The sequence below is a fragment of the Rhamphochromis longiceps genome, linkage group LG17 (genome assembly GCF_057381845.1).
Source record: "Rhamphochromis longiceps isolate RC_006_pf linkage group LG17, R_longiceps_female_GT1.1, whole genome shotgun sequence".
Classification (NCBI taxonomy): domain Eukaryota; kingdom Metazoa; phylum Chordata; class Actinopteri; order Cichliformes; family Cichlidae; genus Rhamphochromis; species Rhamphochromis longiceps.
In genome coordinates this window covers 30,673,206-30,961,563 of record NC_140573.1, presented here as the reverse complement: position 1 = coordinate 30,961,563, position 288,358 = coordinate 30,673,206, and the positions used below count along the sequence as shown (strand labels likewise).

Here is a 288,358-nt window from a genome sequence, read left to right as displayed (position 1 = left end):
TTTTTGCTGTTTTCTACTAATATTATGGCCTTTTGTTCCACTTTGTAAAAAGGTTTCTTTCTATTTGGTTCATATCTTCGTCCTGTAACTACAATGTATGTAAATGACCGTGGCATTATCACACAAGGATATATTTGCCTAGTAACAAGGAAGTCATTTGTCACCTACTGTTGTATAGCAACAGAGGAAAAAAACAAAAACAAAAAAAATGAGACCACCTCTAAACCAATCTCAAATTTAATATTACATGAGAGATAGAGATTTAAAATAGACTGGATGAAGTGTCATTGAGATTGGTGAAGATAGATGGACTGAAACACACATGCGCGCGCGCGCACACACACACACACACACACACACACACACACACACACACACACACACACACACACACACACACACACAGAGACAAGAGAAATGTCAACATCAAAATGAATGCATTGCTTTGATAAATAGGACTTGAAGGAAAGAGTACACTGAGGTCATAAATGAACTGAGATGTAGGGTGATTTTCTCACAGGCCTTTATAAGTCCAGTCAGAGAAGTCACCTTAAGCTGGCCAAGAGAAACAATGCAGGGTTAGGGTACTTTAATTAGTAGTTACTTTAATTTTAAGACCCCCCACCTTCTTTTCAAGTGAGTGAGTGCTATTTTTTGCCTCAGCCAATCAATTCAGACCAGAGTGGTGAACTGACCAACCAATAGCTCTCAGCTCCCTCACCCCTCATTCTTTCCCTTCTATTCTGCTACTGTTGCACAAGCTCAGTCCAATTAAAGTCTTATTAAATCTAACATAATGCCTTAGATTAACAGCACCCAAAGTGAAACCTGTCCATTCATTTAATTAGACTCGGCATGGGGGTTGTTTTGACCCCTAGTGGGTGACATAGAGGAGGTGTGTGTTTCTGCATTTTTGCGTGCGTTTTGTAATTGTGAGGCATGGGCCTCATTAGCATTTTAGCAGCAAGCTTGGCAGTGAGTACGACTTACAAGATTGGCTAATGACAGAGGTGAGATAATTTGCAGCGAGAGTAAGGGTGAAGGCTTCTTTCCTTCACAAATACCGGCTTATGCAACGTGTGGGAGCTCCGTGTTACTACCCCCTGCCCTCCAAAGACACATACAGTGGGGCAAAAAAGTATTTAGTCAGCCACCGATTGTGCAAGTTCCCCCACCTAAAATGATGACAGAGGTCAGTAATTTGCACCAGAGGTACACTTCAACTGTGAGAGACAGAATGTGAAAAAAAAAATCCATGAATCCACATGGTAGGATTTGTAAAGAATTTATTCGTAAATCAGGGTGGAAAATAAGTATTTGGTCACCTCAAACAAGGAAAATCTCTGGCTCTCACAGACCTGTAACGTCTTCTGTAAGAAGCTTTTCTGTCCCCCACTCGTTACCTGTATGAATGGCACCTGTTTGAACTCATCATCTGTATAAAAGACACCTGTCCACAGCCTCAAACAGTCAGACTCCAAACTCCGCCATGGCCAAGACCAAAGAGCTTTCGAAGGACACCAGGAAAAGTATTGTAGACCTGCACCAGACTGGGAAGAGTGAATCTACAATAGGCAAGCAGCTTGGTGTGAAAAAATCAACTGTGGGAGCAATCATCAGAAAATGGAAGACATACAAGACCACTGATAATCTCCCTCGATCTGGGGCTCCACGCAAGATCTCATCCCGTGGGGTCAAAATGATCATGAGAACGGTGAGCAAAGATCCCAGAACCACACGGGGGGACCTGGTGAATGACCTGCAGAGAGCTGGGACCAAAGTAACAAAGGTCACCATCAGTAACACACTACAACGGCAGGGAATCAAATCCCGCAGTGCCAGACGTGTTCCGCTGCTGAAGCCAGTGCATGTCCAGGCCCGTCTGAAGTTTGCCAGAGAGCACATGGATGATACAGCAGAGGATTGGGAGAATGTCATGTGGTCAGATGAAACCAAAGTAGAACTTTTTGGTATAAACTCAACTCGTCGTGTTTGGAGGAAGAAGAATACTGAGTTGCATCCCAAGAACACCATACCTACTGTGAAGCATGGGGGTGGAAACATCATGCTATGGGGCTGTTTTTCTGCCAAGGGGACAGGACGACTGATCCGTGTTAAGGACAGAATGAATGGGGCCATGTATCGTGAGATTTTGAGCCAAAACCTCCTTCCATCAGTGAGAACTTTGAAGATGAAACGAGGCTGGGTCTTCCAACATGACAATGATCCAAAACACACCGCCCGGGCAACAAAGGAGTGGCTCCGTAAGAAGCATTTGAAAGTCCTGGAGTGGCCTAGCCAGTCTCCAGACCTCAACCCCATAGAAAATCTGTGGCGGGAGTTGAAAGTCCGTGTTGCTCGGCGACAGCCCCAAAACATCACTGCTCTCGAGAAGATCTGCATGGAGGAATGGGCCAAAATACCAGCTACTGTGTGTGCAAACCTGGTAAAGACCTATAGTAAACGTTTGACCTCTGTTATTGCCAACAAAGGTTATGTTACAAAGTATTGAGTTGTATTTTTGTTATTGACCAAATACTTATTTTCCACCCTGATTTACGAATAAATTCTTTACAAATCCTACCATGTGGATTCATGGATTTTTTTTTTCACATTCTGTCTCTCACAGTTGAAGTGTACCTCTGGTGCAAATTACTGACCTCTGTCATCATTTTAGGTGGGGGAACTTGCACAATCGGTGGCTGACTAAATACTTTTTTGCCCCACTGTACTGTACACTGAAAGTTAAAAACATTGCAAGTAAATGTCAAATCACAGCAATTAAACAGACTGACTGTGACTGGAGCCACATGGGACTATAATCTATCCAATATTTTCACATCACTTAGTATTAAAAGGAGTTTACAAAGTGAGAAAGGCTGTACTGCCTCCAGCACAGTGGGTTGGCATTAAAGCTTGGTGACAGACTGAATAAATGAAAAACAACGAGGGACGAAAACAAATATGCACACACAGACACACAAAAAAGCAGGACGCTCCTTTGGCAGAAATGTGCGAGCGTCTCATTAATCGGCCAATATCATAACATTTCTGCCTTCATGTTGCGCATAAATGAATCTGAATATTTCAGGGAACACACACCTTTTCTCTGAATCTACAAGCAAAGATGAGACGGTCAACTGACGAGACAGGGCAGCAGCACAGAAAAAAAGATGGCTGAGGAAAAAGAAAAGGAGGATAGCGGTGGACAAAGCAAGCTGAGAGAACAGCACTGAAAACACTTTCAAGGCTGCTTCTGCTGGCACGGAGTGAGGCGTCCTTGCTGCAGCTTAGAAATGCTTTTAGATGATAAATTAAATTGAGTGAATTTCAGAACCAAAGCCGGATGAAAGAAACGACTGCTGGATGTAATTAGAGTGAGTCACAGCTGTCTGCACGGCAGAGAGAATGAAACAACTGCAAATTTCCCCACCTGACCAAAATGTTTAAGTTTGCAGCACCACGCAGGGCTGAGTGGTATTTGCAGTCTTTTTTTTAAATTTGCTTTAATATATTTGTACTATCAAAGAGATGGATTACCCAGCCACTGCTAGAATGCCTGAATGTATAATTAGAGTATTATTATTCATGCGTGTAGGGAAATATTTTTGTATACTTTGACAAAATCTGCTACTTGTGGAGAGTTGAAGGACAGAAAGGAATAACCCGGGTGACACAATTGAAGTGTGAACAACTTCACACACTGTTCGGGGGGGGGGGGGGGGGGGGGGGGGGGGAAGCTAACCTCCAGAGTGTTTCAATGGTCTCCTGAAGGACACTTTAACCACGGGCTCTTTGACAGACTGTGGCAGCTCTTTTCTATTCCTGGAAAGAGGGCAATTACACTGATAGACGAATGAGGGGAAAAATGGGAGGAAAGAAAGAACTGTTTGCTCTGTTTGAAAATGGAAGCCGGAGTGGAAAAAAATAGTTTGGGTGGCTGGTTGTTATAAAATATTTGCTCCAGTGGACCAGAAAAGACTTCACTTACAGTAGATGCTCCGGAACTAGACCTCACAGGAGCGGATTCTTTCAGAGTGTAGGAATGAATCATAGTGGAGAGAAGGGGATGTCAGTCTATTTGTAGTTCTAATTCTTAATAGGTGGGAGGCCTAAATTTGCAAGACGAATTACACACCCATGCATCCTTGCCTATAACTATAAAAACTGACCTTTTGCAAATATGGAAAAAGAAATGAGTTGTGACTTTCAATTAAACTCACGCCTCCACCTCCAACGGTAATCATAGCCACTTTAGGCAGACAAACACAGGAATAGTTGAAGGGGTTGGTTGTTTATGAGCATCGTTTTGGCTCAGAGATCCATATCATTTGCATAATTATGAACAGCAGATAGGTTGTCAAGGGAAACAGACTTGGTGGGATGTGAGTGAGTGTGTGTGAGAGAGAAATTACTGTAATACTATGAATAATATCTCTTAGAAGGGATCGGAAAACCCACTTTAATCTAGTCTAAGTGATTCAAATAAATAACAAATTAAATCCAAACACCAAGTAGAAAATCTGTAAACTATCATCACGTTTCTTAATATGTTTAGGCGTCAATAAACATCCTTCGTGCAGTTGATTAAAGTGCAGTGTTAAATGAATCAGCGGTCTTTCATTCACGTGACATTTCAGCGCTCATAAAGTGCCGGAGCCTAACTTGTCCAAGCGGCAGATTAAAAAAGAGAGGGGGAAAAAAAACAACATAAACAGCTGAAATCCACTCAACATAACTCAGTCTGCCTTAAAGCCAGAAAACCTGCTGCTGATTAAAACAGGGAAGACGCCAAGCCATAAAGTAGTACGCCCGCCACTGAACATTATGATTCAACAAATAAATACTGCAAATTTTCATAAGGTCATTTAAAATGTGATAAATATCCATTAGAACATGTTAAGTGCTTACAAAAAACTGTAAAGAAAATAATTACCACTTGCTGGATTTGAATGGCATTTTTAATTACCTCTAACTAATTAAAAGGACTTTAAACGGTTACTGAAAGTGAGGCAAGGTATCCTCAAACAACCCTGTAATGGGAAAATTAATTACTGGCCAAATCAAAGCAATCACACATGTGACCAAGAGGGAAGTATTGCCAAGGAGAGATGAAAGAGGCACGAAAGACTCCTTTGTTAATTTGGGCAACTGCAGTAAGGCTGTAAATCAGCAATATCTTTTTATTTCATGCACATTCAGTTAACAATGATGCCTTGAAATAGAGAGGTATATATATTATAATGGAGCCCTGTACATGTTAGAATTATATATGTAAAACATGGATGTTTTTTTAATTTATTTTTTTTAGCCAGTCTTTGGACAAGCTAGCTTAGCTATGCTATGTGCATTCATAAACTGTATCGATGTAATGCACAACCACAGATTTATGCTAATTTATGGACTTTCACTAAGTAACACTGAGGTCCGCTACTAACTTTTTAAAAGAGCTAAAAGATGGCAGATGGTGATTGGCTACAGTTGCGTGTGTCAGCATACTGTAAATAAAATGCTCCTAACTTTACATTTATACATGAGGGCATTGCAAAAAAAAAAAGAAAAAAGAAAAAAGCTTTATAAATAACACAATTCAATTCAAAATTTTTCGGATGCAAACTTGTCATGTAAAGTATATACACAGTGAAAACCATTTTACAAAAATTTTGCCCTCCAAAAAATGCAATCTGAAAAAAGTTTTATGATGATTTTGACGAAGCCTCAAGTGGCCACTCCAGGAACTGCAATAAACGTTTATATGATCTTTCAGCCCTGGAGTTCGGAGATTGGTTGTAATTTTTCTCTCTGAGCCATTAGTCAGATTCTGTTTTTGTCACGGTTGCTGATAATTCTTAATAATATTTTCCTTCTGCATGAGCGGATTTAGAATTTCTTAGGTATCTAATGTAAAGTTGCAGACGTGGCAGAGGATTATAAGGGGTGCAGAGGCATTTCTGACTGACTTTGATACAGATTCAGTACGACAAGCTGACACATTTCTTCTGTGAGAGCTCAGAGAACCCGAAAAGTTTCAGGATAGAACAGAACAATTTTAGTTCTAGGCAGTCAGTGAGAGAGAGAAAGGACGGTTTTTGACAGGAGTGCTACTGAGGGATATGATGTATGCGGTCTCATAAACAGCTGCGGGTCTGCTGATAGACTTAACACAAATAAATGGATCTTTTTTCAGTTAATGGCACAAAATCTTTCGCTGACAAAGGTCTGCCTTCTTCCAGAAAGTGCAGGAGGATTGTTTGTATGTATGCTGCTATTCTGTAACTCCCATTTTTCTTCCCACATCATCTAGTAGTGGAAAGACAGTGTGAGTCACTCTTCAGTGGAGAGAATTTAACAAAAATCAATTTTCGTCTTTTTTTCCCTTCGGCGCTAGCGAGGCAGAGTAAGCATGATTGATTGCATGGCTTTTGTCCTGAAGAAGAACATATTTTTCCAGAATTGTGTGCCATGTTTTGCTGTGTTTTGCACAGTATGGATGCTTATATTGTGCTTATAAATCTATGAGCGTTTATCAGTTGTATCCTGATGCATCCTCATGCATGTGCACACCTAGATATTGTGCTTTAAAACAAAGGTCAGCTGTATGTGGGGTTGCCAGTAACAGAATATGCATGTACGTTTCTTTATAATTGCACCTGTGTGTGTGTGTGTGTGTGTGTGTGTGTGTGTGTGTGTGTGTGTGTGTGTGTGTGTGTGTGTGTGTGCCGGGTAAAAAATAGCTGATAGGCAGCGCGCCCTGCAGCAGGTGATAGGTCGGGGGTGGGAGCCTCATATTGTCCCTCGCTCTCTGATCTTATTGATTCCCCCACCCCATGTTATTAAGGTGCTGCCAAAATTCACAGCTCTGTATTGACTCAAGTCTATTACGTCTCTTTTTTGCCAAGCCACACAACAAAGTCAGACCAAAGCTCCTGCTGGCAGGGGAAATCTGCTCAAATGCATCCAAAACAAGTGTTTTAAAGGACCACAAGTCTTTAAGCCAAACCCACAAAGGTTTACTCACTAGGAAAAACACAGAAATTATAAATGATTATAAGTGTGACAATAAACAACAAATACTAAAACGGATATATTACTTTTCCATGTAAAAGAATATTGTGAAGTCTGAGTTGCTGAAGTTGCTGAATTGCTGAGGATTTGCTGTTGCTGGTTATTTAGTTATATTAGGAAAGGCTTTTTTTTTTTTTTTTTTTTTACAAGAATTGCTCCTAATCTGGGATTTTGAGCCCCTAAATTTGTTCCCTCTCATCATCACTGCATATTTAGGTTAATTTTACTTACTGTCTCTATATTTTTCCCTCCTGCTTTTCTGCCCCACCTTCAATTTGGCTTGATTCCCTGTCTATGATTAACCCTCTCCTTCTTGTTCTTTATATCCTTTTTGTGTTCCCTGCCTTTTTTCTACATTCCAGTATGTTTCCTTTGTGCACAGATTATGTATTTTAAATTGTAATCTTGGCAGTACTTTCCCCTGGTTTTCAGTGTCTTGATATAATATCTGAAAGCTCCGTCTGTCTGTGTGTTTGTTTGTTTGTCCGCCATCTTTTCCCACACAATCAGGAGATGAGCAACAAAACTTGGCACACAGGTAGATCTTAGGCCCATAAAGGATCTTATGCTATTCTATGATGTCATCTTTGTGCCTAGGAATGAGTTGACAATGGGCGAACATTATCCATTTTTTGGATTTATTCACCTACATGAAAATATCCTGTCAATTAAGTTTCATGACAGTATCTCATTCACAGCCACAAAATGTGAATTATACATTATATATATTAAGACGATAATGTTGCTTATTAACCACCAAGCTATGCAATTGTTACTGTTCTGTAACTATTGAGCTACATTTTTTCTGTTATTGAATGTAGCAAAAGTTGGAAGAGCTCAGAGATCAAAAGCACCACATGGGACACAAACTGTATTCCAGACATCAACCCATATAATCATGAGCCAACTGACAAGCCAATTTAGTTCATAATTCTTCATATGCTCATATAGAGACTATCTACAGGCTGAGCTGTACACTGAATGGTAGAAGTTATCATGCTGTTTAGGCACTGCTTCAGCCATCTGCTTTTTATGTCCTACTGCCCTCAACAATATCTGACAGTGACACAAGTGTCCCTGCCCCTGCAATGACAGAAACACAGAAACTGCGCTGCCATTGATCCCTTCTCAGCTGCACTAGTCAAACAAAGATAACACTGGTGAAAGGTACACTGAAAAACAGATATGTCTGTCTAAGAGTGACTTCTCTGCTCTCTCTGCAACAAGTGATCACATCCCAATCTGACTATGCAGTTTTTTGGAGGCTCACTATACCAAATTAGCTGCTTGCACTTCAGATACCTTAGGTTTGTCTATTCTACAGGTCAAATGTCCCACATGGATGCAGACAAAGCTAAAAAAAAATTCACGTTAAATATTACTAACTAGTTTTTATTTTTTTCCACATGTAGTTGAATGTTTGGTGATTAGTGTGATATCTCACTATATTTATCTTTTCATTCATTATTACACAAATCTCTTGTCCGGTGATAAGTGTTATCACCTAGAGTGAATAAACTGCATTGTAATTGTTCACAGGCAAAATCAACAAGAGGTTCTTTGTGCCTATGTCCAATGAATGCTTTATGGAGCAGAAATTCTGACTTGAGTAGGGAACACACAGCTGTATTAGTGGACATTAATTCTGCTTTTGTGCATGCATTTTCAGTTGTGAGTCTTGCTGGCAATGATGGGGAATATGGAAATTCATGTAATTCATGGAGAACCATTACTTTCCATTAATTATTGCGTTTTCTTTAAAAATCTCTAGTTTTCATTCATTCCAATGGGCTTAGTTTTTCTGTTCATTTCTATGTTTTGGGGTGTTTTTTTGTTGTTGTTTTTTTTGCTAAGATATGGATTCTTGGAGGCAATCTGAATCTAGCGCCACCTCCAGGATTTATTTTTAAGGGTATATATTTCGCCATCTTAAAATGCTGTGATTGCAGCCATTCCACAACTCTCTGAACGGCACTCATAACCATTGATCAGTGGTCTTTGATCAAAAGGTCATGAAAATTTGCATATTAATGATCAATGCACTGACATCACAGCCCATTGTTCATTCAGTGGACTGGTTTCAGTTATTGTGCAAATGTACTGTTTATAAGGTTCGTGACACCTGCAGTCAGCTGAGACTGAAGAAGTCACTTGGATGAGTGATGAAATGTTTTTCCCACTGAAAACGCTACGTCCAGATGAACAGAATCAACCTTTTGGGATTTACTTACCTGGATGATTGAGTATGCTTCAAGACATGCTTTTTTCACTTTCCATTTCCACTGTGTGTGTATGATGTGAACAACTATGCACTTTTTTTTTAATAAACAGAATTTAATAACATTTAACAACACATGCTGGTGTGTGTGTAACATTGTGTCCTTATATTTGGCTATTCCCATTGAGCAACAGTGCTATACAAAAAACTGTCTTGATTAAATCAAAGAAAGATGGTAACTATAGGTATTTCTCTGTGCTGTCAGAAGGTGTAAGTGAGAATGTGGCTCATGCTTCATATTTTTTTCTTCTTTTCGCTGCTCTCCTTCTATAAAGCAGCTTGGTATTTACCAAAATACCCATGAAAAAGCATCAAAGCTGAGCACATTAAATAAGGCCAGAGCTCTGCTTGTGCAGAAAACAGCAAAAGATTATTTACTTTTCAGAGTAATGTCAGAGCTTCACTTTGAGTGTGTGCATGAATCAGGTCTTCTCTCACTTTCTGGCTTCAGCCGGTTTGTTTGTCCATGTCCTTGACACAGTTAGAGGACTGTCACTGCATGTGGCAAATTCTACCCCTGGACACAGTGCCAGTGTCACAACATACACGTTCTACCTGCCTGTTTCCTTCGAACTGCCAGGTCAACGACCATTAACGTCCTCTGCCTGGTCTCTGCAGAGAAGTTAAGCAAACTGGGGAACTAAGGACAGAAATAGATATGGCACAACCATGCCTCAGTTTCACGCCTCAGAACATTTTGACTTATGAGGAAATATTTCAGAGGGTTAATTCCCAAAAGGGTGCACAGGGTAGCGTCAGTGCCCCCTTCTCCTTGCCCTATTTTTCTTTCCATTCGAGAGTGTTCCTGTCTGGGTTTATTTTAAATATGTGTGGTTGACATGAAACCCCCACATGCTGGGCAGGGCTAGTTTCTTTCTTTTTGGGTCACAATCCAAACCTCTAACTGACAGTAAGAAGTGGGTTTCAGACCAGCTGACTGACTCATATTAATAACCGTCAACATCACAAGTAGAGGGAAACCAGCAAGTGGAAATAGCAGCACAGTGAAAGAAGCACATGACCACAAGTGGTCTAACTTTGATGGTGTTCAGCTGAGGAACAGAATTAAAGAAACAAACAGTCTAATTCCCTTTGTAGTCAGAACTTGATTGCTTTTTTTCCACAAAGCTGCAGAACTTTGGATGTAGAACATCTTGGATGTAGAAATTACAACTTACGTAACATGACGTTTAGGAAAAAGCAGGACATCAATGAAGAATCAGATTTGAAAAGTGTTTATCTGAACTACAAGGCAAAGCAGAGGAAGGAGCTGGGTGATCTTTGAGGCTATAGTTCGTGAAGCTGGTGTGGCATTGAGCTGGCACACAAACAAGTTAGTTGCTGGCAGGAGCGTCGACTGAAGAAGGAAAAAAAAAATAACTTGAAACAAATGCCGGGGAAAATTGGAGTAACTTGACCTGAGCACTCACAGAATGATCTGGCGAGAAAGTAGGTACAGCTGTAGGTATAGGGGGTGAGACACAGATGTGCCAGTAGAGAAGACTGTATATAAAAGATATAGTCATCGTGATGTCACTCACTCATTAGAGAGGACCTGTTTTTGCTGTTGCCTATCTTGATGCTTTGAAATGAGACATGATAAATGGTCTGACTGAGAAACCGACAGACGGAACACTCCAATCACAATGGCCCTAAAGCTGGGATGTAAAGCTCATTGTACATTATGGGCCACATTCAACCCAGTTGAGTGGCTGGACCAGTGACATGCTCCAGTGTAAAGAAGTTTAACTGCACACTTAATCAGAAAAAAGGTGCAATATCAACAGTGGATATCAGTTTTTCTGCACAGATACAGGTCGCTGTGACTTTATGGGAATAAATTATGTGAGATGGCTAATTGCCCAGACTGTCTTGTAATTATAAAGTTTTTTTATTTTTTATTTCTATTGCAGTGAAAAAATACACTAAAAAGTCCCAAATTAATGACCTCTCTCCCTTCTTCCAATCCTGTCCAGTAGGCTGGAGTCTTTGCTGTACTGATTTTGGCCCCTGAGCCTTATGTTTGACACAGTTGCCCTGAAGCCCTTTTTTATCCTGTTTTTTAATTCTTCTGGGGACCATAAAATTTAAAATGACCATCATATTTTATTAAATACTTCTTGAAACTATCGATAAAGACTGTGTACCAATTATGAAAATGTTTGCTGAATTCACAGATCAAGGTAGATTAAGTTTTTTTCCTTTGGAAGAATTTCCCGAAACAATTTATGCACAAAATACAATTGGCCAATCCTAATGCACACTACAAATTTCAGCAACTGTTAATCCAACACCCACTGTGGTCAAATACACAGGAATAGTCATTCTACATGAACCTTGCAGGAAGGACAGCAAAATTACACCTGTGTCTCATTTAAGATAAAATGTTGCAACACTTGTGAAAAATGATAATATGTGTGTACCCGTGTCACCACTTCTCATGCTGTAGGTGCGAGTCTTCTGTACCTTGAAGGTATCTCTTAGGGGTGTTTGTGTGTGACTCTGCGGTCTTCGAGTGTCAGCAGGTTAACACAACCACCTGAATGTCCTGCAGCACTTTTCCTGTCATTTAACTGTGAAGGTCAAAGCAAACAAGAACCTGGCCTCCTCATCACTCCCCCTCCCCTATGTGTGTTTTTTGAAGTGGCCCCAAAACATGACGTCACTCATTTTTATTCTCAGAATAAATTTATAGATTTATATAGTGAGCTAATGGTCATAATAATATTTAGACAGTCATCATCCTGTACAGAAATCATATTTTATGTCCCAGGATAGTCTGGACTGCAGTATTTTACAAAGCTAAAGATAATCAAATCAGGGTGCTTAGGGCAGGGTGCTAAGCTCATTGACGCCCATTTTAACAAAGTGGTAACATGACAAGAACAGGCTCTTAATGCAAATCATTCAGCCTTCTGATTACTCATCCACTCATTACTACACCCACCCCCACCCTTCCCCCAAATTCCATCTAGAAGTCACTTGAGTGGGAACAAAAAACACAGTGCTGGGATATTTACACTTTAGTTAGTCACTTCTCTCACTACAGGATCTGAGCCAGAACTTCTCGTGGGAGCTTAAATCAGTGCTGCTTCCTTTGTTTTGATCCATGCGAACTTTTCTAATCTGATTTCTCCAGGGTTGCATCCTGAACTTCACACCAAAGCTTACGTCAGCACGCACAGATAGTCATCACTGGCTACGTGTGGGGCACGGAGAAGGACCCGCGGATGAAGATTACCTCTTAATTCCCTCCACACATACTGTAGCCTGACATTTATCCCTGATGCATTTTCACACTTTAAGTAGGGCTCAAACACAGAGACACGCAAACACACTCGCTCGCACACCAGATTCTTTTAACACCTCCAATTAAAGGGGAGTCTGTGCCCAAAGTCCTGTCAGAGCCAAATCCCAACTCTTGGCCACTTGCCCTTTTCCTTCATGTGACGCCAAGTGGCCAAACTTCATCTCTGGAGTGAGGAAGTCTGTTGTGGTGAGGATAGATGATGGAAAATAAGTCTTACTGGAAACATAATAAGATGCATAATTGTATCTTTAGAGATATTTTTCTTTTCACTTATTCTTGCTATATATACATATATACACTGAACAAAAATATAAACGCAACACTTTTGTTTTTGCTCCCATTCCCCATGGGATGGACGTAGAGACCTAAAATTAATTCCAGATACACAATATAACCATCCCTCCCAAACAGTGGTCACAAATCAGTCCAAATGTGTGGTAGTGGGCACATCTGCTATATTGAGATAATCCATCCCACCTCACAGGTGTGCCACATCAGGATGCTGACATCATGAGTAGTGCACAGGTGTACCTCAGACTGCCCACAACAAAAGGCCACCCTGGCCACATACACACACATATATATATATTGCCTTCATTGGTTTATTTGTCAAGTTTATTCACATCCCCGTCAACAACATCACTGTTGGTGGTTAAGTTCTGATCAATCAAGCTCCTTGGAGAGTTCAAAATATATGACGCCAACGCATTTGCTGTGATAAAGCCAGATAATTACCTGCTCTATTATCACATGGATGCAAGTGGACATCACACTGACACTGGCTGCAGATCAGAGACCTGCCAGCTCAATACAGGGAGTGCAGAATTATTAGGCAAGTTGTATTTTTGAGGAATAATTTTATTATTGAACAACAACCATGTTCTCAATGAACCCAAAAAACTCATTAATATCAAAGCTGAATGTTTTTGGAAGTAGTTTTTAGTTTGTTTTTAGTTTTAGCTATTTTAGGGGGATATCTGTGTGTGCAGGTGACTATTACTGTGCATAATTATTAGGCAACTTAACAAAAAACAAATATATACCCATTTCAATTATTTATTTTTACCAGGGACACCAATATAACATCTCCACATTCACAAATATACATTTCTGACATTCAAAAACAAAACAAAAACAAATCAGCGACCAATATAGCCACCTTTCTTTGCAAGGACACTCAAAAGCCTGCCATCCATGGATTCTGTCGGTGTTTTGATCTGTTCACCATCAACATTGCGTGCAGCAGCAACCACAGCCTCCCAGACACTGTTCAGAGAGGTGTACTGTTTTCCCTCCTTGTAAATCTCACATTTGATGATGGACCACAGGTTCTCAATGGGGTTCAGATCAGGTGAACAAGGTGGCCATGTCATTAGTTTTTCTTCTTTTATACCCTTTCTTGCCAGCCACGCTGTGGAGTACTTGGATGCGTGTGATGGAGCATTGTCCTGCATGAAAATCATGTTTTTCTTGAAGGATGCAGACTTCTTCCTGTACCACTGCTTGAAGAAGGTGTCTTCCAGAAACTGGCAGTAGGACTGGGAGTTGAGCTTGACTCCATCCTCAACCCGAAAAGGCCCCACAAGCTCATCTTTGATGATACCAGCCCAAACCAGTACTCCACCTCCACCTTGCTGGCGTCTGAGTCGGACTGGAGCTCTCTGCCCTTTACCAATCCAGCCACGGGCCCATCCATCTGGCCCATCAAGACTCACTCTCATTTCATCAGTCCATAAAACCTTAGAAAAATCAGTCTTGAGATATTTCTTGGCCCAGTCTTGACGTTTCAGCTTGTGCGTCTTGTTCAGTGGTGGTCGTCTTTCAGCCTTTCTTACCTTGGCCATGTCTCTGAGTATTGCACACCTTGTGCTTTTGGGCACTCCAGTGATGTTGCAGCTCTGAAATATGGCCAAACTGGTGGCAAGTGGCATCTTGGCAGCTGCACGCTTGACTTTTCTCAGTTCATGGGCAGTTATTTTGCGCCTTGGTTGTTGTCTATTTTGAATGAAACGCTTGATTGTTCGATGATCACGCTTCAGAAGCTTTGCAATTTTGAGACTGCTGCATCCCTCTGCAAGATATCTCACTATTTTTGACTTTTCTGAGCCTGTCAAGTCCTTCTTTTGACCCATTTTGCCAAAGGAAAAGACATTGCCTAATAATTATGCACACCTGATATAGCGTGTTGATGTCATTAGACCACACCCCTTCTCATTACAGCGATGCACATCACCTAATATGCTTAATTGGTAGTAGGCTTTCGAGCCTATACAGCTTGGAGTAAGACAACATGCATGAAGAGGATGATGTGGACAAAATACTCATTTGCCTAATAATTCTGCACTCCCTGTATTTGTGCTCTCTGAGACAATCAAAAATAAATTATGTTTATTATTTTGTGGACATTTCTATCTTTAAATGTTATTGTAGAAAGATGACTGGTGAACTTCTACTAGGGACATGGTGACTAACCACAGGGTGTGCCTACTGAACAGTCTTAGAGTATAACTGTTTGTGGATTTGGAGGGTAAGCATTGATTTTTAATGGCTTGGTTAAATTTTTGTGTTGCAGTTATGCAGAGAAATCTAACTATCTGAAGACATGTGTAGTAAATCTTGCAGTATTTTTAAATTTAATGTTCAGCCGACCTCATCCATCAACTATATGAGACTTCTTTAATGATGTGCAAAATCAACTGAAATTACCCTTTCTAAAAACTTTCATGAGTAATATCACTAATGAGGCCTTGAGCACAATGAGGCAATAAAATATACAGTAACTGATATATAATGTGCAGCGTAGATTTTAAAGAAGGTGATGACAGAAGTGAGATGAGCTAATACTTGGAACTGTACGTAGCACAGCAGCGATCACGAGTGGATCGATGTTGTGACATCCCACAGGAGTATTCATTAATCATCCTGCAGATATCCTGACCGAGTCTCTACCCCACACATGCGCGCACACACAAACAGTGGACCCAAAGGTGTAATTGCTGACCATCACACTTGACAGTTGGACCACAGAGCGAGCTTTTCAGTCTGACAGCTCCTGAACCCAGGACCTCGGCCAGTGCGTCACCCCACAGCAACAACTGTGGCCGTTTCTCAAAGCTATCAGCCTCTGAATCAGAAGGAGGAGATAAAGGCACCGCAGCCCTTTTCCAGATGATTTTTCTGCCTTAAAAAGACATGGAGCTTTTGGTGTGCCATTTTAAGAGCTCTTCAAAGACACCATAATAGTTTCTCCATTAAAACATCTCATATCAGATTAACTTGGAAACATACTGTAAATCAGAGCATTTGAAAAAAATAAAAAAAATAAAAAAAACTGTATTTGGATTTAAGAGATTTCAATCTTGCTCAATAACCCAAGCCATTTGTCCCTGCCAGTCTGCTGCCATAAGACTCCACCTAAAGGATGTGTGGAGGTGTCCCAGTGAGCCCACAGCTGAAGTAAATGCCATGCAATGCGGTCTAAATGCGGATAACAACAATCAACACCTCTTCCTCTGGCACAAACCAAATGACCTGCACAAGCCCACCCACCTCCAGTCTTTGCCGTCTGCAAATGTGTTGTCCACTACTGCCACCATGTGGGGATTAGATAAAACAAAAACACAAATACATATCAGTGCAAAGCATCAATCTGGGTGGAGTGCTGGGAATTGGCACCATATATGGGAATAAAGGTTTGTCAGCTTTTGTTGTGCATGCCGGGAATTACAGGAACACTCTGGGGAGTCATAATTACTTTTCCACTTCCGTTAAATTGTGCAAGTCTGCTGTGGTGCTACTGATGAAATTCAACCACAGCTAGCAATTTGTAAGAAACAGCTAGGGTGTACCGTTATTCCGTAAACACAGAGCTTTGCAATGGATAGCCTCATCAAAGCAAGATATTTTTGTCACAATGCAACAATAATTAGATGGCACTGTAGTTGTACTTAATACTTAGCATGAAGGTGCTTCACTGAAAAGTAAAAAAAGGATAACTGCAGGAAAGTAGGGCTTGGACAAATTAATATAATTTCGCTTTTTTCAGCTTGATTTTAATCTTTCAAGAAATATCTTCCTTTTCATATTAAACAGTTATATTTATTGCCTTCTTTTTCAGTGGATTTACAGTAGGGTGAGCGGGTATATTGAATATAAAACATGGTTTGTCAAACTTTACAGTAGCACTAAGGAAATTGTGACTAACAATTAAAAAAAAAAGTATATACGTGATTCTCTTCCTTTCTAAAATGATCATTATTTATTTATACCAGAGATAGGAATTGCCCCATGTTCAAAGAAAGTAACCTTTGAAAGTGATCTGGGACTTTTTTAAAGAGATCTGGCAAAACTGGACAATTCACAATGTCCATCCATCCATAGTCTTCTGGTTATCCAAGGCCAAGTTGCAGGGGGAGCAGCCTAAGAGGAAAGAAGTCCCGACCTCCCTCTCACTGCTTGTCCATGGAACACCAAGGCATTCCCAGGCCAACCAACAGATATAAGTGCACTTTTCACAATGAGTCTTTAAATATTAACTTTGTTTTTTAAAGAAAGCACTTGAACCTCATATCTTAGCTCAGTCAATCTTGTTCTAAGAAATACTTTGTACTTAATAAGTTATATGTACAACACTCAGTTCCTGTAACTGGCTTTAATGCTGGGGATCAGCTGGGGTTCGTTTTTATCTTTTATTTTTTTAAACAAATACATCCCAAAAAGGGTATTCTGTTCAGCTGGACATAGCAGTTTCAGTGGAAGAAACAACTCATCCAAGTGACTCTTCACATAAATATGAGACTTTATTTTCAGGCTTCCAACAAATTACAATCACACCTCACATAAATCCATATACACAAGTGTTTATCGGGAACTAATGACTCAGGAGCAGATGAACAAACCTTGGTAGTTGAGAATTCTCAACTCTTGTGGGGGACCATACCTGGGAGCATATGCCAGAAACACCTTTCTAGCACTATAAAGCAATATTGCAACTAGTTTAGCATTTATTTTTAGTCACATCAGCTGCCAGTATGTGGTGCATGGGATACTTCAGCTAAGCTAAAACCCAAGTTTTGTAACTTCTAGTTCTTGTTTTGGCTTTATGCTTTAAATTCATTTTAGAGTCACGGTTGTATTGAATTGAGGTTGTATCAGAGGCAAGATTTAGCAAAATCCACACTGACGGTAATTGCAATTTTATGAAAATTGTTGACCATGTTGTGCAGACAACTGTCTGTCAATGAATATCTGAAAGCCTCACAAGTCTGATACATTTTTAAGCACTAAAATATTTTTCCAAACTCACAATATGGTTTTTAAACCGCATTCACATATTTAAATTTGCTATAACAACCTTGACATGAATGCATGTTAAAAAAAACAAAAAACCCTTCGGCTGCATTCCAGGGCCCGTATCCCTAAAGAATCTTTGTGCAAAAAGTGGCTCCTAGCGGCCAAATTCTAAGAAAATTCTCAGAGTCATGACGTTTTCTTAGAATTTCCCCTAAAAGTGACACGACAATCCCAGTTAATATAAAAGCTATTCCTCAAGATTCCTAGCGCTTAAAAGGGCTCCTAAGGCGAGATCTGCTAAGAGCAGGGAAGAGGACTTTTAGTGGCTTAGGAGTTCCCCTAAGCAGCTGCACAAAATGGCCAACAGAAGAGGCAGGAGAGATGTCCTGCAAACACTGGATGACAGGGAATTATTGAGATGCTACAGATTGGATCGTGCAGGAATCATGTTTGTGGTGGATCTCCTTAGAGATGCAATTACTTCACCAACTCGACGCCACAACGCTATTACACCGGAGACGAAAGTAATCACAACCCTGAGGTATTTGGCAACCGGGAAAATGCAACAATGCAGCAGTGATGACTTGGGTCTGCAATCACAGACATTGCTAAAAGCTGAGCCATGTTACCCTCGTTAAGACCACACTGGACTTGTAACGTTGTGATTTCTACTTCATTAAGGACAGCCTCTTGAGATAGGCCATCTTGTTTTCAACGGGGTCCATATGGGAGTGAAAGTACAAAATATGCCAGCTAGGATATTTATATGAGCAAATAAGACACGAATCATTATTTGAACAGGGTGTAATGAGTTTAAGTTTTCACATATTTTAGATTCTAATGGCTATAACCCCTACAGCTTACTATTCATTTTCCAGATATTTTCTTGAATGTGAAATATTATTTACAATTACAGTCAGCATAAGATTAGAGTATATAATGTTTATTGATTTGAGGGTACATCCTTTGCTCATTATCACCAAAAGCTCATTTCCATCAAACTTGTAGGATCAACCAATCACGGCTTTTGAAATGATGACTCATACCTAGCAACGGGGTCAACCACACCTCACTAAGATAGGATTTTCCATCCATTCCTTGCTCAGAGTTCACTGAAAATGTTCTGGAATCACTTCTAAGCTAAAACTCCTGGCAAGGAATTTTTAGGTTAAGTTAGGAGCTCTCTGAGAGGATTCTCAGAATCTTTAGGGATACGGGCCCAGGATCTTTAGCAAAGCTGTTGCTCATAGGGGGCTGTCCAGGTTCATATTATAGTAGCATATTTACCAAGCACGATGAGGTGGCCATTGCTGTGATTTGAAACCATTTAAAGTTGAACAGAATAGTTTTGTAAAGTAGCCAAAAAAAAATAAAAAATATAAAAAAAAAAGAGAGGTTACACAATGTAACAAATAATTTTTATTGAAGATTAAACTCACATTCACCATCACTTTGCAATCAAAGTTTTAATACAACATTAAATTCTATCATTAAAATGACATGCACATGATTATCTCGCCATTACGGCCCTTTCAGTTTGAAGTGTCACCTTGTGTCAGTCACGTGAAGACCGACCTCCTTTGCTTCCTGCTCCTCCCACAGCTGAGCCACGTGTCCTAGCAGGGTCGACCTGGAAAACGCTCAGACAACAGTGACTGTGGAACATCCAATCACCATCGACTATTGCCATCAATGACAATGCACTGCTAACAATACCTGCCCGGGTTTACCTGGATTTTACAATCCGTGAAGAGACCAGAGCCGAGCATAGCGTAGCAGAGCCGGGCCGTTTGGTCGATTCCCTCCAGGCGGCGGCACGCAGGGCTCGGTAGCGCTCCCCAGTGGGCGGGCGGCAAGCGTGCAAAGGCGCGCCGCTGTGAGACAAATAAAGGCCCAACTATGAATCACGCGCACACATACACACTACATGATCAGGGCTACAAAACAGAACGGAACACCACATGACACATGAATCACACTTAAATATTTACAATTAAACTCTTCACACCTTTTAACAATGAGCTGAATTAAAGTCGGGCTGCTGAGGGAGCCGGGCCACGCTCACGAAGTTCGTCCTGGTTACCAAAACATTTCAAAGGCCTCATCAAAGTTCCGCTGCTGAAACGCAAGGTAGCTATCAGAGTCCAAGGCAGTACATGAGCTCGTCGGTGAAGAACATTCGCTAAACTGTTGAGCAGCTACTGCCTGTGAATCCTGAACTGACTTGTTAATGTCAATATTCATGTCTTCATACAGGTTTCCCATCAGGTACTGCGTGGTGTTTTCCGGCGCCATTGCGACAGCTGGATGACGGTGCACACAGGCCGTGGCGGTACTTTCCACAGACATGAAGTCTCCGTTCTTCCCGTCCGTGTGGCCCCGCAGGGTGCAGAGGCCGTCCTGCTGAGCCCGTCTCTGTTCCCGGCGGAGGTATTTTCGAATGGTGGTCTTCACCGTGGTGGCTGGACTCTGTTTGAGGGCCTCGTTCTCCTCCGCGGCCACTGGGAAAAGCCTCCACGTCAACTTAGAGCCAAACTTCATGTTTTTCCGCAGACAACTCGTTTTTATTCTCTTCGCTTTAGTTGTCATCATTTTTACACACATGTCCGAGGAAAAAAAAATCTCTTGTAGACAAACTGGACAGCTTTTCCTTCTTCTCGCTCCGCATAAAGTTCTTTAAAAGGTAATAATAATTAAATCGAAGGATCGCTTTTCCTCTCCAAAACACCTTCTTAAAAGCGTAAAGCAGAATATATTTAAAATAAAAGTCCCAAAAAGACAATCAATATAATGAGAGCACAGAGAACGTCGACCACACTCTGCTCACTTCACACAAAACTTCGCTAACGCAACGCTCACGTTGCATTTTATCACAGAGGATACCCACAATCCATCGCTTTCTAAAGGTAATGGTTGGGCTGAATGTAGGTGCTGCCACCTAACGGTGAGGAAGACACAAAACTTTAAAGTGATTACCATAAGTACAGGAGAAATAAAGTATAACCACGGGATTTTATTTCATTTTTATTTTATTTTCAAATAATTACAGCTTTCTACAACCCAGTATAATATATAGAAACATTGGCAAATCAATAAAATACTTTGCATTTCTTTATAGGAAAATAAGAAATAAGCGCAATTTTTTTTAAACATGCAAACATATTCACTGTTTGTTAATTTTATCTTTTGCCTTTTATTTTTATTGTCCTTCATTGTGTCATTGTTCTATTATGTGTTTTATCCTATTGTACAGTGTCCTCGGGTGTCCTGAAAGGTGCTTTATAAATAAAATGTATAACAATAATAATAATAATAATAATAATAAACATACATGAAAATACGTATATAAGATAAAGACAGAGTCTAACAAGCCATCTGCTGTGACCATTTGAGGGTGATGGGAGAAAGAGCCAGAAATTAATAGTAATTAATGATTAAATGTATAGTGGTGTTTAAACACCATATTGTGAGTAAAAAAGGAAGAAGTAGCTGTCTTCAGGAACAATCCTGCAGGAGTCTGGGAAGTTCAATCAATGACTGATTGTTATCCATTGTAAGTTTTTCTATCCTGTTATTATTTTACTACAATGCAGTGTGTTTAGTATCATTGTCATGCTAATAAACGAAGCCATTGCTAGTTGGATGCTTTTCAGATTGTATTGCCTTGTCAATGGAAATCTGAATTTCTACTTTTACGATTCTCTAAATTTTGATAAGATTCCCAACACCACTTACTGAAACACAACCCCAGACAATCACATAACCTCCACAGTGCTTTACAGATAATTCCTGTATGTTCATCTGCTGTAGATGTTTTTTTTTAGGCCTGCCACTTCTTCTTTTGTCCGCCAATAGTCCAGTTTCCTCATTTTTCTATGACACACTGCATGTCATGCTGGGAATTTTTAGGTAATAGCTCCCGAATCACATTTTTTGTGTAAGAAATGCTATTTTATTTCTGTCAAATGATATCTTTATCATTTCATTTTCATAGATTTACCTGCAGAAATGTGAACACATGCTTGCTACTCATTACAAAATTAGGAGTCGCTCAAGACCTTTGCTCAACCATTAATGCATATCATGAAATTTACAAACCCATCAGCTAAAAAAAAGAAGAAGAAGATTTATATTTAACAGCTATTTTAACCAAAGCTGAGTAAACCTCCCTTATATAACATCGACCAGAGTTTATTAAATTATATTATTTTCATCTCTTTTTGTTTTCCAGATGAATTCCTTATTTTTGTCTGACAATGATAATCAAACAAAACACTCAAAACAGAAAAGAGCCGATACAGCTCTAACTAGTGCTGTCATTTTAAGTGAAAGCCACTGCAAGAGTTTGTGTTATGATTTGCTTTGCGAATACTGAAGACAAACACATAAATCTATATCATCTATACAATGCTATCTCAGCTGTCAGTTGTAAAGCAGCATCATTCATGTATTCATTCAGATTTATTTTTCTTTTAATCTAATTAGTCCAGAACACAACACAAACAATCCTTCCATCAATAATATATTATAGCAGAACATATCGCCACAATACATTTAAAAAACTGGCATATGGGATACCAATCACAAAAAACTGCATCAGACATTCCATACTTAAGCTGAGAATTACATTAATATTAAAGTGATTCTTTAAACCTCCATTGTTTTCATTCAAACTCTGTTCTGTAGATTCTAATTCCGTTGTTTTCATTCAAATTCCGTTGTTTTCATTCAAATTTTGTTGTTTGTTTTAAACTTCCATTTCATTCAAATTCTGTTGTTTTTATTCAAATTCTATTGTTTTCATTCAAATTCTGTTCTGTTCATTCTAATTCCGTTGTTTTGATTCAAATTCTGTTCTGTTCATTCTAATTCCGTTGTTTTCATTCAAATGCTTTTGTTTTCATTCTAATTCTACTATTTTTATTCAAATTCCATTGTTTGTTCTCAAATCCTGTTGTTTTCATTCAAACTCTGGGGCCCGTTCTTCGTACCTCGCTTACTACATCCAAGATCAAATGACACATCCAAGACCAAATCATCGCGCTACCCGTGAGCTCGCTAATCCAGTTCTCCGAACACACCTGCTGTTGACGATTAGTACAGCTGGATGAAGTAATGTGAGATCACTGGGTGTCGTAAAAGGGGCTACGCATCGATAGTAGAAACATTGATCGGCAACCCTCTGATTGGTCGGCGAAAATGGCGAAGGAGCGCGCTCGGCTCGGTATTTTTCGGCAGCAGAGCAAGAACCCTTGAGTGAGGGATTTCAGGAGTTTCAGAGTTTAATCAGAACGCAAGGGAACACTGCAAAGGCTGCAAAAGCAAGGAGAGAGGGCTGGCAGAAAGTTGCTGACAAATTAAACTCGTAAGTGATTTAATAATAACAGTAATAATGGAGTGGATTGATATAGCGCTTTTCAAGGCACCCAAAGCGCTTTACAATGCCACTATTCAGTCACTCTCACATTCACACACTGGTGGAGGCAGCTACGGCTGTAGCCACAGCTGCCCTGGGGCAGACTGACAGAAGCCAGGCTGCCATATCGCGCCATCGGCCCCTCTGGCCAACACCAGTAGGCGGTAGGGTAAATTTATTATATTACACTATATTATCCAATATTATATTACATTATATTATATTATGTTATATTATATCCCCTTACACATTAGAGCCACAACAGGACCCACTAGAACATGGGAACAAGTAAAAGTGAAATATAAGAATATTCTACAGAATGGTAATATTTATCACTTATATTGCTTTTCGTCTCTTGGAAAGAGACCCTGGAATAATCTGTTTGTTTGTTCATAACAGCAACCAAGAAAAGGGCAGAGCAGAAAAAGACAGGTGGTGGTCCTGCACCCCCTCGTCAACAAGTTGGTTAAGTAAATAATATCCTCACGGGAAAATCGATATCTCTCAATGAGCACACTGTCGCGCTGAGCTAAAGGATCCTGTCTGTCCCGCAATATACGCTGACTTCTGAAAACTCTCCTTATCAATCTTGCACCTTCCGCAATGGGTGGCTCGCGTATACGGACAGGACATGGCTGCGACAGGCTTCCCAAATCCACCTTCGCTTTTATAGCCGTGGTCTCTCATCTTGATTACACGAAGTAATTTGCAATTACTACTCTGAAATATGAATTACATCTGTAATAATCACATACATGTGATAGAATGTTAATAGTACATTTCCCTTTTTTAGGAAATGACCTGTATGTATCTGTGTGAAATCAATAAATGGATCAAGTGCTGCATTATCTTTAGTTACATTGATGTTATTTATTTATGGTGAAACAGTGGTGGAATATCGCTGTTGCTTTCGTATACATGAAGCGGACATACCTGCGTGGCCGCGATCTAATCCTGTTTACATAAAGTAAACCTGCTCCCGAGCAGGTTTACGCTTACGGCTCTGTTGCTATGGCAGCAAGTCCCGGATGAGCTTCGGGGAACCGAACGATCCAAGATCACGCGAAATCGTCAACAATCAAATCCAGCTAACCTACTTAGCGAGGTACGAAGAACGGGCCCCTGTTCTGTACATTCTAATTCCGTTGTTTTCATTCTAATTCTGTTGTTTTCATGTTAATTCCATTGTTTTCATTCAAATTCTGTTGTTTGTTTTAAACTTCCATTGTTTTCATTCAAATTCCGTTGTTTTCATTCAGATTCTGTTCTGTTCATTCAAATTCCGTTGTTTTCATTCAAATTCCGTTGTTTTCATTCAGATTCTGTTCTGTTCATTCTAATTCCGTTGTTTTCATTCAAATTCCGTTGTTTTCATTCCAATTCCATTGTTTGTTCTCAAATTCTGTTGTTTTCATTCAAATTCCGTCGTTTTCATGTTAATTCCGTTGTTTTCATTCAAATTCCATTGTTTTCATTCAAATTCTTTTCTGTTCATTCAAATTCCATTGTTTTGATTCAAATTCTATTCATTTCATTCTAATTCCGTTCTTTTCGTTGAAATTCCGTTGTTTTCATTCAAATTCTGTTCATTCAAATTCCGTTGTTTTCATTCAAATTCTGTTCTGTTCATTCTAATTCCGTTGTTTTCATTCAAATTCCATTGTTTTCATTCAAATTCTGTTCATTAAAATTCCGTCGTTTTTATGTTAATTCCGTTCTGTTCATTCTAATTCCGTTGTTTTCATTCAAATTCCATTGTTTTCATTCAAATTCTGTTCATTCAAATTCCGTTGTTTTCATTCAAATTCTGTTCTGTTCATTCAAATTCCGTTGTTTTCATTCAAATTCCGTTGTTTTCATTCAAATTCCGTTGTTTTCATTCAAATTCCGTTGTTTTCATTCTAATTCTACTCTTTTTATTCAAATTCCATTGTTTATTCTCAAATTCTGTTGTTTTCATTCAAATTCTGTTCTGTTCATTCAAATTCCGTTGTTTTCATTCAAATTCTGTTCTGTTCATTCTAATTCCGTTGTTTTCATTCCAACTCTCTGTTAATTCTAATTCCATTGTTTTCATTCAATTTCCGTTGTTTTCATTCTAATTCTGTTGTTTGTTTTAAACTTCCATTGTTTTCATTCTAATTCCATTGTTTTCATTCAAATTCTGTTCTGTTCATTCAAATTCCATTGTTTTGATTTAAATTCTGTTCTGTTCATTCTAATTCCGTTGTTTTCATTCAAATTTCATTGTTTTCATTCAAAATCTGTTCATTCAAATTCCGTTGTTTTCATTCAAATTCTGTTCTGTTCATTCTAATTCCATTGTTTTCATTCAAATTCCATTGTTTTCATTCAAATTCTGTTCATTCAAATTCCGTTGTTTTCATTCAAATTCTGTTCTGTTCATTCTAATTCCGTTGTTTTCATTCAAATTCTGTTCTGTTCATTCTAATTCCGTTGTTTTCATTCAAGTTCCATTGTTTTCATTCAAATTCTGTTCATTCAAATTCCGTCGTTTTCATTCAAATTCCGTTGTTTTCATTCAAATGCTTTTGTTTTCATTCTAATTCTACTCTTTTTATTCAAATTCCATTGTTCTCAAATTCTGTTGTTTTCATTAAAATTCCGTCGTTTTTATGTTAATTCCGTTGTTTTCATTCAAATTCTGTTGTTTGTTTTAAACTTCCATTGTTTTCATTCAATTTCCGTTGTTTTCATTCTAATTCTGTTGTTTGTTTTAAACTTCCATTGTTTTCATTCTAATTCCATTGTTTTCATTCAAATTCTGTTCTGTTCATTCAAATTCCATTGTTTTGATTTAAATTCTGTTCTGTTCATTCAAATTCCGTTGTTTTCATTCAAATTCTGTTCTGTTCATTCTAATTCCGTTGTTTTCATTCAAGTTCCATTGTTTTCATTCAAATTCTGTTCATTCAAATTCCGTTGTTTTCATTCAAATTCCGTTGGTTTCATTCAAATTCCGTTGTTTTCATTCAAATGCTTTTGTTTTCATTCTAATTCTACTCTTTTTATTCAAATTCCATTGTTTATTCTCAAATTCTGTTGTTTTCATTAAAATTCCGTCGTTTTTATATTAATTCCGTTGTTTTCATTCTAATTCTGTTGTTTGTTTTAAACTTCCATTGTTTTCATTCAAATTCCATTGTTTTCATTCAAATTCTGTTCTGTTCATTCTAATTCCGTTGTTTTCATTCAATTTCCGTTGTTTTCATTCTAATTCTGTTGTTTGTTTTAAACTTCCATTGTTTTCATTCAAATTCCGTTGTTTTCATTCAGATTCTGTTCTGTTCATTCTAATTCCGTTGTTTTCATTCAAATTCCGTTGTTTTCATTCCAATTCCATTGTTTGTTCTCAAATTCTGTTGTTTTCATTCAAATTCCGTCGTTTTCATGTTAATTCCGTTGTTTTCATTCAAATTCCATTGTTTTCATTCAAATTCTTTTCTGTTCATTCAAATTCCATTGTTTTGATTTAAATTCTATTCATTTCATTCTAATTCCGTTCTTTTCGTTGAAATTCCGTTGTTTTCATTCAAATTCTGTTCATTCAAATTCCGTTGTTTTCATTCAAATTCTGTTCTGTTCATTCAAATTCCGTTGTTTTCATTCAAATTCCGTTGTTTTCATTCTAATTCTACTCTTTTTATTCAAATTCCATTGTTTATTCTCAAATTCTGTTGTTTTCATTCAAATTCTGTTCTGTTCATTCAAATTCCGTTGTTTTCATTCAAATTCTGTTCTGTTCATTCTAATTCCGTTGTTTTCATTCCAACTCTCTGTTAATTCTAATTCCATTGTTTTCATTCAATTTCCGTTGTTTTCATTCTAATTCTGTTGTTTGTTTTAAACTTCCATTGTTTTCATTCTAATTCCATTGTTTTCATTCAAATTCTGTTCTGTTCATTCAAATTCCATTGTTTTGATTTAAATTCTGTTCTGTTCATTCTAATTCCGTTGTTTTCATTCAAATTTCATTGTTTTCTGACAAGGATGCCCCCTGGGCGCCTCCTGGGTGAGGTGTTCCAGGCATGTCCCACCGGGAGGAGGCCCCGGGGCAGACCCAGGACACGCTGGAGAGATTATATCTCTCGGCTGGCCTGGGAACGCCTTGGTATTCCCCCAGACAAGCTGGAGGAGGTGGCTGGGGAGAGGGAGGTCTGGGCCTCTTTGCTTAGGCTGCTGCCCCCGCGACCCGACCCCGGACAAAGCGGATGACGATGGATGGATGGATGTTTTCATTCAAATTCCATTGTTTGTTCTCAAATTCCGTCATTTTCATGTTAATTCCATTGTTTTCATTCAAATTCTCTTGTTTTCATTCAAAATCCATTGTTTTCATTCAAATTTCGTTGTTTTGATTCAAATTATTTTCTGTTCATTCAAATTTCATTGTTTTGATTCAAATTCTGTTGTGTTCATTCAAATTCTGTTGTTTGTTTTAAACTTCCATTTCATTCAAATTCTGTTGTTTTTATTCAAATTCCGTTGTTTTCATTCAAATTCTGTTCTGTTCATTCTAATTTCATTGTTTTGATTCAAATTCTGTTCTGTTCATTCAAATTCCATTGTTTTCATTCAAATTCCGTTGTTTTCATTCAAATTCCGTTGTTTTCATTCAAATTCTGTTCTGTTCATTCAAATTCCGTTGTTTTGATTCAAATTCTGTTCTGTTCATTCAAATTCCATTGTTTTCATTCAAATTCCATTGTTTGTTCTCAAATTCCGTCATTTTCATGTTAATTCCATTGTTTTCATTCAAATTCTGTTGTTTTCATTCAAAATCCATTGTTTTCATTCAAATTCTGTTCTTTTCATTCAAATTCCATTGTTTTCATTCAAATTTCGTTGTTTTGATTCAAATTCTGTTGTGTTCATTCAAATTCTGTTGTTTGTTTTAAACTTCCATTTCATTCAAATTCTGTTGTTTTTATTCAAATTCCATTGTTTTGATTCAAATTCTGTTCTGTTCATTCTAATTCCGTTGTTTTCATTCAACTGCTTTTGTTTTCATTCTAATTCTACTCTTTTTATTCAAATTCCATTGTTTGTTCTCAAATTCTGTTGTTTTCATTCAAACTCTGTTCTGTACATTCTAATTCCGTTGTTTTCATTCTAATTCCATTGTTTGTTCTCAAATTCCATTGTTTTCATTCAAATTCTGTTCGGGGGTCCGTTCTTCGTACCTCGCTAAGTAAGTTAGCTGGATTTGATTGTCGACGATTTCGCGTGATCTTGGATCGTTCGGTTCTCCGAAGCTCATCAGGGACTTGCTGTCATAGCAACAGAGCCGTAAGCGTAAACCTGCTCGGGAGCAGGTTTACTTTATGTAAACAGGATTAGATCGCGGCCACGCAGGTATGTCCGCTTCATGTATACGAAAGCAACAGCGATATTCCACCACTGTTTCACCATAAATAAATAACATCAGTGTAACTAAAGATAATGCAGCACTTGATCCTTTTATTGATTTCACACAGATACATACAGGTCATTTCCTAATAACGGGAAATGTACTATTACCAATCTATTACATGTATGTGATTATTACAGATGTAATTCATATTTCAGAGTAGTAATTGTAAATTACTTCGTGTAATCAAGATGAGAGACCACGGCTATAAAAGCGAAGGTGGATTTGGGAAGCCTGTCGCAGCCATGTCCTGTCCGTTTACGCGAGCAACCCATTGCGGAAGGTGCAAGATTGATAAGGAGAGTCCTCAGAATTCAGCGTATATTGCGGGACAGACAGGATCTTTTAGCTCAGCGCGACAGTGTGCTCATTGAGAGATATCGATTTTCCCGTGAGGGTATTATTTACTTAACCAACTTGTTGACAAGGGGGTGCAGGACCACCACCTGTCTTTTTTTGCTCTGCCCTTTTCTTGGTTGCTGTTATGAACAAACAAACAGAGTATTCCAGGGTCTCTTTCCTAGAGACTAAAAGCAATATAAGTGATAAATATTACCATTCTGTAGAATATTCTTATATTTCACTTTTACTTGTTCCCATGTTCTAGTGGGTCCTGTTGTGGCTCTAATGTGAAAGGGGATATAATGTAATATAATATAATATAATGTAATATAATATTGGATAATATAGTGTGATATGATAAATCTACCCTACCACCTACTGGTGTTGGCCAGAGGGGCCAATGGCGCGATATGGCAGCCTGGCTTCTGTCAGTCTGCCCCAGGGCAGCTGTGGCTACAACTGTAGCTGCCTCCACCAGTGTGTGAATGTGAGAGTGACTGAATAGTGGCATTGTAAAGCGCTTTGGGTGCCTTGGAAAGCGCTATATCAATCCACTCCATTATTATTGTTATTATTAAATTACTTACGAGTTTAATTTGTCAGCAACTATCTGCCAGCCCTCGCTCCTTGCTTTTGCAGCCTTTGCAGTGTTCCCTTGCGTTCTGATTAAACTCTGAAACTCCTGAAATCCCTCACTCAAGAGTTCTTGCTCTGCTGCCGAAAAATACCAAGCGCTCTCCTTCGACATTTTCGCCGACCAATCAAAGGGTTGCCGATCAATGTTTCTACTATCGATGCGTAGCCCCTTTTACGACACCCAGTGATCTCACATTACTTCATCCAGCTGTACTAATCGTCGACAGCAGGTGTGTTCGGAGAACTGGATTAGCGAGCTCACGGGTAGCGCGATGATTTGGTCTTGGATGTGTCATTTGATCTTGGATGTAGTAAGCGAGGTACGAAGAACGGACCTCTGTTTATTCAAATTCCATTGTTTTGATTCAAATTCTGTTCTGTACATTCTAATTCCGTTGTTTTCATTCAAATGCTTTTGTTTTCATTCAAATGCTTTTGTTTTCATTCTAATTCTACTCTTTTTTTATTCAAATTCCATTGTTTGTCCTCAAATTCTGTTCTGTACATTCTAATTCCATTGTTTGTTCTCAAATTCTGTTGTTTTCATTCAAATTCCATCGTTTTCATTTTAATTCCGTTGTTTTCATTCAAATTCTTTAGTTTTTGATCAAATTCTGTTCTTTTCATTCTAATTCTGTTCTTTTCATTCTAATTCTGTTCTTTTCATTCTATTTCCATTGTTTCTATTCAAATTCCATTGTTTGTTCTCAAATTCTGTTGTTTTCATTAAAATTCCGTCGTTTTCATGTTCATTCCGTTGTTTTCATTCTAATTCTGTTGTTTGTTTTAATAGTTGACAGGCTGTCGAATGGTAAATGAAGTGTAACTACCACTAGATGGCAGACTTCTCCATGAAATACGTTTTGGTTTAAGAGTCACTCCAGGGGCAGCGAAAATTCAATAAGAGCCTTTATTGTGTTACAAGAACAGCTCCTCTATTCTGGATGTTTGGTTTGGTCATTGCCTCATGAACTCAGGATGTCTATGAACAACTGGGCTTCTTTGTGTGTGGATGGCAATCAGGCGAACACATTGATTCCTCTTCTAAAGCCCTTTCAAACTACTTAATGTTTTGGTTTTGTGCCCATCTGTTCATCCTCATTAATGTTCCACCCACTAGAATTTCCTTTTCATTTCCACTTGATCTGTGCATCTGACACTGGAATGACATCATGCAGATACAACCAGGATGAGGTATCTAAGGTTCGACTAATGGACAGACTCTCCTTTCCAGCACCCTGGCATAGACTTTCCTAGGGAGGCTGAGGAGTGTGATCCCCCTATAGTTGGAACACACTTTCCATTCCCCCTTCTTAAAGATGGTAACCACCAAAACAGTCTGCCAATCCAGACATACCGCCCCTGATTTCCACGCAACATTGCAGATTTTTTGTCCCACGCAGAAAAGTAAGAGAAAGGTTGCATGTAATAATTACCAATAAAATGTTATAGTAAAATCTGAAGCAGTGAGTTCACAGAGGTGAACAGAAGCTGTTTCCTGTTTCTTTGAAAGCTTAAATTACCATCGTTAGTAGCAGGTTTTATCAGCTCTTGACAAAACTAACCAAAGCTTACAAGTTTGCTGGGAAGTTGGTCTGCTCTCAGCAAGTCTGTTTTAAAATAAAAAGCAGATCTTGCTTATTAAGAATTACATACATAATTACATACAACAATACTGTTGAATGAAAGGCTAAAGCCCCAAATACAGTCAACAATAGCCTCAAAAGCAGGCGATCAACCAGATGTGTAAATAACAAAACAGCACTGTAATTTACATTACAATCAAACAACTACACATGCAACCCAGGTGGTGGACTTCAAAGAAGTATAACATAAAGACTGCTCATCTGTCTGGTCTCTAGTCTCCCGGTGTCTGTGTCTCTGTCTGCAGTGAAATATAATTGAAGCTTTACCATATGAATATTGCCAGCATATGTTAGATGGACAAAGAGTTTCCTAATGGCTCAATCACACTTAAAATAGGTCAACAACCTCCTTATGAACAGGAGAAATCAGCAGTTGTAGATTGCACAGAACCTTTCTGCTTTGGCAACTATTTGAAAGTAGTAGTGATGACTTTTAGTTGCAAGGTAATTCCACAGTTTGCTTGGTGGGAGGCAATCTATCTCCAAGGCAAGGCAAGTTTATTTGTATAGCACAATTCAACAACAAGATGATTCAAAGTGCTTTACAGAGACATTAGAAACAAAAACAAATAAAAAGCATGATTTAAAATTGAATAAAACAAGCAAACAAACAAACTAATTAACAAACAAACAAAACAGTATATAAAATCAAAACAGATAAAATCAGAACAATAGATAAAATCAGTAGTAGTAAAACCAATCACAATCCTATTTGGAGGGTCTGTAATCTCTGTTGCTGGGTAATTTATGATGCAGGCAGGTTGCCAACACATTGCAATCAATCTGAGTCCGTTTGCACCAATAGCTGCAATGAATCTCTTTGAAATAGGGGACTTGCCTCAACTGGTTGCAAACTAGTTGGCAACTAGTCGTATTCTGGTTGGTGAACGGTGTGTCATTTTGCAGGTAAATTGTCATTCTGCAACAAGTACATTGCTAGATGTTAAAGAATTTCTGAACTAGAGTTTCAAGACTATGAGATTCTAGCTGGAGTCTGAATGGAAGTAGATAATGTGAATTTCATTTTAAGAGGAATATGCATGTATGTAGAAAGCAACATATTTGCAACAGATGGCAATAGATTTGCAATTTTCTTCTGTTCGTCACAGTTAATTAATGTATTATCGCAACCAGATTGCACATAATTGCCAGTTTGACCCCATTTAACCTTAAACTTATAGCAGGCTGAATCCATAAAGCTGCTGTGGGGTCCTAATGGTCGCAGATCTGGTCTCTGTCATCACAGCAACAATTTCCAAGGCAACACAACAGCAAGTGCAATTTATAATCATTTTTTCCCCCAGTCAAATGTTATCTTAAGTTGCACTAGGGCCTAGTGTGACTGTAAGATAACATTTTACCTTGTGTTGTTGGTTTGATGATAAGTAAACACAAACCTAGGTCTTATGGTGCAATGTAAAGACACACCTCTAGAAGTTAGGAGGAAAGTAGTTGGTGTGGATTTTATTGAATTTCCATCTTGCTGATGAAGCATCGTGTTACTTCATAAGTGTTGCTCTGTTGCAACCAAAGAAAAATCAATCTCATGGGAATTCCACAGTGTTTTTTTTTACGAGTGTCCACCAGACAACTCTCACTGCTTCCTCCATGCATGCTCCCACGTTCCCATTTCATATTTGAGAATTGATCAGCTCCACCTGCATGGTGTTCTTCACAGCACATTACACTTTATCTTTCAGTCTAAGCACTTCTTATGACATTAAAAGGACCACGAAGGCTCTCTCAGTACAAATAACCTTTGTGGTAATATTTTTAGATATGTATATTTTACTTCTTGTCTGATTTTATGTTTTTGTTTGTGGTTCTTGTCTGGGGCCTTTCAGGCTTTGACAGTCCAGTCTGAAATCCCATCATAATCTAAACTGTTGCATAAGATTCTGTGAAGCCTGGGTCTGTGGCTCAAGGGGTAGAGTGGGCTGTCTATCAGGGTTATATATTGCACGCCAAATGAGTGTGTGAATATTAGACAGGGTATTTAGAATAAAATGGCGTATCAATGTGTTTGTATGAATAGATGAAAAGGGGGAAAGCACTTTAAGTTGTCATTTAGAGTAGAAAGGTGACATATAAATACTGGTCCATTTACCATACGCTGTGATAAGGTTAATAAAATGATAACTTGGGCATAATTTGGTCATCCAATGAATTTTCAAAAGGTATTATTAAACCTCGATTCTTTTGTCCCCATGATAGAACAGAGAAAACCCGACTCATAGTGGTCAAAACATTTTATATTTCTTTTTATTCAATCATCTTCCGGAAGAGAGAGACCCCTGCACAGCCCAAACGCCAGTTGCAGGATCTCTAACATTTGAAGCTCAACATGGGTCTTATATGGTGTTATAGGGAGTGCAGAATTATTAGGCAAATGAGTATTTTGTCCACTTCATCCTCTTCATGCATGTTGTCTTACTCCAAGCTGTATAGACTCGAAAGCCTACTACCAATTAAGCATATTAGGTGATGTGCATCGCTGTAATGAGAAGGGGTGTGGTCTAATGACATCAACACCCTATATCGGGTGTGCATAATTATTAGGCAACATCCTTTCCTTTGGCAAAATGGGTCAAAAGAAGGACTTGACAGGCTCAGAAAAGTCAAAAATAGTGAGATATCTTGCAGAGGGATGCAGCAGTCTCAAAATTGCAAAGCATCTGAAGCGTGATCATCGAACAATCAAGCGTTTCATTCAAAATAGACAACAGGGTCGCAAGAAGCGTGTGGAAAAACCAAGGTGCAAAATAACTGCCCATGAACTGAGAAAAGTCAAGCGTGCAGCTGCCAAGATGCCACTTGCCACCAGTTTGGCCATATTTCAGAGCTGCAACATCACTGGAGTGCCCAAAAGCACAAGGTGTGCAATACTCAGAGACATGGCCAAGGTAAGAAACGCTGAAAGACGACCACCACTGAACAAGACACACAAGCTGAAACATCAAGACTGGGCCAAGAAATATCTCAAGACTGATTTTTCTAAGGTTTTATGGACTGATGAAATGAGAGTGAGTCTTGATGGGCCAGATGGATGGGCCCGTGGCTGGATTGGTAAAGGGCAGAGAGCTCCAGTCCGACTCAGACCCCAGCAAGGTGGAGGTGGAGTACTGGTTTGGGCTGGTATCATCAAAGATGAGCTTGTGGGGCCCTTTTCGGGTTGAGGATGGAGTCAAGCTCAACTCCCAGTCCTACTGCCAGTTTCTGGAAGACACTTCTTCAAGCAGTGGTACAGGAAGAAGTCTGCATCCTTCAAGAAAAACATGATTTTCATGCAGGACAATGCTCCATCACACCCATCCAAGTACTCCACAGCGTGGCTGGCAAGAAAGGGTATAAAAGAAGAAAAACTAATGACATGGCCACCTTGTTCACCTGATCTGAACCCCATTGAGAACCTGTGGTCCATCATCAAATGTGAGATTTACAAGGAGGGAAAACAGTACACCTCTCTGAACAGTGTCTGGGAGGCTGTGGTTGCTGCTGCACGCAATGTTGATGGTGAACAGATCAAAACACCGACAGAATCCATGGATGGCAGGCTTTTGAGTGTCCTTGCAAAGAAAGGTGGCTATATTGGTCGCTGATTTGTTTTTGTTTTGTTTTTGAATGTCAGAAATGTATATTTGTGAATGTGGAGATGTTATATTGGTTTCACTGGTAAAAATAAGTAATTGAAATGGGTATATTTGTTTTTTGTTAAGTTGCCTAATATTTATGCACAGTAATAGTCACCTGCACACACACAGATATCCCCCTAAAATAGCTAAAACTAAAAACTACTTCCAAAAACATTCAGCTTTGATATTAATGAGTTTTTTGGGTTCATTGAGAACATGGTTGTTGTTCAATAATAAAATTATTCCTCAAAAATAGAACTTGCCTAATAATTCTGCACTCCCTGTATTTCGGTATTTCAGACGTCGCACACGTGACACACACAGTTTCATTACAAACAAACTCCTTCTACTCAGTTCCTCTTTTCTGTTTCTAATTTACTAAGATGCCTGTGCACTAAAACTTCCTGTGCAGCTTGCAATAACTTCCCCTTTCTGAGGTCTGTTGCAGGGGCAACCTGTGAACTTAGTCTTACTCTGTTCCTCATATTCTGCAAAACCATGCCGTTTCTGGTCAAATCAAATCAAATCAAATCACTTTTATTGTCACATCACATGTGCTGTACCAATGTACCTGCACATGTGAGTGAAATTCTTGTGTGCGAGCTTCACAAGCAACAGAGTTGTGCAAAATACAATAATGTAAACAAGCAAAATACAAGAATGGCTCATCTGAAACGAATAAATATATGTACAATATATAATAGTATATGCATTTCTGGATGTGTATACTAAATATTTTTCTGTGTGTGTGTGCGCGCGCACGCATATTTTACAAATTAAATAAAGTAAACAATAAATAAAATATATAAAAATATACAGAGTTTAGACATGTGCAAAACAGTGGCATTACTGTACAGTATGGAGTGCATAATGTTAAAGTTCCAGTAGTGAAGCTGAGGTGTCTATGACGTGTTCAGCAGTCTGATGGCCTGATGGAAAAAGCTGTCTCTCAGTCTGCTGGTACGGGACCGGATGCTGCAGAACCTCCTTCCTGATGGAAGCAGTCTGAACAGTTTATGGCTGGGGTGACTGGAGTCCTTGATGATCCTCCCCGCTTTCCTCAGGCACCGCTTCCTGTAGATGTCTTGGAGGGAGGGAAGCTCACCTCCAATTATCCGTTCAGAGCACCACACTACTCGCTGGAGAGCTTTGCAGTTGTAGGCGGTGCTGTTGCCATACCAGGTGGTGATGCATCCAGTGAGGATGCTCTCAATGGCACAGTGATAGAAGGTCCTGAGGATGCGGGGGCTCATGCCGAATCTTTTCAGTCTCCTGAGAAAGAAGAGGCGCTGCTGCGCCTTCTTCACTGTTTTGTTTGTGTGTACTGACCATGTAAGATCCTCAGCCAGATGTACTCCAAGGAAGCGGAAGCTGCTCACTCTCTCCACAGCAGCGCCGTTGATGGTGATGGGGGTGTGTACTTCTCTGCACCTCCGGAAGTCCACTATCAACTCCTTTGTCTTTGCGACGTTGAGGGTGAGATGGTTGTCTTGACACCAGTGGGTCAGGGCGCTGACCTCCTCCCTGTAAGCCGTCTCATCACCGTTGGTGATAAGACCCACCACTGTAGTGTCGTCCGCAAACTTCATAATGATGTTGGAATTGTTAGTGACCGTGCAGTCGTAGGTGTAGAGTGAGTATAGGAGAGGGCTCAGTACACACCCCTGTGGAGCACCAGTGTTCAGTGTGATAGGGGACGAGGTGATGCTGCCCAGTCTGACCACTTGGCGTCTGTCAGACAGGAAGCTAAGGATCCAGCTGCAGAGTGTGGAGCAGGGAAATTATTTTACTGCTATTGTTAAATAATTGTCATCAGTACCATTGCATTAAGAATATAATCTGCAGCATGGATATTGCATTCAGAGGTTTAAACAGTGTCTCTTTCAGAAAGACTGAGTTGCAGGCTGACAGGAAGTTGTATGCAGAAGTGGAAGTTATTTTGAGCCGCAGGCTAAGACGAGGCTTTAACAATGTAACAGATAGCTTTAAGAAGGCCTTAAGCAGTTATGACTATTTCATACACAATGCATATCTGTGCTTATTAAAGAGTTGGAGCTCGGTCAATTAATTGGGGGTCGGAAGCTTTGTTCGGCGCGATGTTCGGACAATCTATTGTGCAAGTGACTTGGAGCCATAGAAGGAATCGCAATACATGCTTACAAAACACTTATATCAGGTCATTTTATATTAAGGTTTTAGTAGAGGTTCTTGATTAAAACATTTATTTAGTAGAAGACATACACATAGTCTCAGTGAGCCTCTGGTCTGGTAAAAGGTCAGAAGTGCAACAGGTGAATTGAGAAAGAGCATTTGAGGACGAGACACAGACAGTAGGTGAAGAGGTGACACAAAGAGCATGTGAGGTCAACACATACACACACATTAGTTAAATTTATTTAGAGGAACCGTCCTTGTTGTCTAGACAAGAAAGAGGAACAATTCACTTTAAGATAAGAACGGAAAGTACCACGCCATGAAAATAGAAGATGATTTTCTAGGTGAAAAGTCATGATGATGTTGATCTGATCTATGTATAAAATGTACCGGTGACGCATGAAGGGGCGTCAGTAAATCAAACCCTGATGCTATAAAATATCTGTTTATGCTTTGATTAAGTCGAGGACTACTGGCTGTCTGCGTACAGAGTGTCTTCCCACACGTGTGTTCATTAAAATCATTGTTTGACCAAAGACCTTCTGGACCAAGGCTGGTTTGTACTCTCCTTCCTCAATTTTGAATCTTAACAAGAGGGAGCTGCTCAGTCCTAGATCCTGCAGTTTCCTGTCCAGCTTCGAGGGAACGATGGTATTGAATGCTGAGCTGTAATCTACAAACAGCATTCTCACATACGTGTCTCTCTTCTCCAGGTGTGACAGGGCAGTGTGTAGTGTCAGGGCTATGGCATCATCAGTGGACCTGTTGTGGCGGTATGCGAACTGTAGAGGGTCCAGTGAGTTGGGTAGTGCAGAGCAGATGAAGTCCCTGACCAGCTTCTCGAAGCATTTGCTTACGATGGGGGTCAGGGCTACAGGTCGCCAGTCGTTCAATGAGGAGATGGTGGAGGATTTGGGTACAGGGACGACGGTGGCCATTTTGAAGCATTTGGTCAGCCTGTGACCTAGTCAAGTCCGGACCTCTCATAAAACACTCCAATGAGCAGATAAGCCTTAAAAAAAACAACAAAACAAAAAAAAAACTATTTCTTAACAGTATGAACCATTGTGGGAAAAAAAACAAAACAAAGCAAAAAACAAAAACAAAAAACTACACAACAACAAAAAGAACTCTAGGTTTTATTTTTAAGTCAAAGCCAAATGCCTGAGACAAAAAAAAAAAAAGAAAAAAAAGAAAAGGATGTATGTATTTATTTTTTCATATAACAGAAACAATTCAAAAATTGAAGCAATTGCTTTTGAAAAAATTACAATATTTAAAAAACAAAAACAACAAAAAGTATACTTATAAGAAAATGCTTTTAAGGAGAAAATGTCATGTCTATTAGACCTTTAAATAAGACAATCTGAGTAACCAATAATTTCTTCTTTTTTCTCAGTAATCACATTAAGGGAAGTATTTTGATAAAACACACACGCACCCTTTGTATGATAAGTGCGGTTTTTATGTGAGGATGGGTCAAAGCTGTCTGTGATATTCACAAGAGCCAGCCACACAGTTCAGGTTTCCTCTGCAGTGCGGTGGCTCTCCAGAGGGAGTGAGTGAGGGATGGGCAGATGAAATGAAAGCGGCATGCTACTTGGCTAAATTCGCTCTAAAAACACACTCCCATATCTCCCACTCACAAATATTTGCTTGATAAAGTTGCATCTTTTAAATGTGACTCATATGTGTGTGTCCAGGAATCTGCTGACTTTAAGCATCCTAGATTTTCTAGCAGCTTGCAAGACGTTGACGCTTGATGTCCTTGAGACAGCAACTCCCTTCACTGGAATGATGCCAGAAAATAAACTTGATCTCATGGTTGTAATCCAATTCACTAAGAGCTCACTTTGCTGATTTGCTTCCTTGTTCCCATAAGCCCCCACAACTTCCATCACACAAATCTCCCATTCTCATTTAGATGCCCTTGTTCAAATGATCTGATTATAGGCTATACCAGCTGGCATGTCTGGAAAAGCTGTTTTGCATCTCTGAAAGATTTATGGTAATTTTCCAGGACAAGGAGCATGATTAACGCACAAGTGTGAGGTGGTGCTACCCTCTGTGGCCCAAACAACAAATGTAACGACTGCGCAGCAGTGTCGGCGAGCAAGACATAAAAAACATGAAGTGAAGGAGCGTGTACGATGCTGGTGGAAACATTATGAATGATTTAGGTTACATAATTATTGACAGCCAGGGTATTAAGTTATGGCACCTGTCAGGCTCTTTGAAAAAAGAAAAGAAAGAAAACAGATGAAACAAGTAATGTCATTCATCATTTCAATTTTTCAGAAGATAAAAAAAATTTACACTGATGATGCAGAAATCTCAAAAATTTACAAAAACTCATGCATCAGATATGATACATTTGGATTTTAAAGGGCTAAGCTAAGACAAAATATTTGATATGTTATGTGTTCATAGAGCTCAATCATAGATTTGTTTTAAATCACACTTCTTTGTTAGGACAAAGGGCAGGTAGAATCCCATCTTTTGTTGTGTCTACAAATGTTAAGGTGAGCCTGAGGTCACTAAACATGTAACAACAGGAAATACACATGCGAATGTCAGCTCGTTATTCATGACATTTGCTGCAGGAAGAGATTCCGAATGCACAGCAAGAACAGCTAGCGTCACTTTAAACTTCTAATTTTATGTTTTTAATTTATTATCCATCCATTTTCTTTGGCTTAACGCAGAAACACAGACTGTAGGACTGTCTTTAACACAGAAACAAGCAGCATCACAACCATCTGGCTGTAAGGAGACTGTTAATGATTTGATGCCTAGAGATTTAAAAAAAAAAAAAAAAAATTCCTTCGTAATCTTTTTTTTTTTCCTTTGAAAAAAAATTGATCAGCATATTCAAATAATTTTATAGACATTTATGGACTACAGACTGAAAATGGAGTGCTGACATTTCTGAGTGAAAGAAAGTGATTAACATCTGAATCCTATGTTGAGATTTTTTTCTGCACAGACCAGACCATAAACCATTTATGGTGCCAGAATCAGTGTAAGAATCAATGTACAAATTCACCTAACAACTGAAAGATTCCTGGTTTTTATATGGACCCAAACACATTATCGCTCTGTGTTTGGGTCAGGAAGGGCATCCACTGGAAGACAATCAAAACTTCCAGCTGTGGTGATGCCTTGTAAAAGAGGGAGCAGCTGAAAATAGCTTCTTCTTTTCTTTATTGTCCCAGAACCAAAATATACCGAGTGGACAAAGCTTGTTCTGTCCGATTTGATACTTGTTGCCATGCCAACAGAGTGAACCATGCAGGAGAATATCTCCATCATTCAGTCCCAAAGCACAGCGATATAATCAGCACGCTTTGTGTCAGTTTCAAAAAGGATTTACCTCCTGATTGTGCGTATGAACACCTCAGTTTGATTTTTCTTGGTTCTGTTCTTCGTTATCTTTTTACTTATTTACATTTTTCTATTAAGCATAGCAGGCTCCCCCATCCAGTCCCTACGCCCACTGGCCACCTGCTGCACCAGGGCATGCTGGGATCTCTCAAGCAGACAGATTGAGTGGACATCTAGCCAAGACAGTGTGTTTCTAAGTACATTCCAACATGCCAAAAGGGCTTAAAATATGGGTTTTGGAGAAGCTTCTTATTATCAGAATCAGAATACTTTATTGATCCCTGGGGGAAATTATTTTTTGTTACAGTGCTCCATTTTAAACCAACATTAAGACAAGACAGACAATACACTAACTAAGAATAGTACAATATATACATATATACATACATACATAAGTCACTCATAAATAAATAGTTGGAAAAGAAACATGTGTAGTTGTAGCAGCAAACAGTGTGTTAAGTGGATGCGTTGTACAGGGAGATGGCCACAGGCAGGAATGATTTCCTGTGTCGTTCAGTGGTGCTTTTCGGTAATCTCAGTCTCTCACTATCTGCCAGAAAGAAGCTCTATTCAAAAGTGAAAATGTGTTGTTGTACATTTTGTTCCTCTGTCTGTAGCTGGGTCATATCAGGTCTCTTGGTATATGCAGTGCACTGCAGAGTGTTTGCGCTTTGCTGGTGTGAGACAAATGCAGTCCTTTTGTCTTCAACTCACTGCGCTGTGACCCTGGCTCTAGTGGGATGTGGCTAATGAGAGCTATAAATATCCCAGACCTGGTTGGATCTCAGCCTTGCACACACAAACACATGCATGAGCATGCTTGTGTTCCCCAAGCTCCTCCCATAGAAGATGGCAAGAGAGGAGAAAAAGAAGTGGGAAGAAGGGAGAAACCAATGAATTATGAAGAAAAAAAAAAAAAAAAAAAAAAAAAAAAAAGCTCTTCAGCAGCCAAAGACCCCCTGCCTCCTCTCCCACCTACTCTTTCCACCCACTTGCTATTATTCTCCAAACTCTGCCTGTATGCCTTCCAGCTTCAACGCTATGACTCACAGCTGCTCGTGTGGGTGTCTAAGGTTCTCTGTCGACAACTGTGATTGAATTTTAAACAACAGTAATTTGAGTAGGAGACTGGTAGAGTTCAAAGTGATTAATCACTGGATCAAAACTGTATGCATGCTGATCATTTCTCACTTTTCCTCATCCTTTCATCTTTGTGCTATAAAGAAAGGTACAGTGTGTGTTCACTGGGTGATTCATGTGTGGAAATCACCCAGTAGGATGTCATGGCAAGTTCAGAATTATAATGATTCAGCAAATGTCACACTTGTTATTATGACTTAACAGAAACTGCCTGTTCAGCTTGCAAGTTACAGTCTAGCATTAAGAAAAGCCTTATTTGTGGAGATTTAACATCAAGGTCTGTGTTGAGTTCTCACATATCCACAGATATAATCTAAAATCCTCTTTTTTCTTTAGATAGCACTCTTCTGTTAATTAGATGAACACAGGAGAGCGGAGAGATGGAGGAGATGACACGGGACTAAGGTCATATTTAAGACAAGGGTATTGAGAGTTACGTAGTCCATGCTTTTTCTAGCCGAGCCATCAGAGCAGCCCTGCGACCCAGTTATTAACTTCACTGGCACCGACACAAGAACTGGGATACTTTAATAAAGAATTTCCTGCTCATACCAAACTAAAGTCGAAAGAATATCATGTAGTTTCAGTGGATTGAAGCAAATTTTCATCAAGTGGTCTGCAAACACATGCCAAGTGCAAAGAAAAGGCTTGTAGTCTAAACAGTGTAATTTACTTTGATAATATACTTTAGCTCGCAGCAAAACCATTCCATTTTTTTCCCTGAAAATGACCTATTTCTGGCTAAAATTGCTGTTTGTGTGTGAATGAGAGGTGTGTGTGTCAACAAGAAGAAACTGGGTTTTTTAAATGCTCTAACATGTATCCAAAAACACTCATTGTCTTAGCTTGGGATTTTCTGTCAGGTTAGGTCAGTTTATTTCCATTGTGCATTTAATGTACTGTACAATACACAGTATCACACACACACCAAATTAGACTTATAATTTAAAACAAACAAAAAAAACCCACACACAGGGTACCCTGGTCTATTATCTCTGCTTTTGAGCCTGGATTTAGGAATATTCAAGAGTTGGTTTGTTGACCTCAGTTCTCTTTTAAGAGTGTAGGTTTGTACAAATTGAGTTAGGTAAGGTGTCACCAAATAACTGAGACTCTTAAAAGTAATGAAATTTTAAACCAGTTGATCCTGAAACTGATTGGAAGCCAGTGTAAGTAGGCCATTATCAGGTGCAATGTGATCACAGTGTTTCTTTTTTTCTCAAAAGACGTGTTGCTACATTCTTTACAGCACGAAGACAAAAGTAACAACTCATCAAAGCCAAACAATTACAATAGTCTATAGAGGCAATAAAAATGTGAATTACTCAGAATCATGTGCCGGGACTCGGGAGGCAGGCCTTCACCTTACTGAGGACCCTTGGTTGAAAGAATCCGTTAATCAAATTTTAAAGTACAATCAAAAAAAAAAAAAAAAAAACCCACACCATCGTTCCTTGTGTAACCCTGGTTAACAGGGAAGTTAACAATGAATTTCATCTTGCCACTCTTCCATAAAGGCCAATTTTGTGCAGTGCACGACTAATAGTTGTCCTATGGACAGATTCCCCCACCTGAGCTGTAGATCTCTGCAGCTCGTCCAGAGTCACCATGGGCCTCTTGGCTGCATTTCTGATCAGCGCTCTCCTTGTTCGGTCTGTGAGTTTAGGTGGACGGCCTTGTCTTGGTAGGTTTACAGGTGTGCCATACTCCCTCCATTTCTGAATGATCTCTTGAACAGTGCTCTGTGGGATGTTCAAAGCTTGGGAAATCTTTTTGTAGCCTAAGCCTGCTTTAAATTTCTCAATAACTTCATCCCCTGACCTGTCTGGTGTGTTCTTTGGACTTCATGGTGTTGTTGCTCCCTTAGACGACCTCTGAGGCCATCAAAGAGCAGCTGTATTTGTACTGACATTAGATTACACACAGGTGCACTCTGTTTAGTCATTAGCACTCATCAGGCAATGTCTATGGGGAACTGACTGCACTCAGACCAAAGGGGGCTGAATAATTACGCACACCCCACTTTTCAGTTATTTATTTGTAAAAAATGTTTGGAATCATGTATGATTTTCGTTCCACTTCTCACGTGTGCACCACTTTGTGTTGGTCTTTCACGTGGAATTCCAATAAAATTGATTCATGTTTGTGACTGTAATGTGACAAAATGTGGGAAAGTTCAAGGGGGCCGAATTCTTTTGCAAGCCACTGTATGTGTATACATATATATTGCTTTCTATTTATTTATTTATTTTTTTCCCTCGTTGTATATTGTTTTCTCTTCTTACTTTTGCACCTTTGTGGTCCAGCTACCCAATTTCGCTGGGCAAGAAACTGCACAATGACAATAAAAAGCCTTTTGTCTAAGTTTAATACAGTAATGCCTTTACCATGTTGATACTTGCTGCTAGGTTATGAGGAAAAATTAAATGTGATGTGGTGCAGTATAATTTCTGTTTTTGCTAACCTGGTCAACCATTATAATACTCCTTAAATGCAAGGCAGTGAGCTTATCTGCTGTCACTTTACATTGTAGGAATAAGTTCTTTGAATATTTACTTACGATCCCAAACTATATACTGCTTAAGTCAACATTGCCCAAATTGGATTATTTTTTCTTTCAGAAACCATATTAGGTAATAAAAGTTTCTCATAAAAGTAGTTACTGAGGTCAGCGGGGAGATGTGGAACCAATTTGGAAGTGAAACTAGAGAAACATGTTTAAAATGTCTGGAAACCAGATGTTTTACCTTAACATTATCCTAAGAATCATTTAGAGAAGCCTTAATTATTTTATTTGTGCATTTTCTAAATGCACTACACCCTTATTAGACCTTCTGGGTTTGAATTATGGCCCCAGAATTACAGTCTGCTTAATCAGCTTATTACTAAAGTGGCTCAAGTTGTCCTGCAGCCCATAAATCTAATTTTCCTGTAGTCCATTCACATAAACCACATGGGCCATCTCCAAATTATGTTCTGTGCCTTGGAAAGCATCCCAGAGGCTTTCGGAAACCCCCTCTATTTCCCCCGTAAACTTGGCTATATGATCCATTATGGATTAGTTGGAGGGGTAAATGGCATGCCACCAGGAAGAGATGGATAGATGACACAGTTGAGATCTTTTCTTTGTCTCATTAGCATTGGTTGCTTTTGTAAGAAGAAAAACAATTTTATTTCACAAAAAATGTTTCTGAGATGCAAAGGCATTCATTAAATAAACACAGAAAAGGGGAAAAATTCAACCGCATCCTGTTTGTGTATTTTGTGTGTCTGTGTGTGTGTGGAGGGATGTCAGTACCATCAACTTTCAGTCTAACTAAAATATTCCTGTACTTTGCTCCACATGTGTCCCTTATTTCTTTATAGTTTTTTTTTGGCCTGTAATGTCAACTTATTTATTTTTGGTCCGTAATGTTAGCAAGAGCCACCCGTTGTGTGGACATATAGACATATCGACAAAGAATAAGGGTGACAATCTTTTTGGGATAGAGCCATGTGCCCTAATTGCCCCAAGGACCTTATGCTGGATGTAATCGGACCTGACATCAGGGGCCTGTGGTGGAAATGTGTTTGCGCTTGCATGTCCCAAAGGCCCCTCACTGGGTTTGTCCCATTCTTCTTTCTCCCTCGTGCATTTAGAAGGACAGAGCTCAGGCAAGGGCACTGTGCATGAGTGTGTGTATGCACTGTGCATATGTGCATATGAGTGCGCATACTGCCCTGTATTAACATAAAAAATTAAACACACACAGAGTAGAAATGTATTTTCTTTCATAGCTTTTCCTATTATTTTTTTCTTCACATGCCTTTAAAGGTTTTAAAAGCTTTCTTCCCACTGGAAGGAATTAAAGTGGCATGACTCTGTCATGTTAAATGGACTGGATCTTTACATAAGCACCTTTTTCTATGCTTTTTCTAACGTGCTTTTTATCTAATATTTACACACATTCATGCTCTGATGAAGGCATTGGAGAGCAGTTTGGGGTAGTATCTTACCCAAGGATATAGACATGCAGACTGAAGGCTTAGTAGATGTCACTACATCTACTCCTCTACTTCCCGAGCTGCAGTCAACCCCGTACGGTCATGCATATTTCAAGACTTTTGCATTTACAAACCCAGGAGACTAACTGGACCTAATCAATAAAGTGGGAAGAGAAATAAATAGCAAGAAAGACACTATGCTTATTATCACATGACCTTAATATACATAAATGCGACATCCTTAGCAAGGAATGCAATATTGAACTTTCAGTTGTACTTTGTAATATGATTCCTTGCCCTAACTGCAAACATGAAGGTTTTAACAGTTATCTGGTATACTTGTAATCAGAGATGGGCAGTAATTCATAATACGATTAGTTTTTTTAAGTAACGAGTAAAGTGAGGGATTACTGTTGCAAAAAAGTAATTAGATTACTGTTACTTTCCCATAAGCACTCTACGTTACTAAACTGTGATTTTGTTTGTGAGAGTGTCTCATGACAATGACGTACGAGTGTGCTACATCCATGGCAGCAACAGACGTGTCTAGATTTAAAATGGTGTAGAACAACAATGGATAATATGGAGTCCGGGAGTGAGCACGACGTTTAAAACTTTGAAAAACTGGCATTACTTTGAGTTTGATTCCGTAAAAAGTGACAAAATCATTAGTATCCACTGTGCACTATGCGTGGGAAGAAAACTCAAGTAAAAAATTTAATTAATAAAGTTACTAATTACTTTTGAAAACAAGTAATCAGTAAAGTAACAAGAATACTTTCTTGGATAAGTAATTAGTAATTAGTAACAAATTACTTTTTTAAGTGACTTGACCAACGCTGCTTGTAATTAAAAAAACAGCCCGTGTGCTCCCGGGGTGTTTGTCACCTTCCGCGTTCTTATGGTACGCGCTGGGTTATGGATGAATTCCAGTGGAATGACGGTCCCGCGGTAATACACGTTACAACCATGTATTCCAGCCCTAAACTTATCCCTAACCCTAACCATAACCCTATTCCTAACGTTAACCAGCACTGAAATTACATAAAATAGTGTTTTCCAAAGCTATTTTAATAAAATGAACAAACATGTGTAGATTGAGTCCAAGCGGTTCTCATGTTTTCTGATTTTTCCGAAGTCGTCATTTAGGAACGTGTTGGGTACCCGAAAGCGTAAAAAGTTGAAGATTTGTCACGTAGCGTAAAATATTACCCTTAGGGGGAGAACCTGTTGAAAAAACATACCATTTGCAAAATACACCAAACATGCAAAGAAGTACCTCAAATGTTTGATTCCTGTCTTCTGTCTTCAGCTAAAGACCATTTAAAGAAATGGAAGCATTCAAGACAAAGTGCAAAAGAGGCTTGGGACAAATGGTGATATGTTTAGATTGTGTGTGTGTGTGTGTGGGTGGGTGGGGGGGGGGGGGGGGGGGGGGGGTGGAATAAAGGAAAGCGGTGGTGGACTGGAATTTTGGGGAAAACCAGAGGCTAAGTTATATCCGCAAGTTGTAGTGGTAACATCTCTGCATGGGCAGTCGGATGTGTGTTGGGTGTGTGAGTGTATTCTGTAACATCGCAACGCATTAGAGGACACCATAAAATGAAACGAATTATTAATCTAAAATGACTTCAAGAAAGAATCCCCCGGAGTCTTGCACAAGTTAATATTTCACAGCACCACCTTTGAGGACTAAAATGAAGATTTGCTTTGTAACACATCAATGACAATAATGTGCAGTGAAAAAGAAACATGGCAAACTTAAATTTAGAGACTGAATTGATCAAACTAGCTCTAATCTCAGAGTAACCAGACTTTAACTCCTTTAGCCTATTAACTTTCAACATGTGCTCACCACACAAACCCCCCTTTATTCAGGTTTTGGAGGTGTCTGTTGGGTGTCTGGGGAGGTTTTTCAAAGTCCAGAAACAAAAAGTAAAAACAGAAATGGCTATAGCAAGTAGAGAAAAACTAAAATGTGGAGGTATACAGTGTGGTCAGATTGTTCCAGCAGTTTATACAACGAGTTAAAGTCAGCAGCCTCTTATAGCCTCATATTGAGGTTTCATCTAGTCTTGTATTATTTTATGACTCAGTGATGCATCATCACAGGATTTTGAGATTGAGATTAAAGGAAATCCCCCGTGCTTCTTTGAAAAGCCTTCTCAGTTTAGCCATGAATGAGTCTTTCTCAAAATGTAGCCATGGAGTTCCCCAGAGCTCTGTAGATTCATTCATAACTGAAAAATTATAAAAAAAATTCTACCTTTACATTCACGCAAAGCTGAAGCTAACAGATTACTGTGGATGGCATTATTTTGGCCCCCAGTAGGCCCCACTGTAGGTCAATTTTTGACTGTAATAGAAGTGGCCGTCATAGTATATATAAAAACATCTGTGCCGAGTATGGCCTGGAAGTCAAGAGGTCAAAATAGGAGACAACTCCTATTTTGGGTGGAGGATGACTGAGCTAAGATCCTGTGGGACTTCCAGATACAGACGGACAAAATGGTGATGGCTAACCAACCGGACATATTGGTGGAAGGCAAACAGAAGAAGACGGCCATGGTGATAGAAGTAGTAGTTCCGAATGACAGCAACATCAGGAAGAAGGAACATATATATTAGTATATATGTATATTATATATATTAGTGTATACTTACCTATTAGTATATGAGAGTTTTAAAAAGTTGTATTTCACAGGACTGAACCTGTGCTAAAAGATTTCTGAAAACTATTCAAATTCTCTTTGAATTTAAGCATACATTCTTTGTGTTTATTCTGCATTTACTTTGTTAGATTTTTCCATTTGTGACAAACATGCCGGAGACTCTCACATTCTTCTGACACCCCCTCACAACTCATGTAGCAGATCGTCGTCCGGGACTGTCAGGGTCAGAATATCGTCATCACTTCCAAATGGTGGAATCAGTTGAGGGAACTCAGGGGATGGAGTGAGGCCTAGTTCCCAGGAATCTAGGACTGTCATCTCTTCCACAGTTGGAGTATCTGTCAGGGATCCTGATGAAACAGAGTCATACTCCATCAGTTCTTCTTGCTGGGCTTCTGCTATTTGATCAACCAATTGCTGCTCCTCTTCTGAACTAGTATGCACTGGGCTTGTTGACCCAGTGGGCCCTGGTGGGCGTGTATTTCCGGGGCTTATGGCTCGGTCGCTCTTCGGGAAGACCGCACCAGTCATCATCACCCAACCAGGACCCCTTGGGTGTCTTGTCCCACTTCTCAATCCCATCCATCCATCCATCCATCCATCCATTCGCTACCACTTATCCTTTTCAGGGTCGCGGGGGGTGCTGGAGCCAATCCCAGCAGTCATAGGGCGAGAGGCGGGGTACACCCTGGACAGGTCGCCAGTCTGTCGCAGGGCTCTCAATCCCAACAAAGGCTATTTTCCTTTGTTGCACGAAGCGATCCACTTCGTTGTTTCCTCTCCAATGAGCCCCCTCCTTGACGTGGGCTCTTTGGTGGGCTACTCTCAAGTCTATACTCATCCTTAGTTCAGCGATCTTTTTCCAAAGATCTGTATGGGCCACTGCCTTTCCCTTGGCACTCTCAAATCCATTCGCAAACTGTACAGTCAGGTGTCGTTTTCTCTTGAGGCTTTTGCGGGTCATTGACACCTCTGCCCCGGTGTCTACCAGGTATGGAGATCCATCCACTAACGTGTAGATTTCATCTCCGACCCAGTAGGCATTGTCCAGGGTCACCCGCGCCTCTAGAGACGTCATTTGCTTGGCCCTCCAGACGTCACCCAGTGGGCTTCCCGGAGAGCGTCTCGTTGTTCTGATGTGAGTTTGCTGTATTCTTCTGGGGGCAAATACCCCCTTTCTTTGCAGGCGCCGCTCGTGGCCCTGACTCAGGTGGTTTTGATGGGCTGACCTGTGACCTCTTAGGCGGTCTTCTGGTCGGTCCAGGAGTGGCTGGTCTAGGTGTTGGCTTTTCTGCTTTGACAGGCTGTTTAGTCCCTCTCTTCCTTTTCCCGTCATAGAAATTCTGCTCCAAGTCGTACTTTTTCACCTCAACTTCCAATTCTCGGGTAGAGGTCATGTCAGCTGGCATCCTTACAAAGGTTACCTCTCCTCTTCTCCCTACAGTGATGGCTCGTAGGGTCTTAACATACCTCTTCGGGGGGATGGAACCCTTCAGCATGTGCCATACCTGTGAGAGTGTCTGTCCATTCTCCAGTCCAGCTCTGCCGCGTGCGATCAGGAACTCCTCATCATCCAAGTCTTCCAGCACCAATCTTTGATAATGTTTGACTGCTGGCTCCCTTGCATTCAAGGGCTGTGAAGTCAGGTGTGTGAGCTACAACCTCCTGGCGCTGTCGTTACTGGTGCAGCTCTCTACCAGAGGCCATACCTCTCTTAAGTACTCGGTTATACTTTCCTCTTCATTTTGTTCCCGAACCAGGTTCTTCAGTTTCTTAAATTCTGGAAACTCTTGCGTCTCCCTCGTTGTTCTTCCTTAGGTGTAGGGTGATGGATAGCCGGCTCCAAATCTTCTTCTTCTTCTTCTTCTTCTTCGTCCGATAAGTCTCTTTTCATTTTCTCTAAGATTTGCTGAGCAAAGTGATAGGCTGCCTTCAATGTTACGTTCCACCACCTTATCCAACCGCAGATATTTTCTTTGCTTTTCGTCTCTTTTGGACTGGATATCACCACCACCATCTCTTTATCGTAGGTCTTGGGTGAATAAAACTTCTCTCCCCGTTTTATTGCTTCCTCAATTTTCTCACTCAGGGTCTCAGTGTCCGTTTCTTCATTCATCCCTTTAAGGTGCGCCCGGACTGACTCGTGCCAAGAGTTAAAGCCATTTCTGTAGGGTATCACTCGGCAGAGTTGCTTGTGGGTTCCCTCTGTCCCTCCTGTGGCCTCTGGACTTTAACCTTCGCCCAGTGATGAGGGAGAGCTCCCTCCTTCCTCGAGGGTCTACTTCTTTTTCTCCGTTCTCCTTAGAGTTCTTGGTCTATAGTCTTTGTCGTCTTGAGTTGCTCACCTTTCAAAGCCTCTCTTCGCGCGCTGAGTCAGGGATGATTGGTCAGCTGCCTGGTTGCTCTACGCTGTCCTCCGGAGTTTGGTCAATCCTCCTTCGATGTTGCATTACTCCTGACAATTTCCCTCCTCAGAGTTGGTCATCTTGATTCGATGCTCGGGCGGATGTCCCCTCCACTGCACACCTCCTCTGTGGCAGTAGCTCTCTGCCTGGTGCTCGGGTCGACGTCCTGTCAGCTGCACACCTTCTCTGCAGGCTGGTCCTCACTGCCCCTCTTGGTCGTTTCAACAGCTGTCAGTGGTGCTCCTTCTGCTGCTTCTTTGTTAGTGGACTCAATTCTCCTCTCGAGCCCACCCAGGGACGCCAAGCTATTAGATCCCAGTTACCCCTGTACAGGTGGTCTGGACCGGCTCTCCATCCTTCGGGTCAGAGTCCCTTAATCCCTACGGGTATTACCTTGTTAGGTGATGTTGAGACTAGTTTAAGCCGGTGGCGGGGAGACTCGCTCAGCCTCTAACTGCCTTCGTCTAAACGCCCGCCCTGCACTACCTCTGACACTATGCTCTCATTGGCAACCTTAATGAAAGATATTTGTCAGCCACACTTATTAACGGCAGCTCTCCTCTAATGATCTATGGCACTTGTTATGATTATGATTTTTTATTAATCTTTTAGCAATGCAATGCATACATAACTCTTTTTATTTGATTCTACGCTTTAACAAACACAACAACTTCCCTTATTTCCATTTGTGACAAACATGCCGGAGACTCTCACATTCTTCTGACAACTTCATTATATTGCATAAATGTCAGTTACAAGCTTAAATATATTGTTGAAAACTGTAAGTACAACCAGGATAGATCAAGTAAGCAATTACTCGCAATTATTTACAGAAAATTGTGAGATTAATTAGTTATTTTTTTAAATCTATTGACAGCATAATATATATAGCAGCAAGGGGGCAGTTGCCGTCCTTCTACTCCTTTTTGAGTGTTAAATTATAATCATGGTTTTTCTTATGTTTGTTTCATGCTTTTCCTTGTTGTCATAGTATTTCAATATGTTAAAAAATAAAGCCACATTACTACAGATTACATTCCCTCTAACCTCCCTAAATAAATCTTCATCATTCTTAATAGGCTTTATCCTATTACCTCTCTTTTTATCAGACAAAGGGCCTTGAACATTAATACAGCACATATGAGGCTGAATGGTCCAGCAGGGGGCACGGGCCTGGGAGACAGTTGTGCAGCTTTTCCTGACACATTTTCTAAAAATTAATGGCCCGAAAAAATAAGCCATGCAGACTGTAGGCTGCAGCAAGCAGAAGGTGTCACTGATATATTCATAACAACTAAAGAAAATAAGCAAGTAAATTTCAGTGAAATTGTAAGATGAAAAGCCTTACATATGAGTATGAGCAGCCTGGGAAGTTTACATGAAACATGTTAGGTGCAGATTGAGTACGCGAAGGATGGGAAAAGGGAAAAATTTGCCCTTCTTAGTGTGTAGCTATAAAACACCACCATCAGCACCATTTCAACACTCATATTCTTAAAGAAAACCACAAAAAAATGCATATTCCTTTTTTTATTGGATTCCTTTATTCAACTTGTTTATTGATAAGTTGGATTCATTGTTTTTTCCCCCCTCTTAATTTATCTTTCACAATTTATTCCAGGTGGCAGATAAAACTGGTTCTAGTCCAACAGCAGTCCTGATTTATTTTACCATGCTGAGGCAGGAACATGTCATAACTTCAATGAGCGGATAAGGAGCAAGCCAGAGTAAAGCAAAATGCAACGCCTTCAATAAGGTTGAATTTCTTCATCTTTTTATATCAAATGTACTCAGTCAAGGCAGATAAGACACATGTACACGGCAATTAAAACAAAAAAAAAAAGCTTTGCATAACATTGAATATTTAAATGTGTAGAAAAGCTGTACTTTATGGACACATCTCAATCCAAACACAGGGGTGTGGGAAGGCAAACTGTATTTACACATGATTATTTCCGTTTCAATGATCTTTGACTAGTGTCTTTGAATTTTAAAGATTTCTTTTTAATACCCTCGGGGGTTGCATAAAAATGTCTTCCTATTTGAACTGAGGATGCAGATAGCAAAACAAAAACTCATATACACAGTGTCATTAACTTGTGCAGTTTCTTAGCGAAACTATTGATTAGATTGATCAGATCACAACTGGTTTAATTAGTGTACTAGCTGACCCACCTTACTATTCCCCTTACACACGAATGTGAAGATTTCACAAGCAACCTGAACTGCTCTGAGTCCTGATTTGCAGTACTAAACCCTCACTATGACAACAAAACACTGTTTTCCTAGCAGAAGATATCATTACCATGACGCCGTGGAACTGTATTACAGAACTAAGAGCTAATCATAGGTTTCACTTTGTCATCACATGGAGGTGTCTAATTTAAAAACACTGCAGATAAAGCATGTAACCTTTCTATTACAAGGGTGTTACCAGTGTGCACTGCAGCCACACATACTGGCGCTTGATGGGAAATGCTGGACGGAGACAGGAAAGAATATGCTAACAATACTGCTTTTGTGTTTATGCTGTGATGCTATATTTTAATTGCACTTTTTTCAAAAAACCTCAGAGAATGCTGTCTTTTGTTTGACATTTTAGGAAATATATATATCATTTGTGTCCTAAAGGTACAATCAGCAGCAAGTTACCTTAGCTTAGCAAAAACACGCAAGCAACCTTTGTCCAAATGCTACAAAGCTCATAGGCTAGGGCTATAAAATTGTATCTTTAATTTGTTTTCCATTTTTTTTAAGTACACAGATGACCAAAGATTAAATTTGAGTGTGAGTTGACTATTAGTGGATTTAGTTTAGTTACTTTAGTTGTTATTTCTGAGCTACAGTAAGTTAAGCTAATCTAAGATACATTTACAACTAGTGCTTCTTAGCTTGGGTTAGTAAAAACAGTAAAAAAAAAAAAGTTAAATTGGTTCTGTCAAGTCTATCTGTGAAGTGGTTTAATTGGCTCTTTGGTCTAACTGTTACAAAGCACTTTTAAAAAAAAATTTAGATTACTTTTTAAAACTTTTTCTTTAATGGTTATCTCTCTTACATTGTTTGTTGCAGAAACACCATTTTCACACCAAAGTGACTTCCTCTGTGTGAGGCAATTACTTGCAATTGCAATCTAGGAATTTGTTGCATTTTTTGAAGAAACACAGAAACAATAAAATTTTTAATACTAGGGGTTTAAAAAAAAAACAAAAAAACAAAACCCAAACACAGATCTGTAAAGTCACTTTTTGGGTCGGTTAACGTAAAAGAACATTACATATAAATATTATTATTAGCTGTTATTCTGACCACTAGCCATCTCTTGTGAGTAGTGCTAAGCAAAATTTAACAGATTTTTTCAGTTACACAGAATACAATCACAATGGTACATTTAAGTGCTGTGTTGGTCACTGACACAAGTGTAAGCAACTTGACAGCTGACATGTTGATTAAACATGATCCGACTGCTTGATTTATGTATGGGAAACCCAAAAGTACTTCTAGCGCTAATTAAGTTTCCAATCGCAATGTAAAGTTGCTCTTGTCTTCCTCTTTCTCACATACACATACTGATGGAAATTAGTCTACAGCATCAGACCCTGACAATGATTAACAGAAAGGCCAAGTGGGTGTTGGATTTTCAAAATAAAAGTCAGCTATGTCTTAACAGTAGACTAATATGCTTTAATATGTGTAATTTACAAAACAAAAGCCCTTAATTCTTTTATAAAATTAACAACACTGATAAATAAGAGTTTTAGAATAGAGTTTATCAAATTCATTGTGCCACATTTTAAAATTGGAAACCTATTTCATTAAAAAAACAACAAAAAAAAACTTTTTAGGATGCAAGTGTCATGCATTTTCTCCCTATAATGTTTTTACCCCCAACTTTCTGCAACAAGCAACAGACCAAGTCTAGTATTGTTGCTACTTCAGAAATTGCACAGTTTAGTTTTATCTTGGGTAGTTAAATGGGACAAGTTGTGATTTTGCCAGGGATATGTAGCTGTATGCTAAGCTACTAGTTACACTTTGCTGTAGATAAATATTTACTCCACAGAAACCAAGAAAATTTTTTAAATTATATTTCTCATAGATTTCTTACAATTAATGATGCAGTCCACTCAGTTTAGTGAAACAGGTGTTTTAGTACAGGGATAGCTAACTGGTTTTAGACCTGCAATTTTGCTAATGGACACATATTAACATTTACTTCACTTTCACAGACAAGTGCAGCTTTGCTTATTGTGTTTTCACTTGCTCAAATCACTCATAGTATCAAATGAAAACTTGCATCACAGCATAAAAAGTCTGGGTACCAAATGCACATAAGTATTCAAAGATCGTCATGCTTTCCTAAAGTTCAAATTATGTCACATATCATTCATTCACTACACTGGACAGGAAACACAACATGAAATAAAGGTGCAAATATGAAACATCCCAATAGAAAGTACAAGAAAGTAATAAATCACATACCTAGACCAGCGCTAATTTCAGCCAAATTCAAAGTCTTATAGAACAACAGATGTATTTTGACTAGACCTTTTTTTTTTCAAATTATAACATGGTCTAGCTATGTGTACAACTCATTTTAAGTTACATTTACATATCATCAGCCATTATTACATATCACATATCGTCCAACTGATCCAAATTTAGCCAAGAAAATCAAGATACATGATTAGCATTAGAAATATCCCTTGTTTAAATTATTATTTTCGCTTTATTTTATTCTACTGTATATAGTATATTATTTTATTCTATTCTGTACAGCTGTGTACTGTATTTATTCTTATTGTATTCTAATTTTTGCGTCATAACTTTTGCACTGTCCACTTCCTGCTGTGACAAAACAAATTTCCCACGTGTGGGACTAATAAAGGTTATCTTATCTTATCTTATCTTTAGTAGAGCATAAAGGCACTGGACCTTGTTCAGTGTATCAGAGTGGACAAGAACATAAAGCACAAACCTATGAACATAGTTCAACTTTGACTCAGAGGAATATAGTATTGTGGTACAATACTCCATGCACTTTCCAGTTAGTCATCCTTCGTTGCTAAATAACAGCATGTCATGATCACATTTATCACTCTCAAATAGCATTTACAGCATTTTTAAGAAACAGCTCTTTCAAAACAAGTACACCACTTTCAGTCTGCAAGGGCTGCAAGTCCACACAAACATATGCCGTGTTGGCTTGTGTGTCAGCAGGTTACTTTTCCCTTGTGCAAACAAAAAGAAAAAGAAACTATTCTAACAGGCTCAGTTATTCCTGTGCTACAATGTAAAATGACAATAACGGCATGAATAAATCACAAAACTTACCTCATAAGTTCAGGTAATGATAAAAAAAACAACAACACTGATTGAAATGTAATTTAGTGACAGGATTTTTCTGTCTCTTTCTGTCACGCCCTCACTCAATTCAACATCATGTATCAAAGAGACCACTGTTGGCACTTCACAAGTATAGTACAGTTACCAAGAGACGACTTCCAGCAGCCCCTCTGAAGAAATGCACTGGCTGTGCATTTTTCTTTTTCTTCTTTTGGTCTACGAGTTCTGCTAACAGTTGAAACATACCAAAGATTCAGTCATCGATGATTAGAGTCAAATAAAAGGTGAGGTACTTATGTGTGTGTGTTCATTTTGTCTAATTAGCATAGCAAATGTTCATTTTTGCTTATAGATGTTTTCCCCTTGACAATGAACCTTAAAAAAAGAATTGTCATAGTCCTGAAAAATCCCATTTGGCAAAGAAAACCATTTGAACACCAGGTTAAAATGCATCTTGGCTAAACATTCTAGGGAATATCGTACTTAAGACAACATTTCTAATGGCTTTTACTTTGAACTAAAGCTCTATTTGGCACCCCAGCGCTTGTTTAAAGGAAAGCAGAGAAAAATCCTTCTATAAACACAACTTTTAATCTTCTTTCTTCACCCCCCCCCCCGTGTGTATATTAGGGGTGCAACGATACACAAAATTCACGGTTCGGTTCGGTTCGATAGTTTGGTGTCACAGTTCGATATTTTTTCAATACAAAAAAATGTTCATGCTTTTTAATTTGTCATTTATTAAAATTATAAATATATATTTTAATTCAAAAGTACAGTTTTTAAATTTAATGTTGCTGAAACAACAAAATAATAATAATAAAAAAAACTATCTGATCGAGAAATCACTCATCTTTAGAAAATTCAATTCAATTCAATTCAATTTTATTTATATAGCGCCAAATCACAACAAAAGTCGCCTCAAGGCGCTTCATAGATACAGAGAAAAACCCAACAATCATATGACCCCCTATGAGCAAGCACTTTGGCGACAGTGGGAAGGAAAAACTCCCTTTTAACAGGAAGAAACCTCCGGCAGAACCAGGCTCAGGGAGGGGCGGCCATCTGCTGCAACCGGTTGGGGTGAGAGAAGGAAGACAGGATAAAGACATGCTGTGGAAGAGAGACAGAGGTTAATAACAGATATGATTCAATGCAGAGAGGTCTATTAATACATAGTGAGTGAGAAAGGTGACTGGAAAGGAAAAACTCAATGCATCATGGGAATCCCCCGGCAGCCTACATCTATTGCAGCATAACAAAGGGAGGATTCAGGGTCACCTGGTCCAGCCCTAACTATATGCTTTAGAAAAAAGGAAAGTTTTAAGCCTAATCTTAAAAGTAGAGATAGTGTCTGTCTCCCGAATCCAAACTGGAAGCTGGTTCCACAGAAGAGGGGCCTGAAAACTGAAGGCTCTCCCTCCCATTCTACTTTTAAATACTCTAGAGAGTTTATTACAGAGAAATGGCTCTTTCCAAAATAAAAGCTATACTATATGCTTCTTCTGGGCTATATTCTCAGCAGCATTTTAAATATATCAGGTCCCCATAAGGAGAATCACATGCTAACAGCTGTCTAAATGACTCGGGTAAAGTTTGTAGCATGCGTGCTTGTTGTTTTTGTCTGCTTCCACTTGTCTTTTCACTAGGATGATGTCGGCGTAAATGTGCAGTCATGTTTGTTGTGTTCCCACTAGTGCTGTCAGCGTTAATCTCGTTAAAATGACATTAACGTCATAACACGGCAAATCTCCGTTAACGTGTTACTGCAGATCGCCCGTGTGTGGGGCTGGACGGCGTCAACACGTTAACAAGCTAACTGTGCTAACGCACTAGTTCCCACAAATTGAGCATTGCGTGGCACATCTGACATACTGTTTTACTTTTGTCCATGACGCGCTTACCATCAGGGTCATACTTCACATGAAAACCAAGATAGTACCAAACGCCAGATCTGAATGAGCGTGAGGGAGCTTCAATTTCAGGTAGCGTTGAGGCGGTTGCCATGTTGCAACGAGCTTAGCTTCTGTCTTGCGCTGCGCTCAGTGGATCTGCACTCCACAGTGCAGCCTAGGCGGAGTAGTCGAACGCAGATCCACTGAGCGCTCAACACAGACAGCATCGGTGGCACGGTGGTTAGCACTGTTGCCGCACAGCAAGAAGGTCCTGAGTTCAATTCCACCATCAGGCCGGGGTCTTTCTGTGTGGAGTTTGCATGTTCTCCCCGTGTTTGCGTGCGTTCTCTCCGGGTACTCCGGCTTCCTCCCACCATCCAAAGACATGCAGCTTGTGAGGATAGGTTAATTGGATAATCCAAATTGCCACTAGGTGTGAATGTGCGAGTGAATGTGAGTGTGAATGGTTGTCTGTCCCTATGTGTTAGCCCTGCGACAGACTGGCGACCTGTCCAGCGTGTACCCCGCCTTTCGCCCTATGACAGCTGGGATAGGCTCCAGCGCCCCCCGCGACCCTGAAAACGATAAGTGGAAGCGAATGGATGGATGGATGTATTGTTTGATACATATGCGTACTGAACCAAAAGCACTGTATCGAACGGTTCAATATCGATATGAGTATCGTTGCACCCCTAGTGTGTGTGTGACTTCTAGTTTTTTCCCATGTTCCCCTTGGTCCTGTTCTAGAAGACAGATTCATCAAACACTGAGTCTAACTGATTAAATAAAAGATGGGAAACTCCGTTCTTGGCTCTAGAAAGGATGATAACACTTAGTTCAGTCAACTCGGAGCATGTTCACCCTGAGTTAGGCATGTATGTGAGTGGTGGAAAAAAAAGCCCTCCTTGATCAAGCTAATGATACCATGATCTATCCTGGCAACAGGGACATAAACAGCAGAGCACCTATTTTAATCCAGCGTACTCTGAAGTATGAATATGTATCAAGAGTCATCTTATTCACCTCAGCACTCAATTGAGTTTTCGTTATTAGATAAAGCTTACATCCTTAGCAGCAACAAGCTAAAAGATGTAGCTTGACGAGGATAAAATGCAGATGACAGCAAGTGAAGCTAAGACGGAAACTGAATTTGGTAATCTTCAGTGGAAGAGAGGTCCAGGTTCAAACGTAAAATTTTTAGACTATTTAAAATCTTGGCCGATGGCTTTTAATGACTCAACTTCAAAGTTTACCTTTTTTCCCTTCCTCTATTAAATTTAGCTTCTATTCAAGTTACTAGGAACTACCATTATCTCTAGTCTTTTAGTCTTATTTGTCCCCCTTTCCGCCCTCCACTTCTTTTATTCTTGATTAACAAAGTCCCAGAGGGGAATGTGCTCCAGCTGCCCCTTCTGTCAGTTACACACAGTCAGTGCACAAAATCCATCCCCCAACCATCCACTCCCATACTTTCACATGTATTAGTCCCAGATGATGCTTTCCATACAGACACTCAACCATGCACACATACACAATTTCAGAAACACAGGTAGATATGGCTAGTTTCAGGAATGTGTAAATATGTTATGCTGTGTGAGTGCGTGCCTGCATGTGTCACTGTGTTCCTTTTTCCCTAGTGTGGCTCATATGGGTGGAGGACATTCTCATAGTAATTAGGGATCAGCTGGGCTAGGGTGGGGGTGGGGATTGGGGGTTTACAGCAGGAATGCGTAGGGAGACAGATGGAGCTGTGTGCAATCGCTTCACTTTTCAAGGTGCTCTAACTTCCTCCTTCCTGAGGGGCGCAACGTCCCACCCTCACACGAAGCGTGCCGCTTTTGTGCAGATGCCAAAGCTGGACAAACTCCTCAGGCATGGCATGGAACCATTTATAGGGCAGGATGTTGTCGTAGTAATGGTGGCTGACCGGTCGCTGATCCAGGTCGACGGAAAACGGCCAGAAGCCGTAGGTTGTGACTTCCTCACACAGTCCTAGGGCTAAGCTCACCAGGAAGAGCCCTGTGGATAGGCGCCTGGCGTGCACACCGTGGGATTTCCAAAATTTACCCACTGTGCGTAGGAATTCAGGGTTGGCAAAAAGCATGGTGAGGTTGGAGGAGGAATCTGCCAGTGTGTAATATGCCCGCAGTGATGGGTCTGTGCCAGGCCTCATGGAAAACGCAGGCATGTAGATGTAGCTCGAGCCATAGACCTTCATACTATCCACAAAATATTTTCTTGACCACAGAAGGCTCTGAAATCTGAGTAAGAGAGAAAGATAGATAAAAAGATGACTGCATAACTGTATACTTTAGAGTGATCGCTAACCTGGTGACTTCTCTCCAAACTAAAGATTGCTTTCTTCAGTTGCTTTCTCTTTCTGCCAGTTGTTAAAGGAAATGACCTTGCTATGCTGGTGCAATAAATCTATAAACTACAATGGCCTATTAGACTAACACTCGTGACCACTTTTCAGCAATTTAACATTTAACAAACATTTAACAGCTTCGAGTAAACAGACAATGTGACAAAGAAAAGAAAAGGCTTTGTATTACTACTGCTATTACAAGTTATTATTTATTATGATGTCTTTTATGTTTCTTTAAACCCTGATTACAATGCCTAGTGTTGCTTCTGCAAATATTCTACTTATTGTTTAGTAGCTCTGGGCTGAGTTGTTCTTGTCTTATGCATATTACAGCTATAATTTGTGTCTTCTGCAAAACCCATATGTAAACTCTTGCATATCTCATGCCTTCACATTCATTCCACAACTCAGTCCATTAGTCTTTTCCATCTGTCTGTGCCTGTGTCCTCAGACGGATGCTTTCCTGCCCCCATCTACAATCTGTGTGATGATCCAAGATGGCGGTGCGGAAAACAGTGTTCCTGTCTTTGTTTTGCTCTTTTTCTTGTTTTTCACAACACTGATATAGTCGTGAGCTCCTTCTCAAAATAAGAGAAGCAAATCCACTAACTTTTTAATCACAGAAGAGCTACGAACCACACTGACGAACTGCAGCTTCGGAGGCATCTACCATCGGCGACCCCTGCTACTACACCTTGCCCACAGTGGAAACGTCGGGGCATCTACCATTAGCAACCCCTGCTAGCAAGACCTCACCTACAGTGGAAACGTCTCAGGCGGTGCGAGAGGAGACAAAAGAGGGGTAAGGGCTGAGGCATCCGGAGCAGGCTAGCGGCTAATCCACACAAACCCGCTATTCCCACTATTGCACTGTTCAACATGCGCTCCCTGGACAACAGGCTGGATCATGTACACTTACTTCGGTCCACCTTGAAGTCAGTGAGAGAGTGTTGTGTCTTCGTCTTTGTGGAAACTTGGCTTAACAATAACATTCCCGACAGCGCCATTCAACTCAACCGGCTAACATGCTTTCCAACCCCCCCCCCCCCCCCCCCAAACATACAAACTCTGACCCACCACCATTGCCATTTCACTGACTGCCCCACACGAACTTGCCCACAATCACTATGATTGTCTTGGACACTGCTGTTTAAATAATTGTATAGTATTGTATTGTGTTTTACATAAGACTTTTATTTTATTTTATTTTATTATTATTATTTTTCCTTTTTTGTCTTTATATTTTTAGCGTACACTGAGGGCCATGGGAGCAAATTCCTGTGTAAGACTGTACATATGGTCTTTGACAATAAAGCTGACTTTGACTTTGAGTGTTTCTGGTCAAGTGACAAATGTACATTTGCTTAGTGTTTGCGACAGTGGTGCAGTTTCCAACTTGTTTACCTTTTCTCTATGATGCTTGGGTTGGCTGTAACCAGATGTGTCTTTGTGCCCACATCCTCCGCATATTCCTTTGAGATCGGTGGAAGGTTACACCTAAATAAACAGAACAAACACGAGTCTGAGTTTTCAGTTGGACAACGGCAGATCAACTCTGAACATGTTTAGCCCAAGTTAAGTGCATGCGTGAGTAGAGAAAGAAAACCATCATTAATGGAGCTCTAATACTGAGATTCACCATAGCAACAGGTAAATAAAGAGCAGAGCATCCATTTTAATCCAGTGGACCGAGGAATAACAATGTGGTCACTATAGGCTATGAGATTTTTTTTAATAAACAGGAAGGGAAAAAGGAGTCATTTCAAATTGCTTGATCCGCTCATGATCACAGACACTATACTTTCTGTGGTCACCTATTACCAAACTTAATTTTTTAGAGAGTCACTTTGACTACGTTCACACTGCAGGCGAAAGCGCATCAAATCTGACCTTTTTGACCCTATGCGACCCATATCCGATTATGATATGACAGTTTGAAAAGAAAAAATCAGATATTTTCAAATCTGACCTAGGTCACTTTCGTATGTGGTACTGAATCCAATAAATTTCTGATGTTTTAGAAAGCGACTGCTGTTTGAATGGTCATGTCGCATTAAATCTGAATGTCAGACACTATATGTTTACATAATTTAACGACTGCATCTCAGCCTGTGACCAACTGTCACCGTGAAATGTTCAGAACACAGGGTGTCTAGAGGCTGAATTTAACACTTACATATTTAGTTCTGTTTTAGATTCTTGAACTCAATTCGACTCGATTTATTTCACATATTCACCCCCAAGATCCCAACTGTGACAGCCTTATCTTTTTTAAATCAACGTGAATGATATCCAGTATGGCAAATGACAGATTGTTGATCAGTGTGTTATCTGCCGTAAGCTTTAAATAATGATTGCTAAAGTATATCAACATTTTTTCCAGAGAAATAAGTTAATGTTTCTGTGCTGTGCCCAGAGTCACAGAGTTAAATAAATGGAGACCAGTTTTTCCAGGTTTTTTCCTGAGTTGATAAGAAATGTACCATAATCACTGTCTTCGTTCTCACATTGACAACTGATTATAAAGCGGTGATGGTTAAGGGGGTAAAATAACAAATGTCTAAGTAGGATTTAAGCATGTGTAAAAACATAAACTTAATTCACTAAAATTTTTCGGACCAGAAGTCGCACTGGATTATAAGGCGCACTGTCGTTAAACGGGTCTGTTTTCATACATAAGGCGCACCAGATTATAAGGCACATTAAGCAAAACAAAACAGTCAGATAAGTCAAACTTTACTGAACTCATTCTTCTTGCTTCCTCCACTTCCGTACCATTGATTCATTAATGTTGAATTCTGTTGCAGCTGCTCCATGTTGTTGCAGTATATTAATGACTAACCTCATATTGTGGGTAGATTATCTCAGTTGTTCTCCTGACTGAAGTTTGGTCCGTTTAATGGTCCGTTTAATTTTTATCGAGTGGAAAAAAGTTAGCATTATGCTAACATAGCTGTATCACTAGCGATCACGTAGCACATCATTATATACCAGCTAGTGCAACTTCAGTAACCCTGCAAACATCACTGTTGTTTAGTTTTCTGTCTTCATTTATGTTGGAAGTGATAGCAGAGCTGTATGTTTTAATTTTTTCAGAAATCTCTCAGTCAGAACATGCTATATCATGTTTAGGTAGAAACTAGCGAGCTAACTTCCTGCTAACTTCTAACTCCATTAAATTTAATAAATTCCGTTTTCATGCCTGGATGTTAAACTCAATTCACACCTGGTAAAGCAGCAACGCTGATCATTTTATTATAAATGAACGAATTTAGACAGTTTTTAACTCTCAGTGATGCCGCAGTGTTCATTTGGCTCTGGGACCTGAAGCAGACGGAGGTTTGGACACAGATTACTCCGCAGGACTCCTGACTATCCATCAAGTGGAGCGGCTTTGTAGCTTACCAAAGTTGTACTAAAACATTTTTTGACAGATTTTTGAGTGCCGTGTACCACATAAAATCTGTTTGAGGCCAGTAAGCATAAGTAGAATTCATACATAAGGCGCACCAATTATAAGGCGCAGTGTTGATTTTTGAGAAAATGTAAGGATTTTAAGTGCGCTTTATAGTGCGGAAAATGTGGTAAATTAAATTAATTCACTCTGTTTATTCACTCTAGTATTATGCACTGTGACAGCAACTTAATGAGGAAGGAAATTTAGTCAGAGAGAAAGCGAGTTTATGGAAGAAAATGTCTGTTACTCTGGTAACTGGCTCAGACCTGACAGGACTTGCGGATAGGAAGAACAAAGTGAAGTGGAAATGACGAAGAAAGAAAGAGCAGAGCTGGAGCAGGAAGAGGCATAATGACAAAGAGATCATGATCAGTGTTGCCAATTCCTCAGTAAGGAAAATCGCTATTGGCTGTCCTAAAAGTCGCTAGAAGTCGCTAAAAGACGTCATCACCTAATTTGCATAATTGGTCATGCTAATCTAATTGTAACCTATGTTGTTGGAGAGAGAAATAACATCGTGGAAGAGATATAAAGTGAGTAAAAAACGTCCTAAATGCATTTAGAATTTATTTAGAACTATAAATTAAATTTCTTTTAGCAATTATTGTTTTTTTTTTATGTCACAATTCCAGCCCTGCTCCTTTACCCGGGCTTGGACCAGCAAAAGTGACCCGAAATTGGCACTCTGGGAGAGTTACTTTGTGTGTGTGTGTTTATAAGTAGTTTTAAACCTTGTGATCCACAAAACAGCATAAGAGTAAAAGAGTAAAAGAAGAACTGACTGCGTTACAGCACCCGCTGCTTGTTGAGAGTAAAATGTATGTGGCTGGTTTCTAGACACAGAAATAAAATGCAATTAGGTGGAACAGTGATGTTCATCTTCGCCACAGCAATCAAAACGGTGGGGCAACATGGTGGCTTCCACAAATCGGGGGACGCTCCTATTATTTTTAATGGACAGAAATCTAAGTTTATGCAAATACATGATTTGTTGGAAGATGTAATTGCACAATGGATCAATGAATATTTATGAGTAGAGTATTTTTTTTCTATTAATTAAACTCAAAAATGCTTACTGTACCTTTAAGTTAACTCTCTTTCTGGAAGAGAAAACTCAAAGCTAACAGACAGCTCAACAGACATACAGCTGTTACCTAAACCTTCTTCCTGGAATAGGGCCAACAGTCAAAGTAAATTTAGAAGGTGACTCAAAAGATAACCACTAACCACACAGACAAAAAACACATACTCAACATTATACAGAAAACCTAATTTAAACATAAGACAGAAACAGTTTCACTTCACTGTCGCTCAAAGCAAAAAAATGCTCTGTTGTGTTTTCTCGAGGCGGACAATCAGCTGTGCTTTGTGTTTAGACTGACACATACCTAGCCAGAATACGTCAGTTACCACGAATTAAAAGACGTTTGTGCAAATGCAGCTTGTATCAAGTGTTTATCCAGAAGTATTCACTATTTCCTGGCGCTCTCAAAGGTCATCCTTTAGTTGAAATGCATATGTCATGCATTTTTCTGCATGCACGAGGTCTGTTGACTGTTGATGGTACATTAGTTCTTCAACTTGAACTTCTACTGCCCTTATAACTGATGAAAATGTACCTTTCCCCCCCTGGTCTCCTCCTCAGTCTCAAGTCTTTGATTACTTTTTAAAAATGCCAAGACAATCAGCTTGTTTATAAAATACAATCGATAGTCCTAGTATAACACAACAGAAGATAAATATCTGACATACCCCATCAGATGTTTTTTTTCTGCTTAACCTCTTTTCTTTCTCATCCTCACTGTGGCCCATTTTTCTGTCTCTGTTCTTCCTTCTTTGTTGAAATCGACACCAGCTCTTATAATCACTGATGGTATCTAGCAGGTCTCTGGGGAACTGCTGATTCAAATTTGGAGTGTTTTTTGTTTCTTACCTCATAACAAAGTCGGCCTGGTCGATATCCCTGCCACACTTGCTGTGTCTGAGAATGCCGCCATTGCCCACCACCGCACACTTCTTCAGGGGAAGCTGCAAAGGGTTTTCCTGCACAGGAGACAACATTAAGCTTTGTTAGAATGCACACAGCCACTAGCTCCTAAACACATGATGTAACACCCCGGGCCTAGTGCTAATGTGCCTTTATAGCCCCCGGGTGCTGACCGACAAAACCAGCAAAGTGATAAGAAGAGTTGAGGCAGGCTGATGTAATAGAGATGGATCATACACAGTTTCTGTGTATTATCCAGGACTTTAAACGTGGCATGGTTGTTGGTGCAAGAGAATTTCAGAAACTGCTGATCTATGGAGATTTTTCCATACAACCACTGCATGACAGGAGTTCTCAGCGAAAATGCCTTGTTGATGCCAGAGATCCAACGATAATGGCCAGATTTTAAGCTGATATGACAGCAACAGTAACTCAATAATCACTTGTTACAACTACAGTATGCCAAAAAGCATCTCTATATGTACAGCACATTGAAACCAATAAACCATGAATTTCGCACCCCAGCCTCAACTCTTGCGGCCCAGTACCAAACAACCTGGGGGTTGGGGTCCGCTGCTTTACACAACATGCCTCATTCACTCATTCAGCCATTCACATAAGCACTTTTGTCTACGTCTAAGTGCTTTCTAACACGCACACTGTGATGACACACATATTCCTACTTTCTGATAAATGCATCACAGATCAAATTATGAATCAGTATCTTGGCATGCAGACTGGAGCAGCCAAGGATCACATCACCAATATTCCAGTTGATGGAGAGCACTGCTCTAACCTGTATATACCTTTCAACATTGCTGGTGCCTTTTCCAGGGAACCATTTCCACTAAAGCACCTCCATATCAACAGAGATGCAGACTTTTTAGGTGAGCGCTGACAATACACCTCACAGCCCCTCTCCTTTTTAATCTAGAGGATATGGTGTCCATGTCCCCCCCCCCAAAATTTCTACTTTAAAATCTTCCGTTTTCCACTTTACTGTAGTCCATTTGAAATAAACAACCAACAAGGAAGTGACAACAAAAATTACCAGTCACTACCAGTAATCAATTTTGATGCAGTGAATCATTATCTTACCATCACCACAGCTGAAAACTTATTAAGGACAGGATTAAAGCTGCTGCAGAAGACACTGAAACACCACCCAAAAGAAATGTCCTCTCTTTGTGCATTGACTGCATTTAACTCAAGGGAATGGATTAAGCGAGACAGTGGAAACAATTGTTCTCATTATTCCCCTCAGAGTGCACCCGCTTGAGGCACACACACACACACACACACACACACACACACACACACACACACACACACACACACACACGCGTATAGAGACGCAAACACAGACTCTTTGCCCTTAAGAGTCTCTTTTAGACCTTTAACAGCAAACCAAGAAGAGGACAGGAACCAGAAAAACAAGCTAAAGCTGTAAAGCTCTAAAGGAAGACACTTGTTTCTTTAGCAACAGCACCAACTACTTACATTAAACCAAATCTTTTACTAATACGTGGACATATCTTTTCTTTGGCTTGTTAAGTTGACCTGATTTATCCAACTGACTGAAAAGACAAATTTAACATGATATAAAAGAGAAAACATGTTTAAGTAGTTAGTGTTGGACTTCTGTTCTATTTTTTGGTGTTATAATGTGCATATAAGATTTTTCACTCAGTCAGTTGTGCTCCATACGCTGTCAAAGGTCTAGAGAAAAGGAAAGACATCACTAAGTAAACATAAAAAAAAGATTATAGGACTCTACTGCTCAGTTCACTGAGCTGTATGTATATATGCTCTGTTTCAGTCACTGAACTAACCAGCAATTAACTGTCAAAGCCCTAATTGGCACATTCCCTGGCACATGCCCAGATACTGTAGCTGCTGCCAGCTTGGTGCAGCGTGGCTGCTTGTCGGCATTCAGACCTGCAATCACAGCAATGGGAGTTGAGAAGAAGGGAGTGCTTGTGTGTTTGAATTTGAGCACAGTACATCCCACCAAACTATCAGTTGTCTTTTTACTGGGAACCATAACTAGCCACAATATAGGTTTAAGGAAGTGAAACGGTCCCCATAAAAATATGCAATGGACACAAGGACATGGCTCTAGAGAGGAGCAGGGAAATGAAAAGATGACACATAGAATATAAAGACCTAATCATAGTATTTAGTCAGAAAAACACACTTGGAATAAAAGAAATGTTGGGCAAAACAGTCACTATAGAGTCAGTTCACTTAAAAACACAAAACCCACCGTGTTACCTTATCGCACTGTTTTCTAATGGAAATAATGTTCAGCTCCACTGTTTACAGTGTTCTGAGCACTGTCTGCCACACATGTCGACTAACAAGTACATGAAGTGGAAAACTGGTTTAATATACATACATATACACAATATACATTGCAGAAAATGTCATAAACTACTCCATCATCTTTGCCTGTAATAAGACTCTAACACACTATCTGTACATCTAAAGAATATCAGCTGAAAACCTCATTTTAGATTTTTTTTTGCTCTCTTTGCATGTTGTGAGTTGCTGGTCTCCTATGTCCTGAAAAAAGAGCTTATTCAATGTGCAACAAGCAGATTTGCAGTTTTCATCGAAAGTGTTATCGACAAGTTTGAGGTGAGAAAAAAAGTTGCTAGGTTTGTGTCCCCTGTCCGGCCAGACCAAAGCTAAAGTATGATTTCAGCAGCTGTGTATTATTATTGAGTGACTTGGTATGAAGTGCATTACCACTGGCATTGGCACTGGTACTGAGAAACGTAGAGAAGGAAAATGGAGATCCAACAGTGGTTCTGCAGTGCATTATACATAAACATGCAGCAAATGCTCGACATGTAAACATACCACGTCTGTTCTCCTGAAATGTGTAAAAACACTGCCAATTCTGAGCATTTTGAGAACAAACTAAGGCACTGTATGTACTGCAATTTAAAGAAGTGCGTTGGCTCAGCAGGGGAAACGTGTTAAAAAGATTTTTTTAAGTTAAGAGCTGAAGTGATGTATTTCAAGCGTTTCATGGAAATTGGAAGACTGGATGTTCCTGAGATCAATGATCCAAAATGGATAATGGATTTGGCATTCCTTTTAGACATGACACAGGAGCTAAAAATCCTGAACCTAGATCTACAGGATCCCGGACAGCTCATCACAACAGCCTATGAGACTGAACTGTGTAAAACTCAGCGTTGTGGGGTTTTTTTTTGTAGTCTTCGAACACTACCGTGGGCCTCCAATGAAACGACCCCAGCTCATCTGAGACTGAGACTCCTGCTCTCAATGTAAGAAACAAAGCAACGCTCCCAGTATACTTAATTGAAAACGGGGCTGTTTTGGAAATCTCAAAACCAAGGTATATAGTTCCATTAGAATTAAAAAAAAATAAAAAATAAACAGTGATTTGGATTATAGCTGACACATCACCAAAACAAAAGGCGAGGTCTTGCAAACTGCTTGATTTGTCCAAAACACATACATTTATTTTGCCATCATCTAAAAAAAAAAAAGAAAACCAGCATATCTATATTTGAAAAACAGGACCCTGTCTTTCTGTGCCACTGTTGCTTAAGAAATCTTTCCTGTAATTGGTTGTGTAAACAGCTGCAGGTTCATCTCCACAAATGAAATCACAGTGCCAGATTTAATTTGGATAAAGCAATGTAGTCTGATTTTAGAGGATTATGTGGAGCAAAGATGCATAGATTCTGCTAAACAGGAAATAGGAGAGGTGAAGTATGCAATCTACTGCTATGCGCAGATGATATCTCTCTCTTTAGCTCAACATTTTCTTTTACATTTGCAAGTGATTTATCTGCAATGAAATCGCATTGTTGCAGCATGTAGTACAGTCAACTACTTGTGAACACAAATATCTAATCAGACAATCGCATGACAACAACTCATTGGTCAAACTAAATAGTGAAATAGGGTGACTTAAGTGTCTTTAAACATGGCATGGTTGTTGGTGTCAGAAAAGCTGGTTTGAGTAATTCACAATTGCTCATGTACTAAAGGTGGGAATCCCCAGAAACACTACGATACGATCACAATTCTTCCGGCACGATTTGATATCAATGTGGTTTTTATTTTGCAATTTGAAACCAGACCGTGAAGCATGTCAACACTATGGCAGGCTCAGAATTAGGCATAAACATGAAAGCATGAATTCATTCTGCTTGTAGCAACAAAATCACTTTAGGCTGGTTGTGGTGACGTAATGGTGTGAGGGACGTTTTATGGGCACGCTCTAGGCCCCCTTTGTATCAACTGAGGATAATTTACGGCCACACCCTACCCAAGTATTGTTGCTGGCCATGTCCATTCCTTTATGACTATAGTGTATCCATCTTCTAATAGCCGCTTTCAGCAGGATGAACCTTCTCACAAAGTTCAATAAAATACAATCTGGCTTCTTGAACATAACAATAAGTTCACTGTCCTGAAATATCCTCCACAGTCACCAGATCTCAATGCATCAGAGCACTCTGCACGTGGAGGACTGGATGAATCTCGTCATAGATGTGCAGCACATAAATATACAGCAACTGTGTGATACTGTCATGTCAATAAGGATGGAAATCTCTGATGAATGTTACCTGTACCGTGTTAAATATATTATACACAAATAATTAAGGCAGTTCACGCTAGTACTAACAAACTGTACCTAATAAAGTGTCCGGTGACAGTAAGTCTATGTTTAAACCAATAAATTAAATGCAAATGCAAACACACACAAGTGCCTAGGTTGGTCATTTTATTTAATTATTCACACTCACCTCCCCCTGTCCTTCATGAAAGAACATGCACAGCTCATGCCTGGAAATTAGGGTAAAATATTCATCACATGTACCAAGAAGGATATTTGACTGCAGATCTAAAGCCTCAGAGAAAGAACTCAATACGGTAAACACAGCAACAGTACTTACACCTATAGCTCCCCTTTCGTTGCTGTTTCTACTCATGAACACAAAAAACCCTCTTTCCTTTTTTCCTAAGTGAAAATAGAGCAAAGAAGAAAGACCTTGAAGCCGCGCCCCTTTCCAGTTTTAAGTAGTGTCGCAACAACACTGTCCTAGACTTAAGTGGAGAAAGAAAACCAGAACAAGACTTATATAGTTGAGTGTTATAAAAGGTCAGAGCAGGAGCCTTTTTAATGTTTAAAAAAAAGCTAAAAAGGAAATTGCAGGGAATAACTAACTGTATTATCTTTTTCAGCTTTCAAGTTGCCCCAAACCACTAATCCCGTCACATCTTCATATCGACTCCTGTCCACACTAAGAGCTGTAGACCTGTAATCCTCTCCCCTCCTCCATTATGGATCAGCTAGATTTCACACTAACACAGTCACCACAACACATCTGTAATGCACCGGGTAGGACAGAAATCAATTTTCAGTTATTTGGTCTCAGTCACATCTCAAAGACACAGCTGCCGGTCTTAATAACATGCATCTCTAGATGTGGGAAAGTCAAAACCCCACAATAAAACCCAGAGGAAGGACTCGTATGTGAACTGACCGTCACAGCAACTCACACAGCACTATTTTCTGAGAAACATAAGAGCGTTACTTATCAGTATACCTGTACAAAGAGAGAGTACGTGTTGTTGTTGACGGTGTGCGAGTAGTAAAACTCGCCATCGTACCACAGGACTTTGCCCACAGGGGAGTTCTCCTTGGTCACTGCAAACATCCGCTTCGGATCGCAGCATTCTGACAGCAGCTTCCTGTGGAGAAAGGAGGAAACACCAATTTTGGTGACTAAACTAAATTAGATACTTTAACTATATTACATCATTACATCAAGCTAATTTTAAACTGCCTTTCCCCCCCTCTGTTAATTCCCAAGAAGCAAGCAAATCTAAGTCATCAACCTATAAAAGGTCTTTATAGCTCCATTAAAAGAGAACCACAGAAACAACCCAGCTCCAAGTGAGCATCACATCCTCCAGCAGGCGTGCTCTTCAGGGGTCACTTTCTCTGATTACCCTGTAATCAGCTTTGCCTCTGAGAATGTTTAATAAGATATAAATAAAGCTGCTACTGTGTAACTAACACACTCACAGCTCTGTTTTTGCTTTGTCTGTGGTCATCTTTATGGCTGAGACACTACTGTAATACACTAGAATTACTCCCTTTAGAATTATGGTTTTGTTTGTCATAATTGTTGGTCTTAAATCACCAAAATATTAAAAGCATGTATTAATTACGAAATTGAAACTGAAATTAGAGGCCTATTTTTTCCTGGGAATCTGTTACATTCAGCAATAAGCCTTAAAATTATTATTAATCATTTCATCTTCTCTTGAAACACACTTAAATCCAAGGGGGGGGGCACACACTGCCAATCACAGCTTGAAGCTTATTAAAGGAAATTCAGAGCTCTGAGTCGAACCTGTACAAATCGATGCCGGTCTGGTTCTTCTGCCAGTCTTCCCCCTGCCTCAGCACCTCCTCCACTATTTCTTTATCGCTCGGCAGTCTGTAGACAGGGAAAACGTAAAACCAGCAAAGCACCAGCACGCACAGAGCGGCCCACGCCGACAATTTGGCGCGGTAGCATCGCAGAAACATCTTTCCCTTTTATTTTATTTTCCTTCTATCCCTCTCTTTTTTTTTTTCTTATCTGTTTCTCAAAACCACCAGCAGAGCGAAGCATGTGGTGTGAAACGCAGTCTTTTCAAAGCAGGTCTCTCTGTTCGTCCCGAATCCCCGTCTCATCCCGCAGACGCGGTGGGGGTATGAATGGAGGAGCAAGGTAGTCTGTTATCCAGTTGTTTGGCTCGAGCATCAGTTTGGAAATCCGTTTTTTTCTTGGCGAGGTTTTAACAGCGAGCAGCGTCTATCCCTGCAACGGCTGGCGCTGGGTCGCGGGGCTGTGGGGCAGCGTGTGTGGCTCTGCAGGAATCTGCTGTTCTGTTCTTGGTGCATCACCATCTCCATTACAGCGCGCGGTTCGTGAGGAGGCACGCGTGTTCCCTCCAAACCCCGCGTCCTGCTGCATCCCGATTCTGTATGTCCCACTCCTTTCCACCTGGATCTCTCTCGACCCCCACGACCACGATCACCGCGCGTTATCGCCCAGATCCTGGACTGGGGGTCTGCGGTGCAAGTTAACCAGCTAATTCCGACTCAGCTCCCCTCCACCTCCCCGTCTTTCTTCTATCGACACCGCCCCCTCCCTCACCTCTTTCCCCTCAGACAAAGTGCTTCTTGTGCAGTCGGAGGCGCATCAATGCCAATAGTACCTCGTGCGACAACGGAAAACGGCTTTCAAAATAAAAGCACACGCGATCCTTACGGCTCACGCTTGTCCACTTTTCCCCTGCACCTAGCAAGCTGAGAAGGACCTGAACACAATTTAGGTTTGAATTTTATTGAAATTATTTTATTAAAGTATCTGCTCTAACACAACATATAGATAAAATCATGGATAAATAGCTCTTCCAGCACGTCATGTTTATTTAGGGATAACCCAAACAGTAGATGTTATATAAGTTAATCACATAACCCTTTTTAATGGTTTTATGGCCTCTGTCGTTGTAATGCAACCTTTGCCCTTTAAAATGTTCCAACAAATCTTCTTACTGTTGGAGTGCCACGTTTCTCTCTCTACAAATCTACAAATATATAAAGCAAAATCAACTTTGGTTTAGTCCTGACTAAATATTTAACAGTATATTTACGCATGCCGCACTGTAGAGCATGCTGAGCAAAGGCTTTTGATGTTTTTATGTGCAAACATGCAACCGAGGAGCACATGGAATATTATAAGATTATAATGCTTCTAGGCGTGCAGTGCATTCTGCCAGACCATATAACACACTCACATAATGTCAATAAAAAAGGGGGAATAAATTCAAATCTTAAATTTGCAAATGTGTCGATAAAGCAGTGCCATAAAACACATGCCTTAGAGCATATTGTGTAATCTTGTATCTGTTATGATAGCAGTTACAGGTCTTAATCTGTTTTACATGAAAAATATGCTATTCTAATCCCATATAAGAAGGTGAAGCTGAAGGTACTGTCCTTTTAACACTAAAATGTTAGCTGTCAACCTTAATGTTAAACATTCTGGCTTAAAGAGCAGATAAACACATCAAAATCCAAAGAAGACTTCTTATCTCAAGGAGCTGGAACCTCAGCGGAGCGTGCGACTCCAAAGTTTGCTGTACGAAGTTTAACCATCAGCGCTTTCTTCTTTGGACTTGCCTTGAAACATTTTTCGATTATTAGGCACTATCTTGATGATTGATTTCATAAAGTAAAAGGCACAGCATCCACATGCTACTGTAATATCCACTGAAAGGCTTCTGCTAAGTAATTTAGATTCCTACTGTGACAAGTGACTGTTTATAATATTACCTTGTTAAGGTTCAAAATTGAGGAAGGAGAATACAAACCACCCATGGTCCAGGAGCTCTTGGTCAAACAATGATTTTAATGAATACACACGTGTGGGAAGACAACTCTGTATGCAGACAGCAAGTAGTCTTCAACTTAATCAAAGCATGAACAGATATTTTATACCGTCAGGGCTTGATTTAATGACGCCCCTTCAACGTCACAGATACATTTTATACATAGATCAAATCAAAACCACAATGACTTTTGACACCGTTTAAAAGAACAATTGTCTTCTATCTTCATAACAGGTGCTTCCTGTCACTGCCGGATGCTCGCTTGTCATCTTGACACCTCAGCAGCAGTTCTGCGACAAACTGCTCTTTTTGCAACCCCAAGCAAAACATGATTAAACTTTCACCTATAAATGATTCTCTAACTGAGTGTGTGTGTGTGTGTGTCTGTGTGCTAACCACAATTGCACCCTGTTTCTCCTCGCGACTAGCTCCTAACCTCTAACCAGACAGAGAGACAGAAGCCACTCTGATATGTAACAACTGAAACTATGTATGTGTCCTCTACTAAATAAATGTTTTAATCAAGAACCCCTACTAAAAGCTTAATACAAGAATATGAACATATAAAAGATATTAAAATGAACTGTTGTGTAAGCATGTACTGCAATTCCTTCTATGTTCTAGTTTTCCCTCAGCATGGATCATCTAGACACTCTCACTAGATGAAGCTTAAGACCTTTAAAGAACCTGAACATCAACTCAAATAAGCACAGATATGCATTGTGTACACAATAGTTATAACTGCATCTGAAATACAAAATTAACATCATCATAAACATCTTAAGGCCATCTTAAAGCTATCTGTTACATTGTCAAAGCAATGATCATACTGCAGATTATATTATTAATGCAATGGTAATAATGATGATTATTTAACAATAGCAGTAAAATAATTTCCCTGCTCCACAACCTGTACATTTTTTTTTTAAATCTTTTGACTTTTCTTTTACAGCATATTTCAACATATTTCTCCAAGTTTCTTGAGTGAGAGTCTTTATTTTAAAGATCCTGCTTCAGAGTCACGTCTGTATTACCGCTGACTTGTCAATGACTGACGCGTAAAAGCAAGCATCTTCTCTGATGTGAATCGCTGTCGCCCCCTGCCGGACATCTCCTGCACAAGCGAAATAGGATTTCACATGAGACGCTGGTGCAGCTGTGAGATTACCACACCTCAACGCCACACTAAAGCCACTTTGCGATCTCATTTTAATCCAGACTTAACCATCTTCAGACGATTGCTTTACAACAAAAAAGTCCCATTTTTGCCATGTGCCCAGGATTTTTCTTTTGAGTTGGACTGTACCTGCAGCTGCAGTATAACCTCCTGTGTGAACCTTCGCTATGTAACTGCTTTATCCCCCCCAGAATAATCCGGTGTGTGGGCGTAGGCATACCAGATTTTCAGTAACTTGAATTTTTTAACTTTGCTTCCAGCTGTGCTTTCTCTCAGGATGCCTCTTTGACCCTGCCAGTTATGAGATACTTATAAGGGAACTCAAGACAAGGCACTTATATATTAAAAAAAGATACTAAAAATACACAAGAAAGAAAAAAGAGCCTCACAAATGTTTCTTATCAGAGTGTAGCTTGATAAGGGAAGTGATGTGATAGCATCACACAACTGCTGCAGATTCGTGAGCCGTACACGTCCATGATGTGAGCCTGCTCATCCACGACATCCCAAAGGTGTTCTTTTGGATCGAAATCTGGTGACTGTGGAGGCATGGTCAGCAAAAATAGTCAGGAGGGCTGGGGCATTCAAATAATGCTCATTTGACACGAACACACCCAAAGTCCCAGGACGATTACATCTCCACCTCCAGTCTGAACAATTGATAAAGGGCAGGTGGTTTCATACTGGCATGCAGTTTATGTCAAAATCTGACCCCACAAACTCAAACATTTTTTCCAATCTTCTATTAACCAGTTTTGGTGGGGTCAATGTAAACTGTGTAAACTGTGCCCTCCGTTTTGTGTTCCTAACTGACAACAGTGTGGTTTTTCTATTGCTGTAGCCCATGTGCTTCAAGGTTTGAAGTGTTTGTGCCTTCAGATAAGCTCTTCTGCATACCTTGCATACCGTCAAAGTCACTTAAATGGTATTCCCTCATTCTGATGCTCAAGTTTAATACATGATTATTAAAATAACTCAAAGTTGTACTTTAGGGCTGTAAATGAAAAAAAAATTACTTTCATTTTGTTTTTCCTAAAAAGTAGTACATTTGATACACAATACACACGATAACTTAACTTGTTATGTCATGACCATGGGTTCAGGTGGACTATGGAACATATGACAAATACAACAAATGCAAAATATAACTTTAAATATCTTCTTTAAATTCAAAAAAATAATTTTCCATTTGTTCTTTCCTTTAAGCCCAAAAGTAACTGACCTATTTGTGAAAGCAGCACCAGTAGAAAGTGCATTACAAGCAGTTCCCCGATACCAAGGCCTGCCTAGTTTTCTTTTTGGGTGCCCGTGTGCCTGTGCAAAGACAGGAGGGAGTTGGGTTGCATCAGAAATAGCGCTCCCACCTGCTGAGGATCACTGGAAAAAAAATATGACAGGACATTTGTTGTCCCCTTCATCTTCTTCCTTTTACTGACACTCGTTACACACTGAGGTATTGTCTCTTTAGCTTGCCCACCGCTGAAAGCAGTGTACTGCTAATATGACAGATAAGTTGGTAGTGTATGCCATAAGAATATTTACTGGCACAAAAAAACCCAAGCTCTTAGAGTTATGTTGTCTATGAATTTAATGGAAATTATTGGGGTAAAATGATTCAAATACAAGCTGACGTAAGATATATATTGATTTAATTTAAAAATTGCAAAGACAAAGAAGTTTGAGATGTAACAAACTGAACAATAATACTGGCAAGCAATCTTCAGATTTCTAGCAATGAATATTTAATACTCTATCTTGAACTTAAGAGCTGCTGAATGCACTGCTCTTAAAGCCACAGAATGCAAAACTCATCCGCGATACTAAACTTGAATGGTATTATGTGGTCGGTCTATAATGGCGTTACAGTGAAGTCAAGTAGGGTCAGAAGGAACCATGTCTGACAGGCTCATCTTTTAGCTGACAGATATTCTCACTAATTTTCACAATGATTTCTAATCTGTGAGAAGCCTTCAAGAGAGCAAAGGAGCATTGACTGTTCCATGTAACATGTGGCTCTATATGAAGATGCCCTTTGTAGCTAATGCTCAGTTTACCAAAAACACCTTAGCGCTTGCATCAGTTTTATTCCAGTATAAGCCACTGGAAAGATTAGAAACTTGATGCTCAGGGGTTAAGTGATTTGCAAGAAGAGTCAGCGCTCAGGTCAAGATTAGCGCTCATACTCTGGAGTCTTTGTAAAGTTGTGCCAAAGAATTGTTGACAGTAGATGTTTGTGTTTTGAAATCTTTGTATATGCGCCTTCTTCAGCTTTGAGCAACTGCCTTGCTTTTTAATGTAGTTTATTTAAAGAGTGTGCACTGTTGGGATTTCTTTGACTGTTTTGGTAATTCTCACAGAAAGAATTTGTCATTTTTTCAAATGTCACTGAAAAATGACCCTAAAATGAAACAACAAATATTTTGAAACTCTGACTTTTCTACACCAAGATGCTCATTTCACCCCAGGAAATGAATGGCTGTTACATGCCTTGTCACACAGCAGATTTTTCCTGTCTTTACCAACTTCCAGTTTCCATTTCCTGAAAATTTTAAAGGACAGCATGTTGCTTTGAAAGCTGTATCCAGCATTAACAAGGTCTAGACCATTTGTGCTTGCAGTGATTTTTGCTTTCTACAAAGCTTTTAGAAGTGTTCCTGAGCTCATACAGTCATACGCACAGAGATTTCTCTGGAGTCTGTAAACCGTTTAGTCATGTAAAGACCTTGGATAAGAAAACCCCAGATTCTTTGCAACTGTCTGTAAAAAGAAAAAAAAATGAATTAAACTCTGTTTTTTCACTGTACCTGCAGTAAACCTTACCGCATGTGTTGACACAGCTAACTCGGTTAAAAGCAGAGTACAATGGTGAAGAGGCCTGATCTATTCTTAGAGTATGATTGTCTGCATTGGCTAGCCCCAGTAAAGGCTTTAGGTTTCTCATAAACAGCATATTTATTACTGAGAGAATCTCTTTAGCTATAATGAATTGATGTAATTGCTTAGGTTATATAGCTACTGGCTTCACCAACATAGAAGAATTGGCAAGCTTTCGAATGTCCTTTTTATGAGAACTTATAATAATGACAATATTTGTTACTAATATATCAGCTTGTGAATTTTTCCAATTATTCCAATTGGGAAAAATGATAACATTTCAAATGCTGATCTCTAGACAATACCATTAAGGCAATGCTACGGATTTATTATTACACTTTCCTTGTGTTGTCAGTGTCAGGGGAGGTGATATTTAGTGCTTGGTCTCTTGCCAGCACATTCTTGGGACCAGACGTTATATCTGCTGTCCACTCGCCATCAACCCCACATAAAAAGCTGCCCATTGTCTTCAGCAGCTGCCGTTTGACTCTCTTCACCTCCACAGACGCTCATTTACAGGTAAAAGAACAGATGCTATATTGTGTGTTTTACCTAGTTAAGGTTTCTCAGAATATTGCCAGAGTGACTAACAAGAAGGTACTAATATAATTTTAATTTTCTTACAAGATTAGAGCAGAAAATATAAAAAGTAAATAGATTTTGTAGACAATAAGACAGTGCTTAGCCAGTGTTGTTTTGGTTAAAGCTGTACAATATAGTAATTTGTACATACTTGTACATAAATGCTGTCAACCTAACAAAGAGCTGATCTTAAAAATCTGTGTGCAGCTGCTGCTGTCTGGCTTTGCTTTTTTTTGTCAGAACAAATGTTGCAGCTGATGTATTCGCTTAACAAATGTGCTGAGCTGTCATTAGTTAAACTGTAAAAAATACAGAATGAAAAAATTAATATTTGGGATGACGATCAACATGATGGAGTAAATACATGGTTAATTTTCAGTGTAGTTTAATGGGATGACATATTACACCAAAACATGACTAATACTAATAATAATAAACTTTCTTTTCTTCCATGTGTTTGTTTCTGCTCAAGAAGTTGAAGTGAGGTAAGAAAATTCCTTTTATGCCTGCTGTATGGTTCATATTTGTGAAAATGTTTTTTAAGGGAAAGTTGTGCTCGCTTCCTAAAAGGATAAGAATAGATAATGCACTCATGTAAACCTGCCGTTGCCTTTAAGATCATCGTCCTCATGTGTTCCTGCTTGCTGTTTCAGGAGCACGACAGATCCAGAACGATGAATCCCAGAGGGGAAAAGGTGAGCCAGCTATATTCCACAGTGTTAATCCTCCATGCATGGACAGGGGACACATTGTCCTTGCACACATGGCAAAGATGTGGCAGTGGTTATCTGTCAGAATTGTTATCTGCATCCCTGAGAGCTTTCCCCTTGACTTCATCCTAATAATAAAGCGTTATCTTTTTATGTGTGACTGCAGTAAGTGGAGTCAAGTTTGACACTCGCAGGTCTTTCCATACAATGTGCAATGTTTAATTTTAGTTGAAAGATACAGTGTACTTTGTTAGCCTTTTATTTACTGTACTCGACACTGTAAATATCACCTTACAGACCTAAATAATCAATATTTGATTTAGAATCACTGAGCTGATTGTGCTTTGGCTTTCTCCACAGCCGAAGTCGAAGATTTCGGCTTCTCGCAAGCTCTCCCTCAAAGTGAGTTGCCTTTACACACCTTTTTTTGTTTGCTATATATCCCCATGAAAACAAAACTTGATATTAATTTAATACTATTTTATATAAGAACAATATGACGAGCCATGCACATGCTGCAAGTTTCATTGACTCTTAGTGCACACTTGACTCACTGCCATATAACATAATACATACTGTTTATGAAAACCAACATAAATTATCATTTTTGTCACGGTCAGACTAAAACTTCCTCGTCCTGTGATTGATACCTATTTGTGTCCAATCAGATGCTGCTCCTCACAAGAGCCTGTGAGGATTTGGAGAAGGAGAGGCAAGAGAGGGAGGAGGAGAAAGTACGCTATTTAGGAGAAAAGTTGCCTCCGTTGCAACTGTCTGGAAGGTCCCTGCAAGAACTACAAGTAAGCTCTCTAAAGCCACAAAAGACCAGCTTTTGTAAAGCAGAAAATATAATAATATTAATGTTATCAATATCTGATCTTTTAGGAACTGTGCAAGCAGCTTCATACAAAAATTGATATTGTGGATGAGGAGAGATATGACTGTGAATCCAAAGTGAGCAAGCATAACAAAGATGTAAGTCTCTTTTATCCTCCAGACCTCTGCATATCCTTTGTATCTGTAAAATGTCTGCATTGAAATCGGGGGCTAAATTCTCTATTAACTGTATATTTAGGTCAAACCAGAACAGGCCGGCCAATATAACAGAAAGACATTACTCAAATATTATTGCAGCACTTTTACACTATGTACTCTCCTAAAAAACTAAAGAATAAGGAGACAAAGTGAGCTTTTTCTTCCTGTTTCTGTTTTTTTCATACATTTTGCGTCATAATGCTTTAGATCCATGAGCTGAAGCTGAAGGTACAGGACCTTGGGGGCAAGTTCAAAAAGCCTGCCCTGCGAAAAGTGAGGGTGTCAGCAGACGAGATGATGAGAGCCCTCCTGGGCTCCAAACACAAAGGTTCAATGGACCTCAGAGCCAACCTCAAGTCTGTGAAGAAAGAGGATGTGAAACAGGACAAGGTACCAGAATCACCACTCTCACGTCTTAGCTCCTAATCTCTTGTGTTTCTCAGTATCAAAACATTTTTTTCTGATTTTTATTTCTTTTTTCCCGGTTCTCTTCATTCTCAGGTGCTTACCAGTGAAGTAGGCGACTGGCGTAAGAATGTGGAGGCCATGTCAGGTATGGAGGGCCGTAAGAAGATGTTCGACACAGGCGGCGGAGCACAGTGAGATCACCTCTGAAAGCAGGAAAAGTTAAGCTGTCTAGACAGAAAAAGTGGAATACCTAATGGGAGACAAATTGACCCAAAAGCTGCTGGAGTTTAGTTTGAGGTAAAAGCAAGTATAAATCCCACCTGTGCTGCATTTTACCTGATAGTCACTCAGTTTAACAACTCAATGCACTTAAAGTGTAAAATAAAAGTGTAGAAGCCCATGTTTTGTTTTGTTTTTGTTACCAAAGAATATTTTGTTTTGTTATGTCACCTTAAGACAATTAAAGAGGATTTAAATGAACACATATTGTTTCCATCGGTGATGTTCCATATCTGTACTTGACTTTATCGTGTTTCATTTTATTGGCACCAGAAGGATTATGTGTGGCACGTCAAAGGACGGCAAGCAGCTTGGCTGTTGATGGATTTAAAAAGAAAGATGAAAAGTGAAGGGAGGGGGAACAACAGGTGGCAGTTGCATTCTGTGTATCTGTTTCAGTGTTTTAAATAGACCTTGTGTGAAAGCAAAAGATTGTGTTTAAAGTAAACTCAAAGCAAATGAATAAAAAATTTAAAAAAAAAAGGCTCCTTTTTTAAAATTGTTTTTTCAACTTGGAAATAATTTTGCTTTCGACATACAGTAGCATTTAATAATTGGAAAAAGCAAGTTTAACAGGGATTCATTATGACAAGTAACATTTAAAGCAGTTTAATGGCAGAAGTAAAACAAAGAGGCTTTTCCAGCACATGTTCCACCTTAGACTTTGACAGAATATATTCAGCCATGATGTCATCTTCTATAAATCAAAGCTCCAGAAAGCTTCAGAAGCCCACTAACACTGCCATCCTAGACATTTCATGCATTCATGCACTGCTTCTTTGTTTGACTGGGTTGTCTGGTTGCTGAAAGCCAGACATTGTTATCTGAGGCGTGACAGTAACACCAGTAATAGCTTCATGACTTCTGGAAGTGGTGAGTCTGTTTTTATACTTTTATGGACTAGAAACATCTGTGTGTGTTTTAAATAAAGCTGATAGGGCTGCACGCAGCATATCAGTGTTGCGTGTAAAGGACAGCTGACACTTTATGTTGTTAAAGAGCTGTTTTATAATGGTTTCTACATTTAAACTAATCTTATAAAATCAAAACAAATCAACAAACAAAACAAACAGGCTTAAATTCTCTGTCTATGTAAAGGAACAGACAGTGCCTATTTTCATATACCACAAATGTTGACAGCCGACTTGTCAGCACCACATATTGATGACTGTTAAGTGCAAAGGTCAGAAAGCTTTTTGAGCACTTTTGAAATCATCCAAGCATTAGTCATGGCTCATGTTAGCACGTTTGTGCCGCTTGCACTTCATTATCAGCGCCACTTGGTGGCAGCTCACAACAGCATTAATAAATCCGCTGCTGGGAAAAGTAATTACTGCTTTGAAAATTTACTTGAAACTAAATTGACATATTCTCATTCAAAAATCTATTATTGTTAATAAGGTTTCTAAACAACTGGTGAATATTATGTACATTAAAGGCTTAATACAGTTAATAAATACAATGCAGAAAGCTTAAAAAATACTATTAGCACTAATATATAATTAATTTGTAATATAATTGATGTCACCTATACATGACATTAATTTTATTCTAAAGTAGCAGCCCCCAACCTTTTTTGCGCCACGGACCGGTTTGTGTCTGACAATATTTTCACAGACTGGCTTTTAAGGTGTCACGGATAAATACAACAAAATAAAACTAGTACCGGTACCAAAAAAGAAGATTTATTCATAACAGATGATAAAAACGATTGAAAAAAATAACGATAAAAAGCGACAAAAACCCATAAAAAACATAAATTTCCCGCCCGAGCGTCAGCTCTCGCGGCCCGGTACCAAACAACTCACAGACTGGTACCGTGGCCCGGGGGTTGGAGACCGGTTTTCTAAAGTGTGGTGGTGGTGCCAGGAATAAGCTTAGACTAATCATGACTAGTCTATCCTCATTCCATGTCTTTGGGGAATGTGGCTCAGGTCCTGCCCATGGCTCACATCTCTGTGATTCTGGATTACGTCAATGAAACTAGCCTAACTTAAAGAAACTTCCCACTATTTCACATGTTCTTCTACAGAGTAAAATACAGTTCGTAAGTTCTAAGATGGAAGTAGCAGAGCCTGACAATAAATAATTACTCTTGTGGCTCTAAGCAGTGCCAGTTCATTTCACTCACAGAATAACCCAAAGGAAAAGAAAAAATGAGCGTTAATCTGCAAAAAAAATAAAATGCCAGTGCTGATTACAGTGTCTGCAATGTGTATGTGCGTGTGGCCTGATGAGGAGTTATGATTGATGCCATTAATCTTCAACATAAAGCACAAGCGTTGCATTTATTGCTGCAGGGACCAGGGGTGGGTTGACGGTAACAGAGGGTGGTCTGATGATTAGACACACTGCCCTATGACAGAGACTCTCAGGCTCAGTTCTTTGTATGAAGTCTTGTCTAAGTTTCTTTCAGCGGTATGGCACATTCAGCCCACAGGCCACGGAAAAGCACTTTGTACTAAAGATAAAACATCATGAAATTTTATTATCAGCCAGTACCTTGTTGCAACTACTCAATAACTGGAAAGAAAAACAAAATGCAAAAAGTCAGTGAGAGTAGGCTGAATTGAAGGCAGTGTGATCAATAAGCAAGGTGACAGTCTGGAACTCTGGGACAGAAAGAATCAGACAAACAATCCAGACAACTGGGAGGACGGTAACAGACAAGCAGGTTTTAATAAAACAGCGGTAGCTTATACTGAACTGCGGTAGCTTATACTGAACTGCGGTAGCTTATACTGAACTGAAAGACTGTAAGAATGTGCAGATGCTTTGGAAATAGGAAGCATGGAGGTGAGCTATAAAGTTGCACTTAATAACCTAATAAAGTGTACTATCCACCTGGTGTGAAGCTGGTTAGCTGGGTAACAGTTAAACTAATGAGGAAAGACAATGATCTGGAAAGTTTTATGAGGAACACAAAACCTTTGGAGAAGTAGAAATGCCTACAGGCTCTGAAATTTCACTTATTCCAAATCAAACTGTGCAACTTGGATTTAATAAACTTGGGCACAGCATCAAGCTTTACGTAAGTAGACTGCACAATGATAGCAAATCATAGGCTGCACTGCATATATAAATTTTAAATACCACAGGAATCACAAATAAACCATCAGCCTGAGAGAGAAGCGGGCTGTTATAATACTATAAGGTCTTTAAGACAGGATAGGGATTGGTGGATTGATAGATGTAGGTCAACTCTGTCCTTTTCTTTTGTTCCAGGCCAATTTTGTTAGTGAAACTTTTAAAAGGCAGGCCTTAAAGCCTCTCTCACAATGCGACATAACGCCAGATATTTGTCTGTCTAATACAGCCTTAAATCAGGGAACACCTGCCTTTTTGGTTTTATTTGTTTTTACTGTATTTATCTCAAGGTTATCATTTTGCCTTTCTCATAAGGTTGTCTTGTGTTTTGTGCCTTAAGTGGCCCCAAAGTGTAAACATTTTACATACAAAGTTATCAGTCAGTCACTGAATTTAGGGTTGCAACATTTACTCATAGCAAAGCAAAAAAGTGTTTTAAATATTTTTTTATTCATTTAAATCACCATTTCAACTTTCTCCCATTCCTTTGAGGGTGCAAACTAGCAACCTTCCTTTATGTAAAGCCCATTTCTTTAGCTTCTGGTCTTCTGCTGCACTAACTAGAAGCTGTATATATTCATAGCTTCCTGGGGTGATGTGTCAAATAAGCAGCTTGAGGCAAATCCTGTTTCTTTTCTAAACGATAGTCTATATTTGGAGGTAATGACACAGAAAAGCAGCTTTAATGTAGAATTAAACTTGTGGATTCAAGGGTTTAAATGGACATAAAAATACACGCACATACTTGGGCAAACTGCACCGTGTGCCCCTCAGTCAAAAAAAGTATTAAGGATATAGGACCTGGCCATGTTGTCGTCACTGAGTCAAAGTCTTCATATGCTAAAGTATTCTGGCGTTAAATAAAAAAAACAAACATTTATGGGTACTTAACTGTGAAAAAACAAAAGAGGTTAAAGCACTGCATTGATGAGAACAACTTGCAGACTGTGTATAAAAGATAGATATAGCTTTTTGTCTATTAGTTTATGGATTTCCAGGCCTCAGTTTGAGCTTTATGGCCATTTCCATTGTTTTTTGACTCGGAAGTGACCATATTTAGTTTGGTTTTTAGAAATAACCATATGAAAAACCATATTATATGTCAGCCAGTTGGATTAAAAAGCTACCAAAGGCACTAAGAGCACTGTTAGCCGAGGTAATGCCTATCATTCAGCTATGCATCGGAAGGCAACTGTCAGTAAATTCAAAGCTTAGTAAAGTTCACAGGTGTGTTTCATAAATTCGCCCTTCACAAATAAGTATATTGTCTGTAGACAAAAAAATAGTTATGAACCAGGCTGTAAACATGTTTACTGTATGTCTGCTGTAAAGTTGGGCAGTTTAACATGCTTTCCTTTTAATATATAGAAGAAAAGTTAAAGTTAGTCCACATTGATTTTCTTTAAATCTTTTTATGAATGCTTAGATATTTCATGAGGTTTCAGATGGGAGACATTAGAGAGACAAGAGTGAGAAGCCTTTTGTCACATCTGAGTATGTTATGTATTTATTTCATCTTCTATAAAGCTGTTTCAGGGCTGTTTCATCACCTTCAGCTGTTGTTCACAGCAGGCCATGCCTCGACCACCACACCCTTGGCGTGCTTTGGTCTGTCTTCGTTCCTGTTATATATTCACCGCACAACGAGGAAAAAAAATCACAGAGGAAAGTGAGTCAATATCTGAAGCAGCTGCACACTTTTTCTCGTCTGCGACATGCAGAATTAACACACCTTTTAATGGACTCTTGGAATTTGTTTCTTTATATATTTTTAAAGAAAGAAAAAAAATCTTTATCTGTTCCCAGCAAAGATTTACAGTGCCACACAATGCCATATGTTTTCAGGGACTTATTAAGAAAGACCTTCAGAACATATTATCTCCACTAAATATAAGCAGCCATTGTACATCCAGCACATCCTCACTTTTCCTCCTGTCACTTGTAATGGTTTAGGTTCATCTACAATCCGTGCCTGCGGCCTTGCCGCCTTCTCACTATCGATCTCCTGTGAGCCAATAGGGAGGGAGAAGAGGCTGACGGGTATTGGTTTTGGACACCAAAGCTGGCCAGGAGTCAACAACATCCAGCCAATATAGATTCCTCTTCTTTTAATCAGGTGGAAGCTTTTGAAAGGCCTACAACTAAAATTGGAGTATCTACTATTTAACTTAAGGAGACAGTTCTGATAACATATGTTGGTTTGTTTAATTGAGTTTTATTTAATTTTATGCAATAAAGTGTCAGCTTTATTTGAGACATTTTAAAATGAATGGAAATCTCTGGGAAACCTGACATTTGCTGCTGGATTCAAATCCCTGTGACACACAGGGAGAAACTTCACAGGCTGACTCTGCATTGCCTCAGGTCTCCTTGGAGCAACCGTGTGAACAGCCTGTCTCACATTATTAATAGATATTTTTGGATGAAAAATGCTGGAAAAGGGCAGCTCAAATTTTCTCTTTTTTCTTGCAACAGTACCAAACATTGTGTAAGCTATTGTTTTCCAAAACCTCAAGAGGTCTCTGTGGGTATTAAAATAAGTTTCTCCAGCTCTGGGACAAAATAAAACTGCTGACTAAACTGAATCTACAAAATATTAAGAACATTAAACCCCAGCCTCCCCCCCCCCTTTTTTTTATAACCCACATCTCACTTGTAACAAAGCTTAAAACTCCCTCTGTTACTCATCTGCTCCTCTTTTATCTCCATCTCCTCCTCCGTGTAGAGATACTTGGAGAATCAATAAAGAATAATGGATTTTACCTAGACTCACCTCAGCAGTGCACTTTATAGAAAGAGTCTGCAGTATTTCTGCCCTCACTCTGCTCCCCAGCATGGCTGCTCTTCGGGTGGCGGTGTTGCTTTATCAGCCTGCTTCATCTGGAATAAAATATCGAACTACTCCAGAAACTGCCATAAATTTCTATAAGTAGTCATTGTTCCTATGATCATTCCTAATGTTTCTGGCTGAGTCGCTGCATTCTTTAAAGGGAAACTGTAAAAGATAAAGGGTGATATCCATAGAAATACCAAAAACAGCAGACAATAAAAAGACGCATATGTGGCTCAATCAAGGCAATCTTAATATAAAAACATAAATATAAGCATTGACATTATTTTATCAAGGTCATTTTTTTATTGTATTTCGTGCCAGAAAAATATAACACCGACCTTCATAAACCAGTTTGAACCCATTTATCAAACGTCTCCCACTCTACCCCTAGAATTGCAGTTCAAGGACACGAACATAGTCAGACATCATTGACATATTTACTCAATAATGTATAAAAATAAATGGTCATTTATGCATTCAGTACTCTAATAACATTACAGTTATGTGTTAATAACAACAGCTGCCACGCACAAAGGATGTGAATGGCTGCCAGGTAATGTACAATTTCCCAAAAGATCCTCTAATGATATATTTTTTTTTCTAGATGAAAATGAGGCATTACCTTTCTTCCAGTGGCAAAACATGGTGGGCAGAGAATCCTTCTATTTAGAAAGTATTAGTCTTCTGGGCAATAGAGAAACGAAGACAAGGAAATCACAAGCATCATGCTCACTAAGAGAAATATGTAAAAAAAACAATACAAAAAAAAAACAAGTGAAATCAGCAGAGATGAATGTACCATTTGGCCATATATTTTAGAGAAAGTCTAAAAAATACATTGGCATATGATATATAGCTTTGGACATAATCAAAACGTATGTAAAACTATAGCTGGAGCCCTCTGCATTGGTCACATGGAGGATCAAGGTGTGTCTGGATTTTTGATTTGTCCTTAGACCAATAAAGATGATGTACAACTACAAACTGCACCACAGAATGTCTAACACACTCTGAAGAGGTGGAAATCTTTCTTCAAATATTTGGCTAATTTGGGTCTGGAATTGGTTTTCCTCAAATCAGTTTCCCATTAATTTTTAAAAATAATCTTAAATAGAGATTTAAAATAGAAATTTTTGTTTGCTACTCTTGTAGCAGCAGTAGAGCTATACAGAAAGATCCACACACCAACTGCCATATGTATCTGTCATAATCCTGGGTCCTAGCCCCAGAATCTTTGTGGACTTTTATTTAAAATGCTATTTGGTTCATGGTTTGTATGTCAATTATATTTGATTGTCATATTCCTTTCTGTCCCTTTAGTTCTTTGTTTCAGTTGCTATCTAGTTGTAATATTTAGGGGCGATCGTGGCTCAAGAGTTGGGCGTTCGTCTTGTAATCGGAAGGTTGCCGATTCGAGCCCCGGATCCGACAGTCTCGGTTGTTGTGTCCTTGGGCAAGACACTTCACCCGTTGCCTACTGGTGGTGGTCAGAGGGCCCGGTGGCGCCAGTGTCCGGCAGCCTCGCCTCTGTCAGTGCGCCCCAGGGTGGCTGTGGCTACACTGTAGCTTGCCATCACCAGTGTGTGAATGGGTGGATGATTGTGCATAGTGTAAAGCGCTTTGGGGTCCTTGGGACCAAGTAAACCGCTATACAAATACAGACCATTTTTATTTATTAGTATTGTGGTTTGGATCATTTTGTGTAGTTGTTTCTCATTTTTCTAGCCTTTCCTCTTGTATCTTTCTGTGTCAAAATTATGTGTATTCAGTTCTTGTCTCTTTCCATAATGATTGTTTTTTTTTTTAGGCTTGACTTTGCAGCCTTATTTCTAGTTTTATTTCTTGTCTTGCTGAATGTTGACTATTTTTTACATGTTTCTTGTTTCCCTGCTGTTTCCACTCCCCTTGCATACTGTATATACACCCCAGACTTTCAGTTAAACCTTGTTGTGTTGTGCCTCCCTGCTTCCTGTGTGTGTTTTCTCTGAGTACTTTGTTTCTTGGACTTTGGTTTCCTTCTGTCTTGGATTTTAGCGTAGACCTTTATCAGCCATAAATGGCTCATGTTTTATTTTTGATCTCAGCCTTTAATATATCCTATAACCCTAAAAAATTGTGAAATGTGAAAAAAGTAAACTAACTCTGGAAACAGAGTGAAACTAGACTGAAGTGAAAATAACAATTAAAAGCAGAATAAAAATGAGTAAAAAAAATCTAAAATTGTAATCTCTCTGCTCCAGGGGCGATTCTAGGATCAGAGCTTTGGGGGTGCTGAGCACCCAGAGCTGCTCAGCCAGGCAAGACAAACTTTACTCGTCACGATGACACTTCTTCCCTGTCTCTGTTAGTCCCTGCATCCTTAAATGTCTCCAGTTGTCCTGAGTTCCCTCTGGATGTCTCCTTGGTGCATTTAAACCCCTGTTCCTCCCTGGCCTCATCATCTGTTGTCTCCATCTCCGTTATCAGTCATCATAATTTTACCATCTCTATGCAAGTCAGCAAATTTCTTTATTAAATCATAAGATTCTTAAATTCATCAAGTCTCTCTGTGCCTGGGTCCTCGTCTCAAAATATGACATCATTGTTTTGTACATTTTAACACAATTTAATCCCACATTTGTGTAAGAAAAGCAAAACACTTTTTTTTTAAAAGTCTGTAACAAAACCATCAAATCTGATCAAGGTTATTTAAATGCTGCAAAAGAAGAATGCATTGGAATTTAAAAAAAAAACAAAACACACATACACACATCCTAACCTTAATTACTTTACTGGGGGAAAATGATGAATGGTGATAATAGTGAGTAAAAAGTAAACTGAGTGCATTTTTTGGACAGAGATTCACTTTTAATGTGTATGTATAATACAATACAGATATATGAAAATAGACTCCAAAAATAGGGTCCTTGAAATGTACAAATTATTGATAAAAAAAAAAAAAAATTATAAAAATGGAGGCAACTTTGCCTATGGTACAATGTATGAAAATATCTTTACTGCAGATACTACTATGGCTCTGCAGATTTATTCCTTTCATTTTAACCTGTGTCGCCTCACCTTGAAGTTGGCAAATACTTTTGGTGGTCAACTCTCTCAAGCAGTTTAACAGTTTCTGTTTTGCCTGTCACTGTTCCTTGTCTGTTTTCTTACTTGGTTCTTCCTGACCTTGCACTTTCTCCTCATGTTCCCCTCTTTCCTCTCTCCCTCTTTGGACTGATAATCATACAAAAATATATTGTATTCAATTAGATGAAAAAAAAATTATTAAGATCACTAATAAAAAAAAAAGGCCTCTCTCAGTGTACTTTGAACCAAAAGGCAAATAACCAAACCACATGAACATCTAATGAAATATAGAAATATTGAAACACTGATCCAACATTATCCTTTATTGACGGATCATTTGTTCTTACACTTTTACCTGAATGTTGCTCCTGGGTTTCATATCGGCACATGCACACATGACAAAATAACCAGCTTCTCTCATTCCATTTCAAACAGGACAGTGGTAACACCAGCAGGCTACGGACAATTTTTAAGTTTTAGATTTTAAATAGGCTGTATAAATGTCAATGGGAGCAACAGGACAGTCAAATGTCGCTGATTTTACTACACAGTAGGACGGATTGTAGGGTAGCAAACATTGTCGCAAAACACGTTTTCAACACTGCAGGTTACCTGGGTGTAATGTTTTTCAGCTAAAAAGAAACATGGTCTGACTCCTACCTAACTTTATAAAGAGTAACTGAAGGTTAAATGCAGTTAACATGTCCTGTTTTAAGCCAGGCACTTACACCTCCGCTCCGCTGCGTCTCAGCCACCATCGCTCTGGCAGCAACGGCACTAGAGCCAGAGTAGGGGAGAGGCGAGCTGGAACAAACCATTTTGGGAAGGGGGTATCTATACTTTTGTTGTTAAAATGTTACGTCTCAACCAAGTACTGTATGTTTTTTATATTTTTAGTAGTGTGTCACACAAACAGCAAAGTAAGAAATCTTTGGGGGTGCTTTGATTCATTTGATTCATTCCAAAAATGGGCTAAAATTGCCCCTGCTCTGCTCACTGCTGAACCTGGCAAACAAAAATAAATGCAAAAAAACAAGTGGCAACAAAATTAAAACAATGCACCAAACCCAAACGTAACAAACTTTTCTGAGTGACGCATTCTGACAATTATGCCAGTAAATGTGCTGTAAACATTATTTTGTTCTTCACGATGAATTGTAATAACTTTAACAACTCCCTGGCTTTTACCCAGCATTGTCAGTCTTCAATTATCCACTGAAATACCTCTGTACCTGAAATTTTTAATACAGATGACTGATGATCCAAACTGTTCATCTAACATTATCAGCACGGTCTCATTAACTCTCTCGACTGCCATTCTATGGAAAAGTTGTAGGGTCTGTTTTTCAAGTTGAGGCCTTTATTTCTCACTTTAACTCTTCATTTCCTACCATCCTATCGTGCCTACCATCCTTTCATTTGAGCCTTAAATAAATAACTGCATAATTTACTTACACAAATTACTGGTTGTTGTTAAAAATCACAGATCTTTAATCAAATTTTCCATATTGACAAAAGTGTTGTTTCTTCTGCCTTCATATGTAGTACACTATATGAGTGGGATGTCAGGCCACATGTTGCAACTATCCTATCTTCAACATTTCTCTGGTAAGGCTTTCCCACAAGGTTTAGGAGTGTGCTTACTGGAATTTTTGACCCTTCTTCCAGACTTACATTTCTGAGGTCAGACTCTGATCTTGGGCGATAAGGCCTGTCTCACTGTCTCCACTCACTTCAAAATGTGCTCTATCGGGTTGAGGTCAGGACTCTGTGCAGGCCAGTCAGGTTTTTCCACATCAAACTCACTCATCCATGTCTTTATGGGCCTTGCTTTGTGCACTTTTGGAGAGTCATGTAGGAACAGGAAAGGATCATTAAAAAAAATTGTTCCCATGATTCTGACAGCAAGAAATTATCCAAAATGACTTGGTATGGAAGCATTGTGAATTCCTTTTACTGGAACTAAGGGGCTGCGCCAACTCCTAAAAACAACCCCACACCATACACCAAACTACTTGGAACAGTGCAATCAGACAAGTACTGTTCTCATGGCAACCATCAAACCCAGACTAATTCTTTGGATTGTGAAATGGAGAAACATGGTTCGTCACTCCGGAGAATACATCTCCACTGCTCTAGAGTCCAGTAGCAGTTTGCTTTACACCACTGCATCCAAGGCTTGGCATTGCGCTTGGTGATGTAAGGCTTGGCTGCACCCATTCCATAAAGCTTACTACGCACTGTTCTTGAGCTGATCTGAAGGCCACATTAAGTTTAGAGGTCTGTCACGACTGACGCTGCAGAAAGTTGGTGACCTGTGTGCACTACGTGTCTAAGCACACGCCCACCTGTGATTTTATTTGGCCTACCACTTTGTAGCTGAATTGCAGTCGTTCCCAATAGCTTCCACTTTATTATAATACCACCAACAGTTGACTGTGGAAATATTTAGTAGAATATTTGGTAATATTGTATATTATGTGACTTTGTGACCTTATTCTAGTTTACTTTTGTAAAAATCTTATAAATGATAAAATCCTATGTTTTGCACATGTATGGATTGAGAGTGATAACTGCAATTTCTGTTTTGACTGTTATATTGTATTATTTTTCTCTAAGAACCATGCGCCTCTGCTTATCTAATGGGTTTGTTAGTTTCAGTTTTGTGAGGATGGATAACATTAACAATACTAACCATTTACACACACGTTGTGCTATATGTTACATATTTGTTTATACAGCTGTTTCTTTAGACACTTCTCCTGAAGTTAAATTACTTAAATTAATTAACTCAATGTTTAAATTCTTCACATTCCCATCAGGCTGAACTGAAATGCCTTATGGTGATCTCTACAATTTTATACCATTGCATGCAATTATTATATTTTATATACTAGAAAAATGTTCTCATAGTGCAATCCAATTTTTCCCGTTCATTCAAATGATACAATGCTTTTAAGAGGTGCATAAATTTAAAAAAAGGTAATTATAGATCATCACTACATGGTTCCTAGGGCATATGATGACAGTATAACACATCATGCACAAATTGAATTGCAGAAAGTTTGAATCCTGCATTAAATGTCAGTAAAAACAGAAATCTCATGAACCTACATTTGATTAAAATAGAAAACATATCAAATTATTAAACAAAAAAAATGCACCAATTCATGAAAATCACGAAATAAAAATCAGTTATTTTGAGTTTTATGGCAGCTACAAATTTCAAAAAAGTTGCCACAGGGCCTTTTTAGATTGTGCTAAAGTATGGGTTCTTTTTTTTTTCCATGATAGGGCTTTAACATGCATTTATGCATGGCTCAGTGAACTGTGTTTCTGATCCCATGCAGTGATTTTCATGTAGGAATCGTGCCTGTTGACAGTCACTCAATATTGATTTTTCCAGATTCTCTGAATATTTTGATGCCTGACATGTAATAAAAAGTGTTTTACTTTGAGGAATGTTTTTCAGAAATTTTTTCACAATTTGTAGATGCTGAGTTTTGCAGATTCTCCCTTCCTGAGATGCTCTTTTTTGCCAATTAACCTAATTAATTGCAAAATGTGCCAGCTGTTTATTTTTAGTACCACTTGTTTTTCCAGCTTTTTTTGCCCTTTCTTATTTATTTTTTTTCAGATGTTATTGCAAATTCAAAATGACCCAACATTAAAATATGTCAGTTTAAACATTTGATGTTTTCTATTTTCTACACTGAACACAGAAGAGCCCCAAAACTTATGAGAAATGCAAACTGTTCCTTTCTGTTTATTTGCATTTTACACAGCCTGAGATTTTGTGAATAAATAATTAAAATGATACGATCCTACTGCTGTAGTTGCACAAAGTCAAAAAACAGGCAATTTCAACCCATTGCAAGGTGGTTGCAAGGCAACCTCATAATACAGAACGATGCATAACTGAAGTTTTGTGGATTAAATGGGATGGTTTTGTAATGAAAAAAAAACATGATGTTGCAATGACACAATTCTTTAACAAGGTTTTATAGATATAGTGTAAATACTAGAAAACATGTAATTGTAGCAGAGGGTTGCTAAGCAACATGATGATACAATCTGATTTGGATAAGAACCTTTAGGGACCTATGATGTACCTGTGTGCTCAACTCTTGATCATGTAGGAGTTGATAGACAGACACATGGGCAAACTTTGTGTATTATGGTGGTATATTATTATATTTTGGAAAGGCACTTTGGGGGCACAGGGACCTGACTGTCTTCTCTTTGCCACCATTGGTTATGCCCTTCCAAATCCCCAGTCAAGATGCACAATTGTAGTGCAGAATTTCACTTTGTTCCTAATTTGGAAAGAGAAGATCTGCATAACTATGGTGCTGCATGTGTGCTCACCTCTGCCCCTTAATATAAACTATTTCCGTAATACCTCTTTCTAATTTTTCTATTATCTTATTGTGTCTCCTGTCATCCATATTTGATGTTGTTGCTACTTTGGTTTTAATCAGATGAATAACATTCCCATCAGCTTCAGCTGCACTATGTTTAGTGCTAATTAGCAAATGTTACCACACTGACTTGCCTCAGGTTGTATACAGGGTAAACATTATATCCGCTAATCATTAGCATAACATTGTTTTTTTTTAGAATATTAACATACTGACATTAGAAGTCTACTCCATGCCCTGCTGCGCCTTAGTAGTGCTTCAGAGCAGCTTGCATTGCTTTTGACTCTTGGTTTTGTTTATGCTAAGGATGACCTTTAGAGCCCAAAGTTTTCCTGTAATAATATTCACGTTGAAATTAAGACCCTTTAACTGTTGTAGGCAGGTGCACTGTGTGTGAATACTAAACAATCCCTTTAAATGTGGTGTTCTTACCAGATGCTCATAGTGTCAGTGACTTGCTGACTTGCTCATCTGTACTGGCACCACCGCAAAGCGTCACTAATGAAGTGCATCATTGCCAGTAATTAATCTCTACCTGACGTTAATTGCTTTATCGTGTCGGTTGCTCTTATCGCATCTTTTAATGTCGTTAATGCTCTAAAGTCCTTGAAAAATGTTTCAGTCTTTTCTTCACTCCATTAGGGTTTAACTTTCCTCTTTTTATCAGGTATTTACAATGTGAAATTGCCTCTGTGGTATAATTTACGAGCACACCAAGCCAATGAAAGCTCCATTTTGATAATTCATTCCTTCTTTAATGTGTTTTTTTCCCCTGAAACATTTCATGCCAAGTCATCTTGAGGTGCAAAATCATACATATTCAGACTCCAGTCAAGTGCACGCAACAAGCCATTTATCAGTGTTAATGAGAAACCCTGTCCCAAAAAGAGCAGAAGAATAGAGCAGCTTTCGTTCATTGTGGAGTCTGGAGATCAGAGAAGAGTAAGAAACCATTGTAAATGCTGCAGTGATGTTGGGGGGAGGGGGAGGGGATGGGGCATTACTTGAAGGAGAAACTTTTTAAATATGTATGTAGGTGCTGAGTGACATGGCTATTCAAAACAACGAAGAGTCCTTGCATGACACTTTTTTTTTTACACAGATAACTTAAAGTTTCTCTGAATGTTGCTTCGGGTTCACAAGAGTTCGTCTCCGTCTGCTAGACTCTGCATCAAATGCTGCTGAATAATGAGAGAGAATACAGCTGGTCTACTTTCGACTTAGCAACAAACCCGAGACACATCAGGACTCTGGGGAGTAAGCCTATATTGATATAACGCAGCTTTGAAATTAGATGTTCTGGAGGAGGATCCGATGAGGGGGCAAAACTTTAACAATGCCAACCGACTTTTAAACGTTTCTCTTTTATTAATGTGAAATTTGAACTGGGAATTGCAATCAGTGATCTCCTGATGCCTGTATGGTGTTTAAAAATGGGATGTTCAGAGATGTTTTTTATCTATCTTTTGTCAATTTTTTTTTAAAGGCACGTAGCATTTCCTCATCTGTCGATGGAGGGTAACTTGATTATTCATGTCACACTTTGTGTCCCGTCCTTGTCGCTTCAGATCAAGGATGCGCAACCCTCTCAGGCCTCAGACTGCTCTGTGAGATAATTGGTGTTAAAGGTGGGTTGCACCTCTTCCAGCAGAGAGTCCGTAATAAGTATAGGGGGCTGCACCATGCAGATGTCAGCCCAGCTCCAAAGTCACTACTGGCACTATTTCCCTTTTTACAATCCTGCCACAAAACTCATTTTTGGCTCTACTCAGCCATGTGTCGCTGGTCAAGCGCGAAAGCCATTTTTCACTTCATGCAGCTTGTAAAGCAGCCATATGGAAGGAAGGGCCTGGCTGCACTCATGCTGGCTCACCACTACAGTAATAATATTTCACTGTCTCAAGGTCATAGGATATTTATATTTCTCTCTAAGCTGTTTTACTAACGTTTAATCAAATGTTTTAAAATTGGCTTTGTGAGACAAAAAAACAGTCCAGTTCACTTTTTCCTCTGATCTCATAAAAAGCATTAATCACACCATATCGTTATTTTCGCTCCTGTACAGGTGAGTGTCACACACTTTGTGACACACTTCTGCAAACATTTGTGAAAGAGTGGGTGCTGCTCAGGAGCTCAGTGAATTCCAGCTCGGTACTGTGATACGATGCTGCCTGTGCAACAAGTCCATTCGTGAAATTTCCTTGCTACTAAATATTCCACAGTCAGCTGTTAATGGTATTATAACCAAGTGGAAGTTATTGGTGACGACGGCAACTCAATAGCTACAGACCTTTGAACATTATGTGGCCTTCAGATTTGCTCATGAACAGCGGGTAGAGAGCTCGTCGAATGGGTTTCTGTGGTCGAGAAGCTGCATCCAGCCTAACATCACCAAGCGCAAACAGCACAAAATGCAGTGGTTTAAAGCATGCTGCCTATAGGATCTAGTGCAGTGGAGACATGAGATGCTCTGGAGTGACGAATCAAGCTTCTCTTCCTGGTAACCTGATGGATGAGTCTGGGTTTGGCAGTTGCCAGGGAAACATGACTGTATTGTGCCAAGTATAACATTTGGTGGAGGGGGATTGTAGCATGGGGTTGTTTTACAGGAGTTAGCTTGAACTCTTAATGCTTCAGCATACCAAGACATTATGGACAATTTGATGCTCCCACCTTTGTGTGAACAGTTTTTTGGATGGTCTTTTCCTGTTCCAACATGACTGCCCACCAGTGCACAAAGCAAGGTCCATAAAGACATGGATGAAAAGGTTTGGTGGAAAGAGCTTGGCTGGCCTGCACAGAGTCCTGACCTCTGGGATGAATTAGAGCAGAGACTGCAAGCCAGTGTCTGACCCCACACTTTCTTCTGGAAGAATAGTCAGAAAATAGGACGTCACTTAATTTCATATGCATTTTTAAGACGAGTGAACACTTTGGGCAATATAGTGTATAAAAAGTGATTAATGAATAAACAATTGAGTTTTTTTGTTCTCTTCAACATATTTATTGAGGGAACAAAAGACGAGACATGGTTTGGCATAGCAAAAAGTCTTTCTCACAAACCAAGAAATAAAAGAACCTTTAATAGAGCATATTAAATCTTCTCTTTAATATAGTATAAGTCTAATAAAGAAAGCAAAAAACAACAACAACAAAAAAACAACAACTGCACAGAGACAAATTAAAAAGAAAGAAAATTGATGAATAAATAAATAAATAACATTTAAAAAAGGGTCAATAAATACAGGATGGACAAAAGATTAGGGTTAGAGTTAGAACAGGGTCACTGTCATGAGATGGGGGTTATAATGAACTAAATTAGTTCAGGAAGAGCTGCCACTTAACCAAGAATTTTTGGGATTTGCCTTGGAGAGAATAGCTGATCTTATCAAGTTCAAGAAAGTTCATCACATCACAGAGCTGCTGAGTGTGGAAGGGGGCACTACAAGACTTCCAGCAGAGGAATAGGTGTCAATAATGAGGTGAATTATAAAACCTTCAACTGATTAATAAAGAACCGTCTGTATTTGAATAGCAAACAATTGAGAAAAAAACTAATTAGGCCATAAAAAACTTTACAGAAAGTTCGCCTACACATTTTCAGTGAATGAAAATGCAATGATTAAATGCAACTCCTGAATACCGCCCGAAGACACTCTCAGTGAGATGCATTTTAATGTGTGCCAGGAATCACCTCCACAAGTTTGCTGTATGCTAACTGCTTTGTTGACTGTTTTTTTTTTTCTTTTCAAAGACTAAGCAAGATGGAGACAGAAAATCAGCCTACGGCTCCTGATCCAATTCAGGGGTGGGTGGGTCATTGCCATCTACACAGCACAAACCTTCAGATTTGTTTGCATAAAAACAAAAAAGTGGTGAACATGATTATTTCATCAAATCATCACTGTGCTGCTAAGTAAGGAGCACTGTGCCTTTCTTTTGGAACCCAGAAAGAGGAACACCCCCCCCCCCCCCCCCACCCCCGCCGCCCAAAAGAGAAAAAAAAGCCACCATCTAAAACACAAAGACTGCTGTGTGACAAAAAGATCACCATGAGCGATACTAATCACATCACACATTCATATAGTGAGCAGGGAATTGCATCTAATTCAAATGCTGACGTCGAAACATCCAGCAACTCCCAGCTTTTATTATGATAAAATATTACCTGATTTCAAAGATCAGAGATGGAGGAAGAAATGATACCATGAAGGGCTTTGTAGACAAACAGGAAGATCTTGAAACTGTTTCTAAAGCTCACTAGCAACCAGCGGGGAGAATGTAAAACAGGTGTAATATAATCTCTTTTTCAGGTGCCTGTGAGGAGCTCAGCAGCAGCATTTCAGACAAGTTGGAGAGGGGACAGAGCAGACTGACTGAGACCAGCATAAAGTGAATTGCAGTAGTCCAAGCGAGAGGAAACAAGGGCATAAGTAACAATTTTGCAATCTCTCATGGAAAGAAAAGGCTCATTTTTCAAAATAGAGTTGAAATGGAAGACACTAATTGGTTTAAATTGAAGATCTATGTTTAATTTCTGGGTAGCATAGTTGTGCAGTGTTTACCGTTGTTATTTTCTAGAGAGAAGGTTCTGGGTTCAAACCTTCTGGTGTGGGCGTGAGTGTGAATGGTTGTCTTAATGTTCAGTATTATTTCAATTCAGTTCAGTTTTGCTTATATATAATATAAAGGCACTTTATACTGCAAGATAAGACCCTATATCTGGAGAAAACCCTAATAACCAAGCAATTTCTCCCTTAGAGCAAACACTTTGTGAAAGTACGGAGGAAAAACTCCCTTTTCAGGGAGGTGTAGCCATTTGTAACAGCTAGTTGGCATTGAGGAGAGAGAGAAAAGAAGAGAAGAGAAGAGAAAAGAAAAGAAAAGAAAGGGAGGAAAACGTGGGGAGAGAGTAGAAAACACAGAATAAGGGAGAAAGAAACAAGACAAAAAAAAAAAACTGACTGGACTGTTGCCTGTGGGTTGGGCAGCAGCTTTCACGTTTAACGCTTTCACGTTTAACGTGAAAGCTGCTAGATTAATTGCCCTGCGTGTTTACATCACTGGTCCACTACGGCCCCGCCTCCGGACTCCGGTGATGCTGATCCCCCCTTGCATCAGCACCATTTCTGGTTTCCTTGCAAAGTACTGAGAGAGAGAAAGAGAGAGGGGGGTGGGGAAAGAGACAGGGAGAGAGCGAGAGAGAGACTCAACCTCACCAGAGCGTAGAGGCGTCAGACTGCCGCCACAGCATCTCGGTTACGCACTGTTCAGAGGCCCCATCGACCGATCACCGCTCCAGAACCAGCTAAAGGAGAAGTCAACATAGCCGGGCGCGTTGCCACAGCTACAGTCAGTAATGGAGAGCCTGCTGGATAATCCAATGAAAGCCGTTCTTTATCTGAAGGAGCTCACCACTATCGTCCAGAACCAGCAAAGCCTGATCCAAACACAGCGCCAGCGCATCGACGAACTCGAGCGGAAGGTGGAGGACCTGATCGGAGAGAACCGACAGTTGCGGGACCCCCATCACTACGTCCAGCAGCCCTCTCAGCACCACCATCACCACCACCACCACCACCCGACTCACCGCAGCGCCAGTCCCCAGGCGCCGGCCCACCTTCACCCACACCCGGGAAGCAACAAAGCTGCGGCTCATCTCGGCCAGCAGGCGCATCAGCAGCAGCCACCACCATCCCAGCAGCAGCAGCATCAGCAGATTACCGGTCTGTCGGCCCAGCCTCAGCAGCAGCAGCAGCACCCGACTCCTCCTGCACCGTCTTCTCACCACCCACAGCAGCTGCAGCTCGTTCCCACCTCGCCGCAGTCGCCCAAAGCGAGCCAAGCCAGCCCCGACTCCGCCGAGGAGGACAAGAGGAGCCCCTGCTGCAAGTCGCTTGTTCCGCAGACTCCAACCACTCTCTGCCGTTCAGTGGGTCTGGCCAGGAAAGCGGAGTAAGTAGCTTTCGTGCTGCGTGCACTGCATAAAAAAGTTCCATTAGTAACATTAATAATAATAATGATGATGATAATGATAATAATGTGCCTTTTCCCAAATGACCTTTAATTAAAATGACAGAAACTGCTCTGTGTCAAACAGGTGACATTACTTCCCCAGATCTGCAGACTTTCTTGCCTCTCATGAATATCAGATTTAGTGACCTGAGTAATTTGTTCTACATATTACATTACTGTGACGTTACCTATTTTATTGCAGTTTTTCCAGGCTAAATATAGCATATATAGAGTCCCTTCCTAAGTAGCCATCATGTCAAGTCAGTGCACGCACACACTATAACAGACCACAGTGTCTGTATGAGCTCAGTGCTGGACTCCATGTGATTTCACTTTGATTTACTTAACATCCCGCTTTCAAGCTGAGGCCTAATTTTCTCATTCAAGTTCCTCCTGTATTTTCACATTGTTCACTCTCAGTCACGCTCCCATTAGATCAAATGAATACTTAATGGATATTGATTTCAAGGACCGAGACTGCCATTTTAACTTGGGTTAATTTTGCACCAAGGTAGAACGTGACCACCTTTGCACGACCAAACAGTGGAAAGGACGTTTTTTTTCTTTTTCAGGAGAGTAGAACTGAAATGTGGTTCATTTATGCAGTTTACATGCTGTTCTCTTTGAGATGAGGTTACAGCGCTCTGCCCCCTCGTGTTTCCACATTCTGACTGTGGAATGCTTCTGTTAAAATGCATCTGTTTTTAGGCACAGCTGAGGTAGCAGTTTCACAGGTGCCAGGAGTGCCTGGTGACATCGTAAACACCCATCTTAAAACATCAAGCAACTCCTAAAGGCACATCACTGACTCTGAGACGAAATGTCACCAATTTTGCTTGGAACACACCTACATGGAACTTTGATAGTGCAGGCTGTGGGTAAAAACAGCACACTCCTCATTAAGACAGAAACGGAAACACACAAGAGGAGCAATCCAGCAGGAATAAAAGCAAAGATAGAAAGACATTTTGGGGCTGTTTATAAATCGCCTAACAGCCACGTCAGATTGAAGCTGAATTTTCTGCTTTTTATAGAAGTTTTGCAATTATGGGCATCTTTACCGCAAATAAAACATATAAACCAAAATGTAAATCATCAGCAGCTATTTCTATACACACTGATTATTTACTACTTGTCTTCGTCTTACTTGACAGTAAATTGCTTATAACTTACACAAAGACACAAGCGTTGGCTATGCAGCCACTTTTCACCAACAAATACATTAATGGAGCAAAAATTAATAAATGAAAATAAACACTGTCTGCATTAGCTGAAATTTTGGACGGCGGTAAAAGGTCAAAGATCAAATATTTACATATCTTATATCAATTAATCAATACAAATGATGGATAAAGGTATAATAAATACATATTGTCTGTGACCTCCTTTTATGCAGCTTTAGTTAAAATGTACAGAGAAGACTGATGAGTGTTAGTATGCATCTATATGAATAGATTACTAGTTTGACCATTTCAACTGTTTTTATGCCATTTCTGTGCATCTTAAAGTTTCTCCTCTGTGTCACCTTCTTGCTGGATAACAAATCCTCCACAAAATTGCAGGTGTAGTGCAACTGATTTTGATTTGATTTGCATCATTTTTTCCCAGTACCTTTTTGTCATTTACAGCATACATTCGAGCTCACGGGTTCTGCAGGGCTCACATGGCATATTCTGATCGGCGTTACAAAAATCCCCTTTGATTCAAAGTTGTAAAACAATAAAACCTGCAAACCTTTCGCATTTAAAAGCGCCAGAGTTGCTTCAGAGGTTTCCGTGCTGCTGATGTTGTTTGCCTCCTGCAATCAAGGTCACATGAACTGACTCTTCCAGATCCGCACAGTTACAGAAACAGCGCACTGCACTGAGCCCCATCTGCTCCACTTGGCTGCATTTGCATTGTTTTTGTTAATCCAGATTGATTCATCATGCCATTAAGTCGTAATTTCTAAAGAGTGCAGGGCAGGAATGGTACCCACACATGCACAAACACACACACACACACACACACACACACACACACACACACACACACACACACACACACACACACACACACAAAAAAAATCAGCAACACACAAACTCACACAGTATGAACTGTACACATTGCATGTGATTCAGTAAGTAGGTTCAATTGTTGATTCAGTAACCATGCCCCCTGACAGTTCCACTAGGGTGATGAACAACAAGACAGAGAGATGATGAGATGGACACAATTCAAAAGAGCGTATGGTACGATATCCCATCGTTAATGTAAAAGCGGTGATACATAAAATGCGCGAGACATGAAGCAGCATCGTAATTTCCACTTAGAGCATTGATCTCGGTCAGGCAAGATTGTGAGTCGTTGCGCTGTCACTGCTGCAGGAGAATAGATACATTTCGAGTAATGGGAGGGTGACAGGGACACATTGCGAGCATCCTAATAAGCCGTGCATGTAAATGTACCTGTATATTTATCTATTCTATTTGCTGGCCAGTGACTTCTGGTTATTCCTATCACACAGCAAGTGTTGTGTAACAAGTGGCTTCTCCTGAGAAGTCTGTGGAAAATAAATGATGAGGGAAGCCCGCCACACACTTAAGCAAAAGAACAGGGTACAGGCTTTCTTCCTGACATCACTAGGGTGTCTGTTTTCTGCTGTTTTCAGTGATACTGCTAAACTCAGATTTGCCCCACTGCTTGCAGTAGCTTTACATTATGAGCGTGGTATTGATCTTATCTAACTCTCGGAAAGAAAGCAAATAAATATATTTCCCCAAAGTTCACATGCCTATTGATCAGTGTAAACAATGAACATGTTTTATTTATAAAAGCATACATTTAGGTATGCTTTCCAAAGAAACAAGCTGAAATTAGCAGTCAAACGTGCTGATGTGGAGGGATTTTCACGGTATCTCAGTATGTCTTTTGAAATAAATTTTTGTACTATATTTACATGCACGTATTTTGCACAGTTGCACAAAACAGATGCATAGAAATCTCAGGAAAAATAACCCAAATAGCATCAAGAGGTTCTTGCATTAGCTGCAGAATTAAACAAATAATTCTTGACTATTGAGATGTAATGGATTTCCAGCTTAGCCGCCATTTTCCCAGCTCAACTAGGTGTTTTTGTTTGATTAAAAGACAGCAGAAAATCCATTTGCAAAGCTCTAAATTAAAAATTAAATGCTCGCTTGCTCCCGTCATGCATTTCTCGCCTCCTTCATTATTTTAGCACTGCGAATCGAGGCTGTTTTCAGCTTTGAGCGTCGAACTTGGCTGAAAAGTTGTTTCTAGTAACTTCTCAGAAAGACAGTCTGAAGTGTTGCAATTGTGTTACTCAGTCTGAGGCAGATTCATAAAGGGCCTGTGTGATCTAAACGCAGCAATCCTGGCTACACCTCTTTCCTCGTCACCCTTTTTCCGTCAACTGCGCCTCCAACTTTCTCGGCTTCCATTGTTCATATTCTCCCAATCTTTGACTCCTTCCTCATTACTTGTTTTCCATTCTCAGCTGTCCATCTGCTTGTCTTTTCCCACCCTTCATTCAAACTCCCTCTCTTAAATTTCCTCTTCTCCACATGCCTTCATATCATCATTCCCCTCCCCACTTCCCGTTTCCCTCTTAATCAGCAGCTTATGCTTCAGGAACCACCTCTGCTGTCTGAATCAGTATTCAGACCAGTCCTCAAACCATCAGGCTCTCCACCACTTAAACCATCTCCTGACTGAACTGGAACCTTCAGTTCACCCTGCCTGCTCTGTATAGGGGTTGCCAAGTATGTGTGTGTGTGTTAAAACGTATGTTCAGGAGGGAATCGAGGAGAGTGACATTAAGAGTAGGCGAGGTGGTGCGTTTGTGTTCATAGGGGCGACTGAGGTGGAAATCCCTGAGTTCTCACTTAGCTCCAGGTGCTTCTCTACCGTTTTTTGTACCTCCCACACACTCTTACAGATATAATAGGCCTCTCGCCTTTACACACAAAACGCTCACTAATGCAGATAAAACCCTGACATGCCACATGGCAGCCTGCATGTTTTTCCACATTGGCTGCAACTCCCTCTGCACCCACCGTGCCCTCGTTTTCCCTCCTACCGGGCCTGCACCAACTGGAGAGCAGAATGTATGACATTTCACATGCCATTTCCTGCCTGCGACCGTCTCCTTCAGGAAAATCATGTGTGTGTGTGTGTGGGGGGGGGGGGTTTCACATAACTCTTCTAGATTGGGATTTCAGTGAACGCACATACACTCACAAATACATTGTAGCATACATTAGAGTAACCCCGCTGTGTTCCTGCTGGATGCCACTTCGGCTCCTTGTTCTGATGCTCTCAGATCAATGAGCCTGGAGCTTGACAGTTCATGCTCTAACACCTAAGCCATCACTTTAAAGGCCCGCTAGCCTTGATCCTATTAAATCTCTATTCTAAGGCTAGACTTTTGCTTTTATCAAAATTTATTGTCTGCCTTTTCTCCAAATAATATTCTTCACCATGACTTTACAAGAGCACTGTGCAACCAACACAAGGTTAAGAGCCAAAGAGACTGCTAAAGATATGTGACAATGAGCGTTTAAATTGATGAATGCTGAATGCTTCTTGGGTGATTGTGTCACAGGAGGCTGAGCAGGTCATCCCTTATTTGGAAAGTTGGGGGGTTCAGTCAGCCTGCTTGCCAAAGGGTCCTTAGGAAGTGTGTCTGTGAATGTAGCTTGCAGTGAAAGAGTGTTTGGAGTGGTCAAGAAGGCTAGAAAAACACTACATTAGCAGCAAATCTTCTTTTAGGCATAATAAATGTCGGATACCTTTGCATCTCAACTTACCACTTGTCAGTGCTGGTTTATTTTTTCTATCAGGATAGAGCTGGAGCAAAATGTGTACTGGATGTTTGAGTGTTTGCTTGTTCTTATTGGATGCATCCAGTTTTCACTTCAGCAGCTTATACAAATTTAGTTATGGATTCTTTACCCAGTAGGTGATTAAAAAAATCCCCTGAAGATTAAAATGACAAGAAAATTAATTTTGTAGTGCAAAAAATAAATAAATAAATAAATAAATAAATAAAAAAGATTTTAAGATTGCTTAAAATGGTTCAGTGAAGTCACGTAACTTCAACTTCAACTTCTGTGAGTGATAGCCTACAACCTATATTCATTGTAGCTCCACTTCTGCACTTCTGTGATTGCCCAAGTTTCTAGGCCAAAAACCTTGGCACAAAAAGTGATGTGACTAGTTCAAAGCCAGTAGTGGTAAATGGCAAAATATATATTTATGATTCAAAAACAACCATTTCCTGTCTCTGGAGCCTGACAGAAAAGTAATACTGCTTCTAAGCATGTTTGTGTATTGGAAAACAACAGTGGGAGTGATTCCAAGAGAAGTAGATGGGTGGATGATGGATTTTAGGAGGTAAATGGTCCTTTCTATTTCTTTCTCTCTCGCTCTCTCTCTCTCTCAGCCCCCTTTCTCTTGCCATTTCCCTTTGTACCATTACTGGAGCTCTTTACTCTACTTCCCCCTCACCTCTCTGTATGGGAATCATGTCTGTTCGGTTATGACAGGGTGACTGCTGCTGCTGGAATCCAAATCATGAATATCACATTTGGTGCGTAGTGCTTTTAAATTGCTTCATTTCTCTGAGGATGTAGCTGCGGGGTGATTCCTGACTCACTGGTAGAATATTAGCTGTTTTCATGCACAAGTTGAGCGGGTCGAAAGACTGTCCCAGCTGTCTGTAATCCAACCGTGTGCGCTCGTGTGTGCATATGTATTTAGGATTGTGACTGTTTTTGTGCTAGGGTGTAAGAAAATTACATAAAAATTGCTGTTTTCTGAGATATACGGGATACATATCAAAGCCTTTACATTTATTTCAGTATGTGGATATGTGTAGTAATCCAGAGTGTAACTTCTTTAGGATTTGCCCCACCAGACACTGGACTGTTGGTCTGCAGTGCTGGTTTGATCCAATTTAGTTGTAACTGTGGCTGAATTTAAATTGAATTATATTGTACTGAGTGCAAATAAATAGGACAGCACTGCTCACACTGTGCAAATGGTATGAAATAAAATTACAGTTAATGGAATGGGCAGTTCTCTTCACAAGTGTGATGAGAAGCACAGGGAAATTGATCAGTTCTGTTGACTGAAAACATTCACCTTTAAAAGAGATTCAGTTCAATTTTTCTCTGTAACAAATTCAGTACTTAAATGAAAACAAACTACTGGCAGCTGCATTTGTCAGTGTCAAATGGTTTATTACCGTAAAACTATTACATTACTGTGTTGTATAGAACATAATATTTGGTTGCCATTATACTATTGATTTAGTGTCCCTACTCTGTCTGTGATTTCCATCAACATGAATATAAATATAACATATGAAAAATACTTTCCTCTATACCTTTCCTGATGAACAGGGTCTTAACCGTATGTTCTTATTAATGCAGTAGGTTTCTTATCTTTTCTTAATTGGTAAAGGGGTCTTTGTTATGGTGACACACTACCCACTGACAATAATGTATTAACACAGTTAGTGCAGGACTCTCTGCAGTTCGTTTGAGTACTAAGGGTGTACTAAGTACACCCTTAACCGAATGTAGCTGATTGTCGTTGAGCAAATGTGAGCACCTCTATGAGAGCAGAAGTTTTGGCAGTTTGCTGGTTTGGAGGATTCAGATGCACGTTAGCAGCACACCAAGAAGTGGATGTCCCATGGTGGGCCGTGCAATGGTGAAAGAAATTGCAAAAAAACTAAGAGACTTCTGGAGCAATGTCATTTTACAGATAAGACCAACATGAAGATATTTCACAATAATGCACTGTGCTACAGTAATTCAGCATAAACACCTCAAACCAACTGTAAGCAAGGAGGTTTTGCGCCTTTCACTAAGTCGAAACCCAGTTTGGGACAAGGTGTTGTCCTGCAAAAGGATAATGAACACAACAAACACACTAGCAATGTCTAAAAAAGGTGCTGCAATGACCCAGTAAAAGTCCAGATCTAAATCTGAAATGCTAAAATGAAAGCCCACAAATCTCGATGAACTGAAGTAAGGGGCAAAAATTCCTCCACAACATTTTGATATGAGAGACTGAAAAATTCATGCAGAAAAATGATTACTTGAAGGTACTGCAACTAAAGTTGGTTCTACAACTTATTGAATTTGATGGGGTGCGCTTAGTTTTTTGCAGGACTGTAAAGAGAAAAAAATGAGAGAACCCCCCCCCAAGAGCTACATCTCTGACTCTACAGACCTCAGTTAGCATGTTAACTGTTATGCCTGTTAACAGACCTGCATAGAGTCCTGTGAAAATGTTCCTTTTCACAAAAATAACTGTGACCAATATTACTTATGCACTACTTTTAAAGTAGAGTTGAGATGACCTTTGTTATGTATTTGCTCAATATAAATATTGTAAAACTGAACTGCAGTGTGATGTTAAACATTTAGTAGGAAGAGTCTTTGCACTCTCCAGTACATAACTGTCATCCTGGTGGTGCCCAGTTCGTATCATTACATTGACTCTGGGAATGGATGAAAAATGATCGTGCACAGATGAGTTTGATGTGGACTCAAGCAAAAGAGATACTCAAGTGTGACTTTTCTGAAAAACAAAAAAAACCTTTATCATACCACAAAAACAATATGATACTGTATACAGGTTTTCCTGAATTTTTTGCAGGAATGTATTCATTTATTTAGTTTACACATGGAAAAATCTGAAACCCTTTTTTCAGTACAAGCTAAAAACCCGATCAGTTCAGTAACTGTATATATCAGGTTTAAATAATGGTGTTTTTGACTGCGTTCCAGGTGATGCCAGGTGTTTCAAGCTATAGTGAGAGGGGTGATAATGTGGCACGTAGTACAACAGTATACACCCCCCCCCCCCCCCCCCATGATGGACAGGCTAAATAATTGGACAGATTAAAAAATAAAACAGGGGCAAAACAATTGCATAACACATACTGAGAAGCCCCATAGGGCTGAGGAGCCCAAATGTTGTCCCACTTTCCTCACGGCTGAAGTGCAAAACAGTTTCCTTTCATTGTCCTCCATCTGCATGTTCCCTAATCAATCAAAATGAAAAACTTTGGCTCAGCCGTTCTTTTTCTTGTTCTTTTTTTTCCTGAACATGGCTTCCAACTGTTTCCCAGGCAACACGCCGACTCGCTGAAAGACAGACGTGCCGTTCTCGTCCTTGACGCATCCAGATGCCTCATATGACATTTCATTCCATTAGTAAATATTGCACACCCACAACGTGGCTCTGCCCAGGATTTTGACATGTTTTTGTAGGTTGTCATGTTACACTAGCTGCGCAGCAAGTTGCCGCCTTCATGGTTGGAGGTAAATTATTCACACATCTGATGGATGCATTTCATTTCTTCTCCATGCAAATGAACAGCAGGCCTAATGAGCAATCAGCGGAGTGCACGCGCGCCATTAGTATGCAATCTACATATTTCAGAGTTGTGTTTGCAAATGGAAATGCCATCAGTGTTATCATCTGGTGTCACTCAGTCCCATCGCATATTGTAAACAGATAACGTCACGAAGTAACCAAAGCTTGCATCAATATCAGTTGCTTCTGAAATCTGTGCTTTCTCATCACTGCGATAACTTTTATTACGTTAATGGTACATTAACAAAATCTACGATCATATAATATTTCAAAGAGCTGGCCTCTTTAGCAGCTGCCTACCAATCGTATGATTTAAAACTATTTTTGTTATTGTGGAGCTAAGAAAATAAGTGATGTGCAGATGTCATTAGAGTAGCACTAATACATGCCTCATGGCTTGCTTTAAAAAAAAAAACTCCTTAAAATCCATTGCAATCTGTGTTATCGTTCAACTTAAAATGTGCTTTTAAGCGTCAGTTAACAGCTGCTAGCATATGCAGTGTTTTAAAAATCTGTTGACCGTAGCGTAACACTTCTAACCCTCTCAAGGCAGGCGTTGCAGATTTGCAACAGTTAAAAGCTAACAACCTGATTACCCCACATACATATTTTATGAGTTTTTTTTTACTCAGAAGTACCACTGCAGGTATTCTTTTGTGCATTAGCAACAAAAACTTAATTTGAGCCTGAGAGGGCTAAATGTCTTCAATGTTATGCTTCATTTAAATCTGTGCTGCTCTAGTGTTTGCCCTTCATGCTAAGATGCTGGAATTCCTCAAGGGCAGACAGCGCTGTGGCATGTCTGCGAGTGGTCAGTGAGCTCCTGAAAATGTTCTTTGAAAGTAAAAGCAGTTGTGGAAAAATGTCCTCCCATCTGTCACAGAGATTTCACCTCCCGAAAGCTTAGCAGAGAAAATCCCTCGACAGACAACTGTGATTGTTTAGTACCATGTGCACTCGTCTGCATCAGCGTGTGTGTCCGCACGAGCAGTTAAATTATGGGGTTGTGTTGGAGGTGAACAGTTTGAACAAAATATTTAGTTTTGTGTCATTTTTTGAGTCCAGTAGTGAGATTTAGTTAAAGAACTAAAGATATATATGATGCACTTCTGCTACTACAGAGTGTTTATTGTGTTACGCTTCTTTTATATGTTGAGGGTATAAATGATTTTGCAAAGGATAAACCTGTGCATCTTCAATCATAGCTAACCCAGCAAGCCTCCTCTGCCCTCAGTCCTCTCTCCTCTAGATGCATTTCCAGAATTGAGACATCCTTCAAGATGGCGTGTGGGATTGATGTCCGTGTCACAGCGGGAGGATGGAGGTTACCCGAGACAAGGAGGCACGGAATAGAAAAATGAGACGAGGAGTTCAGCAAAAAAGGGAAAGGGAGAAAAAGTAAAAGCAAAAAAAAAAGAAGCCACGTGAGAAATATAGATAGATATAGAGATTGATAAAGGATGGTGCACACAGTTAATAAGGAAGATGCAGTAAAGGGAAATGTTTACAGGGGCTATATATTTTTTATTTTAATTTCATAACATGAAGTATGCAACATATGCATTTCCTGCCTTTTAAACTTTGTGTAATCTGAACATTACTGAAGTTCGTTTATCGGCCGTTGCTCTCTATCCAACATAATCTCCGTACAGCATTAGATACTCGCACAGCTACACGCACACACACACTTGTGGACAAGCACACGCTAGCCTAAGGAAATGTCAGGTATGGTTAACTTTACGAGCCAGAGTAATGTTCAAAGCCGTCCACCTAAGCCTGCGAGGCACTCTGGAGTTGATCGGAACAGGCACTGCATGTCCAATCGCCTTTCCTGGTCTTCTCAGCGGCTCCACCAAGCCTCAACCATGATTTATTGTGCTGTGTAGTAGAAAAAATATACAGGAAATACTTTCATTCAGGTAATAACTTAATCACATATTCACTCATTTGCATTATTTATTGCAGCTGTGGGTGCAATTTTTTCACCTGATTGATTTGACTTTTCACTTATGAAGCTTTTAGAATTTATAGCTGCACAAAAGTTTGCGGCTTGTATCGGCTGTGATCTGTGATATTTTGTAGCCATCATAGCCTGTGCGCACATTTGGACGACCATAAAAGCACTCTGTCCTTCTCCAGCACTGTGGTTACATCATCAACGCCTGTCTGTCAACCCTTTGACGCCCTGTATTACATCATCAGGTACACAGTCCCATAGGGAGGAGACGATGTTGTCTTTGGATGCTTCGACTTGGAGCAAATCCTAAAAACGGGCTAATGAGGTAATCAGGACACGGATGCTGTATGAGTCATATATATGAGACCCGAGCTTCCACGCCTTCATTTTCCTCACCGTACAAACACAATGTACAAATTATGCAAAAATCCCAAAGCACAAATGCTGTCTGAATGAAAATAAGTTAAGCTACATCCTCAGAAAATACAAAGCTGCTGCTGCTGATCTGTTACATGGCATTTTCCTCATCAGCATTAAATCTGCAGATATGACAGCCATGTCACTTTGATAGCATCAGCGTGAAGTGTGGAAAATATCTGTAAAATCTGACCCGCTGCCAAGTCTTCAGCAGATGGCCCCGCGGCAATACGGTGCAGCTTGATGCTCGATATGAGCTGCTAAAACGGCTCGATAGTGGAGGCACCAGCTGGAGGTCAGATGGACGACAGTGGAAATAAATAAAAAAAATAAGTAAAAATTGCTGCTTTCATGGGAGAAAGAGTGAATGTAATTTCTGTGCGAACAAAAAAAAAGTCTATGTGTCATATTTAGCATTGCGCCTGAGAATCTGTCAATTTTTTTTCATTTATTCAGGCTGACAAAAGAGTTCAGGCTAGCAAAATCAGTTGTGTTCATAATATTAAAATTGATTTTGAAAATCCGATTTATGATTTGCTATAAAAGGAGTCAACCAAATAAAATGCAAAAATGAGAAATAGGTGGAGCAATTTGCTGAAACTTGTGCAAGCCTATGGAAATGTAGTATATAAGGAAGCAGGAACTATGTTAGTATAATTCTAAGAGCCTTTACTGACAATATTTGGCATGACCACCTTTATTTTTATTTTTATTTTTGCACTGCCTGAACTCTCTTAAGCAAGCTTTTTTGTAATTTCTTCGATCCATTGCTTGTTTCTGGATTTCTTTCTTCCAATGACCTAAATTTTAGGTCATTGTGTTAGTCGCAGCCAGTCACAAAAACACATAATCTGTTCTAATTTTCTTCCCAAAGAACTATTAGATCAAAACTCAGCATGGTGCAAAGTAATTCCTCTGAAATACAAGTGAATTGGCCAAGTCAAAGACAAAACCAGGAAGGGTCAGTCTAAAAAAAAGTATCTAACTAAAAAGAAATAGAAAAAAAACAGCAAAGAGCTGACAGGACCTGATAGATGCATGTGGACCCTCATTATTAGGAAAAGCTTACAAGAGATTACAAAAGATTACACATTACACAAGAACAGGGTTGAAAACCAGTGCCAGGTTCTTATGGAGTGATGAATCCAAATTTGACATTTTTGGTTCAAATTGTCATCAATTAATACAGCGAAAATCAGGTAAGAAGGACAACAGTGAGTATCCGCAGCATCTGTGTGAATGGCAGTGGCTTAATTTTTCAGTTTAGTCTTGATCTCAAACACAAGGTCAGTACTGTTAAAACATACGTGGGTTGAAAAGCACACAATAGAATACTACAGTATGAGTCATGGGTTAGCCTCCTCAGAGCCTGGACCTCAATATTATTGAAGCAGCGTGGGATCATCTTGACAGAGAATGGATCAAAAGCTGCCAAAAACCCAAGAAGAGCTTTGAAATGTCCTTCAAGAAGCCTGGAGAACTATTGCTCAAGACCACTTAAAAAAAGGGCTCCTTAGAAGCAAAATATGAAGAAATGATGGGTAGCTCAAGACTTAGTAGTTAATGAGATATAACTCTTACTGCATTCTGTAGGAAGATTAAGCTTTGTCAAGATGAGATGTAAGAGATGTCCAAATTGAGGCACTTGCGGGCATTTGAGGCAGCGATAAGTCCACAGTGAAATAATAAAGATACACGTGGCACTCAGAGACTTTACAATTGTCAGACTACATTATTCACACTTGCAGGTGCACATTTGTTCACCCCATTAATTTGTCTTCATTTTTGCACATGCTACTTTTAGAACTTCAACGTTTGCTTTAAAGCCTAAGAAGCAGCTGATTCAGGTCCATTTTGCTCTAAGATGAACTAGTTTCTGGTTTGCGGTTACAAGCCTGAGTGTTATCTGGCATTAAAACCCGCATAGGACTGTCTTAGTGTGGCATGAAATTTGGCTAAAGAACAACATTTCTGACATAAAACATCTCCAGATGACATAAATCCAGCTCAGAGTCAATCTTCGCTGAGATGGAGCTCTCTTTGACAAGCGTGCACTCTGGAAAGTGGTTCACTCCTGTTCATCGAAAGGGGCAGAGCTCTCTCATGCTCTACTGGGTGTGCCTCTATTCATCAGAAGGTTTTTAGGTTTTATTGAAGAGGGACCAACAGCTGGGAGTGAAGTTAAAATAGAGCATAAAATGTCGAGAGCCTGGAAAGTGCTTTGATTTCAGGGGGTGTGATATCAAAACTTGACATTTGCTGTTGATATTTTGTACATGTCTTTTTTACTTGTACATAACTCATGTCGCTGCTAAAATATGCCCAAACAGACAACACAGTATGAAAAACCTGGTTTATATTCAAATGAAGCTTTCAAACGGGCTCAATGTTCAGAAAAAATTATTACTCATCACATTCGGAAGCTTGGTTCCCACCAACTGGAGGTTTGTTTTGGCACAAACACAAAGCTTTAGAGTGAACTGGTTTACTGTCAAATGCTGGAAATCACATAGGCTATGATCACACAGAGAGAGTGTATATATAAAGCTAAAATCCTGGAGGTTTTTTTTTCTTGTTTGAGGGCCTGAATATGTGGATGGAATGTTTTTCCACCTCCTTTGTTAGCTTCATCTTGGAAAAATTGGACTTGCCTTTCTCGTCCATCTCCAGCTCTTCCCGTTTAAAGCTAAGCCGCTTGGGAGAGCCCATAAGTCCATGCTGACGTAAACCTTTCAGGGATTTTTTTTAATTCACTGTCTGTATGTGTAGAGGAATTAATATAGCAGGCTTTAAGGTGTGTGTGTGTGTGTGTGAGAGAGAGAGGAAGACTGAGATCACTGTGTTACTCATAATAGATGCCTGATTTAGTTTAAGGATAGTTTCCTGCTAATAATCCACTGCACTATCACGTTTAATTTTAATGCCCCAACACACCCCCAGATGCAAGCACTGGGTATGTGTGTTGAATTTATTCGTCACAGAAAGCCTTACACACTTGTAGCCTGTAAAACACGGTGATAAACTAGCACTTAGAGCGGCTGCCAATTTGCCAAATGGAGGTGAAGTATTGCAAAAACATTTTGGGTCTATATTTTTTATTTAACATGATCAAAGTGCTTCCAATAATACTGCCACAGGATGAGTTGACTTGCGAAATGCATGTAATATATTAGCCGACCTAAATTAATCTCAAGGGCTGAGAGGATCGCTATGGCGATGCAGAGTACCAGTGTTTTCTCTTTTTTTCCATTCTGTGTGAAGCACTGACAGAGCTGCTTGGCTATAAAGCCTTTTTTCAATGGAACGCATCATGAATGTGCTTTATATAGATTTTTTTTGTTGCTTCATATAAATTTTACCTTGAATTTTAAATCCATTTATGTCACAGTGTGAAATAATGTCAAAAAACAGAAATTAATCCCCTTTAAAGCTAACTAAAAGTCCTCAGCTAGCCTTAATATCTCCCCCCAAGGTTAATTCTTTTTGTATTTACCATGTTTGGTCTTCAGAGGCAGACTAATATGTTATTTCCAGACTGCCAGGACATGCTGTGCGAAACCTAATCTATCAGATATCACATGCTTTGATCTACCTCCCTCCCCATACACACAGACCACCACCACTTCGCTGTGAAGTGTATCATTTCAGCACATGCAGGTTTTTTTCCGCCTTGAGCTTTCAGCCAGAGAGCTATTGACACAGTAAAGCTGGATTCAACACTGGGAGGAGCGCATCGACAAACACATTAGACACCACAAGTTAAAACAAAATACAATGATACTGCTGTGCGCAAATTGCGCTCTCCCTCACACAGAGCCAGTGTGCGGAAGAGCTTATAAAAGCTTATAGATTTTTTATAGGTGGTATTAGTGAGCTCAGGCCATGAGGGGGGAGGGGGGGGGGGAACTGAGTCATTGGTGTGGAAGATCAGAAAGCAGGTCATGCGAGTTCAGTTTAATCTTCAGTGCCCGCATTGATCAAACAGTCCGCTACTTGCCGGTGGTGTGTGTGAGTGTGTGTGTGTACAAAACTAAAGGCAAGGATTTGCAGTCTTGTAAATGTTCTAATTCAAACGCATGGAGAAGAAGTCCTGTTGATGTCTTGTAGAGGAAATTTTCACTTAAGCCTAAACATGGGAGTGAGTGGATTGCCATCACCCGTAGACAGATAGAGATTAATTAGGAAATTATAGCTACTAGTATTGTCATATCAGTGCAACTTGTTTCCACCATGAATAGATTCAGGATATATGGTGCCACATTAACTTGTACGCAGGGTCAGATATGTGCTATCTCTCTTGCGCAGTCGTCCCTTTTAGAAGTCCCCTCATAAACCAGAACGGTTATAAAAAGCTTGCAAGCTGTTTTGGAAAGATGGAGGCGATAGTAAAACTGAGCAGAGAGATGGTAAAAGTAATGGAGAGAAAACTGAGGAGCCAGAGATCAAAGCAGGCAGAGATAGATAAATGAATGAAAGGAAATGTGCTTTAAAAGATAAAAAGAGTTCGTCCTCTTTCCATCCCACCTTACCTTCGTGTGCAGTGTTTCCGCTAGAGATGGACCGATCCGATATTACATATCGGTATCGGTCCGATACTGACCTAAATTACTGGATCGGATATCGGAGAAAAATAAAAAATGTAATCCGATCCATTAAATATCACGAAAGCACCTCACAAAACTTGCAACACACCGTAACTCACCTCAGAATGTTAGCACGTCGGAGCAGTATGCATCACGTGATAGAGCGGCTGTGGCATGCGGGACCTGTCGGTGGTCTGGATAGCATGTGGAGCTTCGCTAGCAACCCGGCATTTCATCTCCGACAAAGTTATCCCGAGAGAAGTAAAGCAAGTGTGTAAGTCCATCTCTGAATGTTTGTAAAGCATTCCTGCGTTAAGCTTAACAAACGATATATGGAGCGACTGCCTCTCCTGCTGCTACTTCAATCATGAAACTGCTTAACGATCAGCTGATCGGCTTTTCTGTCGCTAGTCCGTGTCTCTAGTTTGCTTTTGGCCCACTTTGCACCAGAAAGAGGAAACCAGCGGCTGAACAACAGCAGCACGTTTAAGCTTCATCAGCTGTTGTTAGAATGTATTTAATATTACTTTCTACACCAGGATCTTTTTCTACGTAGCTGACGCTGGTAACTGTGCAGGGGCGGATCTAGCAAAGTTTAGCCAGGGGGGCCGATAGGGCATTAACAGGGAAAAGGGGGCACAAAGACATACTTTTCTTTCTTATTCTCATTTAAAATGTCTAGCTTTTAATAAATAATTATCTTACACCCAAAGTTTTAATTTGATGCAAAATGTATAGAAGTCCATTACTGTATATAGTAACTATTAAGTCTAATATATATACCCTAGTAAGCTATAGTACTTTTTCCTTTGGGAAGGTACCATCTGTGCAGTCTGCAATTTTGTTGAAGAAAGATGTTGAATCTATTTAATATTTCTTGAAAAATAATTGATTTCTGTGCATTTTTTTTCACACTGCATCAAATTAAGGTTGATTACGTCGATTAAGCATCATGAGGTGGAGCGTGAGGGGTGGTTCCCTATTTTTTATTTATTTATTTTTGTTGTTGCTGGGAGTTGGAACCCTATTAGTTAGGTTGCTTAAAATTAAGCTAAGTACTCTTTAAAATACCAGAATAGGGAGGATGGTGTAGGTTTAAGTTTATTAGATTGATCAGTATTGCTGAACTATGAAATATTTTTTTTTGCATACAGGTATAACAGAATAGCTTTAGTGTAGTTGTTGTTTTAAACTTGAGTATGAACTTATACAAAATGCAGCAAGATATTTAAAAAACAGTTTTGTTGATTAAAAAACACTATATCGGATTCATATTGGTATCGGCAGATATCCAAATTTATGATATCGGTATCGGTATCGGACATAAAAAAGTGGTATCGTGCCATCTCTAGTTTCCGCCCCAAATTAGGTGAAATCAAGTGTCCTAAGAGTATCGAAACAGTCTGCCTGTCACGGCTGGCGGAGGGAGCCGTGTGGTGTGGAGGAAAAGGAGGACCCAAGATGCAGCAAACTGATGATACGAGTGATGTTTTATTTACAAAGGTGGCGGTGACAAAAACAGGCAACGAGGTATGAGTACTTTACAAACGGAAACCTAAACTGGGAGAAACTAAATAGCAAACCTGAGACCGTACAAAGGGGGTGCGGGGCAGAGGGACGCAGAGACAGGACACCATGGAACGCAGATGAATGCAGAGATACGCAGAAATACACGGATGAGTGCAGACGACCCGACGAGGAGCACATGCAGACACCAACTATAAATACACACACCAGGTAATGAGGAAATGGCACACAGGAGGGGACACAGCTGGAACTTAATGGGCATAACGAGACACAGACCTACAAAGTAAAACAGGAAATCTAGAACCCGAACCGGACACAAGGGGGGAGGACACAGAATAACTAGAACAGAGGGAAATAGTCACAAAACACAAAACGCTGGGTCAACGACCCAGGACCATGACACTGCCTCTGCGTGGATACAGATGTGACTGTGTCTGTGCACACATCAGAGATAACTGATCGGCCTCACACATGCTGTGGCTGTTGTTTTTCTAGAGTTTATTACCTGCATCTGTACATGAACTGATCAGGACACAAAGTAAAGAATTAACAGCTTTTGGACTTAAACAAAATAATCCTATAAGTCAACGAATGATGCAAAACTAGTGGTGAGTTGTTGGTTTTTTCTTTAATGTCTGCAATTCTGGTCTTAAACTCATCACACTATACAAGATAAACCTGATGGTTAAACATGGGTTTGGAGAACATTGTGTGGATAAACATAAACATTACAGCAATGACTACAATAAAGTAGCAAATGATGTTTATGATAGAACGATCACATTGGCATTTGAGATGGTCATGGCTTAAATAATAAGACTTACTGCGTTCCTGTTTAACTCATTCACTTAAAAAAAATCTTTGGCTTTCCTTAAGTGTTCAACTAGGTTCAGGAACCAAAACGTCTTTTTCTGCATTGAATTATGATAAATCTGGAGTGATGTTGTCCTCACTGTGCTGTATGTGTCAAAGGCTAATGGTAAAAGAAACCAAGCTAGCAGCTTGACTGAATCATGGTAGTTGAAACTATGGAAACTGACTAAGAAGGGGCTCACTGATCCACAATGAAATAATTCATAAGATAATGATATTTGTGCACTAATGACAAATACCCATATTTGTTAATGATTTAGAAACATTGTAACAATATTGTATTGTATTCAACTACCAATTCGTTTATTTAAGACAGCTGTTATGAAAGTGTTAAGGTGAAATGTTTTATGGTGTCACTCAGCGCTTCATGGGGTCACCATTAGTCAAACTAGCCTTTTAAAAACACCAAAATATCTTGTGTTTTTTTGGGTTTGCCGTTCATCCATCTATTTACCTCCACTTATCCAGTTCAGGGTCACAGAGGAGCCTGTCCCAGCTGTCATCAGGCAAGAGGCAAGGTAGGCACCCTGGTCAGGTCAACATTTTGCTGCAAGGCTAGCACAAAGAGATACCATTCAGTCTCACATCCACACCCATGGCCAATTTAAAATAAACAGTTAACCCAAAAAACATGTTTTTTTGGACTGTGGGAGGAAACCGAAGCCCCCACACTACCATGCTGCTCTTTGCAAGGTTGTAAAAATGGTCATTTCTGCTGGAAAGTCAGGTCAGCCTCTAGTGGTCATTAGTAAAAATGCACATTTTGGCTCTAGCTTAAATTTTCAGCCCCAGAGGTTGCTGCTTCTTTTGGACAGAGGCAGATAACTCCCCCCCTCCACCCATTCACAACATTGTGTTAAGGCAAGCAGCTGGTTCCAACTTCATTTCAAGCATATACATACACTGTTTTAATCTTACTCTTGCCAACAATGCGCATAAGCATTAGTTAGAAAATTAATGCAATTTGGTCATAAATGCAAGAAGTGAAGACATGCCAGGAATTGTTTGTGCGACTCTTAATAAAAAAGATTTGCTCTTTTTGAAAATGTCATAGTACAAAAGTGATAAACAGATTTTATTAGGTTAATTAAACATTAATGCAACCCGTCTGAATTTTGACTATCAAAGTGCACATAATTTTTTTAATGGACCTTCAGAATATAAAACCTTTATCTATGTGAACAAGTGGCTCCGCTGTTCCAGCACTCTTACTAATCTGTGTCCCCTCTGAGACCGCCTGTGTTCTGGACCTATTAAAATCGGCCGCAGCGGTGTCATGCTCGTTAAGGCGAACACAATTAGAGGAGCCATTAACAATGGGAATTAATTTGCTGTCATACCCTCCCTGTACTGCCTGCTATTGTTGCGTCCCACAACCCTACTGCCACTCCACCCCAGCCTTGCTTTTTTGAGGCCCTGTCTCCACTTCTTTTTTCTTGACTTTATGGAGTACAAGTAGCACAACAATCTGTGCTTTCATGGCTGAGCTGTTTTGGGAAAGTCTAAAAATGATTATTAATTTTTTTTTTCTGTTTAATGTGTGCAACTATTGCACTTCACAAAGGCACTTCACAGGGAACAGACTGAAGTACTCCTAAGTTGAGCCTGTAGTCATGCTCTTGAAGGACGTTTGGAAGAGGGCGTACGAGTCTCCTTGTGATTCCAGTCAGTGATCAAAAGACTAGTATGCTGTAATAAGGGATTGTTGCTGTTGTAAATGTTGGCCTTGCTTTCTCACCTTTATGTCTTGATTCTCATCTCTCTGTCCTTCCCTGTGTCCTGGGTCAAGGGATGCGACAAGGCATACGGAAGGCCGGTTGCTCTTTTTACCAGTGACACCCTCTGACAGCAAGAGTAATTGTGCAAATTCTTCTTTAGCTCAACGTGCCCAGAACAGGGGGATGGAGAGTCATCGAGAGTGATGGAAACCAAGTGTTAAAAGGACAGAAGGAAAGGAGTGGAATGGGGGTAGATGTGGGTGTGGGGGGTATTGGAGTAAGAGATGGACGATGGAGACTGGAAGTCAGGAATGTGGACAATGTGAAGTAGCTTCCACTTTGAAAGAGAACTGCAAACTGAGGAAGAAAGAAAAGCAAAATGGCCTCAAAGCTTTTTGACATTAAAATTTTAAGTCCTTGCTCTGTCTTCACTATAAGCCAGTATTGCCTTCATCTTTGACTGTAGGGCCATTGACTGTTCCAGCAAAGGAGGGGGATGTCTTGCTTTGATGCATTATCAGTAGACTTGCTGGAGCCACACTTTCACTGTCCTGTCAATTGTATTTCTTTCTCTTAGAGGTTTTGATGAACTGCTAATCGTGGAAAATTTCAGTGTTAGTATAATAAAAGCACTTTTACACAGTGAGTTCTTGGTCAGCAGCTTTAAAGACAAATGATCTAATCAGTCTTTCTACTAAAACTTTATGAGAATTCTTTGTTCTGAAAAGAGTATTTTACCATTTCACAGCCCAACCTGCTAATGCATTGGTTTGAAGTGCATGGCCTGACTCTTTAAGTCTGTTGGTAGAAGACAAAGATTTCTGCTATTATGATAATCAATTAATTGTTCTCAGTTGGTAAAAAAGGAACACACCATGAACTAGAAAAAACAAAACAAAACTGAAAGTGTCAGCAGGAATTTATTATTATTTCTTTTGCAATTTAATATCATTGTGAAGACAAAGAGAGGTTTGTTAGCAGTCCAGTGTCCACAGCTTTCAAGATATCATTTTTAACAGCTGTGTGACTGTAGACCCTGGTAACAGCTAACTAGATTCTTTAAGCATTTGGTCTTTGTCGTCACTGTTGGAAGCAAAGGTCAGCATTCGCCTTGAAAAAGAAAACATATCAAGAGTGTTGTACACAGTTTTTTCTCTCAGTATGACGCCACACAACATCAGAATCCTTTTATTATCATTTAACATCAGATATTCAGCATGTTGTAGTATAAACATCATAAAGCATCAAAGTTTAAGTATAGCCTTTGCCCTTCTGGGGACATTGTGCTCTCTGTGCGCACTTGTTTAAAATGAAAACAACCGTTTGTTGCACACATTGTATTGCTCTGTAAACAGCTGAACAATTTTTTCTGCACTTTTTTTTTAGCTGGGATTACTTTTCAAAAACTTCAGTTGAGTTGAGAATAGATGTTTTTTTCCCGGAGACGCAGTTGCCTGGTCTGTCTCTGTCCATGGTGCTGATTTATTCAAAATATGAACTCTGTGCTTCTGTGGACATCTCTCCTGTATTACCTCTAAACAGGCAAGAATGGAAAAGGATATGGGGGGGAGTATTAAAATGAAACATCATTAGATAGTTTTTCACCTAAGTAGTGTTTTTAATCTTGAGTTGAATTTCCTAAAATAAATATGTTACTAAGATTAAAAGAAAAATCCAAACACTGCAATATGTTTTGGATGATATATTCTTTTCTCTGGTTGTTTATTTCATACATGCTATTTTAAATTGATTTGATCATTTCTGTCAGCATACACATCCTTTAAACCATATCCTCCACTCCCTCCTCCCCTTTCCTCGTTCCATGCTCACTGACTCGCCGTGCTACCTTAATATGATTTCCTCATCTTTATCTAGGAATTCTGAGGAGCTTGCAGGGATCTCTTTTATCACTCATCCACTCTCAGATTTCTGCACTTGCCTTTCTTTGCTATAAAAGGAACTAACTGTGATGCCCTGCAGGAAAATATGTGGCAGAACTGCCATAATGGACATAACTGCGTTGCTCTATGTAGTAATGCTTCATTTCATCGTGGATGTTAGCAAAGTCCTTCGACAAAAAAAAGTCTTGCTCAGCAGCTAGTTTGAAGCTCCTACTCATTCATGCACTTAACTCAGGGTGAACATGCTCAGAGCTGACTGATCTGATCAGCTGTTCTTGAACTGTAAACTCAAAGTTGTCAGTCCGAATGTTAATTAACTCTAACTTCATGAGTAGACTCAGAGTTTGCTGAACCTGCTTCCTGGAATAGGGCCCAGAGCACTGAACAAATACCATCTTTATTCACATTATAGATACAGTGTAACAATCCTGTGTTAGGCTCCGGGGCAGATATTGTTGTGCGAGAGCAAACACAGCATCTCACATTCTCTCACTAAAGTAACATAAAGACAACTGTAATGTCAATAAGCTTGAAACAAAAGAGAAAAGTGACTGGAAAGATCACCTTATAACATCCAAACTCATTTACAGAATATATGATTGAGTCATTTTTTTTTCCCGTGGACCAGCTTCCAGATATATCACACACACACATATTTCAGTATGAGTGCATAATTTCCACATATAAATGATAACAGTGTTTCAGTCCTTTACAAAAACAGAAAAACAAACTACTCACTTATAAGCAGTGTTGGTCAAGTTACTTGAAAAAGTAATCAGTAACTAATTACTGATAACTTCCCCAGAAAAGTAATCCCGTTATTTTACTGATTACTTATTTTCAAAAGTAATTAATTACTTAGTTACTTTTTAAAAACACAATTTACAACCTGCATAGGTGATAAAGCGATAGATCTTTCAGCCCAATTCTACGTTTTCTGCATAATCCATCATATAAAATGTAAACAAATGGAAAAGTCTCTTTTTTTTAAACTTGTTTTTATCAGTTTTAATCTTTTAACTTTATGCATCAAGTAAAAATTTAATTATATGCAACATTCTCTGACTTGAAGAAATTAGTTTAACATTTAAACCTATTTTCTGCACATTCCAGCACATAAAATAAAATATTTTTTGTGTTTACACTCAGTCTTTCAAATAGATGCAAGTAAAACACAGCAGAAAATAAATAAAGTCAAAGACTAGCGGTCCTGTTGCTCTATTTTCACCTGTAAAGCAGGAGTGGGGTAGGCGGAGGTGTGCCCTGGTGCAGATGAGTCGCAGCGGTCAGTGGAAGAATCCGCGAGTTTCTCTGTGAATTTCCCATTACGTCGTTGCACACTCGGTGCTTGTTTAGGGGGGTTTTTTTGGCTGTAAAAAGAAGTTTTCTTCCCACGCACAAGGGACACTAATGTTTTTGTCACTTTTTGTGGAATCAAACTCAAAGTAAGGTCAGTACTTCCACGCTTTAAACGCTGCACGCTCATACTCTCTCCGCACTCGATATATTATCCATTGTTAATCTGCGCACAGCTGTTGTCAGGAACGTTGCACTCGCTTACATCACTGTGATGAGACATTCTCGCAACAAAATCACGGTTTTAGTAACGCAGTAACGCAGCGTTCCTACGGGAAAGTAACGGTAATCGAATTACCGTTTTTGCGATAGTAATCCCTTACTATCGCACAGATGGGCAGTAACCCGTTACAGACAAAGCAGACATTTCTGGTTGTAAGGACTGCAAGGAGTTGAATAAGGTGAAACAGGGTGCATGCTGATATCTTGTTTCCCCCACTGGCATTGGTTTTATTTGATTAGCTAGGAAGCTGGAAATATGCAGGTGTTGGTGACTACAGCTATGAGACACAGGGCTGATGACTGATGGGAAGCAGATGTGTATGTGGGAAACTAATCAGGTGATGAGCTAAAATGGGAAATCCACAGTGGAAAACCAGTGGGCAGTGAGGAAATGCAGGCTTCAGGATCTCAGGAAACAGATTTTGATGCAAATCATAAGACACTGACGGGATCTTTTAACCAGTATTTCAGTCAAAAATTAAAATGCATTCACTGAATTTCTTCTCTAAAACAGCATCCAGATTTTTTAAAAACTTTTTTAGACATTAATGTTTTTAATGTAGGGTTTGCAAACTGTTGTCAACATTTTTGTGGGCTTTTAGAGACTGATAAATTCACCTGACAATAGAGGTTTCTCACGTGATACCATCCAACCATGGTCAAAGGTTATCTGCCTTATTGTATATAGTATAACCACCAGTCAAATGAGTTCATGACTGGCTGGTCAGAAAGGAAGGCAGACAAAGATTTACCAAAAAAAAACTAAGTAATGTCAGACTAACTTTGCAGCACTTAAAACACAGCTACAAGAAAGAGACATTAAACTATATTAATAAATAAATCAACAAACCAAAAACATAAATATATATATATATATATATATATATATATATATATATATATATATATATATATATATCTCAATTACTATAATCATATAAAAAATAATGCATTTTAACCAAGCTATGTTTGTAAAGGAAATAACACAGTTCACCCCATTAAGAGCATGAACAGTACAGAGGATGGACGTGGGGCTCACACCCCAACTGGCAACTAGGTACACCAACCTCATCCTCTAACCTTATTACTCTGCTACACTTTCATGGTATTATACATATATGGTGTATAATGATTTAGCCACTAGCCACGCTGGCTAAGCCATGATTAAAAAGTTGCTGTCATATATAGTGTTTTGTTCTACATTTAAACAATAACTAAAGTTTAAACAAAATATATGATTGCCTCTGTTTTGTTTCCACTCTTTTTTCACACAGAAACCCAACAGTACTACACCAGTTCTGCTGCCCAGCCCCAGAGGCTCCTGAGGGGGAGACCTCCACTGCCTGTGTTCCCAGGTAAGATGACTGCATCCTTGTAACATCTGCACAAATGTTTATTTTTTCTTTTTTCAATTTTTTTCAATTTAAGTTTATTTATTTGTTCAACTTTGATTGCAGCCACGTATCATGCATCCTTTTTATAGCAGTGCTGCCGTAGCTACACTAGTCAACACAAGTGCCCCAGCAGTGGTATCTAAGTTGAAGTGGTTGTAACTGCTTCAGGTTCTTCCAGGACAAGGTGCATTCCATCCCCTTCATGATCTCATCTATCTTAAATAGACACCGAGCCACAGAGAGCGAATCACTCCCAATGGTTTTAAATGTCCCTTGTCACAACAGCTTGGGTTTTGGATCTTGTTGTGGTTGAGATTGAACTTGTTTCCTGAGTGAATTTAAGATACACTGGATACGATTTGTTATTTCCAGCGACTGTTAGTGCCATGTTTGTCAGGCTACTGCGATAAACACAATGAAACACAGCAATATGATCTATATCAGTAACATCCCATTTTCTGGACAATGGTCAAGTACTTGCGAAAACTGAACAACTGGGGAAATATTACATTGGATTTAGTAGGCAAAGCAGAATGATAATGCTGATGATATCTTTTTTTGACAGATTAGCCCATGCAATTACTTAGTACTGGTGGTAAATTACAAATAGGCTCTTTATTTTAAATCAAGTTTTCCATGTAATTTGAAAGCTCTGAAGTCAGTTTGATGGGGTAATTTACTCCCACTGTCCTGGGAAATATGAAAAAACACAGCAACTAATAATTAGCTGCTGTAATGACTGTACTTTTGTAGGACTATTTTGGCTAGGCAGTTTTGAGGACGCATAATAATCAATACTTAATGTTGTACAGGCAGTCTCTAAGATATATAATTAGACATGTAGGAACAAAAGAAATAATGAAAGGCTTTGACAAGGTATTATCTGGCCCCTTTCAAGCAAAATTGACAGTGCCTCCTGGTTATATTTTCCCCAAGTGCACTCTACCACCAGACTTTGAAAGAAAATTATGATATTCATCTAGCCAAGGAGCATCAATAGCAATTAAGCTATCCGCCCCAAAATGGTTTGTTTGTTGTTGACTGCACGTGTCACAGAATTGCTTTGCCGCATTGTCTGAGCTTGGCAGAAAATAGCAGATAAGCAAACGCCCATTGATAGCAAATCATAGCCCCTGCAGTGCTGGACACAGTAAGTGGCAAAAGGCTGCAGACCAACACAATCACACTCTAAATCCCTCTCAGGCCTGTGTAGTTGAGAAGCAGAGGAAGGAAGAGTTGTGAATATTATACAAGGTTTATTTGCTGTTTTGACAAAGCAGAAAAATGGGCTTCAGAAAGCCTGCCGACTTACTGAAACCCAGCATCTTGTACTGGATCTTTTGTTATAAAAGTCACTTCAGAGCCTTTATTATTTAATACATGCTGTGATTCTATTGGAAGGGATTAAAGGTTCACAGGAGTGACTCTCATGGGTTTAAAACTGGTGAGGGGTGGGGCAATTCAAAGAGCAAAATTGATCAAGTTCACCGGCTTGAACTTTACTTGATAGAGGGTGTTTGGGGCTGTTGTGTTTTGTGATTGTTTTGTGCTTTGGGGCCATTAGCAAAAGGTACAAGCGAAGTGCACAGCAGAAGGTCTTTGCTAACTTGTCAACCCCTCCATCCCTGCAAAACACCCCCTCCCCTCGTTGCCAGTATCTGAAGCAAACCACTTCAAAGCAGGACTCTCTGGGGCCCACACGGAAAGCAGCTTGTGGTTTTGTTTTGCCCTTTCTCGTTTCTTCTTGTTGTGTCTTATCTGTTTTTGAAAGCTGTATTCTGTTGTCGTTGATTTCTATATGTCCGCATTGTTGTCAGTGATTGGTCGATCATTTACTCACACGGCATCATCGCATCACATAACTCCACATGGCACCCACGCCTCATTGCATCCATCGTCATTCATGCTCACGTCATTCGGGCTTGTTTCTTCACTGTGGTCACACTAAGTTCAAAAGAGCCATGTATGAATATTACCATGTAACTGAAGTCTTGAGTGTGTTTGTGAAACTGCCATAACACATACTCTGTGTACAGTAGGGTCTTTCCCATGTTGGAATCTGGTGCGCCTCCTTGTATTGCATTGCATAATGTAATGTATTGCATCTGTGTTCATGTGAAAAAAGGAAGTTCTTATCATGTTGCATGCTTCGGCTTGGCAGTGATCAGAACATAGCTCCCTGTCTGTGTGCGTGGGTGTGTGCTGATGTACATGTGTGGGTGGCTGCGTTTCACTTTGGTACACACATCATGGATTAATTAATATGCATGTAATGCAGAAAAATATACAACACTGTCCATCTAATCAACAAAGACATCCATAATAACAGACTGCCCTATCACTTGTAACGAACACTTTGATTTCTTACTCGTTTTTCTTTACACCGTGCTATTCAGAGTTACATATTTTTTTTCCTTGAGAACTGACTACATTCGTCGTGGCATAGATTCAACAAGATTCTGAAAATATTCCTCAGACAGTTCGCTCCATATTAACAGGATAACATTACAATGTAGCTCTAGAATTTCTGGCTGCACATCCATGATGTATATCTCTCATTCCACCGCATCCCAAAGGTGCTCTTCTGTTGCCGTAGCCCATCTGCTTCAAGATTGGGTGTGTTGTACATTTAGAGATGCTCTTCTGCATACCTTGGTTGTAATGAGAGTTTATTTGGGTTTCTGTTGCCTTCCCTTCAACTCAAAGGAGGATGACCTCTGACATCACCAGGGCATTTTTGCATAGAAAGCTTCCACTTTACTGGATATTTTCTCTTTTTCAGACAGTTCCAGACTTTAAAGATGATTGGGTGGGGAAATCCCCAGCGATCAGCAGTTTCTGAGATACCCGTCTGCTACCAAAAACCATGCAATGTTCAAAGTGACTTAAAAGACCTTTCTTCCCTGTTCTTGAGCAGGTTGTCTTGTCCAAGCCTACCTGCCCAAGTACACTGAGTTGCTGCTGTGTGATTAGTTGATTAGATATTTGACATCATAATAAACTGGCTAATGAGTATATGTTTGTAACTGTATCAGGGAAGGCTGTAATTCAGAAATCATGAAACTTTTAGGAGATAATCCTTATATTTTTGACTTACCTCTGTCTTGATGATGATGATGCTCATTTTGAATTTAACGCCAGGAGCACCACTTATTCTTGTGTGTGCTGACATACATGTTTGTAGTAGTATTTCGCTATGGTACACATGGCATAGATTAGACATAATGCATAAAATGCAGGGAAACATACAACATTGGCAATCAGCAAAGAAATCCTTAAAAATAGGCTGCCATGTCACTTGTACTGAACACTTTGATTTCTTACTTGTTTTTTTTCCCCCATACTTATAATCCTTAAGGGTGAAGCATGCCATATATGCACTCACCAACCACTTCATTAGTTACACCTATTTCTACTGGGTTGGACCTTCAGAACTACCTTAATTCTTCATGGTGTCGATTACGTTTGTTTAACTATGGGCTACTTGAGCTTCAAGTTTCTTGGCTTTTTGATAAATTAATAACAATACAATTATGTCAAATAAGGTCAGCTTGAACTTATTGGCAATGAAGCAGTGGGTGTACAAGTTGACATTCTGTGGAGGATTATTCATGGTATGCATGACATGAGAGATAATCGAAAATCACAAATTACATTTAATCTAAAAATATTTGTGTCATGTCTGTCTGTCGTGATTTGACAGAGTTATGACTCTGACGAGGAGTGTGAAATCTGATGCAAACTGCAAATGGTGCAGACTATACTGAAACAAGAGCGAGTTGTCTTCAGCGATAAAAGGGTTTCACAGCAAAAAAGACCTCATTAACATATAAAAAAGACAACTCATTGCCTCGTTGTGCATTGCCTCCGCTTCGGGATGAAGCCTTCGTTCACTCACTAAACCTGACAAAGTGCAATCATTGATGTTTCATTAGCACCGCTCTTTCTACTCTGAGTAATTCAAGCCTCTGTGTCAGAGGGGTCAACTTAGAAAAGGGCAGCACCATGAGCCTCTATAAGAACTAATTGTACTGATTTGGAGCTTTGTTTGCTCTTGGTTTGTGCACGTCTTTACCTAAGGAGTTTTTTTCTGATTAGCCTGGCATTCACAATGCTGTGAATATAGCATAATTTAAATGAGCAGAAAGTGGAAAGTTGAGAACTGAAAAGGAAAGTGAAGATTTTACTGTCACGTATAATGAGGACTCTGAGGAGGCTGGAAATTCATTGTGACAGTGTGGTCACTCTTGCCATGCATTAAGGAGGCCCCAGAGGGTTTAGAGACGATAGGTGATCTGTATTCGGGGTCACAAAGTCAGATATATAATCAGTCATTGGAGGGGGTGATTGGAAGGGATGGCCACAGCCTTTCAATTAGTAGTGTGAGTCATCTTTTGCTGGAGTGTGCTAAACTTGCACTCGGGAGTACTGTTGATACTTTTACAGTCCCATAGGGTACCTTAAGTTTAACTTTCTGCTTTACAGCAGAACTGAGAACTGCTGTAGTCAACACACAGGGCCTCGGGAACCTAATAAATGGAAGGAAAACATGATTATTAGAATATTGCAGCACAGAGAAAGGCACAGCAGAAGATGGCACTTGGAAAGATCCCCAATGGACAAGCTGCAGGTAGAATTTGCTGTGTGTACAATGATTGAGTTTTATTTGAGTCTCTGAGCCTGTAACTACAAATGCGTACCAATCATGAAATCTCAGCTAGTCAGCAGCCTATAGTCAATTGGTTTGATCTGAATGGAAGCACAACAAAAAACAGTATGCACTTCCTCTTAAAAACCCCTCCCAGAGCATACATTTATATTCACACTTTGATGCCACAGTGTGAAGTTTACTCAAGTGTTTGGGATCATATCCAAAATCATTTGTTACAAATGTTACAGGGAATCTGCACTCTTACTTCTGAACTATTTTTTTTCATTTTTTTGTTTATTTATTTTTTGCAGAAGGTGCTAACAGTAGTGCTGTTCTGTTCTGTTGTCAGCAGGTACATGGGTGGTGTTGCTACTACCAGTAGATCAGTGACAGTACACTAACTTTCTGGGCTCTGCTCTGCTTAATAAATTGCTAGACAATGTTGATTATAATCGTCACTTAGAACTTATAAAGGCATTTGTGCAATTTCTGGCAGACTGACAGCCGGATGCAGCAGGGATGTCCCAAACACAGAGCCACCATAGAAACCGCGCACAGAAAAGACCAAATATATAAAATATTAGAGACACTATTGAAGTACATTCAACATGTAGTCCTTGTTTGTTTTCTTTCATCCCTCATAAAAGACCAGATCAGTTGGAAAAGATAAATGAAACTCATATATCAAACCATGTTTCCCACAAAATGTCACATGTCAGTGTCAGTCAGTGTCACTCGTGCTGAGTTTGAAATATGAACTGCTTTTGCTTTGTTAGGTATACTCCATATTACTTTGTTCACCTTTTTTTTTTTGCTCACTTAGTCACAAATACAAAGCACCCATAAAGAAAAATTAAACATGTTCTGCCATAATAAGTTGTTCCATTATGTTGGATTAACAAAGAAGTGACACCATGAGTGCAGTGAGTCACCAGTTTGATGACCTTCCCCTTTCATGCTAGTGCAGATGACTTGAGTTAATTGATTCCCAGCTTGTTGTTAAAAATAAAGTCATTGTGTGGAGAATCTCAAGGGAGCTAATTTATCTGTTTAATGAGTGAGCTGTCACTTGTTATGTTATAATAAGCGTAGGCAGTTACTTTAATAGGGCAAACGAAATAATATTGGAGCAGGCCTATATTGCATGTTGTTGACCATTTTCTGCAGTCAAGCAGAGGAACGAAATCTCGCCTCTGTTAAAAGCCTGTTTCAAACATGTGTCTGATTTTCTTATTCTGTTGTGGTAAACTAAACTATCATTTGAGGAAATATGGTATAGCACTGTTTGGCACTATATTAGTTCTATGCTATTGCTCCCGTAACAATCCTTCAATAATCATTAAAAAGCCACACTATGATAGCAACAAACTGAATTAATACTTGGAAGATAGCTATATATTTCTTTTTTATCAGAGATGATAATGATTTGTTTTTCAAAGCATATTTTAATTATGCAGCCAGCTATAATACATTAGCAGAGCTTGCAGATGGTCAAATTTATCACCGAGCACTTTGGTAAATCTGACAGCGCCTGCTGTTTTGACAGTGTTTATCTTAGAAAGCTGGTAAATCCAAACAAGGGGGCTCTTGCTTTCTTAACAAGCTTAGAAAGCCAAATACTTTAAAAAGGCATGGAAAATGACTTTGATATGCCGCTGTCTGGCGTTGTAGACAAGGAGAATAATGTAAATACCCTGCAGATGTAAGTGTTGCAAGTGGTGAGGTTCTTTCAGTGACATTATAAGAGAATGACATACTCCTCAAAGAATCCCGAACTGAAGTCAAGGGGAGATTACCACAACTTTATAACTTCCAAGGAAGAAAGAGTTTTTAAAACCTTGTAAAATATTTCAAAATAACAGTTCAAGTAAATGCCCAAAAACATTCAAAGGTAACAGCAAATATTTTGTTTTTAATCAAACTAATTTCATTTATGCATTGCAGTTCACCACAATTAGCATAAAAATGCAATTTTCATTCTTGCAATATAAAGCCATTTTACTGTAGTTAAACCATTTAGGGCAAAAAATATGGCACAATTTATTAAATCTGAGTGCTGTCACTTTTTGTCTTTGTAAAAGAAATAGCACAGCTCAAGAGACACAATTTTCCTGTCATTGTTGTGTCATGCTGGAACCATAATGATGATGCTGATAGGTTTGTAAACACTCTTTTGGTCCCAGAGTTAAAAATAAACTGACCAGTCAGCCTTTGGCAGGTGACGGCGCACATTTTTGGCACGATACGTGATCGTGTTGGCAATTCGGCTGCCGAACAGACTGCTTTTCTCCACCACTTCACAGTGCTTACAGGAAGACTGACACATTGCTCACTATCTAAAGCCCCTTTAAATTAGTTATCCTGCAGTGCATCTTACAAGTGACATGCACAAACATACACACATGCATGCCAACATCTTAATGAGGTATCCAATGCTAATTAGCTTACACAATCTGCCATTTAATTTTCAGAGAGCAAATTAGTTAGCTTCTTCGTGAAGTTTCATCTTAATGAACACATGACAATTAAAAGAGTTTATTTAAGGAAGCTATTTGGGTTTGTTTTTTTGGTTGTTGCTGGGCAGTATCTCTATTCCGCCATCCAAAATTTAAATGTCTGATTTATTGATAAAATTAGACCCAATCCTTTTTTAAATCCCATAGCCTAATCAGGATTTACAGCCTTATCTTTTATGATGGGTTATAAAGAATGATTAAGTAGAGAAGAGGAAGGGTCACACATTGCAAGCATATGACTTTACAGAAATATAAAAAAGAAGGACAACACATTTGGGCCATTGCCCATCCAATGCCCTTTATCGCCAGCACTAATAAAACAAATGCCACGAGTGGTTAAGATGAAGCTGACACCCCGAAAGATGGCACTGGGGAGAATTATGGCGTTTCAGCGGGAAATTAATTCACCTCAGATCATGGCATGAGTAAGACAGCTGTGTCATCTCAACAAGACATCTTTTTTTCTGTAATTAATCACTGGAATTAATAATAAACTACACTAATTTACCGGAGTCCTGCTGTCTGCCAAATGGAAAGGTGAGGCGGCATGAATAAGGACACAACAGGTTATGCTTTGCCACTTTGGGGAGAAACCCAAATAGAGTTTCTATCTGTTGAGAGAATCTGGCAGGAATACAGGGACCATGATGCATTGAGGTAGACAAGGGAACTCATTCAGTGATTGATCTGTTTTGTTGGAGGACGTTCAGGGGCATGTTAAAAAGTTTGCCTAGAGCCTCTTTTTTTTTGTCATTCAGGATTTGGCCTTGAGATGAGTGGGGGAAGTGGGGCACATGCTCTCATCAGCACACCTATTCAAGGCTGAACTCGTTAAAGTGTAAGACCGCAGATGCTTTTGTCCTCACACGCGGCGCTAGTCTCACCTGTGCACCTGCGAATGAAATTTCACACATGGTGTCCTTAATCATCAAATTTCCTTCACCCTCTTCACACCATAATTTAATATTTGTCCTCCCCTTCTTCTGCCTCTGTCTCTTTCTGTGTTGCCTGCCATGGCTGGGCTACCGCGTTGCCTTGGCTAGCGAAAGTGACCTTGTCGGCAGTCGTCATGGGAACAGAGGGCACAGCAGAAACATATAACCTAGCATTCAGATACCTCCTGAGTGTCTAAGCATTCACATGCATTGATCCTCCTTTTAAAAAAAAATCTTCCTCGTTGTAAGCCTTAGCTTTTTATTTTCCTGTCTTTTTGTTGCCATCTTCCCATTGGGGTAAAGGGCTTTGTCTCTTGGCCAATCAGAAGCACTCTGTCAGTGTCATTATCCTCTGGGGTCCATCCATTCAGCTGTTGGTTTTTGTTCCAGTTTATTCCTCTTTAAACACATCCTCTGGGACTTGCGCAGCCTAAATTCGCTTGAAAATTGAAATACAGCATTGTAAATGAATGAAAGGAGCTTTAAAGAGTGCGAGTGCTTGGAGTAATTTCTAATTAAAGTGATGCTCCGACTAATTTATTTTTACCCTAAGGCCTGCTTAATGCAAAACAGCTAAGACACCAGATCTCTTCTTGCTCAGCTGCATGATCAGAGATGTTGTGCACTTGTTTTGTCTCATTTAATATACACAAGCACACAGAAAGAGGACTCTTAGACTTTGCATGGTGCATTCGTGCACAGTGTCGTGTCAGCCTGTAGGTACTCATGGATTCTTCTGATCTGAGAGTTTCTCCTCCTCTTTTCTCTTGGTTTTGCTGCGTATCTCAGCATTGTGAGGCAAGTGGAAGGTTTTATTGCAGAGGTGATTTAATAAAACCACAACATTTTGATGAAGTTGCTGCAGGATCTTTCATGCACCCAGCGCCTGCGTGTGTTTGTGTGTGTGCCTGAGCTTTGAAATGTTTGCATCTCAGTGTGTATCAGCAATCTTTTAAGTTTCAGCCGTTGTGTAAATGTCAAGGCCGGGTCCTTAGATCTTCCCTGATGCATGCAAACTGCTGTGAAAGCCAGAATGCTGACAGTAATGCAGCGGATTGACACTTTTAAAGAGGCACTCTGAAATAAAAGACAGTAGATAATGAAAGTTAGTTTACAGGTCATTTGGAGTGCAGCTCCGTCTTTTAAAACTGTTGAGTCAAGTTTAGTCAATTTACCACTCGAATGATGTCATAATGATGTCAGCTAACTGAAGATTTGCCTAGAGGAAAGGGTTTAGGTAAAAATGTGTTTAGTCTATTTTACTGTATACTGTATATATTTGGTAACAGTTACTTCTCGGATAAAGATGTCACATGAATATATGATCATCTTTTTGACTGCATTTCATTGTCATACTCTTTTTGTAGTTTTGGGTTCTTATAGTAAACCAGTTTCTAAATGGCCTATTTTTTTTTAATTTTGTCTTGTTCCAAAAAGACACTGGACCTCATTTACTAATATGTGCATGGAAATGTTCTTACCCCACACAAAAATTTTTGCAAATGTAGCATTGGATTTATTAAATCTGCACACTGTTTCCTTAAGAAACTGAAACAACTGTGTCCAAAGAGCAAGACTAAAATAACAGAGTTTTTGAATATTGTTTCCCCTAAGACAGTCAGTGTGACTCAAGTAAAAAAAGACATGAAAACTATCAAAGCTGATATGAAAAAGACTAACAGACTACAAGGAAAAGAACCAGGAGCACATGATTTGTCAGCCTTAGATGAGAAACTCACCACAAAGAACAAGGAAAGAGTGTAAGTGATGAAATCCAGCCATGATGTGCCATTTTTGTAAAAATCTAAATGATATACAGAATTTAAGATGAGATAAGATGGAATTTAATTATTAATCATTTAATATAATTAGCATTTTGTGATTCATGGTGTTTTGGAAAACGGTACATATAAGAAATAATAATAATGACATTAGTAATAAATATTATCATTGTTATTATGTTAAAAATAATTGTGTACGCACTGTGAGTAAATGAGGCCCCTTTTTCTCCTAAACTCAGCAACTGAGAGAACCTCAAGCTGCTACAAATAAAACACATCCTAAGCAGGAAATCATAATGCTGTTTGATAAATGGATCATATTTCTGCTGCAGAGCCAGTGCTTCATTTTGCTGAAAATTCTTCTGTAATCAGTCACAAATGCAACATTCATTTTTGATTTTCTATAGAGGTGGAATGTGAAAAAATAAACAAAAAAAAAAACCTAATACAGGGCTTTCCAACCCTTCCTGATTTGATCATATTTTACCACTCTCTGACACATGTTTGCAATGGCTCTGGTCATTTCTAGAAACTGGCTCACACTTCTCTGGAGGCACAGCAACTGCCACAATATCTACTAAAATATGCCGCAGGATGACTTGTTATGCAGGAACAACCATTCTGTGCTGGCAGAGTCACCGCAGGGAAATAATACAATAAATATACATTTTCCTTAATGTTTTCCATTTTTCTGAGAAAAAACGACACAGTCATTATGAGCTGAATTTCTATTTCGATTATGGTGCCTTTGGTTCTCAAACTGAATACAGATTATTGATTCACATGCACCTCAGATGGATGCGGTATTCTTGAACCCCATCCTATAACTTTCGATAATAAAGATTTTGAGTACAATGCCAGAGTTTTAAAATATATAGGCTTGTGAAACTTAGTAGCCCTCTTTTTCCCACTATCTTACAAATCCCCTTACACACACCTGCAAGCACACAGATCCACACGATGTGCTCTGGCAGCACTAATGCTTTCCTTTTGTTCCTTTCTCCTATTAGTGTTGATCATTTGAGCGGTCCCAGAATGTCCATAGCTCTATTTTACAGACAGGTCAACAGTCTGACGGTGCTGTGATAAAATGCACATTGCGAGTAGGTGATTGTTTGTGCATGCAAGAGACATGCACACTGACTGGAAATAAAAGGGAGCACAATATCCAAGGATAATTATCTGATCTCTGCATGTAGCTGTCCCTCTAAATTGTCTGCAGCTCCCCAAATGGACAAAACATTTCCCCTCTGGACAGCAGGGGGTGCTGATGAGGAGCAGACGGTCTGCCAGTCAGAGACATCTGCCTGTCCACATGCTGGCTGCACATTTTGTCCTGACCTTTTAGTTTTTGGCCATCTGCCTATATTTTTTAACCACCACCTTCCCACATATAGCAATCCTTGCTCCATCTGTTAAACTGTAAAGTTCAGTGGCCATCACTTTTTAACTTATAGTTAATGTAAACTTCTTGCCTTACTGTGCAAAAAAACAAAAACAAAAAACCAACAAACGAAAAAAAACCCTGCCAAATTTCCAAAAAGCAGACATCTGGCACTTTCATTTGCCCTGCCCATCTGCTCCAGAGGTAACTGAGAGGACAGAGTGTGGGCTGTTTATCTCTGTCAGCTCAAATTAACAATCTGCTTCTTCCTGCAGCACATGTCAGGTACTAAGATGTTCTAAGAATGTGAGCTTTGTTCTAACTTGGTAGTAGTAGTAGTAGTAGTAGTAGTAGTAGTAGTATGAGTAGTATCTTAAATCAGGTTCTTCATATGGAAATGAAGAACCTGATTTTACTAATTGGGTATATTAAATTGTTAGCTTAAGTAAAAACAAGAAGCTGTTGGAAATAGCATTAGTATTATTCTAATGTCACCATACCTTTCAATGTTGGTTTTGAATATTTCTGATTTTAATGTGTGAATTTGATGTGGGATTGATTTGAATCATGTGTCAGGTTGGTAAATATTTTTGACTGAGAACCGCCAGGTCGGAAATGGAAGGATGAGATTAGCGAAGGAAATTCAGAATAAAAGACAATCTAGTGACATATAGAAGTGATAATAGATAGCTAGTAAATATAGTTAGTTGGTAATAAGTTATGAGTAAAACTAATTCTAACTCAGTAATATTTTAGCAAATTCTTTCTTTAATTAGTGAGTAATTAAAACTACTGTAAGTTGGAAAGTAAGACACTTGATTGACATAGGATCTGGTGTTAAATATATTAGATGGTTACCCAGGCAACTATAGCCAGAATGTCTGTTAGCCACTACCAAAGGTTGTATTATGAGCAAAGTGATTTGTAAGCACAGAGCTCCAAAAATTCCATGGTCAGTGAGGTGGCCTGTTGTTAAATCTCCGACTCTTTATTGACTTCATACTTGGTATGACATTATTATGCTTGCTTATTTTCCTCAGTCAAAGGACAAGCCATGGCGGAGGTATTTTTTTAACTGCTGCCTGGTAGTGTCCTTTTGTCTGTCAACGAGACTACCCAGCTAATTTTCATGAAACGCATTGGGAAGGTGAAACATAAGCATAGGAAAAACCCATAATGCAAGTATGGATCACTTTATCTAAAATGACAAAATAGGGCATAGGTATTAATGGAGGAATGTGCTCTCCGAACTCCTTCCTAATTAATTACTGTGAAATTTAAAGTTCCAAAAATGGCAGTTCCCCTAATGCCCACTCTGATCAATCCCCAAAGTTAAAATTCCCAACTTTACATCATTAAGTATTCATCATGATTTTTTCCCCTTTTGGATGTCCTGTAAGACTCACCTACTCTAATTAAATTCACTGAACGAGACCTCTTTGCCATGCTGGTGACTTTCAGAACATTTAAATTAAATAACCTGACAAATAATATGACCTGCTGTGAAGTATAGCCTGTCTTGGAAGTTAGTGCTCCAGTTTCAGTAAATGAGGTTTTACCATTTGTTAGTCTGTTATTTATTGCTAGTCTGCATGTATGTGTGTCTTTGCATTGTACCACTACAGTTTATTGATCCATAAACTCCACCAATCCATCCAATTCAAGATTGCATAGGGTTGTCATAGGGTTGTCAAAGGGCAAGAGGCAGGGTTCACCCTGGGACCCTGGGTACACACACACACACACACACACACACACACACACACACACACACACACACACACACACACACACACACACACACACACACACACAGAATCATTCATACACACCAGTTAGAATTACCAGTTAACCCGATATGCATGTCCCTGTCAAAGTGCTTGGAGAGAATCCACAAAAACACTGAGAGAACATCTAAACTAAACACAGTTGCTGATGCAGCTTGCTATCAGACTTGCTAGCATTAGGGAACTTTGGACACTACCCTGTCTTGCATATATGTTCACTTATTACACAGAAGAAAACAATATTTTCGCAGTCAAAGCGCTAATTCATATTCAATTTACTTTTTTTTAAATGAGTACTGTATATCAAACTTTTTTATACTGTCTAAAATATAATACTGTCCATCACCTGATGGCTAACCAAGCCCAATAGGACTCCTCCTTCAGCTTGATGCCTCCCTTCTGGAATTACCACTCGAATGATGTCATAATGATGTCAGCTAACTGAAGATTTGCCTAGAGGAAAGGGTTTAGGTAAAAATGTGTTTAGTCTATTTTACTGTATACTGTATATATTTGGTAACAGTTACTTCTCGGATAAAGATGTCACATGAATATATGATCATCTTTTTGACTGCATTTCATTGTCATACTCTTTTTGTAGTTTTGGGTTCTTATAGTAAACCAGTTTCTAAATGGCCTATTTTTTTTTAATTTTGTCTTGTTCCAAAAAGACACTGGACCTCATTTACTAATATGTGCATGGAAATGTTCTTACCCCACACAAAAATTTTTGCAAATGTAGCATTGGATTTATTAAATCTGCACACTGTTTCCTTAAGAAACTGAAACAACTGTGTCCAAAGAGCAAGACTAAAATAACAGAGTTTTTGAATATTGTTTCCCCTAAGACAGTCAGTGTGACTCAAGTAAAAAAAGACATGAAAACTATCAAAGCTGATATGAAAAAGACTAACAGACTACAAGGAAAAGAACCAGGAGCACATGATTTGTCAGCCTTAGATGAGAAACTCACCACAAAGAACAAGGAAAGAGTGTAAGTGATGAAATCCAGCCATGATGTGCCATTTTTGTAAAAATCTAAATGATATACAGAATTTAAGATGAGATAAGATGGAATTTAATTATTAATCATTTAATATAATTAGCATTTTGTGATTCATGGTGTTTTGGAAAACGGTACATATAAGAAATAATAATAATGACATTAGTAATAAATATTATCATTGTTATTATGTTAAAAATAATTGTGTACGCACTGTGAGTAAATGAGGCCCCTTTTTCTCCTAAACTCAGCAACTGAGAGAACCTCAAGCTGCTACAAATAAAACACATCCTAAGCAGGAAATCATAATGCTGTTTGATAAATGGATCATATTTCTGCTGCAGAGCCAGTGCTTCATTTTGCTGAAAATTCTTCTGTAATCAGTCACAAATGCAACATTCATTTTTGATTTTCTATAGAGGTGGAATGTGAAAAAATAAACAAAAAAAAAAACCTAATACAGGGCTTTCCAACCCTTCCTGATTTGATCATATTTTACCACTCTCTGACACATGTTTGCAATGGCTCTGGTCATTTCTAGAAACTGGCTCACACTTCTCTGGAGGCACAGCAACTGCCACAATATCTACTAAAATATGCCGCAGGATGACTTGTTATGCAGGAACAACCATTCTGTGCTGGCAGAGTCACCGCAGGGAAATAATACAATAAATATACATTTTCCTTAATGTTTTCCATTTTTCTGAGAAAAAACGACACAGTCATTATGAGCTGAATTTCTATTTCGATTATGGTGCCTTTGGTTCTCAAACTGAATACAGATTATTGATTCACATGCACCTCAGATGGATGCGGTATTCTTGAACCCCATCCTATAACTTTCGATAATAAAGATTTTGAGTACAATGCCAGAGTTTTAAAATATATAGGCTTGTGAAACTTAGTAGCCCTCTTTTTCCCACTATCTTACAAATCCCCTTACACACACCTGCAAGCACACAGATCCACACGATGTGCTCTGGCAGCACTAATGCTTTCCTTTTGTTCCTTTCTCCTATTAGTGTTGATCATTTGAGCGGTCCCAGAATGTCCATAGCTCTATTTTACAGACAGGTCAACAGTCTGACGGTGCTGTGATAAAATGCACATTGCGAGTAGGTGATTGTTTGTGCATGCAAGAGACATGCACACTGACTGGAAATAAAAGGGAGCACAATATCCAAGGATAATTATCTGATCTCTGCATGTAGCTGTCCCTCTAAATTGTCTGCAGCTCCCCAAATGGACAAAACATTTCCCCTCTGGACAGCAGGGGGTGCTGATGAGGAGCAGACGGTCTGCCAGTCAGAGACATCTGCCTGTCCACATGCTGGCTGCACATTTTGTCCTGACCTTTTAGTTTTTGGCCATCTGCCTATATTTTTTAACCACCACCTTCCCACATATAGCAATCCTTGCTCCATCTGTTAAACTGTAAAGTTCAGTGGCCATCACTTTTTAACTTATAGTTAATGTAAACTTCTTGCCTTACTGTGCAAAAAAACAAAAACAAAAAACCAACAAACGAAAAAAAAACCCTGCCAAATTTCCAAAAAGCAGACATCTGGCACTTTCATTTGCCCTGCCCATCTGCTCCAGAGGTAACTGAGAGGACAGAGTGTGGGCTGTTTATCTCTGTCAGCTCAAATTAACAATCTGCTTCTTCCTGCAGCACATGTCAGGTACTATGGCACTAAGATGTTCTAAGAATGTGAGCTTTGTTCTAACTTGGTAGTAGTAGTAGTAGTAGTAGTAGTAGTAGTATGAGTAGTATCTTAAATCAGGTTCTTCATATGGAAATGAAGAACCTGATTTTACTAATTGGGTATATTAAATTGTTAGCTTAAGTAAAAACAAGAAGCTGTTGGAAATAGCATTAGTATTATTCTAATGTCACCATACCTTTCAATGTTGGTTTTGAATATTTCTGATTTTAATGTGTGAATTTGATGTGGGATTGATTTGAATCATGTGTCAGGTTGGTAAATATTTTTGACTGAGAACCGCCAGGTCGGAAATGGAAGGATGAGATTAGCAAAGGAAATTCAGAATAAAAGACAATCTAGTGACATATAGAAGTGATAATAGATAGCTAGTAAATATAGTTAGTTGGTAATAAGTTATGAGTAAAACTAATTCTAACTCAGTAATATTTTAGCAAATTCTTTCTTTAATTAGTGAGTAATTAAAACTACTGTAAGTTGGAAAGTAAGACACTTGATTGACATAGGATCTGGTGTTAAATATATTAGATGGTTACCCAGGCAACTATAGCCAGAATGTCTGTTAGCCACTACCAAAGGTTGTATTATGAGCAAAGTGATTTGTAAGCACAGAGCTCCAAAAATTCCATGGTCAGTGAGGTGGCCTGTTGTTAAATCTCCGACTCTTTATTGACTTCATACTTGGTATGACATTATTATGCTTGCTTATTTTCCTCAGTCAAAGGACAAGCCATGGCGGAGGTATTTTTTTAACTGCTGCCTGGTAGTGTCCTTTTGTCTGTCAACGAGACTACCCAGCTAATTTTCATGAAACGCATTGGGAAGGTGAAACATAAGCATAGGAAAAACCCATAATGCAAGTATGGATCACTTTATCTAAAATGACAAAATAGGGCATAGGTATTAATGGAGGAATGTGCTCTCCGAACTCCTTCCTAATTAATTACTGTGAAATTTAAAGTTCCAAAAATGGCAGTTCCCCTAATGCCCACTCTGATCAATCCCCAAAGTTAAAATTCCCAACTTTACATCATTAAGTATTCATCATGATTTTTTCCCCTTTTGGATGTCCTGTAAGACTCACCTACTCTAATTAAATTCACTGAACGAGACCTCTTTGCCATGCTGGTGACTTTCAGAACATTTAAATTAAATAACCTGACAAATAATATGACCTGCTGTGAAGTATAGCCTGTCTTGGAAGTTAGTGCTCCAGTTTCAGTAAATGAGGTTTTACCATTTGTTAGTCTGTTATTTATTGCTAGTCTGCATGTATGTGTGTCTTTGCATTGTACCACTACAGTTTATTGATCCATAAACTCCTGGGTACACACACACACACACACACACACACACACACACACACACACACACACACACACACACACACACACACACACACACACACACACACACACACACACAGAATCATTCATACACACCAGTTAGAATTACCAGTTAACCCGATATGCATGTCCCTGTCAAAGTGCTTGGAGAGAATCCACAAAAACACTGAGAGAACATCTAAACTAAACACAGTTGCTGATGCAGCTTGCTATCAGACTTGCTAGCATTAGGGAACTTTGGACACTACCCTGTCTTGCATATATGTTCACTTATTACACAGAAGAAAACAATATTTTCGCAGTCAAAGCGCTAATTCATATTCAATTTACTTTTTTTTAAATGAGTACTGTATATCAAACTTTTTTATACTGTCTAAAATATAATACTGTCCATCACCTGATGGCTAACCAAGCCCAATAGGACTCCTCCTTCAGCTTGATACCTCCCTTCTGGAATTACTACCATGTCGGGCACCAACCACCTTGCGGCCACAGCTCCTTGCAGCAGCCTCAGCTATAGTGGTGCAGGACATCCATTCTGACTCAATGCCTCCATCAGAATGCTGTTGAAGACCTCCTGAACCAGGGCCTCTGCCATGCGTCCCCAGTTCACCCTCACTATACGTTTGGGTGTGCCAGGTCTGTTTGGCATCCTCCCTCGCCACCTGATCCAACTCATGGTGATCAGTTGATAGCTCAGCGCCTTTCAAGAACATACAGCTGCGGATGTCCAAGCTGTTTGTTGAGGTCAGTATCTCTTAACCTCACGCACTAACTCAGGTTCCCTCCCCAGTGTCCCCAGAGTTGACATTCAGTTGTCCCGCTCATCAGCCTATAAAGCCCTGACTGCCGCAGAACTCACAATAATGTCATGAAAGCATTTTTAAAAAAGGACCATGCAAACATGGCCAATAACGTTTCATTCTAAATGTCTTCTCTATACATGTAAAATTAATTCATTCTTTCATTTTAATTACAAGGTGTCTATATACCTTTGAAATGATCTGCAGAATGATTTAGACACAAAACAAATTTCAGACAGTGTGGTACCTCTAGATTAAGTTTGTGGGATATGATCTTTCAAGAAATGCAGACCAAACTGTTGTTGTTTGTATTTATTTAATAATAATAATAATGGTGATTGATATATGCATTTTTTTCTTTTTTCTTTTTTTTTTCTGCCCGTTCTGTTGGTTTTTGTCTTTTGCCCTTCTCCCCCGTCCCTCTTCTCAGCTGTTTCTCTTTCCCTCTTTCTTTCTCCCCTTCTTTCCCCCAGTCAAGTCTGTCCCGTATTCAGTAAGTGAAAATAAAATAAACAATAAAAGGTGAATCAAATGGACCATTACGGCAAGGCTGGGATGGTCAATTTGGTAAAGTAAATCCGTTGGGCATCTTTCTTTGCCTTTAGACAACAATTCTGATGGCAAAAGAGCCAAACGGGACAGGCAAGAAAAAAAAAATAAAAAAAAATAATGCATTTTATTTGAGGGCGCCTTTCAGAAACCCAAGGTCACCTTACAAAGAACAAAATTAATAAAAGGAACAGTAGTCATAAAATACATAAAATAAGTTAAAATTGCAAAACAGAGCTTGACAACAGATAAAATCAGCACTGAAGCGAATAAACCAGTTTAAACAGCTGTGTTTTGAGCTGTGTCTTAAATACGCAAAGGGAGTCAATATTCAGAGCCGGGGAGCAGAGCGACTGAAAGCTCTGTTCCCCATAGTAATAAGGTGTGAGGACGGAACAGTAAGATGAATAGCAGATGAAGATCCGAGAGGGCGGGAATTTAAACAGCAGGTCTTGTAGAATTTACTGGAGTCAACACCAAGTACTACTGGAATTCCTTTGAGGACAACAGCATAGTACAAGTCTAATAGCAGAAGATAGAAAAGATCAGCAAAAAAAAAACAATTTCCCCAAGCTAAAGTGCAAATCAAACGAGAGGTAAAACGGGTTGGTCTAAAGTATGATTGCTGAATACACTGAAGATTAGGAATATATTAGAAAACCAAAATATTTACCACTCATTTGACGTTTTTCTGTCCAACAGTTGCTTTTCTAGACTTGCAAGATATTGATGTAATGTGGGGAGAGCTGGTCTAGAGGGTCAAAGAAAGTTAAAAAAAATATATATTTAGAAGCCAATTTGATTTTTAATGGCTGTGCATGGAAACAGAAAGTGCATATAGTACTTATTGATAAAAACAGACATTTAAAAACATCATCTACTGCTATGTCTGAATGTGTGGTATTGCCACCTTTGGTTTAGAGACACGTGTTTTTAAAAAAGATGATCTAAATTAAATGTAATCATTGCAAGTTTATTAAAAGTCAACTTCCAATATAGACAGTTGCTTTATTTTCAACTATAATCCAACCTAGATTTGAAACACACATCAACAGGCCACTAAACTGGTTTTAAATTTGGCTCTGACTTTTCACGACAAAACTTGTTGTACAGTTTTTAATAAAATAAACAGTACCATGACTACTATTATTAAAAATGTAATCAAACAAAAATGTTGGTTATTTAAATGTAAAAACAGCTGTTGCTAAAGAATGGCTAGATTTGATATTAAGAGATGACACAGATATTCAAAAGCAGCCACAATGTAAATAAATGCACAAGTTAATAAATAAATACATCTAATAAAAAATACATCTAAGAGTCACCTGCTTGTAAATTTTTGCGCCCTGTTGATTTTGCCACTTAACAGTTTGTGTAGATAGAAAAAAACCTGGCATGTTTTTTTTTTCAGATCTTCTAGCCTGCTTCACTTTATCTTATAGGTTCTATTTAAGTGGTTTCTTGATTCAAAAGGTCCGGTTGACTGTAGCTAGTGAGGGGTGGGAGAGAGACAGGGTCACGCAGCTTTTTTTCCTTAATAAATTAAATTTGTATTTTAACATTTATTTAATTTTAAAATCTGCTTGGTGATCTAATATGTCTGTGTGTTACAAGCATGCAAAGGGGGGCAAATACTTTTTCAGAGGACTGTCTAAAGTGTTAATAGCTACCGCTTTCTCTCTGTTTTGGCTAGCTGTGCTGATATAGTATATTTCTTATACTCATCTGACTTATGTAATGCTATCCCATGCTACTATTGTGTTTGCTTTTCTTGTGGCTTTGTAAGCCTGACATTAGATTTTATAGAATTGGTTTTCTTTTTTCATTTTAGCCAGTGAGTCCTCTATTAAAAAAAAATCTATACTTTAAAACACAGGCAGCTCATGACAGTTTTCAAACTGCTACTAAGCCTCTGACACCTAAATCTTAAAGCCCAGCACTTACCCATCCTTGATTGTGTCTCGGCGTATGTGGCACCTTGAACATCTGGGTTTGTTGGGTTCTTCCAAATAACCACATGATCAGAAGAGTCAGGTGGTAAAAGAGAAAAATGGCAAAATGTGTTATATTTGGCTTTCGCTCCTAAACAATGTAGTGATCTAACAGAGTGGAGGTTGTTCACCACGATGCTCTGTAAAATGACTTTAGGTACCCCACGTGTGGGTGACTCTGTCACGTTCAGCATACATCACCGGGTAGAGTCCTTGACCTTGACAGCTAGCCGACAGCCTCATGACGGTAGATCAACAAGAAAAAGAGAGGAGAAGAGGAGGTGGTAGAGGAAGAGGAGAGGACACGGAAAACTGCTGACAAGGCTACCTCGCTCTGCTGTCACCTCGCTCCGTGTAATGAGAGACGGGGATGACGAGGAAAGTGAGTGGGAGTGAAGGGCCGTGGTTTAGTTTTGAGAATGAGCTGGAAGGAATAGTGAGATTTAATGATGTAGGTACTTGTTTCCAGAGAGATAATATCTTATTTGAATGGGCTTTGCTTTTCCATTTCACTTGTCTGTGATCAGTATAGAAAATATTGAGCAGCTGGGTAAGATAAGACTTTATGTGAAAGATGTATGAGCTTAAAATTGGCTTTTGTCGTTCCCCATTAATTTATAATATGTGAACCACCTTCAGACCATTCATTGCTGATGAAAGGAAATGAAAGAAGGCAACATTTAGTTATGCTTTTGTGCACAATGCAGCTGTTACCATGACTTCAGTGATGCTCTTTATTTATTTATTTGATTTATTTTTGGTGGCAAGGGGGAAGGGTGGGGGTTGAGTCATCTTTGCAGTGTTCATGTCAGACTGTCATACCCTGTCAGTTCTAGCTTTGCTTGGAAGAGGTGATGGGTGGTCATCATGCGTTACTTCAGACCAGTGGTGCCAGTCTACACAGATTTTCCCTTTTTATCAAGATATGGTTTAATAGACCTCAAATAAAAGGACAAATACAAAGCTGAAAAAAGTGCTACTGACTCATAGGTGGCGCTAATGTGGCTTGAGTCTTTAATGTTCCAGGCATTGTTAGTATGTGGAGAGTCTGCAGCAGATCAGACCTTTCCTTTTCATTGAACTCTTTCAGCCCACCTGGTCATAAAACGCATCATTAGTTTGTTTCTCTAGGAGCCTGCTAAGCCCATTTTGACATAGACCTGCTTTGACATTACCAATCAGTCTGGCCACTCAGTAACAGCCCACATCATCTCCAAAGAAGACCATAGCTGGAGAAAAGAATAATTGTGAAAGCCCACACTGACATAGAGTGACTCCCATTCTGGTTTTTAAAAGAATCTTCACATTTCACTGAGATGTAATTGAATTTTGCCCAGTTCTTATCATCCTGGTGAGGGGATAGCATCTTGCCACTTTCTGTGGAGTCAATGGAAACATAAGATTGGCCACAGCTGGAGTTTCCTTTTTTTCCACCCTGGAATAACCAGAGTGAAACATTTTTTTTCACCATTCCTTTAAAAGCAATTTCACCGATGAGGAGATACTGAAGTATGAGTGTGTGAGAAAAGTGACAGATAATGGAGAACGTGGCATGGAGCGAATGGTGTGCCTGATGCTAGACCATGCCTCTCCTGCCTCGGCTCCATTGTTGCAATAAATGACCTCTTCACTCAATTTTTTTTCCTTTTCGGAACACCAAGTGCTGGTGACAAATAAACCCAGTAAGAAGGAAATTAAATAACTTGACACTGAAACTCTGTGAATATAATCTTCTCTAGAAAAACTGATGTTAGTTGTTCACTGAAACAGTTTAAAATGACCTCAGTTGAAGGCAGCAGTGTGACCTTGAACATTTAATCAGTTGCGGTAAGAGCAAGTGTACAGTTCAGAAAGTGCTTTGACATTATGGGGTATAATATGATACTATAATAATATCGTATAATACTCATGTTACTTTTCTGTCTTTTATGTTAAGCACTTGGTATACCGCTGGTTTTTAAATGTGCTCTATAAATAAAGATTGTATTGTATACATAGTGTGTGTGATACAATGAACAAGGTGCATGTTTGTGTCATGTGTATATCCATGTGTATATATTTGGCTTTATCAACTATTTGGTTGTACTGACTTGAGTCTGTGTATAGGTATGCCCACTTTTGTGTTTTATTAGACATAGACTTGTGCCTTTATCTCTTTATCTCTGCATACAACAAGCAGATCATCCTGTATGTACAGGACAGCTTTCACCTTGTGTGTGTTGGGTAGTCCACCAATGTGTTGACAATTCTCTTTAACATTCTGTATTTGCCTTTTCTACACTTATGGTAAATTAAAGTAAGTCCACTTTCAAGTCCAAGGTTTTACATACTGTATAAGTACAGAACAAAAAGACCAGGTTCTAAAATGATCCAAACCTCAGTTGAACAACGGGGTTTGGGACGTACGCTCCTGGGAAATTTTTAACTGTCTTGAGTGTTTTCCAGTTGTGAAAAATCTTTCACACTGTAGAATGATGGAAACTTCAAATTGTTTGGAAATAGACCTTTAATCATCCCCAGACTGATGGGTAGCAACAGCTGCTTCTTTAAGAGAATTGCTCTTGTCTTTCCTCCTTGGCATTGTGTTAACACACCTGAGTGCTCCAGACCAGCAACCTGTAAAATGGGATGTTAAACTTTAGAATTAAGAGAAGGTGTACTTTCTTTAAACCATGACTGCATATTTAGCATTGAAGCAAAAGTGTTTAATTTGGAACTGTATGACTTTTATTATTACTGAAAAATATCACAGCCAGCTGCTACCAAAATAAATGCCTTAAATCCAACAGATGTAATCCCCCGTTGGCTGACTTTGAGCAGCATCATTAGCATAATGATAAATCTACTAACAAAAAAGCAGATTGCTTAAAGCTCCAACTTTACTGTTTTAGCTTCTTCTCACTGCTCTCATCTGTCATTTTGCAGGTCTTATACCCTCAGTAGATGCTACCTGTCCAGCATCAACTGAACGTCTGTCAAACTTAGTGGCTAGCTATGAATAGTTGCACTTCCCTTAACTGATGTTGGAGAGCAACACAAAGCTAAAAAGTGATTGAATATTAGACTTGGATGGGTGATAGCAAGCAATCATCAGTGAGTTTCATAAGACTGTGTTGTGTCAACAGTTACTGCTAATACAATAAAACAAAATAAAAATATTGCCAGACCAACTAAGCTAAAAAGATCTCCAACTCCTCCCTCTTGGTCCTCGGTCAAGCCACTGAGCCTCAAGTTGCTCCATTGGTATTGGTGTGAGTCTAATTAGATCTATGCGCAGCAGATGCTTTGTAGTAATTGCTGGACTATGGTGGCCAACATTACACAATGCTACTTCTATAGAAAATGTTCATTTTAGAATTATTTAAAATCAATGTATTTGAAAAGAGTAAACGTGCTGAATGCATGCATGCATTTTCTCTTTTTACTGTGATATCTGTCATGTAGCATATTTTTCTGATGAATTATTCTGATATTTTTTAAGGGGAAAAATGATTGGGAGCTGCAAATTTTAATGTCAGTTCCTGGCTTGGGCCTTTCATCTACAGCATTTTCACCCAGTATACCTTCATCTCTGTCTCCACTGGTCCATATTCTACAGTATATCAGTGCAGTTGAGCCTCCATTTCAGTACCTCAGTCTGCCTTTCATCCTTTTTGTCTAAATTATTCTGGAAATTTGTGTATTTTCATCCCCCGTACTCTTCTGTTCTCTGTTAGGCTGTAATCTCTTAGACAATCAGTTTCAGCACTGTATTGATAATCCTCTCAGAACTCATCTTTATTCTTCATACAACAAAGTTATTTTTAACCATTGGGGAAATTTCTCACTCACTCACTATTTTTCTCTGTATTAATATTTCGATTGAGCAGTTTCATTTTCATTCCTCATGACACGTGCATGAGCCTCTCAGTAACATTGGTGACTCAGTCTAAATAATGCCTGATAAGGCTTCATCCTCTGACTCTCCTATTCTGCTATAACGTATAGTTAACAACTGCTGTCGAAAAACTAAAAACACTTCCAGATTATCAAAAAAAAAAAGAAAAAGAAAAAAGATAGCGCCCAAATTACCAATACACTTTAGCGAATTCTGATATATTGGATGGCCCTAAAACTACCTCCAGAATCACGTAATATTCAAGAAACACAGCTCTAATACATACAGCTTTGCAGAATACACTAAATAATAAATAATAAAGTATTGCCTCAGGTTGCACACACATGTTCCCACTGCTTGAGGAAGATTGTACATTCACATTCAACTCCATAACCTGCTCTAAATCCTGGCCAATTTTTTCCTCATCATTGTGTCCTTGACCAAGGCACTGGCTGATATCAGGAGCTAGTTCTGCAGCTGCCCACCATTTCTAATATTTAGAACAGGTTAAATTAATATCATGAATTTCTCTAAGGAGGAAAGCCATCCTTGTCCTACACAATGTAATGGAAACAAATGGACTACTCTAAATGTAACTTAGATTTAGTTAACCTTTAAACATCCACCAAGGTTAGAAGTAATGTTAGTAATTCATATTCTTGAACCAATGAACTGTTTTGCTGAAATGCACTTGATTTGATAGGTACCATCTTTTACTTCCTGATTATTTGAGTGAGGCTATATTTTTCTCAAGATAAAAAAAACAAAATAGACAATAAGGCAGAGGTGGGACCAAGTCATTGTTTTGCAAGTCTCAAGTAAGTCTCAAGTCTTTATCCTCAAGTCTCAAGTCAAGTCTCAAGTAATGTCAGGCAAGTCAGAGTCGAGTCTCAAGTCACTGGTGTAAAAGTCCAAGTAAAGTCACAAGTCTGAAATTTTGAATTTCAAGTCCTTTCGAGTCTTTAAAAAAAAACAACGAAAAAAGCATGTTGCAGTTATATGCTAAATGTAAATATTAGACCATGTAATTTTTAAATCTGTGTTTTTCTCAACACATGACAAAATAGTGAACTTAGAAAATATACACAAATTGTAAAATTGCACCTCTTTAAAATGCAGCTCAATTAAACCTAGCTCCAAGAATAATTTTCACCGACGGTTCTGAGATAAGCTGCATGTTATTCTTGGATGCGCTTGTAGGACCGGCTTTAAAATCGCATGACAAAAATATCAAACATAAATAAATGATATATTTTTTTAAAATATCATTTAAAAAAAAAAATGCATCACCAACGTAGCCTGGAAAACATTTGCTAGTTAGATGAAGTCAGCTATCTCATCGTAGCATATTTATATGCATATTTATAATTATACGCTTCTTGGAGTGAGTGCATACACTCATGAAGTTTAGTAACTTCAGGTCACTGCAACAAGCCCAGGTACAGTTTACCGACGGATGGGTGCAGGACCTTGAAATGCACCGTGTAGAAAGTAAAGACCATCGTACGTATCATAAGTTTACCAGTCTCACAAATTGTCTTCATAAATACACATTCGTTAACCGTTTATTAATAGGACCTTTGAGCTCAATGGTAATTAATTAGCAGTGGAAATAATTTCTGGTAGCATTACAGAAATGTAGCAGTGACAATAATATTGTATGCTGTAATCCAGGGACGTGCAGAGGGGGGGGGCTAGAGGGGCTTGAGCACCCGCCCCTTTCCTGATGAGTGCCCAAAGTGCCCTTTTGTTGAGGCAACTTTTAAATTTTTTTTATTTATTTATTATTATTTTTATGTGTGTGTGCGTGCGGAGTCCTGTCTGTGCCCCTCAACAATAATATTTAACTATTAATCATAGTTTTGCTAAATAAAAGGATCTGGCTTGCATCAGTCACATGATCACATTAACCAATGATCGCCCTCGACGGCAGAACGCGCTGGTTACGAGCCGGGAACGAGCTCACAAAGAGCACGCGCATGTTTTGCGGTCCGGAGCTGTAGGAGAAACACAAGTTAACTCAGAGACACAGACTGATGCGACAAACCCAGTAAGTAGGTGTACAGCGCACACTGTAGTGTGTAGCACACAGGAGTATTAGCTTATTACGTACACGTTGGTAAGCTGTCTTGTTGCAACTGACGAACTGAAACAAACGAGCGTGCTGTGTGTGCAACAGCGCGACAAACATTACCTGTCCTTTTATTAACTGCACAAGTAGTGCTGGTCACAGCTGCTGGCTACCTGTGTAAGGCTGTCATGGGTCTGTAGCTCTGTCACCGTTTTAGGGAACATATTTAGTTTTAAAGTAAGTTTCTGGGCATTTCCTGCCTTTCTGGAGGGATTATATTTCACTAAAAAACGATCTAATATGCATGTCCACATAATAATAATTATAATTATAATATATTAAAAAACACACGCTGTATTTTAAAGAACATACATTAAGAAGCAGATTATATTAGATTTATATTTTAAATAAGACAAAAGATTGTATCTCTACAGTTTAAAAATGTAATAAGCTTTGCCCTGCACAGAGTGGATAGTGAAACAAATGGAATCATCATAAATACATTATTTCATATTTATTACTTCCCCCTCCTCATTGCTTTATTATTGTAGCTCTAGTAATAAATAATAATGTAAGGATGCCCATAGTATATACAGTATTCTGAAGAAGGTCTAAAATGTCACTGTGCGTGCATGTGTGTGTTTTATGTATATAGATTTTTTTAAATTATTACTCATGATATAACATTGTGCAGACATGGCTGGTAAGGACATGAGGAGGAAACAGTAGGAGCTGTATGAGGCTACTAAAGGCAGGGCTATAACATTTTTCTGTCATCATTTTATTATAGATTAAGTGCAAGAGTTGTTAGGTGTGGATAATTAGATTATAGTTTATTGCAATAGCAAGTTGTGCCTTGTTCTCAGATAGACAGCAAGTGGAGAGTGATATATGAAATGATGGGAAGGAAGGAAGAAGAGAAGCAAAGAGTGATTCACAGGCAGAGCCGAGTTTATGTCACAGTTTTTCATTGCCTTATGGTTCCAAGCGCTGTCACCAATCTTTGCATTTTGTTATTATCTCATGACACTTGTTTAATCAGCTACCATCTCTCCTGTGGACTTTTTAATGTCTACAGTCTCAGATCAACACAGCCCTGCCCTTCCCATATTAGATTCTTGATGAATGTGTGTTGTTGTTATTCAGCATGGTTCAATGTGCCCCTTTTTAACTTTGAGCACCCGCCCCTTTAAACCTCTCTGCACGTCCCTGCTGTAATCGTACTGGACAATTAGTGATACAAAACAACTGTTTTACCCTGTGAATAAAAGTATATGTTTTTGTCAATGTACCATAATAACAGAAGCGAAACACAATATTGTGTCAGGACAATTCACTATTTATGCACAATAAACAAAGGAGCATAGTGCGACAATTTCTGTTCAGCGCCAGACTTGCTTGTAACCTATATCACCAATTATGTTAAGAAAATGACGTATTAACTACTAAAAAACACTGACCTTCGTGTAAATGCTTGGAGCAGACTAACCTGTGAGCTGGAGTGTTCTGGGACGTTATAATTGGTCTTTGAATGGCTGCAATCCAGTCGCCTCTTTGTTACTTCGGAAACATGGCTCGAACAATTTCTCTTCAACGACGTAATCCGATAACAACCGATCTCTTTACCCGTCGGCTTCCCGTGGCTGTCATGCGACCGGCTATTGCAGTTAATAATACAACGGCTTCTTGACATTTTTGTGTTTCTTTTTATCGCTGTGTGACTGATTTCAATTGAAAGCCTGCGTGCGCTAGTACCGCTTGCCACGAGTTCCCAGAATCCTTTGCGGTTCTACCCGTGAATGACGTCACATTTTCAATCTCTATATAATATGCATGTTAAATTTTATATTTAGGGTAAAATATCAAGTCTTTTCAAGTAAACCGGTTCAAGTCCAATTCAAGTCCCAAGTCATTGGTGTAAAAGTCCAAGTCAAGTCACAAGTCTTAGAACATTTTTTCAAGTCAAGTCTAAAGTCATAAAATTAATGACTCGAGTCTGACTCGAGTCCAAGTCATGTGACTCGAGTCCACACCTCTGCAATAAGGCATCTGTAGCATTATGATAATGCTAAACTAGCAAACAACAGAGTGGCAGACAGTTGGGAGTAGTCCACTAAAGCAGCGGTCCCCAACCTTTTTTGGGCCACGGACCGGTTTAATGTCAGACAGTATTTTCACGGACCGGCCTTTAAGGTGTCACGGATATAAAACAACAAAATAAAATGATACCACCATGACAAAAACTGCGATATTTTGTAAATATAATAATAAACATGAATTCATTGTGTAATTGTGTAACTTTATTAGCAGCGACCTCCTGAAAATGGGCCAACAACATTGAAAGTAACATCCTCCTTTCTGCCCCTTAATCCTCTCTGGTCGCTATGGTAACGCGTAAATATTTCTTTCAAAATAAGACACACAAATACAACATGGGAAAAGACCGAGTTAACGATAAAAACCCTGAAAACCATCAATTTCACACCCAAGCCTCAACTCTCGCGGCCCAGTGCCAAGCGACACACGGACCGGTAACAGTTGTGACTGCTGCACTAATTTAGGATAAATACAGTCATGTTACAAGGAATGTATACACCTTGGGCATGGTGGTGGAGGGATGATTTGGGCTTCTTTTGCAGTCACAGGACATGGAAAACATGCAGTCACTGAATCAGCCATCAAATCCTGTATACAAAATAATTTTAGACTCAAAACTAGGGCTGTCTGTTTGACGGCTAAAGCTTGGCCCAAATTAGGTCATGCAACAGGAAAATGATCCCAAGCACAGCAGCTAATCTACAACAGAAAAGAAAAAGAAAATCAATTTGTGGCAACAGCCACAAATTGGACCATAAGAGAGCTGTGTATAAAGATTATCCACAAATCTTGATGAGCTGTAGCAACGTTGTAAAGAAGAGTGGGACAAAATTCCTCCACTTGAAGTCTGAGACTGATAAAGTCATTATTTCAACTTACTTTAAGTTGTTGCTGTAAAAAGTGGACTGTACTTAATTTCCCAAATTACTTCTGCATTGCGGCGTAACTTAAAATAAATATTGATAGTTTAATACATAATACATTAGAACTGAAAGAGGGTGAAGTTTCTTTTTAATACGACTGTAGATTTAAGCTGTACTAGTAAATACTAGAAGTATTGCTGGAGTGATATAGTTGGGCCTATTGGTAATTGTGGGTGTCTGTCTGCTGAGATTATGTTTCCAGTAGCTGGACTACACATGTAATCAGTAAGTCACTCACGTCAATATTTTGTATAAAACCACTTAGACTGAAGTCTGTTCTGAGCAGTTTCAGGTAACCTAGACTTTTTTTTAGTGAAGAACCAAATGCATCTGACTTTTCTCCTCTTGACTATTGATTGATTGACTATAAATTATTAGCACAAAAAGCTGTTTGCTAAAGAAATTCTGATTTGCACCCTTGAAAGCCTAACCTTTAATTCTCCAAATAACACTTCGAGCTCAACCAGAAAATCAAAACATACATGAATACTTTAATCAGGGTAGTCTTAAATTTATATTTATATTATATTTGCCAGTATAGTATCTCTCTGTTCACTCGCCCACATGACATAAAGTAGCTCCCAGGAGATTCAGGATCATGGTGAGTGATGTGGGTGGCTCGCCTTCTTTGATTTAATAAGTACATGAGTAATAAAATACTCAGTAAAAAAAACGTGTGGTTCATAACAGTTCAGGGTTCATTCTTTCTTCAAAAGTTGAATATTTGCTTGCTGTAAAGGGAATCTCAGTGGTGACAAATATTGTTACTCACCAATGACTGTGCACCATGTGAAAAGAGGATGGACTTTTTACGTGGTGTTTTTGTGGTATTCATTTAGACCGGGTTGGGGGGGATAATTGAATCATGATCTATACATCATTTCATGTTCCTTCATTCCATCCCTTTTCACTCTGATGCATTTTCCACAAATATGCTCACACAGCTGTGAATAATTGCAGAAAATGTACATCTGTCTTCAAACTGCAGTACAGCACTGACTCACAGCTAAAACTTACAGTTAACTTACCTTGACATTTCACATCAGTGGCTTTTTCAGCTCTTTTGTTCCAGTTTCACATCAGCATACAGACAACATGTAACTGAGTTTGTCAAACTCAGGTTGACACCCAGCGCTTTGATCATAACCATGTGATGAATTACAATGAAACAAGTACCATGCTTGCTGAATAATCATATTTCTTTATTGTCAGTAGAGTTGCAAGGTAGTAGAAAGAGGCCAGCATATTACAACTACTACAGTTATCATATTAGTTCATAAGCACCTTTGTCTAATAATTTGAAAGGTGAAACATTTCAGATTCACTTGGACAACAGGCAGTGTGAGACATGTGATTTAGTCCCATTCTCTTAAGCACAAGAGCTTGCATGTCTATGAAGTTTAGTTTAATATATATTTTCAACAGTTCTCAGACTTTTTTTCCATATTAACACCAAACAAGCATTTTCCAAGTTTCTCTTGTTACTGTAAATATCGTGAATATGCTATTGTGTGATCCTTGAAGTGTTCAGTTTCAAGTGTTCTGTGTTGCTAAAGAGAGCCAAGTTCAAATACAAATTTCTGCATGGGGAATCTGCCTTAGGATGTTTTCTAATATGTGACAAAGGAAAAGAGCCAAAAACAGGAAAAACACTCTTATTTCCCCCTGACAGGCCACATAATAGGCAATTAGTTTGTGAAATCGTCTGAGTGGGGGGGACGGGCTCAATTGTTTGTTCCTCTTGCAACGAGGCGAAGCAGCCGCTGAATCTTTCTCCGGGCATTGTAGTTCTTGACCGCACCCCCTTTTCTCTGTGCCTTTCTGTCAGGCATCCATAAAAAGCTGCTTTTGCAGTGGACACACTGTAAATGTTTATCAGATTTTCAGGATTTTTATGACATGGACTGCAGGGTGGACATGATGCACATGCTCACGGGAAGCTAGTAAATCCATTTACGAGAAATGTGGTGTTACATTTGTGTGTGAAGGTAGTTTCAAGCACTTGGCTGCGGTCAGTGTGTTAGTAACAAGTACTAAATGACGTTTGCGATGCATGACTCAAAATCTTCAGGGTAACATAACCTGGACGTCCAAGAGACTTAATCATAAGTCTTTTGATTTTAGGCTTCCAAACAGACTTGACAGCAGTGAGTCATGGCTTCACATAGACTTTAGCCTTTTTAAACCAACTTGTGCTGCCAATCTGCCCTTCTTTTTCCAGACAATATATCTGCATCTAAACATTTTCTAACACATGTAGGGAAAACTGCATATCTCTGCATAAAGCAGCAAATACACATGAAATCATCACATCATAGTAACGGCGACTGGCTTACTTTGATTTGATTGATGTAATTACAATCAAAATTGTGATTGTAATTGCACCACAGTAGCAAGATTTAAAGAATGGATGTTTACAACCATCACTCTAGGAATGTCAATCACTTTCTCTGTGTCACTGATTGAAATATGTACAACGTCTAAATGGAATACAATTACATTTTGTACAAACATTCATTATTTGATGATTTCTAGAATTTTCCTCCAGCTCTCCTGTTGAAGTTGAAAGCTGCAGGACGATTGAAACGTTTTCATGAATATAGTATGGTTTGCTGTAATTAGTATAAGTCCATCATACACTGAAACTAATGCATTGAGCAAATTCTCCATATTCACAAGGCAAATTGTTAATGTAGGAACATTTTTTTTCTAGATTGAAGGGTTGACACCAGTTTTATAGGGGACATTTTATGACACTGAATGATGGTGTATGTCGTTTTCCATCCTTGAAGTCCTGCCCATGATTCCTGAGCTGTGTATATAACTATATATTACTGCAGTGTGTCTACCGTATATCTACGATGCAATTTCCACTGCCGCTCTCTCTCTTTCTGTCTCCGCATTGCTTGCTGTCTTTCTCGCTTTTACCCACAACCTGGGGCAACAGCTTTTGAAGAGATTCAATTTGAAATACTGGCTTGCATATTTCACGAGCCCATCCTGTTTTTATACCCTGTACTCTGTTGTTGCTGGGAAGATGTTTCATTGACATTGCATTGGAATGCCTGTGGTTACTGGTCTCTGTATGTACTTGCATACTGTATGTGCTACTAGTTTGTTCCTTCAACCTTCTGGGGTGAGTATCCTCTTGTTTACTCTTGAAATTCAACATGATAAAGAAAACTCTGGCTTTTTTCTCTTTATAGCAGGAGGCAACGCGCTGTTTGTGTTGCAACTCTTTTTGCATTCTTACCTCAACCTGCAAAACCTGTGATACAAATCGTTGGCCCTTAGCAAAAGACCCAAGAGCCTGTGTGGGATTTTAACAAGAGCCAAAGGGCCATTCTTTGCTTTCGGAGACACAAACTGGTTGGCATTGATCTTAGTCGTCTGCTTATTCTGCTTGCTCAGAATGTAGGGATCAAATGTTTTCCTCTTTCATGCTAAACAGTTGTATTTATGAGCTCTGTCCTTCCACCCAAGTGAGCACAGTATTGACTGGCATCTACATAATCAATCAATTCAAGATTGATCACAGCACAAAGAAGGGTGATGCCCCACACCATGCATCACTGCATGTCCACTGAAGGTGAATTGCATAGGGTAGGTTTCATCAGCCATTTAAAAACAGCCTTTTTTGGTGAAGAGAAGATTTTACTGCATCTTATAACAATTTTAACAACATCTTCTTGTAGAAAATGAATTCAAAATGAGCTTTTCTGTTAAGAAAAGAAAAGAAAAAATAAAAGGAAGAAAAAACAATACAGATACTCTTTAACCATGTGAGTCATCTGTGGCTATCTCATGATTTAACCATGTCATGTCTATATTTGTAATCCATCCTACACTGAAGCCTCTCTCACAAGAATGGACAAGAAAGTGCTGCCAGCTTTCTGTAAATTACACAATATGCAGAAAGCATAAAAAATGATTTCTCTGTCCCTCTCCGGACTTTTTTTCTCCTTTGAAACAAGAGGGTGGCTCGCACTGATGGCGCTGCAGACGTGTGTGTGTGGGCAGCTGATAAATGTCTCCAGTTGACCTTGATCATTGAAAACAAAGACTGAAAGACAAGATATATGGCTCTGAAGAGAGACCAGATGGATGTCTTTAACTCCAGAGAGAAAATGCAGTATTTATGTTTTTTGTAACTCTCTAAACTTGTATATTGCACACAGTATGAATAACAGGAAAGTAGTCCGGCATTAAACGACAAAACAAAACAGCATTTATACTAAAAAAATGGTTTGGTGTAAATACTGCAAAAACCAAATATAAAAAATCAGTCCACACTTTCAGACACTTCCAGATCATCTGAGATTCCTCTGCACTGCACCCAAAGAATGATTTCTTGACTTCTGTCAACCTCACTCATCAACAACCACATTAAAGTTTCATAGCCCAATACACTTGCATCATCAATTTTATCGTACAAACAATAAAAATGTACACACTAACTAACTAACTAACTGATACAGTTCATGGAGTTATCTTTAAAATGGAGTGCTATCTGTCATGGAAGGAATCAGATATGACTTTCTACTGCATCCAAGTATTCCTGATAGGAACTTGAAACATCTGCTAAGCATACGGGACTTTGGGCTCAAATACACACCATTAAATTTTATACGACCATGAAATTTAACAGCTTTGATCATTGCGGTTTAAATTTGTCAGTGTTAACATACTAAGATGACAAACATGGTAAAAATTATTGAGGTTTCTCGTGTTATTCAATGCATAAATTACTTAAGCGTCATCCTTCCATCCTCCAAATACTCACTTAAGTACTCGTCTAGAAAAGGAGGTTTGCTGTCAAAGTAAAGTTCTCCAGCCAACGTGTTTCAAAAGGTGTAACTTTTTGTTTGAACGCAAAAAATATTAGCTTGAGTGTTTGAAGACCATACATTCAAGCTATGACTACAGAAATATGCTAGCAGTTGGGTCATTAATAATACAATGAAATAACAGGGAGCTTTTTGTCCACTGGTTGGAGAATACACAATTTTTTGCTAGCAACAGCCATTTGCCTGATGGTCACAGACCAGTCTCTAGGTCTGTGAATAAATGGGGCTTTATTCACTTGTCACACATGGAAAATTGCTGATGCATCTTAAAGGGTTAGTGATCGTGTGTCTGCAAAACTTAAGTATCTGTTAAACCTGCATGTTAACATCATTGTTAGCATTGTAGCGACTTTATATTGCCATTTAGGTTTTTGGAGTTAAAGTCTCAAAAAGCCAGCATAAGTTGGTCAAATTCCAAATGTACATTGATATATTTAGAAATTTCTTAAAACTAATGGAAATGACTTACTTTAGAGTCAGCATTTAACTCAAAATCTTCAAATGTCCTTAAATAATAAGCCTCTATGGGTTTAGCTTACATTGTCTTTAACTTTTATATATAAAGCATTTGACATGGGTCCATTACAGTCATAAAGTTTAAGTGAGCTATGCACCCTCAAAATCTGCCCCATTTTTCTCATTTCCAATGCAATATACATCTCATAACTGCACCATAATGCCAGCAGACAGATCATTCCCTGTACTCACACTGTACTCACACTCAAGGTCTCCCACTTATAGCCCTGAGCAGTCACATCAGCATATGGCATTTTAAAAGTGGCACACTGAGTAAAAATCAGTGGAACGTCCCCTGTTGAAGCATTGTGAATGTTCATGGTTGGCAAGGGGTTAGGTCATAGATTAATGATGAAAAAGGCGGAAATGTGTCATGCCGTTTGTTTTTTTGTTTTCTTTTTTACTAAGGGTGAAGAAAAATGATTAATCTTGACCTGGTGATTAGAGAGGACCTGGGCCTTTGCTGCTAATTGGCTGAAAGCTGACATTGTGCATTTTAATAGCTGTTGTTTCTTTATCTGGGCTTAGTGCCTCTAAACAGTTTCAGAAACACTTCAGAAACTTTTTCTTTCCGTCAGTGTGAGACTGAGGTCAGTTGGCTGCAATGCAGCATATTTCTTTGGCTTAAGTGTGCAGCACAATAACCTGGAAAACGTAAGAAAATCAGTTTTTCCTCAGCTTTTCCTCAGTGCCCTCCTGTTCAGCTTCAAGTCTCTTTTGTACATATGACACTAAGTCATGCATTCCCTGTTTGCAGCGACTGTGATGAATTTCAAATACACTTGAGCAAATTTGCTCCATACATCATCCTCACCATGCATTCGAAGGGAGAAATATGCTTATTTATGCAGAGGCTTCTGCTCTTCAGCCTGCCCTTGTTTTCTGCCTGATGAACTGATTAATTCTCTGGGAGCAGTATGAGAAACATAGGGTAGGCACTGAGTGAAGAGGAATTCAGCAGAGGTGACAAGGGAATTCATTTCTGTTTAATTTAAGGAATGATTTAAGTACAAAGAAAATTAAGCCAAAAATAAAATGCTTGCTAACTGACAATACACATGTTCAGTGCAAGCCGCTCTTCTAAATTCAAGCAACCATAACTTAGCTTCTTCTTCGGGGATGTTATTTGCTGTGACTTCTGCTGATGTGGTTTTGTTCACATAATGCCCTCTTCAGCAACTCCTTGGCTGCAGTCCACCAGAGGATAGACCCTTTGAACCCCAATGGTCACACAGTCCAATAACTCATCTCTCCTGCTGCACACCTCTGTGGGGATGATGCAGCAAAAGCTCTGCGGTCAAGGTTAATGATCAAGTAAAACTAGCATGAGGCAACTGAGTTCACAGCGGGAACATAATCAGTGCATCGCTTATTTAAAGAATGTTGTCACTGATGTCATCGTCTGTCCAAATAACATTAACTTTCTTTGACCCTCCTGAACCCCAGTTTTTACAGTGAAAATGTGCTTATGGTGCACTTTTCTAGTTGAATAAATCTTGAAAAATAAAGTAACCCAAGCATTAACATCAATCTATTAAGGCCCCCACGCCTTCTAACCACCCACCATTACAGTGGAAACTTTAATCCAAATGAAACAGTCCCTGTAATGGATAATCTCCACAGAACTGACTGGTATAGCTTATTTCTGAATTCGAGTTTCCTTTCATTGTTCCTAAACTTGTAATAGGTTTACATTTCTTCATATTTGCTTTCTTGCCAAGAGTCAACTGTAACAATTTACTGTAAAGCTTTCTTCACGAATGCAGTTGAATACTGTAAATCAGGATGTTTTGGGAAAACTATTAACATTAACATACTGTACATTGCTTACAGTAGCGTCACAGTATTTAGTAGTCTGGTATTTACTAGAGTCATTCCTATTCCTATTCCTAGAGTCATCCAAAGAAAACCTTTAAAAAGAGCTTCACAAGCCCTGGAAAATTGTTGCTTGAGATTACTTTAGAATTATAAAAAAGTCTGGCCCCTTGAAAGTAAAATAAAAAGAAATAAGTGGTGCTTCAAAACTTTTACACAGTAATGTATTTATTCGTTTTATTTAATGAACTGCAAATACAATTGTATTAAAAATAAAATTTTTTAAAATGAAACAAAAAAAACTGGATGTATTGAATTGCAAAGCGTACATTCTATATACAGCAGTGTAATAGTTTGCAGACTATAGCAGCTACACTTTAAAATTTTCCATTCAATTCAATTCAATTTTATTTATATAGCGCCAAATCACAACAAAAGTCACCTCAAGGCGCTTCATAGATACAGAGAAAAACCCAACAATCATATGACCCCCCTATGAGCAAGCACTTTGGCAACAGTGGGAAGGAAAAACTCCCTTTTAACAGGAAGGAACCTCCGGCAGAACCAGGCTCAGGGAGGGGCGGGGCCATCTGCTGCGACCGGTTTGGGTGAGAGAAGGAAGACAGGATAAAAGACATGCTGTGGAAGAGAGACAGAGGTTAATAACAGATATTATTCAATGCAGAGAGGTCTATTAACACATAGTGAGTGAGAAAGGTGACTGGAAAGGAAAAACTCAATGCATCATGGGAATCCCCCAGCAGCCTACGTCTATTGCAGCATAACTAAGGGAGGATTCAGGGTCACCTGGTCCAGCCCTAACTATATGCTTTAGCAAAAAGGAAAGTTTTAAGCCTAATCTTGAAAGTAGAGATAGTGTCTGTCTCCCGAATCCAAACTGGAAGCTGGTTCCACAGAAGAGGGGCCTGAAAACTGAAGGCTCTCCCTCCCATTCTACTTTTAAATACTCTAGGAACAACAAGTAGGCCTGCAGAGCGAGAGCGAAGTGCTCTAATAGGGTGATATGGTACTACAAGGTCATTAAGATATGATGGGGCCTGATTATTTAAGACCTTGTATGTGAGAAGCAGGATTTTGAATTCAATTCTGGATTTAACAGGAAGCCAATGAAGGGAAGCCAAAACAGGAGAAATATGTTCTCTCTTTCTAGTCCCTGTCAGCACTCTTGCTGCAGCATTTTGGATTAGCTGAAGGCTTTTCAGTGAGGTTTTTTTTTTCAGTATTTTACTTTAGTTTCACACTTCAGCTGATCTGAAACATCACAAAAGCTGGTTAGAGAAGTTGAGCACAGACATAGGAAAACTTCTAGTGCTCACAGAATCGCCAGATATCTCATTTGTTTTATCCCCAACAAAATTTTATGTATAAAAACTTTAACCTTCCTGCCTTCTTGGGACCTTTTTGTGCCACTGCTATGTGTTAAATGGCTGCCATTTCCACTGTGTTCAGTGGAATATAACCAAACTTGCCACAGGATAGTTTTTACCTGTCAATGTTAATATTCCAGTGTGAATTCCTTAAATCAGCCTAAAATGGCTGAGCAGCAAAAATCCCCACACCCATCACCCTGGGGACCATTTTCGGCCCATTGACTTCCATTATAAACACTATTTTTCATCCCCAAATTATCATTATATGATTTTATTTTTTCTTCTTTTCTTGGATGTCAATGAAGACTCAGGGCCTTGAAGTTTTAATTTTTAAATTGCAAAAAAAATGCAAAAAAATAATGGCAGGTCAAAATGTATGTTGGTGCCAATCTTTGGTCCATCTAAAGGCCTACTTATAATGACAATCACATATTACTTCAACTGGTTTTTTGTGGAAATATTTAGTTTCGTTTTTTGTTTTTTGGGGCTAATAACACAGGGCGCTCATGTAATAACACTGGGATTTGAAGGGTTAAAACAACGAAAATATAATTAAAACTTTACATGAATATTTCAGGGAGAAGTAGTTTTACAAGGTTGGCTAATTTAAAGTGGAATAAAATATGGATATATGGTCTTTTTATAGCGTTTTTGGGCGTGGCTGAGAATGGTCCCTAGGGTAATGGGTGTGAGTTTTTTAAAGGATGGCAGGAGGGTTAAAACTGCTTAGCAAATGGGTATTTCCAAAAAGTGACAGTTCCTTTAATTGTTCTTCATCTCAGCCTGAAACTAAACATACCATGCTTTAATAGAAAAAGTACCCCCAGATTATTCTCTTCCATTTAACTTAAATAATTTTACATCTTCCAAATGCATGTGCTCTTTTTTGCTTACATCTTAGATGTGGCAGCCAATGTGAATGAATTACCGATACCCTGGACTTTAAAACCTGATATACTTCCATGTTGCCTGCAGTCAGTGTTGCTTCGTGTCGGAAGAACACAGATTTCTTTGCCGCTGCCCTTTTGCTCCCTTTTACCTAACAGCAGAAATAATGGATATCAGTGGAGCAGCATCTCCAAAATGCATCTCCTTGATGTTCCTTTGCTAGGACTCAGAAATGGAGCACAGCTGCTTCTGAGCCACTCAGGAGGCTTTTTAGAGGGAAACTAAGATTGCCATGAGGCCAAAAGAACTTTGATGCTTTAGGGGCACACGCTGATGGGACTTACTAATGTCATTTTTCCTATCTTATTACTTTACCTTTTTGTTGGGAAGCATCACCGTAATTAAATTCACAACATTAACACGAGAAGGTGAAAGCATGTTGATGGACCTGCTTTTGTATCTTTTATTAAGGGTGTTTTCATACCTGCTGTGTTTAGTCCATTTAACACGGTAATCGCATTTGAGCAAGTGCACCGAGACCCTTTTGAGGAGGTGGTCTCGGTGCAGTTCCCAAAACTTCCCATAGCCACATATGCTTTAATGTAATGCAGCAAGCTACTATAGATGCGCAAAGGTCTGTATGGTCTAGCAACTAGCTGTGAAATGAACCTAAATTCTCCATGTTCTCCTATATTGCAGGTACAACACCTTCTTCCAGTATTTACTTTTATTGCTCCTGCCCCAGACGCTTCTGCAATAAAAGAACTGAATAGTCTAACTTGATGTGTAGTGACGCATTTTTATTTGCTTGGGGTACACTTGGATTTTTCACTGTGTAAAAACACAACAAACCATGGGGAAAAGCCACAAGTTTGCAAACCCATCAACTATTCGGACCAGAATAAATAAACTATAGGTGGGAAATCACCCCAAAATGCAGTAATTAAATTAGTCTAAGTAAAGCAAGGAATTAGACTAATTAACCAATCTAATAACTTTCCAGTGATGGAAATGGAAGATTAGAAAAAGATAAATGAATATTGAGATGAAATGAAAAGGTCCAATTTAAACTATACCTTGAGTACTTGAAGGTCAATTTTTATTGGAAAACATGAATAAATCTTGCAGGGTGCCCAGTTAATTAACATTTAAATGGAAACAATAATTGATATCTAGAGAATCATTGTTTCAGAATATGGACTGTATGTGAGCTATCATAAACTGAAATAAAATAGTCCATTTGGAACAGAGACAACCCACACCTTCCTGATTGGTATTCTTGCATTTCAGACATTTTCTTTCATTTGGCCTCTTATCATGAACAGAAGGATTGCCCTGTTTCTCATACCGAAGCTGTAAGCGGGATAGAGACACTCTTCCATAATGTGGATATTGCCACACTGTGATGAGCCTGTGGAGTCATCTGGCTAAGATTTCTAATGAATCTCAAAAACTATATGATAACTGTGGTGTTTGACCTTTTTAGCTTGTGATCAAAGTTTAACTTCATCAGATTCGAGGTGTTACCTCCTTTGCACAGTATCACCTTAAAGCACTTGTGGCAGGCTGCTGAGTTTGCATCTTTTGCTGTGAAGTACAGCAAGACTTTTGACGGCTTCACCTTGGGCATTTTTAATTTGTAGCTCTGCTCTAAAAGAACGTACGTACCTGGGCCCGCCTACTATCCTTGGAAAGGTAAAATGATTGGCTAGAATCCAAAGTGTATGACATCTCAGGGAAAAAAAGCACAGAAATAAAGCACCAAAATGTGCGCTGCTTTTCGGTCTGGTTACTACCGTTTATGTATGGCACCAGATACCAGTACCCATCCCTACGTCTCAGATTTATCTTTTAACTCTTTGGAGGGTGTCTCCGGGCTAAAATAGTACTAGTACTTTTGACACACAATATTAACAATTAAGTAACCTGATAAGCACTCTTAGAAATAAGGGTACAGCAAAAGTCAGTTTCTGTCCAGTTTCTATACAAATGTACCCTAGTGACCAGAGTTCAAGGTAACTCCTGTACTTTTCCCAGGCAGAAATTACAAAACATTTTGTACTTGGAGATTTTATGGCTTTCCAGTTTTCTTATTCATTTAAGTTAGATAGAAGTTAGTGTTTTCCCTGTGCCAAGTGGTGTTCATCCATGTGTCTGTCCAATGACATCCATGTTATGCTAAATAGTTTAAGTTGGCTGTAGTTGCACATGTGATAAAGCTTTGAGTGCTGTATAAGACAAGGAAAGTGCTATACAGCTGTGAGTTCGTTTCCAAGAATCTGAATGAGTATTGATTAAAGAATGATATATACAAAAGAAGAATAGAATGCACACTCCTGTATCCAGGTTCATTTTTGTGCTGTAGCATTAAGGTGCAAAATTGACACCGGAGCTTTAAGATCGGTTTCTGTGAGATACAAACAGCCTGTCAAGGGTAGAAAAGGAGTACCTTAGGGGGATACAGCCCTAGTGACAAGCCATTGTACCGCTGAAGGAACAATATGGTACTTTATATTCTGTAAGAGAGTGTAGAGTATGATAATATATCAGTCACCAAGCTCTCTGTAGAATATCTTATTTTCCTTTGATGCAGTAAGTACATTTTGCTGACTTCTGTACTATTACTTCATGCAGTACAGAAACAAAGGGCCTGTCCTTACATATAAAGACATGCATATATTCATAGAGATGTTTCCAGACTTTGTAATACTGCAAAATAAGTCAAAGGAAAACTACTCTCTCATGCATCCCGATTCAATTTAACACCTGTACATTGTATAGTATTTTGCCTTCTTTTACCTTCTAAATGTTATAAAACTGTACTGAATTTCATTCAGATTGTTTAAGGTGGATGGATTGTCTTTTTATTTTACACAAGTGGAGATTCCCTTTCTATGAGAGTGATATTAGCGGTTGTAGCCCAGCATGCAGCATTAGCAGACGGCCCCAAACTCGCGTCACACCACCGTACCGGCCTGTTCGCAATCACGGCAGTGAGAGCAGGAGATGTCAGTGGACACTATAATTGTATTCAGGATGAAAAGCATGGAGGCCACTGCGCTCATCCATCTTCAGAACTGACATGTGGAAAAACTGGGAAATTAGAGGAAGCATCCAGACCTTGTCCTTGCCTTGTCAGTCACTTTGATACATAGAACAGCTCAATCCCCTTACCTGGGAAAGACAGAGCAGCAGGAAAACTGCATATATATATATATATATATATATATATATATATGCGTTCGTTTTTCATGGTTATTTGTGCCTCTTCAAAAATAATTCCCTTTGATCACCTGTTCCTTCTTTTTTTTTTGTTCCTTTTATCGGAATCTGACTTTAATCCAGCTGCATGCCACCTGTTGGTTGTCTTAATATCTCTCACCATAACGGGGGCTCTAGCAAAATGCAAATCGGGACGACTACATTTAGATTCATAACAATGAAAGGAAACATTGTAAGCAGGGATCATGGCAGGCTCTCTTCCCCTAAAAGAAGTCTTCTGTTTTTTTCCAGGCAGGTCTATTTTCTGCATGAGAAAAAGCTCACCTGCAGCTGAATGTTGAAGAAGCACACTTTCCCTCTTCATTATTCATTGCTCATATAAGCTCTATTTTAGAAGTAGCAGACCTAGCTATACCCATTACCAGAATACTTTTTTGTCAAGCCTATTATGTGCTGCCGTATACAGTGGGGCAAAAAAGTATTTAGTCAGCCACCGATTGTGCAAGTTCCCCCACCTAAAATGATGACAGAGGTCAGTAATTTGCACCAGAGGTACACTTCAACTGTGAGAGACAGAATGTGAAAAAAAAATCCATGAATCCACATGGTAGGATTTGTAAAGAATTTATTCGTAAATCAGGGTGGAAAATAAGTATTTGGTCAATAACAAAAATACAACTCAATACTTTGTAACATAACCTTTGTTGGCAATAACAGAGGTCAAACGTTTACTATAGGTCTTTACCAGGTTTGCACACACAGTAGCTGGTATTTTGGCCCATTCCTCCATGCAGATCTTCTCGAGAGCAGTGATGTTTTGGGGCTGTCGCCGAGCAACACGGACTTTCAACTCCCGCCACAGATTTTCTATGGGGTTGAGGTCTGGAGACTGGCTAGGCCACTCCAGGACTTTCAAATGCTTCTTATGGAGCCACTCCTTTGTTGCCCGGGCGGTGTGTTTTGGATCATTGTCATGTTGGAAGACCCAGCCTCGTTTCATCTTCAAAGTTCTCACTGATGGAAGGAGGTTTTGGCTCAAAATCTCACGATACATGGCCCCATGCATTCTGTCCTTAACACGGATCAGTCGTCCTGTCCCCTTGGCAGAAAAACAGCCCCATAGCATGATGTTTCCACCCCCATGCTTCACAGTAGGTATGGTGTTCTTGGGATGCAACTCAGTATTCTTCGTCCTCCAAACACGACGAGTTGAGTTTATACCAAAAAGTTCTACTTTGGTTTCATCTGACCACATGACATTCTCCCAATCCTCTGCTGTATCATCCATGTGCTCTCTGGCAAACTTCAGACGGGCCTGGACATGCACTGGCTTCAGCAGCGGAACACGTCTGGCACTGCGGGATTTGATTCCCTGCCGTTGTAGTGTGTTACTGATGGTGACCTTTGTTACTTTGGTCCCAGCTCTCTGCAGGTCATTCACCAGGTCCCCCCGTGTGGTTCTGGGATCTTTGCTCACCGTTCTCATGATCATTTTGACCCCACGGGATGAGATCTTGCGTGGAGCCCCAGATCGAGGGAGATTATCAGTGGTCTTGTATGTCTTCCATTTTCTGATGATTGCTCCCACAGTTGATTTTTTCACACCAAGCTGCTTGCCTATTGTAGATTCACTCTTCCCAGTCTGGTGCAGGTCTACAATACTTTTCCTGGTGTCCTTCGAAAGCTCTTTGGTCTTGGCCATGGCGGAGTTTGGAGTCTGACTGTTTGAGGCTGTGGACAGGTGTCTTTTATACAGATGATGAGTTCAAACAGGTGCCATTCATACAGGTAACGAGTGGGGGACAGAAAAGCTTCTTACAGAAGACGTTACAGGTCTGTGAGAGCCAGAGATTTTCCTTGTTTGAGGTGACCAAATACTTATTTTCCACCCTAATTTACGAATAAATTCTTTACAAATCCTACCATGTGAATTCATGGATTCTTTTTTCACATTCTGTCTCTCACAGTTGAAGTGTACCTCTGGTGCAAATTACTGACCTCTGTCATCATTTTAAGTGGGGGAACTTGCACAATCGGTGGCTGACTAAATACTTTTTTGCCCCACTGTGTGTATATATATATATATATATATATATATATATATGTATATATATATATATATATATATATATATATATATATATATATATATATATATATATATGTATATATATATGTATATATATATATATATATATATATATATATATATATATATATATATATATATATGAGACCCAGGCCTCTTGTGCAGAAGAAGGCAGCAGACAGGTTTTTGTCGCCATCAAGGGATCTTTTTTTTTGTAATTATTAACTCTCTACATTAGCAGAAATGCAGTATATAAGTATGCTATTATTAATGAAGGCTTTTTTTAGACAACTTAAGACACAAACTAAAAGTTTATTGTTGTTGTTGCCCTTTGTCTTCCTCTGAAGAAAAATCGTGTTGACTTTCTTCTGAAGTTCTGCATGAAAAGTGGTGATTTTATGCTCAGTGATTCAATTCTTATCACCAAATCCAATAACGGGGGGGGGGGGGGAGTCTTATCTTGTTATCACAGTTACTTTTAGCTGGTGTGCAAAACCGGCACAAATTCAAAGTAAGTCTTTCAGGAGAATCTGCTGATACATGTTGTTCTTATAATAAACAGAAACGTTGAAATGTCTTTCAAACTTCATCAATATGTAATCAAAGATTAGTCAGTCCCATGTGTTTAAAGGCACATGTGTGCTAAAATAAGAGCTACACTCTACACAGCTGGGTTTGTGGTCAATATCACTTTTTTTTTCTTGAAGGCACTTTTTTGTACGTCTCAAAGTGGCAGAAATAGTCCAACTGAAAGAAAGAAAAATTGGCAGTGAGAGCAGTTTAAACCATGCTTACTTTTATCTTCAACACAGATGCCAGTGTGTGTGCATTTCCATTTGAACATCCCAATGCCCCGGTTATCAGGGTGTGACGGAAAGGTGTTTCAGAAGCTTCTTGACCGTCTGACAAGCACTCCTGATAAATGATACTGGCAGATTAAGTGCAGCCTTACTGAGCCACTAACATGACTGCTTAGTCATGTTCTTCTATCAGCTGACAAGGGAGCATTGAAAACTGCTCTCAAGGTGATGTCAGTTAGATCAAAATGTCTTTAAACACATTGGATGATTAGAGAAACAGCTGGTATTTGCTATGTGGACAAAAAGTATATAAATATATTATTTGTTCCTGTATATTACATGCCTATTACACCTCTTTTTGTTTTAAAGTGTAAAACGACACCTACAGTACACTCCAACATACAAGTATTCACACAAGCAGGCACACATTTAGTGACATTTGTTTTGGCTGCATGACTGTCCCCCCTACGTCTGTGTGTGTGGGAGCGTGTGTCACTATTGGCTGTTAACTATCTTGTTTTTTTCACATTTTCTCTTCTAAAGATTTTGCTGTAAGAAGTAATGCCTTGATCTTTTTCTTTCTTTTTTTTTAAACTTTTGTACACTGTGGTTTTATAAGCTGCTCTGTGCTTTATGTTTTCCTGGTTTTCATTGTCTGTCAGTGTCTAGACAGACAAGAAAGGCATTCATAACAGAGCAGGCAGACAGATGAACTGTTGAGTGATGAGGCACAAAAAAGAAAAAAGAGAGAAAGGGTCAACATCTTACCACTAACCCAGGCAGCCTGGAGAAGAGGTCAGAGCTCACCACGGATGCAGCAGACACCTCACTCTGCATTTTCTCCTCCTTTCTGCAGCGATGACCTTTCTCCAGACTCGTCTATGGTTCAGGAAGGGAAGGGAGGAGAAGGAGAGCTGCAGAGTGAGGCCCAGTCACAGCCACAGCTACAGCCGCAACCCGAACTGCAACCGCAGCCCCAACAACAGCAGCAAGAGACTCAGCCACAGACTCAGCCAGCACAGCCCCAACCACAGACTGAGCCCCAACCGCAGATTCAACCTCAACCTCAACCCCAACCCCAACCCGAAGTCAAACCTCAGCCAGAACCTGAGCCGAAAGCCCAGCCTGCACCAGAGCCCGAGCCTCAGCCGCAAGTCAAGGCTCTGAGTGAGGCGGCCCCACAGGAAGCCCCTAAAGCCCCTTCGCCTTGCCGAGAGGAGCAGACGGTTGCAGAGAAAGAGAATCAAGAGTCAGAAGAAGTTGTGGAGGCAAAGACAAAGCAAGAGGTAGAGGAGGCGCAGGCCAAGCCACGCGAGGGTGAAGCAGCACAGGAGGAAGAGGACGAGGAAGGGGGAGGAGCAAAAGGAGGTGGCCCGGGGAGGAGAGCCAGTCTGCACCACACAGCCTCGCCCTTGAGGGTGCAGCGCAACGGGGCCGGCTCGCACTCCGCCGCCTCTGACTATGAGCTCTCGCTTGACCTCAAAAATAAGCAGGTAGGGTTGTGTTGGGGTTGGGAGGGGGCGGGTTGAGTGTTGGTGTGTTGTGTTTGGGAGAGGGAGGGGGAGGGCAGGAGGTGCAGTAGCTTGGCTTGTGTGTATTGTACGTCCTGTGGTCTGACATTTTTGTGGTGTTTCGTTTTTTTTGTCTGAAGAGAAGGTCAGGTGGTTTGTGGTCAAAGCTGGTGTCTGACTTTTTAATTTTATTTTAATTTTTTAAATTTGTTCATTTATGTTTTTGTTCGTTCGATGTATTGATCCCTATTACCGCTTATGGGCTGTCAAAAATATTTCCTTTTCTCCATTATCATAAACCATCATCATCAATGCCATGTCATTTTGAACATGGACGTTATTTGGAGTTGTGGTTGCTCGTTTTCCTTTTGTTTGCTTTGTTCATTTGTCTCTTTTAATTCTATTTTTTTTTATACTTTTTCAACATGTTCAAAATAAAGATTCAATCAATCAATCAATCAATCAATCATCACTTCATTGACATCGTCAGTTGTCTTCATCACCAAAACCGGATTGTTTTTTTCAAACTGTGATTTTCTGAGACTACACTAAACAGTTTTCAGGTGCAGGCTGCTTTACTATTCTAGCAAGGATGCACAATTACCCATCAAAGTCGAAGTAAAAACAATGTCACAAAATGCAAGTTTGTATTTGCATGACTCCTTTAAAATTTGTATATTTTCTAATGCTTTATATTAATCAGTGGATGGTGAAAAGCCTTAACATTTGTGGAGAATAAAAGCACATTTCATTGCAGCGAGTTAAACCGACTTTGTCCTGAACTGTAAAAAGTGACTGTTTTTCTACGTGCATTTTCATGTTCTCGTGTCTGTGTTCTTATCACGCTGTTCATCAGGAGCTCAGATATCATCTACATTACATAATCATCAAGAGCCATCAAACATTAATTTTCATTATCATCCATCTAAACAACATTCTTCAGTCCATCGAGCTTCGACAAGGTAAGATGGCAGGTAAGGCCCCTACCTGAGGGGCTCCTCACCGTTTTTGTGCTGGATTGATTATGTAAAAGGGCCCTCCACTGAATTTTAGATCCATTTTAGATTCAGCCTGTAAGAAAAGCACCCTTGAGGGCTGAAAAATGCATTTCCATAAACTGCTGTTTATTTACAGCCTTTCAAAGAGAGTCAGTAACTATAGATGCTGATAAAAGCATGGCCAACTTTAAAGCTAAAATAAACCTGTTTACAGCCGTATATTCTGTTGTCTCTCTAGTTAATTTTCCGTTTCACGACAATTGTACTGGGGATGGATGTTTTCATAGCTAACTTGTTAAATTATTAGGGCTTGAAGTTACTGATGCATCATTAGGGGTGTGGTCAGTGGGCTGGCTGTTGGCTAGGCTTCACCATCTGCTAAGGTGAAGTGCACTTCTCAATCAGTGTTTGTGGATCTGGTCTTTTTTTGCGCCATTTTAACAGAGCTATATAAACAATAACTGCATTAACACACTGCACATGTGCTCCAGTTTTGGTGTGTCAAGGTGTAATGTATAAAGCAAGTAACACTGTAGAGGGATCTTGCTCACCCAGCTTCCTACTGCTAACTAGCTAAGCACTCCCTTTCTGCTAAAAGAAAACAAACAAATGAGCAAAAAAGAGCTGCAGTAGTAGAATCTGTGTTTTGAATGTGAATCCAGATTTGAAGTTATGATTTTGAAAGAAAGCCATCCAAGACTCCTTTAAACTGCCTTGTGGAAGTTGTAATATCAAGTGTAAACTATATCCAGGCCCCCCAAATCTATTCGTTTTTCCGAGTTTCCTTTTCAAATTGCTTCCCTATATTAATGTGCAATACTAATTTCGCTGGGATCCTCTGTATTTCAAGCAGAAACTTGTCAGACTTGAGCCACTGTAATGTACTTCATGCAGGTATTTTTTCCAGGTATTCCGAGTCCCTTGGTTCAATTTGTTTCTTTTCAAGGTACACCTCGGTCCCTCAAGTCTTGACTTCTATTACTGTCCCTGTAAGTGCTGTGCGGCACGCTTGGCTGCGCTTAATCAATAACCCAGAACAATCAGTAAACATGGTCGCTCTAGTATTAAGTGTTTCTCAGAGTCAGAGCACCAGTGACACACTCTGAAAGGAAATTTGCTCACAGGTGACAGGGGAGATGTCATTTGGATTGTGTCCTTCTCTGCCAATACATATTTAAATTCGCAGAGTGAGAAGAACACACAGAAAACTGCCAGATAAGCCAGCAAAGCATTCATTCCAAGCCACTGAAACTAATATGTCTGAGCTGGATAGTTTTTCCATATTCGCTCTCTGTCAGCTCCATTTCATTCAGTTTTGATTGCATTTCCTCAGTTGTCACTTCTCTAATTGAGGCTCATGATTCTTTTAACCTTAACGTCTCCTTCTCACTTCCATTTTCTCTCTTTTAATCTTACATCTGAAGGTCCCCCTTTCCTGTGATCTCCCTGTCAACAAGGCTTGAGATACGTAATCAGCTAGATTGATCTTCTGTCTGTACAACCTGGGGTGCAGGGGGCTTGATGGATCTCCAGATCAATGTCAGAGTAATTGGATCTGTGGGGCGATACCTTGATAACTGGGGAAGGACCTCATGATGAAGTATTTGAGCATTAACTCACTTTAGTTTAGCGTTCAACCTCCAGATCCCCCTATTACTTTTTCTCTCTAAATAAGGTTAAATTTAAATACGTAATGGTTTAAATTTAAATACTAGTCAATCCATGTAATAATACATACACTTACATGGAAATGTACATTATATTTGTTTTGCTCATGGCTCACTCATATAAGATGAGCCTTTTGCGTTGCCTGCCTAAAGTTGCTGCATACCTGCAAGCCCCTTTGCAACCCTGCTCCACTCAGGCTTGGCATTTTCATGCTGTCTGACTTAATCAGTGTCATATCTGTTGTCACTGATGCTTTCTCTACACTTACACCTGCTTGTTCTGCTGTGTTACCTGGGGGGTTCTTGCTACAGCTCTGCTGGTTTCCCATGTGTGCACATAGAAGGGCGGGGAATATAGTCTCCAAACATTTTCTTTCTGCCCTTTCAGTTAATTTTTGTCAATTTAAACTCTTCTAGCTACAATCCTAGTCACACACAACTGTGTGTACTTTAAGTTGCTCATAAAATGGAGAGGTCTTGAAGAAGTAAACAACTCATGCAGAATGCACAGCACTTTGTTTTATAATGAGGTGATGTGACCTTTACTTCTGCTCAGTAGCTGCTGCTAATATCTGCTTCAGCAGTTCATATTTCCCAAGAATCAAAAAGAGCACTGAAAATGGATTTGATGGGCTGCCTTCACTCATAAATACACTAAAAAGTGCAAATGTATGTTATGTATCTCACAAAACCCAAGTTAGGGTTTATAGTTTTTTTTTTCATTCCACAATAAGATGATCACTTTTCTTCTCTTTAAACAGCTCATGCAAAATTTAGAATTTTAGGGGGGTATTGTTCTGCAGATGTCCGCAGCAGTGGATTACATCTGATTTCGGCCACGCTGGGACTTTTTCCTTGCAGTTTTTGTTTGGCCAAGGCCCATCAGTGTAATTCTATTTTTCTATTAAATTAAGATAGTGTCTGCATTAAAATTTAGTCACCGCTGAGCTTTTTCTGTAAATGACTTTGGTCAAGGACGCATGAGCTAAAAAGATTTCCATCCTCTGATGACATCAAGACTTTTCTATTGTCATCCTCATTTACCCATACAGTCAGCATTAGTTGTGTCCCAGTTTTGCTGTTATATAATCATCTCATTAATCATGCAGATGTTTCTGCGCTGTAAGACTGTGCATGAGCATGAAAGCTAATAATCATGGTTTGAATTTCCACCCCTTAATTCTGCAGCATGTGAAAAGATTATCTGCAGTTTTGTTCACACAGCTCAGTCTGTGCCTGCACGGTTAAGGACGAAACTCGACGAATCAGTATTTTAGGGCTGTTTGATTTATAGGGACTGTAAAACAGGCAGTATTTAATCTCAGGGTGGGTAGTATTTTACAAGTCTATGACATTACTTAGCTTTGCAGGTACAGTTCAGCACATTTTGTGTTCAGAAAAAGCCGAGCTAAGCTAAACTAATATTGCCTCATAGATGAAAGGAAGCAAATAAGAGTGATTCTCAAAAACTGAGTGGATAAAAAAGAGATAAATGTTACCACTGAAAAAAGGTGTTTAGAAAGCATTTTAGTCAAAGCTGTCTTCAACGTTCTGCAGGAATGAATAAGTGAGGTTAACTAATTTTTGATTATCAAGGTAATTGGTATTCTTTAAGAAGCCTTCACATATATAGTTTTACAATTAGGTTTAAATGTCACAAGTTGAATATAGATGAGGCTTTTCTAAGAGGCCATTTGTGATAATGATACCGTAGAAGGAGGTGGAGATAGTAATCATGGCACTTGACTCTAAATGGCAACAACTGGCATTTATTTGCAACCAGTAAAAACAAAACAAAAAAGCTGTGTACTGCACCTTTAGTTGACCTTTCGGTTTTGAGACACATTTCTATTTGAAGCAGAAACTTTCAGACTAAAACATATTCCTTTTCCAAAGCCCCTGGGTATTAATATTTCATGTATAGACAGAGAAAGTATTTCAAACCAAGATATCTATCATCTCCATAGCATCTGAAGCTGAGAACCCGTCTCTGCCTCCGCAGCCCAAAAATATTTGAAATTTGCATTTTGAATTCGCACTTGTGTTTAAGTAAGATCATTATCTTAATGTGCTAAACCTCTATTAAACCCCCTGTTTGTTATGGGTCATCTTCAAGAGGATTAGAGACCGTGTCCTTGACTTCAAATATTTACATACCCCTTCTCTTCTTTTTGTTCACCTCAAAGTTCAAGTAAAATCTGTTATTGCACACTCTAATTTTATTCTGCATTGTGGCACCGCTTTGTGTTGCATAGTTTTTCTCCATTTTTGTGTGCCTCATTCAGAGGGGAACATGAGGTCAGCATGGTGCTGATCTCTCCGTCAGAATCGATTTAGAGACGTGGTGTGAGAGAGCGGTGCCATCGCCGTTTTCTCAGACCACTGTGTCTCCAGAATAATCTCTCATCAGCGCTTAGTGAAGTGATCAGAGGTAGAAGTGACAGAGGTCTAATGGGGAAGATTTTCAGCAATGCCATTCTTGATACGGTCATCTGTCTCAGCACCTCTTTCTATACCTTTCTTCCAATCTTTTTTTATACACGTGTCTCCTTTTCTTTTACCACATGCATTACATTTGCAGTGGATTAGCATGCAGCCCTTTAAATGACAGCTAAGGATTTATTAACACACGAAGAAATCAGAGTTTCCTGAATATTTTGCTGCAATTGCTGACTGAGCAGTAAACTGGAATTTATTAGATTCCCCAGTGCAATCGTCACCAAGTGAACCATTTTGCATCACTGTAACTGGTCTTATAGTAACATTAATGGACACAGCAGGCAGTCGCTGTGAGTTAAAAGCCCACTGCATGCTATTCTCTGCACCAGTGAGCCAACAAGCTGGCTTTGGAAGACACATCAAAAACATTTTCTCTGTGTCACGAAACTTGACTCCAAATTAACGATGGTTTGTCCAACTGGCAGAAAGAAAAGGTTGAAGGTTTTAGACTTTTTGAATTCAAGTCATAGTTCTAAGAACTTAATATTTATGCAGTGCAGTTAAACAAGACACAAGTACCACCTACATCTATGCTCTACCTTCACATTACTACTGAGAAATAAACTTATGAGGAAGAATGTAACACTCTGACATATGTGCAGAGCCACACCAGTACGCTTCAGTACCCATAAACCAAGCTGGACTAGTGTTAACATAGAAGGTCAAGGACAGAGTTGCTAAATCTGCAAAGGTCCATCTTCTACTGGGTCTGATGGGTCCTTAGAGATGAAATAAAACAGGTAACACAGACAGAAGCACTGTGCACTGTGTTCTGAAAACATGCACTTTGCACTTTTGACTGGACTGTCCAGTGAAAGTGGTACACAGCATTTGCAGTTCCAACACAATCCTCGTTAGAGCTGCCATCAAATCCTGTCTACTTTCCTCACTTTCTTCCTCCATCCATCATGTTCCAGCTCGTCCCGGTGGCTGTAATTCCATCTGAATGGCACAGTGTATCAGATACGCACTCTAATAACGAAAGCAACGTGACCCAAATGCTTTATTCATCATCCCCGACCCGGCTTACGCGGAAGCCAAAACAAACAAGCTCGACTGCTACATTTAATCAAATGCAGCCAAGCTGACAGCCCTTTTTTGCGCATTCAAGGGCACCCCTGCAGTGGAACTCTGCAGAATTTGTTTTGATGAGGGACTCCTCTGCGAGTAACGAGGTCAATCATATTACCTCAGCGCCTGTCTTATAAAAAAAAAAGACTCTATTTTAGTTTCCGCACTGTCATGGTGATAACGTCTTGTTGTATTAAGAGTGCATGCAGCACAGAACAATCCAGATTAAAAAACGATGAATATTCAGGCTGAGTTCGACTGGTCTGCAAGGGATGACAGCCACTGAGAAGTCGCCATCAGCAGATACAGTAGAGCTGTGAACCAGCATCCTATTCAAACTCCACCTTAATATTCTCAGTACGTTTCACTTTGCTCACAGAGGCTCTGCAGTGAAATGTAAATGGAGTAGATAAGGTGGATTTTCAGTGTCATTCCACTATTCTAAAGAGCTTTGTATGTGATTCGGTTCCTCCAATGACAATGACAGAGGCTGCATCTTGCTGAATTACCCACTTATCAAAAATTGCAAACCCTACAGCCATTACAGCCTATCAGTGTTTTTTTTTCTTTTGCAGAAGTCTGATGGTTTGGTGACTTTGTCCAGGACTAAAAGGAAAGCAGATTAGCAGCTGAAAGTCACAATTTGATCCTTCTTAGCTGCAGTAACCATTCACTCAATTGCATTTGAATTGACAGGAAGGTTATTTTGTACGGACCAAATTTATCCTCTTGTACACATCACTCTGATATAAGAGTTCAGCTCTAAATCCGTAAGAGAATCAAAGGAGGAAAAAGCAAAGATGTGAATTCTCTCAGATGAATACTTTGCTTTTTATAAAGTACATTTTCATGCAAAATATTTTGAACATTTATGTATTCGTTGTGTTTCTTAGTGATGGACTATAACTCTTTTTTTTATGGAAAACAGTTTTCCACTTCTTATTTTGCATAAAATTATATTGCTGTTAAGTCATTTGACCAAGGTAGAATTCGTTTGTAGTTGAATCGAGGCAAAGAGGTAGCCTGAGTTTCTTGTTCACCCTTTCATTCACCAGTCTGGATACTAAATTGGTTCTGGTGTAACTGACGCCCCAGCTTCACAGACATGACTGAAAGGTAGCCCATCTGCAGCCGTTGACTCATAACCTCCAGTCAGGAGAATCGCTTCAGGACATCGTCCTCAGCTGTCCTTTCTGGCATGCAGCCGAACTTCAGCTACGTTCTCAGTCCTGGAAGTATTCAGTTTTGTTTAGACAAGCTTGATGGAACGTGCAGCAGGCAGGATGTATTTGTTGTGAATCCACCAGGCGATTAGCTGCTACAATGCCAACGTGGACTCCATCAGACGTCACACGGACTTTGTTCTAGTGAAGTGACAGAGACACTTGTGTTCTCACACGCAGCTTCATGTCTAGAAAAGTTCAGGGCTGCAGTGCATGTGTAGAAATGTCTTGAGTGGGGTTTTTTTTGTTTTGTTTTTTGAAAGAGTCACCCACTCACTCATGAGAGTAAGTGGGTGAGTCTTTTTGTAGGTGTTTCAGTCCCTGCAAGGCAAACGTTCACCATGAATGAGACTTTCACAAAAATCGTGCTAGTTCTGTTTGTAAAACGGTGGTGCTGTTCTTTCAAAGCTGAAATCTCCTCCACATTAATGCCCTTGATAAAGTAAGATGAGCAACAGAATTATATTCATTGATTTGGTGCGAATGAAAAGGACTTTGAAAGATAAGCGCTCTTTCTAGGCACTTCCAAAGATACCCACACCCTGATTGTTCTGGGAAACTCAAAGAGGTTTCATCTAGTGTTTGAGCTGCTGTCAGATGAGGAAGGCTATATTACATCTCTATCTATTTCCCACAGCATTTGAGCAATTTTTCACAGGCAAGATTAACGGCCTGTTCCGTTTCAGACAATTTAAGGTTGTGTGGAAGACTTCTCTATGGACTTCATGTAGATTATGAGCTCTGTTTGCTGAAGAAATAGCTGGATGCCATGACTCAGCTATTAGTGTGGTTACAGATTCAGGATACATAACAAAACCAGCATGGAAAATACATTTACTGAACCATGACAATATTATTTAGATTTGCTGATCTTTAGTATCTAAAAATAGGCAATGTTTTTTTTCTTTTTCCAACTAAATTAACTTATTTTTTCATTAAATCTCCTCGTGATTAGTATTCCACCAATGCACGCCTATATGCATTGTACACTTACAAAAAAACGTCGAATTATAATAATACTCTTTTACCTATTCGCATGTATCTTGTATTCGTTGCAGTTTTAAAAATTATTATACAACTATGACTCTCATATTTGGTCTTAATAATTGCTGTCCTCACTTTTACTATCACTGACACAAAAGAAATGTTTCACCAATTTATTTTCGCTCTGTATGTCTCTTTCCATTTTCTTTAGATCGAAATGTTAGAGCACAAATACGGCGGACACCTCATCTCCCGCCGTGCTGCCTGCAAGATCCAGACTGCCTTCCGCCAGTACCAGCTCAGCAAAAACTTTGAGAAGATCCGCAATTCACTTCTGGAGAGTCGACTGCCTCGACGCATCTCCCTGCGCAAGGTCCGTGTGCAAAATACGGAGGGTTTCTCTGCTGAACGGGCGCTGGCAGAAGGCTGTAACCTGGCAGGCATCCCACTGGTACGCTCACCATCTTTGCCTGCCACGGTTGGTGGCACCCTAACTGACCTGGAAGACTCCTTCACTGAGCAGGTCCAGTCATTAGCAAAGTCTATAGATGATGCACTCAGCAACTGGAGTCTGAAGACCATGTGTTCACTCCAAGAAGGCGGCAACTATCAGTTCAGTGCCGATTCCTTTAGCGCAGCAGCGGCAGCAGGGGTTGGAGGTGGTGGAGAAGGCGGGGGTGGGGACGTGCGAGACTCTGTAATTCATCAGGGCTCCGTAGACCCAACCGACCTCTCAAGGAATGCAAGCAAGCTGATGATGGCGTTTCGAGATGTGACAGTGCAGTTTGACAGTCAGAACTTCCGCGTTTCATCTTCAGTTAGGGAATCATCCACTTCTGTCACCCTCAACAGTGGCACCCAACAAGAAGGAACCTCCAGCACTGTCACCACCACTTCCACGACAGCAAATTCTGCACCAGCCCCTATCCCACCCGGTCCTTCACAAGAACCCCCTCCTCCACCTGCAGACATCCTAGCAGAGCCCAAAGAACTCCCACCCCCACCCCAGGAGCCTCCACCACCACCAGAATCAGAGATAGAAGGCAGCGAGCAGGATGTTGAATTCCCTGCACCACCTCCTTCTGAAGAAGAGCTTGGGGAGATGGAGCAACCTCCTCTGACCCCTCTGGATAAGATGGCATTCCCCCAAAGCCCAGAGGAGGTTGTTGTGGTGGTACCGCCACCACCAAGAGAACCAACTGTGGCCCCTCCACCACAGGAGACTATAGTGCTGGGTAGCTCTCCTGCGGTGGAGCCTTTGGATGTTAAGAGATGTGGCTCTGAGACAGCAGACTATAGCTCAGAGCAGATGAGCAGCAGCAGCACATCGACGGAGGCACGCTCAACGTCCGAGGCGTCGTCCAAGGAAGCATTGCAGGCTATGATCCTCAGCCTGCCACGCTACCACTGTGAGAACCCCGCTAGCTGTAAATCACCCACTCTGTCCACAGACGTCATGAGGAAACGCCTCTACCGCATCGGCCTCAACCTCTTCAATGTGTGAGTAGCAGATTCATTCATTAGTGCTTGTAGTTCTATGGTAACAGAAATTAAAATCAGCTGCCGGTTTGTTGATGAAATCTCAGTATAATTTATAGCTTTTGAATTAGTGAACTGTTGGGTGTTGAAGTTACGTCATAGTAATATAGTTCTTTTCAGATCTGCTCAAGTTATTGCCAATATTAACACTCTGGTATTCATACTGCAACCACATTTGCAACTTCTGTTGTATTTTCCTGCGTGCCTTCATAAAATCAGCAGAAGAAGAAGAAAAAAAGAAAACAAAATGTGCTCTGAAAGCTTATTTATGTCTGGGGTGTTGCACCTTTTCTCTCATTCTGAATCCAGTTCCCCTCGCTGTCTAGTGAAGAGTGACAAAGTCAAAACAAGATAAAAACTTCCCAAAATGCCCTGCAGACAGGGGCAAGGTGGTTATATGGCAGTGATAAATAGAAAGAAAAAAATGTTACCAAGGTAACAGTGCAGTGCATGGGGAATGCACTTGTGTTTATGTATTAAGTAAAACAAAACAATGAACCCTGGAGATGTGTGCTTGGTGACATCCAACCACCAGTAAATTAATTATTGAAACATTTAATCATAAACAAAGTTTACATATGAAGAATTTAAGTTAAAGCTAATGTCAGCAAACCAAGGGAAATGAATATCCCATATTTAATTTGTGCACCACTATGCAATCCCATTTTAAAATGTCTGGAACCACGTGACCCCTGTGTGCTAAGTACCCAACAGCAGACTTGGAAGGCATTAATAAATAGAGAAATTTACCATATGCTCTATTAGCCTTTCACCCAGAGCATACCCTAAAGGGCCTAAACACCCCACATATTCTAATAAATGAACTGGACTCGTGTAGCAAGCTCAGCTCAACCGCTGATTGAGTTGCTGGGTAACAGTTAGTTGGAATGCATGAAGGATGAATCCCCCAAAATAATGGCAGCGATCCACAAAGCCTAAAATTCTCATTAGTCATTCTTCTGCGAGTTGCGAATGTAATTAAAAGTTCCTTCAGCATTGTGTGAACCAGTACCTTGGGAACTGGGATGAAAAATTTGTTAACATTTCAGCCCGAGCAGGATTGGATTTTTCTCTCTGCCACCTCAGCCATTTCTGTAGAAGCTCTACACGCTTTCCAAAATATCTTGCACTGAAGGAAAATACACTCTCCTCCCTTGGGTGTGAGATTTTGTGAGGATATTCATCCAGTTAGGCCATGTCACACATATTTGCGAGATTGGAGCTCATAAACACACATTATCTTTTTTCTTATAATGCCAAGCTCTGCAGCGCCATAAATGTGCACAATAAAGCCAATTAACTTTGACTCAATGCTGGAATGAGACGATGAAAACAAGAGACGGAACGAGCTGTGCTCTTAGTGAAGAGTGAGCACAGAAGGAATACCAATGTGGGAAATATCCAAAATTTAGAAAGCAAAAAACGATGCTACAAATGATACTATTTAGTATTTCGATACTATTTAGTTTTATCTTTGACTTTTTGATTAACAGCAGACATCACATGAACACATTAATATTGTGATTGGTGACAAATTAAAGGAAAAACCCAATTACCTGACACTCATAGTAAAAGGGTCAAGAGGTAGTGCTAGTCTACTTAGAAGTGAGTGATCACCTTTATTATGTATTTGAAATTTTTCTATAGTGACTAGTGTCTTTTAGGATGACATTGCTCCAATGTAAAGAGAGCAAGACAACAATGCATTGTGAAAATGATTTAGATGTAGCTATGGCTTTGCAACTAAAATTGTTTTAGTTTTTTTTGTTTTACAACTTTCTATTATGTTTCTGTTAAAACTAATACATCAATATATATCCAAATTTGATGACCATTTTTTATGATGAGAAAATCCACCTGACTATTAACATTAAAAGCCTCTGAAAAACTATTTTTCCTGAGCTACAATTTTGCTTGATTCAGTGGAAACCCGGAACCCATTCTGTGTAAACACATTTCTAATGCCAGTGCCAATGTTTTTAAAATCCTTTCTATTAATATCTATGTGTGGTACCTTGAATTAAGCAACTAAAACACCCGAGAAAGCGTCTGGAAGACTTTGGCCGACATTATTTTAAAAACAGGTGACAAAAGAATCCAACCTTTAGTCTTCTTAACATTAAAATGCAACATGGCAGCCACCCATTGCCTCTTTGACACTTCCTGCACTGGCAAATAAATTATGCAGATTAATCCAATATAGATATAATTCCAGGTGAATAAGGCAAGCTGTTATTTATGTGTAGAAAGTGTTCCTGCTAGATCCAGTTACAATACAGGTGGGCTTTGAATGTAGGATATGCTACTTACATTTAATCCAGTTTTTCAAACATGTCTGCTTTGATAGTTTTAGTCTGACATGCATGTGGAGTGGCAGAAAAAAGACTGGATGTAGGATTTATCTGTTTGCTCAGTTGAGATACTGAGTGTTTAATGGCAGCCCCCAGTTTGATTACAAGCCTCTGTGACTTTTGAGCGCAGCTTGTGTAGCCTTTCAGTCATCGTCTTTTGATCAAACACCTCGAAAGATAAGCTGACTTTTAATAAATTGGCTGAGAGGAAAGAGAGAGATAGAATGATGAATTAGGAGCAAAAAAAAAAAAAAAGGTAGGGAGAGGCAGGGAAATCTGGCTTGTGGCTTATTAGTTCCACCAGTTCGTATCCTTCTTCTAATACCTTTGCTGTTGTATCCTTTGCATCTTAAATAGGGCTGTTTGCTTTGGGCTAAAACTTTAGGTATTGCTTGATCATGCAGACAGAAAAGGCTTACAAATATGCATCCAACTGGGTAGTGTAAACAGTGAGTGTGCACTGGTCTGTGTTTGTCTTGCAGCGGGGGGTCAATGCATCACCTTTCCAAGGGGAGCAAGAAGTGTTGGTGTAGAAAGTAAATTAAACAGAGGAAATTCCAAACATTGGTGTGTGCATGCATGCGTGCATGCGTGCGTGTGTGTGTTTGTATGTGTGCATACTAGAATAAAAAGGCAAGACAAGTGAGTGATGGAAATGTAGTGCAAAAGCAACAGAGAGGAACTGAAAGAGACACAAAAAGGTAGCGCAGGGAAAAGCTTGAGAGAAAGACCACTTGATAAAGTTTCCACCTTGTGTGTGGCTGGAATGACAATGACTCCATTATGTGAGGAGAGTGTGTGCCAAGGACACTGCCATCACACAAGGGAGCTGGTAGAAAGTCTTCAACAGGGAAATGTGCAAAGAGGAGACAGGAGGATGTGTGACATTAATGACAGATTCCTGAGTAGATTTCTCTTTTGGATGCATGACTTCTCAGCTTAATACGGCTCAGTTAGACATGTCCTTATTTCACTTTTCCTCGCGCATACATTCTGGTGTAGTGAAAGTATTGATTGGACCTCAGAGGAGGCCCAGCTTGCATAAAAATGGAGACCCGTAACTGCTTTTCAAATTGAAGAAATGGCGACATGTGAGATTTATCAGTGATGTGAAGAGTGAGCATGTGAGACAGACATATCAAGCAAGGCTAATTAACACAGCAATTCCACAAGAGGGTTTCTGCCAATCAGTAGGCGAGGACTCCACAAGGGGGGGTCTTGTTTGTTTACTTGGGCATACACAAACCTTTCCTGTATTAACATTCTACCCTCAGTGCTAAATGACCCAGCACATGATTACAAACGCTGAAATCCAGATGGTCAAACAGAGGAAGCAGTTTTAATTTCTCACAGAACCCAACACCTTTTACCCTCATTTGCTCCCAATATTTAGAGAATAAGACAGGCCATACTGCTTTTTAAAAAAACTGTGAACCTATTTCATTAGAACAAAAAATGCTTTGTAACAAGTGCTATCAAATGCTTTCTCTTAAATAGATAAATAAACACAACGTGTCATCTGTGTGTGTATATGTTGTAAAAAGTAGCAAACTTGTGCTTTAACAACCAACCAACCTAAGGACGGTAAAAGCAGGCATGTGACTGCAAAAGCTCTGCAAAAGCATGCTTGATGGACACGAGCAGTTTGGTGCAACAGTGGGTCCTTGTTAATGATTTGGGGTTTTGAAGCGTTTACAGGTACAACACACAATCGTGTTTCCACTCAGAGAAATGCACAGGGGTGCTAACCGGCCATCAACCTGTCACTGGTTAGTAATGGAACAGAAATCTGTGCATCTGGAGAAATAGGCAACATGCAGTGCTGACACTTAAGCTCTTGTAGGGCCCATAAAACACAGTTTTGACTGCACATCTGTCCATTAGCAATAAAATAGAGGGCCAATAAAAGAGGGTATCAAGGTGGTAAGGGAGAGGTGTATTTATGGCGAGGTCGTACTACACCGAGATGTTGCAAAATAAAAATAAAAAAATAAATAAAAATAAATAAAAACTATGTCTGCTCTGAGGAGGCAAGGGGGAAAGACGCCTGGGAATGTAGCACTATATTTAGAAGTTGTTGTTTTAGCATGACATCTGGGTCCTGTCTGGCACTTACTCTTCCCTTCCCCATGCTTTACACGGGTGTGGGTCAATTTGCTGTGTGTATGTTGTGCTCTTGCTCTTCTTTTACAGTTTTTTTTTTTTGTCACGCCTAAACTTTGTAAGAAAACGGTTTCTGTTCTTAGCTGTGAATAACATCCGGCACCATCTTGCAAAAATCCTCAAATAAAATACTGACCCATATAATCTTAAAAAAAAATAGCATCTTTGCTCTTAAGGCTCAGATTTGATAAGGGAACATTCTGGAAAAGAAAATAAATTGCAAAACACTCCACAGCATGATGAAAGGATGAAAAAGCAAGAGTGAATCAACAGTGCTTTCACGATCTAAACTTAATGAGTTTACCTGTGCAGCAAAACCCTTGACCAAAAGCATAGTGCTTGCAAAGATTCTTTAATATTTCTTTTTGAATAAAACTGCTCTTTGGACAAGTTGATGTGTGCAGGCTTATTCTGCACTGCTAATCCAAATCTTACACTTCCTGCATGATTTTGCAGTCCCCCCCCCCCTATCTTTTTCTGATTACGAGTAATAATCGCCATGTGGGATCCATCTGTTGTTGGGCAAACATCAAATGAGTGATATCTGCCAAATCCATTTGGCGAGACAGCACCTTCAGCTGAGAGGTTGAGACGCTGAGAGTGTGCCGAGGCTGTTGCAGCAGATGCTTTCAGGCAGTCCAGTCTGCGCTCATCGTGCTCACTCTTTGTCCTCACCCTCCCATTCCCGCACATCTGCTCAGTCTGGTCCTCTTCCAGTCTTCTCTTTCTATTCTGCCCTTTATCCTCCCCTCTGTCATGCCCTTGCCTCACTAAACCCATTAGCTCTGGTACACACTCTCTTATGTAAAGGCTGTAGTTTAAACACTGTATGAAGACTGGAGTGGGACAGCTGTGACCATAATGCAGCAGCCTCCCCGGAGCAGCTATATGGTTATAAATAGTTAAGATATTACTCCTGTATTCATATATAACTTTGGCCATGTAGTCAACTGAAAGCTCTTGAATCTCCTGAACGAATGCTGGACAGGGAGATGTACTCTCTTTTGAAAACAATGATTCATAGGCCCGCTGAGATATTTCGACAATTTTCTGATGCATGAGCATGTGAGTGCACCTCATCACTCAGTAAAATAAATGTTTCCATGCACTACTCATGCATTAAACACATACAGTCCCAAATGAGTTTTTGTCTCTGTATCCAAGGGATACTGGCATTCATTTACATACGTTAGCCTGATGAATTATATCCCTCTTCTGGAATATGTAAAGAGCAATATAGTGAGGTAACCATGTGTTCGTCCTGTAACAGTGACTTTATACCTACATGCTTCAAAGAGTTAAAAGAATTACCACCAGTCACCAGCTGAACACATTAGGTACCAGAATGAAGCACTGCGAACTAAGAAAAGGAGTAAACACATTATAAGAACATTTTACCTATCAAGATATAATAAAAAAAAATTGTAAAAATAGTCCTTACCAGGTTAAATACAAATACAACAAACACTAAGCCACTAAGAAGATAGGTGCTGCTAATCAAATGCTAATAATTGATAATTAGCAAGTGTGAGCACCTCTATAAAAGCAGAAGTTTTGGAGGTTTGCTGGTCTGGAGCATTCAGGTATGTTTTAACATAATGCTGCAATCTTAAAGAAGCAGCTACTGCTGTCCATCTATCTGCAAAGGGCTATAACACAATTTCCAAACAATCTGAAGTCCATCAGTCTGCAATGAGAAAGATTATTCATAAGTGGAAAACATTCAAGACCAGTCCCCCAGGAGCACATGTATTAGCAAATCACCCCAAGGTCAGACCTTGCAATGTTCAAAGAAACTGCAAAGAAAATCCAAGAGCTTCATCTTAGATTCTACAGGCATTAGCATGTTAAATGTTAATGTTCATTACTGTACAAATTAAAAAAGACTGAACAAGTATTGTTGGGTTTGTAAAAGTTGCATCTGAACCAACCTCAAGACTTCTGGAGACCGAAGTGAAGATGTTTGTCCATAATGTAATCATGCACCAATCAAATGATCCAAATCCCAGAAGAAAATCTATAACAGAATAGCTGAAAAAGAAAAGTATCATAGTGTTGCAATGGCCAAGTCAAAGCCCAGAAGTCAACCTGATTGAAATGAGAGCTAATTTTTGAGAGAGCCCTACATAAATGAATGACCACAAATCTCAATGAAGTAAAATGAGTTGGCCAAAAGTCTACAATGATCTGAGAACCTGATGAAGTCATACAGAAAACATTTCTTTAAAGGTGTTGCTCCTAAAGGTGGCTCTAAAAGCTGATGAATCATAAGTTAAACTGTGTTTTTCACACACTGCTTCTTTGGCTTATAGTACTTTTTATTAAATAGATAATTACACATCATGTGTTATCATAGGTCATGTGTTCTGAGGTTGTATTCATTTTAGAACTTGGGCTATATTTGAATATGTATCCTGTAATGTAATGACTGTACATTAAAGAAAAATTCATGTTAGCCAACAACTAATACAAAGTATACATGTGATCCAACAAGTGCTGTTAAAAAATACTTCAGTATTTATTTGGTAACAGATGGCCATGCCAGTAGCAGCTGCTATATGTGAGCAACAGAGTATTAAGACTAAACCAGCTGCTGGTGTAAAAATAAAGTGAAAATAAATAAACTTGATCCCATGATACTTGGATATAAAGTCAATGCTAAAACCACAGAATTATCAGTATAGAAGTTCCTTTATATACAATCTATATCTAAACTATACTGTATCAGAGGAAATGTAGAGCATACAGTTGACAAAGTATTGCAGTGATGTCTGTTTAAACCCAGTTCTAATTTAACTTTGCAAACCTTGTTAACATTTTTTGAGATTAGCCACCATAAACTAGCATACTAGTCGCACTAGTTTAAATAAGGCTACAGACGCAAAATCTTTGAGCATGTGTGCTTTTTAAATCCCACTATTCAGATTCGAGTTGAATTTGAATTTATTTATTTAAAAGGGACAGTGCAGTTTAACATAATCCAAGTACAAAACATGAAACTGATGTAACGCACATAAGTTTATAGCTATTGCTAATTTTCAACAATTGTCCCTTATTGGGCTTACAATCAAAATAGATAAGTTTTACAATAAAACATACATTTTCATAAAACCAAATTACATCATAGATACAATTACAGTTAATAGACAATGAATTAAAGTACGATTAAAAATCTTTAGTTAAAATGACTACATCTCTGATTTCCCTTTAACCGAACTTTAACCTTCAATTTAAAGGATCTGATGTCTGTAATCAATTTGATTTCGGTTGGAAGTGTGTTCCACAGATGGCAAGCCTTTATGGAAAAAGCTGACTGACTAAATGTAGATCTGCGATATGATATCTTGCAGTTGCTGTTCACCATGCTCCTAGTAATACGATTACGATCTTGTCTCTGGATATATCTATTAAGACACTCTGGGGCCATCCTATTTATACATTTAAAGACTAATTTAAGAAAGCACAAATGATTAAAACTCTTAAAACTAAGTAGATTATATTTCTTTAAATGTGACAGTGATGCCACCGAACAGATTTTTTTTTATCCATTATTTTTAAAGATTGGTTATATAAGGATACCACAGACTGAATTGTAGATGGTGCTGCTTGGGTCCAAACTGTCATACAATATGAAAAATGAGAGAATATCATGGAATGCATAAATAACTGAGCTGCTGAAGTGGGTATATAGTGCCGAATTAACTTAAAACAATTCAGATTAGCCTCGACCGTCTTAGAAATCTTCTTTAAATGCTTCTCAAATTTAAGATGTGATCTAAAATTATTCCTAAAAACTAAAATGCTTTAAAAAACGAACCAACAGAATAGGCAAAATTTTCAGAAATGCCACCTTGAGGAGGAGACACTTGTAAAATTGACCAGAAATATGAATCACTAAGTTGCTGATGTCTACAGAAACAGCTTTGTGATTAGGTTTTAGTTGCTGTACACAGTAAGCGACCTAGGATAGATACTTTTTTTATTACCAGTTACACTGTTACAAAAAGCCTTTTTTATTGTCCACCAGAAATGGCTCATTAACATGCTGTTTTAATGTTCCAAAGTATGTTCTTTGGAGTGATTGACCTTGTTTTCATTTTTCAACCTAACAAAACACAAAAACAACGAAATAAGACCATTTAGTGAGCACATAAATTACATCAACAAGTTAGATACTAACTGCCTCACTGATGTGATCTAACGAATTTGGAATCAATTCATAGTTTCTTAGCATTAACTAATAGCCATTCACAAAGTGTATAATAGCTCTAAAAACTTTACTTTTCATACAGCATACTTCAATACTGAAAAAAATGTGTCTGCTATAAAGCTAGTGACAAATGAGTGGACAAGGGCATCGTTTTGAACATTGCCAGTCTGGTTTTACTGATGAATTCATCAAAATTGTATCACATTTGAATGAAAAATGTAAGCAAAAGTCAAAGTTTGAGGGGGTTTTTTCTCTCATGGTGAAATAAATTCTATGGTAGAGCTATATTTTATATCTGTGTATATGTGTGGATTTAAAGTTGCTTCCTAAGGCGGCAGTTGTGATTCTTGTTATATCCTCTAAATTTAGCAGAGTGTTGTGTTGTAGTTGTTAATTAAAGTTGTAATTCAGCAGGGGAGTAACTATACACAGCCTTTTGTATGTTTATTTACACTAACACTCTGTAGGTGTTCACTGTAAGAACCCAGAAACTATAGATTGTCAGACCAAAATCCTCATCTTTGCAAAGAAATACTTACAGTATATATTGTGGATATAAATTCTAGCCCAGTTATTATTCGACTAATTAAAAGATAACCAAAAAATAGCATCCTTGTTGAACACTTCCTACAACTTTTGCTACAAAGGATTACCTTTGTTATTTTTGTTCCTATTTCTGTCACACTGGCATATGCGATGTCTCTAACCGCTGTTCTGAACAAAATGACTTTTTAATTCTGCTAATTTTGGTTCAATATGATACAGAAAAAATCATCTGTCACAGCTGAATGAATTTCACCAATTTTTCGAGAAATAATATTGCAGCTGCACAGCATCAAACCACTGCTAGTCTCACATAGCCAGATTTATCTCCACAGCAGTGTGTCAGAGCTGGAGAATGGTGTGACTGCACCCATTATCTTTCTGCTACAGGGTGGAAAAAAGGCTTTTCTGTTGCGAGAAGAACCAAGTTGGCCTTATTACATGATCCAAATCTTCATCCAGACTTGCAGATTTAGCATGTGCTGTAAGTTGGCAGCGCAGTGGTTGCTGTTGTTGTTTTCTGTTGTGAAAGGAGTTCATTGACAGATAGCACAAGAGTTATGCAGTGTGACTGTAAATATAGATGTAGAGTGTGGCCACTGGAAGGTTTATATCTACACTCTACATCATGCAAGTCACACCACTAACTCACTTTAGTTCACTGACGTTTCCCCTTTCCTTTTTGTCTCAGTAACCCTGACAAGGGCCTTCAGTTCCTGATCTCAAGAGGCTTCATCCCAGACACGCCCATCGGTGTTGCCCACTTTCTGCTACAGCGAAAGGGCCTGAGTCGACAAATGATTGGAGAGTTCCTCGGCAACAGCAAGAAGCCCTTCAACAGAGATGTCCTAGAGTGAGTAGCCCACAGGACTGCAGATATTGATTCCCCAAATCATTTGGGGGGATCTTTTCCCAGTAATCTATCCTTTTTCATGAAGCCTTATTAGGTACAAGCTGTGCACAGCTCTAGCTTGGGGTCTTATTATTCTCTAAAACTCAATTGTGAAGCCTAAATTATAACTTCACTATCCACTTATGTGTGATTTTTTTTGTGGTCATTTCATTATAGTTTCCATTGTCATAAACACATCTGAAATAAGCTCAAATTGAAGTGCTAAGATCCAAAATTCAAAAATGAGCTCTTGTCTGATTTTCGTAAAGCTCGTAAATGTAGGTTGACTTGTAGGGCAATAACTACTACAGAAATTAAAGGAGGTTGACATGAAGCAAAAGTAACATTTTCCTGGCCTAATAACATTTTACTCATCTTTATCACATTCATGTTAAAACTGTTGTTAATATAGAGCAGAAGTGAAAAACAAGGAACAGTTTATCTGTGATCTGATAACATAAATATTACTTTTGAGATTTCAAAAACTTCCATTTCCATTCAGGACATAGGGTAGATGTACTGAAGTGTGGGAGATAAGGCACTGCTTTATCTGTGTGTGTGTTTGGTACTGATACGTGTTGGGCATATTGAGAGGCTGCGTCTGACTCGAGTGTTTGGTTTCTTGCTCACTCCTCTCCATAGCTACTTGTATGCTACGTGAAAACATTTTGGCTGACTCCTTATGAAATCTAAGGACTGATAATACAGTAGTTTGTAATAGCGCCAGAGTCATGGGCTCAAACTCAGGTAGGGTCCTTGTGTGGAGTTTGCATGTTAGGCACATAGAGACTGTGTAATTTGATCACTAGCCACTAGGTGAAATAAGAAAAAAAAACTCCTTGTGACTGCTTTCATCACTAGCAAAGACAGCTGCATTCATTAGCTGGTCAGCTGCAACACATTAAAGTGTATGTAAAGGTAGCATCACTGTAGTTTAATTCTGTGTAGTCTCCACTTTTCATAATAACTGCTAACAGCAGAAAGTCTTTGCACTGCATGTAGGCCATAGCACAGGTTTGTGTACCGAGTCTTTCCATCTCTGTGGTGCCGACTTGGCAGCTTTCCATGGCTGTCAGTGAGATAAAACATGGCTCGCTGCTGAGACCAAAAGTAGCTCTTTTAACATTTTCCCAATAATTAGATTCTATTTAAATAATACAAAACTATCAATTTGATTTCGATAGGATAGCTGAAATTAAACCAAAAACTAATACCAGGATATCCTAGTGGTTTATTACTCATCTGGAAGGTTCATGTGGTCACTTCCCATGGTGCACCACAGCAGCGTCTTTAGTCTGATCATCCTGAGAGCAAAATCAGGCTTTTAGATATCTTTAAATATCTGAGTTCCCACTGTGTGGTTCACTTCAAAATGCAGGATCCTAAAACTCCAGCTGTATGGCATCAATAACATCTTTTTAAATCCGAGCCCAGATAATTGTGATAACAGGAAGACGCTTTTCCAGTCCTGACAGAGCTCCTCGAGAGTTACAGAAGCCATCATGCGATTGTTTTTAAGATCGGAAAAATGACTCTTTTCATCTGACGTTAATATTTGATGTAGACATTTCTTGGTCTTTGTGTACAGGTATATTCATCTCAAGAACCTCTCAAGAACCTCACAGTCCACTAAAACTCATTTGGAAGCTGAATGGATTTGCATTTTGGTTATGAATGCTTTTCAAAAACAAGTGTTATGTGCAAGACAATATAGATACATGAGATAAGTGAAGAAAAAAACAAACAAACACATGAACTTTGGGGTTTAGAGAACAAGAACTTCATATGCGCGCACGCACACACACACACACACACACACACACACACACACAAAACTCACTTCCCCCTGCAAGATTAATTCCAGGTCATTAACTTTATTGCCTTTTATTTGCTTTTAAAGTACAAAGATCCCTCTCCCGTCCTCGTCTTCAGCTATTTCCATCTTTCAACACCTTCCTTGCTTTATCTCACTAATTGCCTCTACTCTGTTAAATTCTGTGCTTCACCAATTATGTCTAAATTTGCATATCAGCTCAATGAGGTTGTGAAGATCTTTCTTTTTATCTCCCGCCTTTTTGTACAAGTTACAAAACCAAGAACGGGCTTAGTCTTTGCAAGGTCAGACAAACACTCCATAGCACTCTACCAAGTTGTTCATTCCAGCTCATGCTCATCTAATATCCATATTTCCTCAAACGGATACCGTCATGGTTTCAAAGACATTTTATTAACAGGAATATGCTCTTAAGGCTTCAAGCTCAAATTCACACCACAGATATATTCTCAGCGCAGGTGATATTGGTATATATATATATTTTCCCTGCAGCACTCAAACAGCAACACTCGGGGTGAAAGTGATGTTGAAGAGGACCGTGATAGAGTGAAAAGTGTGCGAGAGCACTTTTGATAAAGTGTGCAGTCACAGGAGAGCGGGTGAGGGATAGCAGTCTAATGTGAAAATCACTCATGGTGATTTACTGAGCCTGAATGAGTCGGTGTGGATATGTGAGTCTGTGTGCGTGTGTGTGTGTGTGTGTGCGTGCGTGCGTGCGTGTGTGCACGTGTCTGCAAGCATGTGACTTTTCAAGTATGTGCATGTGACCTAGCCTTGCATCAATATGTGGTTATGGTATCTCCCTCCTCTCCTCATAAAGCAAACTAAGTCTCATTCCCTTCACATTTCTTGGTGCATAAACAACAATAGTTAAAGTGTCTCAAGACAATTAAGTCAATTTGTGGTTATAGATTTGGGTGCCAGAAAATGGACACCCCAAGGACTCATTTACTGATAACACGGTGTACTTGTTTAGCATGAAAAATGAGATCTTGTTTTCAGCCTGTCATCTACTCATTGGCTTCTTAAAATATGGCTCCATCTGGCCTTTTATGTCTTTTTATTTTCATATGTATTTGTATGCATACCTGCCATCGCAGCTTTGTAAACATAAAGTACAGTTTAAGTGGCGTTCTGCAGACAGATGTGTCTATTTCTCTCCGAGGCACTGCAAGCGAGTCAACGATAGTGTGTGTTTGTGTTTGTGTTTTATGTGTGCGTGTGTTTTCCCATGCAGATGTGTAATTATGCCAGAGTGTATGGGGAGAGATGTAAGAGGGGAGGAGAGGGCTGATGTACTTAGGCTAAAGAGCATCTCGTCTGACATTACATAAACAAGGAGTGACAGCCAGGGAAGAAGGGAGAGAGAGGTGGTGGAGCGAGGAAGTGAGTCATGAAGAGGGCGATCAGGGTGGTCTGACAGTCGACGAGTTGATAAAGAAGACGATCAATCCAGGCTCACTGCACATAGTATGAGCTTAACTTTTATGAGCCTTTAATTTTTCTCTAAGTGCTATAATTTGTTGACAATATGCACAATTTGACCTGTCTGTTAGTTAGTGCAATTAATAATTACACTTATCTCTATTAATGCAGCATTGAGCAATGAAGGTCAGAAAAAAATCTGTGCTGTGCACTCTCTAAAACCATGCATTCTATTTGCTTAGCTGTACATTTAAGCAGAAGGAAAGACTGAAAGATGTAACCAACATTGTAACCATGGAAATGCAGTTGTGTACAGTCTGAAATAACTTAAAAGTGCATCATATATGAAAAAATAGCAACTTTTTGGCTGTAACAGCTTCTTTCTATTTGCTGAAAAAGGAACAGAAACAATGTTTTAATCATGCTTAACATTCAACTGATTAACTGTATATAAATGATAGGCTTAGCTAAGTTTCACCCAAGATTCATTGTTAGGCTTCAGGCTGAACAAATTTGTCTTGGTTTTTTGAAACTAGATGTGACAAGCGAGAAGTTACCTGAGTGAAACCAAACTGTCAACTGAAGAGTAAAACATACCCTGCTTTAGTTTAAATCTTGATTTGATCTGAAACTAGCGACTGAGTCCCGAAATTCATCAGTAAAGTAATTACTGAAGTCACAAAGCATCCTGGAGCCTTTTGACCAGCCAGCTAAGTCTCTGTTCAAATGCCCAAAGGGGACACAAATACACTTTTGACCTGGAGACTCTCGCCTGAGATCACTTAAGTTTTGATGTCACTCACTGTTTATGTTCATTTACACTTGGTTGGTTATGTTGCACCCTGGGAGGACACCAGGGCTTTATTTCTGTGCTTTACAGGAGCATGAAGCAACACACTGCTAAAAAAAACTAGCTTCTCTTGTTAGTCAACAAGAAGAACAAACTTTTCTTTATCTTGTACGGCTTGAATTTCTACATCATTACACACTATTAGTAGCTCTAATGAGCTGACTGGCAGAATTATTTCAAGATTTACTGCAATTAATAATTGGAATTAATATTAATAAAGTTGATAGCAGTGTTGCTGTAAGTAGTGATAGAGATGTACAGTAAATCAGTTAGTAATGCTTTTGCACAATACTGTGCAATTGTTTCTGTGTATGTTGCTTACAAGGAGCCAGACTTATCATTTTTAAGGTAGTCTTTAGAAATAGTTCTCCAGGTTTACTGAAAACTGTCTTACTTTGTAGACTGGCTGCTTTTTAACCCATTTTCAGTCCATTTCTTCTACCCAACCTTTTCCGTAGGAATGCTGTTTTTTTGGTTAAACCACTTAACACTGACTTGTAAATCCATTGGTGTTATGGGTCTTATCAAAACAAATGTTAACATTTGATTGGCGACAGCTTCATTTTCCAGCATGACAATGATCGCAAACACACTGCCACTGCAGTAAAAGCATACATGGTTAGAAAAAACTACACGCATGCACGCACGCACGCACGCACGCAAAGGGGAACGCTATGAGTCGTGGATTGGCCTCCCCAAAGCCTGGACATCAAGAACTGAAGTGATGTTGTCGGTGTGAGCAGAATTTGCTGTTCTCTGCAGTGCTGTGTGTTATACTGTATGTGTATGGCAGGACTGAAGACTCAGCTATCTGATGCTTTTCTGCTGGAGCAGCATGTGTCACAGTCAAGTACTCACCTCATTAACTCCCTTTGTTCACAGTAATCCATCATAATGTAGAGTGTGTCTGTGCATCTCCCTATTTCCCGCAGTACTGCAAGTAGAAAAGATCAGAGGCAAAGGATAATGTCATGACCCCGCTACTTATTTTATTTATTGACGATTTTACTATCAACGCTATCTTTTCTCTTTAAAGCATTTAATCCCTACTACTACTACACTACAACCACTAAGTGTGAGTTAATTAATTAGTTAATCTTGAATTGGTATGGGCAGGATAAATAATTATAATTGTACCTCAATAGGCAACCTAACATCACAGCTAGGAAAACTTTAACCCTGCCCCATGGTATTTCCAAAGTCACCTTCCACTTCAAACCTCATTTCACCTTCAAATTGCCCTTCTTGTATTTATCTCCCGTGAACTCATTGGACAGGATATTTTGCTTTTTTAATTAAAGTAATTAAGTTTGGGTTGTCAGGTAATAGGAGGATTTTCTGCTCTGAGGCATTGTGTGCATATGTGTGTGTATATGTGTGTCTTGGCAGCTGTGGCACGAGAAGATAGCTGGGCCCAGTCTTATCCCTGGTGTCCGTGCGTGGCTAATACCTGCAGTAAGCAAAGTGGTGCTGTGACTGGGAAGCAGATGAGTGAGAGTTTTGCATCCTTTATCTTGGGTGTTCATCCACACGTTCATCCAGCCCACCAGTGAAGGGGCAACCTCTACTCAACCTCTAGTGAATTTGGCTATAAATTGTAATATATTTTCCTATCTCCTATGCTCTTTGCTTATCTCATCGCTGCCTCTCTGTGCTTCACAGTTGTGTGGTGGATGAGATGGATTTCTCAGGCATGGAGCTGGACGAAGCGCTGAGGAAGTTTCAGGCCCACATTCGTGTCCAGGGGGAAGCCCAGAAGGTGGAACGTCTCATCGAGGCCTTCAGGTACTTACAGTACAGCTAGCCTTTAACATAAGTTGTTGTTTTTTTTTAAGAAAATGTTTATCAGTCGGTATGCCCATTAAATTGGGAGCACACCAGCTTCTGTTTCCACAGAGTTACGGCTGCTGGTTTTACATGTAATTATTATCAAGTTTGTTTCATACCTCATCTATCATCTTGGCATTGCAGACTAAGATAAACACTACAATATCCATAAGTCGGTGTGGTCAGGGGAAAAGCAAAGATGTGAATTTGTTGTCTTTTTTTGGGTGAGAAGCAAGGTTAAGAGGGGACAGAAAAACAAGTATATAACAGTTCAGTCAGAGAACTTTTATATTCGTGCATGCAAAGAGACAGGCACACACAAAGCGGAGTAGTCTTGGATTGCCATACATGAACATTAATTGAACATGAAGATTATAACACATTTTACTCTTTCCCTTCTGTGTGGCTGAACTAAAAAATTGACAATCCACTCCTCCATCTGAATAGCGAGGCAATGTATAATTTGTGGCCACAATTTGCAACAGGGTGACAATTTGCGGTGCAGCTGTGGCTCTGTGTGTTAATGCTAACTGTTTGCCATCGCCCCTCTTGAGTAACAACCACCTGCCACAATTGTCAAGGTTCCCAATAGGAAGAAACATGGCTGCATTGTCATAAGCAGTGGGCAGGGAGGTTGGCACTGCTAATGTTTGGACATCAGGCTGGCTCTGCGTGCTATCAGGAGCAGGAGAGAGTAGGAGGGAGGAGGGGCTAAGGAGACAGAGACTAGAAAAGGAAGGGAAGAAGGGGAGAAAAAGGAAGGAGGGAGGATGGTTTATAAATATCCAGCGTTGCATAACCGCCACTGCCTCTCTGTGCCTGCCTTCCCTTGCTCCCAGGCTTTGAAATGCCTCCAAACACACACACACACACACACACACACACACACACACACACACAGAAAGAGACAGAAAGAGAGAAGTCTCAAAAGTAAGTGAAGGGGATTTGAAGCAGCAGTGAAAAACAGCGAGGGGAAAAAGTGAAAAACACCCAGTAGCCTCAGTATCTGCTGTGTCAGGGTACTAATGAATGAGCAAATATGAATCATCTCCAAATGCTGCAGATATATTCAGTTTATGTTTTCCTTCCTGTATTACAGTGTGATATCTGTATATATTTACTCACTATGTAATCACTGTGTTATGTATCTGCTCTGTATATTACAGTCTTCATCGATGAAGACCATGCATCTTATATAATTTCGCACTAAAATCCACCCAAGGAGCGCATGATGATGTATTACACCATTCAGGGCAATTTGAAAGAAAAGCTAAATTGCCAAAAACTGACAAATCAATTCAGCGAGAAGCATCATATGTCATTTTACCCTCTCATTTTCGTTTTTTACTTAGTCATTTTTCCATGCCTATCTGTGAAGAGTAACAACATACTCAGAAAGCGACATAAATTGAGGTTTTTCTCACTGCATGGTGCAACATTAGGATTCACAGACAAGGGTGTAATTATTGGTTGCTGACAAGTCATGGTTTTCAGACAGTGAGATGTGAATGAACATCTGTGTGCCCTGTGATTATCACACTAAAGCAAATACAGTATGCGGGATGCCACAAATACGCAAAACATTTCATTTAAGGCACTCAAACATATATCTAGACATGCACATGTGTAATCATTGAGACTGAGCCCTAGAAAGCACATTCAAAACTGGCACAGAAAGCGTGAAGCTACATGCATGCACGCCTATATAGAACGTGGGTAAGTAGGGGAGGATTAACTACCTTAAAAATTACTCCCAGAATGCAAACTGTTCTAGCAGACTCTTTGTACACACACAGTTATCAACTATGTTGTAGAATAATGCTGATTGCAGTTCGACAATTTATTGGGGTTAAAGAGCACCTTTTCTGTGCTCTTTAACCCCTGATCTTTACTTAAAAATGCTCTGTAGCAGGGGTGATTAATTCATGATTACTGTACATATATATATATATATATATATATATATATATATTTTTTTTTTTTTTTTTTTTTTTTTCAACAGAAAGCCCACAAGGTCTACACACACCTTCTTTTTTTAATCTATATATGCCTTCCATATACATGTTGGATGTTCTTTTCTATTATTCATCACCTAACCATGAAGTTATTCTTGCACCACACCACCTTCTAGGCTTCTAGGAAGACACATATAATGTATGTGTAGGCATCTACAAATCTACACTCCAGCACAACACTTCTTATACTTAGGAAAGTAAATCAAACTGAGCCTTTGCTTGCAGAAAAGGTGCCTAGGTAAGGGATTTCACATTTCAGTATTCAAGTATTTTCTCTTCTGCACAATGACAACCTGCAAAAAATTCATCCAACTAAGCCCGCAAACGTCAGACAGTGATTAACTGCAGAATAGGACTTGACTTTTCAAGTCTGATTTTGGGGTGCTTAGTGCAAGTAACAGAGAGGATGAAACACTTAAAAAGAAGGTCAAATCCTTTGTTTTTGTCAGCAACATCACCCTCAGTTTCTAGTGTGATGCATGACCCATATAAGTATTCATTCCAGTGGGAGAAATGAGTTTTAGCAGAGCTCACACAACCTCACCAACGCACTGGTGCTGAGGGGCAGCTTACAGCTTCATGTGAAGCCACCGGCAAAATTAAAGCCATAACTCTCATTTCAGTGTGACACTCTTATGCTAATGTTGTATTTTTAATAGCATGCAGTGTTTTAAAAAGTGTCTCCTGTGTATATTTATATATGTCCTATTTCCTGTCCCACCCTGTGTCATTCCTACATGGATAAACCATCCTTACCCCCAACTTTATTCATTTTACTCCCATTCTATACTATCTTACATCAAACATGTAATGTTTTACTGTTTTCTGTCCCTGTTTTTCCCTTTTCTTTTACACCCACAGTCAGCGGTACTGCATGTGCAACCCGGATGTGGTGCAGCAATTTCACAATCCAGACACCATCTTCATCCTGGCCTTTGCCATCATTCTGCTCAACACCGACATGTACAGCCCGAATATTAAGCCCGACCGGAAGATGCTGTTGGAGGACTTCATAAGGAATTTACGAGGTAAGGGACATCAAGGTCACGTTGAGGTCGCATTACGGCACAGCTTGCATCTGAAGATGAGCATTAAGGGAGTTATAATGACATTAATTACCTGACATAATCAGCTCAAGCCGGTAGGTGAATGTTTTAGGTCGCTTGAGAAGAGGAATGGTGGTTTTTGAGTTGCATAGTTGACAGTGTGGCCTCGTTGTAAATCTAATACTCAGCTTTCTGTGTCCAACCTGATGTCTTTGCAAGGAGGAACAAGGAAGAATTTCCTTCAGACTCAGGATAATGGCCACAAAAAGAAAGTTGACTAAAAAGCACTGGTTTTCTTTTTAGCTTTATGTCATTAGTACAGTTTATGAATATACTGTGTGTATTGCTTTTGTTTTAATCTTCTTTAATTTGCCATCTTATACTTTGACTATTTTATTATTCTTTTATATCATATTTTTTATTTCTGCTTTGAATTTGGCAGATTTAATCCTCCATACATGCAGCAGTTGCTTGAGAAATGTTTCCATCACCTTGTTGAATCAATGCCATGAAGAATTAAGGCAGTTCCAAAGATAAAAGGGTGTCTAATGCAGTGCAAGCAGGGTGTGCAGATCTAGAACAGTAATCTATAATCTATGCTGTGTTATGTGTTGCACTATGCGTTATATAATATAGCCTATAGAGCAAGGGCATTGAATGAGACAAGCAACATCCCATAAGTTGAGTTACATGCGGCCTAAAATTAAAACAGTCAGAAGGAGATTTTTTTTTTCACGCAAAGTTTGTATTTCTCTAGATGAGAAAGCTGCTAAATCCTCTGCCTCACCAGTAACTTCTGGTACAGATTCCTGTTGTGGAGCCAATCCCACATGACTCAGAAGAACTGAGTGTCCAACAGTTTCAATCAAACCTCCCTGCATAAATTCAGGGGATAAAGATTAGGTTACATTTCTCTTCCTGCCTGATTCGCTTTACACAGTCACTCAGAGCGGCACCGACAGAAAGCACCTGTAAATCTCGTCTCCAGTATGCAGACAGATGCTCATTCGGCAAGCGCTGAGAAAGAGACATGAGCGTCATAGTTTTGCTCTCACTCTGTGCAATCAATCAGAGATTGCCGAGGTCGATGCAGAACAACTTTAATAGATTCATCCAGACTGTTCCTCACAATTAAATTAAGTTGGAAAATCAATTTCAACATCTCATGCAAATTAAGATACGCCACTCTCTCTTGGCCGCTCTATTTGTCTTCTGCTCGTTTTTTTCTTTGTCTCCCTATCCATTCTTCTGTTTTGTTTTGATTTCAGTCACAGTATTACGCTGTCTGTTTATTCATCTGTCTTTACTTGTTTATATTATGTTCCTCCTCTTTTCTCTTCCACTGTGTCTGTCAAACATATTGATGGAAGAAAACATGCAGTTCACTCAGCTAATTGGCTAAGGTGAAAAGCAATTATGGACCAGAAACCAATAGTAATGAAGAACTATAGAACATTCATTATCTCAATTAAAACGGACTGTCAGTGTTAAAGCAATCCACAACAGGGCAACACAATATACACCCGTCTAATTAATCTAGTGACTCAACTCACTGAAAAACTGTAACATCTTAGTTATTGGATTCTTTTCTGTTTTCTCTTTTTTTTGGTGGATGGCCTCGTATTTTTAGAGCACATGCATTTCCCTTAAGTTCTTGTAGAGGGCTGGCATTAATCAGTACACCTCATGAAAAGCCAGATTTAAGCTTGAGGATGATGAGCACAAAACAAGATAAAGAGTTGCAAGGGAAACATGAGTAATGTCAGACTCGGACTAAAGGAATTTCAGGAGAGAAATTTAGTTCAGGACTGTGGTCAGTACTGATGTTCGTCCCAGGATATCTGATATAAGAATCACTCATTTAAGCCTCCTAAACTGTTCACTGACTCATCTGTGACATATCTGATATTTAATTCTGGGTGATTAAAATTATGATTACGTGAGCACTCTTCACAAAGAAAAGAGAGAAAGAAAGAAATTAGAGGCTTAGGGTAATAGTGGCCACAAAACAACAACAAGTGCCTCTAATGTGTACTGGTTTGTCTGGATCAGCTTATGGTGTTTACAGTTGCTAAGCAACTGTAAACACTCTAGCCCTTGAGGTTAGCTAGCACATTTCTATTGACAGAGATGATTAACACTGAAAATCTCACCTTCAGTTCTCGTTGAAGAATGTTCATACCCTGTTAACCACATTAACCAAAGTATTTTGTCATTCCGAATCATTTAGCGTTTGTTGTTGTCCTACGGTCTCTATTTACAAAGTGGTGCATTGCTTTCTCTTGCAGAAAAACACTAATAACTTCCTGTCCTGTACTCCTGGAGTCTGGGTCGGGTATGAGTCTACATACTTGCACCTCTCTAAGGCTGTGTTAACAGAATGCTGACATCTTCATGATGATGATAAACCGTAAAAAGTCTGACAAGTCGTTAGCCATTGAACATGTGGTTTTATACCACAGAAAACCTTCCATTTTAAGACATAGTGTGACCAAGATTTACAAAACAGAATTACATTTTTTGATCATCATGACACATAAACTCAGCATTTAAACACTTTAATGCTGGGTTTATGTGTCATGATGATCATATAGTGATCAAGTCAGATAGCTGTTTTCCCATAGACATTTATATGACCAAAAGTAATTTCACTGTCATAACTATCACCATCTGGTAGCCTTTGCATAGAAAGCAGGTCTAAGCTACGTCCACCTTGGCTTTATTTTTTAAAGTGCATTTAAAAAAAAAAACTACTATTAAAAAAAGTACACATAATGTCATTTCAATCAATTTAATTGTTATTGAGCTACTCCGGATTGGCTCAAAGTGGTTGCTGCTAGCAAGGCTAAAAACACTATTTAAAATCCTAAAAAGTGGCAAAGAAAAAGAGAGAACACAAGACAATTAACAGCAAAAAAAATGCTGCTTATTAATGTGACAGTTTACGCACTTTTCCCTCTGGTCATCTCTTTCTCTCCCCCTGACTCCATTATGTGCAGTGATGTCTCAGCGGTGTCCCCGGGTGCCTCACTGACACCGCCGTCACTTGTGGCAGCTTCATTTTCTCCAAACACATCCTGCCCCATTGAAGGTTCAATGTACCACACAGTGCGGTGCAGCTGTATCGATATAATGGGGAGCATCTCGAGGGCAACCTTTCAGCCTAATGACATGCAGCTTTACCTGCTCCAAAATGTCACGGCCTTGAACTGCACTGTGTTCCAGACAGAAAATCTTCCAAGAGATGAGGCTGGGTCTTAACCTTTCGCTTGCCAATTAACCTCCTTTCACGGGGCTTTCTGTCATTACTTAATGGAGACGATGAAAGGAAAAAAGAAAGCGTCAGAAGGACACATGAGGGGACAGAGCGAGGAAGCGCTATTCATTTTTCCAATTTTTGCACAAATCAAATGAAGAAGCAGAACAAAGAAATGTAGCATGCACACAAAGTAGTTGCATTTTTTGCTATTTATAATTATGCCAGCGTAGACACACTTTTTGTTCATCTGCCACTGTTAAAAAAAAAGCAATGACTCCATATCCTGTAAAGCAACCGTGTTGTAAAGCGTGTGTGTATTTATGAGTAATCAGCCTCTTCCTGTCTTAGGTGTGGATGATGGAGCAGATATCCCCAGAGACATGGTGGTGGGAATCTATGAAAGAATACAACAGAGAGAGCTGCGCTCCAACGAAGACCATGTCACCTACGTTTCCAAGGTTGAGCAGTCCATCGTAGGCATGAAAACAGTAAGGACACACTAATATATCTGAGAACGCTTGCTATAGATTGTTTTTTTTTTAGTTGGATTAATTCTCTCAAAGATGAGTGACTTTACACAAAAATGACACATAATGTAGTCACTGAACTGATTGCCAAATGTGAATATGACTGCGTACGCACACAGAAAGACACACTTGTTAACTCCATGCCAAGTCACTCGCTCATTAGTCAAGCTCTTATCACTATCACCTAGCCTTAGTGGCTTTAACAGAGCACATTTATTAGTCATTAAATGTCTCATCAGCAGCTCAATCATTACCTCAGGTCATTACGCGAGCTAGATACATCATTAACCACCGCTATCATTAGACTCATTTTTTAACAGTTTAAGGTTAAAAGACTTTAATGCAACCTCATTGCACATGAACTGAAATATGTATTTGAACATAACTCTGGAGGTTCTTTAGTTAAAACTCAACTTCAGAGACACTTGGTACAGTTTTGTCTGTTTCAGACTGAACACGTCTGAAGGCAGTAGACCTGGCAGACAGAAAGGCAGTCTTTAGCTTTATAACTGACTAATTACACTGATTCATATAGGAATGTACTGTCTGTGCTGGCTTGTAACACTGGAAGGTTTTTTTTTTTAAAAGCTGCAACAATAAAGAGACTTCTGTTTGAATCCGATCAAAGCTGAAGGCCTCCCTGTCTTATTTTTTAATGAAATGTAGACAAGACAGACAGATTTTTCCTCATGTATGCTTGGTTATTCAACACTTCAAACATTGCACCCAAATACTAGAGTTAACTTGAGATATTCCTTCAAAAGTAAATTCAGGTTCAGTTTATTCCAAGTGAAGTCTCGACATAGCATTGGGCATGCTAGCAGTTTGGTTTAGCGGTTTAGTCCCAACTGAAATATTGTAGCATGCCTCATGAAATTTATCAGACATATTTCTGGAGCTGCTGTCCAGTCAAAAAGGGTGGCAGCGAAACTAAGAACCTGCAGATGTAGTTCCCAAGCTCTGCTTTGTAATCACTTGTATTAGCAAAAGTTAGCATGCTACTGTGAGGAGTAAAGTTGTAAAGATTTGACCTGCTCAATGTTACCATGTTGCATTAGTACAGTCATGGCAAAAATAAAATACACCCTTTTTCAATTCTTTATGCATATAAGTATAAAATAAAATAAAAATGTCCTCACCAGGTCTGAAAATGATCTATAATAAAGAGAGTGCTAGTCAGTTGGTTTGAGGTGTTTGTGCTGATATTCTGTGTTTAGTTTTCATCAGACATGGTGATATGCATTATGGCCAAACATCTCCACTTTGGTGTTGTATGTTTAAAGGCAACCAGATATCATGCTGGTCCACCGTGTCATTATACACTTTTTATTGAATTGTTAAAAGGACACAAATGCAGAAGTTGCAGTAAGCTGTAGTAAAAGCAGAGGGAAATATTTAATTTCAAGCCAACATGAAAATAATCAGAAGAAAGCATTTAAACAGACATTATTAACAAATTTACATGTGTGTATATGTATATTAGCCACTTAGTTAAATTGTTTCTGATCACTGAGGACCCTGGAAGGCACTGCATATGTTTTTTGCCTTTATTATCTCCCCCTGGTGGTAATGCAACTTCTGCATGCAGTTATGCAACTTCTGCATGTGTGTCCGTTTCACATTTTGAAGAGGCAAAGCATGAAATAGACACAATGTACTGTCTATAGATTTGTTTAAATGCATCTCTGCAAACTAAAGCCATGCTGCCATGTTCTCTTTAGAGAGTAAAGGTAGCCCTTCAATATAAGATATACTTGTTCTCTCTTTTTCGAATTGTTTTGCCCTAAACTTTAACATTTAACATGCTAACTGAAGCCTGTAGCTCTTGGCGTTTTGCAGTTTCTTTGAGCAGTTTCTCTCTTGCATGGTCTGATCTTTGGTAATGGATGAATTTTTTTAGTATGTCCAACTCTGGGAACATTAAACGCTGTCTTGAATGTTTTTCACTTGTGAATAATCTTTCTCACTGTAGAGTTCAATTTGCATGAAAATGGCCTTATAATCCTTCCCAGATTGATGGACAGCAACACTTGTTTCTTTAAGAACTTTCTTAAATTTCTTCCTTGGCATGTTAAAACACACCTGAATGCTCCAGACCAGCAAACTGCCAATGCTCTGGTTTTATAGATGTGCTTACACATCTGTTTTGATTATGTCCTGATAAAAAAATGTCCAACTTTCTTGGTGCATCCATGTCACAAAAGGAAATGAGTGAGTCGTCATGTTTTAATTAATTTTAAATTCAACACCAATTATAGCAGTTGCTTCCAAATGACATTGACTTTGAAAGTATTCCGTCCACCTTTTTATCCCGGCTTACGCCTTTAAGTGTCTCTTAGTGATCGATGAGTAGCCATAGGATGACAGAGGGAGTGCTGTCAAAGCCACAACAATGATGGATTGTTGTGATAGGAAGTGACTGTTGCTGCCAATGGCGGCCGTCTGCTATAAAAAGAGCGAGTCTTAAATAAAGTTTCTTCTATTGAAATAATAACCCAGCCAACAGTCTCTGTACTTTGAATTCTAAACGCCTTATCTACTATTACTCCAGAAGGAAGTGGCACACAAATATGATGAATTTTTCTGTATCGCTAGTAAATAATTGATGATTTGATGAAAGCCGTATTAGAGCCTTTGATGAATGAGATGAGGTAGCTTTATATCTAAACATGTGAATATTTTTTTATATTTGTTTTTATTTTATTTTTTTATTTGAAGTCAATCATTTGCCTATAAATATATTGGCATCTCTTGTCAAGCTGTTTCTTAATAATATTTTTTTTTTTTTTTTTTGAATGAGCAGGAGGCATTTCAGGCTAATGATGTCTTTACATGTTTCTGACATTAGTATAATGAGAAAGCGGGCTGGCTGTGGAAGGCTGGGCTCGAGTCGGTATACCCTGCAGTGATGAGAGAGCAGGAGAAAAGGAGACAGAGGCTATGTGTGTACTCCATGCATTGGAAATTATTCTCTCAGAGCAGAGGGAAGGAAACTTTGAAATGCACACAGGGAAAATTGCACAGGGGCTGTGTATATTTGTGTTTTACCCTGAAGAGGGATCAACTCCACATCTACTCTGCTGCTTTTTGGATTTTTGCAGAACACAGAAAGCTGGACCAGACAAGGCAGAGACAAGTGTGTGTGAAAGGGTGACAACATGATTAGATCAGTCCTCCGAAGGCAGTCTGTTTTCTTTCGGGTTTTTTTGGGGTTTTTTGTTTCTTTTTTTTTTGGGGGGGGGGGGGGGGGGGGGGTTGCAGTGTAATCTGCTTAAACTTGAAAAAGCACCTTAGTTGAAGAGGAGATACCAAATGTTTTCAGACAAAAGGAGCATTTTCTGAATAAAAAAAAAAACACACCTGTAAGCACAGGCCTGCCCTCTATGCTAATAGAGTTTTGTCTTATGTAGGATCCAGTAACTAAACAGCAAGAAGTACATTGCAGAAATAAAACTAACAGGATTTGGCAACAACTCGTATTTTTCTTTTTTCTTTTTGTACAAGCAGCCTGTGGCAAAACATCCCTCTTTGAGGACTACCACAGCTACTAGAATCGAGCAGAACAACCATCACTGTAGGAACACAAATGCTCGAAATATGACATTTGGAACACAGAAAGTGAATCTTCCTCTTGTCTTCTTCATCTTTTATTTTTAAGAAACCTGTTATAATCCCACTAGCAATAAAAAGCAGTTTTGTTTGGACTGGTGCAAAGACGCCAACAGCTCGCTCTCACAAACAATGCATTGCAAAGATATGCGCTAGATAAGAAAACATACAAAATATATTTGCTTTTGGTGTTTTGTTTTATTTTATTGTCATATTAAGCCGGGATTCGTCTTTGCCAAGAGGGAACACTGAACATCAGACAGACCAAACCTAAGTAAAGAATCCTAAAATGTAAACCTGGATTTGTAGAAATGTTCTCCTCAAGAGGGCACAGATTTTGTTCTTAAGCTTTATAACCATTCTCTCTCTTAGCTGTTGCTATAAATTACCATTTTAAAGTACTCTTAAGACTAAGAAATAAGTGTCCATGTCACACTAAGTTGTCTCATTTTGTGCTTAATGGAGTTTTTTCCACTGCACCAGTCTTGTATCTCCTAGCTTTGGGAGGAAATGTTGATTTAGGTTTTTTACTTCTCTTTATCTGGATTTTTGAATTATTTTAAAGCATCCCATTAATGTCTGTAATATGATTTTTGAGGCTGGGTCTCCCTTTGTGTTCATATTCAGGTTCTCTCCGTCCCTCATAGAAGACTAGTGTGCTGTAGTCGACTTTTTGAGGTGACAGACGTCAACAAGGCCCAAAAACAAGCAGCACACCAGCGAGAAGTCTTCCTCTTCAATGATCTCCTTGTGGTAAGTAGACGAAAAGCCTTACACTTTATTAAATTGACAATCATTATGAGATATTCAGTATAAAAATACTGTTTTCATCCTGAGAGTTTCTTTTTCCTTCTTCTGCACACAATCACACTTTGAAGTTGCTTATTTAGTTATGACAGCTGCAGTCCAACAATTCTTACTTTGGGTCCAGCTTTTCGCAGTGCTTGTCCTTTTTATGTTATTTCATAACTCTGGCATCTCCAGGCATTTCTTTTAATTATAGTAAGCAAATAATAATAATCAAAGATCTGTCCTCTACAGAGCTGCTTTAAAGGATGGTAATATAGTTTCATTTCACTTGAGGACAGCACAGATTAGCTGCTCATTTGATCCAAAGTTATATAGATGTGGGAATTATCAAAGGTTTAAATGTTGGACATAATGTTCTCATTAAGAGGCGCATAGGAGTTATCTATCCAATGTATTTAACTGACCTCATAATTATGTCAAATGCCACAACATACAGGAAAGGCAAAAAGCAGCATAGCCATATTACTTCACTTTCTATGGAGGCATAAAAGTAATTGGGACCTGCAGGAGAGGTTGTTAAAACTCAAATTTGAAGTAAAAGACTAAAGAAGCTATTGTCCAACATCACAGTGCAATTCTGTTCATTTGGCACTAAAAGTTAGCGGAGCGATATATTTCGCAAGGATGTCTTCTCGTGACAGCTTTGAAAGCGGGACAGAAGTTGTCTTTGAAAATTTTTCACTACGGGATGAAAGTGAAGGGGACTTCTCTTTGAATTTGGCCCCTGTTACAGCAGCTTGAAAATGTCAATAAGTGTTTAAAGTGCCAATGTGATGTATTGGTTTAATACGCCTTTCCTGGTAAATTATGCCTCACAGTAGTGCTGGAAAACAGATATGCCTCATCTTTCTCTATCTGGAAGGTCATTCAGTGGAAAAAAAAAGGAGCTCCATAACAGCCACGATATATCCTGATATAAGCACTGGCGCGCAATCTGAAACACTTGGAAGGTTGTAGTGTACATTAGTATTGACTATCCGCTCTCGATGTTGTCACGGCGGGGTGCGCCAGTGTGTTTTTTGAAACAGGACCCAAAAGCAGATGTGGTCGAGGAGTTGCAGGTTTAAACAGAAAGCGATCCTTTATTTGGATGATAGCAGGAGTTAAACATGGAACCCTAAGCAAACTAAAAAACACTAAGAAACAAACACTATGAAGTTCTATGACTAAAACAATGGTGGGGATAACAGACGACCTGACAATGACATTCAGAAAACAGAGGACTTAAATACACACGAGGCGATCAGGGGAAGTGGAGACACACGAGGAAACAGCTGACTTGGATATACATAATGATGCACAGGAAAGAGTAAAACTAACCACATGAACACAGAACACAAGACCCTTTTCAAAATAAAACAGGAAACATGCAGACTTAGACACGACAACACAAGCTTAACAGGCCTAACACACATGACAGACTAGACAAGGAACCAAACACAGAAACCAACGAGACAGATGATAAACAATCACTAACCTAAACCTCCACTGACCCCTAAATAAGAACAATACAAACTTATAACCAAACTAACATGAAAGCTTCAAAAATTACAAAATAAAACACAAAATGCTGGGTCAGAGACCCAGCCTGTGACAGATGTTTTTAAATGCTCAAATAGTTTGTTCTTTCGCAACTGCCTTTGATGTTGTTATGCAATATGGAAATCTCTGGCAAGATTTTTGGAAGTGTTCAGAACATGGAACAAGGAATTAAATAGGCAGTTCTGTCATTCAAACATTTTACTACAAGGCTCATGATGTTGTTTATTTCTACAGATCTTGAAGCTTTGTCCAAAGAAGAAGAGCTCCGCGGCCTACACTTTCTGCAAAGCCATGGGACTACTTGGCATGCAGTTTCACCTTTTTGAAAATGAATGTAAGTCACAATGCTGGTATGAAAAAAAATCCCCTCTTGATATCTCCTTAAGTCATTGCTAAAATCTACCATTTCCAAGCTTGCACAGAGAAAAAAATATCTGTCGAAATTCGAAGCGAACAAGGACTGTATAATTTGTTGCTTTATCTTAAAGGGCTTATTTTAAGCACAATAGTCTTTTTATTTTTTTCTGACAGCATCAAACTATTATCGGTTTTATTCCAATCTTGCATTTCAATTTCTGGAAATGTCATTCTCCCAGTCCCATTCAATACATGCTGCATGACATTTTTGCAAGCAAGCCCAAGTTTGCAGCTCAGAGTGACCTTTAGAAGTCTTTTTATGATCACACTTGTAACTAAGACACCCAGGAAAGTAGTTTAGATATGCCTTTCACTCAACAGTTTAATGTACTCCGCAGACTACCCCCATGGAATCACCATCCTCTCACCATTCGGATCAGACAAGAAGCAGGTATTAAACTTCTGTGCTCAAAGTGCCGAGGAGCTGCTCAAGTTTGTGGAAGACCTAAAGGAATCAATCGCAGAAGTGACGGAGATGGAACAGATACGCATCGAGTGTGAGAATCTTTCTAAATTGTCCATATCAAATTATAGAATTGATATAATTTGACAACAATAATTGTTGTTTTTACTTGGAATGATGTTGAGCGTTTGAGTATAATCGTCAACTTTGTGTCTATTCCTTTTGTAGCAATACTCCCTACAACTGAAGAAGGGTCAAATGCTATTACATTTTGCACCAAATCAATAATGTCATATCTTGGGGTGTTAGAGATCTTCTTAGATGTGAGAATCAATATGTCTTTTTTTTTCATTTTTCTTTTTTCTTTTTGGTATTATGCGCAAACTACTTGTCTGTGTCCCATCTGTGTGGTTTCAGACTGAGTTTTGAAAGAAAAAAAAACCTTCTGATGCACTGCAGCTCAAGCACACTGCAGGGGGGCAATGATACGGAGGTGAAAATAGGTCAGGGCTCCTCAAAGCAGCCAGGCATCTGACTTGCTCTAGACAATGAGTCACTGCAACACATGGACAACCTAAGTGTGTCCGCAGCCTAGCTTCTGCCAGTGGGCTTCAAAGAGAGGATCCCTGCTGGGTTTTGATGCAGTTGCCTTACCCTCGATAGAGCGGGAGGCCCTGCAGTCAAGGGGGAGCAGGCAACAACATACGGAGATAGGCAGGTGTTGACAGAAGGAAATTATTTTTCTCTTGGAGCTGTGTAAAGGCTGGAATAACTTGTGCTAAAACATAAGAGAGTGGATGTTGGGACACATTTATTATATTTGCAAAGGCAAACTTTTTTCTCAGGTGGTGATAGATAAACATTTTGAAAACAAGGAAGAGCTGTCACCTGAACAGACAAACTTCCCATCGTTTTCCTCCAAGGGGCTTGATTTTGTCAGCAGATTAGTAAACAGGCCTGCGGCAAGCTCACTTCTGTTTCGAGTTTCCCTCTTTGAATTTCTTTCCCCTCTCGCTGCTGTTTTTAATAAAGGTAAATTAAATATTGTCGTAATTCTTTGCCACCACAGAATTTCTTAGTTTCGCCACAGTTTAAACCAAATTACTGTACACAGAATTTTAAGCCCGAGCTAATAGTTACACCGACTGAGCGTGCCAGTGCAACAGCATTAAGCATGCAGGCTTATTATTCTTCAGATTTTTGCTGCTTCTTCTTCTTCTCATTATTATTCTTACTGATTGGCATTAAAGCTCACTATTTATTAGCTGTCAGATTTTATCTTCTTCTTATTATTATTGCTATTATTATTCCACCTAACATTTTGACATCCTTCAGCTTTGAGAACCTCCCACAGAAGTTATACCAAGATCCACAGCTCCAGTGAGAATAGTGGGCTCTGGCTTTTGATACCAATTTGTCATATAGATTTCCATATTTATAATTCAAAGTTTTTTTGGATTACAAGGCTTTGGATTTCTTTCCACAGGAGCAATTTAAGTTTCATAAAGAATTAGATTTAAAACAGAACAGTGTAGAGATATCGCCTAGAAAATACTTACTTTCACAAATGCCATTAAAGCCCAGCCTTTTCCCACCACCTTGCTTATAGCCAATAAATATAAAACAGGTTTTGGAATTTCACAATAAAATGTGAAACTTTTGTATTTTATACTTGGGAAGTCTCTGGCACTCGTGATGAATCAATTTTTCCGATATCACTTGTAACTTTTCTTCGAGACCCACTTCCATTGTTTCTCTCAGTTGTTTGGACAGTAGGCTCACACCTCCTGTTCTTTTTACAAGCTTTAGTCACCATAGCAACTGGTGACTGGTGTCACCCTTTCTCTCAATTTAAAACTCATCATGGCTGATCCAGTGGGGATCGGTGTGTCCTGTTTTTATTGATGCTTTGATGCAATTCATCACAACTGTTGTTCACTGTAAGATCAATTTTAGTCAAAGTATTATTGACTGACAGGTTTTACAGGAATTTTGCTAGACTTTCAAATGAAAAACTGCTTATCAGGGCTTGTAAATACCACTGGATTTTCAGGACTTTCAAAACGAAAGCTCAAAAGGGATAAAAAAAAAAAGGTAGCGGCTGCATTAGTGGTTCCTGTTATGACCACTATTATATAAACAAAATGAATTTACATGTTCTGTTCTTTCAAAATGAAATCCACTTCATAATAAAAATGACATTTGAACACTTTTCCAATAGTCCGATTCATACTCTGCATGTTTTTTTACCTTTCCAATAATTTTAGCCAAATTATACTTGACTGTCAAAATAAAACCTTAAAAAATATTAAAGGTGACTTTCAAGGCTTATAAAACATGACAGTTTTTATATATAATTCATTATCCTGAGGCTCCCTGAGTAGCTCAATTTATGCCTACTGCTGTGGCCTTTAAAAATAAAATGTCCCTGATATCTTTTCACTGTCTCTTTATCTAGCTAGAGGTACTTACATTAAGCTCCCAATACTTTTGCAACGTCCAGAAAAAAAATTCTTATTATCTGATGGTTCATCATAAATCATCATCCTGTTACATCCTGTTAACTGCTGACAACTCAAATGGCAGCAGGTACATTAGCACACTCAAAATTTCTTTTTCTTTTTTTCTTTTTTTTTTTTAGTTTTAGCTTTTTCTTACTTATACTCACCAACCACCTTCGGTACATCTTAGGTACACAGATATATATCAAGCCAAACAAGTGGCAACTCAATACGTGCAGATGTGGTGAAGATGACAGAGGTCAGAGGAGAGGCAACAGTAACTTGTTACAATCAAGGTATCCAAAAGAGCATTTCTGAATGCACAACACCCCCCTTAAAGCAAATTGGCAAAAGCAGCAAAACTATTAACAGCTGTTTGGCTAACAGCAAATTATTATTAAAGACAGTGAGAGATTGTTAACTATAGTATCTTCTCAATGCATGCTGCTAGGCACTGTTGAGATGTTGTTATGCCAGGCATGCATTCGCCTAAAACAGCTGGGCTTAAGTTTGGTTGGTCCAACTGCTGTACAGTCAATACTGAGACTGGTCTTTCCAGGGTTTAACTAAAGTTACACAGATCACTGACATTGATAACAGGGAATAGTCCTGCGTGTTAATCCAACTTTACATTATGGACATTTTCCCTCTTTAATACGGAAAAGTGCATATTAAAATCATAATGCTTTGGTAATGAGCCATAGTGTTTTAATAATGTTTAGTAATGAAAAAAAAAACATAATTATAGCCACTATAATAATTTTATTGAAAGTACAACTACATTTCAAACCAAGCAATCGTTTTATTGTTGGATTTTTCATCACTCATGGTAGATGTTGTATTGCACATGTGACTTTACAAGAAACATCCAAGTAAATTACTGATTCAGTTCAAATAAAGACTGTTATTTATATTTTTAGTTTTCTATCGATGGAACTTGAGCTTACTTTTTTTCCCCCCTTTCCGTTTATCTCTTAGTCTCAGAATGCGGACATGTTGTACCGCACCCTCAAAGTCTCACCTGGCAGTTTTGTGGCTCAGCATCAAAATTAGAATGCAGTGTTGTGTTGGAAACAAAACAACATTTAGTCATGATGATTGGAAATGACATGCAATTACCATCAAGTGTGAAGTTTAATTAGCGAGATGAAGAGGTGTGTGTTGAGACTGGAGAAGAGAGTGGGTGGGAGAAATGTGCATGAGTGTGTATGTGTGTGTGCTCGCTTTTGAAGGAAAAACATTTCCTGGTTAATTTTGTTGCTCTTACCCATCATCATCCACCAATCTATCAACTTCCTTTCTCTCTCTGTCATGGTGATTATGAGGATGATCATTTTTGTTTTCTGCTCTCTGCAGGGGAGCTGGAAAAGCAGCAGGGAGCCAAGACACACTCGGTAAAGAACAACGGCACACAGCTAGAGCTTCGCGGTAAACAGGGCTCCCCATCAGGTGTGTGTGTGTGTGTGTGTGTGTGTGTGTGTGTGTGTGTGTGTGTGTGTGTGTGTGTGTGTGTGTGTGTGTGTGTGTGTGTGTGTGTGTGTGTGTGTGCATACTGTTGCTTATTGAATCCCACTGGAGAGACACCAACTGCGCTGTTAATTTGTTTACCTGCTGCTGTTTTTATGAACTTGATCATATCTTCAAAAACTAGGCACTACCTGTAGCATTTAACATCAAGAACACTGTGTAATTTAAGATGTGTACAATGCTTGTAAAGACTGTAAATGCGCAAAAATCACCTTTAGCTAAGCCTCGCCTAGTTTCAGGTGTAGTTACTAGTCCTCCAAAGTCACATGAAATGGGGTATAGTCTTTCAAACAATGTCTTTCTCAAAGTAAACTAAACTGGGCTTCTCACTTCTACTTCTCTCTTTCACAGCTTACTAGTTGTTATGAAACTGTCTCATTTTAAAAAGAGAACCAGGTGAAAGGGTCTTAGAGCTACACTTAATGAATACAAGCTCAATAAATGAGAATTCAAATTAGATTTTTTTGTGTAACAGGGCTTTTTCTCCCCCCCTTGATCGTGAAAGAATGAAATATTCATAGTACTCACAATACTTTCTACACCATATTATGAATTACACTCAATGGCCTCTTCATTAGATATATCTGATCAACACCTTGCTAGCACAATTATCTAATCAGCCAATCACATGGCAGCAACTCAACTCAATGGTCAAGATGACCTGGTGAAGTTCAAACCAAACATTAAAATGGTGAAGGAATGTGATTTAGGGGACTCTGAAGGTGTTATGGTGATTAGTACTAAACGGCCTGGCCTTTTACAAACTGTTGATCTGCTGGGATTTTCCCATACAACCAGTTCTCTGGATTAAAATACCTTGTTGATGCCAGAGTTCAGCAGAGAAAGTCCAGAATAAGGAGGAATATATCTGATTGTACAACATGTCAAACCTTGAAGTAAATGGGCTACAGAAGCCAAAGACCCCAACATTCAATGGTAGGGTCCCAGCCACGTCAAAGAGGTCAAACCACCTCAAACTGGTTTCTTTAACATTTGCACTCTATGGGCTCTACATTCACCAGAGATCAAAAAATAGGTCGCTTTTGCGATGAAAATCTCATCATGCATGTGCAGCCAACAAATCTGCAACAACTGTGTGATGCTATTATGTCAATATGGACCAAAGTTTCCAGCCCCTGCTGAATCTGTGCCACTGAGTATTTAGGCAGCTCTGCAGGCAAAACAGAATCAAAATTGGAACTTAGCAAGGTGTATCTAATAAAGTGGCTAGTGAGTGTATCTGTCAAGGTTGTTGCCACTTGTCACGGTTTGGTGCTGTGGCGGACAGGATGAGGACCCAAATAGAAGGGTGAACTTAAAGAAGCAGCTGTATTGCACTGTGCAGACACTCGAAAGATAAACTCAGGACAAATTAAACTAAACCAGGAACTAAGAACTGAAACACTGGAAAACTAGGAACAATGAACTCAGAGCAATGGAAACCGGAAACACAAAGAAACCCGCACAGCAGATGGCGTGGTACAACACGGCAACAAGCGGAAGACTGAGGACTAAAATACACAGGCGGGATGACGAGAGGATGGGGAACAGGTGGAAATACAGCTGGGACTAATCAGACATAATAAGACAGAGGGAAAGCAAAACTCAAAACACTGAACACTGAACACAGGACACAAGGCTATCAAAGTAAAACGGGAAACAAGAGATATCCACGAAGACACAGACTTGACACTGACTGAGGAGACACAGGGAACAAGGAACACAGAGCACAGAAACAGAAAACAAGAGACTAGAATGAAACTAATGAAATCAAAGCCTTTTAATAACACAAAAACACTGGGTAACTGACCCAGGTACGACTATGCTGTTACTAGATCCAGCAGTAGATCCTAAAAAGTAGCCTAAAACCATGTAAAAGTTTTGCATTCATTTTTAAGTAATTTTAAAAATAAACTTTTATTTGTCATGAACACATAAGGTTGTATAACCAAAATCTTTTTATCGTCTATTCATGCTTCTCCCAAAATGCTGATGCTAAAGACATATGATAATAAACACTGTTTTATTGGGCACTCTTCTGAATGAGGTTACAAGGTGGCTTCTGGACAGCAGTTCAGTATGTGAGGCTCTGTGAGTGTGTTTGAATCATAGGTACACAGAAGGGAGAGAGGGACAGCCTGTGTTCTATAGCCATCCCAATAACTGCAAGCCATAGGATATTTCACATCTTTGAGTTCAAATTCAATAACTGCAACACCAAAACACAGGAGACATTATCTCTGGAAGTTCCTTACACTCATTCTGAACTGGAGCACTTGTTTCCATCCTTCCTTAGCATTCTTGTACTATGCTGCATCCAAGCTTGAAGATAGACACATTTGTTCCATTAGTAAAGCTTTAAAGTTGCATGAATGCAGTTGTGAGTGTGATGGTATTTCTAGGTGAATGATTTTCATTACTGGTATCTTGTGTTTATGTCATTTGTCCTCATAAGAGAGCTTGACATCAGTAGCATTTTCTTAATGTGTGAGGCTAACTAATTGCATGCATGGCATTATGATAAAGACACAGGAGAGCAGACTGTTTCATTTTAACACAGTGATGACTTGGAGGGTTAGCATTACTTGTAACAGGTTAAATTTATACTTTGTTAACATTTTTCCTATCTTGCAAGAGAGGATAAGTGATAGTTTTGGCTTTTTGTGGAGGGTAGCTTCCCCAACTCAAATAAAAAGAATAAATTCTGATGTGGCAGCATCACGGACTATAACTACAATTGATGTAAAGTTAATGGTGTTTATAGACTACCTCTACAGTAGCAAACATCCTTAAACTATGCTGTTTATGCCATTCCTTGAGATTTCAAGAGCCTGCCATGAAAAGTCACTGATGCTAAGCTCTGATTGTACATTTGCTTTTTAGAGAGGGGTTTACTGAATTTTCACTTGCTTCTAGAAGTTCTTCTGCATAATGATTGATTGCTTGCTTGCTTCAAGCAAGTCTAAAATTCCTTATCTTTATCTTGGAAAAAAAGAGTGATTTTGCCACCACCTTTGTCCCTTTTTCCCTTCTGTTTTCCCCCCTGCAGGACACCAGGAGATAGATGACAGAAGTGGACACAATGCAGTAGAGGTAAGTGCCTAATAATAGGCTTATGTCCCAAACAACAGGTAAGTGAGTGCAGTGAGAGTCTTTGCAGTGGCAGTATCGAGGTAGGACAAGATAAACTCAGGAGTATCTTTAGGATTAGAAGCGTCAAGCAAGTGTGGGTGAAGAGTGCGTGAGAGAACGAGTGCTGCTGGGTAATGTGCAGCGGGCATGTGAGGTAACCCAATCAAACAAAATATTAGATAAAAGGACTCCTTTGTCGTGTAAAAATTAAATATGATGGCTCGGGAGAATTAATACACTCACAGCGGTCAGAGCAGGTTGTCCTCACGCTGAAAACGCATCAGGCTTAAATATGATCTGGAAGCCAAAAAAAAGAAATAGGTTGTAATTAGTTTCGCAAGCTCAGGCAGAAATTGTGACTCCTTTGGGGCCTTTCAAGAAAACGAAGAAAAAAAAAGGCTGGGGAAAGCTGAGGACATGTGTGAAATGCATTTACTGTGTGTGTACCCGCATGCAGTATTGAGACCTTAATTAACACAGCAGCATGCAGGCGGATAATTTTAACGCTCATTTGACCTGGAATGGTCGCCTCCCCACCCTTTTGCCAGACCTCTGGGGGGAGGGGGACCTCTCGTGTGAACATTTTGTGCAAGAAACACAGGAAATGGAACTACACAGTATGTGTATCCTTGAAGCATCAGGTGACCTTTATTAGCCTCTGTTTTTTGTGGCTCTGGAGTTTAGGCTTGGATTGAAAAGCCAAATACACGGGGTCAATTTGACATTCAGTGGCTGTTTAATTCCACACAGCCACTGGTATATGTTACACTGTATGTCTTTTGCTCAGGTGCTGGCTCAAGCAAATATAATTCATAAGTTCTATCAGATGCTTCATAGTCATAATAATGAACTATTATCGGCTTTAATTTGAAAACATGTGCAGTCACATCATTGGCGTTATAGATTCCAGAGTGCTTGTGATACAAAAGCCATTCGACAAACTAGCAAGAAAAAATTAGAGTGCAAATCAAATTATAAGACTAAGATTTTAGCTGTAGTAAATTTGGACATACTCCAATCCCAACAATGTATTTTTTTCATCATTTCTTTGCACAGGGTTGGCTTCAGGTCATTCTCGTTCCATTTCTTTTTTTCATTTGTGTGCCTCAGGTCAGTTCTACCTCGGGTCAATCTTCATGGTTGTCTGAACTACCTTCACCAGCCATCTTGCTCTCTGCCATCCAGCCTACAGTAGCCTAAATGTCAGCCTCTGGTGGGGAGCCACTAGCTGTCCAAACACATTTATCTCAAAAACCAGGAGGGTCCACTCCAAAAAAGCCTCTTTATACTAGAGGCAGAAATCTAAGGATACCAAATCCTGCGGCAAGCTTTTAATCTTAGATTTGATAAGGTGATGAGATTCTAACGTTACTATCTGCCTCAGAGCAGTGACAACAAGCCGACTGTGTTGTTACAAAATGGCCGTTAGTTGTTTTTAAAATCCTGTTGTTGTCAGAGCCTTTAAGATTTCGAGAAAAAGTTTATTCAGTGCTGTGCACAGGTCTTGAGCCACCCTTTATTTCTTCATATTTTGCAAGGAACATGGCAAATAGGTGTGAAGATTTATTTAAACATGTGCAAAAATAAACGGAAACCTAACATATAAGTCAAAAAGTTTGTGTCTAACGTGCTTGAAAGTCAATATTTTAGATGAACACATTTATTCTTCAACACAGCCTGAACTCTCTTAGGTAAGCTTTGTTGTCATTTCTTTAAGTAGTCTTCGGGAATAGTTCTCCAGGCTTCTTGAAGGATATTCAGAACTCTTCTTTGGATTTTGACTGGCTTTTGTTCTATTTTCTGTCAAGATGATCCCCCACTGCTTCAGTAATGTTGAGGTCTGAGAGGACCTATGTCTGATAGTGTTCCATTGAGTGCTTTTATATGCAAGTCTTTGTATGATGCATAGAGCGAGAAGCAGGGTATACCCTGAACAGATTACCAGTCTGACGCAGGGCTACTGATGCTGATCTGAGCCAAAAGTTTTGGATTTGTTACTCTATAAGACTTTTTTTCCACCTCTTATTGCTTTTGCGCCAAGCTGCTGGACTTGTTGAGTGTAGAAGAACCAGATGTAAAAATCCAAATCTCTAATTACACCTGCTGCAAAATAATGGCTTTAGAGCCCAAAGACAAACTTGTGCTTAGTACAGATACATGCGAAGGCATCCTTTTGGGCTTAAACTAATGAGCTTTTTGTGATTCTTGACTAATTTGGACCATCTGTTAAACAAATCTATTTTTTACTGAGAAAAAAAACTTTTGAAAGGCACAAGAAAGTCATTTAAATCCTTCACTCTTTATCTGAAGTGATTTAGAGCTCACTGATACTGTATGGTAAGTCATCAAGAAGAAGTGACTCTTGGCACATTCAAAAGGAGAAAATGTTAATTGAGTTCTTTCGTACAAGAGTCACACCGACTGCTTTAAAAGAAGGGACGAACACTACTGTAAGACCTTTCTAACCTTAAGATACTTCAACTTCAAAGACTATTATATTCACACAGCCGGCATTCTGAAGAGGTTTGGTGGTAAAATGTTTTCTGATCGACACATTAAAACTGGAAGCATATGTAGATAGTTGTGCTGTGGTTAAGAAGCTCAAAATACATGTAAAAAGTCCCAAACTCTTAATATACACTATTATACACTTCCATGTAGGAGACTATGTACTGTGATAAAAGTCTTGAGTTATACTTTATTTCTTTATATTTTGCAGAAACCTAACTCCACCACATAACTCAAGGAATGAATCAGTGTTGTGTCTGCATATAACAAACAATTCTGCAAAGAAACTATTTTAAATGGTATCTTTAGGCACTTTGTAGCCTGTCAAAGCATAATTTGTTCTTTGTTCTTTAGCTGAATCCATGAAAAATTCAAATCATATCATATGCCTTTTATCCCCTGGAGAGCAATAAAAGAAAGTTTTGCAGTGATTCCCAAAGTATTTTTTGCCAAAAACGTGGGATATACCGTAGCGTGTCCAGAAAAAATATTTGAGAAAAAGGACCTGACAGAATTGTGCAACTGTTAGACAGAAAGCACATGTGTAGAAAAAGGTGCTGGTGTGAATGAGGCAAGTTGTACAAAGCAGCGCCAGTCCAGTTACTATGTAGCTAGGTTAGGAGACAGACATAACAGTGACTTTCTGCATGTGAAATATGCTGGAGGTTCTGTAATTTGTCTGGGGCTGCATTTCAGCTAGTGGTGTTGGGGATCTCCAGATTTTGATTCAGCATGCAATACCTTCTGAAATGTGTCTCATTGGCATACAGGTTCATTTTCATATATAGCTTCAGTATGACAGTCATCCCAAACACAGCCAATGCATTTAAAGCATATCTGATTGAAAAATCACATGATGGAACTCTTAGTCATGGATTGGTCTCCCCACTGCCTGAACCTTAACATTGTTGAAGCAGTGTGGGATCATCTTGACACAGAACAAAACAAAAGGGAGCCAACATCCAAATAAGAGCTTTCAATGTCCTTTAAGACCCCTAGAGAACTATCACTGAAGACTCGTCTAGCAGTCCACCCGACTTCCACGCTCAAATGTTAGATTTATATAAATACACCATCGGGGTACTTTTTGCATTAATTATCTCCACCGTACACAGTGTGCATTTCAGATTGTGCTCAGTTCCTTGAATTTCTTGCCATATGTTTTCGGAGATACACATTTCTGAAACTCTGAGACGTTATACAATTCTGTAAGTAGGCTGCATAAAAAAAGATAGTAAAGGAAGAGAGATAAAGGGGGGAAAAGCTGAGGGAAACTGCCTATAGAAATCAGAGTGCTGAAACAAATGGGACATCTGGAGGTTTGCATTCTAATTGATTGTTGCCTGTGGACGTCTGTGGTTGTCACTCTGCTCACTTCCTCTCCTCCTCTTCTTCCACCTCTCCCTCTTCTTCGTATGACCTTGGTCTATGTTCTGCTTACCTCGACCCACAAGTCTCCTCGTGTTCGCTGTCACCGTAGTGCCACACAGTGGTTTGGAAGGGAGACACGGGGGCCCTCAGTGTCCCCTTTGGAACCACCGGGACCGTCCTCTAGCATCGTTCTTATCCCCATTCCCCACCACTATTACCAATGACGCCAGTCACACACACTGGTGTTCCCAGCATCCAGCACTGTTCCCAGTACCTGTGGGGGTGGAGGGAGGGGAGAATATTGTAGTCACAGAATTTTACACCTCCACCGATCCTTAACACCTAAGCCCCCACGCATGCCCCGTGTGTGTGTGTGTGTGTGTGTGTGTGTGCTGTGCGTTCACTCCCCCCACAAAAAAAGAAAAAGAGGGCTTGACGGATTGTAGAGGAGGAACCAGTTTTATAACATTTGATGCTGTTCTCTTGGCTGTTTTCTAAACTAGGTGTCAATTCACAACAGGCTTCAGACGTACCAGCTCAGCAGCAGCATGGCTCGGAGCCCCGAGAGCGCGGCCCTTCTTAATCACCGGGGAGAGGTGCTTTTCCAGCAGGGGCCCCAGGGGGTAACCCAAGGGCCTGCGCCTCCACCACAGCACCTGCAGCTGCAGTCAGCGGCAAGCACTCCCGCCCATCATCTCCCCCTCCAGCAGCACCACCAGCCCTGTGTCAGCATGGCTGACCTGCGGCCTGAGGCGCTCATCCAGTGTCAGCAAATTGTCAAGGTCATCATGCTCGACAACAGCAGCCATGGACGCATGGAGGCCTTCCTCAGCCAAACGCCCACACACCACCACTACCAGCATCACCATCACCACAGCCACCATCAGCTTAGTCACTCCGCCATGTCCACCCCTGTCCGCTCGCCAAACGGTTCACACGGCAGCGACGGCCACCAGCCCCCACTGCCTCCCCCGCCTCCACCTTACAACCACCCGCACCAGTACATACCCCCAGACCCCCGCCTCAGTCTACACCGGACCCCAAGTGGCTCTCGGAGCATGGTGTAAATAAATGAATTCAAATTTTTCTCCCTGAAAGACAGACACATACTTCCACATAAACCCTATCACTTCTCTTCCTATCTAACAGTACATATTGTACATATATACATACAGATGAAGCTATAATGAAAAAAATAAAAATCCCACTTATATGCATAAATTTAAGGAAAAAAAGATTTAAAAAAAAATAAGGTTTTAAAAGAGATAAGAAGAAATATAGTGCGTATATAAAGTTTTACTTGATTCCACATGTATTTTGAAATATTATGTAGTTTTAACAAATTTCTATAACTTTTTGTCAGTTTTAACTCTAGAGAAAACTCACTGCTATTCACTTCATGGATGGATTCCTTCCAGTTCCAGTATTTATCAGCAACAACAGAAACACACGAATCCCTCAAATCTTTTGAATTTTTCTTGTAATGGATGGAAAGACATCAAGGATCTTCTGCTTCTGTTCGCTTTATCATCCCAAGCCTCATGCCTACTGTGCTGTATGTGCACACGTGCGCATAGCTGACACTTAACTGAAACTCTGTGCCAAAATACATATGCCTCCACTAAACACTGACTTCTTTGCACTTGACTAAATGCTAGGGCTAGAAGAAGAAAAAAACACACTACTCCTTTGCTTTGAGAAAATAGTCATTTCAGGCTTCTTGTTCAAGGAGCAAAAAAAAGAAAAAAAAAAAGAATAGCAAAACTGATATTTCATAAAAAGTTATCTACCCATTTGCGCTGTTGCTTATTTATTTATGTGATGGAGGGCCTTCTCTCTTCTCCACTCCCCCGGATTTAAAAAAAAAAAAAAAAGAAGCAAAAATGACATTCTCCCGATAAGCTGTCTTTGTCATCCTCTCCTCCGTTGTGTTGTGGCTTTCTATCTTCAGAAAACATTCTCACCCAATTGTTGCTCTCCATATATCATTCTACAGTGAAGGATGACAAGAACCAAAGGCGACCAATCATATAGATTGCTGCCGAGCCAAAAAAGTTAACCCAGGATGCTTCTGTTGATTGATGCTCGTCTCTTACTCTTCATGTCTAACATTATTAAGGCTTTCCAGGAATTCTTGCCCCTTTTGTCAGCTGATGGAGGGAAGGTTTTGTCTTGTTTTTCAACATTTTGAAAATGTCTCATCGTCTGAAATGGCTCTAAAGCTACAGTGGGTTCAGATGTAAAAAAAAAAACTGAAAAAAAACAACACAATGTGCTGTCATCGGTTATCAAATGTGTCGTCGCTATATGTTTTTTTTGTTCCAAGAACTCACCCGAGAATTTCTGTTAGGACGCTACACTTTTTAAATGTCGAGATGTGTGTTTATTTTAATTTGCCATTGTGCCATCATTGTGTGTTTTCCGTTGGTGGATAAATGTCGGGCAGAGTCCACCCACAAAACATCCAGACGCTGTCTCTTTACGTCGGTACGACTGCCAGCTTTTGTTCCAGATCCTTGTGACTGTTTTCTCTGCCGTGCTAACCTTTCATTTTGACATTTTCAAAAAGGCAAAAACTACATGGAGCTTATACTGCAAAAGCTGGCATTAGTGGCATTGTTTGTGCTGCTGGCTATCCTGCTTTAAATAAGAATGGAAGGGAGGGGAGAGAGAAAAAAGAATGCATTATCTGATCTCTTTCTATTTCACCTCAGCTTAGATTGTAAATACCACATTCACAGTCAGAAAGGACAAGCAAGCTACCTTTAGCCTCTTCAAATTGCTATTGCCCTGTCAAGCATCCGTCATTCTGAAATAGGTCAGCGACCGCCATAGCCTGAATGCGTTCATCTTTTATACATAACCCCCACCAGGTACTGTGAAATGGATGTTCAGTTAACTCTGTTCTCATCTGACCTCCATCTGTGTGATTTGTTGATTTATAATCACAGAGCCAATGCGGGGAGGTCTCTATCTCATCTGTCTGTCCTGTTCCACTTAGGATGTCACCCTGTGAAAAGACAGCGGTTGGACAAAAAACACAAACAAACAAACAAACAAAAAGCTTTCTGTTGTTGTGGTTGGCAGAGATGAGTGTGTGTGACCTACTCACAGTAGCATCCTAGCTTTCCTGTAAACAAATCCGTCCTCGCTCCTGTTTATCCCCGTAATTGCTTTTGTTATTATTTCATAACACAATGAGAGGAATTACAGCTTTCAAAATGAATCAAGAGCTGTGATGATTCATTTAACACATTTACTGGCTACATTGTAGAAATGAACTTTTGAAGGTTATGTAATAAAATTTAGAAACTATTCTACTATTATGAATTTTACCTTGATTGATGATGATTGTACGGTTGCTGATTTATTTGTTTGAATCAGCTTTCAGAAATTACATGATTGATTTTTTTCTTCTTCTCATGCATGTCAGTTCCAAAGCTTATTGAACCCTTACTCCCAAAATCTGGAATTTGTGTATGAAAGACTTTGCTGTGGGAGGTCAATTTTTTTTTTGTCATGATGAAAATGAAAATTTTTGTGGTGGAATTTAAAAAACAGACATGGATTTTTATTCTTTTTTTTTTTTTGTTACGATGACAAACACCCCTTCAAATACAAATACGAATGGCTTCTTTGGGCAAATATGTTTTTGTGCCTCGAGGCAAATCAAATGCCTCTTTCATGGCCATTTTTGCTTGTTTTGTCTTATTTCTATGTATGTTATGACCCTTTCTTCATGGTTGCACATTTTAGTCGAAAGATATGCTGCGTGTGCAAGAAACATAAATATGAGGCGCACTGAAAATGACAGATTTACATTTGCAGGGAAACTAATGTAGCATTTGGGGAGTGTAGCAGATGATATGGAAGTGCAGTAGTGGGTACCTTTCATGAAGAAACTCACAAAAGGGCTCTGCCATACCAGTACATTGCTTCATGAATGACATGTGAATCTTGTCTGGCTTTTCACCACTGTGTTTGCTCATACTAGTAAAAGAAATACAAATAGAGGAAATATTTATGGATAGACAGGTGGAAACTGAGTGCAACATGAACCATCATCTCCCTCAGTTGGCTTTAAAAACCCTCCCTGTCTTTGCGGTATATTAACATGCAATTAAAGATGATTTAAGTCTATACATCACAATGGTTTGCTTTGTTATTGGATTCAGTGGCAAGATCAGTATACTCTGAATTGCCGGGAAAATGCTTATTTTGAAATGTTACACATCACTCAACACAGCATTTTACCTTCACACACTATAAACCCGCACACATAGTTTTCCTCCTACTTTGAGTTTTATGACAAGTAATACAATAGCTAAAGAATACATGGAACAATGAATCATAACACTACTTTTATGTGAGGTGTTTGCTTCTAGTAGTAAATCCACATACTGTAAGTTTGACTTCAGTTTTATGTCACCATGTGGAACTTATCTTTATTAGTGAGTCTTATTGTTTTCAGTAACAAGCAGGTGTTTTCTCTGAAAAAGTAAACTACCTGCCAAGGAAGAGATAGTGAGTAGAACAGTGGTTGATATCACAGTGTGAAAACAGCAGCAAAATAGCAAGATATGTACATTGATTATGGGGGAGAGCAAAAAAGAGCCAACAGGAGTCAGCTGGTTTGTCAAACTTGCAACTACGCTCAACATGAGTGGGAGTGGGTAAGAATACCTCATTGTTTTTATACACCGAGAGACAGCAAAAGAAGACATTTTTATCATTATAAATTATTCTGTTTTTGTCACAAAAATTTTGATCTGAGTATATCTGTTGCAAATTTACAAACCGCGTGGACTAGCATGTCCATGCATGGAAATACAGAAAATAAAGCAATGCTGTACTTTAAGTAACACCAGAAATCATGACTGGTGCCAGTGCTGGAGGTATTGCATCGTAGCACCTTCCTTAGTGTCACAGTGTAAAGAACTTTCAGGAATTGCTTAGCTGGGCAATACCGCAGCACATTGAACCTGCCGATGTGTAGCAAAGAATGTCTATTTGCATTTTCTCATTTCTATTTCAGAACACGAATCCGTGCAGGAGACAAAAGTAAAACACTGAAAAGTTGAGCTGGTCTTTTGTTTTGAATTAATGCCATGTTAAAAAGACACATTGGTGACATTTTTAGAAAAAAGTCATTTTAGGAGAAAAGGCAAATATAGTTGTAGTTACCTTAATAAAGTGATCAGAAGTTTACATATACTCCTCACAGGCATGGATATCATGGTAATATGGGGCTCAGACAGCATATTTAATATTCTTGAAAATAAAAGCTCTGTGCACAAATTTACATTTATTTTGGATTTTCTCTAAATCTGCTACCCTTTCACACTGCATGCTTTGGTAACCATCAACAAGCTATTTGACCAGTCATTTTGGTAGAATTGGTAGAGTTCATTTAAATGGATTCATTTCCTGGTATGAACCGAGCTTTTAAGCATAGTACAAACATTTTCAATAGGGTTGATGTTGGGGAATTGGGAAAGCCATTCCAGAATTTTGTCCTTGGTTGGTCAGTTTATCAAAGACATAACAATATGCTGCTAATGTTAGATAAACCTTGTTCCCAAACACCAGCTCTGACAAGTTATTCTCACTCTGAAATTTTGATTGTTATCAAGGAAATCATTTTTATTTAGGCAAAATTGAGAGATAAGAAGATAAAATCTATACACCCTGGAAATAAAGTCAAATTACAATAACATTGATGACTGTGAGGAGTATATGTAAAGTTTTGACCACAGCTGTATATACTGAAGTTACTGACTTCTAACTAGCTGATGAGAAATGAAGAATTGACATCCCAAGTGCCAATGGTATACATTTTATTAACATGAACACTGAAGCAATATCAGGGTATATCTTTAATACAGATCATAAAGTTGCAGTCCAAAGAAAACCTTGCTTCACTATATTCAGTCATTTTAAGTTTTACAAACATACTTAAGCATTACGTGTTTTTTTTATGTATTGATAAAATTAAGCTTAATGAAGCTTTTAAAAACCAAACAAAATTTTGGAGATGAAAAAAGTGTCTTTTCTTTTACTTTTCTTTTTTAAGATGCTTGGTTTTCACATTCACCTTATAAAACAGAGTTTGAAAACATTTATCATGAAAAGTTTCATAGTTTAAAAATACACTTAATACAAGCATAGACTGTTTATAAAATATGGATGTATCCAACCCACTAGTTTATTGACTTCCGCCTCTGCATTTTTGACATCACCCTATTTTACCATCTGTTTTACTCTAAATCTGACCATTATATACAAAATAAACACTATCTTGTATTAAGCAAGACATAGTGGTTAAAACCATAAACCCATTAGTAAAGTGTTTACTTGAATAACAGGGTAATGTTATAATAAAGATTAAACAATCAAACTTCTTCTGGCAACCAGAGTAGTCGCCCCCTGCTGGTCAGGTGAATGAATTTAAGTTTAAGGCACTTCCACATTGGCTTCACTTCTCAGTTCCTGGACCTACATCCACGTTTTATAGACAGTGCATAAATATAACAAAACAATTATATTTACAGTTCTCTAATATTTTAATCAAACTCTTCAATATACATACTTAACTTCAATATACATAATTAAAAACTAAAAACAGGTATTTCAAAACTGTGTTAACTGAAAAACAGCATATGGTAAATAACGTGTAGATTTCCTTATTTATTGTAAAGATTATCATGAGAAATATTACTTTTCATTTTAGGTCTTGGTCAGATAAATGTGACCTACAGACAACTGAAGCAATACTGTGTTGCTGAGAATAACTACATCACAGTAACTGGTTGGTTCTTTAAATGAAATATTGGGGTTCCCCATTAATAGAGTTTTATACTTGAAATCGAGTTTTACCAGTTTTAACAGTTCCATTTCGCAGTACAACAATATTCATTAAATTTGCAGTAACGTTATAAACAAAGGCCTTCATTGTGCTGCAATTTATGAAGAGCATGTGGATTTACATTCATGATGGTTTATTGTACATATGGGCTTTGTATACAGGTTTATTGTGACCTGTATCATTCACTTGCTTGCCATAACTTTTACTGAAACAATATCTATGTCAAAAATACTTATTCATCTTCTTTATTTACTTCAACTCAAGTTGAAGGATGGTTAGACACTGTAGTCCAGAGATTTGCTGCATCCATCCATCCATCCATCCATCAAATTGTTAACTTCCAATATTAACTACATTAAGTCCTGGCAGACAGATTTATTTAGCTTGGACAATCAGGTTTAGACAGGTGCTTCACCCACGCTGTCTGTGTGTGTGAATTCATTCTGCCCTGATCGCCTTTCATCCTCCTGGGCAGTTGTCATCCTCCGCCAACGCTGGACATGTAAAAAAAAAAAAAAACTATTACATCACAATATGATTAAATGATTATGATTTGAACCCGGGTGAGAGTATTGGCTGAAATTGTACTCACATTCACACATGAATAATGTAAAAAGTTAACAAAATATGCTCTTTAGCCCGAAGTTAAATATCTCACAGGAATCAGCAGCAGAGACGTAAAGCTGCTTTGTAAATATTTACTGTCACAAGCAGTGCACGTCTTCAAAAATATACTTTCCTGCCTAAAACCAGAATAATAATGTCGGCCTTGAGCAAAAACCATCAATTCTGTTCTTCCTGAATAACTACAGTCTTTATAAGAGATGAACTTCAGCCTTCCAGGACTTTTTCCATTTTTAATCTTATGTGTTACCTGTATATTCTCTTTTCAACACTTTATTGCATAATTTTCTTTTAGCCTGAGATGATTAAAATCAGAATCTGAGAGAGTTGTGTAAGATGTTTGTACCTGTTTGATGCTGCCTTTGGTGCTGCAGAACATGTAGATAACATAGCCTGGGATGAGTACCATGGAGGACATTGCCATGAGCCAGCCAATCGCTTGGCCCCACAGGGGGTACACATACTTCCCCAAGGTGAGAGGAGTCATCTCAATGGCACTAAAGGTAAACACTCCCTACAAAATAAAATTATAATATTCATATATCAATATACTCCAGTGCAGTAATTATTCATAACCTGAGGGTCTAGATAAGCCAGGAAACTTGTGCTTAGCAGTTTTGTACAAACGTCTTGAGCCAAGACTTTGCTAGGAAAATGGGAGATGGTTGCAGGAGTTTATTCAACACGTGCAAACATACATAGATATACAGCAAATAAGGTAAAAAATAAAAATAAAAAATAGTCTAACGATGTAAAGGTAAGTATTTGGTGACTTTCTTTAAGTAGTGTTCAGGATTAGTTCTCAAGGACATTCAAAGCTCTTCTTTGGATGTTGGACGCCTTTTGTTTCGCTCCCTGTCAGGTGTAACTTTATTTTTTAATGAGTCAGTGTTAAATGTCTTAACAAGCAACAACAAAACTTGAATTCCTCTGAAAATGATCAGGTACAAGGACTGAACTGAAGAAGAGTGAAAATTAAAGCCACAATCCAAAACAGATGTTCAGAAAACATGGCTGCGCAACGGAAGCAAATATATGTAAGAAAAAACCCCCCAACAAAAGCACTTTTTTATATACAAGTTTACATTTTGAGATTAAACTTGAAATACTTTCAAAAGTGGCACTAAGGTCTAGCTCCTTAGATGTGAAATCTATAGAAACAAGCATTGATTTTTGCACATACTGTAGATTGATTGGGTTTTGCATCATTAGACATAGCCGTGCTTTGAGCAAAATACTAGCATGCTAACCCACACAAAAATACCTGCTGAAATACCTCTGTTCACCAAGTACAATGTGTACTTTATTGACTTGCATGAGTTGGCATGCTAACAGTCCAGTCGAGGTTAATTGTCATTAGCTTTTCTTTTAGACCACATGCGACAACAGACAAACTATCCAACAGTGTTCCTGGTTAAAATAACATTCTGCTTATTCTTAGACAATCAGATTATCAAAGCATTGTCTAGTTTGCAATTTCTTCCAAATTTCCCTCAGTGTTCTTTTTCAATACAGGACTAACTTTGCAAGATTTCCCAAAGGACCTGACCGTCCATGAGGTCAAATACAAATTAGAATACAAATTAGATCAATTCTCTACCTAAGGCCAGTGCTTTAGCTTGATGGATCCCTAGATTTCCTGGCAGAAGAACAAAGCCTGACTGAAAATTACAAATTTAAAGAATTAAGCACCTCTAGGTGAAGGTCATAGAGGTCAAATCCATAATCAGTTTTCTCCTACCAAGCAAATTAGAGGTGTGAAGATCATCCAGCAAAGCTTCCACCAGCCACATGGCCGATAGCCGATCATGTCCTCGATGTTCTTATAAAATCTTTCAGCTCCTGTGGCATAAAGAGAGGAGGGCAAAGGGAGTGTTGGTGTTAATGAGGAGAGAGCGACTGCCAGAACAAAGCCATAATGGTGGGGGTGGGAAAGGGAAGCCAAGATGGCAGAGATTTATAGATGTAATTTCCTGTTGAACAGCTAAGTAGGAAATTTAAATGCTGGAGTCATTGTTACATTTCGTCCAGAATGACTCAAATTATTACCAATGTGGTTACATTTAATTTCAAGTTGTAATATTTGCTTTAATTCTTCTTTTTTTTAATGAAAAGAAAATGGATTTCCTACCATAAAACCAGGATATGGAAATGGTTTCAAAGAAGACGAGGAAGAGCAGACACATCCCACTGGCGGAGTAGTAATCAAACAGCTTGAACACATAGAGACCACCCTAGGAGATTTCAACACACATACAGGAACACGCATAACTACTTTAGAGACCAAATATTACCATCCCTCTCTTCATTGAATAAAATATGCATGATGAGAGTACACCGCAGGTTGTTGTGAGATCGTTTTGTCATTATGCATAATGCAAGAGCTCTTTTCCCTTGTGTCGGAAAAATGCGCAAGAGTTCACACGAGCTGGGTTTCAAGACCGTCCTCTTATAATATTAAACAGGTTTACACGCATTCTTTGGATGGTTAAGACCCTCTTTACTTTGTTCATTTTATAGTGACCTAATGCAGAGTTCATGCAGCACCTGCGTGATGTTAGAGAAGCCGACGATGAAGGAGATGAAGCAGACAATGAGGATGAAGACCTTCTTCCTCTTTCGCAAAACCATGGGATATTCATCCATCAGAGCTGTGATGAAGCCCTCTACTGTGCAGAACTAAAACACGATGACGTGAAGAATGTGGTTTGTTATTAAAAGAGAGCACCAGTATCTTAGTTTAGTTCATCTATAAACTTATAGCAATCACCAATTAATCAGTTGTAATATCTCTATTACAACATCTGGATTGATGGTACCTGACTGTCCAGGCCCAACATCATGAGCATGGAGAAGAACAGGATGGCCCATAGCGAGGACATGGGAAGCTGTGTGACTGCCTGAGGATACGCTAAAAATGCCAGCCCTGGACCTAAAAATTGCAAACGAGACAAATTATTAAAATTATAAATGCTTTAACTTATAACATTATATGAATTACTATATTAGATACACATCATTAATACCTATTTTGACCTCTTTTTGCCTTTAGAATTACTTTAATCCTTCCTGGCATAGATTCAATAAGGTTCTGGAAACATCCTCACAGATTTTGGTCCTTACTGACTTGATTGCATCAGACAGTTGGTGCAGATTTGTTGATTGCACCAACTTGGACCAATCAACTGGATTGAGATCTGGTAACTACAGAGGTCATTTGAGATGGTGATTCAAACTTCATAACATGGCACATAATCCTGTTGCAAGCAGCCATCAGAAGATGGCTGAGGTCATAAATAGATGGAAATGGTCAGAAACAGTACTCAGGAAGGCTGTGCCGTTTAAACATGCTCAGCTGGACTAAGGTGTTACTAAGAGACCTAATGTGTGCCAAGAAAATATTACAAATAGCATTTATCTGGAACTGTTGATGCAAAGCACGATGAATCTGTGCTTTCATGTTGTTTATGCTAAATTCTGACCCTACCATCTGATTAGTGAGAATAATTATTTTAAACCTGCACATAGTAGCAATTCGTGCTTAATTTAGTAAAACCACATCAATTATTTTTCTCTCTTTGACCACCGATGGCCTGTGTCTGTATGCAATATTATATTATTATTTTTAAAATGTTTTTTAGTTTCAAACTTCATAATGCTTCTAATATGTACATTAAAAATATTTAATCCAGAAGTAATCAAATCTGAATAATGAACAATTTCTTATAAGTTATAAAATATGACTTTCACCTGATGCTGCCAGTTCGTGCACGGGTTTCTTCGTGATGTAGGACATAAAGCCTACGATGGAGAAGATGACAAATCCAGCAAACATGCTGGTGCAAGAGTTGATGCAGCATACTATGACTGCATCCCTGAGAAAACATCAGTCAGAGAAGAAAAGAGCATCATTGTCTGTGCATCGTCTACAAAAGAGGATTCTACAACACTTTGGATTTCCTGCTCCTACTTGTAGACATCGTTGTTGTAAGAGTTGTAGCTTCCCAATGCGATGAGCGATCCCAGGCCCAGTCCGTATGAAAAGAAGATTTGAGTTGCTGCATCCAGCCACACCTGTGAGACAACATAGTGTAATTACTGGTGTTTGTTTGTTAAGACGCGTGGGTAATTAGATGAGGATTTGTGCAAACTATGAACCTCAGATCTGACGAGCTTATTGAAGTCTGGAGTAATGTAGAAGAGAATCCCATCTATGGCTCCAGGGAGTGTGACCCCCCTGAAGAACAGGATGAACAGCATGAAGTAGGGATAGGTGGCTGAGAAATACACTACCTGAAAGACAGAATGATTTATTTTTAATTATTTAAATGAAAGAGAATTAAAAATGTTGAAAAGTCCAAAACATTTTATAGGACTGAGTATGCTGTTTGCATATTTTTAAACACATTTCTGTTAAGATATTGAGATGGATTTGCTTTTCAAATTATCAAAATTGCAAACATGCTATTTGCTCTAAATAATTACATCAAAAGAGATGCAAAACAGTGTACAGAAAAGGGAACTACTGAAATATTTCCATCATTTCTCTTTGCCAAAAGATCTGTAGGATGTGTCCCATAGTTCTTGTGCATGATGATTATCCTTAATTGGTAATGTCCATCAAGGCCAGGGCCTTTGGGAAATTCATTTTTCTCACTGCTCTCAGATGCCGCACATTAAAATCCAATTATCCCTGGCGGTGAATGTGTAAATGTGTTTCTGCTCATATACTTTACTTGCGGTAATTTGAAATCCCAGGTAGTAGGCAAAGTGAAGATTTTTCTATCACCTCTAAATTGTCCAGCAGTAGTCAAATCTTGCATTTTGAAGCTATTTCTATTTCAATTTGAATAAAATGGTAAAAGAGAGATTGGATGTGCACAGAAAAATGACAGCGGATGCAAACATCTGAAACTGGAAGAAAATACTGTCTCTCAGTTCTTAGGTTTAAGATATCAGGACATCCTAAACAATGATTTGGTTCTTAGCAGGTTCTATATTAAATGCAATTTAATATATCATTATTTATTTAACAAAAACTAAACCAAAATGCAGAAGCAGTGTGTGAAAAACAGTGCACCCAGTGATTCAGTAGCTCATAGAGATGTCTTTAGCAGAAATAACATGAAGTGATGGTTTTCTGTATGACTTTTCAGTCTCTCAGATCATTGTGAAGGAATTTTCTCCCAGCTCTCTTAAAGTCTCTTCAATCAGGTTGAAGTCTGGACTTTGACTTGGGCACTGAATTACCTTGATTTCTTTACATCAAACATCCTGTTGTAAATATGCTGCTGTGCTCGGGATCAACTACTCCGTTTTCGACTAACCTTTAGCTATCATATGGTTTTGCATTTGATGCTAGAGTATTTTGCTATACAAATGAGTTCACGGTCAACTCAAAATGTAGGTGCAACCTTCCACTACTGTCCTCGACAGCTGGTATGAGGTGTTTGTGCTGATATGCTTGTTTGGTTTTTGCCAAGCATGGCACTGGGTATTGTGGCCAAACATCTCCACACTGGTCTCATCTGTTCCAGAAATCCTGTAGTTTGTTTAGATGTAACTAAGCCGTACTGCCATAACTCTTTCAGTCATTTATTCTAATTGTACTGTTATGAATTTTAACATTTAAAATGTTAACTAAGGCTAAAATGTAGCTCTTGGTTTTTTATGCAGTTTGTCTGCAATTGCACCATCTGACCTTGGGTTGAATTTGCTCCTGGGAAGACTGGCAACTGTCTTGAATGTTTTGCACTCATGAAAAAGCTTGCACAAACTTGCTGATGATTAATCAGTTGAATGTGATTAGCAGCACCTGGCTTCTACTTACCCTCTTAATTCCTATGGAGAGAGTGAGTGAGGGTGCACTTTTTCACACACAGCTTCTGCATCATTATATAATATAAAATAAAAATGGCATAAATAATGACACTTTGTAATATATGCAGCATTGTTGTTCCTTTTAAGTTTTATTAAAATAATTTTATGATGTGCCACGGACCAGGTTAGCTTTTATATTCAGATACATAAAACTTTAGTAATGAAAGAGGGTGCACTCAAACAGAGAGATGATTTAAGAGAAGAGTCAGGAAATCATGAAAGATTTAAATACATTTAAACAAAAACTGAAAATTAAACATAATTTTCAGCTGATCGGTGCTTCAGTCAGATAAGAAAAAAATGAAGATTTTTTTGTTATTAGAATGCCACTGTTTGCATCTGACTCTCAAATATGCTGAACGCACCAACTTTATAGCCTGCTGCAGCTAGTAGTCCTAAAAAAATACAAATGTTCAGCTTTTAATATCTCTGAATTCATGTTTCCTTTTATTAGGTTTCACCCACTTACTCGGGCAACAACCACAACATGAGGTTTACATCATGAAAAGCTCAACGTCTGGTCATGTTTTCATGATTAAAGCTTTAATATTAAGGGAGTGGGAGGCAGAAAGAGGTGCTGATAAAAATACTGGCCAGTGTAAACCGAGTGGTCTGAGACTGATGAAAACACAAAGCCTAAACAACACAAAAGAAGAGAATTAACAGAAACGGGGGCAGAGAGACTCACCTTTCCCGTCCATTCAACTCCTTTCCAGATTGAGAAGTAGACAAGAACCCACGCCAGCCCAAGAGTGCCCACTAAGGGCCAGCGTAGCTCTCCTGGTTCCTCCAGGCCATTAGACAGCTGGTGCATGTTACGCCTTCAGAAACACACACAGGCATTCTTTGAATCCAGACGGAGATAAGCACCAAGAGCTTCCAGATATACCTCTCTATACATTCTCGTGCAGAATATCTCATATTAACTTACTCCCAAAACTCGGTGACAGCGCTGGTCAAGTTGGTGGTGTCTGTCAGACTGTAGTTGGAAAAACATTTTTCCGTGTTCCAGGGGTTATCACAGCTTTGCCAAGGCAGCTCCTGCATACACAGCATACAGTATGCATGAACAAAAACAGGTTCTAGGAGGAAAAATCATCAAAACTGCAAACTCACTGTTGCAAAATATATTACCTGTATCCCAATACAAAAAACCTTCAGAGTTAACACAAAACTTTGTAAATTAAAAAAAAAAAACATGTCTCCTTGAGACACAGACAGCACCACAAAGACTTTCCCAAACAAAAGAAACAACGACAGAGACAGAAAGGCAAACCACCCAACAGTGAAAATGACATTTAATGAACTCAGTCTGTTTTTGACCTTCAGCTAAAAACACTGAACAACAATGACAACCCTTTTTTTCCTGCTTCGTAGTTTTCCCAGTACAAGAAACTTATGCCTGCAAAGTCTTTACATTTCTGCCATCGGGCTTCTTAAAGGCAGCCAGTCATGCAGAGAAATACCAAAGCAGAATGATAATGCAGAGAAAGAAAACCACTGCACACTGAGAAAGATGGTAAACAAATCCTAAATAACCTTACTTATGGACGAGGTGGCAAAAGTATGTCTGGAAAATGGGATAAAAGAAAACTGAGTCCAACATACTATAAGATTAGTATAAATTAGCAGGTTTCGTATTGGACCTACATCAACTTTTAAATTTTTATTTTATTTTTTATCTTTTCTTATTTTAATAAGTTTTACAGCTTTTTCTGCTGATGAAGACCAACAACCCTAATTCCAAAAGAGTTGGGGGACTGTGTAAAATGTAACTAAAACAGAAATAAAATCTCGTAAATCATATTTTGTTTTTATTTTGCTCATCGTTATGGGAGTTTATGTTGTACTGTAACCTGCATATATCCTTTAGCACTGACAGTGCCTTTGTAGCAAGCTCCCTATTCCTAATTGGCTTTGGCAAAATCAGCCCAGTCCAAAAGCCTGGCAAGATGCGTGCTTAGGAACTGAGTGCTAATAACAAGCCAGATGGTCCCTCTACTCGTTAGTGCGGAGGATGTTGCGTCTATGACATAATGATGCCGGTTTTTAATGCTGTGCTTCCTGAAGGCACAAAGCTAACATGTACTCATGCTGATTTTTGATCTTATCTCTTGCACACAGAGATTTCTCCAGATTCTGTGAATCTTTTGATGATATTATGGACTAAAGACAATGAGATATTCAAAGTCTTGACTGTTTTATATTGAGGAATTTTGTTCTAAAATTGTTCCAAAATTTGTAGACTGTGCTCACTTGATACCAAATAGACAAAGTCAATGACAAAGATAGTTCTTGAAGACTAATGAAGTTGCTACATAAATGCTGGATTCAAATACAAGCACAGGTTGACTCAACTTAGCATGTATGACAGTGTTTACAACTTCTTTTCTGTGTTGCAGGTTTGCTACTGATTATGTAACATACCGAACCAAAAGAGTTGAATAAGTAGTAGAGCGCCCAAGCAATGATGATAATGTAGTAGATGTTGAGCCAGAAGGACAAAACAACTGCAGCCAGACCAACTCCTGAAGCGAGAACAAGTGTCAGTGTTGCACAATACAATGTTTTACAGGTCAGCTAACATGCAAGCTTGTATGTAATGAAAAGAAAGGAAGAGGGGAAAGATACACAAGTTACTAACTAATTTTAAAAATGATGTTGCGTGACAGAGAAAAACTAACATGGTCATCATCATCTTTATTATTGGCAGAGTTGTCATTGTGCTGTTTCTAATGCTCAGTTGCTTTTGGCTTTGCATCACGCTCACTGGCATTGTTGCTGTCTCTGCTGCCTGAGGATCTGCAATGAAGTGCTTCACTCGAGTTATTTTAGTGTCGGGGCAATGGTGTTATTGCTATCCCCAAACAGGAGAGCATTTAGCAAGATGTCAAAAATAATTGTGGATAACAACAACAACAACAACAACAACAACAACAACAACAATAATAATAATAATAATAATAATAATAATAATAATAATAATAATGATAGTAATAATAATAATAATAATATGGAAAGGAGCAGGAAAGAATAAGACACTGGAAGTTCCTGTACAGGTAATTAAGGTCTCACAGAATGGGAACAAGTTCAGTCACTAAAATAACGCCGATTTCTGATGTATATAGCTTTCACGATGCTCATAATCCTTACTCGGAATATACATGGGTGAATTCTAAATGTACACAATGAAATGTAAATCCATATTTTTCTTTATACATTACCCTTCATCATAGGGATTAGTCTCCACACCCCAAGTCCTCCAACTGAAGTGAACTGTCCCAGAGCTGTTTCCAGGAAGAAAAGCGGTATCCCAGCAAAGACCAGTGTCATAAAGTATGGGATCAGGAAGGCCCCTGATACAAACACATCAAACAGACAAACAAAATATATTTGGTAAGATCTTGTATACAGGAATTAGAAAAACTCTGAAGTTCTAATAAATTGCATAGCTCTTACCTCCACCATTTTTGCCACACAAATAGGGAAACCTCCACACATTTCCTAAACCGATGGCATATCCAACACATGAGAGGAGGAAATCAAACTTGCCCTTCCAGCTTCCCCTGTCAGGAGGCTCTTCCACATTCTTCTTATTATCTGCAGGGGGCGCCACACGATCCAGCTCCTCAAAGGGAACTGCTTGTTTGACCTCTGAAGGGGAGTTCAAGTCCACTGTACTTTGCCCAGTCTTCCCCATTATGGGACCACTGTGGACCAATGGGGTCAGAAAGCCACCTTTCTGTAGTGTCTCTGCGGTTGAGTGCCTCACACTGCGTTTGGATCTCAGTTGGATGGATTCAGGATAATGCGCTGACACTGGACGCATGTAAAGTTTGAAAATGAAAGTAGAGAAGAAGAAGTTTGTTGCTGTTGTTATTATTTAATACAAATATTTGTGGCTTTGTGGTGCATATATTTTAGTGGAGGGAAATACCACTCAATTCACAATTTATTGCCACTGAAACAGTTTTATAGTCTTTTAGAGCCCTTTTATGAACTTGGGAAACTGCCTCTGAAAACTAAAGCTAATGGCTGTCACATAAATTACTGAGAAACATCTGTAGTTCCAGAAAATATGAATTCGAAAAAAGGACAAAAACCAAACCCGGCATTCTTAGAAGGATCGAGGCTCACAGAGGCCTTCTGTAGACGGACAGCAGACTTGCTTTGCTTTAACTTTAACCCATAGATCCCTAGGAGTAGTAGTAGTAGGAACATTTAATTGCTAAAACTAATTTTTCTCTTCAGGAATGCAAATAAATAACTGTAATTTCACATCCTAAACCAAAAAAAAGTGCTTTACTTTCTTCTGCCTTTTTATAAAATAGCACATTTGAGAATTCACAGATAACAACAATAATTATATTTTAGCATTAAAACTAACATTTTGTGATTTTGCACATACCAGTGGGTTAGTCATTGCAGAAACACAAATAAATATATAGTTTACCAATAATGTAAATTTATGGCAGCTTAAGGATAAATCTTACCCTGGGTGGTGGTCTAATACATTTGCAATAAATAAATAACTGAAGCACCCAATAATATATAATAGATTAAATATTAAAATGTATATTAAAATAACTTGCACAAGCATAATTTTTAAAGAGTTTGATCTAGGTGCTATACTTGGGTATACCAACTCAAGCCACAAAAAAGCACCCAGATGACTGAACTACATGTTCTTATCACTACCAACAAACCTGCTGCACCTTTCTTTCTAGTCCACCACAGTCAAGTTCACGTTGGGTCACCGAAATACCAAAATGATGACAATTTCATGAAATTCCTACTGTTATCTACACCTGCCGGTGCTGGTCACACATTGTCTGCCCAAAGAATATTACCTCCTTTTTTTGATAGAGTGGTAATAATTTTTCATTTACTGGCTGTGGAATGATCTCTTCATGCCTGAATAGCATTTTATGGTAAGGTTAATCTAAGCACTGGGTGTAAGTTGTTTCATGCTTGCAAATATTGATTGGCCCAGAAAATGTCCAAATTGTTTTATGCCAATTGCTGGAGGTTATTAACATTACAGCACTGTTTAATGGTATATTTCCTGGAAAAACAAGACATTCTCTGCTCAACTCTGATTTGTTTCTTCCAGGTCATTTTACTGTAGTTCCTCAGTGATGTGACACTGGTTATTGGAGTTAATGTTTTCTGTCTTTTTCATAGTACTTTAACTAACATAATGGAAAGCCATAGTTCATAGGTGCCTCATTTATATTCTAGCCTTTGATGATGTTGAGGAAACCTTTCGTAAACATGTACTAAATATCATAAAAGTACACGTAGTGACATGTTCAGATTAAAAAACAAGCAGTTGGGTCTTTTAAAAATTAAAACAAGCAAAATGTTATATAATCAATATGGATACAAAAAATATTCATGCTGTGAAATGTACCATGTTCCACACTATGTAATTTAATCAGATTTCAGTGGGCAGAACACCATGAAATGATCAGATATTCACTTTCAACTAGTTGTCTAGGTGAGAACAAGTGTTTTTTCAGAGGCAAAGGAATAATATAAAAATATCAGACATTCCCTTTGAGGATGTTATCCATTTAATCTCAAAGATTTTTTGTTCTTTTTTTTTTTTTTGACAGTACAGGCCTTTTAGATGCCAGCTTCTTTGGTGTGCATTAGCACAAAGGTTTAGCATTTCCCAGCAGCTACAAAATCAGCCATTAAAAAAGTGCAGTTTAGCTTGTTTATCTTGCCATTTTCATGACTCAGTGACAAACGGTGAAAAACAAAGTATGAAAGAGAGGGAATGAATCCCGTCCTACCTACGAGATTTCCACGTCCTTTGTCAGGTCATCAGCTTCAGTGTGCCACACTTGCGGTCTTAAAGTTCTGAAACTTCAGTTCAACATCCAAAAGGATCAAGTTGAAAAGCTTCAAACCAATCCTCCATGCCCTGTGTCTGAAAATCCAAATTGTTCTTTCCTGTGTGCTGTCTGTTGGAGGACTTGCAGCTGGTATCGAGTGGTTGATAATAAAGTTCGACCTGTGTGTCTACTTTGATTACTGTTCACTTCTGACTAGTGAGGCCCCGTGGCCATGGGGGATACAGTATGTCAATTGCCTAGCTCTGGTGGGGAACTCTAGCAGCAGCAGCAGCAGCAGCAGAGTGTGTGTTTGTGCATTATGCATATGTGTTTGTTATGATGGCCAAGGTCAGCTCTTGCCAGCGCCGTTACCATGGTATTTCCCAACAGAGAAGTGCCTGATCAGTGAAAGAGCTCATGGAGTTTTGGAAAATGAATCCAGCAATGGCTGCTGGCAGAGACCCTGGAAAAGTATGATCACAAATGTGGTCATGCCAGTATCAGACTCTGACCACACTGATGCAGAAAGTGACCTAATATCCATCTGCAATGTCCTCGCTTGAAGGGGTTACAGGACACAGGGGGTGTATAAAATCAGTTTCATTTCTGCAGCCAGTTTGAAAAATGACCATTGTTACTTTATAGGATAACCAAAAGGGACGTGTGTATGAAAATACACAACATCACATGCTTGCTGCTTCAGTAAAACATGGCAGTAAAACAATTTTTGAGTGTATCTTTAAGTAAAGCAGCAACCCAAGGCACGTTCACAAATTCACATTCTGCTATTAAAGCTCATCCTCACAATGAATCTTAAATAAACCGCTTACAAGCACAAGTAGAGAGTCATAAAATTGGTAATGATATATATTAAGGTCAGCTGCTCATTCCAGCAAGAGCGTGTCACATTGTGAGTCTTCTTTAAATACATATAAATGAGACTCTTTTCATGCTTTTTAGGATCTACTACCTATACTGCCTTGTTCTTATTGGAAAAGGAAGTCCACAAAAGTGCACAAAAAGGCTACAATAATGATCGAGTGATGTTATCCACACTGTATTTTTAATTACTCAAGTGACAGTAAAACATTGTTGCCGTTATTAATAATGGAATTAGATAAGAGACGTGAATTTCTTGTTTCTCCTGGCAGGTAACCTCCTGGCTTTAATATCTGGTCCAGATATTCTATCACCAGCCAATTACAGTGACTAATGAACATTCCCACAATGCCCAATGGTTTGCTGGTGGATCAGGATCGCTGATAGACTCAGGGTTTCAAAAGTGAGAGATTAGATCATATTAAGCCTTAATTACACCCATAGTGAGTTGTTCCCATCAAGAACAGATTCAGCGTAATCTCCGCTGTGGTTTATTGCCCATGTGGACCCACATGATCATAACTGGGTGGATTGGAGTTGTCAAAGCTGGTTTTCATCAATCTGTTTACAACGTCCCCATGATCAGTGCAGCCTGATTATAATTCCAGGGCATTTATTGCCAAAGATAATTGAGAGCGATTGTGTAGACAACAGAGGCTGAATATCAAAATAAGTGAATACATTTTTAAAAGGGCTTGTTGTTAGGATTATTTTACAATTTGATTAATTTTAGACTCACTTTTTCATAATAAAATAAATGTCAGCATTCTTTTTAAATGACACAATGAGGAAAAGGGCAGAGAAGGTTGCAAAACACAGAGGAAACACTTCATAATCATAAAGGGAGAAGTTAACGTTTTGCAGAGATTATCACGCTGCCTAAAAGTACAGTTTATCACCATGAAAGTGCCGCAGTGGTCCTTGTCAGCTTTCTGAAACACAAGTACAAATGCAGTTCAGTGCAGTAGTCTTATAGCTGCTGTTGAGCATCTTCAAATATTTATGCGTTTTATTTACATTATGGGAAATCTATAATCTTTTAACAGCAGCCATATCGAGTAGGGTACTTTAGACATTTGCTGACTCTGCATGTTTAGATAAACTTCAATGGTAAAGTCATTTGTATGTATGAGCACTGCTCCTGTCACCACTTAATGAGTGCCCGTAGCGACAAACTGTTTCTCAAAAAGCTGATAAATGGCTCATATACAATTCAAAAATAAATCATGTGTGCTGTTTCAAAAAAAGTTAAACTCTGTAAATTGGAAACTTTCTTTAGAGAGCATTCTGTTGCAGTAAATCCTGTGGGGTCAATAGATAAGGGATGTTTGATTTATTCTGTTTAAGTGGTTGTCTCTGTGATGACTCAGCATTATTTCATTGCAGGAAAGTAAAGCAAAGTAATGACTCACACATAACAAACCTGAGAAATCAGGCCTTTGGAAACAAAGTTCCCAGCTTTGGTTCATAGTGAAATATCAGAATTAGTTCACTTTGAAATGAAACTCTAATGGACGCATGGATTGGTGCCAGTGGTGCCATCATGTATCCTTTGAAGTTCAGGAAAAGAAGGCTGCATTTGAAGGAGTCTTTGAAATGGAACATCACCTTCATCACCCCCACTATGATGCGGTCAATCTCGAAGGCTACGGGTTAAAATCATTTTTGTGTAAAAAGTACATTCATGACCATACTCCAGTAAAACTAAGTTTATTTATATTTATTTCAATTACTTTAGGGGTTTTGTGCTAACTAGCATACGTTGGCATGTCAGCATGCGGGACTAGTTAACAGTGAAGCTAAGCACATTCCCGTTTGCTTCAGCTGTACCTTGAGCTGTGTGCTAATTAGCACATGCTACATTATTTATGTGATTACTGTCCAGTTTAAGGAGGGACACTCAAATGTTGTGCATAGTGTTACTCACTGGTTTGTGCAATATCATTAAAAATATGCTTTTCAGCATCACTCTGAGATTGTTCTCTTCCCTTTTCTCTCACCCCCAACCAGTCACAGCAGATAGTTGCCCCTCCCTGCCTGATTCTGCCTGAGGTTTCTTCTTGTTAAAGGAGTTTATTTATTTATTTATTTTTTAAAGAAGAAAGTTTTTTCTTCACTGTCACTAACTTCTTGCTCATAGGGCACCATTTGATATTTGGGTTTTCTTTGTAATATTGCAGGGTCTTTATCTTATAATATAAAGCACCTTGAGGTGACTGCTGTTGTGAATTGGAGCAATATAATTAAAACTGAATTGAATTGAATATATTACTTATTATTATATATGTATTATATATTACAATTTACTGTTAGTAAATGGCAGTGGTATATGTATTCCATTTGTATTACATTACATCATTGCTTGGTGTCAAATAACAACACATTATACATTACTCACATCCACATATTAGCACATATTCTATCCTAATAAAAGGCATGTTAACAAAAACCAACGGCAAAGTTAGTGAAGTAAAATAAGCCCCAATAAAAGTGTTCAAAATAGTAATAAGACAATCTATATACAGTTTATCCTTTCATATTTTTTGTATGCAGCACGAGGCAATTTCAACCACTGCAACTCAAGTGCTGAACCATTATATCATCAAAGTAGTAGATTTGCATGTTTCAGTTCAGCTCAGTTATATGAAAAACATTTCTCAATAACAGTTTAAGGGGAAAAAATGCTGTCTTTGAGGCCTCCTTGCAATCTGCCTTTAATTCTCAGCACGTGCCGTGGTCTGTGAATCGATGCGGGGGTTATTATAAAGCAAGGAACACCCAGAGGCGATTGGCATGCATAGATGGGAGGCTAATATTACTAACATTTTCATCCAGAATTGCAGCAAGACGATGCATGGCGCATAAATTTCCACGGGTTAAGGACAAACGCTGGGCGAGGTGCACATCAGAGAGAGCATGATTGTGTTAATGAGAAGGAAAGGGTGAAAAGATGAAAGTTCGTTCTGCGACGAAAGAGGAGAAAAGGTATAGATACGAGTTGGGAGGCAGAGTGAAAAGATAGTGAGATAAAAATGGAAAAGCTGATATATTGCAGCCGTGCCTGGTAGATAAGAGGAGAGTGAGATGAAAAGATACAAAGAAAAGAGAAAATGACTGTAAGACACAGAGGAAGAGCCTTCCATTCCTGGAGTCAGGAAGAAAAACTGTGTGAAAGAGAACTTCAGATAAGAGAAGTGAAGGAGGCCAATGACACGTCTGCATTTACAGTTTTCTTGATGCCAGAATGCAGTACAGTTTCACAGTCCTCACTAAAAAGTGTGTTGTCCCCCATGGAGATATATCACAGCCTCATTTTAATTTTATTCCTCCATTACAGCGTAGTCATTTTTATCTTTGTAAGTGTCTCAAATGCTTTTGACCTTGCATTACTGATCATCATGTACCATATAAGCCCTAAAGAAGTAAAGAGCCTTAAAAACCTCAGCTCATTCTGTTAGAAATCTACCACCGTGATGCATGATGTGTGGCCTTTATCTTGAGAATGATAGCCAGAGATTATTTTCATTCTTTCTTTCTGTCTTTTTTTTCTGAACAAAGCTAGCAATCAACAGCATCATTAAACATCAGTGAAGATACACTGGCAGAGAGTGACAGCTATAAATGTGACACATAATGATGCATGTGCAACTGAAAAAGTCATTCATCTCGAAAATGTCATGTGTATTTAGAAGGAAGCGTTTTAGATCCATCTACTGATTTTCTCGTGGCTACCTCCACCCGGGGTCTATTCCGGGTAGGACATGCCTCATTCAGGAGGGGCCTAGGAGACATCTATTCAGGTGGCCGAACCAATGTTGAGGAGTAGTGGCTGTACTCTGAGCCCCTCTCAAACGGCGGAGCTCCTCACCCTATTGTAAGACTGAGCCCAGCTAGCTTTCAGAGGAAGCTTATTACCACTGGTTGTATCCGCAATCTCATTCTTTTCGGTCACTACTCAGCGCTCATGCCCATAGATGAGAGTAGGTGAAGATAGGTAAGAGTGATTCAGAAAAACCCTATGAAGAAGGTTTTTTTTGAAGATGCTCAAGACATTTCATCAGCAGATGCAGGAACAGATCCTCCTGGAAATGAAAGGATCTATTCAGCCAGCACACACTGTTTGCCACCCTCCGCTTGGGCAGGAGGCTGCAATGCATCAAGAGCATACCCACCAGACGGAGGACTGTAAGACTGTTAAACTGTAGTGATCCTCTGTAACCTCTGTTGCCCCCAGCCACAAATAACATTTACACTATCCACTGCATACAACTCTGATGCTTGGAAACGGCCTTTCCTTTCTTATTTGATTTTTGTATTTACATTAGTCATTTTCTTTTTCATACTACACTATAACTATTGTTGTTTTTGTATATATATATTTCTCTTGATGTGTGTTGTGGTTGTTGTCCTTAACCAGTAATTTTGTTTCTCTTCATGTGAATAAATCTGGTGGAATAACAATAAAACGCATGAATCCTAGAAGTTGCATGAGGGGTGGCCGTACCTCAGTCGGCCCCAAAGATCGGCATGAGCCGGTCGTTCCAGGGACCCACTATGCAGAGGAGGAGTGGTCGTTTGAGGCCCTTGCAGGAGCAGCCAATCCCCAGTTGCTAAATTCTGTAGAGTTAGAAACAAAACTTTTTTTTTAACAGTCAGTTTTGTGTTTTAAACTTTGTCAATTTCAGCTAAGCAAGCAACATGCCTTATAAAAAGACTTTAAGGCTATCACCAAAACCAAAGTAGCGCAAAGCTATTCAATTCAATCAATTATGAAATCAATCTATTCTATTTTGTTTCATCAGGCTAATTATATGCAATTAAAACACACGGATGTTATATTAATAATTAACCTACAACGATTCTTTCCCATGCTAGTAATGTTATTAGTAATGTTGCAGATGTTGTTGCAATGAAGTTCAGTAAAGAAGATCTGTTAATTCACATTTACCTTTATTCCTGCTGCGCTTTTCTTTCACTCATTAGCTCTTTCACAGTGTCACACTCCCCTCATTACTAATTTCATCCTCACTACTCTGATCCAAAGATGATCTTCCCAGAGCTAAACTTTCTCCGATCCCTGTTTTTTAAAACTCATTACTATTCTGTCATTCTTACTTTCAGACCATCATTCGTGAAACCTTTCTCCTCCTTTCCATCTTCACCTTATCCTGGATGTTCAGAGAGTCTCGTCCAAAGTCTCCATCATCAGTCAGCTTGGAGTGTAGATACTCCAGGGTCCTGTCCTATTTCCTTTCTTCAGCTATGTAGCAGTCTGATGGCCAAAATACTTTTATTACTCCAACTCTGCTTTCAAATGATGTCTCCTTGCCGAAGTACTTTCCTTGGCTATAAAGAGATAAAAACTCAAAATGAATTCTGTAGTTCACAGTGAATCCTGAGGGTTATTGACCTTTTGGAGATGCTCTTAGCCATATATGACGCGAACTACTCGTTAATCTGTGATTATTTCATAAAATGGATTTACAATCTCTGTCTTAAGATGCTTCTTGGAAAGGGGCCCAGGACCGGACAGAGGCCAATGGTTCTTTTAAAGGGGTCTGAAACTAACACTTACATGGAGGCTATCTTGACAGGATGAACCACTTAAGACAGAGCTGCTTTTAAAATCCTGTACACAGTGCTGCGCAAAAGTCTTAAGCCATCCTTTATTCCTTTAGATTTTGCTAGGAAAATGGGAAATAGGTGCAGGAATTTTCTCAGGAAATCTTACAGGTGCATTCCACTTGAAAATCATTTTTTTTAAACTTGGTTCCCTTTCATTTTATGAAATTTGGAAACGAGTTTTCGTTTTAGTTGTCAACATTTATCAATCAGCAAGAAAGAAAAGTCCAATGGGAAATGTTTTTGGAGCTTGATTCATACACTGAATTAACGTCCTTCTAGTTCTGTCCTGTATATAATGTTATGGAAATAGGGAACTATGTTTCTGAGGCAGAGATTCGCTTTGGTTAAAGGGTGTTTTAAAGTGTGACATGTTTCCATATCATCTGTTAAAGACCTCCCAGCCTTTTACCTTGTTGATTTTGTATTTGTTTTGACATGTGTGTGCGAGCGTGTGTGTGTGTGTGTTTGAAGGGCGAGGGGTGGGGGTGTAGGGGGTATGATCTGGTCATTTCTTGGCACCCATGGCATGGGATTTAGGTTTTCCATTACAGTGGCTCTGGCTCAGTGTCACAGTGGGGTAGTGGCTTATTATGTAAAGCCCTGTGGGTGGATGATCTAATTATAAATGCAGGAAGTCCTGCACACTTGCAAACCTATAGTTCTATATTCGGCCTCAGGGATCCTCTGCTTCTAATATAAGCACAGATCTGTCAATATACAGTGCATTGATAAAAATATGGAACAATCATCTACAAGATTAGAACCACCGAGAGGCAACAATAAGAGCAAGGCACATATTAGAGAACAAGTTGCAATGTTCTTGGAAGAAATGCAAAGAAAAGCCTTGGTCAGAATACAGTCCATGTGTGAGTGGTCTGGGTGATGAGGGTTGCTCAGACCATGGCTGAAACTGCTGAGGTGAGTGGGCAGGGGTGGGGTGTGAGGAGGTAGTATTTACTGACAGTCTAAATGTCAAACAGTGGAAGAAGCTGTTTGTAGTCTGGAGACGTGAGACCTGATTTGCCTGAGGCGCCGACCAGAGGGGAACGGACCAATCAGGTGGTGGGCGGGGTGCAAGGGGTCACCTATAATGGCCCTGGTTTTCCTGAGACAGGCAGAGGGCAGCCAATTCATTTTTGGGCAGTGTTAATTACCCTGCGCTTCCTGTTCACAGTTGTGGCCGCTTCAAACCACACATCCAGGCAGTAGGAGCGCATGCTCTCCACTGAGGAGCCGTAGAGGCCCAGCAGCATCTTCTGGTCTAGGTTATTCTAGACCGCTAGGGCCTTCTTTACAAGGTTGTTGGTGTTGTGGATCCAGAGGAGATTGATGGAGATGTGGGTGCCCAGAAACCTGAAGGCAGAGACAGATTCTCCATTCATATTGGGAGGGGAGTGGTTCTTTTGTTTTAAAGACGTTTTAAAGACGTTCAGCTTCAGGTTAATTTCTGAGCACCAGTGGGACAAGTTCTCTACGCAGTCTCATCTCCATCATTGATGAGCCCAACCACGGTTGTGTCATTGGCATACTTGACAATGACGTTGGTTAGGTGGGTTGGTGCGCAGTCATAGGTGTACAAGGCGTACAGTGGGGGGGGCTAGGAGTGGAGACCTGCGGGGATCCGATCCTGAGTGACACTCAGGAGTGAGGGTCATTTTATGTCAGTGTAGGACGAGCGGGGGGGACTGAGGGTGACGAGAGGTGGAAGACAACTGGGCGGAATTGTCAGTTAATTGAATGCCAGTTTGGATCACACAGATGAATGAGCATGGCATAATGACAGAGCATTAGCACATTCGCTAGTCACACACATCCAGTGCCATCACACATCAACGCTGCACTATTACCTTGTTATAACCACAGACATGCGTGACAAAAAAACACGGTAGGAAGATAAATGTAATGCTTTTTTTTTCTTGATACAAAACAGGAAATGTGAGTTTAATTGATTAAACTGACTTGCATAGAATAGACTGGGATATTTAGCGTGTTGATATGTTATATTGTCATTGCTTGCACAAGCTACAACCACATAAAACACAAAATCATCCATATCTGTCCACTTTTATTGATTGATTTGACAGATTACAATATTTTCAAAAATTTAAAAAATGGTTTACAAAATAGCAACCTTTAAATTCATGAAAAAACTTACAGTTTATTACATACAGTAAAATAATCAAACAATTCATATTCAATGCAAATGGCCTTAATTTCACTGGATGTGAAAGTTCTGTATGTATATTGCATTTAATGAAGACAAGAAATTTGCATTTTTTTGGTAAAAATTGACCAGAACTCAAATTAAGACGTGTTTTAATGCATTATATTTTAATGTGACAAGGCACAGATTTTGCATGTCAAAGTTGAGGTGTTATGAGGTGCAGGTCACAGGGGATAATTTATACGTAAGCTAAACTATTATTCCTCATGACTCCATAAGTGTTACAAAAAGCACAATGTTAAATCAGCAGAGTGCTCTTTTAATCCAGTTACAGTATGCAGGATTAGAGGTATACAGGTACATGTACAATGCAAAGGACTCTGTTATTCATAAGCAAAAGAGTAGTAAGGTAAAAACTCATGTTAACAAAAGAACAAACAAATACCCCTGAAGACCCTTAAGATATAATCATTTATATAAAAGGAATTTTTTTTTTCTTAATAGGTGAAAATATAAACTTTCATCAGCAAACATCAAGCACCACCAGGTTCTTCCATTACCAGCTTGTCTTCTCTATACTCCACCCTCATGTCTGGCTGCCCCTGTGCCTTGACTATGACATAATTAAACAATGTGAGCCCTGGGTTATGTGGCCGACTCTGGCGCAGGTCACTGGATGGTGTACTCATGTTTTCAGGATCCTGATTGTTTTTAGAGAAATGCAATTAATGTAATGAGCTAGTCACACAATAGAAGAATCTTACAAGTGCTGAAAAATACTGCTTTAGCTTTATCCTAGTTAATAATTTGTATTAAAAAATATTTTATTATAGTGATAACACATTTCATTTTAGATGCCTTTTAAAACACTCAAGGTCACCTTATATAGAAGAGTTAAAGAAATAAATACAAGAAAATCTGAGTTCACTCACCCTATATAGTGAGACCAGAATGAATACTGGGATGCATATCAGGGGTGTAATAACAAGCAGAGAGCCCAGTGTGACTCCCCAGGTGCCAGGCTCAAACCCATATACAACAAGAGGATGACTTTGCACCAGGTTATACAGCAATGTAAGCTAGGGGATAGGAGAGAGTCAAGTTAGAAAGACAGACAGCAGAACAAATGCGGTACCGCTGCAGCATAGATGAAACAAGATTAACATTCATTTGGAATCATGTTTCAGGTGATTCTACAAATGTAAGTCAATTTTTCACTCACTTTTAGCTTTGTTTTTGGTCCTAACATCCTATTGGCCTATCCATCTATATGAGTACATGGCTGTCAGTGGAAGAATTAGTTTTTAATTTACAGTTAGGTCCATTATTTGTTGGATTAAAACACCTTTTTTGTTGTTTTGCCACTGTACACCACCATAGTAGATTTGAAATCAAAGTACAGACTTTGAGCTTTTTAATTCAAGGGGGTTTGTTATCTGGTCGGGAATTAAAGCCATTTTTATCGACAGTTCCCCATTTGTAGATGCTTACATTAATTGGGTGACAATGACAAGCTTTTTTGTGGATTAAAAAACTAAAATAAAATATCAGTTTGCATATGTGAGTTTTAATTTGTATCATATTTGCTACACCCAGCCTTTTTTGATGTTATTTATTATTTTAAAAATGTGCTTTCTTTTTGGGGGGGGGGATACCGTTAATGATGTAGAGCTCTAAAAAACTGAATATCAAATGTTTATATTACACTTGCCATTACAAGGTTAAAAAGAAGAAATGCACTTGTATCACAAAGGTAAAAATACAGAGAATGGAACAAACATTATCTGAAGCATACCATATCATATATACCATATATACCATACCAATTGAGTTAATGTTTTGGCATCGATATGTATGGCAGCCAGAGGAACTGAATAACCAAGTGTTAAGTGAAGACAGAAGTAGCAGGAAGAATTCTCAAGTCTATAGGACTGTACTCTCAGCTTAGATTCAGCCAAATGCTGCAAACCTCTCAGTGCCCAAATGACCATATTGCAAAAGCAACCCAAGAGTTTCTCAAGGCAAAGAATTTATTCTTCACTGACAAAGTCAGTCACATGATCTCAGCCCAAAAAAGAGCATGCTTTTCATTTTCAAGTCAAAACTGAAGGCGGACAGACCCCCAAACAAAAAGCAACTGAAAGTAGCTTCACCTCAAGGGAGGAAACAGCATTTGCTGATGCCCATATCTTCTAGACTTCAGGCAGTTATTGACTGCAAAGGATTTTTTATCCAAGTATTAAAAATAATCCCCATATTTGCAATTATGTTAGCTTATCCAATTTACTTTTAGCTGCTGAAAATATTGTATGAACAGTTCATATAATAGTTTCCCTTGAAATGAAGCTGAAAGTCTGCACTTCAATCACATCTTGATTGTTTGATTTCAAATCCACTGTGGTGGGCGAGAGAGCAAAAGCTACAAAAACTGTCCTTGTTCAACAAATTATGGACCTAACTGTATGAACCAAATGTGCACAAGTAAAACCAGCTAACTGCTTTTTCTGAAAGTGTAATTTTATTATCAAGTGAAAATAAAAAAGATTATGAAAAAATCAAATAAACACTTTGATATTCCCATTTAATCTGCCTTAATCTGCCCACGTTGTGTCACAAGAAAGTTAGTTGGACCTTATAAGCTGCCAGCAAATACACTGTGGTGGTAGCTGAATAAATAATGAATGTAATCTTATCTGCAGTATAGCATTATGTTAGCAATCACACTACAACAGTGACTGGACACACCTCCTTAAGCAGGTCAAGGCACAGAACACATCCATCCCAGTGATGCAAAGGACTGCACTGAGGATTAAACATGCTCAGGCGCAGCACACATCACCAAATGTGTGACTACATGTGACTGTAGTCAGCTCATTTTCATTGAGAGCTGAAAACAGTTGTCTGAAGCAGCAGATATCAACACTTTGAAAGCTGTGACAGAGAATCAAAACACAGGCCAACCATAGCGTGAGCTGAAAATCAGTCTGCAGCTCCATGAGGAAGGGAGGTCCAGACTTGAAATATAATTCTCTGGAGATTTCACATAGTTTCATTGTCTTCTAAGATTCATTTGATGCTTTGTGATTATAAAATCACTGCCTCCAACTCTGAAATTACATTGTGCTGATCACGTCTGCAATGACATGATGTTCACATAAAAGCATGAGCCTCACTTTCTCCTTCCCGTATGTGTATTTATGCGGGATACTATGGGAAGATTTAATTGGATCTCTTGCTCATGTTTGTGCAGGTAATGCCTTCTGGATTTTTTTTTATGGAAAAATACAATAAATAATATGACTTCCTGTGTATTACAGAATTTTCAAGAACTTTATACTCCAGCTTTTGGTGCATAAAATGAAAAACTAGTGTTTTATTTGTCTGTGTATTTCACAGCTGAAAGATTATGAATTTCTCTAACCAAGCTAGCCAACATTACCCTATACTATCTTGATAAAGAGTGAAGTGTTAGGTTAATTTCCGATGCAAAAGCGTTAACCTTGGGACTTTAAAAACCAATGAATGATGTCATAATGGATATGTCCATCTGTTATATATAGTCCATGAGTTCACTGGCAGTTAGTTCACTTCCCCAACAATCGTATCTGTACCTGACAAATGTAATCTGCGTGCAGTAAAGCGACCAAAAACTGGTTGTCAGAATTAGTAACAGGTATAAAACAATGAAATTAATAAAAAGATGAGAGGAAATTGGCATTAAAGCAGAGATCCAGTGTGAAAGACAGAACAAAGGCACAAAGCAAATGAATCAGATTAAAGAGATATGATACCGGAGTGAAGACTCACCCCGCAAATGAGCGGCGTGATGAACAGCCAGCAGTACTTCAGCATAGGGAACGGATGATACCCAATCATGTCTTCAATGTTGTCATAGAAACGGTCTGCGCCTGTAACATGCACAGCAATACAAGGGAAACAGAACTGTTTCAGTTTTACAGGAACTGCTCTAACACTTCATGAATACAATGAGGAGTTGAAGTTTCATCTTAACTCCTTACTTTCACTTTAACATTTAGACATAGTTACTAGTTACTGTTCTGTTCCAGCTTTAAACCACAATGTATGATCAAAAGTTAGTTCGACAGTTGATATAACATGTTTGTGATGATATGCTATGTTTGGTTTTCACTAAGAATGGCGCAGTGCATCATGAACAAACGTCTCAACTTTGGTCTTATCTGTCAAAGGACATTGTTCCAATTAATAACTGACATTTGATTAGCAGCTCCTGACTCTACTTACTTATGGAAACTTTCTTTTTCACATTGCAATAAATATCCCCCAGTAATATCAATACATCTTGATATACTAATTACTACAGTTTATAAAAGTAGCCTATGAAAAATCCAGTCACAATGGATTTTGCAATACAACATCACTAACACAAATGCTTATCTATGATGATTCAGTATATGAGGAAGGAGGGGGAAAGAACAACAAACAAATCAACAAACATCACGAAATAAAACTCAAAATGACTGAATTAAAAAAATATGTTTTCCAAATGAGAAGAAAATGACAACGCATGGGACAGCAGTGTATAGGTTAATGAGGAGCTGAGTAGGAGGAGTTCAATTGGAGATGAAGATTAGAAAGCAGCTCACCTTCATTTGCTACCGAAAGAGGCAGAGACATTTAAAAACAGGAGTAAAGTTCTATGAGATTGGAAAGTAGACGATCTGCAGAATGGAGAGACATCCACATATTGATTTTCTTGGAAAATGCATAATAGCTGAAGAATTTGCCAAACCTACTTAGGAAGGCAGACACAGCTCCATGAATGATACAGTAATCAACCTTGAAACTAACTACAACTTTACAGAGGCAGAAAGAGAGTGTCCTCACACTATGCTGTGTTGAGTATCTCAATACTGTGTAGACTCCCTTTGAAGAATAAGGGAGGCCAATTGAATGAATAAACAGCTAACAAAAAAGGGGGAAGGGGAAGAAACACATCAATATCTCCATGTGCTTCAGCAGAGTATGATAATACCAAAGAACAAGCAGTTCAGGAAATTGAAAACTGAAAGAAAACTGCCTGGATCCATAAAATACAGAGACTCTGAGAAGTGAAAATAAACCAGAAAAAAGACAAAAGATATGATCTATTGTACACTAATGACTTTGTGATAAGTCTTAATAACTAGCTATACAATCATGTCATGACACTTTTGTATATGACTTTCAACATTAATCAAAAGTGCATGCAGTCACATCTACTGATCTGCTTGCACCAGATAACGACTGTACATTTGTCAAATGTGTCTTTTAAAAATACTACAAAATACAACATTGGCAAAAGGTAAGATTCAAAGTGATAGACTCTAACAGAGAAGACATCAAATCAAACAACAAATGTGACATATCAGAGCAGTGCTGGGAGCATTATCTATCACCAGAGTGAAAGAAGCACAAACAAGAAAGATGAAATCACGAGTGTGTAAGTCTGGCTTTTATATTTTTTGTGACCTTTGGGGCCCAATCAGTGATGGGCCCCAAAGGCATGCCTGAATAAAGCCGTAAGTGGGTGTGTACAGTACTGTGCAAAAGACTTGAGCCAAGACTTGGGCATCAGCAATATCTTGTCAGGAACCTGGCAAAGATGCTGGTGGCACTGTGGCAAGCTTTCTTATCATGTCTTTAAGTAGTCTTTAGGAATAGTTCTCCAGGCTTCTTGAAGGATATTCAAATTTTTTCTTTGCATGTTGGATGATCTCTTTCACAACAATCCCGCACTTCTTCAGTAATGCTTAGATCCGAGCTCTGGGGACCAATCTTGACTGATATGAGTGTTCCATTGTGTGTTTCTTCTGCAAAATCTGTTTTCAATTTTGACAAGATCTTCAACACCACTGGCTAAAATGCATCCAAACCACAAAAAAGCCTCTAGCCTGTTAAAACTGGTTCGTTGTTAAGTTGTCTGTTATGTGTAGACATAACACATATTCATCCCTTGAGTATAACGCATTTTGTTTTTGTTTTTTGCTAGAATGATTTATAGGTAAGTGTTAAGTGCCAACAACGTGTTAACAACAACAACAAAAAAACATACCTCTGAAAATGGTCAGATATAAAAGCTGGACTGAAAATGAGTGAAAAACCAGCTGGTGTCCAAAGAAAGCCTGGAGAACTATCGCTCAAGAACCACTTTACAAAATTACAAGAACGTCTGGCATCTTGGAAGCAAAATATAAATTGATGAGGAGTGGCCCAAGACTTTTACACAGTACTTGTGTTTAAAATGAATAACTGTAGTCAGTGAGCCTCACTGTCAGTGAACATTGTTATATATACTCCATTCCCCATTCATGGTAAAAGTTATCTAGCTTTAACCGTGTGCAGTAGCAGAAGTAAAATTAAATAATATTAGACATAAATAAACACACAATACTCTTATCCCTGCATCATCATTAAAATGTCACTTTTAATGCTGGTCCTATAGCTGTTTTAATTTTACTTTGGACAGACCCCAACAACTGTTTCAAAGTTGGTCCCTAAAAGATATGCTTATAAAGATGGAGATAAAACGATTCTGCTGATGAAACAAAGGCTCTGTATGAATTGCATAAGCTAACTAGATATAATAAAGTTCCTTTTATGTAGCTACTGTGGATGTACTGCAGTACTGATGATGTTGATATTCTAAAGATAAATCGATAAATCACATATTCCTATTATTTAGGTTATTAGTAAGATCGTCTTACTAATTAAGAGCTAAATTAGTATGCTTTAATGCAAAAACATTTTTACATTTAGAGAAAAATACTTTGAGAAACAATTCAAAGAACTTAGAGGAAGATAATTACTTTTGCATGGATAAATTCTGCAGTACTAGTTTAGAGTCAATAACTTACCATATACCCAGCCAATAACAATGGTCTCTGCGCAAGCAATAAATAGGAGGCTGGTTCCACTTGGACCATATGTGTCAACCAGCTGGAAGAGGACGATCCCGCCCTGAAACAAGAAGAGAAAAATTTAAAAAAAAAAACCTGATAAAACTGTCAGAAGGGCTGTTTTCTCCTTGTCTGTTTTTAATGTCACCATTATCAGAAACCTATACGTGCAACATGAAATGGAAAAAGCTTTAACTACTAGAGAATACGCGACCTTAACAGAATAGTTCACTTTCCTACTTTATTTCAACAAGTGCTGATAGTGCACAACCAGCTTACTTCAGTAATGAAGGGCAGCCCCAAACAGAAGCAAACAATAGCGATGACCAGAACCAATATCTCTCTGGCACACGGCCTCCTCAGATAACGTGGAAACAGGTCAGTGAGGGCTGTGGCCAGGCTCTCCACACACACAAACTGTGAACACAGAACTGAAGATTAGCTTATTTTGATTTTGATCTGATCCTGGGCATTGTGCATTGCATACAATACCTGACTATCTAGGCCGAGCAAAAGGAGCATGAAGAAGAACAGCACAGCCCAAAAGGACGAACCAGGAAGCAACGACAGAGCTGTAGGATAGGCAATGAAGGCTAAACCGGGACCTGTATGAAGAATGTGAATGCATCTATTAAAACATGACATGCGCATTCCAGGGCGTTGTTAAGGTCATAGCTTTAAGCTGTACCTGAGTTTGGAGTCTTAGAGATGAAATAATCCCAGATTTAATGCAAAAAAAAAGGTAAACAAATTATAGACAGACACAAATAAGTAAGTGGTCATTTTGTGGGAAAAACTGTATCTCCTCATCTTTTGAGACACTACATTCCCAAAGAGGAAAAAAGAAGAAGAAAAAAAAACAGCATCACAACCCTCTGACTCTATCTGAACAGAAAGTGACATCTTGTGGGCATTGGATGAATTAAAACTTTAACGCACAAAAACTAAAGACAGCATGTTTACAAGAATAATTTATCAGGTAATTATTTAGGAAACTCTATTTTACTTCCTTGTATGCAATTATCTTACCACCAGCTGAAATGTCTTCCAATGAAATGTTAAGGTCCTGAGCCATGAATCCCAGCACTGAGAATACAGCAAAGCCTGCAAAGATACTGGTGGCACTGTTCAGACAGCACAGTGCCAAACAATCCCTGGAACAGGACAGAGAGACAAGCCAAAAGTATCGAAAAATTAAAAAAAAAACAACAAAAAAAAAACAATAAATGTGATGATGTCTGCCTTTAAGGAGGCTGACCTGTAGCAGTTGTTGTTGTATTTGTTGTAGCTCCCCAGAGCCGTCAGCACTCCCTGACAAACAGCATAGGAGAAGAACACCTGAGTCCCTGCATCACGCCACACCTGGAGAGGGACAAGATTTCTGACATGTTTTGAAGCTGAAATTGTTAAAATAACTGAAGGCATTTCAGATCCAGTAGATTAAGAGCTGTTTTTTTGTGTTTTGATATATAAATTACCCAGGTATACAGCATTTGCATATTCCTGCTTTGCTGTTACCCTGTCATAAATTACAACTACATGAGAGAGCGTGCACGTTGAGGCTTGTGAATGTGGGCAGGCTTGTTTTCACTATTGTCTATCTGCAGGCTACAGTCGTGACAGCATCTGGATAACATTAGAGACGCCACAGCTCTGGCTTGCTCATGATAGACCTGGCAAGGCTCCAAAGCTATATAGAGGCCTCTACTCTGACCCAGTGGTGGGCTTGGTTTATTCCCTGCCTTGGGTCAGAAATGGAAGTCTGAGACTGTGGCAAATGATCTTTACATCCTATTCTGGACAAAGAAGGAACTGTTATGTCCCTGGAATTAATTATATTTTGAAGTCCTCTGAGCTTCTCCGCGTACATATTCAAACACGCACACTGACACGGAGACAAAAGGAGACACATTCACACAATAAACAGACCGCAGATGTGGGCCAGAACTGAACCACTCCTCTGCAGTGCACGTGAAAACAGACAATCGCACGCTAAAGCAAGTCTAGAAACTAGAACGACTAGATCTGCTTCCAAGACCATCTGGCACTGCATAAATCTGCCCCGTAACTATAAGCGCTTTCACCTGCACCTCTCCAAAACATTATTTTCACACGTTTTCCCACACTGCATTGGGGCTATTGGGTTCCTACAAGGGTAGCAATACTTTGTCTTCTAACTCAAACGGTCACATGTGACATGACCAGATTGTTCCCCTGATTTACACGATTCTTCTTTCTGAGATAGTAACACAGCAACTGAGGCAAACAGACAAAGACTGGACAGGAGAGAGATGAGAAAACAACCGATAAAAGCAAACACCAAAGGGCTTCAACTCAGACTAGGGTGGAGAGGGCTGAAGACCTGCAGGACCCGAACAACCAAGTGTCGTAGTGACAGAACATCCTAAAAAATACAGAATGAAGATTAAGTGTGCTGTTTAAATGCAAATATAAATTAGATTCACTGACTCAGCTTACAAAAGATACTTTTTTGCAAGGTAAAAATAGTATTTAAACAGGTTACTTCAGGCCCTTATTTACATTCCTTTGTGAGGAAGATGTATATGTTTTACTGAAGATCATCTTTGGGTTGCTTTTCCTGTTAAGGCTATGTCTTGGGACCGGAAATAGAAGTCAGGGCAAAGAAAATGGAGGGGGAGGGGTGCATAACTGAGGATAACAGGACTTTGTATTCATCCTGTTAGAGCGGAGAGAAATCCAACAGACAGTGTTGTGTTGAGAAATGAAGACAGGCAGATGATGATCTGGTTGTTGATGACTTTCAGTGCAGATGGAGAACTCGTTCTCACTCCATCCTTCACACTGCGGCTTTCAGATGATGGTAAAGTGGTCGTACTGTGTGCTGTGTTTGTGATTTTTGCATTCCACAACCAAACACTTCAACATAAACATTTGATAATCAGAGTGAGCTCTTACATCTGGATCACTAAGTCTGGTGAAGTCGGGCTTGAGGTAGTATTTCAGGCCCTCTCCAGCTCCTGGGAGCGTCACTCCACGGATGAAGAGCACAAAGAGCATCAAGTAGGGAAATGTAGCAGTGAAGTACACCACCTACAAACATATAAACGCAGGTTGTAGTTTTGCATACTTCTCATACACTCATCCGTTGGTTTAAAGTTGCACATGATTCGTTTTAGAATAAACAAAGCTATAAGCTGCAACTGTCAGGCAGTTCCTTTTGTAATGGAATTTTTGCCACCACCACCTCCTGCAGGAAAAACACTTCTCGTACACTGCCATGTGTTCCACTGTTTATACCGGATAGTCATTAACTTGGTTTTTATTGCTATTTTGTCTTCATGTAATAGAAAGGGATAAAAGTCTGCGGCTAGAAGTGGGGTTAATGAGAACAGTAGGCCTGAGCCAGAAAAAGCACAGTTGGGGTCTGTAAAAACAACAGAGCTGAAGCAAAGAGTAAAATGCTGTCAGACGAGTGGGGGTAATATCTGTCTCGACAGCACATCAAATACATATTTCCTGGTTAATATTAACATAACTGTCACAAACACCCAAGAAATATCACACAAGCAAGCTAAAAGTGCTGACTGACAGCTTGTGCCACCTTTTTAATAGGGAAGGGTTTATAAGCTACATATTTTTGCAGACTGAGAATCCCTTCTTACCCACCGACCAAACGGGAAAAATGTAACACATCACTTTGCACACCATTATAAAGCTTTAACAGGGACAGCTTTAACAGCTGATATCCTCCACGTTAAGGAAATGCTTACCTTTCCAGTTGTTTTGATTCCCTTCCAGATGCAGAAGTAACATATGATCCAGGCAAACATAAGACACAGAGCCAGATCCCAATGAATCTTACCCAAAGACATGTTTTCTGATATTCTTAACACACGGTTACTATGAAAAAAGAGACATGTGGGAACACATGAACACATGGATGCTCTCCAAATGCTGATGAATGCTCACTAAAACCCCCATTCTTAAAATCTTCTCCCACTGCAAATAAACAGATCCTCATATATACGTCAAAAGAACACCACCAAGCATCTCATCATGAATACGGATGTTGAAACTGCTCCCTGTTTATTTTGGATGAATACGGTTTAGATTATAAATGGGCACAGCAAAGAGCACATATTGTTTTCATTATGGAGCACAGCGATTTCCCAGTATTTGTTCTCACACCAAATCAGGAGGTTATCATGTGAAAAGAGGCAGCCATGTTTCAACATGTCTAAAAGAGAGAGGAGCAAACAACTTTGAATGAGAGTTGGAAGTTCAATAAAAATGCTATTATTCAGTGCTATTATGTCTTTTGAGGAATGTAACTGGCTGCTTGTTTTATTTGGGTGGCCTCGGTTCAACTTATGTTGGCTCACTATTCACACCGTGTTTTCTAACTCACAATTATTTTTTGATATCTGGGAAGCATTGAAAGCTATTGTTGAGGAATTTTCCACCCAAAGACAAGCTAAATGGGGAATTTGACTGTCCAGCTCTTCTAATGTTCAAGGAAAATAAAAGTATGAGTGAGTTTCTAACCTCCAGAACTCCTCTTCTGGTGACGTGCTCATCAATATTGTTTCATTGCTGGAAAGAAAAAAAACAAGTGTATAAGGAGGGGTGAAATTAATCCTTTAACATTCTAACAGTTTCATAAAGACCACAAACACATTTATTTTCATAGTAAATGCATTTTTAATTTTAAGTGGATCTTATGTACTCAGTTTTGGCCTCAGATTTGTATTGTTCAATCATGCTTTGCATGATTCACAGTTTGAAATAATCCATATTTATCATAACGGGACTTGTTAAAAGCCTTTACTTCATCCTAATAAACAAACAAAATGTTTGAGTTATTCTTGCTGTAATCGGAAATCTAATCAAAAAATAAGAATATAATAATTAAAATGTAATAATTCTAATGTTTACATTTTTCAACCCACACTGTTTCTGCATGTGTGTGTGTGTGTGTGTGTGTGTGTGTGTGTGTGTGTGTGTGTGTGTGTGTGTGTGTGTGTGTATTTGTCTGTATTTCTTTCTGTGCAAATGTGACCTTGACCTCTGTGTGTGCATCTAAGGACCCAGCCTAAATAATTGTCTGTTGTCTGAACAACACGATATGTCTCAAATCAGGCGATTGCACATCACACTAGGTGGTTGGTTGTTAAAGTGGGATGTTGGTTGTCTCAGAGGATGTATAAAACCCTCTACAGATAACGATTAGGCATGTCTTTCCTCCGGGCATCATTGAAGTGAGCAGATTAGAAGACCACCCAGTGGATTTATCCTTCTTTTTCCAACCCACTATGGATTCATTATTTTTGAGATTTGCTCTGGTCAATACCGGAATCATAGATTGGGACTTAGAGGAAGTTTTGGGAACTTTGTAATGGGTTCTACCTCCTCAGAAAGAATTTCTGAAAGAATTCATCTACATCCAGGGTGTTCTTTCTGTCCTCCACTAAAGCCCCATCAAAACTGGTAATGAGTTATTAGCAACAGTTTAGATTTCATTATTTTATATTTTAAAATGTGTTACTTTCTTGAAATGTTTAAAATTTAAACTGATTTTATTCTTAATAATCGATGAGCTGTTTGCTTTGCCCTTGTTAAATTGCTTAATAAAGTATCCGATCTGAAATTAAACTTAATTATGTGGACGTTCCCTTTGTGATTTTCTTTTTAAATGAAAAGGTAAAACTTGGGTATGAGTTTGAACATCTACTTTTGTGAGGATCTTATAGGTTATTCTAGCCTTTAAGAATTAACAGATCCCTGAGGCTACCTGTCCAGGTCACCAAAGTAAATTTTGTAGCAAATTTTCTGGCAAAACTGATTGTACCTTATTCAGGGTTGGTAGTGTGGTGCATCATCTAAACTATTGTGGTACTACCCCTAGGATCAGACACTCAGGCAATTTCAATGGAGACCTAGTCCAGACTTCTGTACAGAGGTAACTGGGATCTTAACAGGCTTTAAAGGGTGAAGTGACTTTTTGTGCACTATTGCGTTGAGATCTGGTGACTGTGGAGCCCATTCAAGTACAATGAACTTGCTGGCATCTTCAAGAACCCAATTTAGAAAAATCTGCCATCTGAAGATGGGTACACTATGGTCACAAAGGGATGAACATTGTCAACTCAATACTCAGTAAGGCTGTGGCATTTAACTAATGCTCAGATGGTACCAAGGGGCCCCAAGTGTGCCAAGAAAATATCAAATTACACCACCAACAATAGCCTGCACAGGCTCATCAAATTTGGCAAGCCTGTGCAAATTGTAACCTCCATTTCCTGTTCTCAGCTGACAGGAGTGGCACCCTGTGTGGTCTTATGCAGTTGTAGCACATGTGCTATGTGTCAGAAAATAAGGAATAATAGGTCCACTTTAGTAAGAAATATCACATAAATGTCCAATCAATGAAGATAATAGGAATATCTAAAGCAGTGAATATAATAATGTAGAGAAGACGTTGCATTAAATATACCTTAAATGTGGCACATTTCAAACATTTGACATTAAACTAAAGCTTGACAAGTCCTTTAGATTTATTTGGTTGCTTTTTACCCTCATATTATCTTTATATTATCCCAAGGTAGGAGTAAGTAAGCATTTCCTACCCTGAAAAACATTTACAGTACATCTGGAAAGTATTCACAGTGCTTCGCTTGTCCTTTTAATTATGTTACAGCCTTATTCCAAAATGAATTCAATTATTTTTTTCACCTTAAAATGCTAAACACAATACCTCATAATGGCAAAGTGAGAGTAGTTTGCTTGTAATTCTTGGAAATTTGTTTTTTTTTAAAAATAGGCATTTTTACCTTTTTTGGACTGTGGAGCAGTGAAGATAGACAGGACAGTGAGGAGAGAGAGGGGAAGTCATGCAACAAAGGGCTGCAGGTTGTTTTGATAAATTTGTAAGAATTTCAAGCAAATGTTTTTCATTTTGTTATTATGGGGTGATGTGTGTAGCATTTCGATGTAAAACATGACTTTAATCCTTTTTGGAATAAGGCTGTAACATAACAAAACGTGGAGCAAGTGCCGTGAATGCTGTCCAGATGTTGCTGTAAAGCATGGGTGCGTTTCAGAGATGCTATTGTGCTGTTTAATCCCATGATTACTATTAACCTTTTCATAGTCAGACTCTTTTCAAGTCCACATAAAAAAAATTTCAGTTGAGCAGACAGAGTGGGGACAGTTCATTTGTACAACTCAGAAAAACAAAATGCAACTTACTAAGTTGTATTCTCATAGTAGTCCATTGAGGTGACGTTGTGTAAGAATGACCAGTTGGACCCGGCCTGAAACAGTTGGGGGTTTGCAAAGATGCTCATGCGACTGTGGCACGAGTCTAAGTGATTAAAGAAAGAGGGATAAAAGTGAGAATGTTAGCTGTTTTCTCTTAAGTCTTGAAAGAAAAATCACTGCTTATCAAATACAGATGGGTTTAAGCAAGCATTCTTACCAGAGTTCCACCAGTTGTCACATGTAGACCAGGGCAGGGGACTTTTGAAGGAGTTTATTAGGTAGAAGATAGCCCATGCCAAAACAATAATGTAGTATATGTTCAGATAGATCACAATCACTTGGGACGCAAACCCCACTCCTAGAGGACAAGTGACATTTTAGATAGTTAAAGGACATTTTTGGCTGCTGTCTTCTTTTCTTTTATGACAAGAAGACAGAAACATTATATAAAAGCAAGTCCCAGCACCATGCACGGTTAACAAATCCTCCCTTTTATGTAATTACGTTTGAAAGTTAGATAACACCTAAGTCAGCTACTGGATCTGAAGCTTGGAATATAGACTTAGCCTTCTATATGTGACTTTCTTTACTGCTAACGGCTACACTATTGTTTTTGCAATTTCCACAAAGAAAGCGCTGTCAGAAATACGCAGTTCCTAAATGTGAGCCTTGTTTTTACCCTGAAACATGGGACATATCTTCCTCCAGGCAGTCACCCCACCCTCACTCGTGTACTGTCCCAGCGCTGTCTCCAAGAAAAACACGGGGATGCCACAGAAGAAGAGGAACACGCAGTAGGGGATGAGGAAGACACCTAAAATTATAGACACAAACTATTTCATCAGCAGGTGGGTTTGTTTTTTTGTTTCTTTTTTTGATTTTTTAATGAAGGATCCTTATCTATTAGTTGAATGTTTCCATCAGAACAACTCTCCCACAAACAGAACCTCTCACCTCCTCCGTTCTTGAAGCACAGGTAGGGGAAACGCCAAACATTTCCGAGGCCAATTATTTCACCAGCCATAGAGAGTATGAACTCCATGTTGTTGGCCCATTTTTCCCTCGACAGAGCCCCATCCTCAGGAGCCTGTTTTTCTGCCTCAGAGTCTGCAGCAGGAACATTCCCGGTTGTTTCCTCAGTCATGGTCTTTCTGTCTTTTGTACAGCATTTAAATAAATATCATGGCATACCTGTTATATTCTCCCCATCTTTCTTGCATGCATGCAAATATAGATCATGAGCTTTGTAATTTAACTGATGAGCCTCACATTTGCCCTAATAACGATTATTAAAGAGAAAAAGGCACAAAAAAAATAGCATTTAATTTTTTCCTCCACTTTCTCATCGAGATTTGAATTGATGCAACTTACCAGTGAGCTTGTAGCGAGCGCCACAGTGAAATTCCTCGACTGTATGAGCGAAGTTTGCAGGAAGGTTCTATTCTATTTTCTATTGAGGGGTGTGCCCTGAAGGATAAGTAGCCACACACGCTCTGGATGCGCCATCCCTACGAAAATGCTCGTGGATTTTACTCAAACGTCTCAACAAGCGGCGTAATGTCACACACATGCACACAACAGCCATCTCAGTGCGTGTGTTATGCACAAGTAATTGCAGAAATTGCACTTATTGTCATCAGATGGAATAAAATTATGCACGATTGTATATTATCGTAGAATAATGATAGTAGCGTATGTAAGCTATGTGTGTTTGGACCCAAACTTCTAGACGCCTTAATTAATCTGGATGCTACCCACTATATAAACTGCCTAGGGTACCATATGATTATCAACATCGACACAGCTTTTAGGAAATAATTTTATAACATGCAAATTCACACATATATATATATGTGTGTAGTAGCTGGTCTGTACGTTGCGTGTACGTATATACGTTGTTGTTATGTTGTCTGTGTTATCGTCTGTACATAACTGCTAATCAAACAGTGACGTTAATAATGCCGGACTTTTTTCTCCTATGAATATGCAGCTTGAGTAGAAGAAAAATAAGAAATATATGTATGTATTATTCATTCCTCTGGTTTTTATGAACAGGTTTTTGTTTTGGGGTTTTTTTTGTAATCTGTGCCATCTACACAGTGATGTGTAATACACAAAATACATATCAGCGTTTTAATAGGTTACATGAGCTAAGCGAACAAGCACCGCAGTCCGAAATGATAACAACGGTGCTAATGTTTGTATTAATAGTAAAGTATTAATTATAAATTGGTTTTGTAGTGTAGTACGAGACAATCAGGTACCAAAAAAATAACTTTGCCGTCATTATTTAGCTTACATAATATCTAATGTATTTGTTTTATTGACTGCACTGAAAAACAAATAAGTCAAAAATGACAGGTTGAGCTAATTATTACCCCCGATTTTTAGATTATTACAGCGATTATTATTTTTTTAGGGGAGGGGGAGTAATGACTTCAGTAAGTAAGTTTCCATACAGTCCTCTTATTTTATTTTATTAACTTTTTTAACCGCGTGCGTAACTTTAAAACACCTGAGCCGTATAACATTGCACCGGTAGTGCGCCTGTCAGGACAAACTCCGGGAAACAGTCCTGATTTCAAGGAGGGAGGAGTTACATGACGTCGACGCTTTGACGTGGAGTGTATGACGAACGGGGAAATAAAAGTAAACAACGCCTAGGATAACGAAAATGGTTTTTGGCGTTAGTCCCCCAAGCTTAGACGGAACCTGTGATTTTTCTGAGGCTTTGTTGATCATGTATGAAGGCTTTGTTTTCCGATAAGGACAGAGGCAGGCTGAAAACTGGTAAGACACCAGTAGAGTCGAGATGAGTCGGGTGCGGCATCCGCTAATGATAGCTTAGTTCAACATGGCAGTTTCCTGTATTGTATGAAATTGTTTACAGGATGTAATGCTCTCACGACCTTTGCTGAAAACAAGTCCTCAACGTCAGGACTGTCTGACGACCAAAACACCACCTTAGGCCCTCCCCCATACTTTCTTGTATTTTAGTTGCTATTTGCCTAAGTGTGTTGGCGTGTTTTCACTTATTAATTTCAGATTTAGCTATGTTAGCCATCAGATCGTCAGAGGAGGAGTCCACTGAGATTGAGGAGATGGACACCTCAGAGCCCAACTGGTGCTGGTTCTACTTGGCTGAGTGTGGAGTGTGGCATATGTTTGAGGTAGTTCACATGATACCACAACTTTATACACAATAGCAGACTTTGTAACTGGCTTTACTCTGTATGCCCAGCATATCGCCCCTCCTTTGGTCGTATTTTGCCAGACTCTGCAGGTTTTTATTCCCCCTTTTAGCTCATCATCAATACATTTATAGAAAAAAAAAAAAAAACAAAAACATTGCCTTGGGTTGATTGTAGGGAGGCAGAAAAATGGCCATCATGTGCCACTACTTAGGTTATGTGTTAAACTGCAATTAAAAGGAATTTAACAATGATGCATCAAAAATCCATGAACAGATTTAAAATGTGTTTTTCTGGTTTATCAGTTTCTGACAGCGAGTTACACTCAGCTGTCTTATTTATCCCACCAGTAGCTCAAACCTCCAAATATATATGTATCGATTTACAAGACAAGCTTTAAGTCAAACCAAAGAATTGATGTTTTTTCAGTTAAATTTTAAGCCTTTGACCTAAATAAAGAATCAACTCTCTTAACTAACTGTTAATTAACTGATTGGCTGGTTAACCCTTCCCCCCCCCTTTTATTTTCCTGTCAGATTGATCCCAGTGCAGCCTGCTCTGTGACCAGCGCTCAGATTGAGCAGTGCTACAACAGGAACCAGCGTGGTGTGATGGAGTTTTACACAGCCAAGTACACATACAGACTGGACTTCTCAGGTGAAAACTCATGAGTTAATTAAAGTAATTCTAAAGGTACTTTATCCAGGCTGAGAGTGTTAAAGCTTTTTCAAAGGAAATCCCGTCGCATCAGTTCTATTGAGGATAAGTTAGTTTTTCTGTTGTTTATTTTGTTAAAGAAATTGCACATGAACACCTAATTGTCATTAAATCCCCAAACAGTCATGCGACAGATAAATGTAACAACAGGAAAGCAACGGCCGATCAAACGCTCCCTCCACTCTGCAACTGGATTTAGGTAAGATTTGATGGTTTGAGTGTACATCCAGAGAGCCTTTTTATAATTTGGTTTTATTTACTTGCTATCATGGAAAAGTTATGTTAAAGAAGACCATGTATTAAATGGAAGTTTAGGGGTCAAGCATCTCCTGTCCTTAAAATCCTGGAAATGAAAGTAACAAAAGAAAAGAGAACAATTGCCTTTTCCCCTCCTTTTTTTCGTTTTTCTTTTTTTTTGCAAGCGTTGAATTATTTTTGTGTGAGCATAAAGCAAACACATCCATTCTCATTCTGATGCAGTGATTGGTTTACTGACTCTTCTCCTTTGCTGATCCTCCCAGGTTTATTTGTGATAATCTCGCCTTGCCTGTTCCCTGTCACTGGGAAAGAATAAACACAGATGAGCCCTATCAAGTGAGTACAGAAGTACGGAAACACATCTTATTGTTCCACTTAGCTTCGTTCACACATTTTTAGTATTGAGACGATACCTTTATGTTCTTTTGATTTCTGATGTAAAAATAGTGGCAGACTGGTCAAAACTTTTAGACAGGTGTGCATGTGATTGTATGCGGTGTTTTGTCAGTCCAGAAGTTCCCAACTTTGTTCAGTCTGAGGTCAAACATTTGCAAATGAGAGAGAAAAAGAGGAATATGAAACACACTGCAGAAAAGGGTAGAGCTGTGTGAGTGTTTCTTGCCTTTGCAGCTCATCCAGCTTGGCAGAGACACATATGAATTTAAAGAAGTAGCCAGACTGTATGAAAGAACAATGGATCATCCAATTAAATCCATCCAGAGGATCCAGAACCTGGATTTATGGGAGTTCTTCTGCAGGTAGAATATTATTTTCTACATTTTTGTGAGGAAAAATATTTCCTTGTATATACTGCCTTAATTACACTTAAATTGCACTCCATTAGTGACACTGGGAAAATTGTAAATTCTAGTTTTCCCAAACTTCCAATAAAGATGCTGGCTTTTTTCTTAGCATAAATTAAAGAATTGAACCGAATTCCATGAATCCACCCCTTTCAGCCGATGTCTTCTTCAAGCTCGTCTCCTGTGCACAATGTGCACTTGTTTCTAGATCATTTCATGGAAATTGCCAGTATGCATCTGTAATTCACACTGGATCACCTGCACTGTGTCAAAAAGGCATCTCTTCAACTTGAATGTAATTTAATTTTCATTTTATAAAGGAAAACAAAGTCTTTTGAATAGGGCAAAGGAAGTAAAACTCCTGCTTTTACAGTGCTGGCTGTGTGGGCGTGCAGTGGCATGTTGGCAACCGCTACAGTTCAGGGTGTTTGTGCCAAATTTTTTCTCAAAAATGCCCCAGAAATGTAATGCCAGTTTGACCCCGTGGGACGCGGTTGAACAAATTAATTCACTAAAAGGCGTTGTTTTATACATATACCTCTGAAAACGCTTTGTGATTGGGAGGTTTCTGAGCTGGCTGCTCATTCCGGCCTCCTGAAAAGGCAGAGGACTTTTTTTTTTTTTTTTGATAATAACCATTCAGCGGAACTGGAACCTTATCCACTTCAAAGCCCACGTTTGTACATATTTCTTATAAATTGTTAGATTAAACTTACCTGCATTGCATTATATTCACCTCGTGGGGAATCCACAAGGTGAATATAATGCAAGGTGACTGGGTCAGAAACAAAAGCTGTTTTCAGTCTTTTTCACTTGCTAGCACATCCTAACCTGTCAACACACAATAAATTACTATACTGTTGTTGTTATTATTATTGTTCTTATTGTAAACATATATGTGTTGAATTTTGTATTCATAAACATCCAACACTTTAAACACCTTAAACATATGGCAGTAAGAAAGCACTAAGAACACAAGACATTCAAAAAACAAATAAAAAAATAATTAAAAAAATAATAATATTAATAATACTAAAGGAAATTAAAAACAATATAAAATAAAATACAAAAAAAAGTACAGGATAGTCTATACTGTATACATTCCCAAATTTAGTTGCATATTTTCATTGCTTCACTCTCTCTCCAGTTCCTCAACGTGCCCAGTCTTTAATAGCTCCAGAAAAATCAAATAATTCTGATGATCTTTTCCTAACCACATAGGTCAGTTTCTATTATTGTTCTCATATTGTTATTGTTTTAATGGTACTTATATTGCACCTTTCTGCTTAAAATAGTACTTTACAAGTGTCGTTCACCCATTCACACATACATTCATACACTTCTTTTATCTATACCTAAGCCCTTTCTCACATTCACTCTGCGACTGATGTATCAGGGTCAACTCGGGGTTTGGTGTCTTGTCCGAAGATAATTCAGCATGCAAACTGTAGGAGTCAAGGATAAACCAACTGGCCTTCCAAGTCTGTAGACAATGCGCTCTACCACCTGAGCCACAAGTGCTAGAGACTAGGGGCATTGGTGCAAGGTATTCATCTTCACAGCTGACAGCCCACAGCCATTTCCAAACTGTTTAATGCGTTTGAATTTAGTTGAAGTTTGCTTTCTGCACTGTGTACAAGTGGTCCAAGCAGGCCTTCCAGGAAATGATCTAAAAATAGCAGCAGTACTGGAAGTGATATAGAGGTGCACAAGGTGAAAATCCTGAATTGCATAGATGGGGCAAAATTTAAATTGGGTATGATTTTTGCTCTTTATGGGAAAAGTTGCTGAACTTTTCACTGATCAAACTTTGTACAGTCATGCAGTATCAAAGTCATTATTTGTTTTATGTTGTCATTCCTTGGTGCTCCTCTAAGGAAGAAAACACAGTTGCGAAAAGTCAAGCGAACACTGGATATTGAGGAACGAATGCTGTTTCATGGCACGGGACACAGCAATATACAAGCTATATGTACATTTAACTTTGACTGGCGGCTCACAGGAAGCCATGGCGATGTCTATGGCAAAGGTAGATCTTTTATGTTGTATCATGAAAGACTTTGCTACTCTCCTTTTGTCCAGTTTTAACATTGTGCTCTTGTCTTTCCTGCAGGGAGCTACTTTGCCCGCGATGCCAAATATTCCAGTAAATTCTGTCACACCACAGGGAAACACAACACGACCTTACAGAGACATGGACTCGCACCACCGATATTTGCGAGTGAGCCGCCTTATAAGACCATGTTCCTGGCCAGAGTGCTTGTTGGAGAATACACAGTTGGTCATCCAATGTACTGCAGACCACCCTCTAAGGATGCCAGTTTCACCAACTTCTATGACAGTTGTGTGGATGATATGGCCAATCCAAAGATCTATGTCATTTTTGACAGTAATCAGATTTATCCAGAGTATCTGATTGAGTTCTACTGATGCCTAAGAAAATGATGCCAACTTTTTTTTTTAATAAAGGCTGGAAAAGCTAGGATATGAAATTAGATGACAGGATAATTGATTTCCATGACTGAATGGAGCATGGGTCATCTAAGTGCCTTTGAAGAAGTTGGTAAGACAGTAAGGACTTTGTGTCAAATTGTATACTGTACAGCATACATAATTGGACCCAGAAGTTAGAACGTTTCCATGACTTCAAAAGATGCTAACCGAAGACAGTCTTTGTGCTGTTTTTATCTTTAATCCTGAGTCTATGCTTGCTTACTGAATATGTGTGCACATTTGCTTAGATAAAATAAGAGTGGTGCTTGCAGCCTGTAGATCATAGGCAATATCCGACCACCGGCTCCATCACTCCCTCTACTTCCACAGTGCCATACATATGCTTCTTTATAAATCCAAGAACATGCTCTGCTCACTCATTTTGCACCATGTTCTGAAAATCTGTGTCTAGTAGTACCATGTATTATATAAGCATGGATTTTTGTTCATGTTTTTGTCATAAAAACGCTCCTACCTCTGCATTTTTTTATCTTGCACTTTCCATGAAAGGTTTTGTAATTGTGTCATATTGACATAAACATGTAAAATGTGTGATGTCGTCCCTGAGCAATTCGTTTCTGTGCATCTTTTCTGACCGCTGAATTTCATTGGGGTTTTCAACCAAGTTCGTCTGTCCATCCGTTTTCTAAATTATTTTGGGTCTGTCACATTCATAACAGAGAAGCAATCAATCATTCATACTCACATCCACATGTATGGCCAAACTAGGATCACAAATTAGCCTAAGATATATAATACATTGCCAAAAGTATTCACCCAGCAGTGCAGATATTGAATTAAGGTGTTCCAATCACTTTCATGGCCACAGGTTTGTAAAATCCAGCACCTAGGCGTGCAGACTGCTTCTACAAACATTTGTGAAAGAATGGGTTAATCTCAGGAGATCAGTGAATTCCAGTGTGGTACTGTGATAGGATGCCACATTTGCAACAAATCCAGTCATGAAATTTTCTCATTACCAAATATTCCATAGTCAACTGTTATTGGTAACAGCAACTGGTAACATCAGCAACTTAGCCACAAAGTCTTAGGCCACATAAAATCCCACAGCAGATTTAGCTGATGCTGAGGGGCATAGTGCCGCAGAGGTTGTCAACTTTCTGCAGAGTTGATCACCACAGACCTCCAAACTTCATGGCCTTCAGATTGGCTCAGAAACTCAGCATAGAGAGCTTCATGGAATGGATTTCCATGGCCGAGCTGCTGCGGTGGTTGCCAGGAGAACGGTACTTGTCTGACCTCACTGTGCCAAGTGTAAAGTTTGTTTGAGGAGGAATGATGCTGTGGGGTTGTTTTTCAGGAGTTGGTTCGCCCCCTTAGTTCCAGTGAAAGGAACTCATAATGCTTCAGCATACCAAGCCAAGACATTTTGAACAATGTCATGCTCTCAACTTCATGTGAACAGTTTGGGGATGGCCCCTTCCTGTTCCAACATGGCTGTGCACAAAGAAAGGTCCATAAAGACATGAATGAGGGAGTGTGGTGTAGAAGAATGTGACTGGCCTGCACTGAGTCCTGACCTCAGCCTGATAGAACACCTTTGGAATGAATTAGAGCAGAGACTGTGAGCCAGGCCTTCCCGCTACTTCCTTGCCACAAAGGCACAGGGACGCCCCAGGCAGGATAAACCCTATTGCTGTGAGGTGATAGCACTGCATCACCGTGTTGCCTCCAATGAAGTTGATTTTTAAAATTGTAACAATTCAACATTGAATTTAATTTCCAAGTCATCTGGGTTTGATGTTAAAACCTGAGTAACGCAGGTTTATTTTTGCACTTTGTATAATTTTAAAAACAAAACAAAAAAATGTGCTCAGCACACTTGTTGTACTGTAATGTAAAATTATTTTTTTGTGTGCATTTGTTCAATTAATTGTATGACCATGTTTGTATGTGTTTTCGACCTGCACAAGGTGATGCCACAAGGTGGTGCACTTGTGGTACTTTGAGTTTATTTATATTAAATGTATGGGGGGAACATCTTACAGCTATGCGTGTGTTAAGCTATACTTGTCTGTAATTTGCATGTCACAATTAATAAATTTTTCAATTTAAACACATAAAATAATTATTGTAGACCATCTTTCAGGTTAGAAGACTGAAAACAAATTATATTGTGCATGTAATGTCACATGATCTACTTTGCCTTCTAGGGCTATGTAGAAGGTGTGTCTATGAATGAGATTTGAATCATGAGGAGTCAGAAACACCAGTAGTTAAGTCATAGAGAGGAAGCAGGTTAATTTTTCAGCTTTTTCTGTGATATAATCAGTTACATTTCTGACAACAAGAAACAGCAACAAAAGATGTTGGAAAATACATTAGTGGAATATATGGATACAGCTGACACCCCTTGGTGCTGGTATTACCTTGCTGACTGTGGACAGTGGCACCAGTTTGAGGTAATTTGTGTATTTCTTTAGATCACATTATCTGGTTCCATACTGTCAAGTAAAGCTTATGTTTCTAGTTTCTTGTCCCTTTTCTGTAGGATGACCCCGATCTCCCCTTTAGCAGTGAGGCTGTTGAAAATTTTTACCTGAAAAACTCCAAGGCTGTTTTAAACACATCATCTTTCAGTTACAGGGGCCAGATTGATTTCTCTGGTAATTTTTGTGCATTTTCATGCTCACAGTCTTCCTTCACACATTAAGAACTTAGCTCAGATTAATACATGTGTTTTTGTGCAGCGATGCTACTGACAGACCTCACCGCAGGGAGGCAAAAAAGAATCAGGAGAAGCTACAACACAGAAAAAAGGTAAACAAGAAATGTACATTCTCAATTGTAACAGCAGTGAGGTTTACAAGTTAGTGTCAGTATAGTTTCTATCAAAATGAAAGTGAAAGTTTCAGCACAATGGAAACTTAACTCTCCTCCCGCAGGTGTTCCTGTTTCAGCCTTGCTCCTGTTTTCTGGGAATCGTTTGATCCCGAATCGCCATACCAGGTGACAAAAATGTTGCTTAATGTCCAAAATCCATACAGCTAGAGCACAAATATACAATACAGTTAGAAGCATAGATTAAAACCGCAGATATTTCAGTAATAACTGATTTCGGATGCTTTTTAAAGTTAATCCCTCTGAGTGAGCACTCCCCCGAGTATTGGACAGTGAAACATTATGTAAAGACCGATGGGCTGTTGGACCGAACCATTCTGTCAATCAACAGGATACAGAATTTGGATCTTTGGGAATTATATTGCAGGTAAGTTAAATTTTACACTGTTTTTTGTTAATAATTTCTTTTCTTTATTACCATTATTTTTATATTTGCATCAAAGGAAAAAGAAACAGCTGATGAGGATTCAAGGCATCAAAGAAATTCAAGAGAGACGACTCTTTCATGGGACTGATATCAAAAATGTGGATTATATTTGCAAGTATAACTTTGATGTACGGTTAGCTGGACAACATGCCCACGTATTTGGCAAAGGTAAGTTCATTGTTTTGTGCAAATCTGAATTTCTAACTCTTTACCATTTCTTCTGTCTTTTTTCTTCCCAGCTGATCTAAGTTTCTTTTTTACGTAGGAATTTATTTTGCCAAACATGCAGCATTAGCCGCCGTATACAGTAAGAGCAGCTCGAAACCACTGCCAGTTTATGGCGGGAAAACACAACCTGTACACTCTGGAGAAACTAAAATTATATTTTTGGCTCGGGTGATGACTGGAAAACCAGTTGCTGGACAATCTCATTTCCAAAAACCCGATCATGGGAGTCCTGAAAACTTGCATGACAGCTGTGTTGATGATGTCTCTCATCCAAATATTTTTGTCATTTTTGATCCAAATCAAATATATCCGGAGTATTTGATTCAGTACAGCTGAGCGCAACATGTGCAAGATCAACATGGCTACCTCAAACGGTACATTTCAAGCACAACTCCTGATGGCTTCGATGAAGTTTTTACAGCATTTTTACTACATTTTAAACATTTTTAGAAAAATTTCCAGTAAACTAGGTCGTTTTCAGCAAGATAATCTGTCAGCAAAGTTATCGCTACATTTCATTACTTTGGATCAGAAGTACCAATAAAAATGAGTTTACTTACCAGGTGCTACTGCTTAGTATTAGAATAGTTGAATATAATACTTGTGGTCATGTAATGTAGATTCCCATCTAATTTATTTCTATTTAATTTAGTAATAATATAGCTTCATAAATAAATAAATATGCCAGCAGAACCAAATCAAAGTCTACATGTGTGTTTATTCCTGTTCTAATGTTTATGTTTGTATTTGTGCTGGACATAACATTCGCAAGCATTTTAAAATAACATGTGCGAGGTTAAAGAAATCAAATTCTAAGCTCATGTAGCTTATTGTTGTTCATCTGTTTTACATATATGTGGACAAAAAGCTTTCATGGGGCTCTGTGAAGGATGTGGAAAAACAACGTTTGATTCAGTTACTTTAGAAGCACCTTTATCAGCAATAACCTGAAATAATAATTTTATGTTTGATTCCGTCAGTCTTTCACATAAGAAATTGAAATTGTGAAGAGATTTTGATCTACTCTTCTTTACAGAGTTCCTTCACTTTTTGAGGTTTGTGAGCAGTTATTTATGTTCAGCTCTCTTAAGGTCACGACACAGTATTTCATTCACGTTGAGTTCTGGTCTTTGACTAGACCACTGAAAAACCTTTATTCTTTTCTCTTTTTTAGCCAGTCTGTTGTAGATTTGGCTTGGCTTGGGATTGTAGTATTGCACTTACCCAATTTTGGCCAGGCTTTAGTTGGCAGACAGATGGCCTCAGATTTCACTCTAGTACACTTTGGTATACAGAGGATTGAATGGGAATTGCAAGGCTCCCATACACTGTATTTACAAAATAAGCCCATCACCCCTCCCCCTCCAGTTAGTATGAGGTGTTTGTACTGATATGTTTTCACCAATCTCACCCTCATGTTGTTGGGATAGACTCCAGCTGAAGTGGATGGATGGATTGGTGTTTTCAACAAATATTGCTGTGCAATATTGCTAAACAACTCCATTTCGGTCTAATCTGTTCAAAGGACTTTGTTAGAGAGGTTTTGTGGATTGTTCAAAAAAAAAAACTCCAAACAAGCCATACTGTTCAGTCTTTTTCTAAATGTACTGTCATCAGTGTTGGGCAAGTTACTTTGAAAAAGTAATTAATTATAGTTACTAGTTACTTAAACATAACTGAGTTAGTAACTGAGTTACAATATTCTAAAAGTAATTAATTACTTGAAAAGTAACTATTGTGTTACTTTTAAAAAAAAATTAACCCTCTGGGGTCCAGTGTATAATTGGCCATTTTTCACTACTTTTGATGTTTCCTCTACATTTCACCGTTAAAATCTATTTACTTTGCCTTGTTTGGTATCATTGTTTTCAGCACAACCTCACGTGTTTGAATTTACAGTTATGCTTTCATTTTGACATACTGTATTAACAAAATTGATCTAAAATCAGACAAAAAACATAAATTCCAAGTAGAAAAGGTTTTTTCATCATGACCCTGATGAAGGCCACAAGCCAAAACGCGTTGGTCAATTATTAAAGTTGTTCATCTTCCCTCAAGTGATGCTGGAGTTCCTACTTTGTGATCCCTTTTTTAAATAACCATTTCAAACTATTTGCAGAACAATCAGCTCTTCTGAATTCAATAAGATGCCACACAAATTATTTGTACCACTCCAAAAAATAATTTCTGTCCACTATAAAGAAGAACATCACAGCCTCTTAATGCTTCAGCATACCAAGACATTTTGAACAATGACATGCTCCCAACTTCGTGTGAACAGTTAGGGGATGGTCCCTTCCTGTTCCAACATGGCTGTGCACCAGTGCACAAAGAAAGGTCCATAAAAACATAGATGAGAGAGTGTGGTGTAGAAGAATGTGACTGGCCTGCACTGAGTCCTGACCTCAGCCTGATAGAACACCTTTGGAATGAATTAGAGCAGAGACTGTGAGCCAGGCCTTCCCGCCGCATCGTTGCCCCAAAGGCACAGGCAGGATAAACCCTATTGCTGTGAGGTGATAGCACTGCATCACTGTGTTGCCTCCAATGAAGTTAATTTTTAAAATTGTAACAATTCAACATTGAATTTAATTTCCAAGTCATCTGGGTTTGATGTTAAAACCTGAATAACGCAGGTTTATTTTTGCACTTTGTGTAATTAAAAAAAAATGTGCTCAGCACACTTGTTGTACTGTAATGTAAAATTATTTTTCTGTGTGCATTTGTTCAATTAATTGTATGACCATGTTTGTATGTGTTTTCGACCTGCACAAGGTGATGCCACAAGGTGGTGCACTTGTGGTGCTTTGAGTTTATTTATATTAAATGTATGGGGGGAAACATCTTACAGCTATGCGTGTGTTAAGCTATACTTGTCTGTAATTTGCATGTCATAATTAATAAATTTTTCAATTTAAACACATAAAATAATTATTGTAGACCATCTTTCAGGTTAGAAGACTGAAAACAAATTATACTGTGCATGTAATGTCACATGATCTACTTTGCCTTCTAGGGCTATGTAGAAGGTGTGTCTATGATATAAGATGGCGCCGGTGAGGTCGGCTGCCGTCACGACTGCTCCGACCACTTTTTCTTTGTCTTTGCTTTTTAAGTTAGTTTTCAGCGTTTCTAAATCGGCAAAATCATCACCATTGGGTACATTAGGTATGACAGTGACACTCTTGTTTCTATTGGTATACAATGTACTCACAATTCGAAGTTTTTAACTCCGGATCCGAGCTGGCCGAGTGAGATCTCGAGGGAGAACAAAGGGAAGCGGCGGCGGCCTAGAGGGAAGCGAGCCGGCGTCAGGAACAGGCTGAGAGCTCGTGCACACCGCACACCTCTGCCTAGCATCCTGCTCGCCAACGTCCAGTCACTGGAGAACAGGCTTGACGACCTCAGGGCCAGGATAAAGTTCCAGAGAGACATTCGGGACTGCAATCTCCTCTGCTTCACCGAGACATGGCTGAACCCAGCGGTGCCGGACCACGCCATCCAGCCGGCCAAGTTCTTCTCGGTTCACCGCATGGACAGGACACGGGACTCGGGGAAGTCAAGGGGAGGCGGCGTGTGTTTAATGGTGAACAACAACTGGTGCAACAGTGCGAACGTTGTTCCTCTCACACGCTCCTGCACACCAAATCTGGAACTACTGTCCATCATGTGTCGTCCTTTTTATCTACCTCGGGAATTTACATCGGTCATTGTAAGTGCCGTTTATATTCCACCACAAGCGGACACGGTCACCGCCTTATGCGAGCTGCATGAGGCACTCACACAGCACCAGACACAACACCGGGACGCTGCGCTTATTGTGACGGGGGACTTTAATAGCGCCAACCTCAAACGCGCAGCGCCGAACTTTTATCAACACATCACCTGCCCCACCAGGGGTGAAAGGACACTGGACCACTGCTACACTACGGTCAAGGACGGCTACAAGGCACAATCCCGCCCCCCGTTTGGCAAATCTGATCACGCCGCCATCTTCCTCATGCCAAAATACAAACAAAGGCTGAAACAGGAAGTTCCGGTTCAGAGGAAGGTCGCGCGCTGGACGGATCAATCGGTGGCCGCGTTACAGGACGCACTCGATGACGCAGACTGGGGCATGTTCAGAAACAGCTCCGACGATGACGTCAACGTGTTTACGGAAGCGGTTGTGGGATTCATCGGGAAACTAGCGGATGATACTGTGGAGACAAAGACTATCACAACGTTTCCCAACCAGAAGCCGTGGGTGGATAAAACCATCCGCGACGCTCTGAGATCCCGCACCGCTGCCTACAACACGGGACTCATGACGGGGGACATGGACCCGTACAAAGCCGCGTCATATAACGTGCGGAGGGCGGTGAAAGAGGCGAAGCAGCGCTACGGGAGGAAACTAGAGTCACAACTCCAACAGAGTGACTCTAGGAGCCTGTGGCGGGGACTAAGGACAATAACGGACTATAAAGCACCAACAACCGGTATGACGAACGCGGCCGTGACTCTGGCAGACGAGCTGAACACTTTCTATGCTCGCTTCGAGGCTGCAGCTAAGGTCTCCAACAATGCTAGTGTTAGCGGCGCTAACGGCTGCAGACAGGAAGATACTGCCAGCACCGGAAACGTGCTCGTCATCTCCGAGCATGAAGTAAGGAGAGCCTTCAAGAGAGTGAACACCAGGAAAGCAGCAGGACCAGACGGCATCCCAGGTCGTATCCTCAGAGACTGCGCATACCAGCTAGCTCCTGTGTTCACTGAGATATTCAACATCTCTTTATCTCAGTCGGTGATCCCCACATGCTTCAAAGAGTCCATCATTGTTCCTGTCCCGAAGAAACCCCACCCTGCTTCTCTCAATGACTATCGCCCTGTAGCCCTCACCTCAGTAGTGATGAAGTGCTTTGAACGCCTGGTCAGAGACTTCATCATTTCTTCACTACCAGACACACTGGACCCACTACAGTTCGCTTACCGTCCAAATCGTTCCACAGACGATGCCATCTCTCATCTCCTCCACACATCACTCACTCACTTGGACACTAGAAGGGGGAATTATGTTAAAATGCTCTTCATAGACTACAGCTCTGCATTTAACACCATAATTCCCTCCACACTCACCACCAAGCTGGAGCATCTGGGACTCAGCTCATCTATGTGTCAGTGGATCTCCAACTTCCTAACTGGCAGACCACAGGCAGTAAGGATGGGCGGACATGTCTCAGCCTCCACCACTCTCAGCACTGGAGCCCCCCAGGGGTGTGTTCTGAGCCCCCTGCTGTACTCTTTGTACACATATGACTGTGTGGCCACTACCAGCTCCACCACCATCATCAAGTTTGCTGACGACACCGTCGTGGTGGGCCTGATCTCTGATAACAACGAGACGGCCTACCTGAAGGAGATTAGGAATCTGGAGAACTGGTGCCAGAGGAACAACCTCCTTCTAAACGTCAGTAAGACAAAGGAGCTGATAGTGGACTTCAGCACTAAGCAGGAGAGGAACTACCAGACCCCCGTCATCAACGAGTGCCCAGTGGAGAGAGTGGACAGCTTCAAATACCTCGGAGTTCACATCACGCAGGACCTGTCATGGTCCTGTCACATCAACACTGTGGTGAAAAAGGCCCGACAGCGTCTCTACCACCTCAGACGCTTGAGAGACTTCCAACTGCCCTCCAAGGTGCTCAGGAACTTTTACTCGTGCACCATAGAGAGCATCCTGGCGGGAAACATCTTAACCTGGTTCGGGAACAGCACCATGCAGGACAGACGAGCTCTAGAGAGGGTTGTGCGGTCAGCTGAGCGCACCATCCGCTCCGAGCTCCCTGACCTGCACTCAATCTACAGCAGGCGGTGCTGGACCAAGGCCAGGAAGATCGTGAAGGACCTCAGCCATCCCAACAACAGACTGTTCTCTCTGCTGAGGTCAGGAAAGCGATTCCGCTCCCTGAAGACCAACACAGAGAGACTGAGGAGGAGCTTCTTCCCGCAGGCGATACAGTCTCTCAATCACACCACCACACAGTACTGACCCACACATACAGTTCTTACACACACACTGGACTTTCTGGACTTTGGTTTTGCACAACACTGGTCACTATATTCTTCATTTCCGGTTAATACTTGTACAGCTGCTGTTATTGTGTATATATTTATTTATATTTAGATTTCTTCATACATGTATTTTGTTGTACAGTTATTTTATTTTCAACTTTAATTTATATATTTTATCTTATTCTTCCCAGTTAAATTTACCCTTCATTCTAATTTGTGTTGTACATTTCTTTCATTTTTAACCTTAATTTATATTTTATTCCTTCCTAGTTAAATTTACCCTTTTTAATTTTTCATATTTATTTCCTATCTTATTCATAGCCTTTTCCTTTTTTGTTTTCTTTAGGTCACGAGCAGTTGTCCAAGCATTTCACTACATATCGTACTGTGTATGACTGTGTACGTGACAAATAAAAATTTGAATTTGAATTTGAATTTGAATGAGGTTTGACTCATGAGGAGTCAGAAACACCAGTAGTTTAGTCATAGAGAGGAAGCAGGTTACTTTTTCAGCTTTTTCTTGATATAATCAGTTGAATTTCTGACAACAAAAAACAACAACAACAAAAAATGTTGGAAAATACAGAAGAGGATATGGATACATCTGACACTCCTGGGTGCTGGTATTACCTGGCTGACTGTGGACAGTGCAGCCAGTTTGAGGTAACTTGTTTATTTCTTTAGATCACACTATGTGGTTAATTTTTCAGCTTTTTCTATGATATAATCAGTTACATTTCTGACAACAAGAAACAACAACAACAAAAAATGGGGGAAAATACAGAAGAGGATATGGATACATCTGACACCCCTTGCTGGTGGTATTACCTGGCCGACTGTGGACATTGGCACCAGTTTGAGGTAACTTGTGTATTTCTTTAGACCACACTACCTGGTTATGTAATGTCAAGTAAAGTAAAGCTTACTTTTCTACTTTCTTGTCCCTTTTCTGTAGGATGACCACAATCTCACCTTTAGCAGTGAGGATGTTGACACGTTTTACCTGAAAAACTCCAAGGATATTTTGAACACATCTTCTTTCAGTTACAGGATTGATTTCTCTGGTAATTTTTGTGCATTTTCATCCTCACAGTCTTCATTCACACATTAAGAACTTGGCTCAGATTAATACATGTGTTTCTGTGTAGAAATGCTACTGACAGACCTCACCACAACGAGGCAAAAAAGAATCAGGAGGAGCTGCAACACAGAAAAAAGGTACAATTTTTATATTCTCAAAAGTAACAGCAGTGAGGTTTACAAGTTAGCGTCAGTATAGTTTCTATCAAAATGAAAGTGAAAGTTTCAGCACAATGGAAACTTAACTCTCCTCCCGCAGGTGTTCCTGTTTCAGCCTCCCTTCCTGGGAATCGTTTGATCCCGAATCGCCATACCAGGTGACAAAAATGTTACTTAATGTCCAAAATCCATACAGCTAGAGCACAAATATACAATACAGTTAGAAGCATAGATTAAAACCACAGATATTTCAGCAATAACTGATTTCTGATACTTTTTAAAGTTAATCCCTCTGAGTGAGCACTCCCCCGAGTATCGGAAAGTGGAAGAATATGTAAAGACCGTTGGGCTGTTGGGCAAAACCATTCTGTCAATCAACAGGATACAGAATTTGGATCTTTGGGAATTATATTGCAGGTAAGTTAAGTTTTACACTATGTTTTTTGTTAATAATTTCTTTTCTTTATTACCATTATTTTTATATTTGCATCAAAGGAAAAAGAAACAGCTGATGAGGATTCAAGGCATCAAAGAAATTCAAGAGAGACGACTCTTTCATGGGACTGATATCAAAAATGTGGATTATATTTGCAAGTATAACTTTGATGTACGGTTAGCTGGACAACATGCCCACGTATTTGGCAAAGGTAAGTTCATTGTTTTGTGCAAATCTGAATTTCTAACTCTTTACCATTTCTTCTGTCTTTTTTCTTCCCAGCTGATCTAAGTTTCTTTTTTACGTAGGAATTTATTTTGCCAAACATGCAGCATTAGCCGACAGATACAGTAAGAGCAGCTCGAAACCACTGCCAGTTTATGGCGGGAAAACACAACCTGTACACTCTAAAATTATATTTTTGGCTCGGGTGATGACTGGAAAACCAGTTGCTGGACAATCTCATTTCCAAAAACCCGATCATGGGAGTCCTGAAAACTTGCATGACAGCTGTGTTGATGATGTCTCTCATCCTAATATTTTTGTCATTTTTGATCCAAATCAAATATATCCGGAGTATTTGATTCAGTACAGCTGAGCGCAACATGTGCAAGATCAACATGGCTACCTCAAACGGTACATTTCAAGCACAACTCCTGATGGCTTCGATGAAGTTTTTACAGCATTTTTACTACATTTTAAACATTTTTAGAAAGGTTTCCAGTAAACTAGGTCGTTTTCAGCAAGATAATCTGTCAGCAAAGTTATCGTTACATTTCATTACTTTGGATCAGAAGTACTAATAAAAATGAGTTTACTTACCAGGTGCTACTGCTTAGTATTAGAATAGTTGAATATAATACTTGTGGTCATGTAATGTAGATTCCCATCTAATTTATTTCTATTTAATTTAGTAATAATATAGCTTCATGTTGTTGGGATAGACTCCAGCCCCCCTTGGATAAGCTGAAGTGGATGGATGGATGGGTGTTTTCAACAAATATTGCTGTGCAATATTGCTAAACAACTCCATTTCGGTCTCATCTGTTCAAAGGACATTGTTGCAGAGGTCTTGTGGCTTGTTCAGAAACAACTCCAAACAAACCATACTGTTCAGTCTTTTTCTAAATGTACTGTCATGTAATTATACAAAAAAATGTCTCATTCTAGGAGCTTTTTTATTTTACGACATCGGAAAAGTTAATCAACTATTGAGATTTTAAATATTTTCATGCTATAAACACAGTAACCTACACACAGATATTCATTTTGTGAGATTTTGCCAGCTGTGCATGTTGAGAACCAAACCTGCACAATCAATAAATATCAGAGAGAACATCTGTGCCCATCTGCCCCAGCAATAAAACAGCATTAAGCACAAAATCTTCCTTATGTGAAAGAACTCACCATTACATGTGCTATAATATTTCTAAATTGGTACAGTTAAGGCTACGAAACGCGTGTTCATTATAGAAGATTCTGTTTCACCACAAAACAGAAACTTCACTTGAAAACCTGTTTCACGTGTATGGTTATATTTTTATAACCATATATGTCACAACAGGCATTTTCCATTCACACCCAAAGCAAATACTCCCCCATACCAACAAGAAGTCTCAATGAAATAAAATATAAACGGCCATGCCCCCACTCACTACACACACCGTCTGATGCTTTGTTTAACACGTGCTTAAAATGATTGGCTGTAGTTTACCGAAACTGTCAGGAGAGGTTGCTGTTGATACAGTTTTCATTCATTCTTGGCACAGGTCAGCATCAGTTGGTCTGCATTAGATGTATCAGTTTGTCTTGGCAATTTATTTTTACTATTATAAGTGGAAAGAACATTAACTGAATTACCAGATTTAGATTTACAGTTTTAAGGTACTTAACTTTTCATTTTATGCAACTTTATCCTCCCGTTCCACTGCATTTATTTGCAAAATTGGGCTGCTAGTTAGTTAGTTAGGATTTTTTGATGTAATTCAGACCTTTGGTTTCCAACATTTCTGACTTGTGCCCCTTTAAAGATCTGACATATCTGCGAGTTTCTAATAGCCACACAAAAGAGGTTACTAGAAAGAGATATTATACTGTACATCAAACACAGGGATCACATTTTATGCAGAACAAGTGTTTTATATTCTCTTAAGTCTTCAATAAAGTTTTTCTTAAATCTTTTTTAAATAGGTTTCTGTAATAGTAATCCATCAGTATGTGCAAGATCTTTAATCAAAATGTTATTTTTTAATGCTAAATCTTAAAAAAATTAATTAACTATTTAATAACAGTAAACAATATTTTTATTATTATTTCATTTTTTGATTAAGATGTCAAATTACAGTTATACTGAACAAAAAATGTGTTAGCGTTTTAATGATTTATGGCAGGAAAGTACAACTTGTTGACATTAATGCACATGTTTTTAAGAAATGCTGATGAAATTCAGTTTGCTGATACACGATATAAGGAACTGCCCATGTGCCTTCCCCCTACTCCCATATGTTTGCTGCAGGTGAAGTGGAGATGGTCGAACCGTTTATCTGACCCTGCCTCATTTTCACACCCATAGTGTGGTTTTTAGTAGTTTAACAGTGTTTCCAGCTGTTGCTCCCAAAGTATCTGGCAATAATCGAACCTCCCGCACACACATGCAGCCCTCATGTGTGAATCCCTTTCATCTCCTGAAACACAAACAGTTTCTTACAGTTAATTGGCGGTTGAGTGTAAAGTACAGTAAGAAGCACAGATGGTCTTGACTAAATTAGACAGGGGCCGATTTGTCAGCTGTAGAGTCAGATTTTTAATTCTAGTGTGACATAAGAAGTGAAAGAATTTTTCATTTTTTGTTGAATAACATATGGGGAAAAAATAATTTTATATTGTTTGGTAAGTTTGTGTGGCTGTGCCCTGATTGGATGGACCTGTTTTCCAGAGCCAGGTCATCAGTGCTCATGAAACTATTTGACATGAATTAATTGGTCCTCTGGGTATGATGGACTCATTCAATCCAGCAGATGGTGTTTCAACACAAATGTCTTTCAGCACATAATGAGCACATACTTTATTCTGTGCTGTTATTCTTCTTCTTATTACATAACAAAATATGTCCTTACAGACTTATGCTAACTTGGAATGCACACTTTAAAATGTTAGAAACTAGGACTTTGAGCTCATTCAACTCAATAAGTGAGTCAAGTTTGATATCCTCTTAAATATTTACAGCTTGGTGTGCTCAGAGAGTCTGGCATGTGATTACAAAGTCTTTGATGTCTGCTTGATCAGATGATATCAACATGTTGAGTTTATGAAAAGACCAACTCTAATTAGTGGATCAGTATGTGTGCGTGTGTGTCAGTGACAGAGCGGGGAGACTGAGACTGTGGCACTATTCACTTCTAATGAAACCAAGAGTAGGTAACAGGGTTGGAGAGAAAATTACATTTCAGTTCTCAAATACTCAACATTGTTGAGAGTCTTCATGAGATGGAATAAATCCTGGAATGTGGTACTTAATAATTCTATTTTGGGTCTTGGATGCTCTTAAAAAAAAAAAAAAAAAAAAAAAAAAAAAGCTTCATTTAGCTTCATTTTATTTTATTTATCACACTGACCTTTATCAGAATGTCAGAGATGGTGCCGGAGCTACCTGAGCTGGGGCATGTCATGGTCATGGTCATGCCATTAATAAAAAGGAGAGCTGATGCTGCCGTAGTGCAAGCCTCGGTCTGAGCAGCAATGATCCAGCTGGGAGTGAGGAAAACTCCACCTGCTGATTGACTGTCCAGTGTTCTCCTGGATGATCTACTCCCACAAAAAAAAAAAAAAAAAAAAGTGTTGTTGCAATAGGAACTGTTTGCTCCTACTGTCCTGAGCATAGCATGAGGCAAACTGTGTACTTTAACTACATGAAGTCTGTTTATCTGTGGTTGTTGTCCAGTGCCGAAAGTAAAAGTGCTCATTATGTGGAGTGATGCTTGTCAGACTAACATATACATATTATTTATATACAAAATACACATGATATTAACTGATCATAATTATAAATGTATTCATGTGTATCCTTTCAATGCTGCAGCTCCTAATGGTTTCATTGCATATACCATATAATACTGGATAGTATGGCTAGTATGACTTATAACAACACAGTTTATCACCAACAGTAGACTAAAGCTTTAAAATATAAGTGCAGAAAATCAAACCAAAATATATTTGAGTAAAAGCAGATATTATAATCTGAAAATCCCTGAAATACGATCCCCCACCCCCCACCACTGCAAAGGAAGTGCTCAAAAGGGCCTGGGCTGATTTAGCAGCTCCTAGGTCCAAACCAGATGGAAGCTAAGTACAGCCTGGAGAGGAGACACAAACTAATTAATTCAATACAAAGGTTAAAACTAGCATTTTTAATCAAACTCATGATTAAAATGTCATATCTGGCGTGGCAGCAACAAACATACATTACAGCTATGTTAAAAGTATTGTGTTTAGTGTTGTGTGGGCCACAGAAGGTTGGTCAGAAATGTGCAACTTCACGACAAGCATTATGTACAGAAATGTACAGAGGAAGCACAGAGTGGACACAGAGTCAATAAATATGAAGACTGAAGAGTAGAGGAGAGGTGCAGTGGGAGATCCCACAGCAGCAGGAGGCTGAAGCAGCATAACTGAGATAATGGAGGAACAACTCCAAGAGGGTGCATGTCTCTTAAACTAGCAGTTTGTTACACAAGAGAAGACCCTGATGGCTGAACGCTGTTGATATATATCTTCATTCCTAATGCTTTATGGTAATTCATGTATTCAGCTGCTGTTCATATAGCATTTTATATACCAGCATTCTGACATATAGTACTAACCTGTCACTTCTCAGAAGACTTGTGGAAGACTTATTACACTTCACACTAGTCTTGTCAAAACAGCTCTGTCTGTAATTAGTCTTGTCAGTTCTCTATTACATGTGCAAATCTAGCCTGGGGGGCTTGGTACGTACTTTGATGCTTGACTTAACACTCATATTTTGACTTCCTTTTTTAGGGGAAAGGTTTAGTGTTCTGGACAAATGTGTTTCTATAACATTTGTTGAGGCTGGATACAATGCAAACATTGGTAATAATTGTAAATTTCTTCTTCTGGTTAGGCTGTTTAAATCAAGAGACAGCATTCAGTTTGCGACAAGAAATACAAAGATCCATAGCTGCACAGAAACTGCATTCATGGTTTGTGTTTTGAGGTGCAAACAAATG

General features: G+C 39.2%; 9 protein-coding genes across 12 annotated transcripts; 5 read left to right on the top strand and 4 right to left on the bottom strand.

Moving 5' to 3' along the window:
- Positions 1–19,351: 19,351 nt before the first annotated feature.
- Positions 19,352–20,802, bottom strand: LOC146649961 (uncharacterized). Its single transcript, XM_085387320.1, has 2 exons — positions 19,954–20,802; positions 19,352–19,819 (listed from the first exon to the last, which is right to left on the bottom strand). The coding sequence occupies exon 1, from the start codon at positions 20,547–20,549 to the stop codon at positions 20,025–20,027; it is 525 nt and encodes a 174-aa protein (XP_085243446.1). The 5' UTR covers positions 20,550–20,802; the 3' UTR covers positions 19,352–19,819; positions 19,954–20,024.
- Positions 20,803–59,695: 38,893 nt separating this feature from the next.
- st8sia1 (ST8 alpha-N-acetyl-neuraminide alpha-2,8-sialyltransferase 1) lies at positions 59,696–73,049 on the bottom strand. Its single transcript, XM_085386221.1, has 5 exons — positions 72,248–73,049; positions 71,435–71,579; positions 65,784–65,893; positions 61,798–61,890; positions 59,696–60,286 (listed from the first exon to the last, which is right to left on the bottom strand). The coding sequence occupies exons 1-5, from the start codon at positions 72,424–72,426 to the stop codon at positions 59,806–59,808; spliced, it is 1,008 nt and encodes a 335-aa protein (XP_085242347.1). The 5' UTR covers positions 72,427–73,049; the 3' UTR covers positions 59,696–59,805.
- A 6,513-nt stretch (positions 73,050–79,562) lies between these two features.
- tnni1d (troponin I, skeletal, slow d) lies at positions 79,563–81,784 on the top strand. Its single transcript, XM_085386867.1, has 6 exons — positions 79,563–79,604; positions 79,980–80,021; positions 80,288–80,419; positions 80,505–80,594; positions 80,862–81,044; positions 81,156–81,784. The coding sequence occupies exons 1-6, from the start codon at positions 79,584–79,586 to the stop codon at positions 81,255–81,257; spliced, it is 570 nt and encodes a 189-aa protein (XP_085242993.1). The 5' UTR covers positions 79,563–79,583; the 3' UTR covers positions 81,258–81,784.
- Positions 81,785–99,996: 18,212 nt separating this feature from the next.
- Positions 99,997–226,834, top strand: iqsec3a (IQ motif and Sec7 domain ArfGEF 3a). The gene is made up of 14 exons (XM_085386312.1): positions 99,997–100,703; positions 124,989–125,069; positions 170,971–171,607; positions 180,279–181,567; positions 191,565–191,726; positions 197,537–197,659; positions 200,578–200,744; positions 204,370–204,509; positions 208,785–208,910; positions 210,744–210,843; positions 211,265–211,423; positions 215,187–215,279; positions 218,407–218,450; positions 222,872–226,834. The coding sequence occupies exons 1-14, from the start codon at positions 100,108–100,110 to the stop codon at positions 223,433–223,435; spliced, it is 4,281 nt and encodes a 1,426-aa protein (XP_085242438.1). The 5' UTR covers positions 99,997–100,107; the 3' UTR covers positions 223,436–226,834.
- Positions 226,835–229,181: 2,347 nt separating this feature from the next.
- On the bottom strand, positions 229,182–239,437 carry slc6a1l (solute carrier family 6 member 1, like). The gene is made up of 14 exons (XM_085386315.1): positions 239,197–239,437; positions 238,962–239,093; positions 238,165–238,265; positions 236,669–236,778; positions 236,426–236,558; positions 234,016–234,150; positions 233,828–233,931; positions 233,608–233,732; positions 232,677–232,789; positions 232,405–232,536; positions 231,989–232,091; positions 231,599–231,699; positions 230,204–230,371; positions 229,182–229,727 (listed from the first exon to the last, which is right to left on the bottom strand). The coding sequence occupies exons 1-14, from the start codon at positions 239,435–239,437 to the stop codon at positions 229,632–229,634; spliced, it is 1,794 nt and encodes a 597-aa protein (XP_085242441.1). The 3' UTR covers positions 229,182–229,631.
- A 10,810-nt stretch (positions 239,438–250,247) lies between these two features.
- LOC146649956 (sodium- and chloride-dependent GABA transporter 2-like) lies at positions 250,248–265,903 on the bottom strand. Of its 2 annotated transcripts, XM_085386313.1 has the most exons (16): positions 265,779–265,903; positions 265,362–265,562; positions 265,087–265,221; positions 264,625–264,765; positions 264,396–264,510; positions 261,693–261,740; positions 260,918–261,047; positions 260,103–260,237; positions 258,424–258,527; positions 258,195–258,319; positions 257,658–257,770; positions 257,445–257,582; positions 257,124–257,226; positions 254,056–254,156; positions 251,181–251,327; positions 250,248–250,949 (listed from the first exon to the last, which is right to left on the bottom strand). In XM_085386313.1, the coding sequence occupies exons 2-16, from the start codon at positions 265,549–265,551 to the stop codon at positions 250,782–250,784; spliced, it is 1,893 nt and encodes a 630-aa protein (XP_085242439.1). In that variant the 5' UTR covers positions 265,552–265,562; positions 265,779–265,903; the 3' UTR covers positions 250,248–250,781. The 2 variants fall into 2 exon arrangements, with proteins under 2 accessions (XP_085242439.1, XP_085242440.1); XM_085386314.1 differs by lacking the exon at positions 265,779–265,903 and having other exon boundaries at positions 265,362–265,631.
- A 1,111-nt stretch (positions 265,904–267,014) lies between these two features.
- On the top strand, positions 267,015–273,958 carry LOC146649955 (protein mono-ADP-ribosyltransferase PARP11-like). Of its 3 annotated transcripts, none has more exons than XM_085386848.1 (8): positions 267,015–267,197; positions 267,453–267,577; positions 268,135–268,255; positions 268,439–268,514; positions 268,837–268,909; positions 269,204–269,331; positions 271,258–271,405; positions 271,490–273,958. In XM_085386848.1, the coding sequence occupies exons 1-8, from the start codon at positions 267,152–267,154 to the stop codon at positions 271,790–271,792; spliced, it is 1,020 nt and encodes a 339-aa protein (XP_085242974.1). In that variant the 5' UTR covers positions 267,015–267,151; the 3' UTR covers positions 271,793–273,958. The 3 variants fall into 3 exon arrangements, with proteins under 3 accessions (XP_085242974.1, XP_085242973.1, XP_085242975.1); XM_085386847.1 differs by having other exon boundaries at positions 271,254–271,405; XM_085386849.1 differs by lacking the exon at positions 269,204–269,331.
- A 138-nt stretch (positions 273,959–274,096) lies between these two features.
- On the top strand, positions 274,097–276,068 carry LOC146649954 (protein mono-ADP-ribosyltransferase PARP11-like). The gene is made up of 7 exons (XM_085386850.1): positions 274,097–274,292; positions 274,382–274,496; positions 274,581–274,650; positions 274,776–274,839; positions 274,965–275,098; positions 275,175–275,326; positions 275,424–276,068. Exons 1-7 carry the CDS (start codon positions 274,197–274,199, stop codon positions 275,720–275,722), a joined length of 930 nt encoding a protein of 309 aa, XP_085242976.1. The 5' UTR covers positions 274,097–274,196; the 3' UTR covers positions 275,723–276,068.
- Positions 276,069–282,095: 6,027 nt separating this feature from the next.
- LOC146649953 (protein mono-ADP-ribosyltransferase PARP11-like) lies at positions 282,096–283,792 on the top strand. Its single transcript, XM_085387246.1, has 7 exons — positions 282,096–282,298; positions 282,393–282,501; positions 282,586–282,655; positions 282,777–282,834; positions 282,960–283,093; positions 283,172–283,323; positions 283,421–283,792. The coding sequence occupies exons 1-7, from the start codon at positions 282,206–282,208 to the stop codon at positions 283,708–283,710; spliced, it is 906 nt and encodes a 301-aa protein (XP_085243372.1). The 5' UTR covers positions 282,096–282,205; the 3' UTR covers positions 283,711–283,792.
- Positions 283,793–288,358: the final 4,566 nt, after the last annotated feature.

Excerpts from the sequence above, each read along its gene's own strand:
- LOC146649961 (XM_085387320.1), bottom strand. The coding sequence starts at position 20,549 with ATGTGTGTAAAAATGATGACAACTAAAGCGAAGAGAATAAAAACGAGT.
- st8sia1 (XM_085386221.1), bottom strand. The coding sequence starts at position 72,426 with ATGTTTCTGCGATGCTACCGCGCCAAATTGTCGGCGTGGGCCGCTCTG. Across the intron at positions 71,580-72,247 it reads ACCGGCATCGATTTGTACAG|GAAGCTGCTGTCAGAATGCT; the intron begins GTTCGACTCAGA and ends CTTTCTCCACAG. Across the intron at positions 61,891-65,783 it reads CAGGCCGACTTTGTTATGAG|GTGTAACCTTCCACCGATCT; the intron begins GTAAGAAACAAA and ends CTGTTTATTTAG.
- tnni1d (XM_085386867.1), top strand. The coding sequence starts at position 79,584 with ATGAATCCCAGAGGGGAAAAG. Across the intron at positions 79,605-79,979 it reads TGAATCCCAGAGGGGAAAAG|CCGAAGTCGAAGATTTCGGC; the intron begins GTGAGCCAGCTA and ends CTTTCTCCACAG. Across the intron at positions 80,022-80,287 it reads CTCGCAAGCTCTCCCTCAAA|ATGCTGCTCCTCACAAGAGC; the intron begins GTGAGTTGCCTT and ends GTGTCCAATCAG.
- iqsec3a (XM_085386312.1), top strand. The coding sequence starts at position 100,108 with ATGGAGAGCCTGCTGGATAATCCAATGAAAGCCGTTCTTTATCTGAAG. Across the intron at positions 100,704-124,988 it reads GGTCTGGCCAGGAAAGCGGA|AAACCCAACAGTACTACACC; the intron begins GTAAGTAGCTTT and ends TTTTTCACACAG. Across the intron at positions 200,745-204,369 it reads CTTCATAAGGAATTTACGAG|GTGTGGATGATGGAGCAGAT; the intron begins GTAAGGGACATC and ends TTCCTGTCTTAG.
- slc6a1l (XM_085386315.1), bottom strand. The coding sequence starts at position 239,437 with ATGGGGAAGACTGGGCAAAGTACAGTGGACTTGAACTCCCCTTCAGAG. Across the intron at positions 239,094-239,196 it reads GTGTGGCAAAAATGGTGGAG|GGGCCTTCCTGATCCCATAC; the intron begins GTAAGAGCTATG and ends TGTTTGTATCAG. Across the intron at positions 234,151-236,425 it reads GAGTTGAATGGACGGGAAAG|GTAGTGTATTTCTCAGCCAC; the intron begins GTGAGTCTCTCT and ends TCTGTCTTTCAG.
- LOC146649956 (XM_085386313.1), bottom strand. The coding sequence starts at position 265,551 with ATGACTGAGGAAACAACCGGGAATGTTCCTGCTGCAGACTCTGAGGCA. Across the intron at positions 257,227-257,444 it reads GGCTGCCCTTCATTACTGAA|GGCGGGATCGTCCTCTTCCA; the intron begins GTAAGCTGGTTG and ends TTCTTGTTTCAG. Across the intron at positions 254,157-257,123 it reads TGTTATTGGCTGGGTATATG|GCGCAGACCGTTTCTATGAC; the intron begins GTAAGTTATTGA and ends TGCATGTTACAG.
- LOC146649955 (XM_085386847.1), top strand. The coding sequence starts at position 267,152 with ATGAAGGCTTTGTTTTCCGATAAGGACAGAGGCAGGCTGAAAACTG. Across the intron at positions 268,515-268,836 it reads CACTCTGCAACTGGATTTAG|GTTTATTTGTGATAATCTCG; the intron begins GTAAGATTTGAT and ends TGATCCTCCCAG. Across the intron at positions 269,332-271,253 it reads TTATGGGAGTTCTTCTGCAG|GAAGAAAACACAGTTGCGAA; the intron begins GTAGAATATTAT and ends TGCTCCTCTAAG.
- LOC146649954 (XM_085386850.1), top strand. The coding sequence starts at position 274,197 with ATGTTGGAAAATACATTAGTGGAATATATGGATACAGCTGACACCCCT. Across the intron at positions 274,497-274,580 it reads GGGCCAGATTGATTTCTCTG|CGATGCTACTGACAGACCTC; the intron begins GTAATTTTTGTG and ends GTTTTTGTGCAG. Across the intron at positions 274,651-274,775 it reads AGCTACAACACAGAAAAAAG|GTGTTCCTGTTTCAGCCTTG; the intron begins GTAAACAAGAAA and ends CTCCTCCCGCAG.
- LOC146649953 (XM_085387246.1), top strand. The coding sequence starts at position 282,206 with ATGGGGGAAAATACAGAAGAGGATATGGATACATCTGACACCCCTTGC. Across the intron at positions 282,502-282,585 it reads TTACAGGATTGATTTCTCTG|AAATGCTACTGACAGACCTC; the intron begins GTAATTTTTGTG and ends GTTTCTGTGTAG. Across the intron at positions 283,094-283,171 it reads CTTTGGGAATTATATTGCAG|GAAAAAGAAACAGCTGATGA; the intron begins GTAAGTTAAGTT and ends TTTGCATCAAAG.